Here is a 228,994-nt window from a genome sequence, read left to right on the forward strand (position 1 = left end):
TTAAACTTAATATGATATTTGATTGTTTTACAGTTACGGTTTTGGCTTCCTTTACTTCTAAATCGCCTGCTAGAGCCAAGTTCATTATTGATATTGCGTCGACGACATGCCATTTGTGACATTCGAGTTGGGTTCCACATATTACGGATATAATAGTTACAGCTAGTACCTATACGGCTATACTAATTGGGTTCCAGATTATTTTAGGTACTATATTAGATAAGATTAATTGTATGTATGCCGAAGGCTAATCATTATTAGAGATTTTAGATGTCCCTATTTTACTTTGTAATAAACTTTTAGGAAGATTTTAAATACAGTAGACCCATTGGAGCATCTATTAGTAAAATTTGATAAAAAAAAAAGTAACTACTACACTATAGTTGGGTTCTGATTCTTTTTCCATAAGTAAAAGTAATGTACAAATACTTTATTACTTTGTATTCAGCATGTTTCGAAAATAGGTAATTGCATCAAATGTATATGCCTTAAAAATGGCCGAGAAACGTTGCTTGCGTAGTTGCGTCCATTGTCCAAACAGTTTTTCGTCAAACTGATCACGTCTAAATGACGTTACCTACATCTCGGAAAACATTTAGAACCCAAAGAGTTTAGTAAGTTCATAAAATGATGCATCGATTTTATTATTTTATAATTAACAACTATTATACCTACATTAATTTAAGACAGTATAACATTTTTATTTCGGGACCCAATTTCGATGCAATTAATTTTTCGAAGATATTATATTATATTTTATCCTTATATAATTTTCAATATACACTCACGAGTATGTATAATTTTGTTGTTCGTATAAATTATTAAATTTGGAGTACATTTTACAAAAAAATATACACTGTATTTTGACCAATTCTTATCTTTTTTTCCATTATAGACTTTTTCGCGTTTTTGGGTAGCGTAAATAAAACATGTTTTCATCGGTTAGGTATTATAGTATAATGTGAGGTATATTGTATTTACATAATAGTATACATTTTATTATAATATGAATAATACATAATATTATCTCGCATATTTTGAATATCTTATGTGTATACTGTATATTATATTGTAGTATATAGTGAAACTACGGCGCGGTAGCGCGATGATGATGATTATATACGCGCAGATAATATTTGATCTTAGGTTTCAACTTAAATGGTTATTGTAGCTGTCTTACGTTAAAGTTATTTAAAACTAACGACTGTCTATTAACAAATCTTTATAATTATAATTATTTAAGTGCTAGCTTCTAACGCCTAGTAGCATATCATAATAGAGTGCCAAAAATTTGAGGATATAAGAATCAAACACTATAATATACAAAAAAATGTAAGAGAAGCACTACAGTCAGACTATAATACAATATAAACACCATGAATTTTAAAATAAATATATATATTAAACCAAAATAATATTTAGGCATTAACAGTACTAAAAAGTCTATGAAAATGAATTTTGTAGATATAAGTGTGTTATGATATTTCGCAAATTAATAATTGATAATAATATTATAATTTATTTAAATTTTATAATTTTTAGCAATTAAGGTACAAATACCTAATACCAAATACAAATGATTTTACTTATTGCTTCCTCAAAATATTTTTATTTGCATCATAAGCACCTATCAATACAATTATTGTTATATGTTAAATATAATTGAATATATAAGTATATACGTCGTCGCTTCATGATAAAATAATACTCAGTGTATTTTTGTTCCGTTGTAAAATATAATATAAGAAATGTATACAATAGTTTGTATTACAAAGTAATATTATCTCAGTTTAATACAGCTATCATAAGAGACTCGAGATTTTTTTGTATTATTTCTATAAAACACACTGTAGAAGTGTGAAATAAGTATATAAATGTGGTGTGCCAGTTTTTTTTTTTTTTTTAAAGTGATGTTGAGTAGTAATACGACACCTTCCACCGGCAATTAAGTCACTAAATTTAAGGACTATTACATGGACATATTGATAAATACAATGATACCAAGAGATAAAATGTTTACAAACATATTTTGTATAATTTGATAAATTTTTATAAATATATACAAAAAAAATAAAAAATAAAAATGCATAATAATAGGTAAATTTTGATTTAATTAATAAGACGCGAGCCGCATTAGATTATGATGAGAGCCAAAAGTTGGTCAATTCTGGACTATAATTTCTAAATTTATATATATAATATATAGTTTGATAACACAGAAATTACTCATACAAATAGATTTAGTTGCATCAACTAAGTTTTTAAAATACAATTGTCAAATTAACAATTTTAAAAAGTAAGTTAGATAAGATTTTCTAAAAAAAAGTGTTTATCAACTTTGTATTACAAGATATTCCGTAAATGGCATACAAAACCAATTATTTGAAAATATGTTTTTAAGTTTACTTAGAAATTTCAAAAAGCTGAAAATCGAAGAAATGCTTTACATTAAAGTAGGATAAAAGGGGTTGAGTAAAGTATTAGTATAGTATTAATGAATCAGGAATCAAAATAGTTGATAAATATTTCTTTAAATATTTTTAAATATTATATTTTGTAGTTAGTTACAATTTATATTAATGTAAAAATCAAAAATTAAAGTTTGTTAATAGAGAAAAGTTGAAAGCTGAAGTTTACGTTATGCTTTGCTCCAGATGTCTGAAGCGCTCTCAAGGGAGATGTCATGTGTATGGTACCTGAACAAGTAAGCTGTATAGGACATAGGTACACTGTATTTTTTATAATAAAATAAATATATATATATATATATATATATATATATGTTATTCTATATATTTATTGATTAAACTATAAGCCTCGATGTGATAGGAATAAAGTCAGGACAAAAGTACACTATATACGAATAAAAATGTAAATTAAATACACTAAATATAAGAAATCTGTTGTCACTACACCTAGTGCCGAGCTTCTAGAATTTTGGGTAGTACAATGATGAAATGATAACCTAAGTCCAAAGTGTGGTATATGGTGTTTATTAAGGATTTGCGTTCCCAAGTACAATTTTTCTCTTCGGAAAAGTCTTTTTTTTTTTTTGAAAATCCGTTGTTTTAAACAGAAAGACTAGAAGTAACGAATTTATCGTTAGATGACTATAAAATATGTGAAATTTTATTATTGGCGAAATAATGATAGTATGGGTGTGTTTGTTTCTTTCTTCGTGGGTATTCTTTTGAAGGATGTCACGGTTCTTGCAACCGGTGTACGAACAACTATTATTTTTTTTATTGTATTTAAAATAAATGGTATAATTTATAATAATAATAAAAATTACAGTGCACGGTGACTATGCAGGTAAGCGTTATTTTTGCATCACCACCACCGCCACCAATCGGAAAAGCTCGACGTCCGCGGTTTTTCAATAGCGCTGTCGTGTCCGTCGTTCGGTGGCGGGCCCTCATCGTCGTCACACGCGCACGCACCACATACACAAATCCCCGCTCCACCACAACGCGCGTGTTTAAGTCCGGTATATGTGTACCGATCGTACGTCGTCATCGTCGTCTTCGTTGTGATCCAAACCGCCGGGGCGATATTCATATCCATTGTCAAGGTACTAGCTTTATTTTTCTTGATATTTTTCAAGTGCGTTGCAGTAGACAAGCAATTTTTGTAGTTATGACAGAAAATTGCCGATCCACCGTAATTGTGTCGGGAAATTTCTTTAGATTTTGTTAATACGTAATTTTCCAGTGCGTCGATTGAAACTTGTTAAGTGTTGGGTGTTGCGTATGGACTTAAATCACGCACATTTATTGTTTTTATTAACTTTTTTTTATAACATACACGACTGCAGCTTATAATATAACAACTATTGAGTTTATTCGTGATGTATACAGTACTCCGAATGTATAACGTATTGTACTTTTAATATTATAATATTTATAGTTTATAAGAATTTTATCATAATTATTATTTTTTTTGTTAGGTGAATATATTTTTTTCGTTTGTTCATATTTTTATTGTTGTGAAATGGAATTAAAATGTACATAAGCGCACGCGAGCATGAGTATATATTCGAGTTAAGTTTTTTTAATGAAGTATTTAGCTTTAAAAAATAGTTAGGGCGACATTAAAATTTGAATATTTTAACTGTAAATCTAATATTATACTTTAGCGAACAACCAAATACACGATGCGTGACGAGGGTAAATTGTTTTCACAGCATTAAAAAAGTTTTCTGTTGTTTGTCATAAATATTTTATTAATTAATATTATTTTTTTATTTACAATTTCACAATTTCACAATTTATTAATTTTTCATTTAATCACTATCAAATAATGGGTTTTCATTGCCTAATAATTACAATTCTGACAAAACTATAAAACCAATTAACTATTATAAAATGTATTCAGTATTAAGTTATTTATTTTTAACATACTCATAGAGGGATTTATATTAATTGTCCACTGTGTTGTATACAGTTATTTAATATTCTTAGTTGATATTAGAATACATTAATTATTATATATAGGTATTAAATTTAAACGTACAAAATAGTTAATGATTAATTTATTATTTTTAATGTATTTTATATAGGTGTCTATATCCTTTAATATTTTTCTATATTTTTGTATTGAATATAACTATAGTAGTAATATAAAGTATAATAATTATCAACAAAAATTATTCTGCTTGTATAATTGCATATTATATTACATGATTTATTTGTTAGTTTAATTATTTAAAAATTTAATTTATTAGGTAATAGGTTTTGTAGTTGTTTAAAATTTATCTAAAATTATGGGTATGGTATTATAATTTTAAATGAATAGAATGACGATGTTGTACATATTTTAATTTATTGTGGTACCAAGTGTACAATATACAACATTACAACCTAGATGAGCAATTCAATTGGATTTCGATGTATGAATATAATAATACAAATTAATTTTAAAATAGACGAATTATTAATCAAATTGTTAGAGTTGAAAAAGACAAATTATTATTCAAGTGTGATAAACTAACAAGGTACATTGGAAACAATGAAAAATGTAACCGTTTTACAATTGAAAACCAAATACTTTATATAACCGTGGTTCTACCTTCTATACATTTATTAAATATAAATTATAAATAATTCAGAATAATACAATAAATAAAATAAATGTAATAGTTTTATCTTAAAATTCAATAATCTAAAAATGTATAATGTGTTACATAGAAACGTTATAGTAAATAGGTTGTACTCTGCAGAAATGACTACTGGAAAACAGAATATTATATTAAATGTATGTATAGTTAAAATTTTTAATTTTCAAATTAATAACAATATATAGATAGACAGTGCATTACATTATTGTTTATTTGATATAGTTATGTCATAAATCAATTTTCTAAATATAATTTATGAAAAGACCAATGTAAAAGTATGGGAAACACGATTAGTATTTAATACAATTAAGGTGATTTACCGAGTATTCTTATAGAGAATGCACTATATAAAATAATAATATAGTAGTAGTACACGTCGACTAGAATTGAATTCACTGCCATAAGGTGAACATAGAAGTCCATTGTTTAGTAGGTGGTATATAGTTTATACAACTGAAATAAAAAGTTTTTTCGGAAAAAAATGTTGAAAAAGAAGATAAATAAAATAATATCATTTCATCCTACAATAAAAGCTTGTATAATATATATAGATGTAAATAAAATTTATAAAAATTTACTCCATTGAAGGTATTTAATAGCTAGTACTTTTGTCACAATACTTAAAATACGTGCGTCATATTTATTTATTTAATATTTTTTGTTTATTATCAGCGTATAAAGTTAAGTCATAGCTATTAATATAATGTATTTAATACATTTCATTATATGATATTAATGGAAACAAAACCACACGGATATAAAAGAATGTGTGGACAGAATACAAAAAATCTGTTGGAAATTAGAGTTGTAGTTGTATTATTGTTTTACATAATATTTATTAATATAAGAATGATAATAAATAATGTAATTTGTCAATTTTTATAACAGAACATAAAAATATAGTGTAGATATATTTATTTCGCTAATTATAAAAAAATAAATTAAAAGATTGTGTTGGTATAAATCTTGATATTCTATCTAAAATATCCTATCTTTTATAATATATTTCATCACTTATTTTAAACATTTGGTGTAAGATAATGAGATAAAATGTTAAATTAATATTTTATATGATTATAATTATCATCTTATATTGATATTAAATATATTTAGGATGTATTATACTAATTTATCTTAATAATATAATACACAACTTGATTGTTAAATTATTATTATTTATTTACTAATTGGACACTACTCAGCATTTGTATTATGTATTTGTTTACTAATTAGACACTAAACAGTGGTATTATTGAAAAGTATAAATATTTTAAATTTATGAGCCAAATTAATGAAATTGTATAAATTAATCTTATTATAAAAATCAAACCAATAGTGTTTACATAAACTTAAAAATAGAAGCTAAAATATTGGTGGTTTACTTCCGTAAGCTGTAAAAAATTAAAGCTACCATTTAATTTACTTTTTAGTTTTTATGTTTATCTCATACCCACTTCATCATTAAGAATATTATTTTTATTTATAGAATGGTTTTTAGTTTTTTTAGATACTTTTTGAATGATAAAGATTATTATGAATATAAGAACTTTTAATTTAAATTTTAAAAACACCTTGGCCTCTTATTCTTATTGACAGAATCAAATTATAAATGTCTAAACAATTATCTACACGTTAAAAAAATAATGTAATAATCTCTTATAAAGTTATAAACTAATTGAGGTTATAAGAGAATTTAATTTGACCATGATGAAATTTAAATCATTCTACAGTTTACATTTTATGTTATTTGTCCTATACTTTTTTCTATTTTTCTTTGTTGTAAGGTTGGATTCACCTTTGACCCATCATGATTTATTGGAAATGCTCTTAAAATGTCACTCTTTTACCAGTCATTTTGATAAATCGTTGCCAAACATTCAGTTGTCGGTATAAACGAGCAATTCAAATCAAGGGGGAGACCAAATAACTAAAACTTATATCTTTTAAATTGTATTTGATAGACAAATTATGTAATGAAAATTTAGGAGGAGAAAATAAAAAATATTATGTATTGGGTTTTTAAATTATTAAATTATATATTTATAGAGTTTATAATTTAGAATCAACACTAAATTTTTAATGTTTTTTCAATAGTTAGTCACAAAGTTGACCATTAAAGAAAACAGGTAAGTTAAGCATAGTTGACATTTAAACATTTTAATCTTATTCTGTATTGTATTTGAATTATTTCATTAATTTATGATTGAATTTCCTCAATAAACCTTCTATTTGTTGATTGCTTTCTCTTTTAAGTATCAAACTAACAACTATAGTTTTTTCGAAGTTGACACCGAGCCTATCAGTTTGGCAGTTTCTATTAACTGTCTACCTAATTGTTTCAATACGTCTGAGTTTGCATACAATATAATTATATCTTATTCTAAGAACTTATTGTTGAATACTAAACGGTTGATTTAGTTAAACATTAGTTAAACCATTGATCAGAAATATATTGTACTGCATGTGGTTGTTAAATGCGATGAAAAATAATGTATACACTGAGCTAATTATTTTCTAGAATACTAATAAAAAAAAGTATATCATGTATTAATTTATTTTTATATATAAGTATGGTAGGTACGTACAATGTGATTAAGTCTTTAAAAAATTATTCATTGCAAATAATATGTTAAGTCATAATTCATATTCTATTCATTCATAGATAATATGAAAATTTCAAAATAAATCATTGAATGAAATTTAAAATAAATTATAAGTATACATCTTTAAGTTTATAAAATAAATATGAAATAATTATAATTCTCTTTTTTTTTTTTAATAACAACGCTTATTAAGGATTAAATAATGTAGTGAGAAAAAACAATGTATATAATCATACTGAAATTTTAATAGTTGATATAAGAAAGTTTTTGAAAAAAAGGAATTTGTGCTAAAATTAATTTTAAAATTTGATATACGAAATATATCTAAATTCAGAGTATTCTTACTTTGGATTCTAAAACCAATTAAATATAAAATTTCTGAACAGGTCATTTGAAATGTCAAAAGCAAATATTATTCCCGTTAAATTACGCGTATAGACATGGATCAAAATCAATAGAACCTTGAACCATTTGAACTGTCTTTATAGAATTCAAAAATGTAAATCAAACAAAATAATTGTTATATAAATAGGATATATTTAAATTATAATTAGTAAATCAAATTATAGAGTAAAATTTTAAATTTAATGTAACTTACTAAAGAACTATACAAATTTTAGATTTCAAGGTTAGCGATGTATATTTTATATAATGTCTTCTTAATATAAATTATAAGTTATTATTACTGAAATCTTAAAATATATAAAATATATATGGGCACAAACATTTGATTTAAAATAGTGTTTCGGTGCAAACACATAAGATATAGTATTATAGCTAATTATTTTTTTAGATTCTGAATGGAGTGATGAATTATTAAATATTGATTTTACAATGTTATGTGTTTTTATTTTTTATTTTTGTGTCTGTCATCACGTTTTTGAGTAGTAATAATGCTTCGATTTTTGACTTCAGCCCTTCTTTGAATAGGAAAATTCATCTAGTTGGTACCTTGGGGGTTCAAAAGTTTTCAGTAGTTTTCAAAAGCGTCGGAAAAAACCCTAAAACAATAACGGAAAAACTGGAATTTTTATGCATAACCACTTTTCGACAAAATTTTTTGATTTTGTTGTTACTCAAAAACGAATCATTGTAAATATTTGAAATTTTCACCAAATGTTTATATTATGGTTTTATATTTACAATAAAATTTTCAAAATATTTTGACCTTTTTTAAGATACTTATAGACAATTGAAATTTTCGACTTTTCTAAGTTTTTTTTCTTAAAATGCCGATAAAAAAAATTTGGCTATCCAAAAAATCTTTAAAATTTAATACAAGATTTATTATAAGTTGTACTTATAGTAGAAAAAAAAATCAAAAATCGTTAGTCACAATTTTTGTTATAAGCATTTAAAGTTCTAATGTTTACAAAATATATCAAAACCACGAAAATTTGGAAGGAATTTTGAAGTTGAAAATTCATAACATTTTTGTTATTTATACTTAAGGTTTACTCAAGTAACTGTAAAAAATATTCCAGCGTCAATATAAAAAACATTTTATGAGCGTATAAAATTTAATTTTTTACGAAATCGCGTAAAATAACAATATATTACAATTTAAATATAAGTAATAATAATATAATATATCCAACTAATTATCATTGACTGACAAATCATCTCCGTTCAGAATCGTTTTTCGTATACAATGATACCCGTCATTGCATTCAAATTTAACATATCCATTATAGTGACTTACTCTCCATCTCTACTATACAGCAGAGCGATACCCACTTGTCCACTTTTTTTATTTTTAATACATATTTTATTTTTGAAAATTAAGATATTGTGTTAAAAGTAAATTAAAAACACTATAATTAAATACGAAAAGGAGACAACAAATACAAATAAATAAAAAAATAAAATAATTAGTCAAGTTAAATAAGTTGTATGGTTAAATAATGATAATAAGGGAAATAATATTTATTTATTAAGATGAGAATATATTTTGGATGTTGAGAGAGGTATAGAAGATTTAAAAAGATACAATAAGTGTAGTGATACTTTAGGGAAGTCGGAAATAAGGTGGTTAATATTACAAATCATTGGGTTGTTATGTAGTGTGCAAAAAGATAAGTCATTCAATAAAATTAGCTTATTAAATATTAAACTCACAAAAATTAAGAGAAAAATATTTTAAAATTATTCATAATTATAAAATGGTTTTATTTTTTTAATATTACAATATACACTACCTTTGAGTTACATGTTAACCACATATGTTGTATATAAAAACGAAAAATTAATTATAAATTATCATTTAAGAAAGATAGCGTTATATCTATAATATCCGAAAGATTTTCTGTTTGATGGAAAAATGATGGATTAAATAAAAATAAAATTAAGTATCTCGAAGTTATTATATCATTACCGTGTCAAAAATATCCCTTTCCAACCGTAAATCGATTAAAATGTCAGTTAATAAAATTATATGATAAAAAAATTGTTTGTATGGTCGATCCCTGTTTATTATTTTTCACCGCATTAGCTTTTATTGTAGCTGTTTACCAAAAGTCTTTACTGAATTATACTGGATAGAAGGGTCTACATTTTTACCCTATTGTAATTTGTATGTCATAAAATTGTTGATCAGCATATTATCATTCAGTCAAGTATTTAGCTAATAAATTATTCTTTATTTTACTTACACTGTAACTTTTTTTTTTACATAATTTCATACTAAAAGCATAATATAGATCATAAAGCAGATTTGTTGTAGTGTGCTAAAGCTAAATAGTAAATTCTCAAGATCATTTTTTAATATGTTTTATCGAGAGTATTTTTCTATTAGAACACCTTTGTGTTTTGTGTATAATATAACATAATAAATCTTTATTAAAGCTGTTGAAGTGACAATGAAAATTATTTACAAGAATTTATAATAAATTAATGATAATGGTTATTTAACATGGATTATAGTTATATGTATGATCATATCATTGTGTATATCAAATTAAAAAAAGCTATTTATGTTTCATAGAATTTATTGTATTAATATTTATTAATAAATCATAGTAAAATATGTATTATCGCTAATAGTGATTCTTAACATTTTTTTTTATTTTAATAAAAATGCATAAATACAAAATTATGTATGTACACTAAATGCACAATGAAACGTAATTAAATGTGTTATAGGGGGGAATATAAATTGGAAGTAATAATTAAGAAACCATACATTAGTGATACTTAGGGTGGAATTCAATTTATACAAGTTTAAATATCGACGAATTTGGATATTTAAAGGATTTTTAGTTATTTTATTGTAAATAAAAACTATAGGAGTTCGAAACTTTTGCCATAACGTATATTATTACATGTATGTATTATTATACGTTTATACATAATGACATTTTAAACGTGTTTAGATTAAATTTACATATTTACACCCTTCTACGCGTTACGTCGATATTGACTCCTAAGTAACAGATAGTAATATTTTATATGAAATAATAGTAATAATACTCTAATAATTAATATATAATATGGGTAACACAATGCGGTTGTTTTTGGAAAAATTAATTTTAATCTATCGTAATACTAGTAAGTATAAAAATAATTCACTTATTAAAATATAAATGTGTAAAAAAATTCCCTAGAAATTTATAGGTTGGCAGACTGTTTCCCTTCAGAATAGTTTTTAGTATACATCAATAATTACAGTGACTTTACTCAACAACGAAATACACTTGGCACCTACTATACATAAAACTGGTTCCTTTATTATTATTATTATTTTTGGTTAAGGGTAGTGGGATTATTTTTAAATGTGAGTAACAAATCACATTTTTGATGTTTTTTTAAGTTTATGTAATAATTTTGGTACATGAATACTTCGCATGTAAAATCGGTTATTTGGGTGTGACAAAATGTTTGTAAGCTATCTGTCTAAATGTTAGCTTTGAGTACTGTAGTTATTTTAGCAGGAGAAGTATTATGTGTTGAGTGCTTGTTGCTTTGGTTTTAATTATCGAATCGTAAAAAAAAAACAAAAAAGTGATAAAAAAAATCAAGTATAAAATATAAATATCTACTACAGGCATAATGCGGGTATTTCACAATCTCAGATAACTATTGACTCTCTTTACAAATTAATTTCTTTAGTAGATACAATAATTATAACTTTTCCCACCAAAGAAATAGTTTTTCTTATTACAATTATACTTTTTGCTAGTTATTTAATTTAATCTATGTTTGGGGATATGGCATAGTGTAGTGGACGTACCGTTGCCTGACGGCGCTGGTGTTAAGTTAGCAGCTAGCTGCTAGTTCCCGGATGGGTGACCCCCTGGGAATTTTAACAACACACATGCCATGTCATACCGAGTATGGATGAATTGCACTTATTTTAGTCGAATTGCACTCGGGTTTAAAAAAGATAATGGTCGAACGGCACGCGGGTAAAAATCAGGTAGTAGTCAAACTACACTTGGGCTCAAAAAAAGTATTTCAATAAAATGCTCATGCTTTTGAAGGGGTAAATTAAGTGGTTCTTCATGGTTATGTATTAACTCACACCGAAAATAACTGTAGAACATTCATCTAGATATAGTTTTGAAAAACAATCACGATGGGTACATACAACGTCATTTAACACCATAATTTATATGTTTTTCTTTGTAAAATGTATAACTTTGGTACACAATTAATTCATGGCCTCATTCACTTTTAATAATTTTTAAATTGTTTATATTTACTTAGCGACATAAAAGTGTGTACTAATTGTAGTTTACATAGGTCTAAATTGTATACGGTATAAAATATAAGAATTAATTTTATATTTTTATTGATAACTATTTAGTATTTATTATCCAGTTAGGTTAGATTTTTTTGTCGATTTTTGTCCATAATATAATTATCTGCGTTATCTAAATGACATTAACGAACTCATATTATATAATGCTCTTAAATAGGTAGCCCATAGCGTTCGTAAACATAAGATTCGTAATATTTTTAACGGGTTTTTACTATACACGTTCGACTGGTAACAAGTTTCCACGTTTTTTCCATTTTAACTATTTTTTTGAACTAGTGTAGTTCAACAGCTACCTGTTTTTTACCCGAATGAAGTTCGACCATTACCTTTTTTCCATCCAACTACAATTCGACTATCCCAGCCCTACCTAACCATAATCAATAAAAATAGTATCTAGTTAAAATCTATCATCACATAAAAAAATAATCTTTGTTTGGTTTATTTATATAATTACTTATGTGATGTGTGCTTAACTAATACGTTTAGATATTATTTTATTTTATCAAGTTTCTTAAAAAAATGAATTAAGTTTTGTATAAGAATGTGTATATTTTTTATTCTTTTAAAAAAAATATTTATTATACTTGTAACTCAGTAAACAAATATTAAGGTTATATAAACATTTAGAACGATTAATTTATAATTTTAGTAAAATACAGAGATATGGTATTAATTAAAAGAGTTTAATTTTGGTTAAAAGTTAGTTGTAGTGATTTGATATACCTAGTTTATTATATATTTTGCATAATATAGTACGCAGTAACTCTAGTAATAGTCAATAGAGTGTTATATTTTTGGTGATTTGGTAGAAAAGGTTAAGGATTACTATTAGTTTATAATTTAGGTAAGGTAATGTGCATGAATCATAAATGCATAATATGGCTTTACACAGTCTCTTATACAAATTAAGGTCATATATTTTGTAATATATTTGGTCTATACTTGAGCTAAATATAATCATAATATTAGAGTTCATAATTTTGTAATTTAACTATTATAATAATATTAGATATTAAAGTGGATTAAGTATAATATATTAATTAAATTATATTTAGAACATTGATTTATAACTTAACTATATCAAAAATACAATGTAATGCACTGTTTATCTATATATTGTTATTAATTTGAAAATTAAAAATTTTAAGTGTACAAACGTTTAATATAATATTCTGTTTTTCAATAGTCATTGCTGAATACAATCTATTTACTATAATGTTTCTATGTAACATATTATACACTTTTAGATTATTGAATTTTGAGATAAGACTATTACATTTATTTTATTTATAGTATTATTCTAAATTATTTATAATCTATATTTAATAAATATATAGAAGGTAGAACCACGGTTATACAAAGTATTTGGTTTTCAATTGTAAAACGATTACATTTTTCATTGTTTCCAATGTACCTTGTTAGTACATTTGAATAATAATTTGTCTTTTTCAACTCAACTCTAACAATTTGGTTAATAATTCGTCTATTTTAAAATTAATTTATACTATTATATTCAAACACCGAAATTCAATTGAATTTTTCATCTAGGTTGTATATTGTACACTTGGTACCACAATGAATTAAAATATGTACAACATCATTAATCCGTTTATAATTTAGATTTGTTAAACTAAAAATCATTAAAATTTTATTTTTTGTTCACCAAATAGTTCAGCTCATAAAATTTTTTCGTCAATTACAACACAATAAAATTTGTTTATGAATATTAGAGATGGTTAACTCATGGATCATTATGATTCGTTTCACCTTTAATGTGACTTTAATTATTGTTTATTATGTAGATAGATTATATTATAATAATATAGTGGGTGATTGTGTTTGTTTTGAAGAATTTAAATTAAGTAGCGATTGATTTGCCTATACTTGACTTTTATTTGTTTTAATTTAAAATATATTAAATTTATTATGACTGATGTTTGATATAAATTTCAATTTAGAATTTACAGCTTTTGTATTTGTTGTGGTCATTAATGTTGTAGGTATAAACCACTGCTGGCATGATATAGCGTACAATGGTTGTAAGCAAACTAACACTAACACGTGCTGTAAAATATCGTTATATTTCAGGAAAAAAAATACATGATAAAACAGTATTTTCTATGCTACACTTGTAATTTATCATTGTATGACCTTAACGTAATAATTATTTGTTCGTACTGTCTTTAATGCGCTGGTGAAGAAGTTTTTTATGTCAGCTTTGACAAATTGGTTTATATCATTAATAAATTCACTGACCTATCTTATAAGTTATAATATTACTCTCAGATTTATGATATTTCTATAGAAAAATCTCATTAAACATCGTTCACGGGTTATTTTATACGAAAATAACTTTTGATGACTCGATGGCGATAAATCGGTGGATGTCAACAAACGATTGTTGACGGATTAAACTGATAAATACAATTTATTTTCTGAAGCGTTATTGTTTCATAATCTCATTGCTGTGAGTGAATATTTTAGAAAAATAAGTAGAATTTGGATATCGAAGATAGAGATTTAAAAATGCTTTTCTTTAAGTAGTTATCTTTTATTGATAATTCACATATAATTTTTCATCGGTTTTTAAATAAATCTTTTAGTATAATTTTAATTTTAATACATATTTTATTATGCAGTGATCAATCAATAATCAATTAGGAAGATAAGTTATTCAATCATTCTGTGATAAACTTTAAAATCTAGTGCCCAAGTGAAGATTGGTTATATGAATAATGCGATGTATTATGTGTTATGGTAGTTGCCTAGATTTACTTTCTTATTTAATTTTTAAATATGTATTAAAAGCTTCAAACCATATTGTAAATATTATACTTAAAATATATCATGATTCATGATATACATTGGTAATATTGTATTATTATGTAATTTTTTTTACAGTATTGTGTGTATAAGGAAGAATATGTCAATATGATCGAATATTTTGTGTCTAGTAAAATGGAGTTTCTATGTACGGTATAATATCAATCATAATAGTTGTCTTGAAATACACACCCTTCTTCGTAGAAAGTTAATTTTTATTATAAAATAACAGCAAAAAAATAATGAATAGTTTAAAAGTTGTTAATGGTACTTACTGTGAAATGTGCTATGAAGTTAATAAAATATTATAATAATATTGAATGAGACAAATTATAAAGACAAAAATTATACTACAAAAGTTATTATGGTATAATGATGAAAATATATAATAAAAAACAGTACTCACATAAATGGAATACTTTATATGATAAGTTTTATCGTTTACTGAATTATTATTATTAATAATATAAAAATATAATGGATAGAAAGTACATAATTTTGGTATAATATTGGAAAATTTAATTCACATATGAATAATAAAAATAAAAACTTTCACTTGCATCAAACTATAATATAGAAAAAAAAGAATAATCTAACTTATACCATCATGTTCAGTAACTTTTTTTATATTCCTGAAAATAATTATATGTTTCTATTTAGATTTTAGACATTAAAAAATAACGTCAAAATTCAACTATAAACTAATTTTCACATGTTTGAGAACTTTGAGGTATTCAAACTTGTTTACTTATTCAACTAAGTTAAAAATTAATAAAAAAAAATGTTATATAAATATAATATTACAACTTTTTTAAAAGGTGTGAAAAAAGGTTAATATATAAGAAATGTTGTAAAATATAGGTGATTTAATCATGACATTGTATATCATAAATATATTAAATTAAATCGATATCACATTAATTAATAAACGAAAAGTCAGTAAAAAAAAAACTGAATTGTCAAGGTAGTGTATGACCGACGGGGAATTTATTGTTCTTAATGACTAACTAAGGGGAAAAAGAAAATTAATTTATGTGTAACTTGAATTGGAATAAAAATGATTAATATTTGTACATTTTAATTAAACTTAATATAATTAAAACCTAATAATTTAACTAGGTAAAGGATTTAATAAAAAGTAATACCCACTTAAATTGAAAATAACATTAAGAATTTGAAATGGTTTTCATATTAAATAAATAAAAGAATATTAAAATTAATATATTAAATAAACGAAACTACAAAACAATATAAGTATTAGGTTCAAATAACAATTGAACACTTTTAGAGTTGTTGATATTTATTTGATAAATTGAGTTTTACAAAATATATGAGTAGTTGTAGTAAATATAGTTGTAGTTGAAATACGTATATAGTAATTATTGTGTAGTAGGCATATTTTAGACGATTATTGCATAATCGCATTTTAGTTTTATATAGTTCAGTAAGGTATCAAGATAGTGGTCGAATGGTATCATACAAATATATTTTTAGAATAAATATTCATTCTATGATATTATTAGTATTCGTGTTAAAAGTAACATTGGATAATTTTAATTTGACTTGAGCGTATTTAATAATTATTAAACAGTTCATTTTATTTATTTTAGTTTGATATTTTCATAAAATAATTTTTAGAGTAGTAAACAAAAAAAAATCAACAATTTACAATAAAGTTATATTTAAAAATATAATTTATATTTATTTATTTTTTGCCTCTGTGGGTGAAATAAATTGTATATAAATAATTTGATGATAATAATTTTCAATTCTATGCATTTAATTAGATTTTGAAAATATCGTTTTTGTCTTATTTGTATCGAAGATTTATCTTGTTGTAACGAAAAACAATATGGTTGACTATTATTATTGCTTTTTATATTCCTTTAAGATATTGAGTTAAGTATTTATTTTTCCGTTCTTTTGTTTTTAAAATAAAATACAACTGCGGAATTGCCATTTAAAGTTATCACGCCAAATATAAATATATATTGTGACAGTGGTTTATTTAAAAATAATGTATACAGAGAACATTGTATTAACTATAAATCTTAGATGTAATTTATTTATTCAAACCATTAAACTCAATTGTAATTTCCTAATTCGTAAAAACTGTTTGTTCATTTAAATCAATATGCTTCTTTTGTTTTAAATTAATAACCACCTTATTAAATAAGTGGACAAGTAAAATACATTTATTTCAAGTACTTATCGTTATAAATATTACGTTTTTACTCATTTTGCTCGTGTATGATCGAGGAATTCAAAAGGTACACATAACAAAAATTAAAATTATTAAATTATTTGATCTTTTATAAATGATAATACCAATGTCATTAATGTATTTTAATACAAACACTATTTTTATTGATTATTTTATTTAGTGTCTCTTAGTAGTCATAGTTAGTCGACGGGGATATAAAATGTTGTATAGTTATGTGTATATATTATATAAAATATGTATCATGTATGTTTTTTTTTTGTTATATTTTTCTTCCGGGGTTAAAGAATTACTAAACAAACATCAATAATTTGGTATAATTGTAATTTTCGTGTGGGATGATAACGATAAATAATTTGGCAAGTATACAATATACACGGGAAGACTTGAGATTCAATATGTTTGCTTCAGTCATATCAGATAATGGAGTATAATGTACGGGATAATATAATATGTGGTTTCTACGGATTACCGGCTGAACAATGGCTAGGTGAACACTGAACGTATATTATCGCAAACGGGCATACATAACGGATCCGTAGAAATTTAGGGCACGGAGAAAAAAAACAAATCACAGAGGAACGTATAATAAAAGGAATAACAATCCACCGCGAACAATATAGCTGAATTGGACGGAAAATGGAAAGGTAAAACCTAATGGACTATCGAGATAGCTTTACGCACGTGGCCGTATAATGGACGAGGCGGAAAATGGCCGAATAGACGCTGATGGACGCTATTAGGCGTGCATCGTGAGTCGTGACAGTTATCCTTCTTAAGCCAGACCTATATTTTCCAGTCAACAAGGTGTGTCACACGAAAGGGAGATCATATTATTTTAATAGCAATGGAAAATTATTCAAGCGTCGTTGTTTTCACCATAATAATATGTTATTATTTGTTTTTATTGTTTAAAAATGGAAGTTGATAAAATCAACTGATGCATATTATTATTTTTTATCATTATGTACGAAATTTATTTGCGATCGGTTAGATATAGGTGAATACTATTTTTTCAAAGCCGTATGTTTATTTTTGCGGTGTGGTATACAATGTTTTTGTAAATTAATACAATTAGGTACAATGTATATAAAAAGCAATATATAAAGGTGTATTTAGAGCATAAATATTTTTATTATCCGTTTTCTTGTTTAAAAAAACATTATTATGTTATATCTTAAAAAATGCAGAAACTAAACCGGGATTATTTTGATTTTATTATAATGAATATTATTTGATCAAAGACGAAAATTCTTGAATTCCTTTTTCACAGTTTATGTAATCCAAAATAACTAAAATAATACTAAGGAATTTGTAAAATTTAATTTGTGAAAATATGAAAATAGATACAGAAATTATAGACGCAGTTATTTGATTTAGTATAATACGTATAAGTTCAATAGAATATATTATATATATAAATTATTTTGTATAATAATGAATATAAGTATAATTAGTTCATAATGTTTACTAAAAATTAAAAAATATTTATAATAATTTGAAAACCTGATTATTATTTTTTTAAATTAAATTACTTATATAAATTGTTTTGTATAATATATTTATTAAATTCAGTCATAAAAGGTAAATGTGTCATCTTATTCTACAAATTATTATGTTATTTTTGAAATTTTAACTAATAGGATTTATAAATATAGTAACATATTTACAGGAAGTAATGTTTAAGTCAAAACTATTTGATTATTATTTTAAGATATAATCAAACATTATCAGTTTGGTTAGTTAAAGGTTACACATTTTTCATTTTATTAAAATTTCATTCTTTATATATTTGTATTAGTTTATTATTAGTATTTATTTAATAAATGTATTGTGTTAATTATTGATATACCAACATATCTAATATGTAGTTTTAAATATAACCCATATATGAGTTTTAAGTATAGGTAGTTATTAGTTTTATCGTAGGTAACTTATATATTATTTATATTTCATTGAGTTATATAGGCTATGGGTCATAAAATGTCGGTTGTATATAATATGGCGAGTATCATCATCATGTATAGACTTATGTAAATCATTTTATTGAATTAAGTGAATTAAATTAAATTAAAAATTTTAATTTTAATGCCAAAAAAGTAGACACATTATATTAAAACAATATGAAAGAATATACAAATATATTTTGTTTTCAGTTGACGATGGCTGATTATCAATATGGATTGTCTAATATTCAGGACAATCATATTCTGCATCAAGTTATTGCTAAACGAAAAAAAATGTGCGAATCTGTCATAAATGATCCACCAGGTGAGTGTTTCTCGTAAATGTTTTTTAAATATTAATTTTTAATTAATATACTATTGTAAGTTGTCATTTACGATAGATTAATGACTTTCCCAGAAGAAAATTCATATTTCATATGAATAGGAATAATTAAAATTCATATATTGCAATATATATATATTATATATATCATGAATTTACCAGTCATTGAATGGCGATCATACCTTGGCATGTTATTAGTATTAAATAATATTAATTTATTTTTTATTAATAATACAGTGGGGTGAAATGTTATATTAATGTTTGGCAAGAACATTGTGTTTTTTTATATTATTTATGATTAATAATTATTGTTTTAAACATTAAACCAAATAATTTATAAGTTTTTGAGATTTTGATGAATTTCGTCAAAAAATGAACTTTAAATGCTTATAAAATAAATCATGTCTATGTATCTATGATATTTTCGTTAGCTATAATATTAATTTATGACTTAAAATGAATCTCGTATTTAATTTTAAAGTTTTTTTAACTAGAAAAATCTTGTTATTGAAATTTATAGAAATAATATCTAAAATTTAAATAGCTCAAATGAAATGAAATAATAACGAGTTTTGAGTAAGTACTTATACAAGTTATAAGCTATACTTATTATAACTATATCGTTTTTTAACCACTGAGGAAATGGACTTATTTATTTGACATTTGTATACAAAATATTTGTCATATTTTTTTGGTGTTCGACAAATTTATTATGATTTTTACTCAAATAATGTGACAATCTAAGATGAAACTAATTTGACATGATATAATATTTGAACGTTGTTCTCTTGGAAAATACATATTTGTAATAATTCTAAGGTATAGTGCATTGTAATTGCAAACTTCAAGTATTAAAATGTTGCTACAAGTAGAAATTATGTAATTTTACATTTTGATTTAATGCGTGGTATGTATTAAACAAATTATTCTATTTGAACTATGTTTGTTTATAAAAAGATGATTGAAAAGAAATCGATATAATAATACAAATAATTGTATTATTATTTATAACTTTGTTAAATTTTAGTTTAAAAGTTACTATTCAAATATAATTATAGATACTTTTGAGTCTTAACGAAATTATCTTATTTGTTGAATTGCTCTTTGTAAATTCTTTTTTTTGTTTCCTGTATTATATGTAATAAAAGCTTTAAATAAATAGTTTTGTAAGTATAATTTATTTAATTTTAAATAATACCACTAAGTCTCAAAAACGTTTGCGCATAAAAAAAATAATATGTACCAAATTAAAATTCCTTTAACCTTAAATTACATTTAAAGTATAAGATTGCTTTTATACACAGATTATTTATGTAATTTAAATGTACTTCTATAGTCTAGATTACAGTATACGATCCTGTTAAAATGAAATTTACTTGTTATGAAACGTTACGTAGGTGGTTACCACTACACTACGTGCATATTTTAAATGACAAACTTTTGAAAAACATACACGAATTTAATATTATTTTGTTGTTTTTTTCGGGATATAATAGGCTGTATTTTTTAAATTTAGTTTCACATTTCATTATGGTTTTTATTGAAAGTGTATCAATTAATTATTGATACGTCAATAAGTTTTTTTTATCGGTGAAAAGGTAAAAGAAAATTGAAAACTTTAGAAAAAATATACTATGTAATTAAATAATGTATTATTGATTATTCGTATACAAACCATATTGAATTAAATATACAAACAAAGTAACTACTCGATATTAGTTTAAATGTTTAAATGCACATAGATGAGAGTGTTTATTTTGTAAATTGTGTATGTATAATATAAACAAAACTCCAGTCTCCAATTCAACTATTTTAACTTGATATATATGGTTGTTAAATATTTATTTGGTACATATTTAAAAGTTATTTCATTATTAGGTAATATACTTTTGTGTATTAGATTAAATTAGAGAACATATTCAAAAGACTGAACTCTAATATAAATAATATTTTTTAAATAGGTTAATAAAAATTAAATGTTCTTATTAATATTAATACGAATGAAATAGTTCATCATAAAATACGACATAATTTTTTTCGTGTTTATTATTAAGTACTCAAAGGTTTTGTTTAAAAATTCAATTAAATTATTAATTTATAATTTTTAAAATCAAATTGGTTGGTAATATTGTATCAGTTTAAATAAATAAGTATCAATTAGTAGTAATTATTTAAATAAATAAAAACAATGTATTCTTATTAAAAAAAATTAAACTATTATTTTATAATAATAATAAGATATTGATTTTAAACACCACAGTAGTGTCTATAGATAGAAAATAATAAATTAATCTATATCATTATAAACATTTGTAGCCTCGTACAAAATAGTATGAGATAAATTATTCTACCTATTTAATAGTAATTGAATAAGATAATTGTAGAAGGCTATATACATATTGTTTAACGTTTAACGATGGGCATTGAAATTTGGCCCATGTTGAAAATAATAAAGTACAGAACAACACAGACGACAGACGTAAATATAATATAATATATAATCAGCCGCTGCCTGCAGATGCGACTCGTATATGTGAGTGTACGACTGTGTATGTGGGAGACTATGAGATGGAGTAACAACTATAAATAACTAAATATTATTTATTCGTAATAAACTAATAACTCGTAGAAAACCAATCATTGTTCCATCATTCATGTTATATTGCAAATGAAAAATGCGACTCGTATGTTTGTAAATTAATCGTTGTCGATTGTACAGCTTGATTATTTTGAGTTAAAATTAATAGTAATATTAAACAAAAATACTTTTATGAAAAATTATTATTTTATTAAAATAAAACACAATTTATATAAAATGTTTAATCATTTCTTAAAACCGATAAAACCCTAAAAGATTCGCAAAACTTATCGTTTATTTAAATGGTTCCGGTTCCGGTTCTGGTTTTAGTTTTATACATTGTAAAATATGGGTTCCAATAAAGGTTCTAGTTCTTCGATTTTCTTCAGGAACCGATTATAGAACAGGTGCTTTTGATTAGGTTACAGTCTCTCGTTGGGTTATATGTTGTTATTTACAAAAATACATTGAATTGATTTTAAAACCCTGTAAAATATCTATCTTCAATAAAAATATCGATGGTTATGTATTATAAAAAATAATGTTAAAATCTAATTTAAAATTCTTATCATTTGCATTGATAAAATTTAGTAGATAGGTAGGTATCCAATAAATTACTAAAAGTATTTAAACACGTGTCATACGTACTATACAGTTAAGCATGTTTATCCAGACTGAGCACTGTGTGCTTAAGGATTATAATAGCTATGGAACATAATCAGGTGTTTAAGATATCATTATCAAAAAGGTCATAAATTGACGCAAAAATAAAGTTAATAATATATGATGTTTAGTTATATCCAATATCTACTTTTTTTAAATTCTTAAATTTATTTTATGAATCTTATACGTATTAGGTAGTGAAACGTAAAATATGAAAAGTTTAATAAAAACCATTTAAGTATATAATCCATTGTTAATGTGATTTTTAATTCGTATTATATAGTGTTTTAAGTTTATTAGATGGTATTTCTTTGCCATTTTTTATAGAGTTTAAAAGTATAAGTAATGATTTTCATTTTACTTTTTATTCTTAGTTGTATATAATTGTACGTTGGAAAATATTATAATTATTATTTATAAAACTGGTACTGTCGGTGTTGCTGTAAAACAAAAACTTTTTGTGTTTTGTAGTCCACTTGAAAGGGATAGAAAAGTTTTCTTATTTCTACAAGCAACAATCGTCTGTTTGGATTGCAGTAATATAGTTATATATATTGAAAATAATAAAATAAACATTTGACTGATATTGCGAGGTTATGTCATGACACCCTACATTGCTGCTCTGCCGCCAACAGAGTTGAAAGACTAACAACATTGTTGATTATCGGAAAAGTTATTGAAAACACATTGAGTTCATATAAAAAATAAAATATATAGTATATATAAATAAATAAACAATACCAAAATGTGTTAGTACATCATCATGATGTCTCGTCATGAACAACGATTTTAAAAGATTTATTTCAAGATTGAAAATATAATATATTATTGATATTTTACTTTTAATACAATTTTTATTTACCTGTTCATAAAATCATTTTTTAATAATAAATAAACTATTAGTTTTGTTGGTATGTTTTTTATAGATTGAACTTCGGGTAACCTACATACTCTTCTGTATGAAAAATGCAAAGAAAAAGGGTTCAATTAGTATTAAAAATAAATGTATTAAATTTGCGGTATATAATACAAATATGTAGTAGGTAATACATTTCGACGCTTTTATTTTCAGATAAAACTACTACATAAGTACGGAGATAAAATTCATACATCATGCGTACATATTTTAAATGCAATATCCATTATACTTGTAATGAATTCAGTTCGCGTGGTTATAATATTTTATGTTTGAAACAAATTTAATTCCATCAATGTTTTTTTAACCTTAAAGGGTCATATTTTTGTAGTGAGCAAAAGTTGAATGTATTACTGCTAAAAATATATTCACAGTAAAATAATTATTATGGCGATAATAAAATTTTGGTGGTTTTTAGAATACTCATACATTTTACCACTTGCTTTCACTTTGGTTATAATATAGCAAGTATATTACCTACATATTTTATTTGCTAGTATGTATTAATAATTACATTTTTGTAGTCGAATAAGTATAATAAAATGTTTATAAAATTTAAAGTGTTTTTTAATTATGCTACTCTTTAAAAAATTATTTTCAACATTTACCTTAGTAATTTAATTAATTATTGTGAATGCACAATCACTTCAACATATTACTACTTGACATACGTACCTAATTCATTTAAAATAATTGCTTGTTATTACCACGTGTTACATTGTGTTAGATTATATGCATTTAGTTTCATCTGTGTCACACGCGAGCGATTATAATATTGTGTATAAATTACTTAAATTTTCCACTAATTTCTATATGTATAAATTCTATAGTTTTTTTACAGAACGAAATTACTAAGGTTATATAATATATTTATATTATAGTTATAGACATACAGAAGTATTTTTTAGTTGACTAACTAATATATTGAGTATACCTACCAAGTATCAATCTACATTACATTATAATATGATTAGATTTTAATAAACTACTACTTCAATATTAAGTACTAGTAAATTATAAAAATCTATGTGCCATTTTATAATTTACAAGTTAATTTTAAAACATGAGTACTTTTAAAATAATTTTTAACAAATTATACTTTTATATTATTTGGTGCTTATGAATATTTAATAAATATTTATTATTTTATAATATAATAATGAATGCAAAGTATTACAATTCCGGATTCCTCCTTAAGTACGTAAAAATATATTCAAATGTATCGATTGTGTAATGTAATAATATACCCCCAAAATATCTATTTTAGAGGACGCTGAATCCGCATATTGTGATGTCTCCATTTTAATTGAGCTACTATTCAACAAATCTGCATACAGAAGAACTAATTTTATGTTGTCAGCCTGAATTTAAAAGTGAATTAGCTATATAATGAAATTTAAAGGTGACAATATTATCTAGGGTATTTCAATGGTTTTTAATCGAAACTATTACATTTTAATTTTAAGCATTTTAGAAGTTTTTAAAAATGTAGTATTTTACAAAGGTTTCATTTAATTTTCATTCTAATTTTAATACCGCAATAAAAACCTATGAGATATACTCTAGATCAGAGGTTACTAAATGGTGGATATTGGACTAACCTTATCCGGCTCACAACCAAGGAATAGATTTTCTAAACTATGTTATTTGATGTTGAATTGAATAAGGTTTTCATTAATTTTACTTTTACTTTCTTTAGGAAAAATTGTCATTATATTATAATGGCCTCAAAAATGTTTAAGTTCCTAAAGTGACCCTTCAAAAATATTTATTGGTGATCCCTGCCTTACATAATATCCTTACCTTTAAATTTGGTAATAGAATAATAAATTTACTATAATATTATATAACTAACGCCTAACAACACAAAATGTGTTGTGCTTATGTTTGTAATACTGGGATTATACATCATGCAAATGTAAGTTAGGTGTCCTCAATACCTTACTTATTTTCACAGTCAACTATTGTGCATTTTAAATTTATATTCTTATTAGAAGGTTGAATTCAAATTTCCTAGTTATTTTATGTTATAATATGATAAATTATTATTTAATACAATTTTTTTTTCTAAAATTAATTATTCTTATATTTTTGTGCGTAAGCACTCATTTTTGTATTATTAGTCACATATATTATGGAAACTTATAGTTCATTGTGTGAATTTTGGAAATAAAAGTCACGGAGAGCATAGTATAAATTATACGGACAATACGAATGGTGTACCTATAACTGAAAATATAATATGAAGGTAGTAGTATATTAAATTAAAAATAAATAAATGTCTAAAGCTTACCATCCAAACAGTTGTTAACACGATTTATTAAAAAAAAGTAATACTAAATAAATAAATCTAATAATATATTAAAGAAAAAAGTAGTTAAATTAAATTAAATTGTATAATATACATTAATAACGTTTTTATGCGTTCTTCGTGTAAACCATTAAAACTATATAAATTAGTGAGGATAAAACTAAAAAAAATAAATAAAACCAGTGCACTAAATCTTATAATTTCAAATTATTTGTCTTAATTTTTGTAACAGAACAGTATTAAAAAAAAAAATATTATTTTTAATATAATATAATTGCATACTAGCCATATTTATTTACACATTTTAATAATATAATTTAATCGTATACTCTATAGCGTTTGATACGCGTCTTAATAAAACGGTAAATAATTTTTTTTATGCTTATACATTTTATGGTAATCAGCAGCGTAAGTTATACATATTTAGCAAACATTTGCTGATATTCTGTAGTTTTGTATTTACTAAGCTAATACCATATAATTCAAAATGTTATGATTATATACGAAAATAAACTCCACCACTCCAATATTTGCGTGTTTGTATTTCTGTTTTTATCGGTTGTACTATTTATGTTTGAAGCGATTTTAGAGGTTATACATAATATTGTCTAGTCTAAAAGTTATAGTTAAACACTTAAGAACGACTGATGCCAACGGTGGAAGCACGTTTTATGTCTGAAAATATGCAATCCATCCTATTCGTCCTAAATACACAATATTACAACATATTTTGATGCACTCGTTTAAATAAAGATAATTGTTATTTAAATAGGATCACTGAATATTTTCATCGTAACCAAGTTACTCGTCGTACATTGTACAGTTCACAGAGGGATGCTACCGAGTTAACGTCTTAATTCGTTTTAACATAGGTAACTGATTAATCAAAAGATCATTTTTTTAGCGGAACGGCACGATTACACGTTTGATACTTGTTTGTGCACATAACACTAGATTTTAGTGTTTTTACCTGTAGTACCTAATGCAAGATAATGATAGACTTACCATAAACATTTCCATAAGATATACCTATTACCGATATACGTATTAATTGAATCGAGTAAAATCAAGAAACAACTTTTGTCAGTGATAATTTGGCTACGTTTTAATTTACTATGCCTATTTTAGTTGAACGTATGATGTTAACGAGACACTAGTTGACAGTACTTTAAAGTTATTTTACTTCATGCGAGAAGGAAAATGTTTGAAAACAATCTTACAAAGCATTTAAACACTATCATTTAAGCACTACATAAGGTCTTGAATTTTGGTTGTCTTTTGCTATACTTTATGTACGAAAACGAGTTCTATACGTTTGGGCCATTTAAATACAGGTATTAAAAATTCGTCAGCGCAATTGAGTTGTACATTTGTGTACAAAAGAATAGCAATAAAACAAATGTACGCAAACGGGTATCGCTTGGCAACACGATTATATTATAAAAATGTCAACGCTATACCTATAGAATAGTCGCACGAGAAAAGAAGAGACGGAATTGGTCGGAAACTTATTGTTAAGTAGCGTCTGATAAGGAAAAATCAGAGTATAATATACACCCAAGTCGGTCGGATCAACTTAATCTATGGAAGAAACCTTCAATAAACACCAGTGACATCATTTATTACGCGCGATATTTTAATAAAGTCTATTCTAATTATTTTATTAGTTGTCTAAAAATTCTGAATAGTTTTGGACATCGTTTTTCTCGTGCGTATACTCTGTGATTACAATTCTTTTTCACTGCGGCAGTACCGATCTTATAACATCCATTCATATTCCATTACAGGGCTTGTCTCACACCATATACTACACCATACGTTCAGGCAATTAGGATTACCATCCCAACTTCAATAACAATAACATTAACCCTTATTCGCCTCCTCTCGCGCGCCACCGTCTCAGCTATACTCGTGATTTGGGGAGAATATCGGATTACCCCCCCCCCCCTCCCCCACACACAACACATCCAGTTGACGTTAAATGCATGTGCAGAACAAACTAAGCCTCGGGGCGGTGTAAACTTTGTGCCACGAATACTCCTCAGGTAAACACTAAAAACAACCGTTCTAACTAAGCTATTGTTTCGAACCGATTTCGCACTTACGTTAGGCGAAACCTCGCCACCCACTATATATATATACGTACATTATATACATTTAAACGTATTAAATAGAAAAATAGATTTTACGGTTGTGCTTTCACATATTATACGCGCCTCATCGAATGTTTGTCTCGATAACAGTACATATAGCATTATAATATTATACTACGTCATATGCTAATATCAAATTCAAAGTCTGGAACAGACAATAACAGACTGTTGTTGACATGTAAATAGCCGTATTCTGTGCATATATAGCTTAAAGTTTAACCGTCAAATATAATGTATTAATGGGGCGTGCAATTACGTATTGTTATCAAGATTCGTTAGAGCCGTGTCGTTATACTAAGCATGGTGTATAGAAGCGCTTTGAAAGTTGTGAAAATTGTACGCTTTTAATTGGTACGCCTAAATTAATAATTATAATATACGTGTTTTTATTAGAATATATTATATCTACTCATGTCAACGATGTGTGGACGTAATGCGTGTGTTACTATTATAACTGTTGCAACTTAATAAGCATAATTTATGAATAAATAAAAATTATTATTTGTTATGTTTAAAAAAATCACTTAATACTGGTATTTTGTGTTATTTTTATTTTTATGAATATACAAAATTAATACATTATACTGTATATTAATTGTTATATTATATACCTATCGAAGTCAAATTAGAAAGTTTTATTTTATAATATGTAATTTTATGATTTTTAGTTATCCTAGAACGTTTTAGGATTATAAAATATATAAAATTTCATTCGACCATAATTATTTATTGTTTTTAATAACAATTGTTTTATTACGAATTAATTACCAAATAAATTGTACCTATGTAATTATTTTTTGGATTATTTGTTAATTTTTACTAAATAATTATTATTATAAAACTACACGAAGCGTTTAATTTTTTTAACATGTCATATTGATGGGAAAAGTTTTAGTTGCCGCAGACGCAGAAAATTACATTTTTTTCAATTTACTTTGGAAAATATCGTAAATTATGAAAAATGGCTTAGTGAACCGCCAGGTAAACACTTAGCCAATATCTCATCATTTTTTGATTGGCACGAGTAAGGGAAAAGTTTTTTGAGTTAACTAAACATTTAAAAGCGTTTTAGTATAACATACTTAAACTTAGAAAATCTAGTTTATGGCACATTACATTTTCATAATATAATCGAAATCTATTAGAATAATTTCTGCATTATAATGGAATTATGTCTCTTTAATGATATTTTAATGTTGATTGGTAAGAATTTATTTGAGTATGATTATAATTATATATATATTATTGCCAAATAACTCCAAATTTAAAAACTTTTAATGTGTTTAAGAATAGTTAAAATGAAAATCGCTTTAGCATTCAGCTAAAGCAATTAAGAATTATATTTTTTGCAAATTATGTATCAAGTATTAGTTTTATAGCGATTATAAGAACTGCTATATCTATACTACATTGTTCAGTTTTGGAAGCGTCATTCATTATATTATATGTCTTGATTGAAAAAGTATTTTAGTTGAGTTTAAAGAATACCTAGATATTTGAAAATTTCTGAAATAGTTTCACTTTTTATTTTGTTTGTAGAAAATTTTGTATTTTTAATAGTATGCCTGCTTTATTATCTTAAAAATAATAATTTGTATTTACTAAAATTCTGTTTGATGTGATATAGCAGGGGCGGACAACGGTCGATCGCAAACGATTTCAAAGTCGATCGTGTTAGAAATTATTTTTAGACTACGCACAAAGTTTGTTTCTTAATAATTATATATACTTAATAATAAAAAAAACTTTTTTATGGAAATCGATCTTCAAAGGTGAAGTATATTTTTAGTAGATTGCGGCCAAAAAAAGTTTGGCCACCCCTGTGATATAGTATAAGTATTAATATATGTGTTATTAAAAATTATAAGATTATATAAAATACTTAAAAAAATGTTTGAAATTATCAAGATTAACAAGTTGGCATTGCTTACACTAGATTTTGGATAGATAATTGATACCCTATAATGTTTATATCAAGTCATTTAATTTTAAATAGTCTCTTTATACTCTAGGTAGTAAATGATAGTACATTATAAATACAATTGAATGGGCTTAGAAAGACATTATGCAGTGTTTAAAAAGGTCCATTGATAAGGAAAGAATGTTTGTAATTTGTGTGACCCAAAGCAATCCTATCTTTTTTTTAATTAATGGATATTTGACCGTTTAAAAGACTCTAAAAACAAGATACCGTTTTCCTCCAAAAAAATAAAAATAATTCTTGACCATTTTCTTCCACTTTCCGTTTTTCTCCAATAAATAAAATAATAAAATTGTCATTCGTTGTCAGAATGTTAAATTAAAAATAAATGAAAAAATTTAATATTTCAAGTATAATTATCAGGACTCGGGACTTAAAGCATTTCTTTATTTTTATGGATTGACTTAAAGTGTAGCAAAATGTTGTTTGTTATGTTACAACATGTTAAATTATGAAATTTAAAAGTGCTTTTTTTTTTTACTTTTTTCAATGGTTTTCTAAAAAAGATGCTTATTTCCAGTTGTTCTGATTATTTTTGCTTTTTTGATCGGTTTTTATACTTTTTATAGTTTTTTCAGAAAATCCCTTAGAAAATCTATAAATAATAAGGCAAAATGTCTCGAAAGTGAAGTTTGATTTTTTCATAATATAAAGATTTATTAATTTTTTTTGATTTTTTAGTTAGAAACTTTTGCTTATCATTTTGTTTCAATATTTTTTGTATTCTTTAATTATATTATTTTTAGCACAGTTACAAATTATGTCTAGTACCTACTTTATCATATAAAATTTTTTTGATTAAATATTTTTGTTCAAATTTAAGTTTTCAAATGCTGCTTATTTGAGTGCTTATAATGATGTTTTAAAGCGCTTTTAATGATTTTAAGTGTTATAAGTCCTGAGTCCTGATAATACACCGTATACACGCTGAACTTGGCGGGTAGATAAAGAGAGAATGAATATAATAAAAAAGTGCGTACACGTCAATAAAGATGCATCAATCAATAAATAATATAATGATAAAAAATTAGATAATAGTAAGTGGTTGGTAATAATGCAACCAGACAATATGTAACATATTATAAGATATAAAATATAAAATATAGTAAAATCACTACAGTATATAATATTATATTTTTTATAATTATAGGAGATTTCAGCAACAAATGAATATCTGTTTAAAAAATAAAAATTATTTATTAATAATTATTTTAATTTTTTATAATTACATGCCTAGAAATTAAGCGACCAGAATTTAATCAACAGATACGCGCAAAATGTCCTAGCATTCCTAGCCATACTCTATCGTTATAGTACGGAACGCAACACTACAACATCATAAATTAAATATACTAGTAATAATTGTAATAGTTTATAATAATAATTAATAATTAATTAATAAATTATATTATAAAAATAATATAATATAAATAATTTAAAGTAGTTCAAATAATTATTTAATATTTTTTAAGAAACAAGCTTGTTGTTAATTATTATTTATTATACATAACTATTAGTACGATTATCACTATATATTTTATATAATACCAAAGGATCTTCTTATTTTAATAAAGGTTTTTGATTAGAATTTAGAATCTGCTTGGTTACAGCGGACAAGGGGTACTCATTAGCTGTGTATACTTGTGTCATAATAATATAATATTATACTACTATAAATATAATATTACTATAATATTATTACTCTCTATTGTATTTTAAAAATTTTATATACCATATTGTACATAAAAATTTGTAAATTGAACTTCAGCAATATATTTTTTATGGTTTTTACATCGTTAAATATATCTGTAACATAATATAATATATACTATGATCTTCATACATTGACTTTATTCATATTTTATCGTGTATCATATTTATTAATATAAATTAGAGAAATAGCGTACACAAAATGTACATAAATTACAGCCCTTAGTTAATTCCCCTGTAGAAGGATTTACAATAAACAGTGATAAAGAAATATATACGAGTGGATTTAAAAGTGAAATACCTTTTTAATGTATAATTAGGCTACATAAAAAAAAATTATTTAATTATGTGAACATTTTAAATGGCACTTAGAAAGTTCGTATATTTTTATCTTGTTTTTCATGCAACAATAGGAATTAAATATTCTATTACCATATTGTACCGAAGAAGTTTAATATGTTTGATCATAATTTTATATTAGGTAATAATAATTTTATAGGTTGTTTTTTCAATTAAAAACAATAATTTGTTAAATTAATTATCCATTAACGAATAATAAAAAATATGTTAAAAGTAAACAATGATTTACTTTGTTTATGAATAAAATAGTTGATTTCATTTATGAAAATTTTTATTTATTTAAAACTATTATATATTATATTTACCTAATAATAGAACTGAATTTAAAGTTTTTAAAATGTGTTATTGTTTTATAGTGTCCGACAGTAATGCCTGGTGTCCCGGAGAATTTGATGGCTGGACGTGTATTAATCGGACAAAGGCTGGCGAAGTAGCCAAATTTCCATGTCCTTATTTTATTTTGGGGTTTGATACAAAACGTACGTATACATTTTATTACCCATAAAATCAATTATTGTACAATATATTATAGCTTGTAACATGTTTTGTGTGATTATTTGTACTAAGTTTTATATATCTAATTTTTTGAATATTACACGCAATTTTATAGGAAGCATTTAGTTTTGCTGTTAAATAATATAGGTGATAAATCGTATTAAACCTTGAAAAATAATTAAATTCAATTTTAATAATATGCCCATTATAGTGAACTACTGCAACGCGGTGTATATAAATTTGTTGCAATGAACTATTTAATACTTGCATGTTGTTTGGATAAAAGCTACTTTAACTATATGAGTATTACATTAGCACTGTAAATGGTCTATTATTATACTACATACATGCATAGATATTCTAATAACTGATAGTGGCGTGACTCGAGGTCATGAACTGCATATACTTCGTCATGATAAACATTTTTGTCCGCCGCGGAACAATGGTTTATCTTATAGGATTATATACGTTGGTGTACGTTTTATGGCCAATTTATTGGACTCGCAAGTTTACCTTTGCCTATCCCAGTTAATACAAACCAATAAGTTTTCAGATGGGTATTGATGTCACATTTTGTTATGAAATGGCGGTGGGTAGGCTGTGGGTTATTTTTTCCCTATATTAGTTTACGAAACCTTTAAAAGACCGCAGAAAGGGGGAAAAATAATAGACATGATCTGATTAATGAGTTATTTCGCGCGATTGATTCATCGGCACTCAAAGGCTAAAAAAAAAAATTTTTTATACCCCGTTGAACGTCTAATACTGTTTGGATGATTTTACACGTTTCCCGAAAACCGTAACGTGCCATTTATGGCTACAATACTGGTTAGTCGTTATTTTCCAAGTTTTACGAGATAAGTAGATAACCTAGGGTGTTAGGTTACGAGAAACAAAAGCCGTTTTATTGTGTCTTATAGAATATTATTTTGTCTTACCTTTATGAAATTTTTTATTCATATTCGTCCACATTGAAAATCAAGAATCGTACAGAATAACAAGGTGGGGATGTCGAAAAACTCCACTAACAAGCGAACAGTTACTGTTGGGTTTTTTTTTTTTTTTTTTTTGTTATACCTATAGTAATTTTCAGTATTGTGAGGTTTTATTTTACTATCACTGGTGTGTCGTGAAATATTACTATCCAATTATATCATTCCTCTTTTTTCACCTTGGTGGGTTACAAAATATATAAGATATCCGTTTATAAGACTGTGATGTGCATACGCAGAGCTTGATAAACTCATTTAGAGATACTGAGTCATGCGTATATTTTTTCATAAGCTTTATTTTTTACACGAATAAAATATAACTTACATTAATAATAAATACATTAAATTGTAGGAGGGGACTAGGCCTTTCCGCGAGACAACACTTCTAGCTTCACTATAATGATGATAGGTATTTGTATGATGTTTTCTATTTCAGTTGCCCTCGTCTAAAATAGTATAACTTCATTACATACACAGTCACAAATAGATATAACAATGAACATTATAGTATCATAGCTGATATCATTACGTTGATGGCTCATGCAATTAAGTGTTCCTTTTATAATATTAATTACATGTATACTAGTATACATTGTAAAATATGCAGTGTTCATCATATTTCTATCTGTCGTTTGAAAATTACCTTAGATGAAATTCGGGTTTTCTGTTTTGATGGAATTAATTTGTTTTACTTTTGCCATTAGTTAGTTTTCGTTAGGAATTTTTAAACTATTCTACAATATCTTTAGAATATATTCACAGGACATAATAACATATTCAAGTGAGTATACATTTCTCATAGGTTTAATCTGGATTAATGGTTTTCATCTCTCACGTATGGTTTTACATAAAATTTATTTTTAAATTTTAAACATAATACAGATATAATTAGTTATTTTAAACCATAAAATCAATTTATTAGGTAACCAAAAAAGTTTAAACTTATTTTAATTATTAATAAAAATATGTCTTTAAATTATAAATACTAAATGATTTAATATATATTTTTTTAATGTTTATTTGCCTTTATTACATTCCTATTTAAATAAATTCAATATTACAAATTATAAATACAAAACAAGTTTCGAACCTATTTTTAATTAAAGAAGCGATATTTTACTTTATTTTTAATAAGTGATTCTTGTTATATTATAATATATGACTTTAAATAATTTGTTATACAAAAGCATGTCTATCTATAACATAAATATTCGAATTTGTTGATAAATTTAAAGTATAAATATAAAAGTTGAAATGGGCAATCAAACAGTACTCATTTTAAATGCATAAAATCAATATTTCAATTCCAACTCCTGTAGTTTATAATCCTTTAAATCATAACATAGAACCTGTAATTTATAATCCATAACAAATGTAACATGTTGGATATATTTCATTGGCTATTTAAACATTTTTTTTTTTTTAGGAGTTCTTTATAATTTTATTTTAATGTATTAAAATAATTATTTAAACTTTATATAATCAAATTAATATTTTATGTCATATTTATATCTAATATTATATTATATTATATAATATTTAAATTATATATTTAGCTTATTATTTATACATTTAATATTTTAAAATTAGCTATTTTAGTCAATTCATAATTATTATAATAATACTGTTATTTATTTATATAATAACGACAATATTTTAAAAATTAAATCGTTAATTTAAATTTTTTTCTTTACAAGTATTTTTTTGTATTATAATATTATAATAATAATATATTAAAATTAGAATTTTTGTCATAAATATTTTAATGTATCTATGTAAAGTATATGTGAATTAAAATTCAATATTTCTTTTTATTTTAACGATAAACCAAATACAATAGAGTTTCAAAAAAAAATTAATTTTTTTCTATATTTTAAGATTTAAAAAAAATCATTATAATTCGTACTTTTAACAATACATAAATATTTATTTTATCATATTATTATTATATTTACACATTGTACATAATGTACATAATGTACATAAGTTTTATTTTTATTTATTTAAAAGATTTAAATTTTTGTTCATTACATATATATTTTTAATTATTATTTAATTATCCGTACTTTTCCTCGGTACTAATAAGTGTAGATAGTCGACACTCAACTGTAGTTTAATATTTATATTTTATGCGTTAATATTTAAATAATTTAATTTAAACTTTATTTTTACTGTATGCAATAGGTACTATAATACTAGAATGTTGTTTAGTGATATGTAAAGTTGATCATATGTAAATACGTCCAAATAGTTTATTTGAATTTTATCGACAAGTGCAAGACAAATAAAAAGGTATCAAATTAAATTGGACAGGCAAATGTCTCAATAAGTTAGATGACGGGTAAGAATTAATGAATGAACTATTAACAATTCTGGTTACAAATGATAGGTGATGAGTGAACCATAAATATTCTTCAAATTGAGGTTTTAGTATTGTGACTCGACAAAGTGCTAACCATAATACCAATGATTTGTAAAGTGTGCGGCGAGGGGGAGTTGTAAGAAGGTTTAAGGTGAAGACAACGTACTTTATGTGAAAACACAAGATCAAACACAATCATGATATTAGTGTCGAGCCGACAAATAAAAGCCATGGCAATAACTTTTCGATCGATTGCTTGAAAGACATAGTTTCCAACTATAGCTTGTAGGTATCAAAACGGACAAAACGAATAAACGATTTTTAATACTGCCATACTGGTATGACACATGTATTAGATTCTCGTTGATTTATTATTGATATGTTACTTTTTATACTTACATTATAAATAAATACGTTGGACCTTAATCAATACATATTCGCATAATGTAATATTATCTACATTCACAGTTTTAATTATTTTCATAAAAATTTGTCAAAAATATCTTATTGAAATAGCTAATATTATTTTTAATAAGATATATTGTGTTTTTGTGTATCATAAGAATTGTGAGTGAAAGAAATATTTAAAGATTTAACATGCATGTTTATTTATACAATTTAAATTCAAAATCACAAATAAGTATATCTATTAACATTGAGGAGATTATGCTATATGCAATATATTTTATGAGCAATACATTTTATATATTTATTTACTGACATGCATGTCATAAAAATACAATAATAAAATAAATTGAAGAGATACCTATATCGTTATAATGATGGGATTGATATTCGTCAACTATAATATTTTCCAACAAAAGGTAGGTTGTAATAATTATATTCATGCTTGAAAATCCAAAATTCATCAAGGTTATTTATTCGCTGTTACAAGTATATATTTAGGAAGAAAACGGTACTAAAGGTAGGTAGGTACCCAAAAATAATAATATAATATGCTCTCTTAAGACAAACATGTTTTTCTCCAATTAGGGTAAAACACAAAACCCTTAACTATAAATTAAATATGCAACGAACCAACGAGTAATGTTAGTAGATAGGAATGAGATTTAAAAAATAACTATATTGTACATTATGGTTTGCATCCCCATATAACCGTTCTATGTGTATATTATAGAATAACTATAGTTTATTATATTATAATATAATTTGTATAAAGCTTTAACAAACAATATTGTTCTGTGGGCGTGATATTTTTAAATAACATAATACAGGTATACAGTATAATAGCCAATCGACAATCACCTTATTATTAATGTAACTGTAATTTATTTATATTATAAGCTTTAACGCTATTATTCACAAAAATGCATGATGGCGCATTTCTATTATTTTTAAGTTTATACAAAATAATAGTTTTTATTACAGACAGTAGTTTTTTATTGACCATCAGAGTTTAAATCCGAGGATTAATTAATATCATGGTTGTATCCATCTCATATAGAGGCACACAGTTTGTTTATTTATAACTGGTTAGATATTTAATTAAAAATATTTATTAGATATACATTTATAATATTATATTTATATATATATATATATATATTATATATTATTATTATCTGATTCACACCACTTTTACCTTAACTATGAATTTCTTCAAATTCTAATTTTTAAGTATATTTTATGGGGAGTCACTGGATGACTTCCTTATGATCCAATTCACGCTTTCAGACTTCTTCTTTCATATGGCAGGTTAGGTAACTTATTGTACGAATTTGATTTATTTTTATGCAGACTCTAAATTATCATATTATGTATTTTAAATAATAATAATAAAGTATGTTTTAAAATCATATTATCAATTATTTAGATTTATAAAATGCCATTTCAAGTATCTTTGTGTGTCTAAGATTTTGTTTTCAAAATATGAGTGCCATTATTTTTACCGTAAATTTTTAAACATTTGATATATTAATATATCTAAATCAAAATTAAAACAAGTAATTTTTGAGTTATTTGATTTTATGTACTGTATGAATAATGTTTTGATAATTTATAAATCATATTAATTAAAAATAACTTATTAACATTTTATAGTTTTTAAAATTTATAACAATTAGTCGTGATAAAATTGTAAAAATACATACGATAAAAATTTAAGAATAATATTTAATTGAATTAGAATTAGGCGCTGGAGGCAAGTGAAAAGTTTATGATTCAAGATGTTCAAAAAAATAATCTACGATATTTATTATATTAAAGACGGTAATATTTCTCTATTATTGAATTTTTAATATAATAGTGAATTACTTTGAGCCAAGACTCATACTTCGGTTTATTATTATATGAAAATTAATATTGAGTATATTATATATAATCGAATTCTTAATTAATATGTTTAAATATAAGTTTAATTAATTTTCTTTTAAACTAAAAAAATCCTAAAATTGTATATTTTTTGTATAACATATATATAGTTTTTATCCAAATAAAAATTTTAAATTTTATTTTATTTTTTATACATCTCTAAAATTGTTGTTCTCTAGATATTTTAATGATTTTTTGTTAAGTAAATAATAGTTTACTAATACAAATTGGGTTTATTATAATTTATTATTTATTATAATGGTATGAAATAATACTGAAAAACTGAATCAGAAGACTTGAAATTGCTTTTTACCAAAATATATGAATTATCACATATTATTACCTTTGTTATGAAGATTTTATTTGCTATTTTTTGCATAACTGTATTTTATGCAGTATAATTCTTATTAACCTATTTATTTTGTCTAAACATATTTTTATAAATGTTATCTATGTTTATTTATTTATTTTTTTTTTGTAGCCAAATTATTTAAACTATATATAAGTTGAATATAATTATTCGTAGAATAATCCGTAAAATTTAAAATGTAAATAATAACATAACAAAATATTTTAATATTTATTATCTTGAAGTAGTAAACCATCTAAACATTATCCTTGCTAATTTTTTTTTTTGATATTACATATTTTTTAATGTTAAAATAATTATTTTTAAGATTTTTTTTGATCATAATTCATAACTGCCTTAAACGTTAATTCGTAAATAATAATTAATGTTGGAGTCGTTGGACGATGTTCATGTTACTCTGATCTTATCATATTTTAAGTTTTGTAATTAAAACTACATTGTTAATTCGACAATAACTACAAAAAAGATTTGTTTTGTATAACAACAAAAACTTAACTTATTCCATTCATTTTATAAAAATAACAGCATTAATTTGTTAAATATAACATGTGTTAAAATAAAATACTTCCTTTGTACATAATATTATTTATTATTCTAACTCACAAAATAAATAAACCTTCTTTTTTATTTTCAATTTAGAAATACCAATAAATATTTGGTCATTATTTTTTCATATTATGTAAAATCAATGATTTTCACTACATTAAATAATAAAATTATTATAAAAGTTTGTTTATTGTAAAAGTTATGTTTTAGTTGGATGGTTTTTATAATGCACTTTTTCAAATCATTAAATATTCATAAATCATCAAAAATAAACATATTTATTATAACACGAAAAACAAATTGATTAAAATTAGAATACTAAATTATATTATTAATATTCATAGTGATTAAGTTGTTAAAACACTTTTATAAGAGTAAATAAATTTCATTTCGTACTTTTTTAAAGAATGTTTTTAGTCGTTATAATTACACTAATAATATAATGCTAGTCTATATTATATATATATCTGCTATATCATTCATTTAAATATATAGGCAATATGTACATTTTTTTGAATTGAATATCTTTTATTACTTAATCATATATCATACGCGATACGCTTAATATTGGTCAAAAACTTTTATGTATTAAGCAATTAAAAAAAAATTATCAAATTTGTTGATTTAAGGCTTATGTGACTAACAATAATTATGTATAATAGGTCCAAATCTCTGGTTGTTAAATTTTAAATAGTTCATGTGTCGCCTATAAGGATAATATATCAAGGTATGAGAATAGAGTCTACGTATACTCCTATCCCTATACTATATTATATTACTAATACATAAATGCTATTAAAAAGTATTACGAGTGATGGAATTCTATGAATAGTCTTATTATCACTCTTTTTATAATAATAATAATATAATTGTGTTTATTGAATAAATAATATTTAATCTTAATTGTTTTCAAACAAATTTATATTATAAAAATATTTATGAAAATAATAAATTATGTATCTTACAATGTATAGGTTTATTGTATTATAAAGTACCTATCTACATTATGTGTATGTGTACTAAGATTACAAAAACATTTCTCTAACACGAGATTTAACCCTCACAGTATTGTGGTCTGAACTTGACTTGATTTCATTATTGAAGATTAATAAGAAAATGGTTTCAAGTAATTAACGTAAATTACAATTGTAGTAGTTAGTGACGTCGTGTTCTAGTGTACATTAAATATCGTGTTATTTGAGTCTACAAGTACATAAACACCGCAGATGATACTACTTCAAAACAATAAATTTATTAAAATAGCATATTAATTGTATTTAAGTAGCCGCATATTAGAGTTAGGACCGTATACATATTGTGTACTTTACTTATATTCTTTATTAATGAATATTAAATATATTAAATAGAATAAATTTGATATGGATATGAATATTTAAAATTAGCTATTTATTTGGTACTTGTATAAGAAATAGTTGAATTTATTCAATGTTTCCAGCTTTTTACTTATTTAATGACTTAAATTATTATAGTAGCTTGAAAAATATTATGTATTAATAAATTAAAAATTATTTACAATATTTTGTTATTTATATTAGTGTATCTTCAAGGTTAATTTGTTATTAATCTACTTTCTTGAAAATAGCTAGGAGGTTATTTGAATTTCAGAAGTGAATATGAATATTTATTGGCTTCGGTAGGAATAAAAGTCGGGTGATTCAAAATTTCCCAAGAGATATCTGTTGCTCTAAAAGTCTTGAATAAAACCTTCGGATTGGGAATACTTTTAAAAAATTGCATAAATCGCATATATTTTTGAGTAAAATTTAACAGGTAGAAAATACCATATGGAAAGTGCTATCAGAGTTCTTTTACGTTTTAAAATATATAATAGGAATCATTTTCAGGTATTAATTATTTATTTAAGTATAAGCTATTACTTATTACTTATTATATTAAATACTATTATTATTAATTTTCATCTTAAAATCGATAAAATATATAGTAGAGATATTAGTTATAATGTAACAAGGTTGGTAAACAGAAAAATGTATTTTAGTTTTTGATTAGTACTAGAAATATAATTTATAGTTAGTTATAGAATCAGTTTTTCTAAACAGTCAAACTAAAAATGGATTATATGATTGGTGTTTTACTTAAGCATTATATGATATCACTTAAAATATTAGTTATTAAAATATTTTTAGCAGTTTTTATTGATTTTTTTTACGGATAAAATTTTATTATTTAAATACTTATCTACTAAGTATTGTACTGTCAAGTAGTAGGTACTTGTGTTTTATATTATTATGTATACAGATTTTTAATCCACTGTGTTTTCAAAAAATTATTTATTCAGTTACTTTGCTAAAAATTATTATCCAAATTATAAGATTAAATATTTATTTAATTTTCGTAAACCATAAAATAAAGTATTCAGTTCTTTTTTATGATTTTTTTTTATATGAACCAACTGTAGGTTTTTATAGAATCAAAACACCCTTTTACAAACATGATTATGTTATAAACATAATCAACCCAAACCCACTGTACAAAAGTTAAACTTACGAATTTAACATTTACAACATTTTGCAAAATATTTTGATTTATTTTGTAACCTGCTGTTTATACATAAAAATGTCGTTTTAATTAACAAAATTAAACGTTTTCACATTAATAGTTATTTATTTCGTTAATATTAATTTAACATAATATATTATTTACAAAGAAAAAATGTTTTTTTTTTTTATTAGTTGCGAAATAGCTTTTAAATAAGTTTTATTAATATTATTTAACTCAATGAAAAAAAAAATATTATGTTAGTGATAATTTATTTTAATTAAAACGCAATATGTACATAATTTAACTACATTTGTTTATACTTTTCTAAGTCGAATGAATATTATATTTATAGCTTTTATTATTGTATGCTGAAAAAGTATTTCTTTATCGTGTTCGTTGTATTTAAAATAGTTAGATTAGATTTTATTATAACAAAATGTAAATTAATCTATTAAAATTAACATTTTTTAGTAATTTGTTTATAATAAACAGATTTTGTTTTTTCAATATTCTCAATTTTCGTAAATCTTTAAGCCTTTGCTATATAGCATTTTATTAAATTTTAATCATCTATATTTTTGGAGGAATTTCTATTTCTAGTAAAATAAATAACAGTTAAAATTAAACAGATTATACTTCACATTTACACCATTAAAAATAAGTATTATCAGACTAGTTATCATGAAGAAATTAAGGAATTAAGATAAATCGTATTTAACAATACTTACTGTAGAAGTGAATGTTTTTAAATTTTCTATAGTGTTTTGGAAATCGTAAGCTATCGGCGTGTATATGCATGGTCTAGGATTCGGCTAATAGATTTTAGTCCCCGAGGTACACCCAAAGTTCAATTGTTGCAGGCAGTGGTGGATTGCAAAACTATTATCCCAGATTAGAAGATTTGTGCAAAAATAATAAATGAAAAGTAGAAAACATGAAATCGCGTTGGATACTATTTTACGTGTATTATTAATTATGAAGACGACTGCCATAACGGTAATATATATACATATATATATATATAATTGATTTTGGCATTTTGCTTGTATAAATGATAAAAATATCAATTTATAAACAAAATCCTACGTCATAAGGTGATCGCATACATCTGCAATGTAAGATGCATCATAAATGTAATTAAATTAAATTGTCGCTTCTGTATCACTCATTTCTTAGTATTGTTACATTTATCGTCGTCTTTAAGCTGTACTTTGGTGAACGTGTCGGAATCGTCCAGAGTGTATTAGCCGTTGTAACGTATACCTCGGGTCGCTGATGTTATAACTATAATTATTAAGACCAGCAGAGAAGAACGTGCACGCGTCAAGTTAATTTGTTCAAAACTCGGAAGACCCACGAGTCCCGTGCGAAACCGCTAAGTCGGCTTGTAGAAACAAAATTCCACAAACATTACAATAGCCGCTATAATAAATGATATCGCTGTCATATTACTCGTATATATCTGCACCGAATACGCCGTGTGATCTTTGAAAAACGACGGAGTGATAAACGTGTTAACATTATGAAACACAATATTTGATTAATATTCGAGTCGTGCGCATGAAAATGTAATATAACATAGTATATTAAAATATTATAATGCACATCACGCGAATTTAATATTTTAAAAGGTCTCTTTTATGATATTTTTCATAATAGTACAATCAAAACCATCGTGGCGTTGTCGTGTGCAGGTTGTGTTTTTGTGGTTGTGAGGTTAAGAGAGATCATATAATTCAATGAAAATAAAATAAAATTTAAATTTGAATAATAACATTATTTTACTCTTCGTTGTTATGGTGAAATTCAACTGGGTGCTTTTTCTGAAACATAAAATAAAAAAAATCCTTTTTCTTTGTATTAAATTTAAAAAGTTAACTAAAAATATTTTATTTATGTGCAGCGACTGGGTTTATACTTTAAGCCCCTGTCGTATCCCCCTACAAGAACTGTATTTAAAATGATTATACCTATCGTAATGTGTATTATTGCATGTTGAAAAATACATTTTTGATTTATCTCGAAAGAAAATGAATCAGGTGGGCCGCATCCAGGGAATAGAAGCGTAGGTAGTCTATCATACATATTTTATTTACATGTGGCTTTATCACTTGTGGTAGGTACTTACATGAATGAAATTACAATTTGATTGATCTATTGAAAAGACATGACACCTTTATATTTTTACTTACTACGTATTCATATATTGAATAAGTAAATATTAAATTTAGACAAACATGCCATAATATAAAAACACTAGAAAAGTATCTAGGATTACATATTTGATCTCATTGGCGGCTATATAAAATAAAATATATAGGTACCACATATAAACTCATTTTGTAATCGAATACCACTCAATTTAAAATAACTCCCCATCCCCCATCAACTATTGTTTTACCAATGTTTTTCCATACATTAATTTAAACATAAAAAAAAAAAATCATACGTATACAATTATAAAGTATATAAAATGTGACTTTTAGTTGTTTATTAAAAGTATTATTTTAATCTCAAGGATGACTATGAAAGAGTAAATTAATATGTATATATAATGTATGCATTTTTCCTGACAAAGGACAACTCTCGAATTAACATCTATAAGTATATTATATTTGTATTATCCACAACAATATCGTGTTTGAATAATACACTTTTTAATTTGTGTTAGTGGTGTTTTTATTATACAAAAATTATTATTAGTGATTTCATAAATATTAATACAGACTTTTAATATCTGACATAACTTGCTAAATGTGTGGTAGTAATATTAAAAATATTTAATCAGGGGAAAAATTAAAAAATTAGAAAACAAATGAAATTTGTACACAAAATTAAATTTTATTGTTCTGTTGTAATTAAAAATTGAACAACTAAAGTGACTTGGACTTTTCACAGAAGCATTCTTTAGTTAATATAAACATTTGAAAATATTTTTTGTATTTTTGTGCTGTATATAGTCATTTGAAATTGTGAACTTATTTAGTTTTTTTTTTTCGGTTTTTATATGATCACATTTTTGTTTGCGAATAAATAAACTTAATAATTGAATATATAATTTTTTATAAGTTGTTTTTATACAAATTAAAAAATATCAAAAACTACAGTCATAAGTAAAGCGTGGATTTGTATGCATTTGCTGTTTCTGCAAAATTTGTTTCATGATATAACTATTTAAGAAATGAAACTTTTCAAGTGTATATTGTTGCATATTTCGACATTTTTATATTTTATGGGCTTATTTTACAATTTTAATTGCATATTTAATCTTTTAGTCATATATTATTATAGCATAAAATATACTATTTTCTATTATAATTTAAGAAAAAAATATTATATTTTTGCAGTTTAGATTAATATCAATATAAACTAATAACTATACTTTTACTTGTAGGTATAAACGATTTTCTCCGCTATGACGTTAGATCAATAATCGAGCAAATAAAATAAGTATACCAAGATAAATTTTAAATAATTTAATACATTTTTTAAAGTATATTGTATTGAACTATTAATTAAATGTTTAAAAAATAAATTATTTTTGTTAATTTTTTTATTCATATTTTTATTTTTCATGCATATTTTAACATTTTGGTGCATATAATTATGCATTTTTAATATAGTATATTTTATAGTACAAAAATAAATTATTAATAACACTAAAAATATGCTTTGAAGTATAGTTTGACTAATTGTTTATTCTTATAATTATTTTTCATTGATGATGATTTATTATGGAATTCAAATTTAATATATCCCTAATATTTATCTACTCAATAACAAGATATATTTGATACCTAGGTATCTATTTTAATAGGCACAGCAGAGCAAATTATATTTATATTTTTTTTCTTTATGCATTATATATTATATTATTCTAAATTTATTAAAGAGTATTTGACTATTCTAAAAAACAATGATATTATTGTATTTTATTATACAAAAAAAAAAAATAAGATAATAATAACGATAACCTAAATAAATATCACGTTGTATGGAGAAGTAAAATATTATGTACAAAAAAAAAATACAAAGGATACACCTTTTTTATAAACGTCGTAGCACTAATGTTATTATATTTTTAACTTTTGTAAATTTTCGCAGTGTTTTATGAAATTCATACCTTCACAATATTTGAAGGGCTTTATATATATATAACCTCTAGTCTTATCCGTAGTGACTTTTAGTATTTTGAAGTACGTGTCTATACTCGAGTAAACAATAGAGCATGGTTAAGATTTATACTTAACCAAATTCAAAAGATGTTCATAAATTATTATTTGTTCTATATAATTTTTAGGTTTAGGCATCGAATATTCAATAAAATACGTTATAGCTGTATTTTTTCATGGTCAAAGGACCTTCTCGCGAAGTAAAAATTTTATCACACCACTATCCTGCCCAAAGTTTTTTTTACCATGTTAATTATCCGGTACTATCCGTATGTTTTTTAAATTAAGGTCGATGGATATTCTTGATTTAAACCGTTCGTGTAAGCTCAAGAGTGACCTTGTCTAGGTGCGGTGAAAAAATAAAAATAGCAAATGAAAAAAGCTAAATACTTACCTTGCATAATATTATGTGCGATTATTATATTAGCATAATGCATTAAATTTTATATTTACGTTCTCGTTCAAAGTTTTTGGTAAACCTAACAAAATATTATACAATATCATAGTTTTGTCATTATTATCGTGTGCGTGATCAAAAATCACGCTTTTAAAATTTAAGGTGATCATAGAGTTTTATACATATATAATGGTTTTTTGATGGATTTTTGCAGGTTTCGGTCAGAAAACGTGCCTGCCAGACGGCTCGTGGTTCAAGCATCCGGACAGCAACAAGACGTGGTCCAACTATACTACGTGTGTCGATCTGGATGATCTAAAGGTCGGTGCCGTAAAAATATCTCAGTTTTCATTTCCGATGGCGTGAGAAGGTGGTATTGAAAACGCTCATCGTTCACCCGTCCCCATCCCTTTTATCATTACCGTGATAACGTGCACCTCCGACAACGTGGAATTATCTAGGTATACGTCTTATTTTTACCAACCCCTAAACAATCGCCACTACCCCTCCCCTGACAGATTTATCGGCCGACAACGCCAACTGTCGTGACAAATGGCCGTATACTTGTATCCACCACCGCCATGGCGTGCACAACGGGGACTTTTGATGATAATATTATATATACGTAATTCCTGTATATAGTGTGCATTGTACGTGTATACACATTATTATTACGTCGTAATAATGCGTATTCACCGAGAATTCGGTAGGTGCATTGTAGGTAAGCTAGTCCATTGTCCGTGTTGTTTATGTTTTATACACTTGTGAGCGTATAATTGAAACCACCGCGGATATTTATCGTTCGAAAAAAGCCGTCGACGCACCGAACAATACATACAACGGTAATAATAACCATATAACCATTACGATAATAACGCGTGCGTACATTATTGTATCATCGCTAATTCTGTGTAGTGTGTACCTACCAATTATCACTATTATGTGTACACATTACATAATATTATATGTATATATCATATAATGAGCGACACGTCAGCAAAATTATATTGACGTGATGTATCAGTTGCCTAAAAATCATTATTTTTTTTATACCAATTCTCCTTCTAACTACCTGTACACCAAAACGCACTAACCGCATTATTTTGGATATGACATTTAGTTTCTTCAGTTTTTTTAAAAATAATATTGTCATTTTTCAATTTACCCATGTTTGTATAATGCAATTTTATTGATAATGAAATTAATTCAAATATTGGAATTACGTTTTTAAAAATATCGATAAGCGTTTGGCACAGCGCTTTCAACCGTCATATTATAAAAACATTGATATCAATTATCAATGATATCCCTTCTACCGCAACCAGTCATTCCTATAATAAGAATACGGGCCGGACAATCTAAAATACGAAGGCTTCTGTAAAAAAATTGCCTATTTGAAAAAAATGCATTTAATTTTTTTCGAAGAAACTTGATAAATTGTTTTAAATTGAATACTTTAATAAGAATTAATATAAATACTTACGTAGTTGTAATTTTAATGTATAGGTACGTCGCATTGTTATTTAACATAATACATGTTAAACTTTTTATTTCTTCTTTTTTGGTCAGGAATTTGCCGCTTACCTAGCTTGCCCTGACAGCACGCCGCTGATTCAGTTGAGGGCAATAATTAGTATAACACATTTTACGGCACCCCCTTCTTAACGCTCACACCTATATTATATACTCATCTAAGCCAACATAATTTTCTTTGAAAACAATTAATGCAGTGGTTCTCAACCTTTTTTATTTGTGTTACCTTTAACCATTAAAATCAAACACTGCGTTACCCTAACATCAAAATAATAAAAAAATCTTCACTGTATATTTTAGAATTATTCTTTTATTAAAATAAAAATAATACAGTACGCAAAAAAAAATAAGTACACACTTGATTTGAGTTGTTGGGTTCAATAAACATTGTAATTTTAAACTTTAAAATGTCAAATGAAAAAAAATAGTTATGATTTATATACATTTAATGGGAAATTTGATCCTAGCTGAGAAATCGTGTCACCTTTAAGCTGGGCCCATGTCATTCCGATTGAGAACCACTGAATTAATGTATAATAATTTTATTTAACGTCAATTTATAACACCAGATTGCAATGCTTTAATGTCTCACTAACTCATAACATAGCAAATTGTAGGTTCTGAAGAATTCACTTAACTCTTATGCTTAATATTATAATGAATTTACCTATTATCAAATTCAAAAGTAAGAATAATATCTAGTAAACATTATAGCTTTTTTTAAATATTTAATTTTAAAGTGAATTATGAAAATGTTAAAATTTTAAATTGTTTGTGGATCTTAAAATATTTATAACTCATTTTAAAATTAAAATATAAAAAAATCTTACGAAGCTCACTAGATAATACTCTTATTTTTAAATTTGTTTATAGATAAATTAATTTTAATATTAAGCATACGAGAGCTAAATAGATTCTCTACACGTACAATTGCTATGTTCTGTGTTAAAAAGACGGAGACAAACGTATGCAGGTGTACTGTTCTCGTGGAAATTGCTAACTATTTGTGTGTATGTGTGTGTGTGTGAATATATCGATGCCTGCGCAACATTGTCGATCTTCGTCGAAGAGAACAAAGGGCGAGGTTTTTATTTAGTGTTTTTTTTTTCTAGTTGAGGAATCAAGTCAATATGATCTACAAATGGGGATACACGGTATCACTGGCTGCGTTGGCGGTTTCCATATTCATATTCTTTTATTTCAGGTACTATGCTTCACGAATTTTATAATACAATTTTATAATAGATCGTCGTCGTCATCGCCCCTCGATTTATTGCTCTCCATATATTAAGTGCAGGTATACTGGCTTGACTACGTGCGTGGAATTTTTTAATATCTTCCACAAAATGGCATTCGTGGAAAAAAACATATCGTCCGTTTTTCCCGAAATATCTGTATGATATTATAATATAAATATATAATGGTACACGACGTACATTATTGGTCAGCACTTTGAATATTAGCTGTCGAAGACGTGAGTTAAAATACGAACGATCAACAAGTAGCATATATATATATATACCTGTTTTACATAATAAGTTAGCGTGTAGTAGGTATAGGTATGTAAATTTCTTATGGCATGTGTTTAAGAGAAAAATTAAACGTTACGCTAGTAAAATCAGTTCTTAGTCTAACAAACTAAGTAAAAAAAAAAAAAAAAACGATTAAAATCATTTCAATTTTATACAATCAATTGATGACTAATGTTTAATTCGGCAGTTTACATAATTATGTTATTAGACGATTCGAACACCGAACAAATAACTCTCCTCAAATCCCCAATGCAATCAACTTTTCGCGAAACGACGTATTTTTACTACCGCAGGCATTTTTATAACACATCCTACCGAGAAACATTTTTATTTTCACGGTTCAACTGTTCAACTAAAATCAACTCCACATTAAGCCCCCGGGGACAAAATACTACCCATCGCGAATGCATCCTTTAAACAGTTTAAACGGAACGATCGCTGCTCGTATATATTGCATAATGTTTGGTATGATTTTGCGTTCGAAATTATTAATACGTCGAAGTTAGTACAGTTGTAGTTGTCCATGTGTAAGGGACATAATCTGGCAATACAACTATTAACCGAAGTAGGAATTTAGGTACCTAAACCTATCTATAACACTAGTGATGTAGTAGTTTCGGTCCGCAAACAGTTCTCACTTCTCAACCAATGGTATACGTCAGTAAATATAAATAACCACTAGTTGCGCGATAAATAATTATTTTAGTTTCACGTTGGAATATGTATATTGTATATAATACTTCAAAAACCACTAAATGGTTACTTTAAATATTTCAATTAGCAGCCATATATTATATTATTTAAAAGTTTTTTTTTAATCTAAATAAATGTGTAGGTAATAGGTATGCAAATATGATAATGAAAAAAGATAACTGAACAACGTGTGAAATAAGCTATTTGTTTCTGATATTATGTCATCGGTGCTAGCAAAGCAATCAATAATTTTATAATTAAAATATTAATCTAATTATATGCATTTACTTTAAAACTATCATATATCTATATAAAAAAAAGATACGTTAAGCATTTTAGTCATAATACTTGTAAAATGTATACCCATGATATAATATTACTAAAAATGTTATTTATTTTTTTAACCTGACATGTACACATTTTTTAACTTAACAGCTGCTTACTTTATTTACAATTATTTTAAATAATTAAGTTAATATGTATAAGGTTTTAAAAAAAACTGTTTTTTAATCTATACTGTACCTACTTTTACTATTCGAGCATCATATTCAATTTTCTCTGTAAAACGTTTTACACGCATTGATATGAAATGTTACAAGTTTATTACCTATTAAATCTTCTGTTGACTCGTGTTCGTGTACTGCAGTGAACTCAATAATTTTGATTATTTTAGAAAATTTATATTTATATATATTATGGTAGTAGTTTATTATAATAAGATTCTTATAATGATTTGTATACAATAATTATGTATACGGTGTGTTTAATGTGTATATATATATTATACACATATTAAAAAGTAGTTGCATTTTAAATATAATTATTAAAAATGTATTAAAATAACAATTAAATAGTATGACATTTTTAAAAGATTTACGAGAAGAAAGGTAGAAAGTATTAAGTAAAATAAATTAATTCTAAAAATTTGGTTTATTTCAGAAATAAAGTGATAAATAATGATTTTATATTTAAAGTGAAACAAAAAATGTATTGTTTTAACATGTTTTTATCTTTTTTTTGTGAATACTTTTTAGACAGGAAGAATACGAAAAAAAATGATGCAGCAGTTTTAAGTATGGAAAATCGAGTCTTGATGGTGTTTTGAATAGGTCATATCTGATTTTTTTTTTTATAAACTGTCTGTGGGCTTAAAGAAATACTACCTTGAAACACTGTTTTAACTTTCGTAAAGCTCCGTTCAAAATCGTGTTTTGATTATGATCTATTATTGGTTTCAAAATTCATATCATAATACTTACCATTTTTCTACGTGTATAGATGAACAAAGCGAAACGAGTGTAAAACACCCGGTCTAAGTATATCCTGTCCATCTTTATACTTTTTATAATGTTAATGTAACTATTGTAACTTTAAAAGTTTTCTTTAATAATGCATAAGCCATGTTTTGTAAAAAACATTTTATATCGTTTACTGTCCACAATATTTCTAAATAAAAAATTCGATTTTTATCGTTTATATTATATATTGTTTTAAACTGCCTGGTCTATATTATATACATAGATACTTTCTGCAGTTTTATATGATATTATTTTCAGGAGCTTAACGTGCACTAGGATACAGATACATAAGAATCTGTTCATATCGCTGGCAGTCAATAATTGTCTGTGGCTGGTTTGGTATGAGGCGGTGGTCGACAATTTGCCGGTACTGATGACGAACGGGGTAAGTATAAGATATAAACCGGAAAAATGAGATAAGAAAAATTTATATTTATTTTTTAAATTAAATGATCATTCTGAGTAAACAATTTATGGTCCTTAACGTTTCACGTAAATCAATTGATCACCTTAATTTTTAGGTGGGCTGTAAACTGCTGCATGTTCTGGTCCAGTATTTTTTGGTGGCCACTTACTTTTGGATGTTTTGTGAGGGCCTGTACTTGCATACACTGCTGGTTGTCACGTTCCTTACAGAGTCAAAAGTGATGCCGTTCCTGCACACGATCGGCTGGGGCATACCGGCCCTGTTGGTGTCAACGTACGCAGTTCTTCGAACAGCTACTCCCGGCGAGACTTTACAGTTAGTACGTTTTAGATTATACGATATAGTGTAAGTGTTGTATACAGTTATTAGTTTTGATTTATAGAGAAATTTTCAATTTATTATTCCGTTTGATATCATCCGTAAACTGTCGATCCGTTATAATAACTTCATATTAATAAAAATAACTACATGTCGTAAACATTTATGGTCTTAACAGATACTGCATTTGTTATTGATAATTTCACTCAGACAGTAATAACTATCGAGATGACTGTAGGAAATAGGTAATGTAAATAAGATCTATGCCCAGTTTGGTTGACTATAATATTGTTTCTCCGATAAAGTCTGAGAAATTCTCGCCTTTGCTAGTAACCTGTACATAAGTAATATTAGTATATTACTGACCGATTTCTAAGATAAAATTAGACTTTTCGTTACTGTGCCTACTATAATATTATGAAAAAAGCTTTTAGTTTTAATTTAAACGTGCATGAGGACTGTAAAAATGTTTTTTCAATGTGGCTCAGTAAAATATCCTTTGGTTATTCGTGTTAACGTTGATCGTAATTCATAATTAAATATTATGTTTTACTAATTACAACGCAGGAATGCAAAAAATAATAGAAAAATTAATTCGATCTAAGGTTTTTATTTTGAATTATTTTAATTTCTTACGTAAGATTTACACTATTAATACAATTCACTGGTCGAGATATTTAAAAAAAAAATAAAAGTGATTACAATTTTAAGCTATTTGATGTGAATATTTTAAATTATTATTTCTAAATATTTAGTATCAGAAAACGCAGTTAGATATTTATAAAATTCCCGAGTATATGATGTCTCTTATTTTCATAAAATATGAAAAATCATACAGCAGTATTTTTATTCGATTCACGTTCAAACTATTTTCAAAAGATAATATTCTTAAATTATAAATATCAGCTATATTCATATATTACATAATGAATGTTTGACTTATTTACGTACCTATCTTTACTTTTATATTAATATTTTGTTAGAATATAAAAGTTTGATATCTGTACTTTTATTACAAAATAATAATTACCTAATGGGTATTATGTCAAATGGCAAAATATAATTTAATACATTTAAATTAATGTTAATAACTTTAAGTCCATCGTTATAATAGTTTTTATGAAGATAAAAACAAATAGTAAGTTTATAAAAATGGTTGTAAAATTATTATACTATTATTATTATTATTATTATTATTATTTTTGTTTCAATTTATATATAATATTATGAATACTATATAGTATATACACTTCTTACAAATCTTATATATTTGTAAAAATGTAATAATTTTGTGCATTGTTTTAAATTTTAAATACTAAAATTCTAATTAATCGATTTAGAATATTTACTAAAATACTGAAATTTACTTAATTATTTACTTTGAATAAGCACAAGTTTCTTTTACAGTTTATTATAATAAACAAACTTAAAGTTTATATATTATTATAATTTTATTTTAAATTTTCGCACAAGCAAAGTATAATGTATTTCACTGAAGTCATATAACTGTGATTTTAATAGGAACTTCTTATCATAAATCAGCAATTCAGCTATCAAACCTTTAGTTAACCGATTTAAATTTTTTTTCCTTGAAAATACTCACTTTATCTTATACTAAACTTACTGTCTGAAAATCTGAAAATAATTGTTTCTTTTAAAATATATATTTATCTTATTCTGCACTGCTAAGTAAAATAAAAAAGATATATATATATATATCGAATAGTTTGTACATTTCTTTGATAGTCTAATGAGTACACTGTAAATATTTATTTTATACCACAAACAAATGAAAATCATTCCATTAAAAATGCCATCTTCTTAAGCAGTTTGGCCTCATAGAAAAACCTTGTGTTTCAATTGAATTAAAATAAATTCAATGTATTTTTTAAAAACCTGGTAAGTGTAATAATTTATTACAATACATTGGTTTTAAAGTTGTTTATAATATAATATATTATATTATTAAACCCATATAGGTATTATAACTTGTCATACTTTTTAATATGATATTTGTTTAGGTTAGATCGATTAAAGTTTGTTAAATTATTTTAATGCTTATTATTAATGGTATAATAATGAAAAATTAAAATACTGTTGTAAAGTATTATACGATGTAATAGGTTAAGTAAACAGAGTGTTAAGTAAAACTTTACAGAGTAATTTAAATATTATCATATAAATCAATAGATGAATTTGTACAAACTAATTATTTACGATACTTTCAAGATTTAAGACTACCGATTTAAGCTATAATTATATTTATTCAAAAGTAGTGCACAGTAACTTTGGAAAATATTTCTTATGTTTAGCAATTATCACATACAATTCATTTTGCTTAACAAGAATTGTTTTTGTAAATTGCAACTTTATGCTGTCATTTGATTTTTCAATTACTATTATCACTAATTGTAGTTTGTATAATGATTCAATATTGTTATTTTTACCCCTAACTGTTTTTGAAAACTTTTTGACAAGTAATTTTAGAGCTTTTTATTATTTCTAAAACGAAAGTGAATTATTGTATTTGAACTACAAATTATAATTTTTGTATTTTTAATATGTTGTTTTTTTTCTACTAAAGTTACATTTTATATCATTTTTATCGTATACATTTTTTCTAGCAAATTTATAATCAACTTTTAATTTTTTATTATCCATTTGAGTTGTAGGTGAATTATTCCATACAATTTTTCGAGTGGTATTAACTATTTAAATATATTTTCTCATACGTGGTACGGTATAATATTACATTCGATGATAAAATTTAAAATTATATTGCCACTGATGCAGTCGTTATTAAATTTTTTTATATTTGATGTTTTATAGGCAAAAATTATATTAAATTGATATTAAAATAATACAGTTATAAAAAGACAGAATCGTGTAAATAGGTGTTTCACATCTTGGTAATTTAATTAAATTTATATAAAAAAAAATATTTTAAAAATTAGGTATAAAGATATTAGATTTGTTACAAAGCATTCTTATATTTATACTTAGAAATGGAAATTCTTATGACAGTAAAAGGAAATGGAAGTGAAACGTACTTTGAAAGTTGGAACTAAACAGATTTGTATAGTATTTTATATACACATAAAACGTAGCTATAGTTAAAACTATTTGGTGACTGGATATTCTATTTAGATTTTATAAATTTAAATGAAATACAATACATTAAGCAATATTTTATAATACCGGCTGATATACTTTATACTTTACAGTAACTAATAAAGTATTTATTTGACTTTTTTCTTTTTTTTTAAATTATATAACATTAATAATAAATAAATATTTGTTTTATAATTTATATTTCATGACATACGCACACATTGAGTGTAGTCATAAAGATCATATGTATTTTTATCACTATAACGAATATCTAATAGTTATGTATGTGATTATAATAATATACTATACTTATTTTCATAGTTTATTGACAAGAATTTATGAGATATATATTTTATTTTGGTCACTATTTACAAAACGTAATTTACAGATCGCAAAATCTATGGACGAAAACGATAAAAAACGAAAATCTTAAACTAAAATAGAACATTTTTTCTTTCATATTATCTAATATTAAGGTATATATTTGTTGCATAAATTATGTTTTTATTTTTTAATCCAAATCATTTTTGAAATTTTGGTTTTCAAGACAGATACGTTTTATAGATATAATTGTACAGCAGAAAAATAATATAATATATTTCACTTCTGAAATCAACTAAGGAATCGTTACCGATTTGTCAGCTGTAATTTTTATTCACTAGTTAGAGTTCGAATTCGATTGAAGAGATTTAGTAAGGCTGATATTAAATTATCAAGATAGGCCAATGCAACCGTTATGTCATCAGAATAAATAGTTAACGTCGTTATCAATTTTCTTCCGGATGTAACTGATGGTTATGTCAATGATTGCTGAAAAAAAAGGAATTAAATGGTTAATAGCTTTCTAAATACTAATTTAATTTTAAAAAAATCAAAATTAATTTTACGATTTAGTTTAATTTTAATAAACGATAGTAGACATAACCGTCTTGTTGTCATCAGACGATATTGTACGGTTGCGTGGGCTGTATGGTATTTGTGTACAGTGTGAAAATCTGTTTTTAGATTTTAATTCAATGCGGCACGTCCTTATACTAAACAGGTACTTAAAATGTTACGTGACTGAATTGCACGATAATGGATCAGACTCAGCGTCACAAGTTTGCCATAGTCGCAGAGGAATAGGTGGTTGGAGCATCTCCAGCATCTATATACTATAACAAATGTAAAAAATTCGAAATAAACTCACCTTGACAACTTTTTACTGGGCGTTTTTAATTTCCTGGATGGTCGACGATGTCGTAGTCGCGAACGTGAAATTATCTCGCGCAACCTAGACTAACCCGGACAAATCAATTTAAATTTAATTATAAATCCAGCCGCGTCTTAATAACGCGATAAAATTGTCATTATATTATAGTCGTCCAAACAATCTCGCGTAATTGCGGACCACGAATATCCCCACGGACAGCTACCTGCTCCGCGTCTACGGTTGTTCCTTCTGAAAACAAACATTTACAATGCACTCAGTATACACTCCGTCTTTTCGCTCGCATCTCACTTACTATGTCGTGATTGAGCTAAAACTTATTATGCGAAGCGCGTGGTGAATTTCAATAATAATTAAATAATTGTACGTATGCTGAAAAAAGACGACCAATCTTACACGTACGTTTTACATGGAACAGTTTTGTCGAAATATTATTTAATATTAAGTTCGTGTTCATAAAAGTCACGGCATAACGTCGTTTACCACGGTGACACTATTTTGTCGACTTTAATAATATTGTTTTCAGCGTACTGAAACCATTAAATTATATATTGATCGATGTTCGGAGAAATCGTAATTTCATGTTATAGAAGCGTTAATATAATATAAAACTCAAAGTGTTCTAGATACTCGTTGTCGTTATAAATCGATAATATTTTATTAATTTAAGATTAGTTGCAGAAAAAGAAATCAATGATGTGCTTATACGTAGACAGCAATGTTTTTATTGTTAACATTTAATGCGGGAGTGGTTAAAAAAAAGATTAAAAATCAAGAGAGTTCAAGTGTTTTTTTTAAATTTATGCAAATCGATACGTTAGTGTTGTGTACAAATAAACAGTTGTCTAAGTTATATTCAATTCAAGAACATATAAGAATATACATTTTAACAAAAACATAATTGCATGTCTGCATCATTCGTTGCATATATTGTTGAGTTGTATTTTTTTTTTTTTTAAGACATTCAAGTTTACCAATTTGTTATGACTATGGTAAAACGATTTTCCGAGCATAAACAGTTTCAAAAGCTCTTGATATTAATAGCCATGTAATATTTAACGTCAATATTAAACCCGATCATGTATAAAACATATACGATCTGATATTTGGCTTTAGAACTCGTTCAGCTTTCGGAATGGCTCATTTGAAAGGGTAAGATAATATCGAATGTCATTATTTTCGTAGTTTCATGATCCGTGTCATTCAAATACCCACTCGACTGCACGCCTAAGCCCGATGGCTTCGTGAAACTTCTGATTTTGCAATCCTTATGGGATTTTGGCAACAGACCGAGGAAATAAATTAAACTATATATATTTATGTATAATGTCTGTTAATAGTCGTAATTAGTTCTGTTTAGTGTTCATTATTCAATATGCATTAAGCGTATAGTATATACAAATATTTATAGTTTCTGTACGCAGTAAAATAAAACGTATGTACTATTTTTCAGGCTGTAGCACTGTGCACATTAAATATGCAACATTAATATAAAACATGATGTCGAGATAATTTTATAATGTAATTATAATTTTTCAGTGACAATTTTTATAAAAATGGTGAAAAATCACTACCTACGTAATTAATCGATTCCTGTATTTTTAAATAATATTAATTATAAAATTACTTAAGTTATATATATTTCAAAACTTCTTCATAGAACAATAAAAAAAAAAAATACGTGGGAGTTGACTCGTATAGAGAATTAAATGAGTTAACAAAATATGATAGGTTTAAGATAAATAATTGTAAACAAACTTACAGGCTTAATAATAAAATAATGTCAGACTCATAGCACTATTTTGTATGAATCAATAAAAGTACCCATTTTAAACCAATTTAACGTAAAAACATTAGGAATAATGTTATTGATATGATAACAATGTTAATAATGTTAACATAGTTAGTGATATGATGAAACGTAATAAGTTTAAATTTAAAATACATTTTGTTGCATTATATCTGTGACACGGTTTATCGTATAGGCAATATAGGTGCGTGTCATTACAGGATTGCAGATTTGAATATCTGAACAATTTCAATTTGACTCGCTTCATTTCTCATATTATATTATTAAGTCATTTTATTTTATTTCAATTTAAGTTTAATAGAAATTTCGTTGATGTTAAAGAAAAAAATTATGTTGTGCCATACCTAGCAGACTATTTAGAAGTCAGTCACTAAATGTGATAAGTACCATATTGATGGACCTACAATAATATTACGTTGTTATATACTTACATCTCGTTCATTTTTTTAAGGTCGTTGTTGTTCTATTAATAGCTGAATGGTGTAAAATATTATTTTTCACTCGTTGATTTTTGGAAAAAAAACTACTGTTTTATTGAAATGTAATCTCAAAATTATAGAACTATCTCGTAACGTGAAAATTATTATTGTGTAATGTGAAAAAATGATTTTGTTATTTTACATACTTAAATTTAAATAATTTGTTGAACTTTAAATGAGACGCTCGATAAAACCACCTGGTTGGTTTTGAAAATATATTTGTAAGAATTTTATCATAACATATTTTCAGTGACAATAGCTTTTGTAGTCAGTACTTACTTGCAAGTTCAAATCATAAACATTTCGAAAAAATGTCTCAATGAAATATGTTAGAGGCCGGACTGTAATTTCGTACTTACTTTTTGCAACAATACCAATGTTGCGTAGAATTTATTAGTATGAAAAATAATTTCCTTACAATAATTCTTTGCTAAACAACATGTTTAATTACAGTTGTCATATTTACTGTCAAGACATATCATAAACTTTTCCCATTAAAACAACTCTCGTTTTATTTTGTGCGTAACTTATGAATTGTCTGCAACTATTACTAAGATAAATTCCAAAACTTTAATATACCTAACATAATATCACAGTACCTACAATAACAAAATCCATAATCAATATTCTATGCATTAAATAAAAAAATATTTTAAAACCAAATGTCGTTTTACATTTGCAAAACGTTGGTTAGTTATTATTTGTGGGTCTTTTATTTGAGCGGATGTATTAGATAATGTAATTTATTATACTAAAAAACATCCGTTATGGAATTTGAAAGCAATTTAAAATTATTTGAGAATTTATTTCTGATTTTCGAGAAAAATTTATTGACGAAAATTAGTTTTGATAAACAATAATAACGATAAAAAATAAAGTTTGAAATAGAACAAAATTGTAAATGTCACGAAAAATATTAAGTAAAGATGTTGAAAATAGTTTAAAGTTAATGTGATTCATTTAGAAACAACTAAACAATTTTATGAAAATTGTAGAGCATTTTTTTAATTATAAAAAAATAATAATAGTAATAAATTAAAGTATATGAAAATATAAGGTTTTATTTGACATATTTTTACATTAACTTTTATAAATCATACAATAGGTACAATTTTTATTTAAAACCTATTTTATTTTATAATAGTGTCGAATGTGTTCGATTAAACTCAATTTTGTGAGTTATTACTTATTTTATGGTATAAATTTAATCGAATTATGTAGGTAATTTACTAATTAAATACTCGTAAATAACATTTAATATTCACTATACGTTAGGAAAGTTTAATAGATTGAGTATGTATATTTTATACATTTTATAAACATGTAATTAGTTTTGTTTCCAAAGACTATTTCTAACGAAAAATTATTATCGATAATGAAATAAGCTAACGGAGTAACCGTATCATTTCGTTACGTGATTAATGTTATAATATTGACGTTTTTACATTTTATAAAAGTTTATTTTCTTTTTTTTCTTCTAAATTAATTCAATTTTGAATTTAAAATTATAGTTGAGAGTTATTAATGTTGTTATTTTTAACTTTTAATATTCCTTACTGTCATAGTATACAATATAGATTTAATAACAATTATTTCTTTATTTAATTTTTAGATTGAAAATTATGTAGTTTACAAATTCAATTTTATTAAGTTTATTAAGGCATAGTGTTATCTATATCTAAGATATATTTATAAGTTTTTATAGGTATCATATATTTTTATCAAAATTTTATCATTGCATATTATATAATCATTTAGTCACATTCAATGTTTTATGTTCATTAGTTTTACTATGGAAAAACAAAAACTTTTACGGTGATTTATTTAGATAGTGATCGATGGGAATGTGAGTTGACCTGCCTATACGTATAATTGACGTGTTGTGTTTTCCACATGGTTGCAGTAGACAACTTTACGACATTAATTCTAGAATGGAACTGTGCTCTTGAGATGGACAATGCGTACAGATAAGATATTTTCGATTTTTTTATCCATAGATTATGTTTGAAACGACAACCTGATTAAACATGAGATATGTATAATTATATGCGAATCACATAATGCAATGTGATAGTCGTCCAAAACCGTTTTGAAAATCAATATAGTTCATTAATTTTCGTTTCAAAAGTTGGTCTTTGGACGATTGAACACAATGGACCATTTAAAATTAGATGGTGAAAAATAATTGAATTCATCTTTTATAGGAGACCCGTTTATCAGACGTTCGCTGAGTTTATATTTAATTGCAAAAGTAATGTGATAAATGATCGTGAAGTTTTCTTTCCGGTCGTCAGCAGAACATAGGTTGGACAATTAACTGCATCACAGAACGCTCTGAGACTTAACTTTAATGTGCAATCTCTAAAGATACAAATGAATACGTGCATTGTTGCACTAATACGAATGTGGAGATTTTAGCGGTTAGTTGTCAAATATTGTTGTTAGATATATGACCCCAAAAAAAGTTGTTAATACAAAAAAAAGTTTTTTTGTTTAAATTGTTAACTTGACTATTATAGGGTTAAAATAAATGTATCGTTGTATTTAACTAATTTTGTAACGCCATCTACCGTGCATTAGACGTAACTATTTCATACAACCAACTTAGTTTGATGAGTGGAAAAATTAAAAGTAGTAACTAGTATGCATGATAAAAATATTATTTATAAACTATAATAACATTTTCCTGCATAACAGTTTTATCGTATATTTTAAAACATTCGAGTTAAGAGATGAATTTAATTGTTAACTATTTTATTTATTTCAATAACAGTATCAAGAACAAAAACAAAATGCTTATAAAACATCACTCGTTAATATAGCTCTAAAATCTATCATTTTGTCACAGGACATAATATATTGTTATATGCACAAATAATAATTTGAAAAGTTTCGAATCATTTTATTTTAAATATGCGAACATTTTATCATAAAAAGTGTATAGTATGCATATATTGTAAATAATTTTCCTCAAAAATAATGCATATACGTTTGTATATTATGTATATGTATAATTTGACTTTGTGCTGTTTATTATAATGAAATATTTCTTATGCTTTCAATATTCATGCAACATGCAATATATTATTATTCCCACATGGAAGAAATAAATAAAATATATTTCCAAGATGAAATTGTCATCAAATAACATTGAAACGGTTTTTGTTCAATAAAGAAAAAGAACGAAATATTTTTCCGTCTGGATATCGAAATACATTTTTTATTTCGTAATATATAAGAGTGTATCTGTCAAGGTGAAAATTGTCGAAATAACATATAGCAGGTAAAGTGTTTGTTTTATATTTTTATTGTTATTATTTGTTTTCAACATACTTTAACCTTAACGTAATGACTTAATATTTATAATAATTTATATATAAATAAAAAAAAACATAGCTTGCTTGTGTTATTAAATAAAAATAGACATGCATGGATATTTTATACAAATGATGAGCGTAACTTTTTTTTATAATTTTACAATATTTTACCTAAAATCTGTGAAAAAAATACAAGCAGTTTTTGTGAAAATAATATAAGGTTTATTATATAAAGATATGAAATTATTCTATATTATCGTAAGCTTTGATTCTGTTTTTTTTTATTATAAATATATATAACAAAAAATGGGTACATTTGATTAAGAGAATAGAGAGTAGAAAAAATGTAATTGATTTAAACAATTTTTATTTTAATAACTAGAAATACTTTTTTGAAATATAAAAGAGAGTAGTACGTTTATACTTTATAGTGACATTTTTTGACGTCTTGAAACAAAAAATATAACAATTTTAATTGCATACTGCACAACACACATTAATATAGGTATTTATTTAAAAAATAGTCGATTTGTATAATCTAAGCTATTGTTTAAAACAGGCTTTGAACGGAAATAGTATTTTGGTTTTATCTGTTTTTTTTTTCAAATCACAGGTTATATTTTTCATTTCAAGTAATAATATTATATATCTAAATGTATTATACATAAACAACCCCATTATTATATTCACGAAAATCTATCATGCTATCACTAATTGTACACAGTATAATATACATAATATGCTGGGTTGCATAAAACCGTTCTTTAAATTAATTTAATGGACGCTTTTATCGAACCATTAAACCTTTATATTTAGCCAGTTGGTTTGCAAAAATAGTTGAAAAAAATGTATTGGTCTTAAACACGATGCCAAGGTTTATGTTTAAGTTTAAAATTTATCACAAAAAATGTCTCCCAGCTGTTTCAATTTGATTATTGGTAAAAGCGTAGAGTAACAAAGTGATGATAAATTTAATGATTAACAAAAATTTAAAAAGACAAAATTGGACCATTAGTAGTTAAATTAACTGGTAACCAATAGTTAAACGACTCAATAACGCTATTGAACGTTCAACGAACGTTTATTGTACGAATAAATGTTTATTCGTTAAATAACGTGATATTGATTTATTGAATATTTAATGAACGTTCATGCAACCCAGCAAAAGCGTTTTAATTATTGATCCATTTATCTGTTTTTAAACATTAGTTGTTGGATACACGAATCTCTTTATTCGTGGATATTGTCGGGTCCGGTGTGCCTGTCAATGTTGGCTAATCTCGTATTTCTGATCAACATCGTTAGACTGCTGTTGGTTAAGTTGCACGCCCGGCAGATCACCATGTCCAGTCCAAAGCACGCGGCGCCTAGGGAACGGGCGCAGTCGTTCAGCCTCAGGAGGTGAGTATGTTCGCGATCCAAATACTGGATCGGTATTGGTTGCAAAAATAGTCAATAGCGTGGTATTGTTGGTATAAACATTATATAATTTTAAAAATGAAAATACGAGTTGTGTGCTTATGTCCAACAGCTTCAAACGGAACAATTGCAGTGTGGACAGCTACGATAAGGCACCGACATCGTCGAGTCGGACCGGCAAGGCAGTCCGGGCCACACTAATTTTGATACCGTTACTCGGGCTCCAGTACATCGTGACGCCGTTCCGACCTGAACCCGGCACTTCTTGGGAGCCCGTGTACCAGGTTACATCCGCAGTAGTCGCCTCGTGTCAAGGCTTATGCGTGGCACTGTTGTTTTGCTTTTTCAATGGAGAGGTGAAGACGCCAACAAGGCTTATAATAATAATATAAATTGCTCTTAGATAACAACAATTTTTTGTTCGGGTACGAGCAGGTACTCTCCGAAATGAAGAAAAGATGGAAACACTGCTGGATCAACAAGAACGGGTCGTGGAATCCTTGCCTGAGAGTCACGTCTGTCTCCTCGCCGCAAAACCACCCACGGCTATTGGTGACCGAAGACCAACAGACCCAAGTAACTCTATTACTCGTTTTAGTGTTTTTTTTTTCTATTTACCTTATGTACATATAATATTGAAAGTGGTTTTTATAGAACCAATTTTTCAAAAAAATTAGTATTTTATATAAAACAAATTCACTGCGTATGATCATAATAATAATAATATATTAACGAATGGTTCTATTTGCTATAATTTATTCAAAGGGTTTTGGTTTTTTTTTCAGAGGACTGGAAGCATACAAGTTTTGCCGCGAAAAGATTCTGCTGAATGTTTACAAAATGTTCAACTCTAGAACACACAAAAAACGCGTTACGACATTATTTTTATTTTTTTCTTATACAATTTAATACGTGTAATATATTATGATATAATATTTTTCTGTCGCCGTTCAGACGATGGCGTCCCTTATTTGCGACTGAACCGGTTGTGTGGTGCCAGTGACGTTGGTGTGCGTCGTGCCACGTCTCTTGATTCTCCGTATGTACTTGTGAAACGCTCCGTGTACGTCAACGTTGGCGAAACAGAACAACACGGAAACGCAAAGGCCCTGCAGAACACGCCAATAAACGACACGGTTAGAAAATGGCAGCAGCGGTTACTAGGGGTATGCTCAGATGTTCTAGGATACCCGTATCCGGCCGGTCATTGCGGGGTGGATGTCCATGGGATTATGTTAGATATTGATTTAAATTTCGAAAAAAAAACTCTAATTTGTGTACAATCAGTCCTACTAGTCTTAGGTTAGTTGATTATTTTTATGTCATACAACGAATGTAGATTTAAACGCTTTTAATCGGTTAATGATGGTATTTCTTATAACGTTTAAACTTGATGTCAAAATATTTTTGCCATGCTTTTATTTTGGAAAATCTGAGCACCCCATATACTGTTATTATTATTATTAGTGTTGGAAAAAAACTCAACGATTAATAATAAGGCTTATAAGAACTAATAAATCATATCATAATATATATAACTCATTAATGAGGTCGTATAATATAATAATATTTTAAAATATATTTTGTCTCTCTATTATATAAAAAGTTATTAAAATATTATAATTGCCATGGGAATCTAATAAATAAATAAAAATTGATTAAAAAAATACATGTATACAGTTGATAAGTATTGAAATATAAAAAGCATTTGAAATGAAATATCAGATAGGATTGGCAAAACCAATGGTGGTGGGTGAGTGTTGCGAGCAGGGGACGCAGACCGCTATTACCACTATTAATTAATAAAAAATAAAGCTAAACAAAAATAATCACGAACAATAATTTGATATTTAATCACGGAGTTTAATATTAATAATTTTACCAAATATTAGTTTTTAATAATGAAGTTTAATTTAATTTTAACATCAATGATTTACATTATCCTATTATTACTATTGGCTAATTCAATAAAATATGTAATACTTATATACATATACCTATATATTTGATTGTAATTTATAAATTAAAAACTAACAATATTTAAAATTACAATAGTTATAGTAATCGTTAGGCGTCAACCATAGAGTTTTTACCCAACACCGCGGACCACCACGAATACGTAGTATTCAATCATAGAAATACTAGATATACGAGTATAAATAGGTCTCGGGCCTCGTGGGTTCACAACATTCGCGATATTCACGATATTAACATGAGATATTTTTTCTTCGATAAAACGATTTTTTACTCGTTCGGGTTTAACAGTGATAAAGAGGCTAGTGATTTCAAATGCGCCTAAATATGTTTTACGTATCTTTTCATACTCGTGTACCTAGTATATAGATTGGTGTAACTATAAATATGAATAAAATGTATAATTTAATGGTTGCAAAATTATTAACGCTAGTAATTAAAATACAGGCGTGTTCTCGACTGCAGTCATCTCACTCACCTGAGTCGACACAAGTATTACGGAAAATACTTGATAAACTGTTTCCACGGTGGTCTTGTGCTTGGGCCGATACGGTATGAGAATGTAGTGTATGCCAAACAAGGGCACCAGGATCAGCGCTGCCCTGACCGCCTTACGGACGCCGATTGGCGCCGGGTTTGTCGAGTTTCGGTGCAATTTGGTCAGCAGCACCCGCATGACGTTCATCAGGAACAGTAAGCTTGTCAATATGGAGGCGAAAACCGGTACAGTCAGCACCCACTGGCAGTGGCTCTCGTGCATCCAACACCTGAAATCCATTAATGATATTATTATAGCAATTGATCTTTTTTTTTGTCTTGTTTTTCGTGTCGTAAACATAAGAAATAGTTTATTATTCCAATATGTATGTACAATACCCATGTATTACGGTCTGTGTTGATGCTATATACAGGTACTACAATATTTTAAATAATAACATGTTCAACATTTCGATTCGTATTTGTTTTATTAACCGCAACGATAATTAATTTACGCGAATACATATTTAAAATTATGTATACGAAATATATCGTATCATATATTCAACAAACGATTATAATCGCACCAGTTCGGATACAGATTTAAATATAATATAATATGTTATTATATGACGTTAGGTTTGAGTCATTCTTTTTATGTTAAAGTTTTTTTAAACTCAAAACAAGGAATGGAATGTTTGTTTACTCAAATGTATAATATACAATATATATATTATATTGATACATATTAGAAGTATTATAGGTGTTACCTGTTCATAGGTGTTCATATTATAATAAATTACATTTAATTACAGTAGGGTCTCGTTAATCTGAACACTGGCTAATCCGAATGGGCTTAAGAATTATCGTACCGCAATTTTAATCAAGTTGACCCCACACATAGCCATTGCTGAAGCGATACACCATCAGAAAATTTTAACTGATGATGAAATCGTGCATAACGCCACCAAAGACGATGACGAGAAAAAAGAGGACGATGATACTTTGCCTTCTTCAAAAATATCTGCTTCAGAATTCACAAAACTATTGAATACGCCCACCCAATGGACTGAAGATAAATTTAAAACTGCGAAGAACTAATGCTGTTAAGACATTTAACAGTCCAAAGCATTTTACCAGCATATTATTGGAACTAGTTAAAAAAAAAAAAAAATAATAATCACTCAATATTTTAAATGAATATGATGCATGCAATTCAATAAATAATAATAATGTGAATTGTCTTCGTTGTTTTTTTCAACTATAAATAAAAATAAAATTTAAAATTTAAATTGCAAGAAAATTAATTTTTTTTTAAATCATAGGTGAACCGATCAAATCGATAATACGAACGACCCTTTTTTCCAATCCCATTTAGATTAACAAGACCCTACTGTACAATTATATAGTTGTTGTAGCCTAACGTTCTGCTAACATTCATTGGGTGTATGCATTACTTATCATAACGTATGCTTTAATACGTTTCAATAATTTTCATGAAAAATGCTAGTGAACCTAAGATAAATTATGTATCAGATGAAAAATGAATAAAAATAATTAGTGATATCGTGAATAATCATTGTTATTATAAATGTGTACCTTTATATTATATTTAGTATATTTAATGAATGTTTGACGATAATTTGAAATGTACACTAAGGGCTCAGAGTTGTATGTAAATACTTTATGAAATTGAAATTGTATACTTAGAATATTGTATTTATAGTATTAAAATATAAATACTATTAAAATTGTAGAAAATATTTTTTTTATATGAAAAAAAAATATTCAACTTAATATCTATCTTTCAAATCAGGTTTTAAATATAAATTGATGCATACAGCTGTAAGTTACAGGTGATAATATTATTGTTTGACAAGTTTAGTTTAGAAACTATTTATATTGTATATATGTGATTATGTTAATTTAAATAAGTATTAAAATAAATGTTGACCGCATACATTTATTCGTTTTATATAAAAAAATTATACAATATTTCTATTATAATTATTTGTTATACAACTGTATGGTGTGCTTGTACATTAATAAATAAGTATTATTTTGTTCGATTTTACAAATGGGGCTCAAATCAAAAGAAATTCGGTTTTCTGTATGGAAAAATTTAACCATACTAGAATATAAGTAATTTAACTAGATATATGTGAAAATGTGAAATGGCAGTATACATTGTGTTCAATAAGGTTTTTGCTGTAGTCAGTGCAGTATAAAATACAATTATATCAATACATTTTTTGAGAGAGTTTTTATAGCAATTTGTCTATCATCCTGTTGCAGTATTTTGTTTTTAGTTAACATTTTGAAAATAATATTTTTGATGAAATAAACTTGTGAAATAAGAAGGCGAGTTATGTAAATAAACAAAGTATAACAATCATACATTTCTATAAACTTTATAAAATTTGCAAAAACCTTTTACCGTGGTTGTTATGAACGGGTTAATGGTTTTGACGAAGTCGTATAAAATTATAAATCTTAAGTGCAGTTATCTGAAACTTCCGAACGCTTTGATTGCGATAGAAACGTCGTTGAACGCTGACGGTACTTGACATTAAGAGTAAATGTTATTATTAATTTTTCTATTCGAGTTTGCATTGATAATAAATGTAATTGAAGCTGTTTATCGCAACAGACATTCTTGATAATTGCCGTCCCTGCAGAAAGTAGATTGGAACTTAAACACACGAGCTACGACAAAGTGGATGTAAACATTTTTAAAAATCCAATCATAAAATACTGCATCTGAATTAAATATTATATTTTTATCATAGTTAATGTGAAGTAGAAAATGTGTACAAACTACAAATCATCTTCATTCAGTTTAGTTTCAAATTGCAAGAAAATCAAAATAATCAAAACTATATAAAATATGTAAAGTATATTTGGCAATGCATTATAGACACACTCATCCCATTATTAACCATTATCTGTAAATAGGTATGCATACATAATACCTATTTAAAATAAATTGTTTTAAGAAATATTTATAAGCATACTTGATAGCTGTGCTGTCGTATTGTAATATTTATTGACACTCAAATGGTAATTTTCCGTTTTTACTATTATTATAATTTCAATGAGTTTTTTTTTAACTTTTTGTTATTCGTTAACATTTGAGTATACAAATTTTGAATATTACTCTTAACAATTTGTGTATAAACGATAATAATCAATAATTTATTATTAAAAATTAAAAATATGGTATAATATCAGTAAGTATACTTAGATAATTAAATATTATGTTAAATATGATTGTTCTGTTATATCTATTAAAAAAAAATGTATAGTTTAAAAATTATAAAATGCCAATACACCTATTATTGATACAAATTTAGTACTTGTTGTTCGAAAAACGAGCGCGTGTTTAATAAATCACATGTATTTATTATTATATATATGATCGATAATTATGTTTCCTATGATGGATGAAGTGGACAAATAAAGCTATTTAATTTGGATAAATAGTACCTATAGGTTTGATAACACGTCATTCGTCAAAAGTCAATAATAGTTATTGATAATAAATTATAGATAATTATAACCATATGTAATTTGGCATTTGCGCCCATGCATGTTTAACCGTCATCGGAATGCACCGATGCAGTAACTTTATTAATCATATTTCATATTTATAGGTAGTAGCTATTAGTCAATGCAGACTAAACTAGTACGTGGAAAAATAAAAACCAATTATATTTTGTATCTATTAATCGAATAATTTTTTCTTTGTATGACCATTAATAAAAACGTACCTACATTGTGAAATAAATCGTTATTTTTTAAGGTCTTAAAAAAATCTCCTCGTTTGTTTTCACCAGACTAAATTGTCTTACCGATAAATGGCGTAAATAATAATATATAAACACAGTTCTATTAATATTATTAACGTACGCAATATGGTTATCTCTCAATTAAAATTTGTACATCCACAATATTTGCATAAGATCATAAATTTACAATTCTGATGTATTATTAATTAGTTCTTAATTGCATAATACGCGTTCAACAATATCATGCAGAGTTTAAAAATTGGTATATTGTATAATTTGTAAATTTTGTAAATTTATATGCATAATTATTTTATTTTATATATTTTATGAAAGTGTTCAAAACTGGTTGGTGACATACAAATAATAATGTAAATTGATTGATGATCTTTCAATTCTAGTCGATTTATTTATTTTTTATTAATAAGAAAATTGTATTATGTTTTTATGGGATGAAAGTGTAAACAATTTGTAATTTTCTCAAAACGCAATAATTTATGTTTCTCTACCTCATAAAAAATAATAATCCGATTTAAGTTAAAAATCGTTACACACAGTTATTTAGTGTTTCCTTTAAAGCTTGGTTGCTATATGCGATGTATAACTACAGCTGGTAGTCCGACGAAATTTGTCTAAGTAAATAATTTTGTTAGAAGTGGGGGAAAGCGTAATAACTACTATTTACATATAATATACCAATATCGTGTAGGCTACATGATATCAATGAGTAAATTCTTTTTACTTCAGAGGGGCTTCTGTATAATGTATAACCATAATATAATTTTCGAAACGGTGTTTTGAATAGAAACTATTATCTGTGACAACTAAAAATAGACTGACCACTGACGTACGTTATTCCTTTAATTAAACACATACTAACACAGACGACTACTCGCGGAAATGAACGTTTATCTACGTGAAACTACTTAGACATTATTTTAATCGCGTTCACACACATATATTATATTACGTTCACATCATACAAACGTATATAACCGTGTCTCTTCGGCAATTTGTTTTGTTTATAAAGCGTAAAATACTACCTACTCCAAATGTGTATAACACACGCCGCCCAAGATAAATTACATATGTTACCTATTATAATTAAATGCATAAATTATTTTTAAAGTGTGATTGGAAGACTTTTTTTAAGCCCTAAGATCCGATGTCCAAAAATATGTTTTATATAAATTTAAAAAGATATTTTTCTGTTCAAACAAGCTCAAAATAATAAAAAATTCGAAATTTGGTTTCTGCGTGTTAATATACGCAGAGTTCTGAAACGACAGTTATGTATGTTATTATGCCATGTGAATATTTTAGAAGTTGAAATATTAATTTGCATTAAATATTTAACATAGTTATGTAAGTCTTTAAGGGTAAGTCACGCGTTTCAGGTATAGTACCGCATATTGACAGAGCACGTATAATGTTGTACGATGGGTGGGCGTTAAACAATCCTCACATAGTGCTGCCCGTAAGTGCACCGACTGACATATATTATTATATATTACATATACTTATTTTTTTATCTTTTTTTGGTAGAAAAAGTAATGTAATTTGCAATTAGGCTATCTTTTTAAATTCATTATCGTCGTTTCAGCGATAGTTCCATTTACTGCACTTGTACGTATATAAAACGAGTGGATCCATAATATTATAATTTATAATTATAATATAATAAGAATCGTATACGCAAGTAGGTATTATAATCGCAATCAGCGATAAGCGATGGATCTGTCGCGGTTCCCGACCGGTCCACTCACTGCATGGTGTCTTCAGAATTACTCCTCCACGAAACATACAGGACAGTAAGCACGGCAGGTACACCCCAGCCGATGGCGTAGAACCAACGCATCGCATACACGTCGTTGACGAACACCACCACCAAGGCCATGTGCAAGTGCAGTCCTTCGCAGAACATCCACATGTAGTTGGCCACCATGAAGAATTGCAGAGCCACGTGTAAAGACTGGCAATAAATCTGGAAAATAAACCAAAAACCATTATCGTAGCCATTCAAAATAGTAGGTATATATTGTATTGACGTGCGTAGTACACGACACGATTATTATGATTATTTCATTGACAAACAAAAAAAAAAAAAATGGAATCACGGGGAACCATAAAATGACAGTTTGTTAGGTTTCAGTGTCGAAAATGTTGTTTTCGCGTGTAGCATGGTATAATTTTACCCACCTCCTGAAATCGAGGTTAAATACATTATTTATAGAATTTTGTATTTTAAGACGTCAATATTTAAATTGTATATACGAATCATATTAAATTATTAACCATATTATACATCTTAACGTAAAATTTAATTGTATTTAAGACTAATTACATAGATACAATTTAAATCTTATTTAGTTCGCGCTTAGGTAGATACATACTGTTAAAATATTAGCATTGACTATTATGGTAATTTAATGAATTATTCATATACATTTTATAGTAATAATAAAAAACTAAAATATAGACGTTTTAATAGACGCAGAATAGACTAAATGTATAGGTTAAATAATCATCATAATCTATGATCGATATTGTTATTTTTTTCACAAACTGTTCACATTATGAATTTAATTTGGCATTGAATGTATATATATATGTAATACATTTTAGAGATATTACTTACCGTTTACTGGCACAACGTTATTTCAATAGTGGAACATCTGGTAATATGTTTTTGAGTAACTATAGCCGGTACCGTTTAGTGAAATTGCAAACTATACGGTTTTGTGACCAGTCAAAAAAATTGTCACCATGGGTCATTTTGTAAATAAATCATCCTAACAAAACGCAATGCTGTGACAACTATCTGATGAATATCTTTCGAACCTTCGAGGATGATGAAATTAATGTATAGAAATATGCAGTTTACATCGTCCGCAGATTTTCGTACACGTGCCTGTTATGACCATAGCGTTAATCGAATAGCTTCGACGCCCTTATGCTAATGATTAAATCACAAATTGTAACTAGACTTTAATTAACGTTTTATTGTTTCGTCAATTATTAGGCTTTGTGTATGGCAGCAATTTTCTCGTTTTAACCTATATATATATATATCACAATGACGTCGTATATAATATGCTTGTGCGAATAATATTGATCTGTTGTGGGTTTTATAGAACTCTTAAAACCGTATTGTTTTCCAGTATTTCAATATATCTATGGGAATATCGAAAGCGTGCTACGGATTGTTCGGTGTATTCCAATTAATATTCTAAATGGGACGGTGCTCGACCGAAGACGTAATTAAAAAAGAATAATTAAATCTTTTTAAAAAAAAAAAAAAAACTATCAATCAATTATAATATATAAGTGCTTTAGATTTTTTTGATAGAAGTATTCTCAGTGAGAGCGGTGAGTAAAATACCTCTGACAGTTACACGGCAGTGAATGAGATCACATAGGTATTTAAAATATTTTTGATTTTTTTAATGTAAAAATATAAAATTAATTATATTTAAATATCGAAATTTTACTTTTATTTACATACTATAATGATGCAAGAATTTAGTACTCAAATTTAATATCCAATAATATTATAATAATAATATATTATTGTAAACGCAATTCCCTGCCGTACTCGTCTAATTTTTGTTCTGACTATTTTTAATTTTATTACATCCATACGAGTATAGTGAGTAGCGCAACCAGGATTTTTTTAATTTTTCCCCAATAAATTTCCAAATGTGTTAGTATACCATGGACAAAAGTTACGGTTCAAGGGGGGTGTCCAGGCACCCAAAACACCCTCTTGGTTGCGCCACTGAGTATAATTTACCCATATACGTACGTGACTTAACGAACACCTGTATATAACAAACCCCTCTTTTAACATACAAAATGACCAAGTCCCGGCAAAAAGATAGGCATTCCGATGTATTTCGACCTGTCTATAACGGACTCTATGTATTACGGACACGGACACTAATATTTTACGCCGGTGATTTCATAACGGACAAAAATCCTAGTTCAAATCTAAATGTAAAATCATATAATGAATATACAAACTACGAAACAGCGTCAATCCGTCAATACAGAGCGCAATTAAGTACACGCAAAAACACATATTACGATCGATTGCATTATCGTCGATTTCGATAACGTTAATTGCGAGTACCTATTAAATTTATGAGGTTGAGATACAATTAAACAGAAATACATTCAGGAATACGTAACAGTAACACGTATAAAAGAAAACCATAAGTAATTCTAATAATGTTTTTATTCAGTTTCTATCGGTTCGCAGTCAGAGTTTACATATTTTTCTTAGCAATGGCACTTACCGTACCGCGTAAGGCGTAAATCTTTCAAGTTAAAACAATAGGTGAACATTATTCGTTGTAAAGAGTCTAGCGGTTTGTCTATTCGTAAACTTGCTGATAAATATTGAAATTAAATTTGTTACGTATATAATGTAAGATATTATAATATAATAATAACGATAAAGATTATTATAATAATATATGTAAAATATTAATATAATATATTTACACAATTTTCATTTTTCCTTAAACAGATATGTTTCTAGTTTTACTTATAAAACACTGAAACCTTTCTATAACGGAAAATTATTTTGGTTCCGTGACTGTCCGTTATATACAGGTTTCACTGTGTATAGACATTGTCGTATTAAGTGTTTTACCTATTAGATATTCCTATACTATTATTGTTTGTTTTTAATTTTTTTTAATTTCGTTCGAATAATATAATGTTATATATACTAAAATATTATTTACTATTATATTTATAATTATTCCGATTATACTATGTTGGGAGATATACAGGGGCGGACTGGGAGGTAAACGACCCAGTATTCTACAAAAATAAACAGCCGGCCCAACTCGTTTATACCATCCTCTATGAATACCTACCTTGCTACGTATTTTTTCGAATAGTTTATGAAATATTATGTAATGTACAATGTACATTATATTATTATTAACCATATAATTATTCGACTACGAAGTATTAACTTATAACAGTATCGTACCATTCGTACCTACCGACCGGCAACATTAATAGCACTAGTTTTTAACTGTTTATTATTTAAAATTTAAACATACATTTATTAGTAATATACTATATAATATTGTCAATATTAATCATCATGAGCCCCCGGCCCGGCGGCCCATATACTGAGCCGGCCCGGTGTGCTACGGCACACTAGCACACCTTGCCAGTCCGCCCCTGGAGATATAATATGTCATTTGGTCACAGTAATTTGGTCACGCGTCAATTTGTCGCATAAAATTAATGTATTAACAATTTAATATAAAATTAAATATTTAATAATTGGTATAGTCTTTTTTAATATTGAAATTAATTATTATAATTTAATATACATATAATAAGTACACGTCACAACTAAAATATCAATTATTTATAAAAAGTAAAATTAAATTAAAATATAGAAAAAAATGAAACTTATTTTTTACAAAAATTGAAATTATGGTTAAACCAATCCATGTATATTCAAAATAGGTTATTGGGGGTGATAACAATTTTTCGATTCCGGCATAATATGTGTTTACTGCTTTCTAATAATAACTCAAATGATTGTATTACCTTATCTACAGGTATAAAACTAAGGACTGGTAATTTTCGTACTTCTAATGTAAAGCTTACATTGTCACTGTATTGTTTTGCGAGACCGTGGTATTGTTTATGTCTCCAAATTGCTTGACTTAAGTGAAAAAAAATATTCATGGATATTTGGAAATTAATTTTTAATAGCATTATTAATTGCTGTTTTTTTGAAATCTATCACAGATGCTTTTGAATTTTTGAACATATATCAAACTTCAGTGATTTTAATACTTGAAACAATTTTACATATTATATTATTTACTTTTTATTTGGTAGCAAATAAACGTATACCAAACGTATTATGTATTTATGTCACTATGAAACACTGCACGAAAATTATAAAATTTAAAACTAAGTTTGTGTAGCTTGTAAATGTTCCGTCCGAAAACCAGTGTTCCAGGTTTTTCAATAAATTTGAATTTTCATCGGTAGAAAATTATCATATAATCATTCATCTTAGTATATGCTACTATCACAGTATCACCAGTGTCAAACAACAAAAACTTGTTACTGTCCAAAGTCTTTCTTAATTGTTCTGGAATTTCAAAATGAAATGTTGTGGATTTGCAGGAACTTTTTCCAAATAGGTTGTATTGTTTTTTTTTCAACATTTTGAATTTGGCATTTTACCAGCTACTGCGGGTGATGGTAATTGAAATAATACGATTTAAAAAATTAAATATAATTTTTAATTGGAAAAAAAAAGTTTTTAAAGAAAATTGTCATTTTTCGATATTTATATAATATTACCTGCTGTGAAGACGTATTTTTAATAAACCACGTGTGCACATAACTGTAGTGATAGCATTTTTTTTTCATTTCATTTATGGTTCTTTTTGTTTCGAATTTTTCCCTGTTTTGTACATGATTATATTCGGTAGATTTCGTGACGATATCTATTAATACAACTTATGAAATTAATATAAATGAATTCATTCTTGTAAAGAATACTTTTTTTTTATATTCGGAAATGCAGAATACCTACTTATTCAAATACTTGAAAAATAATAAATAATTATAATATGACTATTATAGTATAGTGATTAAAGCGAGTCTTTAATTTTAAATTGATAATCTTACTCTGGATTGTATCAGCACGACCAGTACTTTTTTTTTCATTACATCATCTCCATATTATTTTTTCGCCGATCTTTTTCTCTTGTTTGAGAATAAAAACTATTGTGGATTAAAAGATAATATAACCTCTTATTGACTTTTTATAAATTGTAAAGGCGTGTATTTTAGTACACTATCGGTTAGCTGTATAATGGTAAATTGTTAGATACAGACTAACTGACAAAGAATCATATTGGTATCATTAAAAAAAAAAAACTTTAAAAATACGATAACTAAACGATATTAAACATATTATAAATGCACCATATACGATACTATAATCAAATAATTATCGCTAATATCGATAAGCGACGAAATGACGCGTGATCAAATTCAGTATGCGATCAAATGACAGACGACGAAATGTCGTAAGCGTATTATATTGGTTCCCACTTAAAAAATCGAATTTTTTGGACTTATAAATTATAGTAAAATATAATATTGTGACTACAACATACAAATTTAACCTTGGATCATATCTTTTGTGTGATATTATTTTATATTTTATTTTATTTTTAAGTTGGTTAATATTTATAATATAGTTGAACAACTTACCCGGAAGTCTGAATAACCGTTGGACCGTAAAATTAGTTTCAAGTAACACATTAATTTCCGGTTAATAATATGTGTTATATATTTTGTTATTATTATTATTTCTATTATTATTGATAAGTATGGCAATTTGGACCTCAATTAGACCGTTTAGTTTTTATACCATCGATTCATATTATAATAAATTATATGACTAAAATGATGATGCTCACCGACAATAATGTTAATAACGTGATAACGCGTAAACAAGTTTTGCTATCGTTTAGTTTTTATACATTTTTATATTTAAATAAAAATAAAAATAACTAAGAAAAATCGATTGAATTTTTTATTCATATTTCTTTTTTTATTCTACTGAATCAAAAACATAAATTAGTCCAAACGTAAATAAAAACACTTGATCAACCCAACAATTTTAAATATCTAAAATAGTAGCAAAAAAATAAAATACTTTGAACATTTTATCATTTATAGAAAATTAAATTATTAAAATATTGTCTACACATTTTAAGACTTGAACGTTATTTTTTATTTTTTTTTTTTATAATAAAAATATTAAACAAAATTGATTTTTTTAAAATATTTTTTCTGATTATTTTGAAAATTAAGTATCAATTATTCATCATAAACCATGTTCAAATTGTAAAATTGAAGCATTTTATTCCAAGAGTTGAAAAATACATAAAAATAAATAAAAAACCACTTATAATAAATTATTGTAAAACAATTCATCAACAATTTCATCGCTCTGCTCAGAACGCAATATAATTACGGTCAATATGTTGTATTCAATTTAAAAATCAGCAATATTTTATGACGAAATACATATTTTGAATTTTACGTTGATGTATGTAACTTTATAAGAATCATAAGTGATGCTTATTATTTAATTTAAAATAAATTTCAAAAAAAATACCTGACATAAAAATATGTTAAAATTATTATGTATTTCAATATTTCTATAATATTTTAGTGCTTATAAATAAACTAAGTAAAGCCTAATTTTTTTGACAATTATATAAAAGAAAATATAAGTTTATGTTTTTAATTAAAGAATAAATAAATTAATTAACCGAAGATTTTAGATTTAATTATTTATTCAGCCATACTACAAATACCATTTTATTGGTCATGAATTTGAAATAAATCTGGCGTTGGCATTGAATATTTTTTTAATGGGTATTAATATTTCATTAATTATTATATGTTATTATTTTAGTAAACAACTATTTATTTGAATCAAATATTTTCTCGCTTAAGTCATTAATTAATTAAAAAAAATGCTAATATCACAAGCTACAGAACCACAGAACCTTATTTTAACCTATATTCAATGAATTATCGTGTATTTGCTAAATATTGTTTGTTGCTCTTCGTTTAAAATTAAATTTAGTATTGTTTATTTTTTTATTTTTTAGAATTCAACAACTTAGATATTATTTTAATTAGTAACAGCTTGTAAGTCAGAAAATATATCAATAAAGTCAAAATTGTTTAGCGTAGTTCTTATTCCATAAATATAATTAACTTAGATTTATTGATTTATTAGATTGTATATATATAAGTGCATGTAGATATTATTTGTTAAATAGATAATTATGTTGAACGCAGAATAATCTAATTGTGTACTTTTTAGATGATAGAAATGTCAAAATATTCACTTATATACAGTTAGTTAAAATTTAATTTATTACAATCGTATTTATGTTTTAAATAGCCAACATATATTTATAATACAATATTAGTGTTAGTCACGATTGCTTCTAAAATGTATATATTTGAATATTTATCTTGTCATTTATGTAATATATAACATTAAACATTGAATTATTGAGAATTATAATATTGTTATTATTATTGTTGGTTGTGAATTTTTTTCACTTTATAAGTACGGAACAATTTAGATGAATAATGACAATCGATATTTGATTAAAATATCTGTAGATGTACTTGCAATTTATTATTTGTAGACTAAATATATTAAATATAAGATGTATGCTTATGGCAACCAAGCGATTTAATAGACAACTATATTGCGGAACTTAAATAACACCGAGGTGAGAAATTATCCTATCTCGTGGCATACAAATGATTGACGTAGTAGCAATTATTTTTAGGCAAATAAATGTGAACAAGCCAAAATATTGTATTGTAACTGATTTATAATATTGGTGAAACACTAAAGCGACTCTATAGTAAACATTGCTTGGACAAAAATATTGGACCATAATAATTAATTTATCTCGTCAAACGTAATGATTATGTAACTATTTTTTCGTTTTTCTTTGCGATTCATGAGTGTACAAAATAGTTTTTATTTTATCTATCATGGTAAATGGTATCACATAATTTGTTGAATAGTATATTGTATAGGCAGTTTATAACACTGCTGCGTAGATGTTTTGACCCTGGTGCTGGTTTGTAATGTTTTGTAAGGTATAAAATTACTACGCTGTTCGTCCGTTCGTCGTTTTTTAAACGTTTAAATGTAACGAAAAATGTATTTACTTTTTTATTTGTACATACTCGTATTTTTATACGGATTTTATTGTCCTGATCTAATGTAAAATACAATTCAAATCAAAGTGCTGATAAACAATTTGTATTAAACATAACAACGGCTCTCTATATAAGAAAATAAGTATTAAAAGCTGTAATTTACAGAGAAATAATATATTTGTGTAAGTAACTACTTATAATCGTGTACAAATTTATTTTTATATTTAAGTACACACGAATTGTTTGAGAAAACGAACGTCTTGTGTGAGAGAAATAAATCGTATGGCATAAAATGTAACATACAATAATGCTTTGGCTTACGTTATTTACTGGATATCAGCATCGAATGCGCGTAAGTCAGCTCGTAAGCGCATGTGTATTAGTGAATATTGACGTTTTTGCGGCTTTTAATTCATTCGGAATCGTTAGAAATTGTAATTTATTCCTGAGCCAAACCAATACCAGCGACAAACATACGCATATTATATATGTATCGTACCTATTAAGTGAGTGCGTGATTAATGGATTTCGGGATTACATAAATTGTATTTTATTCCGTAGGTTTTTATTGACATGTTTTATGTTTATTGACTAAAAAAAACTTTTTTTTTTTACTAAGACAAATGAAAACCTGTAAAAATTAACAATAAAATAATAAATAAAAAACATGCAGAAGGAGTAAAATCTTTCAGGGTTTGTCAAATATTATTGGCACTTATGGTATTATGTAAATTACATATCCCTATATTATGATACATACGCACCTGGAGCATACTAATCGACAAGTCGGACTGATACGATAATATTATGATGTAAATTAACGTTCAGTTTCAAATAACCAATGATAATTATATAATTATGCTGGATGATGGAACAATACAATTTCAAAGTCATCGATCAGTTTCTCTCTCTCTACATAATATGTCAGATAGTTAATCTATTATACCAACTCCCATTTGTCTTTAAAATTATTTAAATATTAAGATTTTTAAGACTTTTTAGTATACTTGGTCATATTTTTAAATACTTATACTTAGTATGCTTACTTAATCTCTAATACTTATACCATTTAAGGATTGTTCCACGAAAATATAAACTTTCTTTTCTTCAAATGATAACCCATTTTTAATGTAAATTATAAAAGATTTATTTATTATTAAACCATATATCGCTGACAGAAATAATTCTTTATATATATAAATAAATAATAAACCATCGATAAAAATCATTTTTATTTGCATATCCCAAGAATATTGTGAAAATCTGTGTTATTTTCCTGTGGCAACTTGTACAGTGTGTAGTGATGCTTACCCCGTTTTCTTTGACAACAGACGGATCTTGCACGACCGTTTTATACCAAATGATCCATGTGAAATTGTTCAGCGCCAACGATATGAACAAGTGTACATGTATAGCGATCCTAGTGCACCTCAGAGTCCTATAAACATAGTTATAATATATCATCAAAGTGTTGGGTGATCTATTTGAAATAAATTGATTTTGAATTTAGACCAGAGCGGTTATTAGTCTGAGTGCGCTTAACACATCGCTCAACAATTAATATTTTTTTAGCATCGTGCAGTGTCGTGCAAACCTATAGAGTTTCACTGGCTTTAATTGGTCACGAATTTACTCGTATTTGTGGGTCACGCAAAGTTTTCGTTAATTATATAATGTCAGCGTGTATATTACAACAATAAATTTAAAGCAAATATAGAATGAGGATAATAATATTTAAAGTAGTTGTAGGTTCGATATCTATTATATTATATTGTGTTTCGGATCGGATATAACGCCGCATAGTTTTAACATTTAGTTTTTCTAAAAAATAGTCGCCTTAACTGTTCGTCTATTTCGTATTGAGTTGTGTAATTCCAGAGATAGCGTGGTATGCTTTGCACTTACAGTCACAGAACAATCGCGTTAGTAATCAAACGTAAAATTTTGAAATGTTTGCGAATAGACAACGAACTATCATCTCCGCGCAAGTCTGAAGTCAATGTACGCTAATATTCTCCAAACGCTTTTCTAGGATAGTTTTTAAACTTTTTGGACACGTTTTCAATATACACTAAACGCATACGTGTTATATAATATTATTTAACACCGTACACGCGTGTGAATACGGAAGTTTGGGTGTGTTTAATGTTACCCGGAATGCGAGAACAGACGCGGAAAGAATCGTCCGAAAACGTTTACGCGCCATGATGTTACACCAACAAGTTTACTGCAACTACAACTATTGAAGTAAACACGGCATCGTATCATATACGCGTGCTTACTCGTCGCACAGCTAAACGTAAACTGGGCAGTGAGGGGGGGGGGGGGGGAGAACTACATATAATATTATAATGTTTTTTTAAGAGTTTTCGCCTGCCAACACACGAGTCGGGGCCGTGGTTCGCAAAAGCGTTAAGACGAAAATATGTTGTTTTTTGTTTTACTTGAACGTGAAGAAAATCAGCAATGACGTGAGCAGAGCAGCCAGCGAGACTGAGTAGCCAAAGATGTACAGCGTGTTTATTAGTTCCCGAAACTGAAAAAAAAAAACACGACGAGAATACTTCAATACGATGCAAAAATAGCAATTGAACATACTCATCGTATATTTGAAATATATTTTATCTGAAAACAATGCAAGTTACTGCACACGTACATACATTGCATACATTGTGTACATTGCAGTCATTGCTCGTATAACGCGATTGCGATTTTTTAATTATAATTATTATTATTATTGGTATTTTTTTAAAATATTTTTGTTGCATATTATGTTTACGATCTGAATACCTCGTAGTCGTCAACGTCCACGCAGCTGGTGTAATTTGCCCACTGTTTTCCGGTCTCCGGATGTCGGTACCACGTGCCGTCTGACAGACAGTTCTTGAACGCTTTTCCTGGAAAACAAATATATTGAATAAATATACCATAGCAAATATTTGTGTACCATCACGATTGATAAATAATATATTATTATCCGCAAGCCGGTGTTGAAAAAAAAAATAATATTATTAACCGATGATGATTAAGTGTAAATGAGTATAATAAATTATTCGTTATATTACTGCATAACGTATACGTTTTACCATCAGTTATATATTTACGTTTCGTCGTCTATTAGTTTTTAAAACACGGACAGCGATAAGGACATTGTACACGCACATACTCATTTTTGACGCAGTTTTAAACACGATTGGAGACTTTATCATTGTGTTTTTCTAGATTATCTGTACTTTTAACCTGAACGTTCGGCGACCATTTTGGTTTGCAGGTATATAAGTTTCATCAGCGTAATGACATATAGTATAAATACCGATTAATGCGTCATATATTGGCGTCGATTATATTTTTAATACGCGTGTCACATAGGTTATACGTTAAAACGGCATATAATATGGGGCGTTTTATCTTTTATTTGCGAGAAAAAAATCTGCATTGTTGGCGTTTTAATACTATTTGCCAAAAAACGGTCCGCGTTCGGACTGGGTGTGCGCTGGTATTACAATAGAAAAGTTCCAAACGCGACTGCAATACAACAATAAATTGACTAAGATATTCACCTGGGTTACCGAAATATTCCCTGTGAACCTTTTGTGCGGTTATCCCGTGGAAATCGCGTATGCCACAACGGGGACTGTTTGCGTGGGCGATATCATAATAGCCGGTATCTACGGTATATCACAGACAGGCACGCATACACACATCCACCACCTACACATGCACACTAAAAATCGTCTGAAATGAACCGCGAGACTTGTCTTAAGTATAAAAACGATGTTCGTTTCAAGAGCAAACACTCTTGGCCTATGTGTGTGTGTGTGTGGGTGTAAGTTACGCGGTATGTGTGTATAAATATAATATGAGCTTAAGCCGAAACCCGGTAAGACGGAAAATTGCGTTTAAACGGATTTTTTTTATGGTGTCGCGTATATTCGCGGAGCTTCCGTTTTAGTGGCCATTATATTATTATACACGCGATATTTTATAAAAATGTATGAAAATCCGATCTGATAACTATTCTTTTATGATCTGTATACATTTTACAATAACGCGTGCTTCTGTATATATAACATTTTATTATAAACGATATCGCCACCATAAACCCCACTACCTATATATATTATATATTTATTTAATAGTAATAGTTATAAAATATGCGATATCGATGAGGTCCCGTCGAGATTATAATAATACGCTTTGGCGGTGCGTTCGGACTTGTCGGACAATTGTTCGAGTATTACACATCTCACTGCTATAATGATATTATGTCGATTGATGATACATCAATTATTAATATGCATAATTTAATATTATATAGTGTAAAGTTCAGTAAATCGATGGTAGTAAAATAATTACGTCTGCGACGCATAGAGCTAATAAATACATATATTTATTACTATATTATATTGTTTTATAATCTTTTATAATACTATTGTAGACGATCAATACAAATTTATGAGAAACTGTGAATACGCTGGAACGCAATTTTGTCCGTTTTGGAACTTTCAAATAGAATATTGTGTAAATACAACAATATTATATATCGTTTGAATTTTACGGTGTGTATAACAATAGCCATCGTAGATTATATGGCTGTGTTACAGAAATCATTTGCTAAAAATGTTGGTTATAAATTTTCGTATTTTTATTTTTTACTATATAATTTTATTATAGGCATATTATGATATAAAATCTATTACATTTTATTATTTTATGCATTACAATGGTGTTTACTAATAAATCGCAATCGAAATTCGAATTCCCTCCTACAAAGTTATTTGGTACACATGCACGATGAACTGAAACATTATATCATAATTACTTATATATAATCAGAATTGCCAGTTGCCACAATTTATGTACACTACTGACATCTTAGTGAACTTACTGTACTGCATAGCATTATATAAATATAATATATTATGTACATAATTGTTTTGTGTTTTTCAGCTGATTTGGTTAAAACAATTGCATTTCATAAAATCATAGTAAATCAATGTCATTTTTGTACTCTATGAATAAAAAAGACATTTAAACATTTTTAATCAATCCAAAAGCCTTAATCTAAACATAAATCGCGTTATGGCATAGTATTCATATATTCTTCGAATTGGGACGAGCGCAAAATTCTCTGTAATCCAAAATTGGTATGAACTTTCAGCACAATCATCGAAACGAGTGTGAAATCATCATTTCATTATTACACTGACAACATGAACGCATTTTCTTATGAATACACGGCTATATAAATACTGAAATAACACAGTCGAGGCACATAATATAATATTATAAAATAAAACATGATATATGATTTATCGCTCGCGTACAAAAATAATCATAATCGTTTCGTTGCAGATTACGAAAATGTGATTTTTAAAAAAAAAATTTGAATCAACAACGGAGTACGCGTTACAGCCACTATAATATATTAATAATAGTCTCGACTGTTATTTGATATAAGGATTAAAATAATAATCGGATATATTCGCGAAGATACCGTTATATTATTATGTACCATTAGAAATAATTATTTGTTTGCACGGCGCTGCGTATAATAATAATTACGCTACGCGACATAAAATTATATTTGTAATTTTGTATAATAGTGTTACGAGCATAGAATATTTGGCGATGTTATGTTTTGTCTCCCCGTGATAGATGTATCGATTTTTCGTCTACGCGCTCGTCGATGGCGTATCATAGACAACACGCGTCCGTGTCGGTGTGCTTGTAATATTTTGAACTCGACCGAAAGCCATGAAGTGGTGTGGTTTGTCGCGTAAACCGCGAGATCGGCAACTACGATAAAATTTATTATTTTAAACTGGCAGTGAATAAAAACCAATAAAGTACTCACGCGAATATTGTACATAATAATATTGCGTTACACGATATATCATATTATTTTATGATGGTATATAATTTAACTGGTCAATAATATCTTTGATATACAGTTATGACCATGTCATATTATAGAATATTGTAATTGTGATCCGTATACTTCCACGGTAAAATACTCGAAAACACGAGATATTTCAAATCAAATAAGTGCGAAAAAATGCTGATTAATAAATCACATCTACACAAATTCTAATCTACGTATCGGCGATCATGATATCAGAAAAATTTCGGCGTTAACCCACTAGTATGAATAAATTATTTTAAAGTAAAAATTATAAATACAATTATTGTACGGACTGTACGGTAACGCCTCAAATATTGACATTAAAATGCTTTTGATGTAAACGAATTAAAATCATAAAAAAATATTATTCACAAATATATTTAACTATACAAAATGAAAAGCAAATTATAAATTTATTATTAATTTATGATTATGACTAATTGAACATGGAAATAATTTACGAAAAACAAATATAAATATCAGAATTAAAAGGATATTATAATAATATACACTTGGATGTAAAAGTTATATTTATCTGAACAATTTAAAAAATGTTTTAGAAATTTTATTCAAAAGCGATGGTGGGTGTTAATTTCTCCCAAACTTATACGCTCGTTTTATTATTGAAAATATCATAATAATATACACAAAGAAACTAATTTATTTTGATTTGTTAAATGTGCAATGTTTATTTAAAAACGCTATAATTTCGACTAAATATAGAGGTCGGCACACTATAGGTAAAACAACCGGGAAACAGAACCGATAATATTATTTAAAATTAAATACGTTTGTTCGTGGTGTGTCAATAAATCATATTTGAATGGCAATTTTGTTTGCAGGAGGGTACATATTTGGAAAGAGGATTTAATAAATAATGTCAAGTATCCGTGTTTAGTCCCGTGTTTCATTTATTCAGATATCGGATAAAGATATACAATGCAATACACTACATTTATTATTTGAATGTACAACATTTATAATGTAGAGATTTTTTTTTTAAACTTAATAATAATTATTCTTATTTAATAGAAACTTTGAATAAAGTAACTACAGAGCACAATATCTATTGTAAAATTTTAATATTATTTTATTTGTTTTATTTTTCAATATTTAAAGGATTTTTAGGTTTTGAAAAATGTTAATCCATTGAAATATTCTGCATAGTACATTGTTATTTTTCGATATTTATAAATCAAAATAATTATATGCTTAATATATATAACACTAACATAATAAAGTTGAAAATTTAATTTGATTTATTTTTTATAAATATTTAGAGTAACAAGTGTACATACTAATTGAGTCAATTACCCTATAAAGTGTAAATAAGAAAATTAACTTCGATAATATTTTATTATATGGTTGTGATATTGATATTACGATGATAGGTGTATTGGTATATATTACGTACGTTATCAATTTATCATTTGATCAATATAATAATTGTTTTATCGAGAGGAAATGGTTCTTAAATCCATTGGGGTACCACGTGAATGATGGTTGTCATGTTTCAAAACGAATTCTGATAGTCTACTATTGGCAGTGACTTTTGGTTTGACGAGTTTCGATGCAGTGTCTTATTAGAACGGTTTGAATTTGTCGACAGGCATGTATTAATCTATGACAGCTATACATCCATCATCATAATGCGTGATCAGTTATATACTCAATCATATAATAATAATAATAATTATACTAATAGGTTTGCATCGCTCGTTCCAATGTAGGTATAGATAGAATATTATATAATAATATGTAGTCATAGGTATATTATATTAATAATGGTTTAACAAAACGAGGAATTTAAACATTATTCAATAATTTTTGATTCCTGTAAGTATATTAAATGTATAGAAATTAATGTGATATACTCGACTATCTTAGTTTATGTTAAAAAAAAAAACAATATTCAATCTAATCTCTCTGTACATAATACTCCATGTATACTCCATCTCCTTTTCTTCTTGAGTAACGTAGTTATAAATTTGATTTTTGAAATTGTTCACTATCATTGAAGACCGTATTTTGTCTTAATATTTTATCACCCTTTAAATAATACAAATTATCTCCATAATTTGAATAAATCAATAAATGTATTATGATATAATAAATATGGGTAACCGTGTTTGGTGAATAACCCTGTATAAATATCTGAAAAATTGAAAATGGTTTTGTTTGTAACGATTAATTTACGAAACTACTGGATAAATTTCATTAAAAGTTATATTAATAGAATTGTCGAAACTCAAGAAGTGATTTATATTTTGACCAGAACTTTTTTTTTAAAGGACAATTTAATTTGACTGTGCTAAAAAACTGCGTTATTTATATTTTGTTTATTTTTTTTTTCATAGATATTATATCTATAGGCTTATTTTAAGAAAGGAAGTGTGATGTACTCATGTACCTACGAATATACATGCATTTTTCAATGCAATTATGATGTACCTAGAGACATTTCAACTACATATAACTTACTACCTGAAAAAAGACTGCTTGAGTAATACACCCCAGAACTCTTATGAATGGAACTGGAAAGCTTATGTCTGGGGTAATCTCTGAAGCTACTTCTGAGTTCTGACTTGATATAAAAAAATTAACATCAATGGGAGTCATTGATATTTAATGTATAAATATTAAATATGCGTTAAATGATTTGACGCCATTCGTTTTCTCTTATTAACATAACTAATCTACACATAAATGCATAATGTTCTGCTACAAGAAAAACATTTTCGTTAAATATAAACACGCCCGTTACTTAATGTTTTCTCTACGGAACCATATTTGTTCATTTCCCTAGCGGAGTTGATTAAAACAGCTAGCCTGCTAATGTTATGTATATATTTAAAACTGTTTTAGTACTTATGTCACTAATTCTGTTTAAATATATATATTTATTATCTTCTAATTTTTGTTTTTTATGTTTTAGTTATTTTTTGATTGACAGCTATACTATTTTCAGTTTCATATTGTAATATAAAACATGTTTTTGAAAACATGAACAACAGGTATTTACAACAGCGATTATCGTGTAAAATTTATTGTATTCAATCATTCAACATTTTTATCAATTAATTTTTAGTAGCGAAAAAGTTCGTAAAATGTTTGTTAGTTATATTCTGTTACTTTACATAATTTTAATTTCGATTTGAAACGACTACAAATAACACGCATTCAATATATTATGTTATTTTTGTATAATATAATATAATATGATTTCCAAAAATTAATTTTGCTTTATTAAATTAAAAGTAGCCAAGTTACCATTGTAGAGTAAAACAAAGTGACTCGACAATATAATATTATACATATATTTTTTATGTATTATTATGTATATGGCGTATTTACTTGAATCTATTAAAATTTGGTCTTTTCCTCCGATCAATGGACCGACATTCGTGTATACATTACTATGTTAATTTTATGTAGACACACTATTTGCCCGTTTGATGTGACACGTCTGAATAACGTATACCGTTATAAATGTATTATTTTTTATGTTCCTTGGCGATTCACGGGAATAAGCAGGATTGTGTAGTACGAATGTACGATAGGTAATTTATTAACAAATCGTACCGAGATGAATTTTGGGAGATACGTGCAAGACGACGTGACGTGTATACAAAAATTGAAAATCGCAAATTGTACATAAGGTTGTTATATACCCCTATATATCTATATATCTATATATGTATGTATGTATGTATGTATGTATGTATGTATGTATGTAGAATGTATATTGTATACTATTACGATTCGAAAGTAATACGGCGCCTCACACGGTTGGGACTTGTTAAGGTCATTCCGAAATATCCATCTTGAATTGGCTAAGACAATATTATAATATATCGTCTGCAATGAATTTCCATTCCGAACGTGATCGTTCATCGAAATTAAACCGAACATTTATCAACAAGCACATAAGCTGACAGTAGGTGTACATCATATTTATTACAACAAGAACAATCATAATAATAGCAATACTAATATCGACAATATTTTAATATGCATATTTAGTAATTATTAATATGTATGATAAATACCCAATACATAAATAAAACAGAGTCTTTGATAAAATATATGTAATTTTAAATTTACATAAATATTAGGGTTGCTAGATTTTGAATTTAAAAAACCGAGACAACTACAAAAAAGTGAGTTATATATTATAGTCTACGAGTATGTAAATGCAATGGCGTCATTTGAGTTTTTTTAGTGGGGGTACCAAAATCTAAGCAGGTCAATTTTGTTTCATTTTGAAGTCACCTTTTCTTCATCATAGTAAATTAGTAACTACACGTATTTTATGTTTGTATGTATGGGACTGAAAGGTTAAAGGAATATTTAATATTTTAATAAATCAAAAAAAAATTGGTAGTCAGAAGTTGGAAATAGTTTTTGGCGTGCATACGGCATGCCAATATTACCTATACCGGCTATAAGTACATTTATAAACAATAAATATACGTTACCCTTATACATAAATTATATTATATTTTATGTATCTGTCATTCCGCGTTTGTAAATTTTATGGCAGGTAAATAAGATGGGGTAAAAAAAGAAGTGCTTTGACCTTCTTCTGCTTGCGGGAGGCACACTTGGGTAGCAGCTGTATAGCGGTAAAAATGTTTTTTAAAGTATTTTGGACAATCATTTTTCAAATTACAATGAAATAACCGGATTCGATTCTTGATTTTTCTTAAATATATCTATATATATATAAATGTATATTTGATACTCTAATTTGATTCGTTTATTTCGTTTTATGTTTTAATTTTGATAATTCTGTGATATTTACTCCGGAATTTCTGAATTATTTTACAATTCGTGTCGAACATGATAATAATTAAATAATAATTAATTATATAGACGTAAGAAGTGTGATATTATACGTGTTATATAATAGCGAACATAATATTAAATCATTTGAATCCAATTTAACGTAAACGTGGTGCGTTTTGTCTAGTACTGTATAAAATCACAAATTGTAATTTTTTGTTGTATTGTATGAACAAAAAACAATATTTTATAAAATAATTATCTTCTTTATCTACTCGACTTATTCAGCCGTTAAAAAAAAACTAGTTCTTCTATATGAAAAAAATAGGCACATATATGTCTGTTTGCATAGTAAATTATATTTTTGTTGAATGTGTTAAAAAATTTATTATTTAAAAAAAAATAGTTAAAACCTTAGATTTATTTTTACCTAGGTAATATTGTTTAATTTATAACTACTGAAATACAAATGTACACAAATTATACATATTATAATATAATATGTATACAGAAATAGAATTATAGTTATTGTATTGTATTGAAATAATTGAAATACGTTTAGAAATTTGAATACTCACAGAGTGAGATTTTCTAATTTGTTTTTAATTATTTTAACAATTTTGTTGTCTCTTAGGCGATCTGTCGAAATGGCCGGAAAAATTCATCAGACAGATTTTTTGTTGCGTATAGTTTTATGATGTAACCTACCTAACTGTAGTATAATAGCTTATAACATTTGAATACGTGGATTAAAATAATATACTGAAAACTTGTTACAAGATGGTTACTGCATATCATATTGATTTATATAAATAATATTTTTTGTTAAATTATTTAATTGGTTATTAAATATAATATTATTTAATTCCGCCAACACACAATACATTTTAAAATTAATCTACGTGACTTGTGAAAGCTGTGGTTATATTATATAGGTACTTTTGGTTTTTTTGTGACTGGTATAAAAAACCTCACAAGGTACCTTGTATATATATTCAAATTTTTGAACCAAGGAAAAAAAGTACTACGATGCAAAATACGATGTATAATAAAGTTTAGCTCTATGTATTTGCTTACATACGTCACTCAAAGTTTAAACATTCAAATTGCTTAAAAATTTTTTATTTTTGTCTAGTTCATTCTATATTTCTATCTAAGAAAAAGATTAATTTATTTGGAATCCTAGTAAATATAGCTAATTATAGCTTAAAAATAAAAAACGAACCAGCTTAAATAGTTATTTTCATATAAAACAAACAAAAAGAACGTTTCCTTAATATAACTGTTCATCAATTTAAATAGGTATTGAACTATTGAAAAGAGATGAAAGTTTGTAATTATAATTTTAATCATATTTTTTGGCTTCTCTACAACCTACTTAATTCCCAAAACGACTATCCTGAGTTATTATAAATCAAATACCTTTGTACGTATCTCGTGTTAATACATATGTAACACAAACATTTTATGCATTTATCTATTGTCTAAATAAATAGGCTATCACTTTACTCTAATTAATAGATTTTTAACTATAGTGCAATTCAATACAACATTTTGATGATAATTCAGCGAGGGTTAAACCATTTCTATAAACTAGTTGTTTTCAATGGGTATGCCGCGGGCGTTTTTGAAGTATGCCACGTTTCTAATATTTTATATAATATAATATAATATATTTAATAATATATTATATATGGATTGGTGTGTCATTTAAAAAAAAAACAGGATATTTTAGTGCCCTGAAAAGAGTTGTCAGGGCAACGGGACAATTGATTGAAAAACGGGACGTCTGACATCCTAAATAAAACTATTTTTCTATTGCAGTTTACATCAGTATACATTTTTAAATCATTGCATGTACGATAAGATTGGTGTAAATAATATTATGTATATGTCACCTCCCAAGTGGAAAAATTGGTAATCGTAAATACTTATCCGGCATTGTATATATTACAAAGAATATTTGAATAATGTAAATTACAAATATGTATTTTTCACATAGTATAGTTATTGTAATACAATATACCTGGTCGTTGTATATAATGATAAAAAAAAGTGCAAAGTAACTTCATTAACACTAATAACTGACATATGAAATGATGTTTATTATTAATAATAAATAAATTATTATTATTAGGTATACAATCTTTATTTATTTCAACGAATTGAGGGAAGTAACAAGATAGACAATTATTTTGTATTTTAACTTCTACGAATCGTGTCAAAAAAAGGGTTTAATGAACATATTATGTCAAAAGTGATGAATTCACGTTATAAAATATATCTGATTGGTAATCAGTTACAAGTGTTTTCCTTATGTGTAAGCCATTCATGATCGGAATTATAAATTTATTTTAGTCTACTAAGAGTCTAAGACCAATTAAATTTGTAAAATTACGTCCTTTTACTAATAAACGTAATGATGATGATGATAAAACAAAGGACACAAGGAAAATAGGAAAATATGCAAATATAAAACTCCTAAAATATTATGTAGTTCAAAATGCTGTAATGGTTACTTACCAAGACATATGTCAAAATAAATAACTAGGAGGAATTTGCAAAAATATCTTTTAAATTTGAAGGATTTTATACGAAAGTTATTAAGTTCATCGTAGATACAGTTTTAGCTTATATTTTATTTTTAATTTGTTAAAAAAAATAAATAAAAAAAAAACAAATCAAAAATTGAAAAGGCCAAAGCGAACTTGATGAATAATAATTGAAAAATAAATGTATAATGCTTGTCTAAACGGTCACTCATTTAATGTGTTCATGATTGTTTATTTATGATTAGAGTACTTACTGATTTTGAAGGACTAAAAAAGGAAAATAATTTAAAATAAAGCTAAAAACATTTTGAATAAGGTAATAAAACTCTCAAAATCCTTTGAATAATAAATTATAAAAACATTGAAAAAAATGTAATTAGCCATAAAACCAGTTTTTAAAATATTTTTGTTTTAATATTATTTTTATGTTGTTCTAAATTTATTTTGCTAATAATAGTTAATCTGTTTATTTTATGCAGTATATCTACCTGATGTAAGTCTATTCTCAATAAAACGGCCTTTAATCTAAAGTACTATAAACTAATGTTTCATTTATATTCGATTTCAATTTTATTTAAAAATTGGAAAACGAAAATACCATGAGATATATATATATTTTTTTTTTTGAATAATAACAAAACATTAAAGCCAATTAAAGCTAAAAAAAAAGAAACATTAAGACGACGAAAAAATTATAAAACTTTGAATTATCCATAAAAAGACAAAATAAAATGATTTACTTAAATTGATTCTACGTTAAAAGCACAGATCACAATTAAGTTTTAATACAATTTCTAACTGGTAAAAAAAAAAAGCAAACTCAATCAAAATCCTTATTCTATTTATGGTCAATGATATTGGACATTGCATAATTTAAGGATGAACATCAACAAATGATGTACGTAATTATCGAATTAAATTATAAAAACTAAACGTTACTTAAGCTTCAAGCGTCCTAAGCATATTATTGATGTTAATATTATTATTGTTAAAATTATTTGATTTAAAATTAATTTCATCAAAGACGACATTGCGAGATATTTGATAGCAATAACAGTACAAACTATTTAGATAATTTAAATGACCATATTAGAACCAAAAGATTAAAGAGATTTAACAATACATTTGAAATGTATTATAATTTTGATATGCATAAAATCGAGTTAATCGTGTGTTTAAATCATATTATGTAAGTTAAAATAAATCTTAAAACTTATTAGTTTATTTGAATATTTACTAAATATATATCATGTCATAATTTTGTCTGTCATTATAGACAATTTAATAATTACGCGGGTTGAATTTTAATTTAGTTTTAAATCACACACATTATAGTGTTATGTGTTTCATACTGTTTATTGCATAAAGTAAAGTAATTTAATTTTTAAATATTATATACAATAGAAATGTTGCATTATTTATGAAATATTACTACTAATTTTTGCATTAATTTAATTAAGTTGAATTTTTTTTATTATAACTCATTATTAAACCAATAAAATGTAATTGGTAGAAAAGTCATAAAAAAAAAAAAAAAAAAAACAATTAAATATTATTATTTTTACGACTGAACCTGCAGATAGCTTAGTATTAAAATTATTATTATATAATTCAGAAAAAAGTTTGAATTTAATGCGCTATTTAAATTTACAATTTACAATGTTCCATATTTATTTAATTTTTGTTAAACTTCGACATCCAATTCAGTAACGAATAACTACTCTGATACTATCCTACCAATAACTTTAAAATGTTATAAAGTCTAACGAAAAACTAATTTGACAATAATTTTACAACTTTGAAAATAATTTTAAGTCATTATCATTTAAACACATTTATAAACAGGATTAATTATGGTAATTATTTCTTAATGCAATATTTTTGTTTACGTTTCTAGGCATTGTCAATCTCAAATATGGCTATTTATAATTAAATATTTATATTATACTTATATGTACTTCGAATAGTGTTATATGTAAAAAATAAAATATAATTATATTTAGCTTTGTTCCGCATCACATGGTTTGAAAATTATAAATACCTAGTTTGTTGCATGAGTTACCCGAGTATAGGTAGTTACCAACGTAGACAAAAGCTTATATAAAAAAGTTAACAAGTGCATAACTTCATAAATATTATAAGTGCGATCGATAATAATTCTATTTTATAGGCTACTGGTGAGGTTTTTTTACATAACACTTTAGTCGGTGTATTTATTTTTTTTTTATTTCGTTTAATGAGTAATAATAATAATTATATTATTGGGTTAAATAGTATCATTGAGTATACCAATTTATACAATTTATACTCAATAGTAATTGCATTTAATACAAATATAATTTAATTCACTTAAAAATTGATAATAATAGTTTACAAATATTTAAAAAAAAAAATTGATAACATTTTAAAAGTATAAACTATAAATTATTAAATATTAACATTGTATACCAATAGCTATAATATTATAATGTTGACAATTTTTTTCATTAATTGGAAAATTTCATTTATTTTTTAACAAACGTCAATGTCCTTTCATACATGACACACTTATTTTTTTCGGTTGGTTTTGATGCCAAGGTGAATATTATTTATTTATAACGCCGTAATATTAAAAAAATACTCACCAATCTATTGAATTTAAACTCTTTTGAACGAAAATTTCAAGGTTTGTTAAAACCATTTCATTATATATTCTATTATAGTTTCGTTAAATATAACAAATATGTATGTCCGGTGTTGTATTGTATTACAAAATAGGGGCGCATATATCGTATATTATTTTATAATCCTATGTCTCACTATTTATGTAATGGAGTTTATAGGTTCTTAAGCCGTGGCTAGCAATACGATGCGGCTGTACTGGCGGATATCTATACTATATAATATAAGTATTACAAGGGATGAACCATGTTACCGGTTCAGCTTCAACGATACACGTGGCTTAGATCGCGAGTATATAAAGTATAACCATGTGCACGTAATATGGTATAGATAATAATACAGAAACGTTCTGGATTAATATGATATACGTCGAGAGGCACCTCTTCTGCTGATCGTGGGTACTTAACGATTTTATGAGTCTGCTTATTTTAATATTTGTATATAGGTACATATTATATTATTATAATATTTGGGTACTCCCGCGCCCAAAAGAATTTCACCAAAGTCTGATATTACTATCGGGTCGTATATAATATTACTTATATTGTTTGTGTAAGCAACAACATCGCGTAGGAACTGAAGAAAAAAAAATGTCCCCTTATAAAAAGTCTTATAAAAATGTAGGTACAGCATATACTATATATGTGTACGTAAATGTATTTCAAAAAACCTTATTGTACCTAGTCCTGGTGAATGCATAGACGATATTAAGAAAATAATATACATACACGTGCGCATATATATATATATATATTTATATATATAATATATTCGTTTATTAAAAAAGTGGTTTATGTTCTTTGAGATTAAAGATCGTTTATTGTTATCCTGAAATATCGTTCTTTATGTTTTTCAAAAGATAAATACTAGAGAGGTTAGTCGTTTTAGTTTTCTGTTGTTCCTGTACAAAATGATAATAATTTCATACAGCTCGATAAACGTCCTTTATTTAAAATATATTTTTTTTAAACACATTGGTTTATAATGATAAACTGAAAAAAAACGAATTAGATTAAAACATTGTAACGTTAACCCAATGTTAAACAACATGTCGATTTAAGGTTCAACACTAATAGATGCTTGAAGTTAAGTTATATATAGATATATAATAATAATATTTTAATGTACTTACTTATTTATTTTGTTTGTTTGTATTTTTTCTTAAATCATATTCTTATTTAATAAGTTTTAAATATTTTTGAAATTAGTTATTTAAGATATTAATTTATTATAAGTAGGTATAAATTTTAAATTATTATTCTGGGACCTATTGTCGTTTTATTAAACCAAATTTACGATTATATGAACAATGTATTTGCATTTCTTCGACCCTAAACTTCTCGTGTTAACTAAGTTTACTTTCGAAAAGTTTAAAACAATTTGCTTGATTTTTACATCTATATTTGTGGATAATTCCTAAGAAAAGTTTATTGATATATTATGATAAAAACCAAAAATATACAGCACGAACATAATGTCTCTATAATATTTATATATATGTAATTTTCCAGATAATGAAAAACATATAAATTATTGTGAACATGAATAATATTATTTATTCCAGATTAATTCACATAATATTTCAAATAAGTGACAATAAACCAAACCAATGGTAAAATAGAAGGTTATAGTTTATACTCATCAATAGTAACTACATAATTAATATTGTCATTAATAATAATTTGTTATTTCAAATATTTAAATGATATATATAAAGAATAAAGATAGGTTTATTAAATAAGTTCACAAAAATTGATTAATAATTAATAATAATAATAACATATACTTAATGTATATTTTTGACAAAACGATTTCGGTGATTTTTCGATAAAAATATAAATTAGAAATTTGGAATCTTTTAAAAATAAAATAAAATAACATACGTTATAAATTAAATTTTAAATTAATTTTAAAATTAAAAATATGATGAATGGCAAGAGAAGTTAAATTTACTTATACCTACTTTGATAATATAATATATGAAAGTTGTAATCAATTCAATAACTTACTTAATAAACTTTTCTAAATTACTAAGGAAATAATTATTCTCATAATAATTAAATAATTAATTAGATTATACATGAATTAATGTTTTAACAATAATTATATAAGTAATTATTGCTTTTAAAACTTTAAACCCGAATTTAACCAAGACGCTTAAGAATGTTAAATTCGAAACCTATATCTATATTAAACATTTAATAATTCATATAGGTGCATCAAAATTAACAATTTAGTTATTTAGGAATCTAAATACTATATTCATCAACAAACAATTTGATATATTATAATAATTCAACTCAAAATTGTTATTTTCCAAAACTATCTACCTATAATCTATATATATATATAAATATATATATATACAATATAACAAAAAAATTTCAATACGATTTACTTTTGTATTTTATTCTCTAAAGAAAAATACCGGTAAATGCAGCCCAATTAATCGTAAATTGTTATTATTATTTTAGTAAATACAAATAATTGCAAAATTTTATTACCAAATGATAATTAAAAAAATTACCGTTATCATAAATACCTGTAGCTATTTATGTATCACGTCTGTCGTTCGTCGTCCGTATTTTAAACCGTCACAGTAATATAATCCATTAACTAATGGACTTTGATACATTGTCACAATCTATCACATCGAACAAATTGTTATTAACTTTTTGAATACCTAACATTATTATTATTCAAATGTGAGCTCAATCAATTTGTATTCGTACGGCATGACCGATACCTGTACATCCGATAACTGCAGCAGACGAGCTTAATATATTTTAATTGGAAAATATCTCAATAGCCCCTAATACAGTAATATTAATATAATCACGTAGACAATAATGACGTATTGCCATTATATGATACAACATTCATAACTAAAATTCTGTTATTACCACATAGATATCGATTTCGTTTGGCGCCATAGGAATCCAAACCGCACTAATTTTATAGTAATTTTAACAGAACTGAAATTCACTTCGGTGTCTTTAAATATTTATTGCAGAGGAAGATTGCTTAGGAATGTCCTCCGGTGAAGTTCTTTTGGAGTTGGTGAGATGTTAAATATTTACATTTTGACGACATTCGATATTCAAATATATAAAACGATTTATTATTTCCGGGTTCACTTAGGTAGGCCAAAAAAGGACAAAAATCCAACTAGATTTAAAAAATTCACTACACGACATTATACACGTCACAGTCTCGATCTAATAAAGTCCCACAGTACACAATTCTAAGACCATGAAATATTTAATAACGTACACAATATAAGCCCACTCAGTATGTACCTTTATGTTAAATAAATAAATTATCTATTAAACATTTTGAATTTTATGAAAAGATCCTCACGATCGTACATTAACGTCGATCTATTATAATCATAATATAATATACAGAACGGTACCCATACTTTTAAACCTATAAGATACATTTTATTTACAGTAGATTCTGTTTTAAAAAAAAATTTAAGTCGTTGAACACATTTGAGAACTAAAACTCTAGGTTTTATAAGTTTAACTAATACTTTTCATATCGTTTCCCGAATATTATAATATGCATAAGGACATAAAGACCAGTGATATTTATATTTTATATTTATTATATTAATCAGACTACGTAATATATAATAGCAATTAGATTTTTATTTTAAGAGTTGAAACTTTCAAAACACGGCAATAGCTAGAATGTCAAGAATTTTCACTATACTTACTATCGTTCGTATAGTCGTATATCATCTTCAGAGTACTTCGGTGTTTTCTGTACTAACTTTGAGACTCGTGTAAGGGAGCATGGTATTTTATGTTTTTCAAATACGGGAATTTCAAGACTACTTATTTATTGACTTCAATTTAATTAATATTTGAATGCTAATTCAATCCCTTTACATTAATCATTTCCTTATTTTCCCATGTTTTGTTGTGTATTTTGGGATATTTTCAATTGAATTACGCAATTCGCGTGGAGTTTTCCAAATACATTATAAACATAAGGTTAGGTTAGTATAGACTTTCGATTCAACTCATTAGGACATGATCGTTCTCAAAACATGTCACGGAAAACTTTAAAACTATATAATATAATATCATATGATTACGATGTAAAATCATGGTAATATTATATCACACGGATCCGTGTATGCGCCACAATGCTACTAAATATATTATTATTATGATACCGCTAAAATATAATATTAGTCTTTATACGCATTTAACGGGTAGCCGCGTTGACTGGAACGTCAATAAAAGTTACGTTCCGGTCTCAGTATAATAATAATAATAATAATAATAATATAATATCACACGTACCTATAATATAATAATAATATATCGTACTCTTGTTCCGACGCTGCCACGAAAGGTTTAATGTACGCGTATTTCTCTGTCCCGTCTTATCGGACATCATATATTATTATTATTATTATTATTATTATTACGACCAAGGTTATATTATTATATGGTATAGCTTTTTTCCATCCCTAGATTTATATAACCACGGCCATTAAATATATAGACGGCCAAAACTAAAAAAATCGCGCGGATCCACAGCGTTGTTATTGGCCGACTGCAGTAGCGGTCGCTCGAAGCACAAAACGATTACCCACTATACACTGTTATGCGTTTTATTCCCGGAAAATAATGCGACGTCGTGCAGTGTTCTCAGTTACGTTATTCATGGTGAAATTATAGTCATATTATACATATACATATATATTACTAGCTAATCCTGCACGACGTTACTGGTGACAAATTAAATAATGCCAGTGGATTTGTCTTGTCTTAAACTCCGTAAAATGTAAACTACACGTCATATTTTTAACACATTCATTGTGGGGGGTTTGACTAAATATAAAACGCAGCCCTTGAATTATATACAGTTATAATAACTATTTTATTTTCTGTGGCTCACAGAGACCCTTTATGAATAAATAAAAAAATGCTGGTTTTCGCGAGCCTACCACTTCCCCTGTTTGCCCCTCTTTAAAATGTAAAATTATAAATATTAACTTCGATGTGCATATACCCAAGCCAGGATAATATACTTACAAAGTTTTAGAAACATGAGTGTGATAGACTGCTGTGATTCATTAACACACACAAATATTCCCTTTAATTAATATGGATAATATGCGTGACTTTCATCGTATTCTAATAGTATTATATCATGTACTTAACGTTGCTGCAAGTTGCGCATAACATATATTATGATAATATTTTCATTTAAGTATTTATGAACCTATAAGTGCATTTATCCTAAGGTGAAGAGACGGACGATACTGATCTCCAGTTTATCAACGCTCGACGATGCTCTTTCTCATATTATTATTTTGAATTAATTTAATTTTTCGCTTAAAAGACTAAAATAATATGTAAGTAACTTATAGCTACATGTATCGTTTTTGTGTCAACAATTTATTTTTAACTTTTATTTTTTAAAAAGATATCGTTTTTAGTATCTTTAAGTAGGTATAGAAATTATATAAAATTAATTCATTATAGAATAATTAGAAACTTATTTTAATCATTTTAAATATATTTATTTATTTTTTATTATTTCGGAATTTGTATGCAATCCTTCGACGATATCGATGATAATAACTATTTATATAACATTTAAAAGTCAAAAGGAAGAGAGCATAAACAATGAGTGAACGATACTTTTCCACTTGTTTTTATTTACATACAGTAAAACTTGCTTAAGGCGCTCTTCAAGGGATCAACTCTCTAGAGAGTCTTTACTTCTTTAGTCGCAAAGCGTTTTATGCGAGAATTGAACAAAAATTAAGTAGTAAATATATCGAGTTTATTTAAATATATATTTATTATCATTTTACTATTGAAACAAATTTAACAGGTAATATATTTTTTAATTAACCATAATTATTTTTTCTATTGAATTTAATTAATAAAGAAATACATTTATACAAACATATTATTATTTTTAATTTAGATTAATAAGAGTAAATATTTTTGATTGCTTGAGATTTTAAGAATAAGTTTTCTAATTTATTAATTTCACTCAACATTTCTTATTAATTTTTATTTTTATTATCTCACTATAACTAAAATATATTGATATCTGCTAAACACAAGAACGTCTTATCTGATTAGATGGAAGAAAATTAAGTGTTTTACATCTTACTATCGTATCTAATCAATTTAGTAACATTTTAATGCATGGATTGATAGCCTAATGATAAAATTACAATATAAATAATATAATACCATTTAGGTCATATAAACATAGTTTTGAAAACTAAAATAAATATATTTATAAATTAGTAGTTATATTAATGGAATTCTTCCATGTTATATTAAACCAATTTTTCTATCGATTTCTGTGTTGTTTCAGTTGAAATAAATAATACAAACATAATAATTAGAATGATTAATCTTATAATTTTACACTTCTTAATATATAAAACATATTTTCGGTGTAAATACAATCAACTCGGAGACAGATTCAATGAATTCAACGTAAATATCTTAAAGATTGTTATTTGTCTCTATGTGTTTATATACAAAAATATGACCAGAATTAAGAAAGCAAATCATGATTTCATATTATAAAAGTAATCATTATAATTTTATTTAAAGACATTTGATTATTTAAAATGTATATATATTTTCTAAAGATAATTGTAAACATTACAATATTACTATATACCATATTTGTACTAATTATAATAATAATAAAATCTATAACCAATGGCAACTGTACGAATAAAAAAAACAATATCCGATTTTCGTTAGCAAAATAAAAATAAACTGTAAATAATGTTCGATTGACATAAGTTTTACTGAAAACGGTCCAGTAATTTCGAGTCTAACTAGAGAACATTTATTTATATACCTATAAATTATAAATTTATAATAATTATTATTTTTATGAACCATCATCGTCTATGTATCAATCACATTTGTAAAATCCTATAGTTATTTAAAAAAAAATTATAAACTGTACAATTAGATTTATTTCAAAATAAAAGTGAATAGTTTGACTACACAGTACACATATTTTAGTGAAAGAATTAAAAGTTATTTTAAAATTAACGTTAAATAATATTATGGTACTTGTCTCGATTTTCATATATAGTACCACAAGTCGCATTTATACAATACACGACATCTGAAAATACATTTTGTTTTAATTCCGATACCAACCATAATGGTGGGACCATTTTCATTGAAAAACAAATTATTATTTTCTACATTATTTATCATATTTAAAAAAGTAATATACTTTCAATTTTTCTTCACAATTTTGACTAGTATCTGTCTAAAATATTTTCCCCAAAATAATAAAAAGATTTTTAAGTATCGTTTTTTAAGGAATATGCCACATAAAGTGTTCACATGTTTCTTTTGGAAATAAAATGACGTCTAATTCACGTCTTTATACATAAACCAGCGTCCACCTAGGCGTGTGTATTTTGACATGACATATTTTAATAACCACTACCGGAAATTTTGCGGACACGTCCAAACCGAACCTTGTTGATAAGGCGATAATAATATTTACGTCAGCTATTTATCCGATGTCATAATCGGATATAGTTGGCGGAAAGTGACCGGTGTTTATAATAATAATATATTATACGACGTGGTCAGAACGGAGAAGACGACGATGATGACCGGAACAACGCTCGAGCCAAACTACCGGAAATCATGTTATCCCATCCGGATTATGTAAATACAATACTTGCTATAAATGTTTAACAGTGGGCGTACAGTATACCGTTTATAATAGGTGATATATATATTTCGAATGATCGATAATTTTGTTTGGTTCCTGTTGCTTGTCACGTAGACGTCCTCCTCTCATATTGTCTTACATCCGGTCTCGGACCACGTGGCCGAGGAAGAATAACGAGCACTTATAAGTAAGTGACTGTAACATGGTGACAGTCGTTAATAAATTGTTATTTTTGATGTTAGACCTCTTCATCTGGTAAAATGTCTTTGCAAGTGAAAACAGTCTAAACTTTACCGTAAGGTCAAAAAGTAAAGATTGATTATACTACAACTTACGGGTATGTGTGTATGGTATTAACACTAATAACTGATTTACTCATATAAAATATACACATATAAACCTTTGGTTATTATTGCAGTATACGTCCAAATCGAGGTATATAAAACTTTAAACTTCCAAGTAAAAAATGCAAATTTTTACAGTAACATAGCAAGAATATTCACGAGATATTTGGTCTGTTAGTAGACAATATGACGTATTATATTATTTTAACAACATATAAATGTATATTATTTATATTTATATGTTGTTAAAATAATGTAAATTTGTATCAATGGATAACATTAAGATCACACGGCGTATTGAATATGCAATTTAACTGCATACCATCATGATCAAGTTATTGAATTCATAATATTTTTCTAGTATCTCATATTATTATAAATATTAATTTTGTTAATTAAATTAATTAATAATTATACCCAATTTTAGATATGCAATTCTGATACATATACCACTGTAAGAAGGTTATTTTTGTTTGCATAATACAACAATGACTTGTTTTCGAACGCGTTTTTAAATTAATATAGAAATATTATCTTTGCAATATATAAATGAAGGACGACCGGAAATCACTTGGTAATATTAATTTGATATAACGTATTCCAATGAAAATAAACACTTACTACTTAGCTGAAATTAATAATAATATTCAAATTTAAAATTAGCTTACTGGAAGGATCGAATCCCATCACGTAATACGGACACTGGGCAAAAGCAGTGACATTTGGTGGTGTTTCTTCCCAGCACGCATAACCGTCGAAATACCTTGGGCACAATTTCCTTGTCGTGTTCACTGGAAATTATTATCGATGTTTTCAAAACTGAGTTGATATAAATCATTAAAAATGTCAAATATGTTTTAACCTGCTGTTGCGTTTGTTAAGCATTTTTGTCGAAGTTCAATCAGAAACAATGTGTTTGGGTCGTTCAACTTGGGTGCGGAGGGGTCCGTCATTCTGAAAAAACATCGAAAGATAAAATACATTACATATTATTTTTTAATAATACAAAAGTACGTGATCCCATTATATTCACTATAACTTATTATCTAAGACATATAGTTGATGATAATTACGTAAATATACGGGTTATAAAATATAAATACAGGTAGATAAATAAAAACAAATGAAAATTTTCGGTTGTGTAATTGTAAACTATAGCTTATAAATTATATTTGTTTTTATTAATATGTTCATTTCAATTATAGTATACTATAACATCTGCTCTAATAATGCCAGACAATGTTTAACTGTAATCTATCAATAATAACTTGTGAAATATATATTTAAAAACAAATTAACATGGTATAGCTGGTATAAGCATAGACATTTCTTAATTTTTATTATGTCTCAAAAACATTATACTTCTTGGATTTTCTGTATATAGATTAATCTCATGATATTAGTTATTACTTATTTTATCTTACTATTTTCAAAGAATATATTATTTGTTTCATCATAAAATTATGCTTAGGAAAATAGTGTACATGTGTATATTTTAATAGTGTAATGATTATTTAAAATTATTTTTCAAATGGTATATTTAACATCACTAATATTATCAGGTATATTTCGCATTTTTTTTTAAAACTATAATGTCAACGTGTAAATTGTGTAGAACTATTACAAAAAAAAAAAAAAAAAAAAACATAACTAAAAACGTAAAAACGTATAACATATTTATTATGAAAACATTGTATTTTATATAATGACTAATATTAACACAAATATGCTGATGATATTTTCACTTGCTTTTGGTCAATATAAATAATATTTAGTAGTTTTGTTAGGTTAACTTCAAATACGCATACGTGTCTTTCACCCATATTAAAATTGATCTTAGTCGGGACAAGCAAATTAACTAACATTAGTGTCTGGTTAATTTATTTAACCACGTAAACTTACGCTTTGTCCATACAAACTATAATGTAATCCGTTTACCATAGGTTCTAAAGTGAAACCGATAAATTTAAGTTTTAAACCAAAAGTCAAACACCAGAAATGAATCTGTGCCTATACTGTCTAGTTATAAATCTGAAAACAGTATACGTATTTCAAAGTTGGCCAATGTTGTTAGTGTCGCAATAAAAACATGACACAAACATGCCCACTCTACTCTCGCTGTAATTAAGTGCGTATGTCTTTTGGAGTTGACATAATATAAATCCACCGTGTAACATAATTGCTAATTGCTAGTATATTCGACTATTATAGTAATTTGAGTAAAAAAATAACTTAAGTTAAGGGAATGAACTGTATATAGTAATTTTAGAAACGGATTTCCCCCTTTTATATGCGTTTTCTGATATCCACTTTTGAAACTTTGACTAGATTTTAGGGATTTTTAGATTTTTTATGAGGATTAAGGGGATTCGGGAAGGAGAAAATCAATCAGTTTTATCTAATACATGTTATCAAATGTCAAAAGGGAGCTCAATTTAAGTATTACCAAACATATTTATTAAAATATTGACAACAATATTTTTGGAATATTATTTTATAGCTGAATTTCAATAAATTATAATTTATAAAAAAAAAAAAAAAGAGTAATAAAAAATATTTTTGAACGATACGATCTTTTTAATTATTGACTTTATGTAATGCTATTAAGAAATCGTGGAAAAAATAACAATTTTATAGAATAATTTAGATAAAACAAATTTTATTCAATTGATTGTTGGTAATAAAATGTCAAATAGGGTGATTGAGTATTTTTTTGCTCCTAATTATCACTTAATTGTTTATTAGTCAATTATGGTCGTCAAAGAAACATTTAATCGAAATCTATAAGCAATACTATAATCATAACTTAAAAAAATATTGTATACTCTTTTTAACTATCGTTTGATTAAATGTTTGTTTTATTAAAGGAGATGAACTTTAAATTACCACTCATATAAGTTTAAAATGTTAGTTGTTTAAAAACCTAACTCATGTCAAGATATTTTCATTCAATCCTTTAAATTATTAATTAATCAGTACACTCATGGACCGTACTATATTTGTAAAAAATGCAGAACATTTGTTTTAATTCCTCGTATAAAATGTATAATTTATTATATACATGCCGAAATCGGTTTTCGTGTAAATTTAATAAAACAATTTATATTGTGTTAAAATAATACTTTTATATTTATAAATATGTATTAATAAAGTTTAAATATTATCAGATACTTAACATTTTCAATATACCTTGTATATTTTGTTATACATTTTACATTCTAAATTTCTATCAATTACTAATGATTTGGTTATTGAGTTTTTTAATTGATTTTAGAAACGATTAAAATATTTATTTCAATGAGTTGTTATTACTATGTTATATTCACAGTGTTTATTTAGTTCGCTATGAGTTGAACATTTAGCGAAATCCATTATGTTGGAGTTAAATCAGTTAATTCATACATTTTAATACATTTTAACACACTTTAATAAATGTTTACTACGCAAATCATAATGATAAGGAAGATTTCAAACATACCAGGGGGCACATTATATTGTTGAATTTGTAACTAAAATCTTAACTTAATCATATCCACGAAAGTTTGCTGTTACTCGTTTAACTGCAATCCATTATAGAATAGAAATAATTATAATAAATTACATATATATATCTCTGATAATGTCACAATATTATAATAAACGGACGTATATTACTATTTACATTTTAAACAAAGCCAATTTTTAGTAACTTTTTTCTATATAATATATGGTTTGTGATAAATAATATATGATCTAAAATTCTAAATGTAACACCCAGCATTTAGTACAAGAATTTTGTCGTTTCCAAATTTCTTATTATTTATTAATTTTATTTTGATCTTATACAAACAAATATTTTGTAACTATAAGTAAAATAATACTTAAGTATTTGCATTTATTCAATACGGTGAAGATAGTTTACATTATTAAAAGCATTATCTCAGCTAATATTTTAAATTTGAATTATAGAATAACGATTAATTTATAAATATGTAAACTCTAAATATTTTATTTATTTTGTTTAGCTTTTAAAATTCTCTGTACACTTTAAATATTATATAATAAGTAACGAATGCAATAGAAAATTTATTTATTCAATAGATAAAAGTAACATTCTTTACTATCAAGTATAAAGTAGTGCATATTTAGGCGAATGTTCAAAAATTCTGAACAATCTAATCATGCTTTTAGATATTTTTTTTAACACGAAAACAGTCATTTTATTTAAAACGATCTTGTAGTCTTTTGTCGTTACACTTTACAAAAGCTTAAGTATGATAATACACCTATGTATAAACTATTGTATAATAGTAACTGGTAGGACACTTTAACTTGAATAATATTATATATTCATTTTATTTTGTACTCATATAAATGATTATATTGTTTAATGTCGTTAGAACCAGAGAGGGTATTGTTTATAATATGAAAAGTTTCTAAAATTAAATATTTTATCGTATCCCATAGATAACATGCGTATGTAAAAGAAAAATCACTACAACAATTTAATATTTAATATCTGTATTTGCTGTTTTTCGTTTTAAATTTCTTTTTCCAGCGATTTATTAATTTATGTACTTTAATTTTTAGTTACATTGTTTGATTTTGAATGAAAAATCTGCCAGTTTTTAAAATCTGTTGAGTACAGTTAAACATTTTTTTAATGAGTCATTAATATTAAAAATAGAAGTTATTTTTATATCGTATAAAAAAAAGATTTGTTGATCAGTTTTTACTATTTAACATGAAAGAAATTACTATATTTAATACAGTTTCAAATACTATCGTTATTAGTTTTCAATATATTATTATGTTCTATATCTATATAATAATATGTTATGTATAAGAATGTATTTTATGGTCGTGAAATGTCAGTATATGAACTTCGATGTAAAATTTGTCTAATTAATTTTAAATCTAGTATAAACCCTGTTCTGCTATTATTATTTTATTATAATATTGCTGCAGTGTATGGTTATGATTAATTAGATGTTTATAAAACAAATGTCGTGCCTAATGGAATTTTTCTCTTTATTTCACAGTCCATATTAATGGTTTAAGTGTAACTTTTAGTACATATTTTTCGGTTATAATATAATATGATTAATTATAATATTATATATAGTTACATTTTGAAATAAAAATTAAGTAGACTGTTTTATAGTACCCAAGAGTCGAAGTGAAGTACTTAAAAACGATTAATGCGTAGGTATACGAAATTAAGTAGAAATTATAACCTTACCGGTTAGGCTATATCTATGTATTACGATAAGTTATATTTACACAATAAATATAAAACAATATTTTAATTTCTTGAGAATAAAAATCGAAAAAATGTATACTCGGTGGGCCTGTAAATAATATACGTACCTTAAATATGCATTACGCATATTTAAAAGAAAACAACCAATCAATCAACAAAAGGAATTTTATCAATAATAAAAAACTCAAACATCACGAATTAATCGTAAACACCCGTTATCAGCCACACCAGATGCGGGCTGCCAAGAGGGCAGATCACAAGAAAGAAAGAAGTGTTTTCCAAGTGATTTCGAATAGATTTTTTTTTCTTCTGGTAGCGGTGAACATCCCCGATCGAGTGGAAAAGTTTCTCAGGCGGGCAACGTGCACGAGATAAACGACGAGTCCATCTACCGCACTATAAAGGGCGTGGTCCAAAACAAAAAAAAACCTGATAACACTAAAGTCATAATCGCATATAACACCGTCAGAACATAATTGTGCGCATATACGGTATAGTAACTTGAAAACTGTTAATTTTAAACTGTAAGTACGTGATTAAGTCTTGTGAAAAAAATACGTCGTCGACACGTCTTGTGTGATTTTTTTTTTTTTTTGTTTATCTGGATGTGAAATATTTGTATTTTTGTGTTATGACTTTATAAGAATCGTTCGAAATCTTCAATCTCAGTTACCTATTTCAAAACACACTTTTTCAGTAAGTATACGTATAGTATAATATACAATAATGTTTGGACGGTGCGATTAAAAAAAAAATATATATATATATAATATTTTATCGGATTTTAGTATGTATTATGCACGTGTATTATATTTTTTGTATACAATATTATTGCAATAGCAATTTACATAATATTATATTAACGTGTGTGTGTGACGTGGAAACAGACGGTTGAACGAGCTATAATATGTATAACACTGCTTCTTCGATATAACAATAATATATTAATACGCCTGTATGCGATGAAGGTTAGGTCATGTACGGTGCTATTTATATCATGATTCATGGTATATGGCATTTATATGGTTTAGGAAACGTTTCCGATTCAACACTATAACACTAATATGTACGGTCAGGCTTATCCCGTTGGATTTGCTATACATAATGATATAATGTGCTATTTATTTACGTCCAATACACGTGAGTGCGTAGACGTGCGGTCACCGCTCTGGAAACGGATGTTGTTATCGTTGTAATAATATCGTCTATAATACTATTCAATGTGATATTATAACGCATACTGTTGTATCAGTGCACATTATAGGAACTGAACAGTAATAGGAGTTCCATACGTTTAAACGTCGTCGTCCCGTATGTACTGATGAGGAGACGCTATACGGTCGTGGTTAGGTCGTATTTTGTTCATCGTATACGTGGTATACGGTCATAAGCAAAGGTTACCTATTGCCATTCCTTGAGCAATTATGCTGACCGTAAACATTAGTTATACGCAATTCAAATTATGGGAAAACATGTGTATTTCACCAGCAAAATAAGTAATAATTGATTCGCAGAAATACAAATAGTTCGATTACGACAAGGTTCAAACCAATCGTTATTATACGTCCATAGTAGCAAAGCTTTTAATAAATACAGACCGCGTGGTGTACTAACCAAAGTTGGCTTTGCTGCGATTAGGGGTGAACATTTAAGACATTTTTTATTTTATTTTAACAACAGTAGTATTTTTATTTACACACACAATTGTTATTATATATTTTTATATAAAAGAATATTTTACACGATATGTAAATAACTGTTTTTAGATATGTAACGTAACTATAATTGACTTTGGTAATGACAATGTTTCTAAATTCTATAATTTATGATTCTTATTAAAATCAAAAGCAAGAATATTTTCGTACACCATTTGCGTTCAATATTTATAATATATATCGAGGTGCAGCTGTGTGAAACATCTGAGGGTTTTTATTTGGTAATTAACTAACGGAACAATTCAAAAAATATGACCACAAAACCAGAGTAAAAATAATAAAGCCCTTGCAATATCCCATAAATATTATACAATTATTTGATTGCTGTGAGGTTTATTTATTCGTCGTTATAGTGACACTTTTAAAGCAAATTTTTCAGTCAATATCTGTTACTAGGAAAAAAATAATTAGTTTATAAATAATTTATAGTTTGCGTAAAATAAAACACTTGGTAATTATTTGTATGTAAATTTGTATGTTTCGTAGTTTTTTTTTTTCATAACATATTTTATTTTTGATTTTTAAAATTGGATTTATAGAGAAAATATATATTTTTTAAAATTTGAATTTACAATTTTGAATTATTTTAAATGTGTAGTGTACTTATAAGATTTTTGATGGGATAAATCATTTGTACAGTACAACTTTATGTATCGACGTGTTTAACCATGTCTTAGGTAAATTGAGTACTTTATCTAGAACTTAAAGGTTCTTAAATAATGAGCAATAATAACGCTATAATACTATAAAATATATAGTAAATTAAATAATAATATTTTAGAAAATTATTAAAATCATAAGTTTTAATTGCTTGAAAGATGGACAAAGAGAAGACAAAAGCAGCATCAATTATGTTTTTATAAGTATCTATTTTAAACAATATATTGCTATTATAATTTAATAAGCTTTTAGAGAATGTAATATATCTATATTATTATATTGAACGTCATTGGTGATGTCTAATAGATGGGATATAGGTAAATTCTACATTGTCTAAGTGAACTCGACAATATACCACATTGAAGCTTAATAATTAATTCTAAAATAATGTTTTAGATGAGTAGTGTATAAATTACTCTGCATAATCATAACAAACCGAGTACTCTTGGTCTTTGCAGGGTAATATCAATAATTATAGATATAGGCTATACTACTATAGACCAATTTTAGTATTTAATATTACTGAGTTTAACTTCTTAAAACTTTTAATGTATTATTCAACTAATAACTATAGATATGTATTTGTAAATATATTACATATTACGAGTAGTAAATACAACTAATTCCATTTTACAATAATTCATAAAATCAATCATTTCAATAAATGATCGTGTTGTAATTCATGTTAAAGTAATGACGATTATTTGACATGTTGTGATATTTATGAATCTATCATATACTGTTGATTCTAATATCTGTGGCACCTATTTGTAGACCAATAGTCTGCTACCTACTATTCTATATTAGAGTTTCACTGACATTAATTATAGTCAGCCAGTCAGGTGTATTAAATGTTCAATGTTTTTATTGATTTTTACTAATCTATAGATCTCAAACAACGATGGTTTTAAACATAAGCCTTATTGTTTATCTTAGAGTAGTAATTGAACGTCAGAGTTATACGTGTTGTCATAAGACTAATGGAATGATCATTTATCCGGACTGTTAAAATACTGTAATAAATCTATATGACCCGTATACAACATGACATTGAACATTGACGTTGTGTATCGTCAGAGTTGAAGGTGAATAACTGCGATAAAACTGATTCTGTCACATTTTCGATGGTCATTAATCATATTACAATATTTAGTACACGTGGTTTACCAGGAACCTCTAAAATTTGTATTTTTATTCAATTTTGGAGATAAAATATAACAGTGATTGGAATTAAATTGTATATAAAATACGCGAATTGTGAGTACACGGGTAACAATTTGAATTACTTTTATATACAGACATAGAGTGGAACTTCAGTGAGTTAAAATTCAAGGGAAATGCAATTTTTTCGACTTACTAATGTTTTTGAGTTAACGAGGTTTTAGGAAAAAAATTTGACTTCAAGAGTTTTTAAAATGTATGTACGTATATTATAATAGTTATTAATTATTATATAGCTTTAGTATATTATATAATTACAGTGTGTATTGTTATTGTTGTCATTTTAGAATTATAACTAAACAATTTTAATAAAAAATGTGATTAAATAATTAATTATGTTTACATTCGATACGATCGTACACGTGTACAATCGATCGATCGCAAATTCGCAACTGACAATACCGAATGCAGTGAAAATAAACCGAAAAAAAATACAATAATAAACATAATAAACGCGATTAAGTTAAATTATCGGAAAGCATAAGCAGATTAGACAAATGATTGTAAAAATTATCCGTCATTATCTGTCTATATTCGAAACTCAGAATGTTCGTTTTTTCCATAGTTTTTCGTTCGAGTATAATCGAGATTTTTGCAAGGGAATGCCATGTATTTATTTTGACTTATCGAGGTTCCACTGTACTATACAATTATTGAGGATTTTGTCATATTTTTTTTATATTGATTAGTTTTGAAAATATATCGTAATTACAGATACTGTTAGCAAACATTAAAATTATCGAATAGTACAGTCTTGTTGTCTGTTTAATGCGACACGCCAGTGGAGTTCTCGCTAGGATATTTGGCTGCAGTCGTTAATCGGTTGTCCGTTCGTTTTGTTTTATTGACTATATATTAATATATTTATATATATATATATATATTTATCGATATTACGTATATAATAATATGTCATCAGTGCGGTTGTAAACGATTACGGTTGTCGATTTTTAGTATACTATTATATTACACGATAATACAACAGTATAACGTTTACAGAGGTCGAACGTTTAACTTCCGCCCTAACGGAAGTTTGGTATTTTTGCGTTCGAATATATATATATATATATACATGTAGGTGTGTATGATAATCGCGAAGTCTGTAATATATACGTAAAGTTCACGGACGACAGCTCGCGAACTCGACTAGCTTTCACACAACTGCGCAGTTATTATTATTATTATAACTGTGTATTATTTTTATTTATTTTTTCGTCAAGGCGTTGTATCCGAGTTTTCGTCGCGACTATACAACACCGTAGTGTAAAATATACATGTACATATTATAATAATATATACTCTCCGTTTTAGCATCACTGCACACAAGACTGAACAGACATCGTATTTTATGACACGCGCGTAATGCGTATACGCCACCGTCGTAATCGTTGCATCGTGATCTATACATATATATATATATATGTGTGTGTATATACGCGTGCACATGTATTCGCGATAAGTTTCACAGTATTATCTAAAGTCGTTCTCACTCGACGTGGTGGAAGACGCTATACGTATACATTTTTAATTGTGTACGCTACCGCACACGGAACAACACCGTCGAATTTCTTAACATTAATAAACTGAACGCAATTTTTGCTTTTCTCTTCTTTAAAATGCAATAGTATTATGCAACGGTATTATTGTATACCGTACGTTTTGATTCACCACGTTCATCCCCATCTTGTCCTTATTCCTTTTTGATATTATGCATTTATAAGGATTATTTTTATTTCGGGATTTTAAAGTATGCTTTTAAAGACTATATTTGTAAATAAGTTTGTAAAGTTTAATAACTCAGAATCTACTCTTTCAAATTTCACAATGGATAGACTTATTTTTTTTTCAACCGCTTCTTTTTTACTACTATTGTCAGAGAGATGATGTTTTTGAAAACTTTGACGTATATCTAAATAAAAATTTGAGCGAGTAATTTATCTGTTGTTAAACTTTACGAACTTATTTGAAAATAAATACATACATGTTTCAAAAATCAGAATTCAAATAAATACATAACCGAAAGATAAATCGGCGGTGAGCGTATTCCTTGAACTACACTGTATTTACGCACGCTTTGTCATTATAATTTAAGGAAAGCCATGTCTCTGGTGAATCGTGATAATAATTTATTGTAAAATATTATTTATATGTTAGACATCTATTCTATGTATATATGTTAATGCTGTTATTATAAATAAAAGTCGTATGTTGTCTATTATTTTAAATAAATATATAAATAATGATATTTATTTTTATTTTTATTTCAGTACTATTAGAAACACTTATATTATAATTGTATTACGATGTTGACATGTAAGATTAGCATGTTATTGTATAATATAATAATAATATAAGTGCGTATATAATTATATTTTATCTTTTTTTTATATACCTATCGTGATACATCTATGCGTTTTGAATTTAAAATAATTTATAATTTACTCATTTCTATCGTTATTATCGTCATTATTATCGTATAGCTATAAATATGGTAGTATGGTGTCGAAGCAGTAATAAAATATTCATATTAAATGTACGTACATATGACATAACACAATAGATTATTATAATTTAAGCATAATTGAGTAAAACTGCCAAAACACGCTGAGTTAAAATATGATTTCAAACGAACACAAGTATAATATTTTGAAACACAATATATTTTGATGTATACACGAGGAATGTGCATGTAACTCGTCTATCTAAACATTAAATCTATGTTTCGTAAATCAAAATATAATGCAATAATAATAATATGTATTTGCCCTTTTCGTATATTTCACACATTGTCTGTCGACTCATCTATAATTAGCGAAATGTTAATTTGACATCATAATTTATTATTTTCGTTGTTCGCAGTACAATAGTCGAGCACATACAATTATTATAATGTTTCTCTCGTGTTTGCTTTTTTTTTTTTTAGTACCGAAATTATTTATTATCACTGTGTCCGCGTATTGCAATAAATGTATTATTTTAGTGTACACGCGCGTTCAAAAAGAAAAAAACACTGAACTTGCGAAATTCACAAAACATAAGCCATAAGGTGAATCTCAGCATTGTACGTAAACAAGTCAAAAACGTGTACAAAGTACAAACTAATTGTTGAACGATTGTTGGTACAAAGTCGACTTGTCCTCGCTTTCAAACAATACGTACGATTGCCCCAATGTCAACATCGTGCTATATTCGTGCACAAAATGAATATTAAAGTACAATTTGTGCGGAACTCGAATTGTTTATTTCGTCAAGTATAATAGTAGTTTATAGGTGTTAGGTACACAGCTGGCTACTTCGTGTGAAGTCTGACGTGTTCAAACAGTTTTGTACTAAACATAATTCTTATTTAAAAATAACAAAACCGTTATAATAGTATAACAATATGTCCCCGTGGAATATCAACATACCTGTATTGCGATGTACTCCTAAATCTACGTGCAAATAGGTTATTGTAGTATTATAAAGCTTAAAACACGATTACGTTATAATATTATGATTCGAACGTTATCATTCGTATTTAAACCTGCTAAACTATAAGTCATGACTATTTCGAAGGTTATATGATATAAGTAAAATGTATTAGTTATTAAAAGTTATGCAATATTTAGAAAAAAAATTCAAATCTTCTAGAAGAATATTATTCAAAAGCAGTGTATTTAATTTTAATGAGCAAATTCTAGTTATAATCACGATTTTAAGAGACATATATTGTTTTATGTTTTAAAAATCAAAAATGTATTCTTCAAGATTTTGTATTTTTAATTTTTGATATTAATAATAAAAATTTTAATAATTTGTATAGTTTACAAAATTATACATGTAAATCATTATTTATTACCTTTTCTATTACAGTGTAAGTTGTAATTATTAAAATGTATAATTATTTTTAATTTACAATATTATACATATATTTTATGTTTAAGGCTCAATTATTGAACATTAAATGCATCACAATAATTACGTTTAGGATTTAAATCAATAGATCGGATGTTATTAAATAAATAATGAAATAAAAAATGTTGAACAAGAAATAATTTTAAAACTGTTTTACTATCTGTTTTAAAATCTTTTTTAATGTCAATATAAAACAAATTATTCTTAGAAAATTTCCAACGCTTAATAAATTGTAAAAGTATTAGTTTATTTTATATACAAGATTTTTCATGTAATCCCATCACTGAACTATTCTTATCTATTAAAGTTTTACGATGAAAAATAAATAAACTCAGCCATTTATGACGTATTTACGATCTTTAAAATCATTACATGAAATCTGTACACTTTTAAATTATCATTATCGTGCAATAAGCAATCTGTAGCCAAATAAAATGAATCGAGATAGAAAAATAAGGTTAAGTACAATACCATTTTATGTGTGAAAAACAGTTGTGTGAGTAGTATAAACTTCTAAATCAACAAATATAATATAATATAATATGATATAATAAACATGACCAATCGTGTGTGTTTTATTTTCTAATTTAATAGATAATATTATTTTTTTATAGTTCTATTGCAAACTCTTGTTCACAACCAAAATAAATAAATCAATAAATAAATAACTGTTAATCAGAACAGTAAATATATTGAGGTATAATAAATAATTTCAAATCATAGCACAGATCGATGCTAAAACAAAAATGCATAAACGGTTCGCCAATACAATATTATTTTTATTTGAGCGAACATTCGTTCACGTGCAACAAAATTGTTCTTAACGCATGTAATGCTGTAATATTATTATATGATTACTTTCACATGGCAAATTCAACTGGATAAGTAATGTGTGTATGTATGTATGTGTGTGTGTGTGTGTGTGTGTGTGTGTGTGTGTGTGTGTGTGTGTATTATCGTGATTTGGTTTTTTAATCGTAAGTTACATGCATAAATTCATAAATACGCAGGTACGTTTTTTTATTTTGTTTTTACTTACTTATAATATATTAGCATATTGGTGTATGACTTTATGACTTAATGATGCTATTGATAAGCCAGCCAAACGCGGTCGGCCACCCTGTAAATTATTATACACAAACAACGTCCATTCGCATTGACTTTTATGCGCCGAGAACTCTCCCCGCGGTATACGGGTAGTGTCGTAAAACCAACGGACAGTATATATTATTAAATAATACAATACACGTGCTGCAGTAACTTATTGCCAAGGAACCCTCTCTGTATATTATATCTGTGTGTGTGTATTATAATATTACAAAAACATATATACATACACATATATGTATGTCAGGTGTCCTATGTAAATTTATTGTTAACATTTTGGTTTTAACAAACATAAAATATACTCTCGTAGTACAACTCTGCATACACTCGCACAAATGTCCGTGGAATTCCACTGAGCTTACTATGCGCTTCGTGCGTAGAAGCACAGGGTGTGTGTGTGAAGCATTGACACCGAATACGCTTTATAAATGTGCGATGATGGTCTATTGGTTAACCAACCGGGCGGTGAGAGGGGTGTTTTTGTGAATGTCTCTCCATCAGAATTTTTTGGACGTGTATTCGAAAACACCTTTTTTTTTGCCAAGTAAAGACACTCGATATATAAACTTAAACCCGACCTTCCTAAATATAGATCTAAGTATGCCACTCTAGCGATTGCACATATTTTCAAGAGGGCATTCAGGTATTTATTGCCTATGATGTGTGCTGTTAAGTATGATTATAATACTTATTATTAAAACTTATAAATTTAGGGTTAATTTAAATTTAATACTATCAATATTCAATTCTATTTATATTTATGTTCGGCGGATGTAATTATGCAATGTCATGTTTTATATTTTCTTTAGTGATTGGCACAATCTATGCGGAGCCACGGGAGATACTATGACGGTTATGTGCTAAAATTTATTTTAAATATTATGCATCATACGTACCAAAAACCTAATCATGTATAAGAATGTTACACCTATACTATTATATTATAATATACACAGTATTCTGTAATAATGTTCCGTTGCGTTCGATGTGGGATGATATTATAGTGGCATCAATGTTCTCAAATTGTACACGCCTTTGATGCATAATTAACAGCAATATTATAATTTATAACGAACGAATAATTTAAATGACTTTTTTTTGTAGGGTCTTAATTTTATTTATTTTTTATTTTTTTTTTTTTTTTTGAGGGGGGGAATTGTCACAATCATATTAATTTATTGTTACGAAATTGAAAAAAAGACTACAGATATAATTTTTCGTAACGTTTATTTTAGTCTTATATTTTGATTTAAATCCTTCCATTATATTTGTCAATGATAAATGTATTTTATATAATATATATATATGACATGCAATTTTACTAACCCTTGGATAAGTTTTCTTATTTGCCCTTTTATGTACCTACGGTTATTACTATTATTATTTTTTTAAATTGCCGAAATAAACGATTTTCTATTGTGCTTACATACTTTCATAAAGAATCACATTCAAAATTATTCTACTCAAATCATTATCTTCCATTTTTTTAATTTTGCTATATACGTTTTTTTTATTTTTTGAACAGTAGAGATAAGTTATGTCTGTTATCTATATATTCATACAATGCAATTCAAAATAAGAATTAAATTAAATGTTTGCATTCTTTTTTTCATACATACTTTCGTTAGGTTAACTTATATTATAATTTATTTTATTAAAAGTTTGATCTAGTTTTATACTAGATCGATGTCATGAATTTCAAGATGCATTTTTACAAAATGTAAAATTTTCAACTCACTTACTAAAGTATATATATACTACATAGAACAAACGAAATATTGTATTATAATACATTGTTGTTTATTAGCCATGTTCTGTTAAAAGGAAATAAACGGTTTTTATTTTTTTTTTTTTACAACTAAATTAAGGATTTTACGTTTAGTGAAATTAAAAAAGTTAACTAATTTATTAGAATTACCGTTTTGTTTTGTAACTCAGTAATATAATACCAAAATTAACTGTTTTAAGTACTGCTGGTACTTAATTTAATAGAATGAATAAGATTTAACTTAAACTGTTTTATTTTTACTCCAACATAAGAACTAATTTTACATAAATTATAATTTTATATTTGTATACACATTTAAAAGGCAATAATGCCAAATCCGTTGTATGTTTTTAAAACCTACTATTACAAATACATTTAGAGACTTATATAATTTCATATTTATAAGAATGTCGGTTTATGTAAACGAAGAATAATTTATAGTATGGAAAGGCTACAAAGTTTTTCAATTAAGTACTAAGTAAAAGAAAAAAAATAATCCCGGATTTTAGTCCAATTGCAATATTATGTCAACATTATAAAACACGTTTCACCAAGTTATTATGTTTAGGATGGTGTGATTACAAACGTACGTATAAACGATATTCTATGAACAATTTTTAACAGCTCTAATAATCTATAATTTTCACGCTATATTATTGTTTTATAAATATAAAATAATGTATATTATACTATTCAAAATTAGGGCTCACAGGATTTAAACCCGAATCGACATTGTGGATTCAGAGTGGGTATTGCTATGTGATGGTGCATAACACTAGTATACCGGTTGTTACCACTGTTATAGTGTAAGCAGACATAAAATACCATTATACTCACGGTATACCGTAATACAAATATATTATATTATAACACCACTATAGTTTAATACTGTAATAACGATAATAGTATACACCGATCATACCAATACACCATCATTGTATAAAATACTGGAGTATGATAAAATACGAGTACCTATACCATTAGAATTATTATACAATAATTAAATGTGCATAACATATGATTAGTCCATAGATTACACAACAGCTTTAAAAAAACTTGCTATACGGTTTCCTACTAATACACAAATATTTTTTATCGAGTTTAAACCAAAAATCACATTATGATATTGTATATTATATTATTTTAAATACACTTTATTCGGTATTATACAGTTGACCGCTGGAACGGTATTCGAGCAATTGCCGGTCACCGGTATACCGAAAAAAACCGTCAACTATATTAAAAATATATAATATATCTACCAAGTTTATGGCAAGTTATCTAACATGGCTTACTCGTTAAGCCAAGTAAATGTATTTAAAAGCAGGTAGTTGTGATTTTTTTTTGACATTATTAAGTTGAATGATACATAAAAAAATGCATTTTATTAAAAGTTAAATTTTGCATTTTCTAATAAAATATAATATATTAGGCGTACAATATTATGTCAATATCGCGTGCCTGTCTAGTGGCGTGGGTTTATAATATAGATACAATGCAATGGTATTTCTACCCACGTCTGAATATTAAAAATAAATGCTCGACGTTCGTTGAAAATACATTTTTGTGTATAAACATTAATGAAAATATCTGTTTTTTACTTTTATTTTTATCCGTTTGACAAGTAATTCCTAATTAATCCTAATGCACATAATATTATCATCGCATCTGATTGAAATTATATTACTCCACCATTTATCTACACAAAACAAAATCGAAAACTGGTGTTCAAAATCCCGTAATCATCCCCATATCGTGCAGATCAACATCGTTTACGCTTATCTGAGTGCGGCACAGTTTTTACCACGGAACAACAAAATAAATGCGACAGAACTCAAAACGTTCTTACCTGAACAATATATTAATACTCGAACGGAGAACGTATCGTTTTCGCCTACTAATATTAAAACGCTCGTTATGTATCACTGTAAATTTAACAATAAATCTGACGTGGTCAACTGACGTCTGTTCTCTCGTGTTGAAGCATCAAATAATTGGGTATTTGGTCAACTACTTCAATATTATATACGTGGACCCGCGTAAGTGGCCTTTTCGGGAGAAATTTTTCATCTCCAGGTTTTTGACATACGTCTAAAAATTTCAAAATAACCCCGTGTACGCTCAGTTTATTTTCCTCACTATTACACACCACATTTCTCTACTATCTAATCCATCATCGTTCCGTGTTCTACGCGTCCTCTACGGCGGTATCTAATCGCTTCCACTTTTTTTTTCACGCCATAAAATTAATCTTATCCTCTACGTCGTAACAGAGGTATATTTTTTCCTCATTACAAACGACCACCCTAAATCTGCGTCGGTTTTGTTTTTGTGTTGTGTAATAACGCCGTGGAGCCGTAACACTAAAAATCTATATGCGATTTATTTTTCTCGTGAAAAGGCAACCATACTTCATTATAAAATCTTATTTATTGTATTTACCATAAAATATTGACGTGTATTGATTTGAATAAAACAACGTTTTGTCTATATTAAACAATTTAATCCCTAATAAACATTTTCTGTAAACACTTTGCGAAAAGTCACATATTCGGGTATTCTGTTCTACTTTATGAGTTTTGCAAACGTGAAGGTGTACGTTAACGGATTATTGTTATCATTGTTTTATTTATTTGGCCGGCGACAAAGGCACACGTTTGACAGCTTTGAATTTCGACCGTATGCAGTTTAACAAATTATACATACTGCATGTACATACAACCGATGGTATTTTTGTGCCGATCGAGTAAGAGTACATTACGATTATATAACTCAATTGCAACTTTACTTCACGAAAACCTCTACTATTAAATTAAAGGATTTGGTGTGATTACACATCGCGTGAGTTGAAAGCATGATTGATCGAAACTGTAAGAGCACGTGTTTTTATCAAAGAACGAAGACTTTTAAGGCCGTGCGAGTTTTATGAACGCACGAGACCGCAGTGTAGCAGTGAAATAAATTTGCCCTAACGCGAATAACAGACGAAATCATACATAATAATGTAATATACAGTCATATATATACACTTTAATAATGCGTTAAGTCGTGTTAAATGCACCGAATCGAGAAAAGCTTACCGCGAACGGTATACCTATCTTACACTCGGTTGTGTATAATTATACTTTTCATTCTATAACCGCGGTTACACCTTTACTTTCGTTTATAATATTAATCGCGTTATTGGCCAATGCTTCCGCTTCTATGTGTAATAATGCCTTGATGTACACAACTTTATTGTGATTTCGTTTTGAAATATTATAATACACGTCTTTGCATACCCGCGATTAAATAAATATTTAATTGGATTATAATATATATTATATTGTACGTCATAAACGGTCCAAAAACAATAAGGACTTTTGTAAAATATCGCTTATCCGGATTACTCGGATTTATATTTTACTCATAATTTAGATATATGTATATTAAAGCAGTTGCGCGTAACATATAATAATATGAACAGTTTTGCGAAGAGTTAATAAAATAATTCAATTATTTTTGAATTGAAAAATACGCGTCCATAAATCCAAATTGTCTGAATAATTACCAACACAGCAGTAGGTGCACTGTTCAATAATAATGTATTATACATATTATAGTAACCCGCCGCGACTTGCCTCTATCAAATAATTTGTTTTTGTACGTGTTTTATTTAATTTTTTCAAATCTATAATTTTACAGTATGTATAGGATATTTGGATGGCTAAATTTGTGAGGTTTCAATTTTACTGATCGAGAACTTCAATAATTTGAAAATAGCATGGTTATATTAGACTAGAACGAGAAACGCTCATTGGAAAATAATCGTAAGTCGAGCGTCATGAATGCGTAGTGAATTCAAATGGATCATTTTTTCGAAGCGCAGGAATAATACTTAGATTTTAGAAACGGTTTGAACAAAATAAAAAGATGGAAAATAAAAAATTGTGCTGCAGAGTGACGGCTGATAGGCACACACCCCGTTCCTACAAACATGCAGTATATATCATTATATTATATTATATTATATATTATGTGTATACACGTGCTCGGCACTTACATGGTTCGCACGATTTATGACGCATTTACTAGACGGTAACGTAAAATATTTAATAGACATAGGTAATAAGAGGGAAACCGGGTCCGAGACGCGTCCGCTGTCAGAATTGCCGTCAGGCTTAATACAACAGGTACGTGCAGCTATATCGCATTATTATGTGTTGGGATGCTGTATATATATATATGGCTAGGAAGCCGCCTTTGTAGTGTGTACAGAGTGATCCATAATGCTTGACGCAATGCTCTTTGTACATTTTCGTAGAAATCAACACAATGTTGTAGTTTAGAATTTATAGTATGTTATTTACAAATACATTGAATGAACCGAATTATAGGTTATTATTATCACTATGATTTTTGAAGTGGGACCGTTTGATTTATAGAAAAGAGTAGCCTTGACATAAAATATAAAAAAATTACCCGTGGAATAATGAGAGACTAATATAAAAATAGCTAAATTGATATTTTTTCAATAATATGATTCCACGTAAAAATTTTATTTTTAAATTCATAAATGCCGTGAAAAACGTAAATCAGCAGCTAGACACGTTGGGTAATCCTGTACCCTTTGAATTTAACCGAAAAATGCTGTTTAGTCAAACACGCGAAATAGCACTTTCACCACCATACGGGTTTTCTCTAAGAAATATGTGATCGCCCAAGCGAATCGACGCGTAGCTGTTCTGTAATCGAAATGCGACATAACTGAAAAGAAAAAAAAATCCAAAAAGGGCTAAACCACTCGCCATAAATTTTAATTATCTGTATAAATCGTACGCTGTTATAGTTAAATCGTAACATAATAATATTAGGTAAGTACGCTACGCGCGTAATATTAATCTAATATTGTGATTATTTACCGAGCACATCATGGTCGAGTTGGCCGAGGGTGGCACCACGATGAGTGTGGTGGCGAAAACGCCTGATCGAGGATTTCCTATGGTCTGGAAAATTACGATTATTATGTCCGCATCGGATGATTCGGAGGCCCGAAATAATGTCATCGAATCGGTGGCTATAAGTCCTAAATATTACGCTGATCCCAACCCATCGTTAATAATCTCTTATAACCGCACCGTATATCGAGTGTATATAAGGATGACTTACAACGAGTGTCACGTGTGTACATAATATTATTACAGTCGGTCCCATATTATGCATATTATTATGAGACGACACGCAGACGACTTTGCTCAATAATAAATTATTTTCCGAGCCCATAATAATGTATAATATTGGGTATATTTTTTAAGCCTCGGTTTATGTATCCGAAACGGTGTATTCGTAATCAAATGTATTGCGTCATTTTCTTACGCCTTTGTTTAACCTATTGGAAAATTAACCACGTCGTTTATAAAAACCTCCACAGACGTTACGTTATTAATCTCTTTACAATACACGTAAAAAACCAATCAACGTGTATATAATCATAGTATTTTTTTTTTTTTTTTAATATTGTTTCTGCAATATAAAATAATATACTAATACTATATACTATATAGCTTATCGAAGTATATTATTATTAAATTGATATCAAGTCGCCGAAGTCGGGCAATAGCGATTACATGCACAATAAGAGTATATTGTTCAACAACGCAAATGCAATAAATTAGTTAACGTTTTAATTACTGGGAAATGGTGCAGAAGTAAATGCGGATTTGTGTTCTATTGCAATCCTTTAATTGCCAGGCTTAATGATACTATAATTGTTGAATAATTCAATTTATTTATCAGAAGTGAGAGTAATATTTTTCTATACGTTAACATCGGAAACGTACACCCGGTTTCGTTGTTCTCCGTCTGCTTCGCTGTGCACACAGAGAAAATTCTCCAGATATTATATATGACCCGACAGGTCTCGATGAACATAATTATTATTTTCAGGATATTAATTAACAACTATAATATTGATCCGAGTAGTAACTATATACCTGCTACAATACGAAGATGAATATACTTTTTATTTAATAAAAAAAAAAAAAAAAAATACAATTAATTAACAAAATAATAACTACAGTGATGTTGCCGGATTCAGGTATCGTGATTTGATTCGATATCGTTTTTAAACATTATAGTTTGTATTCTCGATATTATACTACAAAAATAAAATATTATGTAACATATCATAATTCGTAATAACCATCCATTTAAACAAACTAAGATTCCTTATATTTTGTGTACCTAATGAATTAATTAATAAACTTTATTTTTACGAAAATAATTACAGACTGTATACAGGATAAATAAACAGTGTTATTATATTGTAATATTATAATTTTAAATATGCATTTGGAGTACGATTAGACAACAATAGACATTTAGTAAATAATGTTTATTATCAATCGACACTATTTAAAGGGCAGCCGTATAATTGTTTTCGTTTATTATCCTATACACCGACGTAATACTTGGGATGATTTTGGGAATAATTAATTCCATATACTATGATGGATATAGCGGAAGAATAGCTAGTGGAAAAAACAAAGTGAATACATTACCAACAAAAATGTCTGACCGTTGAGATAAAAAAATAATTCGTTTAGGAAATTTAAATTAAGGTCAATATTTTTATTGTTAAATTATATAATAAATAATAATTAAATACTTTTAATAATAAAAAATCAGGTAAATTAAATAATATAATATAAACTTAATAGTATAATACAATTATAAGTATCAATATAGTGATGAGTCATCATATTCACATATTCAACTCTCGTAATAGTGTTTTTATTATATTTTTAAATTTTTTTTTTTGATTTTGTATTTTGAAATTAATAAGGTTCATTTATACTATTAATTTTTATTATGTCAGTTTCAGATATTCACAGAATTTCATTTTCTTTCTGACTAAATGCAGTTCATATATCCATGTTGTCGTGTGGTGCGAAGAAAACGTACTAAAATATTAGCAGTCGTATTAATGTGTAAAGTTATTGTATCGGTATTATTTTAACAATTTTAAACACTTTTGTATATTTATTGGTGAAAAAACTGAACGATAAACGAATAAAATATGTACTTCAGTGTTATAACTAGGGCTGTGAATTTAATGCACTAAAAAACATTAAAAATTGATTAATTTAAAATGTTTTCATTATTACATATAAAATATATGTAATTTTATTTATTATGTATTGACTGAATTATCTACCTATAATAAACCTATAAAATGGTATAACTAATATCTATACCAATATTATTTTTAAAGTAGGACTCATTATTAATTATATACATTTTATATGATTTTGTTTAATTAATTGTTGAGTGTACACTATACGCATTTTAAAACTTATTCGTCCAAATGGTATATATCTTTCACCCAAACAGACTATATTTTGGGTCGATTCATCCAAACGGTCTACGCCCCAATTTAAAATTGCCCATATATTATCCCGTATATTAGGGTTTACTTAATAAATACATTGAAATTATATTTCACAATAATATCTTGAATAAAAATGTTTTGTTTTTTTTTTGTATATAATATTATCTAATTTTGTTTGTTAAGATGTATGATTTGATTTATTATAATAGTTTTTTTTTTTTTGAGGATTTTTCAAACAGTTATTGTTTTATAATACATATGAATTTCGATAATAGAATTTTAAACTTAATTGATTTAAAAAATTGCTGTATTTTATATAATTCATAATTTAATTTTTTTAATGTTAAAATATGATAAAAATTTATTAATTTAGTTACAATAAAATAATTATGGTACAATATCTTAAAAATAAAAACAAATCAAAAACGTAATATCAAGAATAAAAAAAAAGAATCATTAAAAAATATTGAAAATTAAAATATAATAATGCAATTTGTATTTTTAAAGATTTTCTTATTGTAACGTTTAAAAATATTATTATAACCATAATATTATAACAACAAAATAAATACATTTTAGAGTGTTTAATTACAGTGAAATCTGTCTTAACGGACATTAGTACATAGCTGACACCTTTCTGAAACGGACAATATAACACAATAATGTCCAAGTAAAATTATAAGTATTTCAATTTATTTCGATCTGTCTATAATAGACTTTTTCTATTACAGATATGGACAGTAATATTTGACATCAGTAATTTAATAATGGACAACAATCTTCATTTGAACGAAAATCTAATTAACGTATACAATATAAAACTTTAAAAGTGTCACCAGTCGCAACAATGCAACGAGCGATTACTACTCGTTCAATACGAGGTTAATAAAAAATCGAAGAAATATTATAACCATAAAATATAAAGTGTCTGTATTAACTATATATTAAACGTAAGGAATAATATTTTAAGGGTTTTTTTTTTTATCAGTGCTTATTCAGAAATTCTCACGATCAATGTTTTTGCAATGATACAAACCGTACCGCGTAAATTGTTATTTGTGAAACAAAGAGTCGAAATTATGCAGTATAATAGGGTCTTTAAACTTTGTAGCCACTCTATTCGTAAACTCGCTTAAAAATTTAGCATCGAGAAAATACGGCCGAATTTATAAAGATACAACGAAAAAACTCTTATAAAATATATGTACAATATTTTCATTGAATGGATAGAAAACATTATCTATAACTCACATTTTTAATGGTTCCATGACTGACCGTTATACACAGGTTTCTCTGTATAATCAATTTATTATATAAGGTTCATAGATTTTTTTAAAAAAACCCGTAATTTTCTATTGTGTATAACAATAAATCATTATATAAGGATTTGAGAACTTAACTATTTTAGGAATTGTTAGTTTAGATAATTATTTTGTTAAACATATAAATATATAGAGAAGGAGAGAACTCTTAAGATGCCTACTACAAATTATCATCGTCGAAACAGTAGTTACAAAAGTTTTTCACTGAGAATTTCGTAAAAATATATATATGAAAGAAATATATTTTATCTTTTGACTACGAAAAAAATCAAAGGGTTTCTGCTGCAATAAAAAACAACAATATCACTATTTTATTAAACTGATCTTTTTTATAACACATTTCGTTATTATATAATAAAATTATATGTATTAAACTATTCGTGTTGTTCACATCAAATTCACATTACTCATTGGAATAATATAGTTATAAGTTATAACATTTAATTTTATACTAAATAGCAGATATTCGAGCATACCGCGATAAATACAACTTTTCGACGCACAGAATGATTATGTAATTAGATTGTTTCCATTGGTCTTACCACGAAACCAAATAACTCTACGTGATCGTTTAACATTTTAATGTTATGTCAAGATTATTAAATTATAAATTTGTCGGTATTTACTCGGTACAAAATTATAAGGACCATCACAGTTTCACGTATATATTGGAAATAATATTAGCGAATTTACTATTAACGTAATGGCACGTACTGTGTAAAATTATACGTAACGAATAATAACTGTTTTAAAAAACGAACTGAAAAAGAGGTTAAATAATAAAATTATATTTTACAACGGTAATTTATTATGTTATAATATTATTGTAAATTATATTAATACACAGAGAATAGGTAGTATGTTCTACTTTGTACCTTTTGCGTTGACCAGTGTGGAGTCGTATTGACATTGATGGTGTTAATTTGCCTATAAATTGCGCCGTGTTACAATAGTCGCAACTTATCGCACATAATATAACATAATAGGTACTATTACAATACCATACATTTAAAACGTTATAATTTAAAAATTTAAATAGAACATTTAAATATAAATTATAATAATTCAGTATAATTTTAAAATGTTTTCGGATGTTTTAGTGCCCTATTGACGCATTTCGGTAAGATAATACCTAATTTCTGAAATGTATTACCAATTCGTCAGTGTATAATCTTTAAACTATATTAAAAATTCATAAATGTTATTTATACCCGTTTAACAATATTACAGTTTCTGAAATATTAGATGAATAATTTCATATATTTATTTATTTTTGGATTTTAGAATTTGGCTTATTATCTTCTACAAAAAAAACTACATTATACCACGTTAAATTTTGACAGCTTGTTCAAATGCCTATAACTCCCGTGGTATGGATTACATGCATGATAAAATGTGTTATAAATATTATTAGTTTTATAACAAAAAAAAACGTGTCCACCGGTGTAATCACGATATGGCGTAAATATAACGATTTCGATGTGCGAAAAAAACACAAAAAACCCGTTACCTACTGTCGCGATTAAAATGGCCGAACACCTAGTCTGCGGTTGTCTCGCCCTCGTCTGAAATGAATCGGCTAATCGGAGTTTAAGCGGTACGGTTAACCTATACATACTGTAGTGCAATAAAGTAGTTGTTCGTATGTGGCCAGTATCCGTTTTATCCACGAAACATCGACCAGCATAAATACGTTTAATAGTTTATACTCGACTGCGAATAAACTGTTTCTAAACAACAAAATATTAGGGAACAACCAAAAAAAAAAAAAAAATAGTAAAAAAAAAAAATTAATTGAAGAAATAATGTATGCGAAACAGAGAGTCTGCACGCTTAAGCTATGTTTTTACCAAAGCGTTATCGTTTCTAAACGATTAAGCCCCAAATGATACTAAAACATGTTTATATATATATAGCATTAGGTTTAGGTAGGATTAGATTATATTTGATGAGATCTTAATTTACACGATTATTATTTTATCACTACACGGTCATGTTATTGATAAATTCAAATTACGATATTGCTGAAGAAAACGTACTTTTCAATTTTTTTTTAATTATAATTTTTGTATGTTTTATACTTAAACCAGCAGTTATAAATTATTATTTTTAATTTAAAATAAATGGAGTGGAGTGAGCACATAAATACTTCTGCTGCAAAAATTCGATTTTCGCAATTACAATATTTACCTAGAATAAATGAATGTTTCGTCATTTAAAAAATGACAAACTTCGAAAATTGTAACGATAAAGTAAAATATAAATATATTTTTTATTTTTATTTTTTAATGTTGTGTAAATAATCATATTGCATACTGTAGATTCGTAGGTATAATACAGTTATATTTTTATGAATGTTTGTTCCGTAAAATAACTCTATGAGCAAGATTTTTTGATAATTAACTGATAAGCGCGCACGCAAATTGCATTTACGTTTAATTATAACATTATATATATATATATATAGTAATCCCGAATTACAAAAAAAAATTAATTTCTAAAATAAAAAGTTTTACAATAACAAAGATTACTCGCTATTGATATTTCCATACGACTGCTTAATTAACATAGATTTCATACATCGCGTATGTGTAAAAATCTTTAAATGAAAAATTTTGTTTTATTTAATTAAATGAAAGCATCGGTTGGCTGTATTTGGCTGGCCCGACGAATTCGAATTAAGGCCGACGATTAGCGTTTCTGCAATGCACACTAACCACCGCTCCGAACGGTTAAAATTACAAAAAGGGAAATTCTAAATTAAATTATTTTTCAAATATATTATAGTATAATTGTTGCCATTCGTATATAACACTATATTAGCGTAGTGAAATTTTCGTAAAAAACAAAACATTTGTGTATTTTTTATCGTTATATTTTTTTGAGAAAATCTTGCATTCAGTACAAAAACACTGGAATCAAAATATATACCCCACTGTGGAGTTCGTACATCCAATAACAACGTGTTTATCTAGGGCCGTTTGTTCACAGTGCCTACGCTAGCTGTAAATAAAACAAACGTCCAGCGTATAAATTAAACGCGCCTCGTAGTCGTTTCTCGGTTAAGTTTTTCAGCGCCACAGTGGTTCGTCTGAGTGAAACAATAACAATATATTATTATTATCTCCATACGCCGTTTCGACTGTCGTTCAACCGCGATGAGTGTTGGGATCTTATAAAAATAAAATCGTGGAATTAACATTAAAATCATTAATTATAATTTTAAAAAACACGAACATTTTATTAATCAAAGAAAAAAAATCAATAAACCAATTAATGCGGGATATGATGTGGGTTAAGCAACTTCGTATCCAGAGTTGCATGTAAAAATAAAAAACACGTTATGTTTCGTTTACCTGCCCATCTATTTTGAACACGCCACTGCAGCTTTGGTCAGTAATATTATTATGATATACAAGACTTACAATTCGCCTATGATTATTATTTTATTTTTTTATGTATATTCGTCTTACCGCGATGTCGACCAACAGCTCACACGCGCGCTCGCGTCGAATTCGCACGTACACTAAATATTGTTGTGTAATATATATTCGAAACACGGACGACAGACGATATATGTAATATGACGTATAACCTGTATAATAATATTAAGGATCGGACGAGGGTTATTCCGATATGCCTTTAATATACCTACTATCATATACCGAGTGATCCATTTAATGTAAGACATTAATTATTTCAAATACCATTATCGTCTTTGAAAATATTGTTTTGCTCGAATTCAAGCCGTTAAAACAACATTTATTTCAAACAAAATATATATATTTTAATCGTAATTTTGTCCTTAGTTGTTTTACTATTTTAATGATATCATACCAATTTTAATTTTTTATTCCAAAGCAAAATAGTTATTAGAATACTCCAAAACTCTGACATATAAAACTACAATTTTAGACCAGTTGTTTGTGAGTTATAAGTAAGTATTTTAACGTTTAGACGAGTAAAGTCGACTACAGTACATAGGTACTCATTCTCAAAATGTTGGTCACTATTCACTCGTCAAAGCTTTAAATATTCATAAGTCACAACACTCAAACTAATTAATCTTGTCTTATACGTTGATTGCTTCAAACAACACTAATAATACTAATATATAGGTACAACACAACATTTTATTTCTTTTTCAATTTTAACTTTATTACACTCAGTGTTCTATATAGTGATTGTGTTATTCGATCATATTATAAGAACCTTTTTTTCATACGCATTTTATTTTTTATAATATATAATTATAGTTACACAACAATAATCATTCTAATTATGTAATGGCTAAATAATGTTTATTGGCCAAGGGTAATATTGCATTAATTGTTTTCTTAATCTAGTTTTGAATAATTTATTAATTTGTATCGCTAATTGACTTATTGCATATTATTTGTTTACCAATATGGTACCATTATAACATGATTATTGTTTTCTTATTTTAATTTTTAGTTTTAATAATATTTTTTATTATGCCTAATTTAATGTATGTACATATATAAAATGTTTAGAACATTAATTAATTATCTAAAATTTGATTTTTATAGATTCAAATCCTCCGAATAATTTTGTGTTTCAGAATATGAAAGTAAAAAGGTAGGTAAGTAAATACCATTCTGCTGTATATTAGGTGTCGAGTAACTATTATAGATCGATTAAATTTGAATTCAATGATAATCATTGCTTATGAAAAACGATTCTGAACGAAATCGGTCTATCAGTCTATATTATCAAAACGACAATAAATTATAATGTTTTTTAATTTTTTTTTTTTTAGTATTAGGTATAATAGGTTGGTATAAATTTTTTCAAAAATATTGCATTTATTATACTATTAATACTTATTAAAATATTATAACTATTTATATATTTATACCATATTATATCAATTTATTAACTCAAAATTGTATAAAACTTTTCTGTTAATACCGTAAAACAGTTAAAATAGATTCTCAGTATCTATAAATAGATAATATTTTAAAATAAATAAAATATGTTATTTCGTATATTAAAATTGCTAATAATGTAAAATACATATAAGTTTAAGTTCCTGCAAATGATTTTTTTAAGTAATAACAAAAAAAATTAACATATTATCGTTATTTATCGCTTAAATCCATTTTAATCCGATTTGATATCCAAAACCACATCCATTTTTAAAAATCGAAGCATTTTATCGACAACTTAAGGAGTGCTCATAAAAAAAAAAAAACACATTATGAAAAAATAAATACATTCATCGCTCCACTCATGATTTAAATATATTAATTATGTTACCATTCGAAACAGTAAAAACTTAAAAATAAAACAATAACACAATTTTATTTGTCAAAAAATATTGCGTTGTGTAAAAACTCAAAATATTGAAATAATGAGTATCTTACGTTAAATAGATCACGTATGAACGCGTATGTAATGTAAAGTACACAGCGAACTTTGGCCGGGTAAACGATAAATTCGTTATGGATCAATGCCGGTCCACCATTTATCTTTACACAATAATAGGTACATCAATATCGTTTTGATCAATTGGCGGCCGTGCGTCACGTCTGCAAGACTAATTAATAACCTAACTATATAATATATTTACAGCATTGCACATGCGCACTGCACGATTTTAATAAATTTATGTATATAAATAAAGAGAAGAGGTGTAAATGGAGGAATGAAATTGAGGGGTAGGTAGGTTTTTCTTTTTTTTTTGTAATATATATATACACGTATTAATAACATCACCATACTCGGTTTCGCTCTGTACAATCCCGAGAACCCTTTCTATATTCATTAATCATCCCCCTGCAGCCTATCAGGTTCTCCGCCCTAACGTACGTTACACCGACTGCAGTTTTATAGTGGCCAAGACCAATGTTATTTGTATATAAAGCGAACACGTCGCACGTCTCGTTTATATTATACGTTATAACACAAGTAGGTATGTAGGTGCGCATAAATATTACCCAGTTTTCGGTGTTTTTTTTATCCGATATAATATGTCTATTATTATTTACAGCTTTATGGGTACCCGCGTGAGATTTTTTTTATGTTTCCACGTAATAAGAATATATTCTTACCATTTTGCGGCGTATCTACGACCGTGATACGATAATTGTTACGATTTTTTTTTTACACGCGTTTGTATACAATCATGTGTACTTTTCTCATCGTAATTTTCCTTTAAGCGAGTTTTAAAACAAATTTATCTATACATAACTAAATGGTAATATGTTGGATTCATTTAAGGGCGGAATTTAAAATTGTGTATACGTACTATATTAGGGAAAGGGCTCGAAATACTGCCGCTCTGCAATAATCGTATTCATTAATTACAACAATAAAGCCTAAAACTTTTTCGTTTTTATTATCTCAAAATAGACATTAATTAAAAAAAAAAAAAACATGATAAATGAATAATAATTAAACTACTTAATGAAATTTAAGAGACGATATCTGTTTGTCAGTTTGTCAATAATATCTTTTACCGTCACGAGAACGTTTTGGCGAATACTCATTAGGTAAAGTTGTTCTAACTATATCTATTTGCTTTTAGCATTTTTTAAATTAACTTTTGACCGAATACTGGTTCAAAGTGAACGCTCGTTAGTCATAATAACATAAGTATTTAATTAATATTCAAGTGATACGAATCAAAAGATAATATAAAAAAAAAATTATATTAAGTGGTTTTGTAATTGTCTTTTAAAGATGTATCTTTTAAGGTAAATATATTTTCAAATTTTAACAACCACAGTATACACATCTCACTCAATCTAATCGCGCTGAACAATTGTATCGCGTAGGTACCTATAAATTAAAGATGCGCGTGTGCTGTATATACGTACATTAGGAGCCGTCACAATGGAATCGAATCACCAAAAACAATATATTTATTTGATACAAAATCACTGAAATAACAATAATAATAATAATAATCATTATTACGATAATGTTTATTGAGTTATAGTTTTCCGTCGATTTGGTACACTCGGGATAATCAAAAACACATTACCTATTTTAAAAACAGAAATATCTGTTCGTGCCTTAATCCCCACGTCAGTGATGAATTTTGATTTTTGTATACACCGGTGCAATCGGTAATGATCTCTAGGGATATTGTCGAAAATATATACGATATGTACGAGTATAATATTAACATCCGAAGCCAAAACGCTTGACGTCGCACAATAAAGTCTTTGAGTAAAATGAAAGTTAAACAATCGAATCGTTTCGCTTTACCGCCTCGAGCGAGTAATATATTTCAGTGAGACGCCGAACGCAAACCCTAATATTAATATTTCTTTTTTTCCTCAAGATTCTCTAAACAATCACCCAAGAAAATGTTAGCTTTATAACCACAGATTATATTTTAATAGCATGTCATATTATTCTTGAGTGGGTCGATAAAAACATAATATTCTCTATATTTGTACAACTGTGATTACTATCGGTCGAGTCCACGTGTAGTGTATTAAACTTTATATATTTTAATAGAACAGATACAAATATTATAATATCCATACTCTTAATGTTATCGTAAAATCGATGTAAATTCATTTCAATTATATTGAATTCTATTTGAAAATTATAATTAAATTACTAAGTGCGGTTTGTGACTATTTTGCATTCATGTACCATTTTTTTTTTTTACAGATGTTAAAATTAACATTTAAAAACAGAAAATGAATATTTTTTAATAATAATAATTTTTTTCTTATGCATTATCTAGATTATAATATTTTAATTAAAGTTTTAAATCATTTACATCCGTTGACATAATATCTGGATGATTTATCAACCTTAATCACACCCTATTTTTTATTCAATAACACAGCCATTCAACATCTAATTTTGAATTTTTGAAATATACTTAAATTTTTATTTTCAAATTTTTGAGATTATTTTTAATATTTATAAGGATTATTCTGTGGAGATACTAATTTCTATTTTTTAAATGTGAACCCCTTTTTCAGCAGTGAGTAACTCATTTCATGTGCCATAATTTTTATAAGAAATAATTAACCCATCATACGAGTTGTAAATATACATATACTTGACCTAAGTACTTATAAAAATAATTGATTTAGAATTAAAGCAAATAAATAATTAATAATCTTCTTAACTTTTTACTAAAGTATACAGCTTGATTAAGTAAAAATAATTAATTTATCTAATTCGTATTGGTTATATCTGAATAATATTGTTTTTATCTTATTTCCGTTCAAATTGGGCACACCGTGAAAAACACCAATATAATACTTTACTATTCATTATTAAATATGCTATCGACATCAATTACTATTACACATCTAAATAAAATACTAACAATATTTGTCTGTTCTAAATTTATTTATAAGTCATATTATAGATAACTGTATGGATTAATACAAATGAACATTAATTTGATAAGGTTATACTATATTACGATACTTATTACATAAATATTTTTGTGATACATTCTATATTTCTATGTTTTGTTGTTTTTTTCCCCCAATTTGAACGATATAATTATTAATAAAAATATTCGATCTTAATTTATAAGCTACATCTACATTTTTGTTTAATAAATTATTTGAAAACATGAATTAGTCAAAAATAGTTATTGCAAGTTTATTTATTGTGCAGGCACGTATTTTAGAATACAGTTATTAAATGATGATTTCATTCATAAGCTGCTTATCAAACAAAAGTCAAAATAATACTCAGTATGTACGTAAAATAAATGTAAAAAACAAACAAACACGTAATTCATTTTATTATTCATAAATTTGATGGTTATTTATCCTTGGCTATATATATATATCCTTGGAGAATTTACTAAAGCATTATATTTTAAGTAAGAAACATAATAAGTCCAATTTTCCATCCTAACAATAAAATGTATTTTAAGCTATAGAATATTATATTAATCATAATAGGCAGTTAAAAATCGTATTTCATTCTTTAATTGAGCTAAAAAATAACAAGACTTTAATAACAATAAAAATTCCAAGAGCGCATTAATTTCTATTGTTATTAGTTCTCATTTGACTACTTATGTTTAAAATTTTAGTAATAATATACTTAGGTACTCAACTCAAAGTTTCAACAATCCGCTTCGGCACCAATAGTACTATAAGAAAAATATTACTTTTAAAATAACGTAAACATTCCAAATACCTAAAATAAGTACTGTAATACTATTGTATTTTAGGTATTAAAATATGAATATATTTTATTCTTACGGCTCTTTTACGTTTTTATGTATCTGCGAGCTTATTTAATTTTCATTTCTTATCTTACAAACTTAATTATTATAATAATATGCTTTTATAGGGTTTATACTACGTATATCGCCTAATAACTTAAATCCATAAATCTAATATTAAATTATTTATTTTATAAATTATCTTTCATGTTTTTATTCGTTTAAAAGTTAATAAAAAAACAAATATTTTTTAAATTATTTCTTTGCATACCTTCACTAGTAACATTATCTGCGTAACAATACTGTTTATGCATACGTATACCATATTAATTGAGAACTACAACTAAAATATCAGACAAATATGGTGCAGTCTAGTTATTTTTCACTTAGTGTAAATGATAGACGTTTTCCAACAACTATTTGCAAACTAATCAAACATACTCGTATTTTGAGTAAGAGAAATACAATTCAAAATAATTACTTACTTAATAAACACAAAACAATTTTCAAAAAGTTGATGATGAGGGGCGGGGAAAACGTACGTCGTACAATGTACATGTGTAAACTTTTCGTATTCTTATGCCAAACGAGTACACAATGTGACATCGGAATTGTTGTTTTATATTGAAAACATTATTTCGTTATCAACAGGTTAAATTTGTGTTCTGCCGTTCTGAACAATCACTAAACAAAACTATACATTAATGGAAAATGTTGAAATATCTGAGGAACAACTATTTTTCAAACGTATATTATTTGAGAAAAACGCTAAAGCTGCAGTTAAAACCTTTGAAATGAATTTATCCATTCCAAATATATATACCTACGTAACTATAATATACAGTTGCGTAATACCCAACAACAGAAATTACATCGACATTCTTTCTGACTTCGAATGCCGACTATGTGGGCCTCACTAAAAAAATTAATTAAATTGCTCTCCACGTCACTAAAATACAATTGTACACACTATCTCATATGATATAATTATAATATGGCGACGTGAATTTGGTCAACGATTTAAGATATTTATATCCAGTCTGACGACTAGGTACAACAACATTACATTTCCAGACCGAGCAAAACTATAACACAAATCCGTTCTGATCGCAAAAAGCTTATTTTAAGTCAGTTCGGAGATATATTTAGTTGTGTATCGATAAATAAATAAAAAATTCGCATTATACAATGGTCAGAAATAATAAAATAAAATGTATAAACTATATTTTTGACGTCATAATATTATATTAATGTGTTTCTAACTCAATTTAGTTTCCCGCGATCCGTGAAATGAGACAACACTCAGAACTGGGAATTGAATCTAGATTTCTGGTAAGATATATTCTAAGCAATTTAAGAGATAGCCTGCAGTATGCAGATAAGAGGTAAGTGATCATTAATATTATTGTTATTATTATTACGATTTTCATTTTAATAAATAATGGTATGCCATTAAATTCGTATATCGTAACAATAATAAACTGTTCTCTTAATTTTTGCTTTCGTTCAAATGTAATGTTTGTGTCGATAACCATTATTGACTCAAATATATACTATTGGGGCGAGCTTAAAAAAACTATATCGCATATATGTAATTTTAAGGTTGGTTGAATACGACGGAAATAGCGTATCGGTATTATATTATGTACAATATTACGATAAGAAAATTATAGTGTACCACATAACAACCAAACAATATAGTTGTTTATTGAATGAATGCACAAATTGATTGATAAAAATAAATATTATACTTAAAAATACGATGGACGAACACGAAATCTATTGCACAAATACTGTATGATTAGTGTGGAAAACAATATCGAATACGCTACAAGCAAATGCGTCGAGCGTGACGAATTCGGGTGCAGACGAAACTATTGCGTTGTACACCATTAATTGTTCGGAGTAGAAAATAATTACGTTATACTATAGTCTATATTCTATAATAAACAATTCTGGACGAGAAACATACGTCTTGGCGTCAATTGAACAATATACCATGTCCCGTGTACAACGGTGAATAATTTAATATTTCCGACACGCCCTTATTGACAAATATTATATATTGTTATAATGTGTCATCAAAATTTTCACGACCGTACCTAAATACAGCCCACAACGGGTATATAATATAATACCTATAAATTGAATACACGTGTAATAATGTGCAAAAAAAAAAAACTGTGGTTAACCGATGATTAAAGTATATTATGGTTTTTGGGTTATATCTATAATTTAAAATACTTACAATTCAATTTCTCCATACTACCTGTATAATAATGATTACAAATAAATACACGTAATATTATTAGTGTTGGTCAAATTTTAATTTACCCTAACACCGATAATAGATAATATCATCTAATTATTTAGTGTAAATGAATTTAATAAATATAAAATGTATTGACATTTTTAAATTTTAAATTTCATGAATGTATAATATAGTCATAGATTACTAGCTAACACGTAATTTAAATATATTTTTATTAAACCAAGTGATAGGCTATTTAATGTATAATATGATCCGTATTAATTCAAAATCTATTACCATTTTTGTTTTTACGTAATACGTATTTTAAGACATTAGAAATAACGGTTTTTTAAAAATATTAAATTTTTTACTATTTTTAATGGAAATATGTTTATTTCTTATTCTAAAGCAGAATGGTTTGGAGTACCTATTTTGACGTATAAAAATTGAATTTTATTGAGAATTATATGAGTAGTTTTTATAAGTATTTTAAGTGTAAATAAGCACTCCGCTCCAAAGTTGTACTATGGTATTGGCTTATCTAAACTTTAAACACTTGTAATTAATAAAATATTTGTCCAAAAATGATATAAAATAAATATTTTCCAAAATATTTGGTGTTTTTTTTTTTAAATAATGAGTACTGTACGTTTTATGGATCGCCTCGTATTGTCATATAGAAATATAATATAAAGTATATATATACGAGTATAAGTTGCATGCGAGCCTGCAACTGCCGAAATAATATTATACATGTCATATATACATATTATTATATGTACTAACATAAGTTGCAATTGTATCTCATACAAACGTAATTTTATAGTACATATGTGAAAGTATATCGAATTTTGACGTATGTATTTTTTTAGTTGTATATAGTCAGTGATCTACAGTTTTCGGAGAGATAATTTTTTCGACAAACTGTAATACGTTTAAAAAACAAAAATTTATACCTCACGCTGGGTTGTTAACGAAATGTACTGCAGAAATTTAACTACCAAAAATCGCAGAAACGCATAATGTTCTCCTAATTAAAAAATAAAAATATGTTCATTTCAGTTGTATGTCTCCGATAATGACGGAAACTACTCGATACTTTTTTATCCTTTACTACAAGTACTGTAATATTATATAATATTGCACACATACTATTTTATCGCTCGAATATGCGCCAGATCAATCTTTGTAAGTAATAATAATTAGCCGTGGTCAGTGCTTCACCAAAACGGGCAGAACCTTTATATATTTTAATTATATTATATTATAGCGATTGTGCTTTAACATACCAAAATTTACCCGACGAATTTTACCAATTACGTGGTTTTTGGAATAAATTTCTGCGTCCTTTATTACCGTACGTAGTTTTTGCCGATTCGAACCCATCACGACGGGGTCACGCGGTACAGCAGAGAGTCGTAATTTACAAATTACAGTCGCTAAGTGTAATTTATATAACTTGTCTCGTCGGACGGCTATGTGTTTGTGAGTGCGTGTGTGTGTATGTGACAGAGAGAGAGAGAGAGATTGAAAAAGTAATGAAAACGATATTTTATTTAAATGAATTTTAGTATATAATATTTGGTATCACCATCTCTTCTAACCACTTACCGACTCAAAACGTAACCCCAGCCCCCAGTAAATATATTATACTGTTTCTCTTCCTTTCTCTCTCTCTTTCTATATAAATACGCTTGCGACTGAACGATCATTTGATGTGCACTTAACAATTTACACCGAATCATTTAGTCATAGAAATCACGAACGTGTGAGCACATGTCATATAATGGCATGTCACAATAATTATAGTGCAATACGTTAAACGCTGCATGCGCGAATCTGTTATAATATTAAAAAAATCCTTTATCAAGATTATACTTCCGTCCGTCATCTTATACTTCACTGTAAAAATATTATATTTTATAAAAATAAATCTATATTTTCTACCCTCGAGACTTAAGTGTATTTTTTCACCGCCATTCCTTATAACGCCTAAATTGGTCGGGAAAATGCACAATTAGATATAGTATTATTAAAACATTATATTATACGCGTCAATGAAATTTCATGAAATACTTGAACACAAAAAGACTCGTATAGTCGTATAACAAGAAAAAATAAAAACCGCGTCTAAATTATACATATATATTATTATAAATAAGTAAAAAAAACTGCAATAGTGAAAAACATTAATATTTCATACATAAAAAAAAAAAAAAAAAATTATATGTTGCGATGAGTCAAATAATTTGAAATAGTACGTCTGCTCGCTCTGCGTGTATATTAATATATATGAGCTCAATAGCTTAAACCTTTGATGTTAACCTTAATGCGTTATACGGTTTGTATAACGATATGTTATTTTATTAAATAATTAACTCAAGATTAATATTGACTTATACAACATAAATGTTTTGAAACCATTGTATTGCATGCTTTGTAATCAAGCGTACCTATGTGAAACAAGTATGACGTCGAATTTTGATGGATTTGTTGTTGATTCAAATCGATACGTATGTTTATAATGTTTTTGTGTTATTAATGTACTTATAAAACGAACAATGGCCATTACTACTATTTTTTTTTCTATTTATTTGGTTCATTTATTCATTCTGGTTTGTCAAAAAGGCATTGTATTTTTTGGCTCTTACGGACGGACAATATGTAGAAATACATGTAGTTATGCGTCTTAACGAATATGTTTAAAAAATAACAATATTATTTTAACGTCACGAACAGTAGAATTTCAACGATATACACGATCCACACTATTATAAATTATACATAGGTTATCGAAAGAATATATATTAAATTCAGTTAAAAAAATAAAAAGCAAACCTGCAAACGATATTGTAAATTTCACAGAATCTGAATCAATATAAATGACTAAAATGACTAAATAAGTATAATTGTATATAATATGCACATGACGTTACAATTCAAAAGTCGTATAAAATAGTCGTTTGTGCTGGTCGTAAAAGTCGAGGGGAAAAAACCAAACAAGTTTAGGAATATATTATTATGTTCAGAGACACAAAGATTATAGTGTATACATTCGAAAATAAAATCGACTTGTACGACATGTCGGTGTGCGTATTTTATATTCGAAAACGTTTCAATCAGTGATCACGTATCGCGAACGGACCCTTGGTCCACTGCCGTATGAGATTACAATAAGCCGTTTTTCCGGAAATGATAAAATATAACATGTGATGTGGGTAGATCGCGGATGAGGCTAGAAATAAATACCGAAACGGTATAATATAATGATATGATATCTGCATATTGTGTACACCGTGTTCTCGTCCATAATGGATATCTCACCAAAATTCGATCGTTCATTTTACTTTAAATTATGCGTCCACGTAATGACCCACGCATAGGGATGAACAACTACTGTGAGTTTCACTTATTAATGTGATCACATCGCTGGTCATTTTGATTTAATTTAACTAAGTATTGTTTTATTATTGCTTAACATTCTTACAAATTTAATAAAAAATATAAAATGGCATACATATTATTGACGATCAATGTACGATAAAGAATAGAAAATATTAACAATAGGTAGTTGATTATATACAACTATATGAACGTTACTGTATTTATTTTTACATTAACCCAAAATTACATAATAGGCAATCGTATTTGATTTTACGATTATAGTCAGCTTTGATTATTATAAACGGTCTGTTTTATAAGACATTATAAACTGGTAGGTAATAATTATTATGTAATTATTACACCAGACAAAACGAAAGGCTTTGTGTTACTCGTATAAATAGGTATGGCTGAAGTTATGCATGGTATGTATATGACGTATAATGTATAATATAATATAATAACACACGCGTTAAACTAAAACATTCTAATTTTAAACCGCATCAAAAGCTTAAAGCACACATTTCAACATACTATCATTATTATTATTATTATATGCGCTTAATTATTTTTACAAAAACGATCGTTAAAATCTGCATTAGAGGCATACGACATTATATTATTTCAAGCGTCTCACCTAAATAGCGTTTTAAAATTGTATACTACTAGATGGGGATTTACATAGTCGGAAAATATAATAAATACTGCGATAATTATTTTTAATTGTATTATACGAAGGGTATACAGTTTAAATGTACATATTCTTAATTGGCAGTGCCAAAACACTATTAAAAATTGTTTACTTGACATTTTAGTATATACGTACAATCGATGTTGTGCTATAATATTGATGTCATAATATCTAATTCGCTAATTTATTAAACACATGATATGCGTTTGAGTTTATAGAATAACTAATTGAAATATTGTACTTCACCGTGAGTAAATATTTTTTAAACCTGTCCCAAACATTTCCGTCAGGTAAGCTTGTTTCATATTTCATATTAAATAATCTCCCTATATCTTTGATAAAATCAAATCATTTTCAATAATACAATTTAATTTTTTAATTTTTCATTATTAAAAAAAATGGCTTATACAATTTAGGGTTGAGGGCGATTTTTATTTATCAGATACCTATATTTAATTTATAATGGTTGATGCAGTCATGTAAACTGCAAACATCAAACGTTTCATTAGATAACGAGTTGACGGATAATAATTTATAGTTTAAATTATAAAATAGCATAAGTATATTATTAAAACATTTAAATGTATTATTTATTAATATACATAATTGTTGTGTACACTATACAGTCGCGTACCAACAGGGATATTGCAAAATATACTTTCAAATTATACTATCCCAGGGAAAATTCGATATTTTTGATATTTTTGTCCCAAAAATCTCTATCATTGTGTATTTATTTGATATTGTTCAAAAAACATTGTTTTCAATTCGAACTTTCACCATTCGTCTATTATATTATAAATATTATTATAACTCCATAATCAAGTAATAACTAATCTCGCATTTTTTTCACCAACAATTCCATTAGAAGCTTGTTAATGATTTTATAATTTATAGAAGACCAACAATTTAATTTAAAAATTAGTTTGAAATCTATTTATGGTATTGAAGAAGCAAACAATAATCTAATTACATTCATACAAGCTACGGCTTCTATATCCAACACCAAAGTAGCGCCAAGAACTCACTTCATAAACCGTCCTTTGTCTCAGAACAAGTAGATTCCTACCTATGCTAATTAATAGTTGAACTACGAAAAGAGAAGAAAGCTCGCTATCAGTTTACAAAATGAAATTCTCATAAAAGACCAGAAAATAGACCAGAAAATTAATATAAATTACTAACAAAAACTAGAAAAATAGTCTCTTTCCCTATCAAATATCCTGAAAGATACTTCAGTGAGTTATCTCTAAATTGAGTCAGACAAAAATTTCAAAAATAAATTTGAATAAAATCACAAAGTTTCGACTTAAAATTGGAGCGGAAGTTAAAAAATTTCTTCACCAAAAATAATTTAACATTATAATAATAATATGTTCTAACAAGCTAGTTGAAAAAACCTAGGTCGTATCTACCTGAATTTACTATTAAATTGTTCGTACAATTAGATAATAACTTATAGTTAATACCTAGTTTCTATAGTGGTCACTATTTGAAACGCAATATCGTTACATTTTTTCCGTCATTCAAACAAAATTACTATCGTACTTGTTATTGACGTTTTGATAAATTTCGCATTATCATTATAATATGTTTTGTCTTGTTGGATGGAGTTACTGTTTTGATAAAATCATCTCAAAGTGAACTGTCCTGCGGCGTTCACAGAATAATTTTATATCGTAAATACTCGTAATTATGAAAATATTATCTATTTTTTTTTTTTACTCACCACAACGAAACGGTTTTAACAATTTCCGACCGGATATTAATTATTTAATGCATATTCCCCGACTGTTTCACTGCTGCTGATGGCATGCAGCATGGCCGAGAATTTACGGGAGTGCGAGTCGTAACGCAGACGATTCTTGCATTTTTTTTTCTTTCGGCACTAGAGTTTGTTTCGGACGGATTGAAACAGACTCAACTGTTTTTGCATCAGTATCCGGTCGCGGATTGGGTCCACGATTATTCGTCGACGACGAGTGTACAGATTCTTACAGGCGGTAATGTTATCCGTCAACAAAAGCGTTATTATATTATATGTATGGAGGATACATTTAGATATATTACACCATGACAATATCGCTGTATCGTTTTAGATTTGTATGATTTCGCTTTTAGCAAACTCGATTTACACTACTTCGATGTAATATTATACGCAAGTATGCTATATGATGCCTCTGTACATCGAAATATTCGGTGCTCGTAGTTCTCGTATTTTATCGTAACGAATCCGTGACTTTTTACAGGATATTTAAATTTTACGTTTCACTCTATATTAAATAAAACACAACTTGTGCTACGTATAAAACACATATTAAACTATATACTTATTATATTAATATTATAACATCAATATCGATTACGCTTTTAGGTAAATACTATTTACGTTTCGTTAGTGCGCCAGATATCGTCAGATATATAATAAGTAACTTTTCATTTTGGTTTTTCAAACGCGAATAAATAAGCAAAATACCACAGGTCATTATTTATTTTAACGATGTGAGTTATTATTTAATCGTTAAGCGCTCATTTAAAATACTAATAGATATTCAATTCTGCAGTGTAATAGGTAACACATAAATATGCTTTGGGAAATTTTTCGAACGCTTAATCAAGTATTTACAGTCTACCTACTTAACTAAATTAAAACATCAGTATAATTGTAAACGTAGAAAATTTTTTTAGTATGCCAAATTCAATTCAATAATTTGCACATAATAATATTTTAACGCATGTTGACCACAATCATTCACATATTAGTGGAAAACTTTATCGCGGGAAACCTCATGCGGAATGTATATTATAATCGTAAAGATTTCAAAACATGGTTCACATTGTTCGATAAAAATATCTCGGCATGTCATCTTAATACTTACCACAGTCTCGGCGTGTATTGTTGTTATTACCACCTGCACCGTCATCGACATTGTTCGGAATAGTTTGACAAAACTTTGCAGACGTGTGTGTATGTACTATACCATCGTCTGTTTGTTGCGATTTTTCATCTTTCAAACTTTCAGAGCGGCTACTGAGGAACGTTGTGTACACATTATGTCACTACGCCATACTATAAATATATACGCTTTCGGGTCTGAATAAAACCCATTAATTAGAGAGTATATCATTTGATTCGAAAGCAATTAACGTTCCGGTGCGAACAATTAAACATTTATTATTTCTTCGAAATTCGTCTAAAGGTTTTGTTTTTTAATTCGTTCAAGCTACGTTTTAACAACGTATATAGACGTAAATAATGAAAAACGGTCGAACACCACGGGAATGGGTCTGCAATTTGTAACAACGAGTTGACTGTATAATATATATACATATATATATATATATATTTACAAAGGTAAGTAGGTACATACAAACTAATGCAGCCTTTAAAAATAAGCCTTAAGATAAATCAAAATATATACAATTCATTTGTGTACAGGTTGTACAATCATTCTTTGTAATCGTCACCATTGCCATCGATTACCATACTTTCTGTTTAGTTTGTCGATTTTGTACGTTTTTTTTTTTTTAATATTTCATAACCGTTCTCGCTACAGTTACTATTACATCTAGTCGTTTTGAAAGAAAAACCTTCAGTCTACTGCGTAATATTGCGTTGTATGAAAATACAATTTCCAACGACAAATTAAACGTAAATAAAGCGTTCAAAGCGTATTGCTTTTTAGTTATTACGACGCGACGGCAGTAAAAGAAGAAAAATTATATTTTAACAGCGCGGTAACGACTAAAAAAAGTTCTTTATTATTGTACCCGACACACGCGACATATATAATATTTCTAATAAATATAGTAAGTGCGTATATACAGGGTGATTCATTTGACAGTGAACACTATTTAGCCATAAACGTTTTAACTTTTTGAGAATATTTATTGGATTATTATAATTTGTTAAAAAAATATATACTTATATATTATTTAACATCGTTCAAAATATTGAAACAGAACAACAACAAAATAATTATTAAAAAATATTGTTTTATTTAATTTGTTTGTTTGAATTAGCAGAAATCATATAAAACAAGTAGGTAAATTAAAAAACATTTATTCACCGAGAATCGAGATAACGAGTGTTTGAACCGTTCAAAGAATCACTCGGTATCATTATAATATACGTAGCACGCATTATGTTATATGGCCGAGATATGGAGACAAAACACTATCACCAACGTTTGCACTATCGTTAAATAGTATCAAAGTGTGTGTTTGGCTGCTCGCGGCGTGTCAGCCATACTGTACGGGCTTATGCAATATAATAATAATATGTAGAAGGTACCGCGGTAGATTCGTTCAGGGTTTATGTCGCGAAAAAAAAACGGAGATCGTCTAAATAACCACGATATTCTTCTATGACATTGTGTACGATCATCCGGTTTGGTGCTCATTATTTCGTACATCTGAACGATACGTATTTCGGCGGTAGTGCTATATATTGTTCTTGCAGCATGCGCTTGTGACATTGGATACGTTCGATAAACATTGTCTCGTGCGATTATGCGGCTCGTATGGTTTTATTGACGACCGTATTATGCGCTTTAGGTATATTATGTAGCTGAACAAGTGTACGCGTACCGTCGTCACTGGGCCGTTGTTATGCGCGTCTTTTATGTTTGTGTACGTATTTTAACGGACTGTAAAAAAACAAAAAACAAAAATAAAACTAGAAAAACGTTTTTCCTCGCGCGTGTGACGCGGTCATAAAAGGAAAACCGATCCGACAGTAGAAAAATACTTATCTTTAACAATCCAGTTTATCTATATTTATGCTGAAACCCATCAGCCATTGGAACTTCACATAATGCGGTGTGAAAAAATACTATTACTGCCGAAAATGCATTTCGGTCCGATGATAAATAACAGGCATTTTTTAGTGCCGTGCAATAAAACATTTTTCCGCGTCGTGCAATAATCATTATTATATAATATTATGTATTTTCTTGTGCAGAAAAAATATAACAAATAAAACTAACAAACCGAATAACAATTTAAATTATTTTATATTATTCACAGAGATTCCTCATACAATTTTGTAATCAGCATTTTAGTTTAAATTTTATTTTGTATTTTAATATCCACTTGAAGCTCATTGATGTTAATATTATGAAGATGGACTGCTCAACTGTATGAACATGTTTTCGTTTATCACTCGCAATTTTTTTCGTGTCCACGACTATAACGCAATGTCACGATTCAATTGCCCATAGTGGCGGAATACGATCGATAATAATATTATGTTTATTAGCTCGATACTGTTTATGGTACATCGCGATAAGGCAAGATTATTTCGGTAATGATAGGAAACCATTGTACGATATAATATTAGTATTATAATACACATCCGATTGGGAAAATATCATAATTTTATCCGTCGTCTCGCTGGCACGGGATTTGATCTACATAACAGCGAGTGTGTAAACAACCGCGCGTTACTGAACAAACATCAGATCAGGCGTAGCTGATGATTTCCCAAAGACTGTAAGTGAGTACCGTACCATTTATGGTTCGTCTGGTATTAATGAAACCAAGATAGCAGCGATTCGCCGAACAACAATATGTGCTTGAAAAAGTAAACAACAATTAATAGCTTTGAAAAAAAAAATCAATAAATAATATATTAACGTGAAATGGCTGAACCCACTTCGAAGAAAGTATTATTATAATACGAACGTACAAAATGGGATAAAATACGCGAGTAACGTTATACATGTGATACATTAAAAGTATATTGAATGCATACGTTTAATATTGAAGATGAACTCATCCACGCGGACTGTTAAAATTTGAAAAACTTGTTACATAAAAATGTCTGTACTGAATTATTGGTAAATCGAAATGAAACAAAAAACACATAATACATTCCCGAGTACCAATCATATTATCCATGGTATCTGTTATTACTTTCAATACGTATTGTTGGCGACTATTCATTATTTAATTTGTTTTTTTCTTAATCGTCCAAAAGTATGAGTTGTGAGAAACTTTTACTATCTGTTCCTGCAACGATTCGATCAATGTCGTTTATGTTGTATTAACTTCTCAGAAATTAAACGATTTGGATCTGTCGACATCCAGCTGTTAAAAGATGATTGTTCGTAGAATGTACAAATTGGAACAAATTGATTAATCCCGCTGATAATAATACGTCAACTCGAAGAATAATTGAAAGCTGCAGCTATCTATGTTTTGAACACATTCAAAGAATGGACGACTTAATTCGTGTCATAGATTCTGCAGAGCGGTGAGTATTTTTTTGAAAAATAATTATGTAATACTTAATCATACGTCTTTATATAGAAAACGCGCCCCAATAATTCTATATAGCCATTGTTTAGATAGCAGCATAACTAACCTAGTTGATTGCTTTTTTTCGACTTTTTCAAAAAGTGTTCAAAGCAAAAAAAAAAACGCTATCGACAGTTCTATGAAAAATACTAAGCTCTTAAATCCCAACAAGTGGTTTTGTAAAAGCTCTACTTAAAATATTTTTTTTTGAGTCCGATGATTAATCATTGATTCCAAACATAATATATTATTAATACACCGTTATTGTTCTCTCGGTTACGTTTCCACTATTTTATTGACAAAATGTACAAATTTAGAATTTTTATAAATGTGTTTTAATACAGTTATTTGTATTTTTTAAAATAGAACTAAATATATTTTAAAATGAGTATGTATCAAATTATTAACCCTAGATTACACAAATTACAAATATTCACGAGATTCCACGCACATGGTTTTTTTGACCGTGTATTGAAATATGTATATCAATTAAAACTCAAAAAGTTGAAATAATCATTATTTTATTACTCTTAAATAAATAAAAATTGTCAAATGCTTTTATTGGTACTTAATATAAACAAATTAAACTTTCATATATATATTATTACATTTAAGGTTATATCACCAGTATACCACACACACAGTCTTTTAGGCCGTTTTTTTTTAATAGATAATGAACTTTTGAACTCTTCTATAGTACAGACATAAAATTGTTTACAATTGGGAGTTGTATCTAATTTTAGTTTATCATCTAATTAGAAGGTACCCAGGTTGGGTTAGATTAATATTTCGTATTTTTGAAGCAATGAACAAAATTCTAAAATCCCGGTTTTTTTTTAACGTGAAGCATGTGCTTTAGGGTTAATTTATATTTTAATTGTCTAATAATCAACTAACAAACTATGCCATTCATCCATTAACAATATTTTTACTAACAAAAACACACAGCGAATGGATATGAATAAAATAAATGAAAAATATATATGAATAAAACATAACGTCTTACATCAAGAGGATATTCAGGAGTGCTAAAATATGGTCCATTACAAAACTTAAAACAAACCACCAAAATTACAAAAATTATAATAATACAAGTCAGTTATAGAACAGCTAAACGTCATGTTCTTAAACACCATAACGTAGCATTATTGCCTATACAATACGCCGTGCAACATATTATGTATGGAGTAAAACCTCGCTAGTTCGAATAGTATAGGACCAAAAGTTGTCGGATTAAGAGGTTTGTCAGGTTATTGGGATTCAAACAGAAAAAAATAAATGATGTACCAATTAATAAATGTTTAAATTGATGAATAAAAAAAATATTTGTATGTGCCTATTTGTAATTTATTAATAATTATTTGTAAATAAAAAATTTTATCTGAAAAAAAATTAAGAACTGACGAGTAACTGGAGTATTAAACATTAAAGTGCATTTAGCTATAATATATTATCGGACATATATTGCGAATTTACAAAACTTATATTATATAATATAATTATTTTTTTATAAATGTAAATAGTCTATTGTTATAATATGTATATCATTGTTCAAAGATGATTTCAAGTTGTAACCTGTTACTAATGGTATTTAAATTACAAAAGGAAAACCAAAATACATTTTCTTTGATCTAGATTCGCAGTAATATTCCCTATAGTTTTTCAATTTGTCAGTAGTTTTTTTTTCTTACCCAAAGAGAAACGGTAGTGAAAAACCAAGGAATGACCTCTTAAAAGTACCCACAAAATGAATTTTCTATCTTAAAAGTTACGACATTAAACTTTTAGAGTATTCTTCCCGGAAGCAGACATATACATAAGAAAAAAAATCCAGTTTTATTAAAACAATACATTTATCGACCAATGGAGAATTTATAACTTCCATCAGAAATTTGCACATCACTTATTTTATTCGCGAAAAGTAGATTGATTGCATTTTTATAATTGTATTTATAATTGAATAAATTATTAAACAATTACTGTAACAATTGGAAATTATAAAATATTTTATCTGACTTGTAAAAAAAAAAAAAATGTAAGTAATTCAATAAAAATAAATAAAATTGTTATAAATTATTTTTACAGTTGCTAAAAAAAAATATAAAATATACTATTTATAGCGGAGTTTTTCGAAATTTTAATTAAATTTCATTAAGGCGTATTTACGTACATTATATTATTATATGTCAATGAAGTTTTATTATTAAAGTTATTGTTTTTTTTTTTACTATACAATTTATTCCTGTTAAATAAATGATTCGTTCCCAATCGTTTGGAAACAGTTTTTAAATAAATATGAAAAATGGCGTGTCTCTTATTCTTATACAGGTGTGATGGTGAAAAACTGTCTGTTACCATGTAGATTGGTAATTATTAGATAAAACAAGACATTCCACTCTCGCATTCATTGTTGATGGATGTTCAATATATCCACAACAGTCGATATCATCCATCCCATGTTTATTTGTTTCTTCAAAGTGATGAAGAGATGATTTAAGAGTGACGATACCAGAGATAATAATATTATTAACGTAACGATCACAACTAAATGTAAAGAAATTATTTGTCATTTTTCGTGGATTGTTCATGATATTTTAATTTTTACACAACTTAAAACGTTACTGTGAATTTCTCATAACCCGTTTTAAAACAAAATACTGTAAAAAATGCATGATAAACCATAGATAATAATCTTATTTTTTAGTGTTATAATATGTCAATCTTCTCTATTATTAAAGGTTATTAGTAGGGCTCAGGACTTCTAGGAGTTCGCATGTTTTTAAATAATCATTAAAAACATAACTACTTAGCTAACCTATTTAAATTTTACTTAATACAGAAATTTGTTTAATAGCAATACGAGTTTATACATAATATTCATAGTTGCATATTTTGCATATTTGATCATTTTTCATTTTATAAGTGTATATTTGACAATTATTTATAAGAATGGATTAGTTTGTAATAACCAACTTAAAAAAATATCTAATAGTTCAATGTAATGCTCAAGGTAATTAGTAATATATTAAAAATATACAAATGTATTCAATTTAAATTGTTTTTTAAAAAATTAAAAAAGTTTTGTCTTAGTCTAAAACTCAATATAAGATGAAAACAAATCTAAAAAAGAAGAGAAAGTAATTATCTCAGATAATTAATCAAATTTGAAATTTATCTATATATGTATCATATTATCAACAAAATATTATTATTATTTATTACAATTAATATACTTTTTTTAAATGCATATTTAGTGATTCTTTAGGGCATAAATACATGCATATTTTAAGGATTTTTAGGGCATGAATTCCCTATTCCTAGTTATAACTTATTACTTGTTATACACAAAATCGGACTTCTTAACACAAATTGTTCATATTGTACGTTCGTAGCGGGTGTGGCTTCGTCACGAAACACTGTAATCGAGTGTCTCCGCCAGAACGCGGAACGACGCGCGGGCGATGAGGCGAGTAGGAAAAAACCCGCTCGTTCGGTTGGACCAAAAGCAATCGCGTGACGGCCACGACAAATAAAAATATTCGCACGGTGCAATTAAATTAGTAAGACTCGGCTGACGCATTAAAATGTACAATAACTTTTATTAATTTCATGTCGCAGCGAAGTGCAGTGTTTGTGGTCGTAGCTGACGTTGCGAGTGTTCGTTTACGACTTGGACACGATGTATAATAGTGCCGTACATTATTGGTACTATAGTGGCGTACACCTTTTTTTAATTTTAATTTATCTGTTGGGGATTTTGAGCACATTTTTAAGAGTCATGACCACATCCAAGCCGTTTGTAGAAAATCAGCAAAAAAAAAAAAAGGTTACCCTTTCTATAGTTTACTTCGCGTTTGCCAAATAACTATAATCATACGGTCCCGGTAACCCCACGCGTACCTGTTTTGTGATTAAAGTGAAAAAATAGATATTAAAAACATTACGAATGCTACACCTTCCGTGTGTAATAATTACACGAATGTAATTTAATTATAGTTTCGTTCTTGGATTTAGTATTATTAAAATATTATAGTTGCTCAAATAACTTGACACAAAAACGAAATACCTATTAAATATATATATATATATATAAATCATAAAATTGTTGTTGTAAATTTTAATAAAAATAAAAATTGTTGTGTTTATTTATAATAAATTGTCTACATAGAAACAGATACCTACACACGATTAATACAATTTTTCGCATACCAATTTCTTGATTGTATATTTAATCAAAAACTCAACATCATCTAATTTCGATATATATAATAATATGACGATCAGAAGATTTATTTCTATATTTTTCATCTCATCGTTTCACGTAAACACAATATTATACACTAAAAGCAAATTCACAATTGTTATAGAAATAGCAATCCTTAAAATAATTCGTCAGACGTGATGGGTTTACCATTTATGTTATTGTGTTGAAACAAAAGCATTAACATATTTGGTTTGACGTATTATAATAATTGTTTCGGGAACACAATGGAAAAATCTCTACTGAGAATTGGTTTTGCAAACTAATTTATAACACAACTATAGTCAAACTTTTAGCAGTAAAATGTCGACATGTGGCCCACCCTAATCAGTGGTGTATCATGTATGATGTACGCGTGTAATATAATATGACTTTTCAATACCTACGAGTTACGACACTATTGTTATGGTTTGTTTGTTTGGTTTTTTTTTCGATTTTGTTAACTTGTAAGATATAGAAAATAGCGGATAAATGTATTGTTTATACAAGTCTGACATATTATAACTATAATAATAAAATACGATCATGTAATAATGTCTTAATAAATTATACGTAACTTATTAAATGTAACCTTTAATTTAAATTCTAAAGTGATGTATATGTTATGATTGTAAGAGACAAATGTATTAAGTTAATTTGTAATTTAACGTTAAATGTCATGTTTACTTCTCCACATATATATTGTTATGTACATAGGTGAATATAATATTTTTAACAACGAATTACATTATAGAATACCTAAAATCATATTATTTAACACAATTTACTATAATTAAATCAGTTGTTACGTTTGTTATGTTATTAAAGTACATTTTTAATGTACAGTGAAACATATTATAATTATTAATCAAAACAATTAGGTCTCGTCCTATTATTAAATTAATTGTTTTAGAATCTGCACGTCTCATTTGAAATTATTCATTTGGTTTTAGCATCGAAAAATAGTCACAACGCAAATATGGTTATATGTATTATGTCTTGTAAATTGAAGATATTAAATAAACTCTTGCATTTAAAGTTAATGTATAATAATACTAATATAGAATACCGATGAAGTCATATTATATCGGACCAGTATGGTTAGTTTTCTAACCAATGTACAACCGTGTCCATCATATGACTTTACTTATTTATATATACATTATATATAATGCGTGACCTAAAACTTGATGCGTTTTATTTTAATGGTAGTGTTTAGTTATATCCTTTTTTTCGATGTTCAAATTTTCTAACCCTATTTGTAACCATAGATTTTAATATACCCAGTAAATTATTTAATTATATTAAAAATTTAAAACACATTATCATGGGCCATATACTATTATTATAGTGAAAAAAAAATTAAAAAAATTATTAAAATTGTTTAATGTGTCCATTAGAGACAATTACATACGACAGCTCCATTACAATTCACATCCCTCTACATAGCGTATAAATAACTAACGGTTATGTATTCTGTTACTGTACAGTGTAAATCGGAAAGGCACTGTGTAGGTACACTAATATACTATTATAGCACTTAATAAGTATTGTATGATATATAAATTATGTACATACTATAGTTATTAAAAATTTAACTAACATCGCTAATTTTTTTAATTGATTTATTATACATAGTGCATGGTTAATTAAGTTAACAACATACGTATATAAAAGACAGGAGAATACGCTCAATTAAAACTTTAACAAAACATTAAGCTAAATCAAAAATACAAGATTTACTCAACAGAAAAAAAATGTGAATAAAAAAAAAATCAACCAAGTATATAAACATCTTTCTAAAATAATATTTATTTGTTTGTATATATTTTCAATACGAAATCGTCATTTTTTATTTAAGTTAAAGCTATATTATATTTATACAAACGTAGGAGGCAAATGTACCTGTTTGAATATTTAACAAAATAAACTCGATCGTAATATATTTGATTCGTTATAGCTTAAGAAGAATGAAACAATTTTGTCTTTTATAAAAAATATTCAAATTTTAGAGCATATTTATGCAATCTTGTACTTTATAAAATTCTAATTAAAGCTAGCAAATAAAATGCTGTTTTTGTCAATATTGAACAACTGAATAAAATGTAAATCATAATACAAGCAGCGTGAGAGATAAAATTATATTCACGAATAACTGATGAATTCTAATCTTAATAACCTTTTTATTTTGAGATCTGATAATGCTTAAAAAAAAAGTTGGATTAAATACTTAACACAATCAAACGAACGTATTACTACTTATTTTTAAATAAATATAACTTAAGAAGTCTAATGAATTTAAGCCTATTTTATTAGATACAAATAATTATGACATATAAATAAATATATTAACGTCTAAAATTGATATATATCGAGGGAATTTTAAGATATGTTCATGAAAGCTTGCAATTTATAATAAAGAGCAGATATTAGAAAACTATTACTGTTGACACAATATAATTACAACCGAAACATAAGATCGATATTTAACTGAGAAAAAAGAACCACTAGACCTATTAATGTAAACATTTTAATTATTTTCGAAAAAAATATATGTTGATAATTGCTTAATGGTTTATAATATAGTTATTGGTATTAAAATGGACTTAAATAAAACAGTGTATTCGGTACATATTATATAAACAGTTATTTTATTAAAATATTAATAATTATATTTGGCGTGTAGAATATTTGAAAATATAATTAGATTTTATGGTAAAATAAATGTGTGAGTAACAAGAGAAAATGTAATGAATACTAATAATATTTAAAACATACAGAAATTACCATTACAGAGTTTCCTTTTTCCAAACACTTTTTTATGAATCTTTTACAAAATTATTTTTTTTTTTTTTACCTCGTAACAAGTTTCAGCCTTGATATTTTTTAATATTTCACCAAGTGTAATGTAGAATTAGTAAAATGATACCTCAAGTTGTATACAATTAAAATCATTTTATACTCGTAGTCTTATAGATTTATTTTATTTTATATTTCAAAAACTTGTATTTTGAATGATTATTAAATTATAATTTATACATGCAATGTCCTACAATTATTAACTTAAGTGTGTACGTTTTTTCGCGAAGTTAAGCAATTTAAAATATTGATAATAATACATATATTCAAAAAAAAATACTATTTTTGTATATTTCAATATAATGAATGATGTGTTATAATTTAGGTAAATATATCATATTATTAGCTGTAATATTTGAATCATAATATTATATATTCACTACAAACCAACAAACCAAAAAAATCAGTACATTTAAATAGATTCATTCACTCGTATTCTAATCGTAACATAGAAAAACTAAGTTTTTCAAATAACAACCCCCCTTTTAATATTGTTAATTATTTAGGTTAAATTAAAAAAGAATTGATTGTATAAAAATCGACATTTTTAAAATTAGTGTATGAGTTATTTAACTTTGTATCTAAGGTTAATAGGATAATACAATTCTTAATAATATTAAATTGGACTTAAATGTTTTAGTAATTAATATTTATAATTCATAAATATTGTCTATGTGTAATAAATACTAGATCCCATATCACATCTATTTTTAAATTTTTATAAAACCATTTTTAAGGACTTTTATCCTTGGCTGAAATTTTGAATTAGGTGCATAAAAATGTATAAAAATAAAAATATCGAATAAATAATTTACATTGAAAAGGGGGTTCTAAATTAAAAAACAGAAGATTGTATCACTACAGGATAATCATTAAATAATACACAAAATCAAGAGTTTAAAAAAAAATGATCTCTGTACCTATTTAAAAAAATTTAAAAATCATAATTTAAATAAATTCATTATTAAATGGAAAAATAAGATGAGTATGCTTGGTAAATTATTCTGTATTATAATATAATGTGCTACAGTAAATTAGTATTTAAATGTAACGTTGTATTTTATTAACTAACTGAATTTTTTTTTTTTTTTGTGAAAATATTTAGAATATTTTCTTATATAAATAGGAATTAAGGTCTTTCACGTCTTCCGGTATATTGCCAATCAGTATGTAATACACTTGGTTTTTTACCGTCTTGTATAATATTATTTTTATTTTTATAATAACGTTGTTATACGAAATACAAGTCATTACCAAAAAAATAAAACAAGGAAAAACTTTTCAGACACTTTAAATTACAATTTTCACTTGATAAACTCGTCGAAATATTATATTCCATTACATCATTATGTGTAATAATAACATGATAAAAATATCGAAAACGTTATATTTTACATTAAAATCACGTCGTAACGTCTCATTTGTAACATACACTTTGACAAGTTTACATGATATAATGTATAACAATATATTATAAAATTGTACGGTAAATATGTGTGTGGCGTATCGCGGTGTAATAATATAACGCAACACTTTGAATATGTTAGAACAGAACAGTATATTATTATACACAGTGGTTCGCGTACACGTCGTCATTATTTAACGATACAAACGCCCCACGAGTACATCATATTGTCCGATTTTGTTCGCGTATTAAACAACGAAAAACACGTTTCGGATCGATCTTGTAAAATGTATTGGGCCCGCCAAAACACAATAATAATATTATGACGTATTATGCTATAATAATGGAGAATTATATCGCTATAGTTCAGACTCGTATTCCGAGTACAAATAAACATTTCACTTGAAAAATATTAATTTTTGTATTTCGTCACTTGCAGCCGTGCACAATTCCTCTGTTCTAGTTAATTGCATATTAATTTCTGTTAAAATAATATTACTACTATTATTATCGACATCATCGATGTTGAGATATTTCAGACACCTTCTGATGATTCTCTATCGCATATTAAAATATTGCACTTATAATTTGAAAGTCTAGCCAATTTGATAATATTATTTTTACACAATGATTTGATTTTGATCTTATTGAAAAATGACACTAATAAAAAAAAAAAATGATAATTTTTATTCTTTTTAATTATTATTGATTGACAACATACATTTTTACTTACACATCCCGAAGCTCAATATCTTATGAAGTACTTGATGAGAAAAAAATCGAATTTTGGATAAATAAATTTATAATCAGTTACAAGAATTTAAAGTCTTAATGCGTGATGTAGAAGAGTACATTTTTTTTAATTACTCCCGTGACACTACTCTACCATTGAAACTTTAAATAATTACCAATTAATTTATTAACTATTATTTGAAATTATGCATAAAATTCGCACCAGATTGTGAACAAATAAATCACGTTTCTGAAAGTTTATTATCATTCAAACATATTTATCAAGAAATAACCATGCTCTCTTCATCTTTTTATTCTTCAATTAAGTGAATACATACCAAAATATATCATTATTCAAAATCTGATTTTTGGAGCTAATATATTTAAAAATCTTGAATTTTTTAAACTACTTAAAGAGTGTCCTGTGGTCCTATGGTACAACAACAATCTTCTGTTTTACAAAAATAAACACCCTCTCTCTCCTATTATACTGTGCAATATTTTTTGGATATTTTTTTTTTTTATCTTAATTTAATTCAAAATTCAAACAATAAGTTTCCTGGTTATAAAAATGTTTATACTAAGGATTATTAGTTCTTAAAAATGGTTTTATAAAAGTATAAAAGTTTAGATTCAGCATTTATTATTATTATACTTAAACTATTTATAAAACTATAAATATTGATATATTAATATCAACCACTAAAATATCGTTTCTCAACCTTTTTAGTCTCGTGACCCAAAAAAAGGTATATAATATGGTCAATCTCATATTCTCCACATCTTTCAAACCTATTTTAATAATATTCTCATGAACCTATTATCCCTTAGTATGCAAACATAAATAATTCAAAAACTACTTGTATGAATTTTGAATTTGATACAACAACATATTCAGAAAAAATATTCACTCAAGAATTTACAGTAGAAAAGAGATTTCTTTAAGAAACAATTAAGTTTAAATTTCAACAAATCAGACTTTCCTTAAATAGTACAAAAAAAATTTCAATAATTTTAAAATATGATTTGCGTGTATAATATTAAACATTACAAAAAACGTAAATTTTGAATAACTGTATTATTGAAGACTAAAAGGAGTGAGAGTGCTTGGTGAATTCTTCTGAAAATATGTTCACTTGAAAATATAAATAAGATGTCGACTGTTAGGACGGTAAACCCAATGAAAATAATCCGTACAGTTAACAAAATTCGATGTAAAAATGACAGAATCATTTCGCAAATTTAATCACACTTATGAAATAAACGTGACGTGTGCACGTTTATCTAAGTTCTAAACCCCTACACGTCTATCATATACTTTGAACAACAACAATATTAGCAATGTTATAGAAAGTAGATGATTAACTTGGAGTCAAAATATATGGTGCAAAATGTAAATCGTCTAAACGGGTTTTTACAATTTTTATAAAAAATAATATATTAGATTCTAATTTTTTAACATACATTAAAATACATTACAGTTCATGTACCTATACAATATTTTTTTTAATACCAAAGAAAAACAAATGAGAGGAAGATAAATTATATTTTACTTAGTGTAGTGTCTTCTGTATATGTATGTAAATAAAATCAACATTCTGCACGTGGGTTTCGACTTTTTTTTTGGAACAACAAAAGATGAAAATAAATTTCAACAATAATTATTATTATAACGGATTAAATAAATTCGATTATTGTTAAATAACTTTAAATTAATATCATATCATATGACAAATACTACAACTAAATTGTCTCATTAATTATATAAAAACATAAGTAAATAGGTTTTCAACTATTGTCATAAATTGATAAAAATAATTTCATTTATTCATTTAATAGACTGAATACAATTCATAATCAAAATAAATTGAATAATAAAAATAAAATAAACAACTATTCGGTATGCAATTTATACAATTTTCTATTATATTTTTAAATTGCATGACAATATTATTACGTTTTAAAAACTTGATTAACATTAAAATGGTCGGTATATTGATAATGAAAAGAAAGTAATTAGGTAATTGTTTAATAAAATAATGCACATAAAAATTTCCAATTCTCATTAAAAATATTTTTGAATTATAAAAAAATAACTAAAATCGTTATATTTTGTTTAAATACCAAAATCCATCAACATTTGAACTTAAAATTTTTCTATAAAAATAAAAATGTTGATGTATTTTTAATATACAAGTATATTGGTTCTAGTATTAAATAGTATTAAAAAACTGTATATTAAATGTTCAAATCTATAGTAATATTAAAAATGTTATTAATTTCCACAATGTTGTCAAAAATGTAACTCCAAACGCATATACGACTAAATATTTTCAATTTTTTTTTCAATTAATATAATACTATGAATAACTTATGAGGAACTATTAGTATTGAATATTAAAAATTATTTAGTATTATATAGTAAAAAAATGAAATTTTTATCAAAATGTATAGAAAAAAAATTAAATTTTTCAAATGTGTATAAAAAAAGCAAAGAAATTTCGATAATAAACTAACGATAATTTTACGTCGATTGTTACTGCTGGATAGCTACTCCCCAAATACTTTTACAGTCAACTTGTATTTCCCGCTCATGTGCTTATTATAACTACTATTACAGATTGTATATATTGTAATAAATGTTAAAAAAAAAGATAATTTTAGTATTTTAATATGTTTCTTTTTTTTGTTTTGTTTTTCTTGATTATTATAATAAATAATCGATATTTTTAACTCTTAAAAATGCCAATAAGATCCAATTTTCTACCCCAAAATTGTAAAATAAAACATTTTTCTACTTACTACTTTTCATGTATACAGACACAAAAACAAAACACGCATATCATTGTTTAGATAATCAATAGGTCACTTCATTCAAAATCTAAAACTAAGTAGGAGCTTTTTTTACATTTCTTTGATAATTTTTATTTTGTAATTTTAAAATTATATCACAATATTATTGAAAACTAAACTACTCTTAACCACTTTTGTCAACGATGGGATTTAAATCAATAGAAATGCTACATACGAGTACAACTTTTAGAGGTATTTTATTGGCTAATAAAATGTTAACCGAAAACTTACAGTTAAGTACACCATTTAACCTAATGGAAGTACAGATTCCATTCTTATCGCGTGTATTATAAGGTAACTTCAGTGAAAGTGGTTAAATGTATAATCAATGACAAATACGTAGTTTAAATCTAAAATGACATATGATACAACACGAATAAAATTTTAATTTTAATTTTTATGCAATAGATTTATAGTGTATTTTTTTATGGACTATTTTGTTATTTTTCAAATTCTAATAAAATCACCAAAATTGGATAAATTAGCATGTTGTAAAATTTATAATAGTATGGTTGTTTATTTTTAAATTTAATTCACACAATACATATTTTAATGCAATATTGACATTAAAATCATATTACTTATTTTTTATATTGAATAAAAATTAAATTATTACCTATTACAATATAATATTTTTTTTTTAAATAAATGTTAAATCGACATTTGTGACAGTGTATAAAAAAATGTATACTTTTGAGAATTATTATTATAAAAATATAGTTTTATATTTACTTCGACCGTGTTTTATTTATCATGTTTACCAAATTGTTGATGGTTTACCTCTATTTTACTTTAGACTATATTCCATAACACAGTATATTGCATTCAGTTGGCTCGAAATGAAATATGGTAACTAAAAATAACGTATAATCATTACTTATGTAAAAACGATAAGCCATAATATTTCATATTGTAAACATATATTACTGAAATATTGTCGCTACTCAAAATAAGGGATAAAATATTCTTCATGTTTTACCCAGTGATAAGATATTATTATGAATGTACCGGTGCCTGTAGCTATGTCAAAATCAAATATATAGCTGCTATTATTATTATAAGTACATAACGAACAATTCATTGACGCGCATATTATTTTTACCGGTTGGATAAAAAAAAGAAAATATTTTTTTTAAGATCGGTTTTATAAGACATAAATTACAAATATACACCTAGATAAATGTATTTACCATATACACATTATACTATAAAGTATAACTTGCATGTATTATTCAAAAAAATAAGTTGTCAATTTGTCATTAAGTAATTTATTTCTCGTAGTACTTTATTAATTTTATTAGAAAACAGACAGCAAATTAAATTGTATTTTACGAGTAATTAGAAGATAAAGGAAAGTTGAGGAAGAAAAAAATCAGAAAACAAAGTTTCTAAAAATTATTTGAAGTTATGAATAAAAAAAACTTTTTTTTGAATTAATCTCAATATATAGTTCCGCAGTTACTATTCTACTAACTTTTAACGATAGTTTAAAAGTAACAAAAGTGGAATGACATTTTTAACTATATAATATTATTATTATTTTCTACGAAATAGCATAAATTCGTTGTATCTCCGTTCTCTGTCTCGGACTATTGCGGTAGGTATTAGTGCTTTATAGGTATTTATTTTATAATAATTGGTTGCGATTGCTTGATTTACCTTATTTTAAAAATCGAAAAAAATTATTAGAACAAATAAAAAAATAGTGAAAATTTCAAAAAATATAACGATAACGCGAACATCGCCTTACTCATCCATGAAATTGAATAAAACAAAATAAACATCGCACTTGACAATATCACGAGATAGTACATGTCAACTTATTCTTTAAGCTATAGAGTAGCCAGACATGTTATTATATTTGCTTATCGAATCCTAACGCAACGTTTAAACCAGTCAAAATATTAACCACATTTATAAGTCATTACACTGCACAAACAGCGATTCGTGTAGTTAATCGTCGACGTCGAATGTAGTGCACGCAAACACCCGTCCGTCTGAAATCGTCTGCAGTGCGCTCATCCCCCGTTATCATAATACTATTTTTAGTGTTTTCTTGTCATGAGTAAGTTTCGTTAGCTTAGTGTAGTACGTATCGAAGCGCTCATGCTATATTATAATGAAAATATTAAAGTGTTTGTGTATACCTGAAAATAATTATTATATTATCTGTTAAATCTGTATATTGCGTGATTTATGTATAATTAAGTATACTATAAATTAATGAGTTTTTTTTTTATGATAACCGCCTAATGTGAAGTATATGTATCTAATTTTCTAGACCAAATATATTTTATGCATAAAAAAACAACACGAGCCATCATTAATGTGAAAACATAGTATTATTAAAAATATTCTTATACCGATGCCAAGTCAATCGGCTATAATTTCAACGTCACGGAGATAATGCGCTACCACAAGGCCGTTACTGATCGTACCCCGATGTGACACGACAACCGCATATCAAAATGTAATATATTATTATGCAATAGCTTAGGGTTATTTATAAATCAGCAGAGGATTTTCAGTAATAAATAAATGGTGTGATTCACTACGCACGCTAATCCTCATTTTTCATTTAATAATGAATTTATTATTCAAATTCTGATTTTTGGAATTTTTAAATAATGTACCGACATAGCATGAATGTAATATTATTAGATATGATACTTATTATACTTGTGCCATTTTTACAAATTATAAATTTATAGAATAATATGAATATTTCTAAAACCTTAAAATTAATATTGCCTATATTATCGTCTATCATGGTTATATTATACTTAGTACACAAAAACTACTCCTTCCAATTTTGATTTTGGTATGTAGAAATTTGAAAAAATATAACTGCTGATTAATTTAAAATAAAAAGGGGGCATTTTTATTTGAAAAACAGAAGTTTATATATTCACAGGAGTACAGGACACCTGTACTCCTATTAGTTATTTTAGTTGTTTATTAAGCAATAAAAAAAAAAATCTCAAGAATTTAAATATATGATTTTTAAGCATAATATTTAAAAACTCCAAAAACTAGATTTTGAATAACTGCATTGTTGAAGAAAAAAATATATATAAGTATGATTGGTGAATCACCTATTGTATACCTATCCACGTATTCTACGTTATATTAAATACGTGTGTGAAATATTTTTTTGATTATAGCAGAGCAGTTCTAGATTTTTTTTTGTCCATCCGATAAGGCGGGTCCCGTCAATACATGTCAGTCTAGTTTGTCGTCTACCTATACGTGCTGTAAAAACAATCCAATTTCGTCGTAAAATCACAACAACTGCATTATATATTTTTCGCAAAAATAGTAATGTTTTATTATTTAATTTGAAATAATACCTATAATTAGGTAGATAGCGAACGTATGTGTTTCGACAACGTACTGTTTTTAGCGTGGCTCCCGTACACTATATAAAGCGATTATTTAATATGAACGACAACACATTGTAATATTATACGACAAGAAAACACAAATTTCCAACGAACGGTGACGCTAAGTAGATAAAATAATACCGGCAAATAAATATTATGAGTTATCTTAAATTCGAAAAATAATGATTTTTCTCTTTTTGTCCTGAAACAAGATGATTTAGTGAGATTATTAATAACGTTTTCGACAACCATAATATTGTATTGAAAATATTGCTGTGTTGCGCTGAAATATTTATTCCGGTCTTTTTTGATATTATTTTTCTATTAATGTTAATGAGTTTTCAGTTTAAAATGTATATACATGTAAATATACATATATATATACGCGTTATTTATTTTTTTATGTTTAAGTAGTATTTAAACTCACAAATTATGACAAAAAAAGAGTAGCCATCAAACGATTAGCAAATAATCGTTATTTTTGCAAGTTGGATCGACTCATGTCAGAATTATTACAAAATATTACATTAATTAATAATTATTTAGATATTTCGTTTATATAATATGTTTTTGAAATAAAATATAATTACGATAACTAATTTTTAATGTTTTTTATCTCTTATTTGTGTTTGATACATTGTTTATAATTAACTTACCTATGATACTAACTAATTAAATTTGCATTTTTCATACAAAAGTTGAATATTTTTGAAAATACAATTTATAAACTAGTTTATATTATATTCACAAAATTAAACAATTATATTAAAAAAAAGACATAAATTATGTTTTAAATAATAAATAAACATTTCAAAGCTTATCAACTATAGTTTAATATTATAAACATTTTTTTTGTTAAAGCGCTAAAGCACACTTTATTTTTTTAAGGATTCAAGTTTACTTTTATAAAAATTAAATTTCTTATCAAAAACCTAAGTTAGGCTGCACGAAGGATTTTTTTTTAATTTCAAGTTATTCAAATATACATAATATTTTTCATATTCAATAACATTGAAAAATTAACATAAATCTAAAAATAGGACAATATGTTGATAGTTGCAATATACAAACTACATCATGACAAATGAAGATTCACACTTGTAATCGACACTGTATCAAAATAAATTCTCAAACATATTTTTTCAGTAGTACCTTTGTCTTTACTACAAGGCTCTTTTAATATATTTGGTTTTAAAGCAATTTAATAGGGATATGGTAATAGTCATTGGGGCAATTGGAAAAATTCCAAACTTCTTTATAGTGATAGCCTTTAGGTTTTTACACGTACAAATGAACTTCGTCTTACGAGTCTTAACATTTACAAATTAAGTATAAAATCATTAATTATATCAAATTTAATACATATATATATATATATTATATAATACATAATATATTAACTAAAAATTCTTTGAATTATACATTCAATAAAGTAAACCTGTATTTTTATGTGTATAATTTACAATAATAATTATTGAATTAACTTACTAAACAAAACATTATTTTTGTATAGATTTATATACATATTCCTAATAAGATAATTGCCAATTGGTTTTTCAAATATTACGTAACTGTCAACATAAATTGTTCCAAAACAATATATTTTTATATTTCTTTGAAAATGTTTGTCAAACCAATAAATTATTAAATAATATAATAGATATATATAAAATATATTATTATTTCTTATAAAGAACGTATAATTATAGAAATCTATAATTTGTTTTTAGTTTTAATTACGTTTACAATAATTTATCTTTTAGTAGATTAAGTTTCACTAAAGTATATCAATACGCACAGACGACATATCAGTGCCGTTTCAAATTAATATGAAACACGATAGAAAATATTACTCTGATTCGTAATTTACTTATAATCGATCCCGAATATTTATAAAAAATATTCAAATATTATTTTTTCATCAATTATCTATAACTTAATCATAAATTAACTTAAGTAATTTATGAAGTAATCGTATAAAAAACGAAAACATACGTTCTCAATAGAATACCATGCTATATAAATATTCTTATATTGATCACTTGAATTTTTAGAAAATTATTAAATATGATGTAGGTATGTAATCGTAGAATTTTATTTTTATTATTTTTGAACAATAGACGATATCTATTCATTAGTTATATTTTATATAATATAAAATATTGCATTCATAAATTTTAGACTTTTAATTATTTTTCAATACCTCACTATCAATTAATTATTGATACATACCTTGGTATAATATTACGGTACAGTTTATTTGAAATAATTCTCCAATAGCGCGCTGAAGTCCAGTAGACGCGTTAGAGTCAACATGTGTCCGTCCTGATACTGAAGAGCACTTAAAAAGCTTAGGCGCCGGCAAACCGTAGCATACCCCAAAAAACCGTTCCACTCCCACTCGTACCATGGAAACGCTCTACGCCTGTCCCGTCGTTGAAAATAAAACAATATAATATAATATACCTATACATAAATAAAAAATTTTTTCGCAAAACACAAAATCAAATTTATCTCATCTGAAATGCATTTTTAATGAGGTGTTAAAATGTTTGATCATTAAATAATTCTTTCATTCTTTATATATTTGAATATAAAATTCAAAACTAAAATTACCTTGTTATAGGTAATGAGTCCACAACACAACAAGTTATTACAAAATATTAATAAAATAATTTATATATTTATAGAATAGAATTTTAATTATTCGATGCACTATTATTATGTATTTTGTTTATAAAAATTACATCGAAAATAAAAAAAAATTATCATAAATTATATTCATTTTTTAGTATTATGAACAATTTGTCATCGTAAATTTGTTGGTAAGTACTGTCGGAGATAAGTTTTTAGTTATACAAAATAAATTATCAAAACTTACACAAAAATCGAATAGAAAATTTACATTTTGTCCGATATCTTTATGTCAGTTCAGCCCATGCTTGTGTAAATACGACTGACAACTTTATATCGTCCAGGTTTGATATCCAACACAATATCTTTGGAAATTTTTTTATGATGCTGGGAATATGATATTCATTCTAAAGTAAAATTTTGTTCCTAAACACATCGATAAACTTATTTGTTTTAGAATTATGTGTAGGTTTTTAGTCAATCTATCATCTGCTAATTATTTTTTACTTAACTGAGGTTATACCTTACTAGAATTAATTATATTATTAAGATACTCAATTATTTTCTAATTCTGAGTCAAAGTAAACTAGGAGCGACCAAATTACATTTACTAAAAATGTAGTGATGTGCTCGGTAGATAAAAAAGTATCACTATTTTGTTTTTTTTACAAACTCTATTCACAATTTAAAATGTTACATTATTCGTATCTCATTGTAAAGATTAAAAACATCGTTAAGGTCAAGAATGGAGCAAAATAGACTGAAAGGTTTGGCTTTGTTCCATTGTCATAAAATTATTATGATATTCTTTAATGAAATTATACATTTACGCAAATGAAAAAAAAAATAAACATTGACATTAAGATATAATAATTTAAAACAAATACTAACTATATATAATAATAATTATTATTGTTACTAATAATTTTATAATATATTATATTATTGTACATTTTTAACTAGTGAGCTTTGCTCCACACACCGACCCCATTGAATGTTTTGTCTAAGATTATTATTTATATTTTAATACTCAAAATAATATTGTTATTTACAAAAAATAAATTATTAGTGTTATTATTATTTTTAGTTTTAAAGCCATTTTATGCATCCAAATAAAAATTACATTATTTTTCTTGTAGAACAAATAGATTACATAACTTAATTTTATTAGATTTGATACTAACATTATTATTTGTCTACTCAAAATAGCATCTTTGTTCAAGAAAATATCTGCAAAATATTTTTAATTCTGAATAGAAAAAAAAATATAATTTATATTCGATATATAAAAAAAAAAGTTCTCTAACTTTATCATGAACGTAAGTAAAATACGTTTTTGAATCGAAAGAGTTTTTTGGATGCAAAAGTACGTGGTTATATACTCAATATCAATATTATATAATATATTCAATAATTATATATTATATTATATTATTGGTATTGGATTGACAAATCCAAAAAATGATTATAATATGAAGTTACGTTAGGTTTGGTAAGAAAATATATTATGTTATATTACAGGTCTTCAAAGAAATATACTTGCTAACCTTTATTGTTTTGCATTATTCATCTATTATCTCCGTATAATACAAACTGCAAAGTCCGAAGTTATTGATGGTTTTTTTGTATAGACTATAGACTGTTTAACTTTATTCATGCTATAGAGTTCAATAAATGTATTAAATGATATACTGCGGTAGCTTATAAACTTTTTCATTATTCAAGTGTAGTATAATATAATAGTTTATAGTTTATATTACATATTTCAAGCAATATGTAAAATGTTAATATTATAAAATTGAATTTGGTTAAAATTTCAACTATATTTTCAATAAATTCTAATGGATTTTCTGGATGAAAAATGTGCTTAAAATACTAATTTTAAATAGTAAATCTGGTCAGTACTCAGCACACTTGTAAACGAACCAAGACAGTCTCCCTTTTCCTTTCTCCCACACCAAAAAACCTACTACTGCCTGTGCATTCTGTCCGCCTTTTTTTGTTCTTTACTTCAAAAATACTTTCTTAAATATACTTAATGCTTAAAACGTACCATTATCATAAATTGTACGCGAAAATGTTTCACTTACACTATCTATTATAGTCCACAGTTTGTTATTTATTTATTAGACACTACCAAAAGCTGTTATATTAAAATGAACTCCGCAGAGAAAATAAGCATACACATTCTTGAGAAATAAATAAACTTAATTGCATAGGTATATATATTTCTTACTTTATTTTTATCTAGAACGATGGAACGGATATAACTTAAAATAATACATATGAACCGTTGTTATTATACATATTTTATACATTATGCAATACAAATAAGAGTTGGATGTTTAGAACCAATATTATTACTTTAAATATTAGTAGTTTGGAAGTAATATTTTACTAAAAAACAATATAAATGTATCTATAATTTCATAAGACTAAAAAAACATTATATATAGGCATATAGCCTAACCTAACTTTTTTCAAGCATCTATGATATATTTAAATGCACCTTAATAACTATATATATATTTATATTTTATATATAGGATAATAGATGATTTAAAGTTAGTAAATATTAATGTATCGAAAAATTATATTTTAATTTTGTTATTCTAAACAAGCAATTTTTACCAATGTTTAAATTATAATATACTAGTATACTTAGAGTTTTGAATTTGAAACTTTTTAAAATTAAAAATTTCACTCTTCTTGAAATATGTCAATGAAATATTGAAAAATATTTTTTCTTCTTTTAAACGTGTTCGGTTATAAATGATTATAAATATTATATTGATTACACGTAGAAAATATTTATAATGAATAACTTATCAGTTATTAACCAATGTTTACGAATCACAATAATATATTAATAATATGATAATGGTTATAAATTAATTTTATTAACTGGATAGCACTATAACTGCCTAAAATATGGTATATTGTCATATTGATATTAATTGTATTACCTGTATTATCGGCTATCAGCTAGGGATCGGAACTTAATGTTCTTAAAATGAAATAAAATAAATATGCATGTAATTAGGAACTTAAAAAGTACAAATAATATGCTTTAAAGATATATACACTTCTATTTTTTCCTATACTATAAATTTTGATATTAATCAAATTATTTAAAACCTAATACTCACTAATCTATCAAAATAGAAAATATACAATTTAGTTAATTATTGAATATCTACTAAGAAAAATATTTATAATATTTTTTTATAATTAAATATTTTACAACATACATTTTTAAAAGGCACTTAATATATTGTAGTATTATATCAGAAACAATACAGACTGTTTCTTGGATAATAATTATTTATGATTCAAATAATTTATAAAGTATAAAAAAATATATGAACTTTATCATAGTTTTTGGATTAAAAAGCTATTGATTTTAAAGATATCATATCAACCGTTATTTGTCCTAAGTCAACCTTTTACATTTATTTTTATTTTATATACTTTTATAATAATTTCAACTTTGACACCCTATAAATACCAAAGGTACCTTAAGATTTAAAACTTTTAATACGGTGAGAGACCAAATTAGGTAAATATTAGATTTTTTTACTATTTTTCTATTTTTTTATACACACATATATACGTTTACTGAATAATAGCTGTGGTTATTATTAATTGTAATTAAATTCAATACAATAGTATATGAATTTAATATACCTATTGAAAAAAAATAGCATGTATAATCATTTTACAAAACTGCATTTTTCGAATACGATAAGTCATGTGAACATACATATTTGATATTATTTGAACACTAAAAACAACAATTATTTTAATATGTTTAAAATTTTTGAGATTATATTCATGACTTAAAAATATAATTTTCAATATTTATCATCAATATTTACAAGCGATGTATTCACCCATGAAAAACCATTCGAATACAATATAAAGTATAATTAATCATTCTCTAACATTATAATTATTAATCTCCAAAATTATAGAAAAATACGCAATCAAATTATATAACAATATTAATTTGCATTGAAAGTAATATTATAAATATTACTTTCAATATAATATTATGTATATATGTATCTACTTATCTTATACAAATCAATAACTCGTGTACTCCATAAAATAAAAATTATTTTCATTTTAACTGCTTAAATATATTTAATATCTTATAACAGAGTAATGCATTGGGTTTCACATGAGACTTGTATGTTAAATTTAATAAATTAGGTTTTTAGAGATAATTACATAAGCTATACTTTTAGTTAAATGCATATAAAATATACTTGTGGAATACATTTTTTTTTTATTAAATTTATAATTTTACTATATATACAATTATAAAAAAGTATTTATAAGTAAGGAATTGAAATTTACTCGATTATATAGAATTCTAAGATTGGTCTTATACCTTCATTTTTTTGTGTATGGCATTATCTTTACTATTCACAAAAAAAAAAAAAATGATGATACTTTTTGAGAAAACTGATTTATAATTTTGTCTCAGAAAACTAAAATATGGACCTTAATGGTAAACTCAATAATTCTAAGTACCATAATTTGAATAAATTAATAATTTAAGGAAAAATAGACGTCAGCATGTTTGATGAATCGTCTTCTGTGTAATGAGTATATACACATATATCTTTATATATTATACAGCTATATTACTATTTACAAAACTTATTAAAACAGCTTAAGACTAGATAGTGTTTTAAAGCTTTAAACATTCGATTCCGTCAATAATGACAACTTCTTTAGACATAAAACATATAGCCTTAGTAATAAAATACAATTTTATGAACTGATTTTGAAGCCAACATGGCTCTACTAGTTTTATTGCATCTACTTTGGCATTAAACTTGAATAGACTTAAACATACCAGTACAAAATACCTTTGTCAAATAATCAAAGCATTTTCATTAATTCAAATATAATTCATATAATTCGTTGTATAGTAGTGACCATTTGTAGTCAAAACCTAAAACTGCTTTCACTATAATCTATTTGACCTTTGCAGAAAATAATATCTAATCTATCCATTTGTAGTGTCTCAAGCAGGTACGTTTAAAACACAAATTCTGTCATAGCCTTTTAAGTGACTAAAATTAACCACTCAATGCCATGAGTTCAATCAATATATGTTTACTTCACTTAAGTTTTTAGAATATATTATATAGTTTATTACATATGTTCATTGTAAAATAATATAGGTTTATAGATTGTGTAATATATACATAGGTAATACAAATAAAATTGTTTTGTTGTTAATTTTTGTGTTTTTGATATTAAATGTTTTAGAATGTTAATATTTTATTCAGAAAATCTAGTGTTTTCGTAGATATTATACTCATTAATAAGTGTCAATTTTTCTCAATAATTAAGAAAATTATTGTATAAATAATTTATCTTCTTCACTGATTAATCCTTCTAATTCTTTATACAGATTTTGGATAAAACCAAAAATATTTTCCTTGGAATTGTTTGTATTAGATTTTATCTAAAAATAAATTTTAGATGTTATTATATTAATGATATAAAATTTAATTTATTTAAATATATTAGTAATTTAAAATAACTATAGTATAAAAATTATAGTGCATTGCTTCAGAATTAAGGAGAAGTACTGTAGTTTATATACACATACACTTATTATGACTTTGACATACACTTACTATAATACCTATGTCCGTTATTTTTTATTATTATTTAAAAATTAAAATTTGAGATTGTTTCGTTAGTTTAAAACATAGAATTTCACGATAACGGTCGTTTAATAAAAAAAACAAAATTTTTATAGAGCAGGAACGGGCAAAGCTTTATTATAAAATAGTAAATACTATTAAATAAAAAGAGGAAAAACTTTTTATTTATCCTTTTTACCTGTATAGATAATTATAGTTGACACGTTTTTAATAAAATAAATATAATATATACAAGTTTATTATTTTATCAGTAAATTAAAGTAATTTTCTGCATAAAAAAATGTGTATTTGAAAATATTAATTTGTCTTGTATTAATTATTAAATCAGCATTTCTACACATACATTTTTAGTTTTAGATTCATAAGCAATATAGTTTTTTTTTTAATTTCAATTTCAATATATCAGATTTTGAATGAGCACCAAATGTATTAGTAATCAACTTATAACTTATACCTATACAGTTTTAAATATTTTAAATATTTACAAGTATTTTGTTGGAGTATACCAATTACAAGTCCCACTGCACTCTACGGGATGCTTTATAGCTATTTATAATATTATATAACTACTGGTTTTATATTAAATTTGGTGTATCGATAATACCTCTCCCAAATGAACCGACGCTTTCTCGTAAATATTTAGCAATGCGTCCTCAGTTTTCCAAATCCGACGATCCAACAACTGGTTGGCAGACCGAATGTCGTACAACTTCACCTGGGCCGCATGCAATTCGTGGTCCACGGATTTCAATTCAGCCTTAGTACCGTCGACTTCGATCGCGTGAATCGTTCTATCCACATGGCATAGTGTATCCTTATCCTTATCAGGCTGCTGTATTCCATGCAAATCTTTAGCATTCATTAGTTCGCTTCCCAAACTCCTAACTTCCTGTTGAGTATTTTAAGGCTATCAATGTATTATATGCTAACGACATAATATATACAAATATTTATTATCTTATTTATTTATTTATATACAATATAATGTAATATAAAACGTATACGAACAGAACAAATATCTTACAAAATTTTAGCTGTGATTAAATGTCTACATAAAGTACATTTCTAGAACTATATTATCTGCATAGCTATAATTATATAAGCTAAAGAAAATTGAAGTAACCAAAAAAATATGTAGTACACTATTAGTTAATATTATAACCAATAGGCAATAAACATGTACATAATAAATGGATAGATAATAATATTATAATAAATGTATTTTTTAATAGTAAAGTATAAAATATAATAAATATTTATAGTTTAACGAAAAACATATTATATTTTACTCGGTGTGGCCTGTAGACTATTAATTCAGATGTTATTTATGTCACGACATTTATTTTATTTCAAAATCCATCAAATAAATCAATAAAATATAATATAATATAATAAATAATAATTATGAATTGCGTAGCTATTTTAAATTCTCGAAAATAATTTAATTTAATGTATAGAGTGATATACCAACAATGCTAATTAGTAATTTTTATCATCTTTTAAGAATTTATTCAATTTTGGATTTTTATAAATCTTAAGTACATTTGATGACTGTATTACTTACAACACAAACATATTTTTTTTCAAATAAAAACCATCCTTTTTTACTGTGAATTTAGTTGTTGTTAACTGGACTCAAAATGTTTAGTTTCTGAATTATTAAACTTAATATACCTTCAAGGATACTAATATTATTCAATTTATTATACTATTATAGTATAAATAATACTTATTACCTAGTTATTACACTCAAAAATGTATTAAAATAATGAAATGTTAATAAAAAAAATATATCACGAGATTTTTTAGACCTATTAACATGGACTATTATGATTATTACATTAAGTTTTAGAACGATCCATCCAAATTTTCGCATGCATCAATAAACATTTAAAAAAAATAATGTTTATTTACTGAAAAAAGGGCAGTTGTCATTAAAAAAATATAATAGTAAATTTAATTTGCAACAGTGACTCACTTCATGACATACAAATCTAAGTACTTAAAAATAATATGGTATTTAAGTGTTAACTAAATATTCCAAAACCTAGAATTTAAATAAAAATAAGGTATAAAAATATGAACATACTTGGTGAAATATCGTATTTTCAAAAATTATTATTGGTACGATTTGGATTTATAATAATAAATAATAATAATAATAATAATATGAAGGCGTACTGACAAATATCCAGCCGAGCTTACATTTTTCTTCTTCGAATAATCACCCACACTTTTTTCATTAATGATTTCTCGGGTCGATTTCAATAATTCTTTAAGTACTTTAGTTTCCTCCTTCAAATCGAAACATTTCTTGTCGTGCATTTCGCTCAGTTTATTACCTATGTCTAACTGTAATGAGTAAAAACATATTTTATTATCAATATCTATATATATATTAATAAATATATTAAGTACCATTTCTTTAAAATCAATGATTTCATTGGTACTTGCTCCCTCCACAGGACATTTAACCATCAGTGATTGTTTTTTCATGTGTACAGAAAAATCTACGCATTGTTTTAACATGTTTTTTATCGGGCTGAAATGACAATGGATAATAATCGTTTAGTACGGTTATCAAGTATTAAAATTACATAGAAAATATATCTAAAATGTATCACTTACATTTGTTCACTTTTAAATTTATTTTCTTCCATTTTTTTCAATGCAATCTCATATTTTTTATCCATGATTACATTTTGTTCTTTTATATTTATGTATTTCTGTTCAAGTACTTTTTCTTGTTTGGTAAATTCATCCAACTTATTTAATCTTCCCACTGATTTGTCAAAAAATATATTTATTTAATTTTACATGGTGTGTTAGAGTTGTTACGTTGACATATTTCATTCGTATTACAAAATACAATAATAATGTTATACAATTCACAATATGTAGGTACACCCACCATATATAGCAGTAATCGATTTATGTTTTCCAGCTTTTTTAATGAACTCGTCATCTTTTTTTTTTAATTTAATTATGCTTGTTTCTACCATAGAGTCGACTTCCTATGTATATTTGTAATTTTAAATTGTAGTTAACACAAAAAAAAAAAATATTGAAATTTCAAAAATTTGAAATAAGGGGTCAAACTTGTTTTAGCTGAGACGTTTCCGCTTTTAATAGTTTTTCTAAATTATTTTTTTCGTTCAAAATCTTCTTTAAATATTCATAATTATCTTTCAATTTGATGTTCAAACGATTAGTTTTACTTTTGAACTTCTCAGCTTTATTTTTAAAATTATTTATTTCATCATTCAACCTGTAGTATTTTACAATAAAATGTTCACAATTTTAATATTATACTAACAACTAACTATATAATTTTAAACCTGGAAATGATTTTTTCTTTAGCACCAAATTGGATTTCAAAAAATGTCTTACCCACTTCATTGATTTTAATTTTATCTTGATTCATTTTGGATTTACTAGACTGAATCATAATAATTGTTAATTGGATTGAAATCTTGAAGCAAATATTTAACGTAGTTAGTATCTTCTACGCTTATCAACTAAATCATTTGATTGACAACCGAATAAAATAAAATCAATAATCTAAATTAAAACTGTAAACATATTGAACATAGGTATTATAAGCATGAGCCAGGTATACAATTTCAAATATTTTACAAATTTATTTTTTTTTATTTTTTTTTTTTTTTAAATTAAATATTATATGAATAATATTAGCTAATTATTAGTTTTTATAATTATACTCAAACATAATTTTATGTTTATTCAATTTGTAACACATACTAGTACATAAGAATTTATAGTACCTATAACATATTGACTAGTGACTACTATATATCGCTGTATTTATATTTTATTATAATCATAATAATATTCATCTCAAAACTGAAACACTGAATAATATTTATAGATTATTCTTTAAATAAAATAAAAGTATTTTCAAAGTTAACCTTAGCAAGTTTGACTTTTCTTATGAAATAAATACTTTTAAGTATTATTTAGATAATTAATATAAAATTGTTATAATAATGCAAATATATTTATAGTATTTTCTTATAAACTATTTTTGTGTGGCTCTGCATCTCACAAGAAAAAAAATATAAAATAATTTTCTATGATTAAAATATGTTAATCTATTAACTGATAAATGATAGAATAGAATATTTTTTTGTATAAATTATAAATAGTTCAGAGATTCACAATTATTTCGTCTACAAATTAGTATAATGTATGTATTTTTTTAATTTTCTTTACTTCCCTGTTTAAAAGTGAATACTGAATATCAATAATTTTTAATATTGTGATTTATAATACCGTGTATAGATTGAATGAGCTTAGCGTATACTTATAAAGTAAGGCCCAAGGCTCGTTAAGGGTTTACCATTGTTTTTGCCACCTTATATTATATCATATTATTCATATTATACGTATAACAATGCCTCGGGTCTAAACTACAGACTACGAATTTCTTATAATGCTTATCTATATATTATTTAAATAATTTTATAGACATATTGAACGAAACGAGAGATTCAGCACACACATATTTTTTACTCACAAAACTCGAAACTATTTCTGAAAAAAAATTATCCTTGCAAGCCATCAACAACTTCTTGGGGTTTTAGGACTGAAACAACTAGATCGCTACGTAACAAGTGAAAAACTTTTGTGTCGCAGCAAAACAATTCCAAATGAATCATCATTTATAATATTCAGAAATGATTTTACGACGTACATTCATATTGTTTTGTCGTACGCTGCATAAATATACACAGTTTATCGTGTACCCACATAATATTAGTTGTACAAAATTATATATAATATTATTATAAAGTTTATAGACATATTAAACGAACATTGCACACGCAAGTTTTTCACGACGATGATTTTCCACGTGTGTTGCTCCACGAATACAATATTATAACGGAACCGTTAAAATTCAGACGAAATTGAGCTTAATTAAAACAACACAACATGCTGGGTTTCGTGTTGCGTAAATGGATATCAAATGATCAATGATCGAGAACTTCTCAGTATTATATTATGTGTTATTACACCAGGCCGAGATGATATTCAGATGTTCGCATATTATTTATAATAAATTATTACCTATATTATATTAAATACTTAAACACGACATTATTATTTCGTTAAATAATGACACGATCGTAAGGTTCTAAAGTTGATATAATATAGTGAACACGAGTGAATCATCGATATACATATACCGAAACTATCATAAATAATATTATATACTTTGCGGTCCATACAATATTATTCTGAAAATTTCAATTCGCCAGTACTACGTCGATTTCATCAATATTAAACCAGCAATGGTCAAAATATTTGCTACTCCATATTATTATTTTGTTTGAAATCGTTTTAATCCCGATAAATTATTGCTCGCCAAATTTTAATATTAAATAATATAATATGTTGAAAAAAAATAATAATTTATTTTAGCTACAATTTGTCTAGTTATAATACTCTATTAATATTTCTGAGGTCCGAAATCATTTACCGCTAAAAAATAATTTCAAATGACGTTCGTATACTCAGTCTGCTGCAATGATACCCCTTAAGAGCAAACCTGTGATCTGACATAATTGTATACGAAAATAATGAAATAACGCAATTAGTGAAAGATTGTAATAAATTGCGTATCCAAACCTAATAATAATATTATGATTATTGATGAGTATAATATATATATATATATATATGTCTTATATTTTATTGAACACAAGTTAGAAACGAATCTAAGTTAAAGATCTGAAGATGTCCATTTATATAAAATGTATTGCAGGCTGCAGCACTCAAATATATTTGATTTCTCAAGTGTAACGACGCCTTCTTAATTTCCTAACACTCATACCTGCGCTGGAACTTCAATCGTTAAATTTTAATTAACGACACGGAGCCTTGGCCTATAGATGATGCGATGTCTTTATTATTGAACGAATTACCCCGTAATAATATATTTGAATTACCTCTATCTATTTTTGTATCATTACTTCAATTATAAACTCATACTAAACTAAAATTAATTATAATCATAACATAATATATAAAATCAGTAAATTATGAGTATGTTACAATGTCTTCTTCCAAAGCTGCATAAGTAGTATTCGTCGAGCTCCAGAATTCACTATTTCCCATACATATCCTTATCCAGTAGGTACTGAGACTTCTTTCAAACTTGGTCTACAAGTCTTGTTGTACCTCGGTTTTCGTGGTAATCTGTGTATTATCATTAAGACCACTTTCCTAGACCCTAGTAATATGTTCCAAGTTATCATAGTAATATTGCCACCAGTACCCATCACAGATGTTGAGATGATGTTATATTACATACACAGGTAGGTACATGCCAAGCCGTAGATATACCCAGCGAATGTTCAATTTAAAAATTTTCAAATATTTAATTCAACTAAATAAATTCATTTTAGTAAAAAATAAAATACAATCTTAAATTTAGCAATACTTGAGTAAATGTGTTTATAATTTTGGAATAATTTGAGCCTTTTATTTGTATTTTACTATATTATAAAAATTACAGCTCATTCTAGAACCTAGTATATCTTCCTATATTATTTTAATTGAAATGGAACAGACACCTAAAAGCCACGCGTATATGTGGCTCCATCTTTTGCACACGAGAATCATCGCGTACGATTGAACGGATTAACTGATGTCCACCAGACTGTGTAGATGAAATAGTTGTAAATTTCATTTCTAAAGTGACACTGGTAATATTCATTGAGAATAAAATGATTTGAATATTTTTTATTTTTTCAATATATTTATGTCAATATTTTTCTTTGTTCAAAAAAGGAAACAGTTAAATAATTTTCACACAAATATGAGTTTTTGCATAGAGTATAATAACCTAACCTTATATTATATATTATATCATTATAGGATATATTATGTTTTATTTTAAACTTTCAATTTTACTCAAAAATTGCCATTAGTGACAGAAAAAAAAACATAATTTCAACGGCATATCATTTTATAATACACAATACATATACCTACTCATTATAAACATTATAAATAATATAATAGTCCGCTGGCTGAGTGACCTTAAATGGTTTAACTGAGTTTTAATAATTCAGCCAAATTAATACTTTTCCTTCATCGCGAAAAAAATTTACCAAAGTCTACAGCAGTTAGAATCACAAAACACTACCATACACTACATATTTTTTCATAAACCTTGATATTTTTTTCGTATAAGTCAGTAAATAGGTATACATAAAATTACCGTAAATTATATATATCAGAGATGGGCAACTGAAAGTTATTAGACGGCCAATTTTTAGAAAATTAAAGTTTAGCGGACCAGAGTATAGAGCAAAACAAAAAAGGTCATTCAAAATATGCATTTTAATTTATCATAGACGTAGTATAGTATAGACGATTGACTTTGAAATTGTATGATGTAATTTGAAAATGTAGCACGGGCCAGATAAAAAAGGTTTGCGGGCCGCCAATTGCCCACCCCTGATATATATATATATATGTGTATTATGTATATACTATTTATTTATAATGACGCGTAACGTGTATAACGAATAAAAATAATTTAATATTATTATTACTACTTTTTGTTTTTTTGGTACTTTTCAACTACCTACCTAATTAAAATTTAATAAGCACCCTTTGATGGGTATACAAGATGATTTTTTAAGCATGCTCACCCCATTATTAAATTATGTATATATTAAAATTCTGATTTTTACATAGTTTCAAGTTGTTAAAAAACAACGTTTTTATTAAAAAAATTATATTTTTAAATATTTTTATCCTTATATTTTTTTAAGTTTTTTATTTTTTTTTTAATGACAACATAGAGTTTTAATTTAAAATATTTTTCTGGGTATTTTGATATATAAAAATCGAATTTAGGGTGAGTATAGTTTATGAGTTATAAGCATTTAAAGTTTATACAAGGGGTACGTGGTGACCCCACAAAATGTTTGTCCACTACTCAGCTTGTCAAAAACTTTAAATACGTATAACTCATAAACTACTCGCTCTAAATTAGATTTTTATGTATCAAAATACTCAGAAAAATATTCTGCTTTGGAATATAAAAATAAAACTATGTTGTTATTCAAAAAAATATAAGGATAAAAATATTTAAAAATATAATTTTTTAATAAAAACGTTGTTTTAACAACTTGAAACTATGTAAAAATCAGAATTTGAATATATGCATAATTTAAACATAAAAATGGGGTAAGCATGCTTAAAAAATCACCTTGTATACAACTACATAAGTTTATGGAATTAACATGATCTTAAAAAACTTATTAACTTTAAATTTCAAATCACATGTATATATTTAATAGATAATAACTTACTATTATCAGTATTATCTAATCTATATTTTATTTATAATCAACATAATTTTATTGATATTCACGTTGCATGGCCATGTGTAAAGTGAGTAATAAACATATCTAAAAGTACCTATATAATAAAATTAGTCACGAAAATGTATTTTAAATATTGTAGTTACACTGTTTAAAATTAATACAACAATTACCAATTAGGATTGGATTGTTTTAAATTTTCCGAATATTCAATTAATCCATAACCGTATACATTGTTTGAAAAATCAATTATAAACGAATAATTATCTTAAACGAAATCAACGTTAATAATAAAACGATTCATTACTGGTTTTAAATGAATGAATTGTTGATAATAATAACTTTTTATTATGAAATGCCATGATTTTTATTTAACAAAAAGTGTTGTAAACTATACAATTATTAAATATGTTTGTAATTATTATTATTTTTATTATCATGGTTATATTGATTTGTATACATTTTTAAATATTAGCAATTTTAATAATTACAAATAATATGTTGTTTTTTTTTCTTAAACACATTGTGAGTTAAACGAATTTACATAATTTACATATTTTTATGTACAAATTGAATCATTAAAGTATTATTAATTAACAAGTATTTTTAAAAACCAGCGTCTTGTTTTTCTGGCAGATTACCATTTTCTGGGAGTGAAGTTATTCAGAAATAAAGTAGAATACACCACTAAGTTTGCAGACTTGTTTCGCAGAAATGACACGCACATTTACCAAAATAGTTTGAAGAAACTTGTGCCAGGTTATCCTATATTTCAAGAACAATAGAAATTATACTACAAACAATTACTTAGTACATAGATTACCATATAATCATGTACTAAAGTGAATCCAATGTGTTTTCCATTGTAATAAATATGATTTCTTCTGATTTTTTCAAAACTTACTTTTTTGGAAATTCTTCGTAATAATTTCGATAGTTGTTAAATTAACAACTAATATTTATTATAACTTTATCATTAATATTACGATTATTTTCGACTGTAAGGTAGTCAATATATTATTTAATTCAAAATTGCTTATAAAATTAGAAATACAATAATTGTCAAATCACCAAACCCAATTTATAATAATAATAATAATAATATGAAGTATCTATTCGAAAGTACATATGTATGTCAAGTTAAAATTATGTTAGTATAATATTTATTATGTGCGTCAAATTTAAGTTTAAATTTTCAATAAATTAATTAGGTGTAGTACCTAATGTTTCAAATCTACTGACAATCAATGTATAATATGGTTTAATATATAGTATACTATGTGAATATATAATTCAGTTCACTCAACATACTAATTACTATTACTAATGTTGTAAACGCGCAAATGCCAATAATAAATTCTAATAAATACAATTAAATGCAAAGTTGATAAGTTCTAAAAGTGCATTATAAAGTATTATAAAGTACAGTACCGAGCGGATCGACACCGTACGTAAAATACATGTTAATTGTTTCATTAAATACGATTATACTAAGTTATGTATAGCAGTAGTATGACAATTACCGGATTGTCGAGAAGTTTTCGAATCGTTCCGCTCGAGGAGCATTATCTTTTTACAAATTGAGCATGTCGTAGTCGTACAGCAAGGGAATTAGCAAGCGTACCTATATAATAGGTATGTGTTATAAACAGCTACAACTTCCTACTGATATTATATGATTAGTTATTTGTTAAAAATAATTAATATGGAATTAAATATTATTTAAAAAACCTGTCACGAGAAACAAAAAATTGTTTGTTCGTAGTGAATGTGTGTTTATAGAGCAAAATAGTTTTGATTAAGTAGCTATAATAATTATAGGTCAGTACTATAAAAATTAAATAGTAAAAAGAAAAATATATTTTTTATTAATGTTTCTAATAATTAGCTAAAAAATATATTACACGTATAATGATATATTAATAATATTTACGCAAATAAATTCGAATATCATGTCTAGGTATTTTTAATTTTTAACAAATTCTAATGTTATACAATAATGCACATCTTGTAAGATTAATAAGTATTATTCCTTATATTATTTATCTAATCAAATAAATAAAAAAAACAATAACCTTTATGAATGTCTACGCCCATATTATGTAGACTTGATGAGTACAATTTTTATCATAAAATCATGAATATTTAAATAATTGTTTACGAATAAAATTGGTACGTCTAATGGGTTATTCGTACCAGACAACCATATGACATATAGATAAATAATTTGTCATAAAACTATTTTGGTGTATGTGACTCGAGTCTCGAATCCCTTTTAAGAAATACGCCAATTCGTGTGTTTTCCCAGAGGCGCCGTTGGGATCTTAAACTGCACACGTAAACACGTAATATATTATTATGGCTGAAGAATACTGAAGACGACATTTACCTAAACCACACGAGTACACAACGCTAATCCAACCGACCGCCGTTTACCGACTATAACACACTATACACACACAAACCGATTATAGATTTATCCTTTATTTATAAGTTTATTACCTTCGTATAATATAACCACCCATTAAATTACCTACTACGACAAGGGTTATATATTATGCAATATAAGTAAAACAGCTACTTTTGACACCTCCGCGTTTTCCCATTAAAATGTGTATACAACCGCGTTCAAAATAATTGTGTGACAATAATTATTACTGCGTTGTCGCATAGTTATTATGTAATAGCAGTATATTATAATATATACCAATTTTGGTTTGTTTTAAAACCGATCAATTAATGCGTTTGTGTATATACAGTATACATACACCTACACACACACACACACACACACACACACACACACACACACACACACACACACACACACACACACACACACACACACACATAATATTTATACTTACACATATTATATTACGTGTTTAGGTAGGTGCGGTACTCGTGTATTACAATAATACGGTGTGATGATGTTATGCGACCTGATTTCGCACCTACTGTAACGCGCATTAACCCAAATAATGACAATAATATATCGCTTTTTCATAAATCGTACACTGCATTCGGATTTCATAATGTATGTATATTAGTATATTATAGTTAAGTACATATATTGTATTGGTGGTCACAAATGCGATCCGAAATCGGAACGTTTTTATAATAATAATATTATAATACGATATACGACGCAACCAAAACCGCCTATCAAGCTTATAAAATATGTTATGTTTAATTTATATTTTATTTCTCGATAAAAACCGCTCGTACTTATTTATACATACGAGTGTCGCGATAACAATATACGTTATCAAAGAAAATATGCAAATTGGGTCGTTTCAATTGAATCGCGTACACGACGTACGCGTCCGGTCCCGCGACTCTGAGTGCTGCGAGCCGATAACACGAACGCGATTTAAATATTACTATACCATTTGCTCACATAAAAAGTACTCAAGACGCGGACGGTATTGACAAAATTTCGAGAAAAAAAAATTACAACCCGCAAAGGACGGTTCAAGTATATTAGGTATTTGAAATACGTTTTCGATGTGATTTACTGGTATAGCTTGTCTGTATAGTGTATGTGTACCATAATATTATCTATTACATGGTATAATATAGGTAACATCGTGGTTGTTGCGCGACCATAATATCATATATATAATGTAAATATGGAAATAAAACATTTGGAGCTACAGCTGAAAACAATGGAAACGATTCCGTGAACACAGCCGCCACGCGAAGACTACAACAGCCGACTGTACCAATAACGTTTATGTCGTTTTATAACATTATTATTTTTGATGACATGAAATGCATTCGTAAAACAATATTCTGGGGAAAAATTGTTTCCTATATCAAAATCACGATTGAATCATAATAGTATTTCATACAAACATACGTGCATAAAATATAAAACACTAGTTGAACATTTTAACTTTTCATTGAAAATATATAAATATTTCTGCACGAAGACAGAAGAATAGTACCTATAAATAAATAGCTTTAGTAAAAATATAAAAAAAGCTTGTAGCATAATAGTATATTTACTGTTGTTCACAACACTCGTGGATTTTTTTATGTACAATTTCACCGGTATAGTAAATTTACTAAGAAAAAAACAATTTGAATGAATTTAATTTTTATTTAGAATTATAAAACTATGATTAGATAGATGAAAAAATGATCTTATATTAATAAGATATTAATAGACAATAGTAACAAATTATAAACTATATACAGATAACATGATAAAATTGCATGTTTATTCAATAACCGTAATGAATTTAACCACTGACACTGCACAGATACTCGTAAATATATGATAATATGTCAAGTTGACATTCTCAACACATATAAAAGATATTGTTACGTTATAATTGTTTTTATCAATTATACAATTTTATTTCTACTATGTTTATTGATAATTGTATAATATTATTTTACTAATTGTAGGCAAGTATATATTACCTATAGGTATTGAAAATTTGATTAAGTTTACCGGTAAAATGCGGATTAGTAACGTTTGCCCAGTCCAACAGAGTACAATGTATTATATGCGTAGGCGATTTTCGTTTAAATACAAATATATGCACATAAGTAGTAATATCCAGGGTAATTCATCTATCATGTGAACTTGCCTATAATTTCTATTGTAAAAATTATAATATATCTGAATATTAAAAATAAAAATGTGATTTTTTGATATACTTTAAGACTATAGTTTAAAATTCTTGACATTTTTTCGTAATATTTAATAAATGTTTTGTTAAACTTTTATAATTTAAATTAGTATTTTTTTTTTTTCATTAGCACATAACTTTTTTGAAAATCAAAAACAAAATCTGAACGAGTAGATTTTTTAATAGGTACAATAAGTACATATATTATAAATGTTTGTAAAATCATTTTTAAGAACTATTATCTTTAACATAAACATTTAAATAACTCAAAAACTACCAGTTTGAATTTTGAATCAAGTATATACATGTTACAGTAAAATAGAGGGGGGTTATCATTTTAAAAACAGAATATTATCAAGAAATCAAGAAATCTCTTAGTAAGTATAAACAATTTCAAGAATTTTAAAATATAGTTTTGAAGTATGTTAAAGATTTACATTGAGAATTTGAATACATTTATTATTTAAGGAAAAATGAGGGTGAACGTAATTATTATTGACGAATCACTCTGTATAACATTACATTGTTCCAAAGAGCTTTGACTCCCTCCCATGCACGTTGACACACGAAAATTGCCCATATGGGTACCTGTCTACCACCATTATTATACTGACCCCGCTGTGCAATGGTTCGCACGCGTTGTATATGTTTCGCGTGCCAGTTATTGTTTGTACAGCGTGCTGCACCGGGTCGGCAGCGGGCTCGTGTGTGCGTAAAAATAAATTAATAACAACGAATATAATATGATGATATGTAACAAAACCCATCTCCATCGGTGCATTTGAACAAACATTACAGCGCGCTTGCGTATGCGCGCGCACTCACAGACGTCGAAGTCAACGCGCGTTAAACACACAGTACTTATCGTAACGGTGGTTCGACGCGTACATCATATTAATATCATAATAGTATTATTAGTATTATCATCTTATTATTATAATATCATAAAACGGCCAAAACTGTTATTATATTAAAATAATTACCTCGCGCGATTGAATAATACCATGCTGGTACCCGGTGAATTTCCTACGTTTACCCGCGGGTCACCGACTCCGTCACCGCCGCAGTCGTTCGAGCGATGACGACCCCGAACACCCATCACGTGACCCAGCCGTTAGCTGACATATCGGATTCGACGCGACGATGACCGCGACCAGATACTTTACGGTGGACTCGGTGGTCCAACAGGTACAGCCGGCAGCCTCCACCGCAACCACCGCAACCCCCACAACGACTGCAAACCCCAACACCGTGATTCCGAGCCTCGGACGCGATGGTATCGTGGAGGTCGTGGCTGGTTATAACCGCGATCGTAATCAAACCACCACTACAGCTGTGTCGTCATCTCCGCTCCAGCCCACCGCAGACCTTCTACCGACGTCCGTTGCTCACCTACCTGTAAGTAGATCCAAGTTGAATATTATATTATGTACCCTGTATGTTGGCCAGTCTAACCTTAAGTCGATAAAAAAAACGTGCCACACAACTTTACACATTAATCACTAAACCTGTGTTATCCGACATGTTAACCGAAAACACTATGTTACCTACACATTACTGTGTGATATGTTATCATTATTAAATACAAACGAAGGGACAACAGTGAAATTTATAGATTTCTCAATTTATTGATTTATAATGTAATATTATGTACTTTATAATAATGTTTATAATAAAATGATGACACTTTTATTATACCTTTGGTGCGGTGTCCGAGCATATTTTTTACCATCTTTTAATCACCGACTTACCACGCAAAAGGCACCAGCTGATTCAATAAATAAAATATTACTAAGCTAATAGCCAATAAGTATATCATAGTATATATTTTTTATATATTGTATGATATTATAATTATGTCAAGCACGCCACTGGCAGTCGATGAATGTATTATAACAAAACGTGTGCCTCTTTTTACCATTTTTACCACGATAATTCTTAATAAACGTAAGTATAACATATCGTGAATAATGACTCGATCAGTGCCAATGAAAATTAGAATAAAATTATATTTTCGAGTAACAGAAAAACTGAATATTACTAAAAATAATAAACATGTCAAATAAAATGTACAAATAAATAGGAGATGGACGAAATGATCTTGATTTATCATATATGATACAGCTTATAAGCAGTGCACGATATCAATACAAATAAATATCTTAACATTTTTAATTATTATACGAGTAGCATTAGGTACCGTTACTATAATAAATAGTTATAGAATCATAGTTACTATATTTAATATATAAATGTATAATATCGTTAATATTGTTGTTATCCGAAATCATAATACAAAAATAACCTTTGTTTTATGAATGTTTAAAGTTTGATCAATTTTAGGTTATAGGTTTACCAAATTAATGCGACCATATCGTATCTTTCAACAAAATTGTTGTTATTACTTTTTCAGTTTTACCGTTTCAATACAAGGTTTACTTACTCGTATATAATATAATTATTATTTTATTATCGATCAATTTTTCATTACCCAAAAACCCGTAGGGCAACGCATATACCGAAATTTGTCTCAGGACGAGAACACGTGTTATTCGGATTGCCTGCTACTCGAATATAATATTATAGTTGTGCATATTTCTCTGTGTATCGTTATGAGAAAAACGTCAATAATAATAATACGTACGGTACTATAATAACTATAAATTCCACAATATTGTGTCTGAGTATACATACAGTACGTAATATTATGTTTAGTTTTAGTACTTGAATATGGTGAAATGTGCAACAGCACAATGCAATGAAAGGGAAACGAGTTTTAGATTTTATTGTTCAATAATTTTTTTTAAATATAAATTTTCCACGAAATGTATTATTCATTCGTCATTTATTTAATATTAAATATTATTTGTCGAATATTTAAATAATATAACCAGAGAAACTATATTCGCTCAACTTTTCTAAAATACGCCACGCTCCAACCTCCTCAAAGGATAGATCGCAAACTTCTCAAATCTAATAACATGTAAACTTATATTTGCATTTTTTCTGTTTCTCCTATCTACCCTCGATACTGTTTAATTATTTAAGTGCAGCCATTCCCACTGACAAAATTAATTTACTCGACCATTTCTCGTTGATTTATTATTTTTTTTTAATGACATTTTCTAAGTGTAATAACAGTATATGCAAGATATCAAATAAAAGTTGTTACAATGTTATCATTTTACTTTATGCAAATTTTTATAACATATATTATATCAAAACTACGACCCAAATACGTTTTATTCGATAGCACATGCAAAACATATAATTGTGAACATTAAAATATGATATGCCTTACAAACGGCCATATTATAAAAAAATAATCATAGTTTACGATCCAAACATGTTTACAAATTATTATTCTTCGGCGGACGCTTGCTACTTAATCATTTATAGACGCTAATAGAATGTTTTGGTAAAATAAATAAATTAAGTATCTACGGTGAATATTAAAAATTAAAAAAAAAACCGTTATCCGTAAGCAACCAATAAATATTTAATTATTTAGTTTTTTTAAATATTATGTATTTACATGAGCTATCTAAAATCATAATAATGTTACAGAGACTAAATAAAATATAATGGTGTAATAACTAATAAAAGAGTAATAAATTCCATAGGTGCAAGCCATATGTTGTGTACCTAATCTTCTTCGTATGTATTTTAGTAATTTTAGTGTTTATAAATACTTGAACTTTTAAAATAATTGTATATACTTACATGCTCCCATACCTGTTAAAAAAAATGTGACTGTTGACTGGAATGTATGTAATTTTTACATCATAAAAACAATGATTTTACATGATATAAAATATGTTTTATATTATGTATAATGTAAATTATTATACATTTTTTTTTGTGGTTTAATAATTTATACAAGTGTACCCCGTGTGAATGGTTAAAGGTTCTTGTTTACGACTTTCTGTAGCAATAAAACTAAAAATGAAGTAAAATACTAAAATTGTCATTATAATTATATTATCAACAATTGTAAATCTTCTATAAATTTAAACAACTGTACAAACAATGTAGGTAATTAGTTTTAAGTAAAACAACTAAAATTAAAAATAAAACACGACGTAAGATTATAATATTATAACTTCTGCGACTGACGTATAAACTGACATTTTTATGTTCGTCCCAAAAATAATGAAATAAAACAGTTATTATAGTAAATACGTGTGATAAAAATGATCAGATTGTTTTAATAACAATATTGTTAAATTTATAAAATTCCCAATGCAATGTTTATAATAAATAATAATATAAATTATATATTTTATTAATTATACAGTGAATCCATATTCCATAACAAATAACAATAATTGTAACCGGAAAAAAATAATAAGCGTTTAACAGGTAAGTAAATAACCCTAAAAGCAACAACATTTTTCTTTTGATAAACAAAGTCGAAAATATTTTCTCTTTATATTATATTCATTATTCATAATTGAAATGAAAAACTTTTATTTCAAACAGTATTATTATTTCACTTCTAGCGCTTTTTTCTCCTTCCATCAATGTATACATTATATTTTTACGATGTCAAAGAGAAGAGTTTTCATCTCACAAACTGTATTTTCTTATTTTGATGTTTCAAATAATTGTTGACGAAATATGAACCAAGACCAGCCGTCTTAGTGTCCCGACGTGACATTAATCAATTTCGACTATTAAGCTGTAAGTTCAGCGCTATTTTAGTCTCTGGCCGAGTTTCTCAGCTACCACAGTGTTCATAGATAATATATAAATATATTTTGCGATTTTGCAATCAATTTAATTTTTGCTTCATAACTTTAAATAAATGAAAAGGTATACTATACAAATAATATGGAATATTATTATGTTAAAATAATTATATATAATGTATCTTTCAATTAATATTATGAAAATCGTACTTACCTATGAATTTTGTTTCGATATTAACAAAACATAATATTACGGACCAAAAACTCGATGACATTACGAATTGATATTGTGTTTTGTAATTGTAAACAATATCTAATGTCCATGCACGAGGGCTGCAATAGTATGACTGACTTTGAGTCATGACAATATAATAATTTAATAAACTATAAACCGGACACTTAATGTAATGACCATAACAGTAATTTATTTTTATTTCATAATGTCGACAGTCATGTTATTGCCTATAAATCCACCAGTTTTCTGACCGTTTATCGTATTATAAAATACAGAAAGCACGGTCGAAGTCGGTGATAACTGATAATAATGTCTGATAATAATATTAATATATATATATTAATATAATGCCTTAACTGTCCCGGGGATCATGTAAATTTCAGTCCACGTTTTATTACTTGGTAAAAATTAGTAACAATCATAAAAAAACAAGGGATAAAATGTCCTTAATAAAACATACCTTGAAAACAATTGAATATATTTATGATATTATTGTAATATTTTATATTTCTACAATCCTCCATACAAAAGGTTCACAAAATATCTTCTTCTGACATTATAATAACACGGCTAAACAGGTATTGTTTTTGTTTATCAAAATATTTGAACCTTTATAAACCTTACTCGTTCACAGTAAACACGTCAATTTCAAATAATAGTAAGTAGCCCATATATCATGTTTAATGCCATACATGACTATCTACTATTCAGGCTTACCTACCTTTTGTTTTTATGTATACAAATCTGAAGGGTCGTACATCATTTCCAAACGAACTATTATTATAGGTACGAGTTTTCAGTACTTAAAACGTTAAAATAAATATCAATTTAATTGTGTTTTAAACGTTTGACTCTCTGTACCCATTCATATGCATTGATAACTTCAATCCAAAAATAGATTTGTATTATTATTATAAATTCCAACATTAAAAGAAATAATGATTCATATAACATTACAAGTTAGTAGTTACAACTAAGAATCAAAGGGAAATAGAATCAGGAAATATCAATTAAAACCATAATTAATAAGATTTTTCTACAAATTTCATATAATAGCTTCTTTGGAGTACCAATTTGGTCGAACAAAAAATAATTACTTCTGTATATTATTATATTGGAGATTATTGAAGATTGACTCGAGTCGACTAGCAATAGAAATAATATCAAATCATTTCTACCTTCAATCGCTATCTATAATCTATATATTACGACTTAAATACAGAAAATTATAAATCAATATATTTTATGTTTATAATATAGTTTAATGTATATAAAATATATATGTTTATCTGTAATTGTTGTCAAAGAAGAAATTTCAAACGAAAAATGTTTAAAAAAAATTACAACAGTTTTATAGTAACTCAATTACTGTTTTATCCTACATTTTAAATTACCTTTGGTTAAATTTTACTAATAATTTATTTAAACAAGTACTACAATTATTGTTAAACGATGATAATGAATTAAGGATAGTTGATTATTTATAAATAAGCATTTTGATTTTTGTTAAGTATTTCAAATAGTAGTTATAACGAAATAAAACTAAGAAAAATCTACAATTTATTATAAGCATTATAATTAATGTTCATATTCTTTTCTTTGTACAAAGAGAAGAACATATCTTACAGAATATAATAGATATTAATGAATAAAAAATACAAAAGATATATAATAATATGAGTTGGTAAATAATTGTAACCTTCCGATAAGCTAAAAGCTTGTGCTGAAGGGTATTTTTTAAAGTATTCACAAAAACACTAAGTATACAAAAAAATAATAATGAATAGTCATCAAGTTTATACAATCTCAATTTCATTTAAATTTACTAGTTTTAAATACAGCTTAAAATGTCTTAAATTTTGAAAGCTAAATATATTCATTTTATGAATCCTACACCCACGTGTATTGCCACAGAAGTATAATTTTTTGAATCAAAATTTTTAAAAAATGCAGGAATTTTTATGTTAATAACTTGTTTGTATCTAGTACACTATTCATTGTTGACTGTAATATATAGTCATGTCTGTATTTATAAAAATAAATTATGACATTTTTAAAATATAAAGCTTTGATATATACACGTATTTAATTCGCGGTATACATATTATTCATTATTGATATATTTTGGTTTATTTAACAAGAATTTAATTAGGCTATTTACAGTAAATTTAAAAAAAACTGTATGTGAGTCATAGTCTGACCCTATACAATTATTCCTTAATTTAATATTATTGATTGAACAAGCAATATGTAAATTAGTCTTTTTATTTGTATATTCAACATATTTTTAACATCATTAAAGATATAAAGGAATATTATGTATTGTATTGGTTAAAGAATTTATATAATGATCTCATTTATGTTTATTATCTAGTGTTATACCAAGATATTTAATTTTATTTACAGAAAGCATAGTAGTATAAATAGTATAATATTATTATTGGCTAAATTAGATATAATAATATGATTGCTTGATGAACTAACGAGTATTATTTATTTTGGATTAATATTTGCAAGATTTATCTTAAAATAAATACATTTTGATTTATCTAGATTCTAGAATATATTTATAAACAAGCCTTAATTTTATTTTTAATTATATTTGAGTTCAAAAATGGTAAATCAACTTATTCGTCTCAAATCAAAATAGAAGTAGGTATCATAAGTATTATAGCAAATAGTATTTGCATTTATGTTTAGATTCACCAAACCATTTATATTTATATACTCTTATAATACAAATAATAGATCTCAAACCATACCTTGAGGTACATTTAATTGTACCTTTAATGGTGTACTTAAAAAATTATTAACCCTAACTACTTGTATTATATTTGTTGGATATAAATTTAATAATTTATGTATTTTTCCTTTCAAACCGCAATAATTTAATTTTTTAGAAGTATTCCATGATTTATATAATCAAAGGCTTTTTTTACATCTAAGAATATACTTAGAACTTTATTACTGCTATCTAGGTTCGTATAAATACATTTATTAATAGAAAATAAAGTATCATCAATATATCTGTCTGTTATAAAGTCAAATTGGTTGGTTTTTAGAAAAAAAATGAATACCATTTAAAAACTGCATTATTCTATATACAAGGCATTTTACGAATATTTTAGATAGCGATAAGTATAAGGCTATTGGTTGATATTTACTACAATTTTTGGAGTCGTTCGTATCTTTTAAAGCAACGATTTTTCAACCACGGAGTTTTTTTTTTAAGCAGTATTTTCTCGCGGCGTCACAAGAAATATTTAATATTAAGTTTTATTTACCTCTGTTCTGTGGAGTATATTACACATGATATGTATGTAGGAGTAAGAATAATAAAATATTTATTAATAAAAAAAAACAATAGTATAAAAAGAACTGGATAAAAATATATTATTTATCATTTATTACCTGTAACGGGAATGCGCATTATCTAAAATTCGACTGTTATATTTTGTTATCCAGATTTTGATATTGCAGAAGTACGAATATTCGAGTTGACGGAGTCTAGTTGAAATATATTATATACTCGTTGTTTTAAATAAAGATCAATAATTTTTTTTTATTAATTTTTTATGGTAAAACGAACAAAGCCGTTGAGAAATAATTGCGGAGCCATAAAGGCTTCGCCGAGCACAGTTTGGAAATCGCTATTTTAAAGCATGACGGGTAAGTACCCAAGGAGATTAAGAGATTAAATAATTTTGTCAATAGATACGATATAGTACTTGCTGTTTATATTTTAAATTATTTTTAAGAAATAAAAAAAAAAATTAATTAAATTAAAATCAATATGGTTCAAATCGTTCCTTTAGCTAAATAGTAAATTAAATACAAACTTTCCTCCTTATACTTTTGACTTTTAAATAAATTAAGGATAACTACATCTCACAGCTGCTTCATCCAAAAACCAAGCATTTTTTGAAAAAATGATATTTATAGTCACTAGTTTAATTACAATACTACTAAGAAGGATAGTTTAGTTAAGTACCTACGTCTTTTCTTTGATGAAACCCTTACCTAGAAAATGCATATGAATAAAACTCATACAAAGCTTTATAAATATGAGAATTTTTTATTCCTTAGTAAACTTTGAATTATCAATTACTATTCAATATATGCATATCGAATAATTCTAACGTTAATTACTACGCATGTATAGTATAATTATAGGCACCAGTCTTATCTAAAAATCAAAATTAATCTAAAGTTAAAAAATTACGTTTCAAAAATTCATTGTTACAAGTGTCTTATAATAAATTATAGCATTTAATAAATAGTTTATTAAAAAAAAAAAAATCTAATAACTGTAATTGAAATTATTTTTGTTTAGTTATTTTTATTTTAAATTAAATTTCCAGTAATGTAATAAAACATTTGCAAAGCTTTTGACTGAAATGTATAATACAGTAACTACACGCCTATATTATATTATAGTTACTGTACAAGGACGGATTGTTTTTTATTTACAAAAAAAACACGGTTGGTGAAATATGACTCATATTAATAAATATTTGATAATATATATTGAATAGTTTTGTACGTACTATTAAACCAATATAAGTAATAACAATAATAATAATAAAACTATTTATAGTAAATTAATTATTATGTAAAGCCATAAAGGTATATGATAAATTAATAATTTTAAAAAGATCATTACATTTTCAATATGAAATTAAACAGCATATTAATGCGGATTTCGTTGAATACGTGCCATTTTATTTAGTTATTGTTAATTTTGTTATCAGTGATATTTGTTCATAGTTTGTTTAAAAATTAACATAACACGTTCAGACATAATATGTTTTATAATTAAAATATTATTATCATATAAGTATATCTATATTCTTTACCATAAACAATTTATTTTAATATTTTCAATTTAGAAAATTTAACTTATCAAGAACCATAACCATTTAAACTTGATAACAACAATTTGTCGTTAACTGTTATGAAATCATAACGTTGAAAAGTGTGAAACAAATACTCAAGTAAAGCTGCTTTAATATTAGGTAACAATACTAAAAATCTTTTATACCATATTACTTATAGTCGACGTTTCAAAGCTTTCATATTTTTTTAAGAACACGTTGATTATTATGTTAATAAGAAATCAATTTTGTATTAAATATATTTTTTCAATAATAATATTATACTACTAAATATTAAATTCAGTTATTTTCGGTTATTTAATTTAAAATTTTATAATATAACAGTCAACAATAATATTGTTTACGGGCCACAACGCTCACAACGTGCGAGAAAATGAAGAAAGTATGTTATGTTAATACTATCGTTAAGATATTCAACGACTAACGTTATAGGTAATAATATAAAAAAAGCTCCTAAAAAATAAAAATTTGAATAATACAATTTGTGAAGAACCGAAAACGATAATATTATTATTTATGTATAATGTTAATATTTCATCAAGTTTCGAATGCCATTAGTAACAATTTTAATATAATAATATTAAATACATTAAAGAAAAAGTAGTAGGTACACTCAAACAAAATATATTAACTTAACGTAGTTGATTGATATTATATATTTAAACTCGACGATCCTTTTTTAAAAATGTGTTAACGTAATATCCAACGTTATAATAACGTCGATAAAAATATAAATACTTTAATAATGTGCTATAGTAGCTACCTATGAACGAAACTAGTTTCATTTTAGAATTTACTACCAAATATTCGGTTACGTTTCCATTTTTTTTAAAAGGTCGATGTTTTCCTAACTAACGACATTTCACAATATTATAATTTTTTGTAGTATTTTTTATGAATACGACCTATTTAAAAGTGTTCACATAGAATCTGATTTAAATAAAAATAAAACACCACTTACACGATTGGTTTTCCGCAGTTATCTAATCTAATTTATTGAAACATAATTTTTTCAGTTCCTCGAGTCTTTTTTTTAAATTTGTTGTAAAGCATTTTGAATTTCTTCTCCTCGTCTGATGTTATTTTCACCATATTCGATTATCGACTTTACTATTATAAACTGAAAGATTATATTATAAAATTGGGTAGACTTTAATGTCATAACAATAATTTCCTATCATAATATTTTTTCTAATTTGTATAATTCACAAACTAAAAACTTTGACATAAGTCGTTTATCTCGTTGAGTTTGTAACCTCTTCGTTTTACTCACTCGAGTCTTAACTCATGAAATTTGAAATATCTTACGGTTACGGTAGTACCATGTTTGAAAGTTGTACAACTTCATCATTAGTCCTTTCTACTTTACTCGACGTTCTAGTTTCCAAATCATATTATACAATACCAAGCTCCACATAACCCAGTAAATAATTAGACGTTGAATGAATGTATAATATACGCAAATTAATACACTGATAAATGTTTAATATTCATAGACTTTTAGTTGAAAAATAGACTATTTTAAGAATATAATTTGATCAAAAGAAACCTTTTCACGAATATCCTTTATGTTTTAAACACAATACACTACGTTTATTTAACTTTGTTTTAGTGTAAATATGTTATATAAGTATTTTTTGTTTAAATCCTTTGTAATATAACTATACGTTTTCAATTTTTTGTATAACTATTATGGTGCCTGAAATATTTCAGTATTTTAATAAAATATGTTTTTCTTTTTTAAATAAGTTTTGTTTTTACGAACATTTGTCATTCTATTTATAAATGTATAATTTACCAAAAGCCTTTAAGGAATTAATTAGATTATTAATTATATATTTTAATATTTATATAGCAAGAATGATTTATAAATCAATATATAAATAATATTATACATCAATTATAATATAATATTATTTTATGAATTTATCAAAGTCATAAGTTCATCTATTTCGGTACTATCTATTTATTTCAATGTTTGAACTCTGCTATTTTTCGTTTTCCAAGTTAACACTACAGTCATTCGCATGAGCATTGACTTTATATTCAATTTCTGGTAAAAGTTGTAGCTTATTATCACTTTCTTCGACAAATTCTTTTATACGTTTTTAAAAATAATCTTACTGGGCAAGAAAAATATTTACACAGTTATTAAATAGTAGTATCAGTGATTAAAGTTACAACGTGTGAACTATTCTTTATTAGTCAATTAATAAATAATTATCATCAATATTTGTCTTAAAAAAATTCGATGTTTTGCGTTTTTGTGAAATATTTTAAACTTCAAACACTATGTATAACTAGTGTAGGTTACGAATATATTCCGTGCATAATTAGTGTAGGATACGACTATGTATCGTATAAAGCTAGTACACGTTTAAATTGTATGTATAACTATTAACTATTAATTATTATTGTAGAACATGATTATTTGACGTGTGCAATGGCATAAGTAATTACGTATCTTCCAAATGTTCAATTTTAATGCACTAGTTTACGTTAAAATCATCCCTCCACTATTGAAATATTATTTAAGATTTCATTTTTTTTTAACTAAAAAATCTGGTTTAAAGCTTTAAAATTGGTGACTATTTTTATATTATTATATTTAATTTATTTCTTTCTGTAAGATTTAGGTAGTAAAAAAATATTACAAATATTAATGTATTATAATATCTATATTTAAAATTATAGGATCATCGATTAATAATAAAAGTCTTGAAGATATTTTAATTAATATGTACTTATATTAAATACAATATAGTTAATTATTTATGAAGATAAATAATTATACAGTCCCTTCTTATGACTTGACAGATAATTTAAATATATTTCCTTATATACATCTACCTTAACCAGTCACGTCATATGTGGTTTTTAATTGAAACTATTGACTAAATAATACAAAAATAATGATTTATAAAAATAAGTCTTTATCATATAACCTGTAAATTAGGTGATTCATTTATCGTATATTATCGTATAACACTCCTCACATTTTAAATCTATTAACGATTTTTGAAAATATTTTTTTTTATATAATTATTTTAGAAATCTTAAAAACTTAGCTTGAAATACAATTTCAATTCCAAAAACATTTTGTATCACAAAAGTATTAGCACAATTTAGCAAAACTAGAACATTACTTTTACTTTGTTTTTCTAGCCACTTTTTAGAAACCTTATTCAAATTACTACTTGATTTATACACATGTTTTGGCATTTTTTTTTTATCATTTACCCTGGTTAAGTCTAGAATTCACCAACAATTTAAATCAATATTTTTGGCTGATGAGATAATGTTATTTTTTTATTTTTAGCACTATATTTTAAAATGTACTTGATCAATAAAATAATAAAAAATAATAAACTAAGTTAATTAAGTTAAAAAACAAACAACTAATTACTATATGACTTAATACTTATTGTCAGAGAACATATTCAATTCTTAAAATACCTAGTGCCTAGTGGTATAATACATGTTTGTGTCTGATATTAGTTTGTTTTTATTTAAAATCGAACTTATATAATTCTCCAATCAAATATGTAGGTGTAAACCGAATAATCACATGAATGATAAATATCTTTAGTTGGTAGTCAAATAACATTAATTTCAATAGAAAATTACATACATTTATTTTGATTCAAATTAAAATATTGCAAAGGTTCTCAATAGTTTTAAATTTTCCCAATCAACAATTTATTACATTAGCCGTTATTTAAAATATTTTAAACTAGGTAAAATAATTCTGAATATATACAAAATAAATTAAACAACGTTGCATGAAGTGTGAAATATTTTAGAAATTTTTCAACACAACCGTTGTATTTCATACCAGATAGTATTGATACATTTCTATAAAATAAGTTGTATAGTCTTAAATTATAGACTATTAAACAGTATACGTTAGTATAAAATAACATCTTATATTATAAAATTGAAAATTACCATAATAGTTACCAGATCACTGCTCGAACATTTAATAGAAATAAATGTAATAATTTAATATTATTATTTATGAACTCTAAACAAACACATTTATAATGTAAAAGATAACTTTCCCGTTCTTTTATAATATTCACTCAATAGAATTAAATAATGATAATAATAATAATAATAGAGGTTGTGTCGGTTTGTACAGGTGTTGACTACGACGACGACAACGACGGCTGCGATGATAACAGCAAACTCACCGTCCGGTGACGCTCGACAACAACTGTTAAATCAGAAACGATATTCGGTCACCGACCTAATGGACAAACTACTGGAAGACATATACAGAGTGGGTGGTGGTGGTGGCAGTGTGGCCTCTGAATCTTCAACAGATCAGATGAATTGGAGTGATAGCGGCGGTAGGCCAACGATCTCCTCAAGCAACGGATGGTCTAAAAGACTGACGAGAAAAAGTAAAACTACACTAATCCTGTTTATCACGTTTTATAATTAATTTATAATTAATAAACGGAGTATGTGTAAATTTTTAGCCCCTTCTTATTTAATGTATTTGTTAGTCACACTAAAATAAAAATCGAATTTTAATTTTTTTTTTAACGGGGGTCAAATTTTTATATAAAAATAATTAATCATTAACAGAAAAATATATAGACTATATATTTTGTATACTATGCATACTATATAGACTTGAATGTATAATAATTTATCTATAATATAGATTCTATATGTACGAAATTTTGAAGTGAAAAATTAAAATAATATGAATTCTTAAATTCTAAAAATGTTTATTTAAAATACTTAAACAAGTTAATTACACTACTAACAGGTGTTACAAACTATAGTAATTATCGTTAATAATTTATAATGAAATATGGCTATTTCTTCTTTTAATGAATACAATAGAAATACGATGTTTCTTTTATACAATAGAAAACGATGCACCATCGCATATGATAAACTACAGAATAGATACTAAGTCAAATAAACGATTCGACTTAAAACAAATATTATACTTTGAAGCCAAAATTGATAATATGTGATGCATCTGCAACGTCGGTCAACATAAAATGATCGAGTGTCTAGTGTAAAATAACGGATAAAAAAATGAGTTAATATTTGTTGACAAAAACTCGTGATTATTAAGTTGATAACAGCTGTACAAAGTGCGTATTGATATAGATAATAATACTAATTCGTAAAACGTTATATGTATTGGGGTCTTCGTGAACCGCCGAAAACCACACTATAGTCAATTCATCCAGCACATTTTTATTGACGGATACATTCAGTGTATATTATATTATCTACCATGACTACAAATTGTCATAGATAATAGGCTAATGTATGCATATTGTTACAATATTATTCCGTCGGCGTACGGACGATGAATATATTGCAATTGAGCGAAAATAATATCGACATTCATATCGAAGACTATTATACCTACAGCTGTTCACTCTATATTTTATATTTATTTATACATATTATTGTGTATGTACGTGCACGCCCACCTAGAAGTATAACTCTGACAGGGCTGAACAAATCATTATAATAATTTATTACTCAGCTATAGATACATGATACTCGTAGTTACTGGGTTTTGAATGCACGATCTATTTTAAATAATTTAATATAAACGCACGTAAGTCTCGTTCACACTTTTTTCTTAATTCGATGCTGTCAACGTCTATAACCGTATCGTTTATACGTTATAAATACTGTGTCATGTGTTTATATAATCAGTGGTGATGGGTATAGGTACTGGAACCAAAAAATCATAATAATTTATAATTTCTTTCTAGAGTCACCCTTTCAAAGTTTTTACCTAGAATTGATCAGAAAAAAAATATGAAAATATTATATTATCAATATCTTAGATAGTTGACTATCTGACTAGGTACAAAAATTAATCGAAGATGACGAATAAAATAATTGTATACGTTTTAGTTTTGATTATACATCTATACTTTATGCAATCGCCTTTATATGAATTACCAATATAACATATTATTTTAACCGTGTAAAATACTAATCAAATTTAGATTGGTATTAATTTTAATAGCTATAGTTTATAAACTCCCCTCTTCTCCAAAAAAACATTGCACCACTGTGTTATATACTTAAATATACTAAGCCCGTTGATACTAGTAATAATAAGCGTACTGAATAAAGTATAATACTATATATAACCTAAGTTCCGCTCCATCTCCCACGAGTGAAAACTTCGTTTTATGATATTATATTGTATTTTAGAATGGAACTCGCAAGCTAGATAGAGGTAAAATATTCTCTTCGTCGCGTCGTGTCATTATATTTCGCTCATTATTTCCCGCTCGTGCGCAAGTAAACATCTGCTCAAAAATAATGTTAAAACATCATGTGACTTTGCGTAGTCGTCCACGACAATCATTTAACTATACGCGTCACGTTTAAAATTCATACTGAAAATAAGAATGAGATGTGTATATTATATTTTGTTTGTCATAGGAGCGAAAATACAAGATATTATGCGAGAATGCTGACGAAATGAGATAATTATTTTTTTCCTAAAAATGGAACGTGTAAAAATAAACTGTAAATTTAATTAACAAGCTAATCATTGATTGATTATAGTTCTGACCATGGTCGGTCGGGTGTAATAAGAAGCATAAGAATGTATCCACAAAAAATTTTTATCAAAATTGCTGGTTTTATCACATTGTGATGAAAATATGTCTTATGATAATAGTTGATCAATCATTTATGTTTCAAAGAAAGCAATTTTACAGGTACGTGAAGTTGGTCCATCCACGATTCCTATAACTTTGAAATTAGTATCAAACTATAGTGTCTTATTTGCAAAAATTTGCGAATCCACTTTTAGAATTTTAAAAGTTTTAATCCAGCCCACATATGGTTATAACTAGGTTATAAATCGATAATCTGCATGGTTATAATTATATACCTAGAATATACATTTTGATAATTCTCGAAAATTTAGACGCATATTTTGAAATTTTAGAGCGACACGGGTAGGCTACTATGTTACTAGGCTACGTGAATTTATTATATACATTCTAATTGGCATGCTAACTTCACGTACATAAATTGTAATTTTCTATTTTTTTTTCAAAAATGTAATTTGTGTGGTTTTAAACTATTTCACAATAAATTAATAAATAATTTAAATTCAACAAAATTATCAATTGCAATATTTGATATCCATATTGTATTATAAATTTAAAAATAAAAATTGTACTGTCGCAGATTTTATTGCGCGATTTGAACTGTCGGCTTTTTAAATACATTATTTATACTTACTGATAATGCATACAGAAAATAGTAGGTATATTTTGTAACATATTATTGTCATCGCCTGATTATTAGAATGAAAATGTTCATTATTTCATTCAATGTATACTAAGTCTGTAAATATAAAAAAAAAAAATGATAATATATTGTATATTATTATAATATAATATGCTACGTGTGTAGGAATATTGTGTACCTATGTATTGTAAAACAATAGGTACGACACAATTGACAAAAACAAGATTATTATATATAGGTATTATATACAAAATGTAATAATCTTACACGAAACATAAGTCGCAAAAACAGATTCCTCTCACGTGTTTAATTCTATAAATAGCAAAATAGCATAACAAAGAGAAAGGAGAGAGAAAGATATTGTGACAAATTCGTACAATATATACATCCCTATATTATAATATAATATATTCATACATAAACGCGATTGATTTATTCAGAAAACAGTCCAAACATGTTTAACCATGTATAAATTAACCAAATTACTGGCCATTTGTCGAAGGCAAAGCTTTAGTGATTGACAGAGATTTACTTGTTTGTGTTTCCATCCGACCAAATCTGCGGTTTACGAGTACAGTGATACTTATCACTTTCATTTCGATTTCGGAGGAATAAAATCCGTACGAAATCACGTTAAACAAAAGCGCAAGTATAAATGATACGATTCAGATAATAGAAAAAATAAATAAGCAAAAAAAGGATTAATTGAATTTGTTACATCACAAAATAAAATTTATATTTGCTTTTTTTTACGTAGTTAGTGAACTTAGAACGCTTTTTTTATATATATATGTAGATATATTGAAAAAAAATTTAATAATTTTGGTTTCGAGTACAACTAGGTATTTCATGTAAATATATAAAACACGCTTGGAAAGCAATCTATAATACCGTAGATATCACTTATTAAGTAATCTGTTTACCATTGAAATTTTAATAAATCAAACATTTTATGAAATGCAAACATTTCCGGGTCTCCTCACTCTAATATTCTGAAAACATCTTTAATTCTGACTGTCTTTGAGCGGGCAAGTGATAGAGGCGGAAATCCAGTTATCCCTACCTCTACAGAAACTAAATCCGCCCCCGTATTTACGTCAATTCTAGCTGTGCATGCCGTAGTGTAGTATAATATACTGTATAGTATACGCGGAGTGATATGTATATCTTACAGTTATTTTGTACGTTAATCATTATTATTGTTATTAGGCGTAGAAGAGCTGTCTACTACGGTCGACCTGCTCAGGGACCAATTGAACGTGTGCTGCGAAGCACTGGTGAAGGCGCTGAAAAGGAGGGACATTCTGATAGCGCGCCGGGACGCCAAGTGCAACATGATCACTGCGCTATTGCACGCGTACTCCATGAAACGAAGTAAGTAGCGACCCGACAGTGGATTAATAACATAATTTACCTATGTCACTATACACAATAACACGTCTACTAATACCGTCAGGTTAGGATTAATGTTTTTGCCTAGCTCATATGCAAATAGGCAATGATATTTTAATCTCGGCTGTTAGGTGAAACGGACGAAAAATGTCCTCATATATTTTGTCACGACTTTTAAAAATGCTTCGGCGCAGAATATGATTCGAGTAAAATATGACTATAGTTTATCAATTGACCTTTCACTGCCCGAGTACATAAACATTTTAATAGATTATAATCTGACGTGATCGATAGAGATTATTTGCACAGAGACGATTCACGCGACATCATCATATTATACAAATATATTATATGGCACACCAAGAGTTCGCGTCGCTTACGATCCCGTGAAACCGACGCGAGTTACTGAAATCTTTCCAAACAGCGATTTCGGAATATGATATGAAAGGCTCGTCGGACAAAAGCCAAACGTTTGTCACTGTCATACACACACTCATACGCACGCACGCACAAATATAATAAAATACAATATACATATCGCGTATTTAAGTGTATACTTAGTCGAACATCGGCGCCCCTTGACCCCTTCCTACGCGTTTTCGTTGTACCGCAACGGAGATAGCGACACCGTGTCTGTACACAATATAAAAACATTATAGCGGTCTGGATGTTTAGAAGGTTTTTTTCGGGCAACTGTCAGACTCAGTTTGCGATCGATTCACCGGCGCAAACGACAGCGTGGAGACAATAATGTTTTCATTTCGGTTTGGGTCTTTTGGCGCACTGCTATTATTGGCGACTGCAAACTCGAATGTTCGAGACGATTGTACGGTGTGAGGCGAAACCACGTGATGTGTTTTGTGTGTTTATAGGCCTGATTTGGTACAATATTATTGCTGAAAACGATACATGTCGAATCGTGGGATAAGATTTCGGTTTTATGTTTATTCCTAAATGTCCCTGTATCGGATCGATGACTGTTTTTTTTTCAAATTAAATACGACCGCAACTGAAAGAAAGAGTATAAAAACGTCGAAACAAAAAACATTACATTCAAAATTATTTTTTAACCATTCCCCCTAACTACGTTCTTGGTTGTTTTTTTTTTCGTTTGTTTTAATTCTACTGGGATTCAGAATGCATGTTCATTACTCAACTCTGATGACAAAATAATTCGTTAATATTTTTAAACCCACCGCCCATCCAAAATACGAAGTGTTCAATAATCTACCGCAATAATATGCAACAAATAATACATTTATTTTATACTGGAAACTGATATTGGGTGTTTTTTTATTTTTTTGGGGGGGTTAAATGATAAATGAAAAATAATTATTATAATAGTTTATCTCAATCATTTTGATACGAAAGGTTTTATAAAAATATAATATAAAGTTTGTTACAAAAATAAGTCTTTCCTCCTAAATTTCATTCTCTCGGCATGGCATTTAATTTTCACTTGAGTCACATAATATATACCATAAAATCGTTATACATAGAGTACCCTTAGGGTGTGTAGGTACATATTGTGCACAATTTCTACCTATTTTATCTCGATTCCATTTCGCACCGCTTTGTTGTTTCTATTTCATAAAATCACATCATTTCCGCTCAAACAAAAACATTTCCGCCGAAAATACTCTTATAATGATTTTTTTATTACCTCTTTGACGTTTTACATATTAAATATTTATTATACAAATTCAAAATAACTAAGTTAATTTGGAAAAAAATTGTTTTTTAGATCTGACTATTTCACGCGCATATCATTATTCAAACTTAAATTCTTTATACATTTCATTCAACGTTTGGTTCGTAAACATAACGATCAAATATAATATATTCAATTGTATGATTGCATAATTTATTCTTTTAAATAATTCGATAAATTCGAACTAACGCTTTGGTTTTTATGAATGTTATTTAAATTCATATTCTAAACTCAATTTTAATATTCTTTGTTGTACATAAGCTGGTTATTTTTAACAAAATTAATTATGCATGTATATTTATATTTGAGAATGGTTTGAGACAGATTTTAAAATTTAACTTTAACCAACTAAAACTTTTGCTATAACTTTATGTTATAACTAAATTTTTCTAAAAAACTCTATTTTATAACTTATGACATTAAATTATTACAATACTACTACATTTACACACTTAATCAAAACAAAAATAAAGATCGTAGAATGAAGGTAAAAAGTTAACTAATATTTTTTTACCGTTGATATATTATATTAATATACATATTATATATATGATATGCAACAGAAGTGTGATGCATACATACCACTGGCCCCTGTAAAAAATAAAAATAAGTATCCTCCTCTCCCTCCGCTGAGTTAGTTATAATTAGTTATAATAAGATAGCTATATATAAAACAAGTCCAAACTTACGTTGACATAAGTCCTGGACTTGGTCTATTGTAAGCCACCAACTGTCTTTACCAAACACTTTTCCAAAATCTTCATATTATAATCTTACTTATTATATGTTCCGATATCTAACAATAGATATAAAAGATATTTAGAGTGAATCACGATCTAAAAGTCAGCGTTTCAATCTTCTATGACACTCGTAGACACACCCTGCAATGAAAACACTTTAATAGGCGAAGGATCGCTTGACGATTGGTTAAAATCGGACACAACTTACCGAAATGAATGGCACGTCCAAACGTCTTATTGATCGGTATTGAACTAAAATGCGGTAGCGTAGTTCTGCGGTTTAATGTATGAAGATACGATGTTTTTCTGTTCTTGTCCAACATTCTTTCCAAATCACATTTCTTTAAAAAATTTTATCCCCGAGATTAACTGTAAGCTTTTTGCATGATTATGATATATTTACGTTAGAAACTACACAATTGTATGAGTGTATGACAATTATTTTAAGAAAAATTTATTTTTTTTAATGTATATTATACCTATAGGTATAAGTATTATCTATTATTAAGGATTACTATTAGGTCAAACACTCAACAGATACGAAATGACAATAAGTATTAAAGTATATTTATCTTTATATGATATAATTATACATGGCTGTTATTGTTTTTAATTTATTTCAGGGATATTTATATATTTATTTTATTATATCAATAAACGTGTAAATTACTCAATTAAATTAAGACGCGCAGGTTCATAAATAAAAATAAATAAATAATTTTATACACGTCAGATGCATTGGTCTATTTTCATTTAATAGTCAATATTTATAAAAAAAAAATTCTAAAATTTCATATTAAATAATATTTTTAATATTATGTTAAACCATGTTTAGTAGAAAGAAGGAACTATTTTTAAATATTTCCAAAACGCATTGTACAATAACAGCTTAATTGATATTTATTATGTATAATATCTCACTTTAAATTGATTTAATAAGATCAAAGTATGTTCTAACAAGATAAATTTTTTAATGAATTTAAATTAAAATGTTCAATATTTTTACATTTAAATCAATTTACCTAATTATACATTTATATTTAGCACTAAACCGGATTATAATTTATTCTTTAAGATAATTATTTTAATAACAAGTTATTTTTCGACCTTTTTCAATATTTTTTCAAAAATGTTTAAATTCCAAACGTGTTTACTAACTAATTGGAGTATCCCTTGTATTATATTATCAATTTTTAGAAAGGGTTTCATGCATAAAACTCTTCAGTTCTTAGATCCTTTTTAAATCCCAAAAAGTGAGATAAGTATAGATAAAAAAGATCAATTCTATAAACAAAAAAAAATTATAATAATAATTGTCAATTACAACTTTATTAAGTTTTAAGATGATATGTAATTAATTTACTAATGATGTCCATTAAGTTTTAAACTTAGTTCAAAGTTAACTATCTTTTACAACATTATGCCATTGATCTATTTTGTAATGGATAATAAATCGAATTAGCACTATTTTTAAGCTTGAAGATTATCCGGACGATTCTGTAGTAAATATAGACCAATGTCAGCACTCTCGTTCATTAGTATTTTATTCGAAACATGTATCAGATAATAGTTAGATTGATTTTTGATGTTAGGATTTGCCCTTTGTCTTTTGCTATAAAGTGGATATTACTTAGCAAAAAAAAACATAACTATTATCTAATTAAACACATTTTTTTATCTGCTACCATTATAGAATTAAAATTGAATAAAACATAACAAATATCAGTAGTAAAATTGTATTTTGTGTATTTTTAATGCTGATATAGATTCATTTTTTTTTAAATTACATTTTTATTTAAAAAAATTTCAATTCGGCCTTAATTTGAATAAATTTAATTTTTGAAAAATTACTTAATCTAGTACCTACGAGTGATTTCGTTTTTATTGATAAACTTAGTTTCATTATATCTATATTTGCCTAATATGTATATTTATAAATAGGTACTTATTTAGGTACTTGTACTAAATATAATAATATAATAATCAGTGTTTTAATATTTAATTTGTTTAGTCTACATTCACAAAATATAATTATTTTTTTTTTTATTTATTATATGCAAATATAACTTTATCGCTACCCCTAGAATCTAAATTATAAATCAACAAAAATTAAGAAAAACACTATAGAATAAGTAATTTATCATAACGAAACGAATCTATTATTTATTTTTACTTTTTAAACACAAAATACAGAAGTTAAACGTTTATTTTAAAATAATGTTTAGTTTTTTTTTATTTTATCTGAATTAATTAAATAGTTTTTCGTAACAAAAGTATTATTTGAAACAAATATAACATGAATAAATAAATAATAATTTTTATTTAAACAGAATGATTATGTTTTGATGTATTTCGAAATACGTATGGAACGAATATAAATTATTTTGAACGGCGTGCTTTTTTTAGGACAATATATATGTAAGGTCTAGAATAGAAGGTTGCGCAGTTTTGTTATTTATATTGCTTTAATTTGATCTCACTACAGTAGCAAACGAGTAAAAATTAATATCATTAATTCCAATTTAACCGTGTAACAATAAGTGTTAGGCTGTAGATACGCGTTGAAAAAAATCACCTAAGTCGTATACAGTAGTGTAAATAAGATCAAAATTACATAAATTCTTATACCTAAATAGTAATTATAATAATGATAATTTTATTATATTTGAAATAATTAATATTTTTATATTATTTTCACGACTTAAATAGGCATTTACTTTGAATTAATCGACTATAATCTGATTAATCTGATATTATAAAAGACCAATATTTACGACTAGATATGTACTTGCGCAGTTTGAATAGGTGTAGCTGAGTCTTATCGATATAGGCGTTAAATGCCGTTAATTATATAGTAATTATTACAAAATAAACTCTATGGTACTCTACATCAATATTATACCTAAGTGACGTTTAAACATCATATTATTTACGCACACGTGGCCAATCAACACGTATCGATTATTTTGAGACTACTGTAGACGGGCTTTTCGATACATTATAATGATAATATTATAATACCACTGATTATATTATATTGATGTTGTACGTATTTGTTTCGTAGAACACTCATAACTCACATTATTGTTAGTAGAACTGATCTGTGATCATTGCATACGTTCCGAGTTGTATCTTGTATGTGTTATGATAAATTTACATTTGAAAATTGGATTTACTTTAATACGTGTAGCATATAATATACCAACTGTAATATCATGTTCGTTTATACGATTTAACATAGGGCTTTTATCTTCTCGCACGCTATTTTCACAGAAAACATATTATAACAACTTTTCGATACTACTGGTATTGTTTTTATTTCTATAGTATATTGTACTGTTAAGATATCTCTTTGTTAGCAAAAAATTAACGTTTTAATATCACAGATCTAGTGGAAATGCGATACTATACAGACCGTCCGACTATATAATATAGTAGCTTTCAAAGCATAATATTATTAGTACTAAAGTTGTTGTATAGAATATACAGTTTTTAAAATAGCTAAGTTTTTATTAAAAATCTATTTATTTATTTTTTGTATTTATACTTATTTGTACATTTATTTATTAATTTTTAAATTAAGATTAATTTTAATAAACCATATTCAAATCTGTGAAATATTTATTAAAAATTAAAGAGACTTTATCCGTCCTAATCAAATACAGTAAATGTAATATTTTGTTTTGTAAATAGAGCTTTTTTTTCAAAGATTAGTTTATATTTTTGTATGGATCTAGATATTAAGTTTATTAAATTAAATTATTTGAAGGGATAACCTTGCTGTATTAACCAAGTTATAGGGCCTATTCATCTTATTTTATGCAACGAAGATTGGTTTCTTTTAAAAATCTGTGAATAACTGACAACTGTCTATTGAAAAAAAATATATAGGTACATAATATCAATATAATACATATACCTATGTTTTAATATAAAATATAACTACATCTTAACTTTCTTAGTTTGACTAACTAAACTGTTTAATTTTGAATCCATTATTGTAAAAATTTATTTCTTCCAATTATGCGACGAATTTTGACCCAAGATAACTCACAATTGGATATACTATATACGATATACCAACAACTGAAGTCAGATTTAGAATATTATATTATAATATTATATATAATATTATATCTATGAACCAGAAATTTCTATACAATATGGACTAGATGAAGGATCTATAAGCGCACTTCAATCTGAAATCAAACACTAAGTACGAAGCATTTGTGTACTTTCAGTTGAAACGCCAAATGGATACTGCCCACTATCCCACTAGAAAACTATACCAATACTTTAATTCCGTAGTCAAGAAGTATTTCAAATCCCAGGCGCCTATACTAATTTTATCTATGATCTATCGGTTATGGCTAATATAATAAATAGTTTAGTCAATAAATAATTATGTGTAGCACGACAATAGAGATTAAAATTACGACTTACATTCTCTTGTGTAATCTCACTCAGCTTTTGAAAATGTATTAAAACGATCAATTCTTAATATATTTTAATGTTCCTTTAATATTAAATTATAAAAATTAACGAAGCGTGGCTACATTTTTATAGAATGAAGAATCACCCAAAATCATTACCGTTGCGTCGTAAAATTCTAGATGATTATATAAATAATAAAATTTGTATCAGATATTTTACGAAGTTAATCATTTCAGTAATTATGCGGTTTACATTGTATCTAAAACCCGTATTACGGATACATTATAGTCAAATCATAATTCCTAATATCCATCACAAAAATTCTTAGTGCACTTTGTAGATATAAAAAGTAGTTGAACCGATCATCAGATCATTTTAATATTATGACGAAATCACTCGTTTTTCATCTAAAGTTTAGATGTTTTTCGGGTTTAGATTCTAAACCCGAAAAACGTGCATACAGTTCTAATGTCAACGTGACAAATTTCACTGCATTCCGCGAGCCGAATGCCTTATTTTCTTATTGTCTTTATATCAATAAGACGGAATTTCACCGGTTTGGACATAAGTGATTTAAAAACCTTTTACCCGGAATGACGATAAATCGTCGTTATTGGATGATCGCCCCCCCCAAAACAATAACGCTTCCGCTAAACTCCGCTGATATCTCGTCCGCCAATGCGGAACAATCTCAACCCACAGCCGACAATAATTTACTACCTGCTACTCACTTTCGACAATAATGTATGTCTCGTTAGCCCTCTTAGGTTTACGAGCCTTATTAAAATTGTAGCGCGTTCGCGAAACCGTCATCAAGCTGGACTCCGCCGATTAAATCGCCTTCACGCGTGATTTGTGTGTACCTAATACAATCCATTCGACTCGACGACGGATAGATAAACTATTCGTTTTTTCGACATAATATATAATATTAATAATATATTATATAATGTCCGTACACTTAACCTCAGCATGTACAACGTGTATATAGATAATATACGATGTATAGGACGTAAATGAGACGGGGAAGGGGCAGAAAATCATACTCTCTCGCCCCCGGGAAGGGTTGACGGAACGAAGCTCACCGCACGTGTGCACGCGGGGTAGACTGCCGCCGCCGCCGCAGCGATGGTGTCAGGAGAAGAGGGGTTGGCCGCCGATCGATAAAATCGTAATGCGCATGTTTTAACGCACAACAGGAGGAAACGCGTACCATATCAGTGCCGTATAATGTAACGTATAGTAAATTGCATTCTTCATTCAGACCGTCCGGTGTTTGAACCGTCATCGCCGTCATCTCGTCCGGGCGACAGCAAGTCGAGACGAACGAAATATTCCTTATCAAAACACATTTGGAAGACGGGCGATGTGATGAATGGTTTGCTCAACACGTTGAAGAACATTGCCAGTCTCAGTGAGTACCTCTATACCTATACACATATGCATATAATACACACCAGACACGATTATATTGTTATATAATATACATATCTGTTATGTATAATATAATATAATATTATGCGTTCGCGTCGTAATAATTTTAAATATTATTTTATACGATCTTCAGACATGATATACCTATATACACGAACGATCATATTATAATGTACACCGCGTTGTTAGCATAGACAGTAGTCCGTATGAATTGTTCTGCGTTATTGTAATTATATTGATGTAGATACACCGTTAAAATAACATTTTAAATACCTATAGTGGCCGCGAATTGTTGTTTTAAACGATTATAATGTGCATTTATATGTAATGACGTGTAATAATAACGCGTCACGACTATATTATAACAATAATTGTTTATGAAGAATCTTTTTGTTTTTCCCTCGCGCGCACATAATTTCAAATGTATACTCAATGTAATATAGGTATATATATATATAATACCTTATGCATTACGGGTGATAAGTACGGTTTTCGGTTCATGTTGACACTTTTCACTCCTCTCCCCGCACCTTTATCGTGATAAACAAACACTTCAATGATAACACAAATGGCAAAACGTTGTGAGTATATAATATTCTATAGATATTTATTTATATTATGACAATAGACATTGCAGATACCTGCGGAATAGTATTTTGTTATCGTAATAATGTAATATAACATTTCGACTCCATCACGTTCTTTATATAATCGAATTAAGTTTGGTCGATATTTTCTCGTTTGCAATAAATGTTAAGTGTTTAGAAAGCGGAATGAGTACCTATATAATATTTTTAGAGTTCGATTCGATCGGTGGAAAACCCTATTATCATTAATGTGCTGGTTTTTTTTTTTTTTTTTGTTTGGTATAAAAAAAATTGCGGAATTTTTATTTTAATATTTTTTTTCTTTCAAATGAAGAGGTGAGAATCAGCACAAAAGAGTAGAAAAAATTCCTCCTTAATCATTTTCAGAAGGTAAACCGACGTGACTTGAATCCGACGTTAACCATCCTGTTACGTGGGACGCTTTCAAAGGGATATGACTATGATAAAATTATGAATAATATTATTTTTGAGGTAATAAAAATGAAATACCCAATTCAAACTGGACGTTTAGTTCAACAATCGATAAACAATAACATTGTATACATATAGTTATTATGGTTGATAATATACACAATTTTAATTTAATTTTCTGCGTACTTTTTTCTTAGGAAAAAAGCAATTTATAAAAACAAACAAAAAACAATTTTTTTTTTTTTTTGTTTTAAGACAAACACATATAATATATTATATAATACGTATATATGTATTTTATATATTATATACAGAGTGGCCCACTGTATTTGTTCCAGTATATATAACCGTCCGACCACTACATAAATACTCTTTCACCACTCCGCCCCTATACGCCTTCTGACCGAACTTTAAAACTGACATCACTATTTATTCAAATACTTTAATGGAAACGGGTATAATTATTATATTTTTAAAATATTTACATTAATTGGCTCTATAAATATCGACCATCGTAGATTCCGAAGAATCGGGTAAACGAAGATTCGATTTAAATTATTATCGTAAACGTGGACACAAGCGGCGCACAGACACTCTGTATAATTTATAATATTATTTTTAACTTGTTTACCACAGAAAGTTTTCTTATATACACTTTGATGTTGTATATATGTGGTATATACTCGCGCTCATAAAAGTGTGACGGATAACGACTATATTTTGTTGTTAAAAATTGCGGCTTCTCTAACAACGTATATAATATATATATGTGTGTGTGTGTGTGTGTGTGAGTGTTATATATATTTATACACGCCCATATAATTTACTACTCGTATATAACAATATAATATAACACGCGATGCTTCGCAGTCGAAAGACAGTCGCGCGGGATAATGATGTGCCAGTGATAATATAATAGTAGCCGACAATCATTATTCACGGGATGCCGTATATCATCGTAATAAATTAGGTATTCGGTTCAAGTTGAAATATGCGTTTCCCGAAGTCTTCGACTTTGTCGAACGATGGTCGTGTTTATTGCTGTGTACATAGTGTGTACGCGTCGTTGGACGTTCATAATAATATGCGTATGCTATAAATTCATCAGTTTATCTCATGATATTATAATTCGTGCATATTTTTTTCCGAATTAGTGTATAATAGTACCTATTATATTAAACAGATTCATTTTAATTGGCAACAACGCTTTGATGATATTTAAAAAAAGAATTATTATAATAATCATATAGTCTTTGTTCCGTGGCTCCGGATCATAGGCGCAGATTGACAAAGTATTAAGGATGCTAAAGAATCAAAAATATTGTTGAGAAAACAGAGCTGTCCATGATGTAACCCTCGTACACTACCACCTATAATACCTACTATAATAATATGACCACTGCCATCTCTGTTAAATATGTTATCTGTGTAAATAAAACGAAACTTAATATGAATTCAGATCAATAATTTTATAATATTTTGCAAAACAATTTATTTTCAATCATAAATAATTAAGTTATTATTTAATTAATGTACCTAATGATATTGTAATTTAATGTGCTATAAATTTAAATTTAACGTACCTACACTTATTTTCCTTATTTAATATAATTTCATAACAATTATATTTCTATTAGTATAGTTAAACGATAAAATATTTAATAATCTATCATGAAAAATCTGTTGTGTTGGATGAATGAGACCTAGCACATTAAAAAATACATAAATTAGTTTCTACATGGCAAAAAAATAATATAATATATAAGTTTTTACATAACTGTTATAAGATACTAATAATACAAACATTACAAATACATACAAACTCTACTTGAAAAATTAAAAATTAATATTTATTCTTAACAGTGTAAAATGTATTATACTTATAATAATGTTAGGTTATTAGATAATCATAGAAAAAAAGAAAATGTAGTAAAATATTATATTTTATGTATTAAAATTTGCTTAACTGAAACAAATCCTATAAAAATTTAAAAAATATTTTGTTACATTTTTCATTCTTAACATACTAATTATCATACGTAGTATTTTTTTACCGTGATAGGAACTTACACGTTATTTCATTTGTAAGTATTAACCTATATAATTCTTCAGCTGTTACTTTCGTGTAGAAAGTTACGGTATTTTCCATTATTGTAAGAGTCCAAGATTGTGTGCATCGCACAGAAAAAAGCTACTTTCACACGAAATAAACGAAACTGATAAAGCCAATGCCACTTGAAATAACTTAATAAACTAAACATATTATATAAAATCGATTACTGTAATACGTACACTATGATAAATGTACTAATCACGGCGATAGAGTTCATTGAGGTAGCTCTAGAATTCACAAGCAACTTTAGCACCCATGTGGTTTGCACCTATGTTCCGGAGGATCAAAAGAATCAGTCTGGTATCGTTATTGGTTTTTTCCCAGAATAAAAAATGTATATACCGTAATATTAAATTTTGAAGAACATAATATACGAGTATTAATGATAAATATACGTATATATTTATATGACGACGTCGTTTCATGCGGCCCGCGAATTGCTACAACGTACAACTCTTTTCTTTCGAATCGTATGCATGTCAGAATGAAATCTTCCATTCAATATAGCTATTTTACAATATAATATGTTATACGTTTGTGTAAGTGTGTGTATGTTTTTTAAACCTTTTTTTTTTTAATCATTTAACATCTACGGGAGGACATAGTCACTTTATTTTGTTCCAGAAAATCACTCGGTCAAGTGCAAACCGACATATAATGGAGATAAAAAAAAAAGCGTGAGACGATATTTTATTTTACTTTTCTTATGAATGTAGGTAGTAAGTTTTCAAAAATTAAAGTATTGACAGAAAGTTACATAAATCAAGAGTAAACGTCAAAATAAGATTCGTTTCAATAAGAGAAAACCAAATTGTTTACTAACGTCAAATGTTCTTAAGAATAATTTCCAAATACGATCATTGAAAGCCAACGACAAAAACTCGTTTGTTCGAAATAAAACCGTAAACAAAAATGACACTTCGATGATCAAACAATTCACCAAAGACGACAAAGATAGACGTGTCAATAGATTTAAAAATAAATATAAACCCAAAACGTCCAATGTTATGTTACTCTATAGTCGAGGATTTTCTCTTTCATAGTAAAATTTATAAAACATATTGTAATCTAACGCACAATTATATATTAACATTTTATACATAAAATCTAAATTTGTAAATTTATCCATCGTATAATAATTATCGCAATATTTTAAATTAATGTTCGCTGTAATTCTATGACTTTACCGGGTAAATCATATATTATACTCGTGTTATTTTTCGTTATTGTAACTTAATTATTCTTGACGTAGTTGTGTGCAATTTTAATGAAGCTGCGATTACTTTATTATGCATTGACGAACTGTATTAAGTAATACTCATATGGAAGAAAGCCTATTTTCAAAAATGTATTCGGATTTCTAATTTAATTTTAACTATTAGTATAGTATGTATGGCGTCCTTTTTATTAAAAACCACATCAATTAAAAAAATCAAAATCAAATACAAATATATAAAAACGGTAAACTTTGTTAGTGATATTTAATTATATGTGCTTATTAATTTTGCCACGTATAAGTTATAACTTTAAATGCAATACTAATAATTGTTTAAAACGGATAAGAAAGTTTGAAATATTTAAAAATGTATATCAATCATAGAAACACAATATGTTATAAAAAAAACCTATTCATAAAACAAATAAATTATACTATACAAATTATAAAAAATGTATTATTTTTTCTACTTCACTTCTGAGCTGTGTTTTACAATAGAACTTAAGAATAAATTTTCTTAAAAAAATAAAAACCATTATTATTCATCAAATTACTAGTATGTTAAGTTCGGTGCTTATTTTGTTCAAATCCTAGTCAATATAATAAACATAAGTTATAAAAATATTTAAATATAAGTTTTATGAACTATTTCAAAATAGTAATATCGTATGTTAGAAATAATCTCATTAATTTTCTTCTTACAAAAAACATTGAGTTGTATGTATGATGTTTCTAATTTTTTCGGAATAAGTTTATTGTTTTTTGTACCTTAGTATTATTTTTCCTTCAACTTATAAATGGTTATTCTTATAATCAACTTTAAACACACTTGCAGAATACCCTTGACAATTTGAGAACTCGATTTATTTAATTTAAAATTAAATTAATTTAAGTTATCCAAAAACAACGTTTTATTAATGATTTTATTTAGTATTATAATATGAATTAGTTACTGCCTACACTAGTATTTAAATAATTTTCTTTCATTTTGCAATGATGATATATACACATATTGTGTATGTAAGACTTCAAATAAAAAAAAAAAAATCTAACGAATTTCACACCCTATATTTTATGAGTTTATTCAATATAATACAAAAATAAAAAAATGCATTTATATATTTTATAAATGAAGAGTAAAATACAGTAATATTCAATGAATTATTACATCAAAATAATCGTCATGTATAATATTTTATTAAACAATGAGTTTTCTTCGATATTTTTTTCAATATAAATTTGAACCCCGAGAATTCTAGAAGCCTGAAATTGAATGGTAAAAATAAATATATTTCTTCGAAATAACATGAAATTCCATCTAAAACATTTTTTTTAAGTCAAATATAAAAATGTATACTTAAAATTGTATCTAAAAAAAAAATGTTATTATAATATAATAGTGGCAATACAGGCAACCCCTGCATGCTCCGCTCGATAACCACAATATTTTTTTCAACGCCTTTAAAAGTATTTATCTAAAATACTTTTTATACTTCAATAATATAACTGAATTTTTTTTTAAAATTATTACACACGTAGGTATTAGTTATTTTATTTGTTCATTTCCCGGTTAATTATAAATCACTGGATAATATTTCAAAACGTTTTCTTTATAATATATTGAGATTTTCCAAACCTTAAAAGTAATTAAAAATATAATATAATCAACATAAGGCTAAAAAATATTGACTTGAATGTCGAAAATGTCAATTATCGCTAGAACTAATTTTTTTTTCTCAACTGTCAATAAATTGTAATAATTTATTATGCAAAAACTCAAACATCGTATTTATCAGTGGTTTCAACATAGGTACGCCTATTTAATCGGAGTTACATCGTTTTTCATACATACATATTGCTCCTATCGGCTATCATCCATGTTTTATATACAATACTAAAATATAAACATCGACAAGAATCTATAATTTATTATATTAATAATAATAATACAATAGGGCCTGGACTTATTGAATTTTTAGATTTTTATACGATAATTTAATTTTTATGATAAACAACTGGTAAGTAACCTAATTCTTGATATTGAATAATTTTTTCTATACCCAAACACAATAAAATACAAAATATACAAATCTTATCAAAGAATAGGTATATTCTTGTTTGTTTTTCTGAAAAACTTGGTAATTCTGTTTTCACACAACTTAAGCACGATACCCACTCACCACCCGCTTAAAATGTATGTCAATTGCACTAAGAGAATACAATATTACTTCAATGCCATTGAGTATAATATTATTCTAGAATACTGTTTACATATATAATTTAACGACTTACTCATTACAATGATTAATATGGTTGGAAAACTGCGTCTATAGGTGAAGACACAAAAATGAGATTTAACATGAAACCTGGGCCCGGTGATAGCGACTTTGAACAGTGGCAGAGCGCTATGAAAATGGTTGCGAGACTTCCAGACGGCGTTCCGCATGAATTCCGAAACACGGTACGTATCTATTTATTTATAAATTATGATTATCTACAGCTTTCGTGCCCGTCCGATCGCGTTCACCGCCGACACCACCCACAACCACTTGACTCGCCCACACATCCACTCATCTGAATAAAATGATTTATTATCGCGTGTCGCGTATGGTATAATACGAAATAAATATAAAATAATATTGGTTCGTGCCGATCTATAATATTATCGCACGCGGACACGCGGTCCGTTTTGCGTTGTACAGTTATGGTTGACCCTGGCGGAAAAATACTTGTCGTCCAGGAACGTAGAGTGGCCAAAGGTGGAACGGTTTTGCTTCAACGACACGACCAACCCAGACGACGAAGAACTAGGCGTACAGATCGTCAAGGACTTGCACCGGACTGGTTGCAGCCTATTCTGTGGTTCATCCGGACTGGAAAACCAAGCGCTGCTGAAACGGGTGCTCTTGGGGTTCGCTCGATGGAACAAGGCAGTAGGCTACTGTCAGGGATTCAACATGTTGGCGGCGCTCATACTGCAAGTGATGGAAAAAAATGAATCCGACGCCTTAAAGGTTGGTTCGTCGCACTGTGTCGACGAAATCTTAGCGACTCGAAGTCCTTCAGTTCGGTAAAAAATTTTGCTTTACGTGTGTTTCGACTGGTTGTTTCGAGTACCAAGATTTCGCCGACCAATCAAGTCGATGAAATTAATGCATCTGTGTATGTTGCCAATATGCTGTTGGTTTATCTTTTTATCGTTTAGGTAATGATATACTTGATCGAAGGTGTACTTCCCGAAGGTTACTTTGCTAACAATCTCAGGGGACTATCCGTGGATATGGCTGTGTTTAGAGACTTGCTGAGAGTCAGACTGCAAAACCTATCGAGGCATTTAGACCGATTACAGACTGAATCGAAGGACTCCGGTAAGATAATAAATCATTTTTTCCATATTATATTACCATCTTCATACGAATGAATCATTTATATATATACAATAACCCACACTGTTGAATAGGAACTAGCTACGAACCACCCCTGACAAACGTATTCACAATGCAGTGGTTTCTCACGCTGTTTTGCAATTGTCTTCCCCAGCGTACAGTGCTTCGAGTCTGGGATTTAATATTCCTTGAAGGAAGCACAGTGCTTTTGAAAACCGCCCTAGCTATCTGGGACGCTTTGTCCGAGTAAGTATATAATATTATATTAAGGCAACACTATGTCGACACTGTGGCTATACATTGTTGTAAAGTTTTTGGTAGATAATTACAATTTAACGCGTTAACACAGACTTTTGATATAAAATACATACGTATATATTGTTATTATTATTATTATTATTATTATTATACAACGAACATCGTTGGCTCGTGTACGACAACCCTATAAAGATTATTATAGTTTATACTATGACGATAGCATGTGTCAAATATCAACTTCTATATTTATTTTTGCATATTAAACCTCTCAAATAATGAATAAAATGCAAGTCAATACATATAAAAAGAATGTAATTATATTAAAAACACAGCATGTATGTGTTAAAATATTTTATTTATTGTAGAATTAAAGAAAATATTTAAATCCCTACTCATTGTATTTTTCACTGGGAAATATTTTTAATTACGCTTTATTAAATGCTTATCAAAACAAACAAAATATATTTATTTTTACGAAAAATATAATTTGAAATGTTGTCACCCCATTAGCATAAGTTATTACGATAAATTTATTTTTGTGGTATTTTTCATGAAGCACATAATTAAAATTTATTATTTTCATTTACATTTACATAATAAATAATAATAAACGCACACCATAATATATACATCTAAAATATCCCCAGCGTAAAGTACATTTAACGTATATAACTGCAGAACATTTAAAACAGACAAGTTAGTTAAAATTTAGTTTGAGCTAATTTTTTTGCTAGGATTAAAAGTTAGAAACACTTTACAGAATTGAACAAAAACTAATTAAACTAATTTCAACTCATATCATAAGTTAACCAATCGTGCGTGTCCTCTAACTATGGTTATATTCACAATTCCAACGATAATACTTACAGTACGTTACGTCTTAACACACGTCCATTTAAACTGTATTGAAAATTTCATTTTAAATGTAGGTATCCATATAATGTAATTGCGCAGGTTTCTTCTAGGTTATTACATAATAAAATAATCACAATGTTGTCGTGAAAATGAGAGTTTGAAATGTTTGAATATAGTTTTATAAAAAGTTTTTTTTTTTTGTACTAACGTTAAATAAAACTATTCCATTTAGTCGGATAATGACGGTGACAAGTGCAGACGAATTTTATAGTATTATGGCTGTCCTCACCAGAGAAATGCTTGAGTTCGGTTTAATGGACGCCAACAATTTAATCAATGTGAGTATTTTCGTCGACGAATTTACATGTCACAGCCCGTCGTAGTTATTATAATAATAATATCTACCACTGAAATACTTTACACACACGTGGTACATATTATTATGACGTTATGTATAAACATTAAACATGTCCATGTCATTCGTAGACAATTAGTACAATGAACGAGCTAGTCGAAGTCAAAGAACTTCGAGAAAGATACATGTACAATATAAATCCATGGGTCAGTCATGTTGCGAAACGAGGACTGCGATTGTTCTACACAGAGTCCGACATCGAGGAGACCGACAGCGATGACGACGTCGATGGTAAATCGTCGACGGTCACTGCGAACAACGACCGAAAGGACGACTTCAGAACGAAACGTGAGATAACAATACTATACTTACACTCTCTTGACAAAAACATAAATTCGTACATACAATATTTTAATAAATACGTATTTTATAATATTCATATAGACAACAAATCCGGCAAAAACAATAGGCAGCCGACTCCCAGTTTGGACTCTGAAAGGGAAAAGGTGGCGTTAGATATATCATCGCTGAAGAAGCAATACAGCAAACTCAAAGAAAGACAGAAACAGGTCCAAGTCATTTTAACAGGTAAAATACATAATATTATATAAGTATACACTTTATGTCTATTTAGATACAAAATGTTTACCTAAAAATATCCGACAAATACAATCTAAAACGCAATTAATCTCAATGCACACTCGAATACGAATAATCGCACATAACAAAACTTTATCTTATAGCTGCGTGTAATGGACAAAACTTTATTGGGACCTCCAACTCTTCGGCGATGAATCATTTATTATTCGGTAAAACGGCTCTGAGATGCACATCGATCGGGCCCATACCCGGATCCATACCATTAAAATACATACAAGATGTCAAAAAACCGGAACCCAAAACAGGTACATTATAATATTACATATTAAACAATAAACTGCATAAATATTGTACAGAAAACAGAATATTACGTACAACTTCCGGTTTCCACCCACAATGAGATAATGACCTTTAGACAGTACCTTTTATACTCTTTCCTGTAATCAATTATTTAATACGTAGTGTTAGGACCACAGTGTTTTAATTGACCAAACCCTATTGTTATCTTTTTGATATACCATGTTATTATGTATTACCGTTAAAAAATATTTAGATCGTCGTCGTGCGGTCACAATAATCAAATTTTTATAAATCATACTACTAATAAAATATTTAAAACACGTTATGAAAGGTTACACTGGCTAACCTCTAAAGTTCCAAATATATCTATCAAAATAATGTGATTAAATAAAACAACACGGTCGAATGAAAGGCACCTTAAACGAACATATTATATAGATTGAACCAACTTTAGTATAGATTGTTATTAAGCAAATATAAAAGAATTAAAATGTTGTTAATTTACCAAACTAGATACTAAATGTTGTTACCTACAATATACATAACTACGTTTTTTTTGTTTTTTTGTCGTTTCAGAACCACGAGTCCGAGAGAAACGGACCGTATCGTCATCGTCATCTTCGTCAACGTCCACCGAACTCTGTGACGATCCCGCGTCCGATTGCTGCAGCGAACGGTCGGTCGATGATGATGGGTGCAACGGCCACGGTGAAGACGGAGATGGAAACGCTGACTTGGTCGTCGACGTTGTCGTAGAATGTTGTATACCTGATGTTAAAACCAGCGACGATGATGTCAGTGATGTGAGTCTAGCCGAAATGTTGAGAGCTAATTCGGAAGTATTAAAAAGGATGTGCAGAGGGAAAGCGGCGACAGAAGATCCAGAATCGGACTTAGAAGAACGGTTACCGGACTTGATAAACAACATCGGCATGATTGGCGAATCTTTAACCACCGTAGAGGCTTCAACTGAGAACGAATATATAACCACTGTCGAAAGTTCCACCGCCGATAAATTCCGAGATTTGCTAACAGACGAATCGCAATCTGCAACTGAGACTTCCACCACTGATGATTTCCGAGACTTTTTTGTGGTCGAGTCATTGTCTACAGCGGAATGCGTTGATCGAGTACTTCCACCACAGCAACCGGAAGAAAACCAAGATAACTTCGAGGATTTAACGACGTCGGCATCGAAACCATTTGCTCCGTTCCCTTCGAAAGTCAGGCAGCCCAAACGGCTCGGCATCGAATTGGGTCTATACCCGGACGGCTCGAATTGATTTCTTCCTTTTTTTCTACAATTTATTAGACAATTTTAAATTTAAATAAAAACAATCATTGTTAAGTATTTTTTTATACAAAATCTTTGTTATTTAAAAATATTTTAAATATTACTATTATTTATTATTATCATCACCTCTCTCGAGTAGGTCGCATTATTTTTGTAAGCGGCGATTGATGATCGATCATTTTAAACATCTTTGGAAATTTTACCACATATGTGATATTTTGTAAAAAAAAACCAAAATCCGAACGTTTCTCTTCGTATGTGTATTGTATATTAAATCATATATACAATATACATATATGTTTATTGATATTTTAATATAATACTATACGATTAAATAATTATAAGAATATCAATATATTTAAACAAACGAGTACTAGTATGACGTATTATAATAGGTAAAAATAATTAGCTATAAAAGATGTCGCCAATCGCAGTCACCCTTGACACTTTCCAGTGATTGGCTTTCATTATTTTTGTGTTCTGGAGTATTTTTATCATAAACCTAAAATAATATTATAAATTATACATATTATATTCAAGTTATATTTATTTTTTGTGAATCGATAAGTAATGAATGACATAATAATATGATACGTAAGTATTGCTCATTCTACATAAATTGCATATATAACTATATATTAATATAATGTTAATATTAAATATTTATTCGTTATACAAATAAAAATTTTAATAAATTAACTATAATAATATGATTAATATTGTTCAACAATGTATGTATAATAAACTTATTATGAGCATTATCTTTTTGTTAGATCTATTTTACATCAAATCATACCTATCAATATTGTTAGAAATACAATAAATATAAATTATAAATCAATCTTCAAATAAATACTGCAAAATAATTATACTTTACAAAAAAAACATCACAACACAGTCCGAACACGCCATACAATGACAATTTTTATTCTAAACAAAACGCAACTTATTTTTTAAAATTTATTAAACTCGTAATATAATGATGTAATTTTAACATAATCAATAATATAAAAACTATCTATTGTATCAGTTAATACCATTTAATTTAGGTATACTATTTATATTTTAATCTCATTGATTCATACAAAAACCTAAAAGTGTAAATTCCGTGAATTGATAAAACAGAAAAAAATATTATGAGTAAATACTCGATGTTTACATTATATAAGAATGAAAAGTAATATAAGATGATGATTGATTATAGACATTAGTTCGACTTTGAGTACATAACTTCAATCTATATCAATAGGCGTTTTAGACTAATGTGAACTGCGACCGAACTTAGAATTCATATTATAATTAACTAGTGTTATAAAATACGTAGCTATAATTATTCTACAATATATTATGTATTATAAATCCAAAAATATCAAATTAAACTGTCATTTTTAAATCGTATATAATGCCATAATAGTTGATTGAATATATAGAAAATTTGTTATAAACTATTATACTATGGGTAGCAAATATTTAACTTACGTTTCGAGCATTATGATGTATTGATGTGCTGTTCAACTGTTATTATAGTCGTGTAAAAAATTATTAAAACTATTATCACAACTACATGCACGAAGTATACTACAACTATTCTAATTATATTGATCACCTTATTAAAATATATATTATAATATGGCTTAATCGTATTATCAGTACGTTTACATAAAAAAAAACTAAGCTAATTATTACTAGGTAATAACATTAATATTATTATTAAAAAATATAATTTTCGCGAAATTAATTTCATAAAGTAAATAATTCACGTCGTTAATAATATTATGATAAATTTTAATTTTTAAAAATTAATCATAAAGTGCATTATATGTGATGGAAAAGAAATTTTCTGAAACATTTATTATTATTCAATGAAAACTATTTTTAATCTAGATCATAAATACCTACCAACCGTAAACAGTAAAAAACAATTAATTTTTATTTATTTCAAACGAATTTGGAAAGTTTTGGTTGATAATATACCTCTTTAACTAGAATAACTAGATCATTTAATGTTAAAGATGGATTTTTATTAGTCAACATTTTTGTTCATTCTGTTTGTCATACAATAATTATTTTTAAAATTATGTTGTCAGTAATAGAAGATATAGTAAAATGATATAATGATTTTCATTTTTAAACTTTGAAGTACTCGTATGTTTCAATTTTAATCAATATTTCGTTCAATAAAGCGTATGTTTAGTTTTTATTGATATTTCTTTTAGAACATTTATTGCAAAATGCTCATGTTATATTTAAATTGTACTTGACAAAATTAAATATTAAAATGTCCATCAAATTCATTGATATATGTTAGCACACGAACATTTTGAAAAATCATGTAATTTAACATGTAAATTTTAGTTAGGTTAGTTCTCGTTTGAAAAAAAAACAGTAATTGTAACCTTACTTTCTGGGCTAATCTAAGGATAAGAAAATATATTTAAAAATTACAAAAATCAAAGTACATAATAAATTTATGATTAAAGGAAAAATAGAAAGAAGGAAGAAACTATTCAACATATAAATTGATATAATAAGTAGTTATTAAAGAAATATATTTTTTTTTACGGAACGAGGATTTAAAAAAAAAAACAATAAGTAACTTATAAAGAAAAATAACTAACATTAATGAAAAAATAAACTAATAAATTGTATAATGTAGTATATTGCAAAATCGTAGCAAACATTTTTAACATGGTAATTTATTTTTTAAACTACTAAGTTATCAATGTAAAAATGTAAGATACTATATTATCTTCTTGAATTTTTATTAATATGCAATCATTAATGTTCTAGGGCAATTATTTTTATGTTTTAATTTAAACTTATTTCAAAAAGAAAGTGAAAATAAGTAATTTATTTTTACTAAATAAATACTTAAATACTCTGTTCTTCCAGAAATAAAATAAGACACGAATAAAAAACAAAATGTTTTGAAGTTAAAAAAAGTAATTAAAAAAATGTTGTTAAAAAGTACCTTTATATTTATATCTTACATGAGAAGGTTCCTTTTAACCAAAATTAGATTAATGCATTGTAATTTCTTGGATAATAAATAAGTGTTGTACAATAATTATACGTACCTAGTTATTGACTATAAACATGGACATGGATATAGTAATAAATTATTTAACTATTACTTATTTAATATATTTAATAGTTTTTAAGTGCATTAAATTCGCAGCCTTGATAATAAGGGAACTAAGAGGATTTAAAACATATTATGTAATACCACGCAATTTAACATTAATTGGTTAAAAATATTTCTAGTAAATAATTATATAATAATATTTTAGTATATATAATGTAATATGTATATCCTATATTATTATATTATTAGAATAAAATATACAGTTGTATAGTAATATTGTTGCAAACCATGATCTGTTGATCTAATGTTTCAGATGACACATTCAAAATTCGAAACTCATGTGTGGTATTGATACTAATTAAAACAGCTCGAATAAATTAGATCAGAAAAAATGCTTTAAAAAATCTGAAAATATAAAAAAAAAATGTAATTATTATATTAATATGAGCAATTAAAGGTACAATTTGTTTTTGAGTTTCTACCAAAAAAAACATCTTATTATATTATCAAAAATCTAAGGTTGTAAAGTTATCCCTAAATTATTAGATCTTCGCTTTTAGGTAAACGTTTTAGACTCTTTCTAATCAAAACGTGTCGAGACAACGAAGTAGGATGCTATTATAATATTATTCAATCACAATTAAATGTAAATATAACATACCAGATCCTATTTTTGTGTGTAGTAGCGCACACAGTGTGCAGTAGCAAATAACAAATGGACGAAAAAAAGTTTATACTTACTAGTTACAAGCCTCAAAAGATATTTGTCTAGACTTAAAAAAAAAAAAAAAACAGTTAAGTGTATAGTAACAAAAATTACAAAAATAGGAACTGTAACATACAGTGGCTGAAATATAATAATGATATCATGAATGTGAAATGAAATATCTGATAAGATAGGTGTTATCTAACGTCATGTTATTTATTGTGTACAGTCTATGACAATACTACAGTGATCATAAATATTAGTGGTTAAAGCAAGGAAATTAGTGCACTCTAAGCCATGTAAATATACATTAATGTCTTAAAAAAAAACTCATTTCA

The 228,994-nt window shown here is 26.5% G+C and overlaps 4 protein-coding genes across 6 annotated transcripts; 2 read left to right on the plus strand and 2 right to left on the minus strand.

Moving 5' to 3' along the window:
* Nucleotides 1–3,393: 3,393 nt before the first annotated feature.
* Nucleotides 3,394–64,742, plus strand: LOC132921090 (calcitonin gene-related peptide type 1 receptor-like). Its single transcript, XM_060983925.1, has 11 exons — nucleotides 3,394–3,571; nucleotides 19,679–19,793; nucleotides 32,840–32,962; nucleotides 46,883–46,989; nucleotides 49,314–49,405; nucleotides 51,983–52,109; nucleotides 52,246–52,466; nucleotides 63,606–63,797; nucleotides 63,928–64,171; nucleotides 64,251–64,391; nucleotides 64,601–64,742. Exons 2-11 carry the CDS (start codon nucleotides 19,685–19,687, stop codon nucleotides 64,667–64,669), a joined length of 1,425 nt encoding a protein of 474 aa, XP_060839908.1. The 5' UTR covers nucleotides 3,394–3,571; nucleotides 19,679–19,684; the 3' UTR covers nucleotides 64,670–64,742.
* Nucleotides 64,520–167,682, minus strand: LOC132921091 (calcitonin gene-related peptide type 1 receptor-like). Of its 2 annotated transcripts, XM_060983927.1 has the most exons (10): nucleotides 167,580–167,682; nucleotides 104,633–104,724; nucleotides 104,439–104,561; nucleotides 82,610–82,716; nucleotides 82,264–82,355; nucleotides 81,131–81,257; nucleotides 71,818–72,035; nucleotides 66,268–66,556; nucleotides 64,728–64,924; nucleotides 64,520–64,665 (listed from the first exon to the last, which is right to left on the minus strand). In XM_060983927.1, the coding sequence occupies exons 2-9, from the start codon at nucleotides 104,721–104,723 to the stop codon at nucleotides 64,766–64,768; spliced, it is 1,206 nt and encodes a 401-aa protein (XP_060839910.1). In that variant the 5' UTR covers nucleotide 104,724; nucleotides 167,580–167,682; the 3' UTR covers nucleotides 64,520–64,665; nucleotides 64,728–64,765. The 2 variants fall into 2 exon arrangements, with proteins under 2 accessions (XP_060839910.1, XP_060839909.1); XM_060983926.1 differs by having other exon boundaries at nucleotides 64,520–64,924.
* A 6,320-nt stretch (nucleotides 167,683–174,002) lies between these two features.
* On the minus strand, nucleotides 174,003–177,169 carry LOC132921734 (putative autophagy-related protein 11). Its single transcript, XM_060984912.1, has 7 exons — nucleotides 177,010–177,169; nucleotides 176,771–176,939; nucleotides 176,583–176,685; nucleotides 176,300–176,453; nucleotides 176,090–176,213; nucleotides 175,877–176,023; nucleotides 174,003–174,560 (listed from the first exon to the last, which is right to left on the minus strand). Exons 1-7 carry the CDS (start codon nucleotides 177,117–177,119, stop codon nucleotides 174,252–174,254), a joined length of 1,116 nt encoding a protein of 371 aa, XP_060840895.1. The 5' UTR covers nucleotides 177,120–177,169; the 3' UTR covers nucleotides 174,003–174,251.
* A 10,138-nt stretch (nucleotides 177,170–187,307) lies between these two features.
* Nucleotides 187,308–225,626, plus strand: LOC132920480 (TBC1 domain family member 30-like). Of its 2 annotated transcripts, XM_060982893.1 has the most exons (13): nucleotides 187,308–188,072; nucleotides 200,637–200,901; nucleotides 204,968–205,132; nucleotides 213,300–213,449; nucleotides 220,151–220,278; nucleotides 220,520–220,831; nucleotides 221,023–221,185; nucleotides 221,278–221,449; nucleotides 222,549–222,654; nucleotides 222,803–223,019; nucleotides 223,116–223,259; nucleotides 223,415–223,576; nucleotides 224,148–225,626. In XM_060982893.1, exons 1-13 carry the CDS (start codon nucleotides 187,818–187,820, stop codon nucleotides 224,852–224,854), a joined length of 2,946 nt encoding a protein of 981 aa, XP_060838876.1. In that variant the 5' UTR covers nucleotides 187,308–187,817; the 3' UTR covers nucleotides 224,855–225,626. The 2 variants fall into 2 exon arrangements, with proteins under 2 accessions (XP_060838876.1, XP_060838877.1); XM_060982894.1 differs by lacking the exon at nucleotides 213,300–213,449.
* The last annotated feature ends 3,368 nt before the right edge of the window (nucleotides 225,627–228,994 follow it).

This window comes from Rhopalosiphum padi, chromosome 2 (assembly GCF_020882245.1).
Source record: "Rhopalosiphum padi isolate XX-2018 chromosome 2, ASM2088224v1, whole genome shotgun sequence".
Classification (NCBI taxonomy): Eukaryota; Metazoa; Arthropoda; class Insecta; order Hemiptera; family Aphididae; genus Rhopalosiphum; species Rhopalosiphum padi.

Excerpts from the sequence above, each read along its gene's own strand:
- LOC132920480 (XM_060982893.1), top strand. The coding sequence starts at position 187,818 with ATGACCGCGACCAGATACTTTACGGTGGACTCGGTGGTCCAACAGGTA. Across the intron at positions 200,902-204,967 it reads TAAAAGACTGACGAGAAAAA|GCGTAGAAGAGCTGTCTACT; the intron begins GTAAAACTACAC and ends TATTGTTATTAG. Across the intron at positions 223,020-223,115 it reads GGACGACTTCAGAACGAAAC|ACAACAAATCCGGCAAAAAC; the intron begins GTGAGATAACAA and ends ATATTCATATAG.
- LOC132921091 (XM_060983927.1), bottom strand. The coding sequence starts at position 104,723 with ATGACGGACCCCTCCGCACCCAAGTTGAACGACCCAAACACATTGTTT. Across the intron at positions 104,562-104,632 it reads CTTAACAAACGCAACAGCAG|TGAACACGACAAGGAAATTG; the intron begins GTTAAAACATAT and ends AATAATTTCCAG. Across the intron at positions 64,925-66,267 it reads TAATACTTGTGTCGACTCAG|GGCCTTTGCGTTTCCGTGTT; the intron begins GTGAGTGAGATG and ends CGTGTTCTGCAG.
- LOC132921090 (XM_060983925.1), top strand. The coding sequence starts at position 19,685 with ATGGCTGATTATCAATATGGATTGTCTAATATTCAGGACAATCATATT. Across the intron at positions 52,110-52,245 it reads CGGTACTGATGACGAACGGG|GTGGGCTGTAAACTGCTGCA; the intron begins GTAAGTATAAGA and ends CTTAATTTTTAG. Across the intron at positions 64,392-64,600 it reads CCGAAGACCAACAGACCCAA|AGGACTGGAAGCATACAAGT; the intron begins GTAACTCTATTA and ends TTTTTTTTTCAG.
- LOC132921734 (XM_060984912.1), bottom strand. The coding sequence starts at position 177,119 with ATGATTCAGTCTAGTAAATCCAAAATGAATCAAGATAAAATTAAAATC. Across the intron at positions 176,686-176,770 it reads AAACGTCTCAGCTAAAACAA|GAAGTCGACTCTATGGTAGA; the intron begins GTTTGACCCCTT and ends AAATATACATAG. Across the intron at positions 176,024-176,089 it reads TCATTGATTTTAAAGAAATG|TTAGACATAGGTAATAAACT; the intron begins GTACTTAATATA and ends TACTCATTACAG.